The sequence below is a fragment of the Pantherophis guttatus genome, chromosome 4, assembly GCF_059756535.1.
Source record: "Pantherophis guttatus breed Tessera chromosome 4, ASM5975653v1, whole genome shotgun sequence".
Classification (NCBI taxonomy): Eukaryota; Metazoa; Chordata; class Lepidosauria; order Squamata; family Colubridae; genus Pantherophis; species Pantherophis guttatus.
The window spans coordinates 160144197-160406936 of record NC_142066.1 but is presented as its reverse complement, the minus strand read 5'-3'; the positions used below and the strand labels follow the sequence as shown (position 1 = coordinate 160406936).

At 54.5% G+C, this 262740-nt stretch overlaps 11 protein-coding genes across 44 annotated transcripts in view; 8 read left to right on the top strand and 3 right to left on the bottom strand.

Annotated features, from left to right (window-relative positions):
* Positions 1-8380: 8380 nt before the first annotated feature.
* On the top strand, positions 8381-16535 carry CIB3 (calcium and integrin binding family member 3). 2 transcript variants are annotated; one of them, XM_034423451.2, is made up of 6 exons: positions 8381-8431; positions 8817-8851; positions 11335-11446; positions 13489-13636; positions 14796-14991; positions 16379-16535. In XM_034423451.2, the coding sequence occupies exons 1-6, from the start codon at positions 8381-8383 to the stop codon at positions 16398-16400; spliced, it is 564 nt and encodes a 187-aa protein (XP_034279342.1). In that variant the 3' UTR covers positions 16401-16535. The 2 variants fall into 2 exon arrangements, with proteins under 2 accessions (XP_034279342.1, XP_087750668.1); XM_087894542.1 differs by having other exon boundaries at positions 14793-14991.
* A 2682-nt stretch (positions 16536-19217) lies between these two features.
* Positions 19218-59315, top strand: SUSD2 (sushi domain containing 2). The gene is made up of 14 exons (XM_034423459.3): positions 19218-19647; positions 22144-22348; positions 31875-32026; positions 32459-32626; positions 34784-34955; positions 35578-35779; positions 45394-45479; positions 45984-46252; positions 47860-48012; positions 52165-52323; positions 53498-53752; positions 55174-55446; positions 56190-56372; positions 57375-59315. The coding sequence occupies exons 1-14, from the start codon at positions 19587-19589 to the stop codon at positions 57440-57442; spliced, it is 2406 nt and encodes an 801-aa protein (XP_034279350.1). The 5' UTR covers positions 19218-19586; the 3' UTR covers positions 57443-59315.
* Positions 59316-59317: 2 nt separating this feature from the next.
* SMARCD3 (SWI/SNF related BAF chromatin remodeling complex subunit D3) lies at positions 59318-93346 on the bottom strand. Of its 10 annotated transcripts, none has more exons than XM_087894404.1 (14): positions 92886-93242; positions 76081-76203; positions 70375-70637; positions 69625-69667; positions 68646-68768; positions 68288-68410; positions 68002-68097; positions 67169-67270; positions 64918-65322; positions 64120-64217; positions 63383-63518; positions 62420-62542; positions 61168-61269; positions 59318-61073 (listed from the first exon to the last, which is right to left on the bottom strand). In XM_087894404.1, the coding sequence occupies exons 3-14, from the start codon at positions 70626-70628 to the stop codon at positions 61020-61022; spliced, it is 1659 nt and encodes a 552-aa protein (XP_087750530.1). In that variant the 5' UTR covers positions 70629-70637; positions 76081-76203; positions 92886-93242; the 3' UTR covers positions 59318-61019. The 10 variants fall into 10 exon arrangements, with proteins under 10 accessions (XP_087750530.1, XP_087750533.1, XP_087750534.1 ...); XM_087894407.1 differs by having other exon boundaries at positions 64918-65079; XM_087894408.1 differs by lacking the exon at positions 92886-93242 and adding an exon at positions 85322-85716 and having other exon boundaries at positions 64918-65079.
* A 4341-nt stretch (positions 93347-97687) lies between these two features.
* Positions 97688-103868, top strand: ABCF2 (ATP binding cassette subfamily F member 2). The gene is made up of 14 exons (XM_034423467.3): positions 97688-97967; positions 98130-98342; positions 98461-98643; positions 98739-98910; positions 99001-99096; positions 99196-99298; positions 99438-99533; positions 99636-99755; positions 99832-99921; positions 100002-100112; positions 100222-100284; positions 100460-100588; positions 101303-101506; positions 103417-103868. Exons 1-14 carry the CDS (start codon positions 97811-97813, stop codon positions 103555-103557), a joined length of 1878 nt encoding a protein of 625 aa, XP_034279358.1. The 5' UTR covers positions 97688-97810; the 3' UTR covers positions 103558-103868.
* Positions 103869-115865: 11997 nt separating this feature from the next.
* On the top strand, positions 115866-138198 carry DRC11L (dynein regulatory complex subunit 11 like). Its single transcript, XM_034423468.2, has 19 exons — positions 115866-116285; positions 116423-116750; positions 119215-119334; positions 119433-119621; positions 120800-120871; positions 121384-121589; positions 122357-122441; positions 122544-122678; positions 122752-122827; positions 123126-123232; positions 123785-123880; positions 123970-124010; positions 128260-128342; positions 129803-129910; positions 130307-130506; positions 130962-131048; positions 131425-131602; positions 134392-134630; positions 137990-138198. Exons 1-19 carry the CDS (start codon positions 116182-116184, stop codon positions 138086-138088), a joined length of 2553 nt encoding a protein of 850 aa, XP_034279359.2. The 5' UTR covers positions 115866-116181; the 3' UTR covers positions 138089-138198.
* Positions 138199-141711: 3513 nt separating this feature from the next.
* On the top strand, positions 141712-149281 carry ASB10 (ankyrin repeat and SOCS box containing 10). The gene is made up of 5 exons (XM_034423453.3): positions 141712-142110; positions 145068-145335; positions 147152-147656; positions 148739-148852; positions 148952-149281. The coding sequence occupies exons 1-5, from the start codon at positions 141831-141833 to the stop codon at positions 149135-149137; spliced, it is 1353 nt and encodes a 450-aa protein (XP_034279344.2). The 5' UTR covers positions 141712-141830; the 3' UTR covers positions 149138-149281.
* Positions 149282-151086: 1805 nt separating this feature from the next.
* On the top strand, positions 151087-157148 carry GBX1 (gastrulation brain homeobox 1). Its single transcript, XM_034423454.2, has 2 exons — positions 151087-151954; positions 156385-157148. Exons 1-2 carry the CDS (start codon positions 151198-151200, stop codon positions 156951-156953), a joined length of 1326 nt encoding a protein of 441 aa, XP_034279345.2. The 5' UTR covers positions 151087-151197; the 3' UTR covers positions 156954-157148.
* A 650-nt stretch (positions 157149-157798) lies between these two features.
* AGAP3 (ArfGAP with GTPase domain, ankyrin repeat and PH domain 3) lies at positions 157799-204053 on the bottom strand. Of its 5 annotated transcripts, none has more exons than XM_034423469.3 (18): positions 203609-204053; positions 184017-184075; positions 183029-183116; positions 182113-182198; positions 181804-181945; positions 181158-181292; positions 180902-181029; positions 180059-180214; positions 177103-177189; positions 174549-174653; positions 173167-173350; positions 168455-168634; positions 166061-166222; positions 163155-163309; positions 162859-162949; positions 162311-162533; positions 158706-158961; positions 157799-158595 (listed from the first exon to the last, which is right to left on the bottom strand). In XM_034423469.3, the coding sequence occupies exons 1-18, from the start codon at positions 203883-203885 to the stop codon at positions 158368-158370; spliced, it is 2742 nt and encodes a 913-aa protein (XP_034279360.1). In that variant the 5' UTR covers positions 203886-204053; the 3' UTR covers positions 157799-158367. The 5 variants fall into 5 exon arrangements, with proteins under 5 accessions (XP_034279360.1, XP_034279361.1, XP_034279362.2 ...); XM_034423470.3 differs by having other exon boundaries at positions 166100-166222; positions 203609-204029; XM_034423471.3 differs by lacking the exon at positions 203609-204053 and adding an exon at positions 187486-188536.
* Positions 204054-224231: 20178 nt separating this feature from the next.
* TMUB1 (transmembrane and ubiquitin like domain containing 1) lies at positions 224232-225670 on the top strand. Its single transcript, XM_034423473.3, has 2 exons — positions 224232-224617; positions 225047-225670. The coding sequence occupies exons 1-2, from the start codon at positions 224286-224288 to the stop codon at positions 225405-225407; spliced, it is 693 nt and encodes a 230-aa protein (XP_034279364.1). The 5' UTR covers positions 224232-224285; the 3' UTR covers positions 225408-225670.
* An 8352-nt stretch (positions 225671-234022) lies between these two features.
* On the bottom strand, positions 234023-259433 carry SLC4A2 (solute carrier family 4 member 2). Of its 20 annotated transcripts, none has more exons than XM_087894390.1 (24): positions 259303-259417; positions 257362-257452; positions 249051-249196; positions 246635-246806; positions 246217-246479; positions 246010-246143; positions 245461-245681; positions 244679-244815; positions 244270-244450; positions 243281-243416; positions 242679-242859; positions 241135-241258; positions 240869-241053; positions 240196-240421; positions 239708-239929; positions 239459-239607; positions 239049-239243; positions 238680-238883; positions 238443-238532; positions 238079-238245; positions 237704-237957; positions 237360-237529; positions 234716-234889; positions 234023-234613 (listed from the first exon to the last, which is right to left on the bottom strand). In XM_087894390.1, the coding sequence occupies exons 3-24, from the start codon at positions 249108-249110 to the stop codon at positions 234533-234535; spliced, it is 3726 nt and encodes a 1241-aa protein (XP_087750516.1). In that variant the 5' UTR covers positions 249111-249196; positions 257362-257452; positions 259303-259417; the 3' UTR covers positions 234023-234532. The 20 variants fall into 20 exon arrangements, with proteins under 20 accessions (XP_087750516.1, XP_060549690.1, XP_087750514.1 ...); XM_060693707.2 differs by having other exon boundaries at positions 246635-246809; positions 259303-259404; XM_087894388.1 differs by having other exon boundaries at positions 246635-246809; positions 257255-257452; positions 259207-259402.
* A 466-nt stretch (positions 259434-259899) lies between these two features.
* The window catches only part of CDK5 (cyclin dependent kinase 5), a 4160-nt gene continuing 1319 nt past the window's right edge, over positions 259900-262740 (top strand). The window contains exons 1-7 of the mRNA XM_034423483.3: positions 259900-260060; positions 260232-260320; positions 260583-260650; positions 261042-261102; positions 261857-261913; positions 262006-262101; positions 262494-262568. Coding sequence (XP_034279374.1) covers positions 260024-260060; positions 260232-260320; positions 260583-260650; positions 261042-261102; positions 261857-261913; positions 262006-262101; positions 262494-262568 — 483 coding nt within the window. The 5' untranslated portion in view covers positions 259900-260023. The remainder of the gene's footprint in view (positions 260061-260231; positions 260321-260582; positions 260651-261041; positions 261103-261856; positions 261914-262005; positions 262102-262493; positions 262569-262740) is intronic.

Genomic DNA, 262740 nt, shown 5'->3' with positions numbered 1-262740 from the left:
GCCTGTTCAACTTTATATAAATCAAGATCAGGTAGAAGTTTTCTTACCAGGTTCTTCCTTGTTTTAATTTTTATTTCTAGTCTGTCTTTTTACAGTAGTTGTTTTGGGAGGTTGGGCTATATCCAAAAGCTTTCTTTCTTTTTGTGGCTGCAATTGTGGCTTTTAACAACGCCATCCTGTGGTCCAAGAAAGAGTAGCAGCTGCAAAAAGAAATAAATAAACCCCTTAAGTTTATTATTCTGTACCTTGATTATTAAACGGCATATTATTAACATTACTAGGGCAACAACACAGGGACAAAAGGCGGAATCCTGCTTCAGTAACAGAGTTGGAAGGGACCCTTGGAGGTCATCTAGTCCAACCCCCTGGTAACGCAGGAGACCTGCACTAGGGATTCGAACCGCCGAACTGCCGGCCTTTCTTGCCACCTAGCCAGGCAAAAGGCCTTAAAAGAGTTAAATCGGGTTAAAAAGGCCTGCGATGGCTTCGATGCTATAACGGAAGACCTAGGTCACCTCCTTCAGTACCGTCGTAACTGACCGGTCACTAAACGAGGTCTACCCGTATGGAACCCGCCTGTTAAAGGGTAGCCATTCAGTCTCCCTCGCTCCTCTCAAAGGGACAATCCGCTCCCGTTGCCCCTCTCCGCATGGCTGCCGATGTCTGTGCCACTGCTTCTCAGATCCACCTTCCCATCATGGCCGACTTCCTGTCCATCCTTCTTAGTCATTCCCCCCAACTTCCTTGCTCAGCAACCCTTCTCGGCATGGCGAACTTCCTGTCCGACCCCGGGTTCCTTTGGAAAAAATGACCTTTCCATCATGGCCGATTTCCTGTCCATCCTTCTTAGTGATCCCGCCAATTTTCTTGCGCTGCAACCTTCTCGGCACGGTGGGATTTTAATGGGATTTTAAGTTTATCGTTATTATTATTAAACGGCATATTATTAACATTCATAGGGCAATAGGAGGCCCATGTCCTGCAACACTGATAGCTTCAGTAGATGCAGAATTACAATCTTAAAATGACATCGAAAAGGTTTCTTTTTGTGGCTGCAATACCTGCATTGACCACAGGACGGCACAGTTTTCTGTCTCTTAGCAATAGCCTTGACTTGAGGCCATCAAAAAGGCTTAGCGTGGCCTCCACATTAATGCTATGGCACAGAAAACTGTGCCATCCTGTGGTCAAAGCAGGTATTGCAGCCACAAAAAGAAAAACCTTTTGGCTATACTATAGCCCAACCTAGCAAAAAGAGGGATGCGGATGCTCAGTGGCTAAGACGCTGAGCTTGTCGATCGAAATGTTGGCATTTCAGCGGTTCGAATCCATAGCGCCACGTAAAGGGTGAGCTTCTGCTACTTGTCCCAGCTTCTGCCAACCTAGCAGTTCCAAAGCAGGTAAAAAAATGCAAGTAGAAAAATAGGGATCACCTTTGATGGGAAGGGAACAGCGTTCCATGCACCTTTGGCATTTAGTCATGCCAGCCACGTGACCACAGAGATGTCTTCGGACAGTGCTGGCTCCTTGGCTTTGAAACGGAGATGAGCACCGCCCCCCTAGAATCGGGAACAACTAGCATGTGCGAGGGGAACCTTTAATTTACCAAAAAAATGACCGTAAAAGACAGACTAGATATAACAATTAAAACAAAAAAGAAAATGGTAAGAGAACTTCTATCTGATCTTGATGAATATAAATCACCATGACCTGGCAGATTAGATCCCAGAGTTCTGAAGGAGCAGATGTTATCTCAAAACCGCTCTACCATAGCTTTAAAAAATCCCGGAGCACCAGGAAAGTACTGAGGATTGGAAAAGGGCTGATATGGTTTCGATCTTGAAGAAAAGAAAAAAGACAAACCCAGGCTACAGACCAATCAGCCTATACGTCAACACCTGGGAAGATCCTGGAAAAGATAATCCAAAATTAGATCTGTGAACATCTAGAAACAAATAAGGTTATAGCTAGGAACTGGCACGGGTTTGCTACAAACAGATCATGCCAAACCAATCTTATTTCATTCTTTGAAAAAGTGGCTAAATTAGTAGACCAGCGAAACGCTGTGGATATAGTAGATTTCAGTAAGGCATTTGACAAAGTAGACCACAACCTACTTCTTGCTAAACTAGAAAAATGTGGAATAAAGAGTATCACCATCAGGTGGATTTGTAGCTGGCTGACAAACCATACTCAATTTACTACATCCACATGGAGAGAAGTAAAAAGTGGGGTACCACAAGGCTCCGTGTTAGGTCCAGTACTCTTCAATATCTCCATTAATGACTTAGATGAGGGAATAGAAGGGGAACTCATCAAATTTGCAGATGACACTAAACTTGCAGGAATAGCCAACACCCCAAAAGACAAGCTTTGGATCCAAAAAAATCTTGACAGACTTGAACAATGAGCCCTATCCAACAAAATGAATTTTAATATGGAGAAAAGGAAAGTTTTACATTTGGCAGGAAAAATAGAGGTATAAACACAGATTAAGCGAGACCTGGCTCAAAAACAGTAACTGTGAAGGGATCTTGCAGTCCTAGTGGACGATCGCTTGAATATGAGCAAGCTGTGTGCAGCAGCAGTCAAAAAATTTTGTGGCTGCTATTCCTGTTTTGACCACAGTGAGAACTGGGCATGGAACCATTGATTGGTTCAAAATTGGGAAAGGAGTCCGGCAAGGCTGTATACTGTCGCCCTGCCTATTTAACTTATATACAGAGCACATCATAAGAAATGAATCAAAAGTTGGAATTAAGATTGGCGGGAGAAATATCAACAACCTCAGATATGCAGATGATATCACTTTAATGGCAGAAAGTGAAGAGGAACTAAAGAGCCTTCTGAGGCTGGCAAAGAAGGAGAATGCAAAAGTTGGCTTGAAACTCAACATTAAGAAAACTAAGATCATGGCATCCGGCCCTCTCAATTCCTGGCAAATAGATGGGAAGAAATGGTGGCAGTGACAGATTTTATTTTCCTGGGCCCCAAGATCACTGCACATGAGGAGTACAGCCAAGAAATTAAGATGCTTGCTCCTGGGGAGGAAAACTATGGCAAAGTTAGACAGCATACTAAAAAGCAGAGACATCACCCTGCCAACAAAAGTGTGTATAGTCAAGGCTATGGTTTTCCCAGTTGCAATGGATGGCTGTGAAAGTTGGACCATAAGAAAGGCTGAGCGCCAGTCCCTTGGACTGCAAGGCGAACAAACAAGTCAGTCTTAGAATAGATCAACCCTGATTGGCCAGATCCTGAAGATGAAACTCAAATATTTTGGCCACCTAAGGAGAAGGAAGGACTCACTGGAGAAGAGCCTAATGTTGGGAACGATTGAGGGCAAAAGAAGGGGACGGCAGAGAACGAGGTGGCTGGATGGAGTTTAAATGGACTCCAGAGGATGGTAGAGGACAGGAAGGCCTGGAGAAACATTGTCCATGGGGTTGCGATGGGTCGGACACGACTTCGCAACTAACAACAACAATTCCTGTTTTGACCACAAGAGGACACTATTTTCTGTCCCTTACCGTTAGCATTCAAGCCATCGGAGGCATTTTTAACTCTGTTTAAGGCTACTGAAGTAGGTGTCCCTCTTCTGTGGCTGTGTTGCAGCCCCCTGGGCCTCCTGTTGCCCTGTTAATATTAATAACAATAATAATAAAGATACCAAATGATAACCGTAAAATCCCATTAAAAACTTAGAAGCAGAAGCAAGTAGATGCAGAAGCAGAAGGATAGAAGAAGAAGATAGACAGAAGTGGTAGCAGACAGACAGAAGCAGACACATGGAAGAAAAAGCAGAAAAATGGAAGAAGAGAGAAGCAGAAAGACAGTGTAAGGTCCCAAAATGTACTTGACTCACCAGAATGCCAAAGAGAGAGATTCAAGATGAGGCTTGCAAAAAGAAGCAGATTTATTTATGGCCAAAAACAAAATACTGGGTGAGACTATATCCAGAACATACAGATAGATACAATGCATGTGAGGAATACCCACCCCTTGGGGAAAGTATAGCATCCTTTTATACCTTCAGAGACCTCAGCTTAGTACCCAGTTCTGCCCCCTGGCCCATGCCCTACTTGTAGCCCTGCATTGGCTGTGCAGCAAAGAACAGGGGGCTGAGTGCCTAGCAACCCCACTTCTTGAGATATCAGATTAATAAGAGGTGGAAGGGACCTATCTAGTCCAACCCCCACCAGGCGCAGAATGGTACACAAAAACAAGATAATATAGAGGTGAGATGACTGGTAGAAGCAAATGGCAGAAGCAATTCTAATTCTTAGCAAAGCAATTCTTACAGAAGCAAAACAGCAAGTAAAACCAATTCTACTGACTCTACTATTATGTCCCACTAATTCTACGTATTCTATTATTATTATGTCCCTTCAACAGAAGCAGAAGCAGAACAAACAAGAAGTAGAAGAGCAAAGATGAACAACAGTAACAGAGTTAGAAGGGACCTTGGAGGTCATCTAGTCCAACCCCCTGCTCACTCAGGAGACCTATACTAGGGATTCGAACCGCCGAACCGCCGACCTTTTTGATCGACAAGCTCAGCGTCTTAGCCACTGAGCCACCTAGCCAGGCTTTGAGCCACCTAGCCAGGCTTATGGAAGCAGAAGCAAACAAAGAAGATCAAAGCAGAAGATGAAAAGTAGAAGCAGAAGAAGGAAAAAAGCAGCAGCAGCAGAATGTCTATGGAGATTCCCCCCCCACACACACACACATCCAATCAGAGCTGAAGAAGCTTCTTGGATGAGAAGCGAAACATCTTTGAAGGAAAACCCAGTGGTGAAATCCAATTTTTTTTACTACTGGTTCTGTGGGCGTGGTCTGGCTTGGTGGGCGTTGCTTGGTGGGCTTGGCAGGGGAAGGATACTGCAAAATCTCCATTCCCACCCCACTCTGGGGCCAGCCAGAAGTGGTATTTGCCAGTTCTTTGAACTGCTCAAAATTTCCACTACCGGTTCTCCAGAACCTGTCAGAACCTGCTGGATTTCACCCCTGCTGGACTTTCTGGAAAAACCAGAAAGTCCATTTGCCTCTTGAGGGAAAAAGCACCTTTGGGATCAGCAGAAGCAGAACACAGAAGCAAAAGAACATAGACAGAAGAGAGAAGCAGAAGAAGACAGAAGCAGAAAAGAAGCAGAAGGAAAAGAAGATAGAAGCAGAAGCAGCAGATAGAAGACAAAGCAGAAGACAGATAGGGAGGAGAAGCAGAAGAAGGAATGTGCTACTGTTTGTCATGGGAAACAAAGATGCTGCCTCGCTCTGCTTTCCGTAGGCGATTCGAACCAAGCTGATCTGGACCAAAGATTTTTGTTCAGACATGGCTTGCATTTAAAAAAGGAATGTGTACTGCTAAACCATCCCTTTTCTTTCTGTAAAGAAATGGTGACTTCAGCTCTTTATTGTTAGGAAGAAACTCCAGCAAAGCCTGTCTGGCAGCCTGGCCTTTTATAGAAGCTGCCAGATGGATCAGCCAATCGGTTTAAAGTATTCTTCCCGCCTGGACAGGAGACCTGAGTGAAGCCTTCCTTCGGCTTCACTCTAGGTTTACTGACTATTCAACCATTTCTTTCCTAACTGGATAATGGCAATGCTTTCTTTCCAACGCTTTGCCTTCAGCAACAGTGCAATAGAACTTGGGGAAAACAGGGTTAGGGTTAGGGTTGCATGAGAATGCATCCGAGTCAGGGGTAAAATCCAGCAGGTTCTGACAGGTTCTGGAGAACCGGTAGCGGAAATTTTGAGTAGTTCAGAGAGCCAGCAAATACCACCTCTGGCTGGCCCCAGAATGGGGAGGGAATGGGGATTTTGCAGTATCCATCCCCTGCAACTCCCACCAAGCCATGCCCACCAAGCCACGCCCACAGAACCGAAAGTAAAAAAAAATGGATTTCATCACTGGTCCGAGTCCCTTCCTAGAACCCAAGCCTTAAACCGCTTTTCTCTTCTTTGTCCCTTATTCTACACTCTCTCTGTGCCTCAGCCTAAGGGAGCAGGTCTTGTGAAATAAAATTGATTCTTCTTCAGTGAAATGTGGTTTGCCCAGCTCTCCCACTGTTAAAAAGTTTCCTTGCTCAGGAAGGAAAACAGTTCAAAATGGTTGCCTTGGACTTCTGCTCCTTCGCCTCTAACCCAAAGGGTCCTTGGTGGTAGCGGGCGTCCTTTCGACAGCCGCCTCTGTGGTACTTTGATCGGTCCCTCTAAATAACTCAGGGTTTTAAAGACTTCCAATTCTCTCTCCAGACTTAATCATAAAAGACTTTTAAGTGGCCCTGTTGATTTTCAGAATTGTAGTATTTATTCTGAAGTTGTCTTTCTTAAGATAAGGCCCTCTCCCATTCATATATGTATTTTGAATGAAATTGATACAGCCCAGGGAAGTTACTTTTTCTTGTTTGTAAGGTTTTTCAGAGTTATTTTTGTGTTTTGTGTTGTTGTTGTTAGTTGCGAAGTTGTGACCGACCCATCGCAGCCCCATGGATCACGTTCCTCCAGGCCTTCCTGTCCTCTACCATCCTCTGGAGTCCATTGAAGCTCACACCTACTGCTTCAGTGACTCCATCCAGCCACTTCATTCTCTGTCGTCCCCTTCTTCTTTTGCCCTCAATCTTTCCCAGCATGAGGCTCCTCTCCACTGAGTCCTTCCTTCTCATTAGGTGGCCAAAATAATTGAGTTTTGCCTTCAGGATCTGGCCAATCAGGGTTGATCTCCTCTAGAACTGACCGGTTGGATCGCCTTGCAGTCCAAGGGACTCACAGGAGTCTTCTCCAGCACTAGAGTTCAAAGGCCTCAATTCTTTGGCACTCAGACTTCCTTATGGTCCAACTTTCACAGCCATCTATTGCAACTGGGAAAACCATGGCCTTGACTACACACACTTTTGTTAGCAGGGTGATGTTATTTTTGTAGGATATGTAAAAAGATAACATGGTGCCCAACGAGGCACAACAGTGACTACTACGTGAGCTCAAATTAAAAAGGAAAAGTGGGACGGAAACAGGGAAACTCTGATGACCTGTAACTGAGGGCTGCCCTTCCCCCTGTTCCGCTATCTATATCCTAACCCTGACCCCCATCTCTCCCAATTGAGGCTTGGGCCAAAGTCCTTGAGGAATTTCCCTTCTAAGGTGGACCCGGCTCCTCCATGGTGCCAGCTGCGGTTCTTAAAACTTGACTGTATCTGATGAAAATTCCTAACCCCTAAGCTCTCACCTTCTTTGGAGGTCTTGATCTGGAATGTGGCCATTCTCTCTCTGTGCCAAGCTCTTCCTTGGTCCTAACCCTCTTTGGTGCCAGCACAATGCCGCAGCAGGACAGGGCCAAGTAGAGGTGGTTCCTGCCACTGGAGAGATGATTTGACTTCCACCCAGCAGTGAAATCCAGCCGGATCTATCCAGCTCACTCACACGAACAGGTAGGGCCGGCAGCGGGAGGCTCCACCCACCCTCCTGTTTTTTATCCTCTGCACATTTGCAGAAGAGGCGTGCATGCTCACATTTCTGAACCGGTATCAAAGGTAAGTACATTTCACTGCTGTTTCCACACTCCCTGTTGAATGCCACAGATGGATGGGCTTCATCAGCGGTGAAATCCACTTACCTTCACTACCGGTTCAGGAATGGGAGCGCACTGGAGCACGCCTCTTCTGCACCTGTGCAGAGGGTAAAAAATGGGATGTAATGACATCCCAGCAGGTGGGCATAGCCTCCTGCCGCCGGCACTACCGGTTCACACGAGCCAGATAGATCCGGCCAGATTTCAGCACTGGGCATCATGTGGCATTCCATGCAGGGCATCAGAGGAATGCGTTGACGGTCCCATGCCATTTTGACTAGATGGTGCAATGGCAGGATTCCATCAATGGCCGGTCGATCCTGTACAAGTGCCAGCTGGACTTTGAGAGCAAATGTCCAAGAACCCATTTGCAGCTGGGAGGAGAGGGTTTGAGGTAAGCCTTATTGTAAACCTTAAGACCCAAAGAACTAATCTCCACACAGAAAGCAACTGGAAGCATTTGGCACATGTGTGAGACAGAGCACACGCCAAACCTACACCCATCAGGTAGCGAGACGGTTTCCTAAATGTTGTCCGATGCAGCTGGGTGCCCATGATGTAATCTGAGCCTGTCTGGCGCATGGCAGAAGCAGGGGGTGCCGGGCGCTCACCACGTGCCACCTCTGCTCTGAAGATTTGATGAAATGCCCCTATTATGATCCAGAGATCCGTGGAGCAAAGCAGGCAGACACCTGATCCTCTCGAGCCTCCCAGAGTCCAGGGCTGCAGCTCTGCCTAATCTCTGTCTCCGGCCTCTCTCGAAAGCCACCTTGGGGCCCAAGGAAGCCATGGCTCACTGTGGGGGGCGCAGAAATGGGTAACAAGCAGACCATCTTCACCCAAGAACAGCTGGATGCTTATCAGGTACCCGGTCTATCTATCTATCTATCTATCTATCTATCTATCTATCTTTCTTTCTTTCTTTCTTTCTTTCTTTCTTTCTTTCTTTCTTTCTTTCTTTCTTTCTTTCTCGCTCTCCTGCTGTGTTTCTCGGAGAGGAGGGGAGAAAGATTGCTGCTCCTTGTGAAGGGAGCTTCTTCTCAAGGTGGGGTGAACAGGGGAAATGGGGAGGGTGAGTGGGCAGAGATGAGGAGGAATTGCAAGGCTTCATGCAGGGAAAATGGGGGGGCGGGGAGAGGAGGGAGGACTCCTGTCAAGTGGTAATAGATGATGCAAAATTGCCCAGCATCGAGGGATCCTATGCTTGCTGGCTCTCACGCTCCTATTTCATGTTGCTTTCGTCTTTCAGGATGTCACATTTTTCACAAGGAAAGAAATCCTGAGGTGAGACCTGCAACTGCCCTGCAAATTCCTAGACCCAACGGGAGAAAGTCTTTTCGAAGGGTTGGGATAGAAGAGGCAGTTTTTTTCGACTTGCTCCCCCAAGCCAAAGGGAGGGGAGCTCCTTATTCTAGCTGCGAAGTGAAGGTGGCCAAGGCTTGGCAGTTTCTCCTTAGGCTGGCATTCACACAGAGCTCCATGCCACAGGTGAACCAGTAAAACGCCAACGGGTGTCTGCTCGGAAGGCATCCTTTACTCCAAACCAAAGTGTGCAGGATTACCACCACAGTGTAAAAGCAATGCAATTTTAGGACATTGTTTTTGACCGTAGATTGAGACCCCTGCTTGCTACAAAGGCCCTCCCTTCCATGGGTCATGAGTTCTCGCAAGAGGGCAGGACCCCGGGCCCATTGCTCATGACATCCGAGGGAAGAGCGCTTTCCTCAGATGAAAGCTACTCTCTGTCGCAATTTGTAGGACAAGCTGTGTCCAAGGGACACGGCTGGGGAAAAGCCTGCCGTTCATGAAACCTAAGAGTGAGCCCGTTTTTCATCTCTGGGATGGGAGCCAAGGCCATAACTGCACCATGAACAAGGCATGCATTATTGATTGGGAAGGGAGGCTCTTCGAAATGTGGGCTTCCATCTGCTCTTCCTCTAACTGACCAAGGCTGTCCAAACTAAAAGAGGGCCCGGTCCCCCCAACACCACAAGGGCAGCGCTGACAAAGACGCCTGCCAAGCAAACACCTCTCCTCTTGTCAGCTGCCTGTGCGGGAAATGCCCCATTGCTACTTTTTCACCACTTCGCCCACCGCCCCCCCCCCCAAAGTCCCACATTCAAGGGACTGATAGCAAATAAAACAAGGGAGTCCACCCCGCGAACTGCGGAAGGAAGCAACACGCTTGGGTCGAAACCGAAACACCAGCTGAGGAAGGTGGGAAGGGTGTGCAGGAGGAGAAAGGGAGAGCAAGAAGGTGGGGCTTTTCGGCAGCACTAGCAGCTGCCAGGTGAGGCTGACCAAGCATTCACTCAGACGGGCCTCAGAAACTGGAATCTATCCTCTGTCTCGGGTCCCCAGCCTGTGGGCTGCGGTGCATTACTGGGCCATGATGTTTTCACAACCGGGCCAGGTGAATGGCCGGCTGAGGCACACACATTTGCACATGTGCACAGCCCCAAGCACGCAAGGATCATGGGGGCTCACGGCCCATTTGCGAGAGCATCATGGGTGCTTGGGGCCTCATGTGAGCATCACAGGAACTCGTGGCCCTACTCGCATGAGCGACTGGAAAGCAGCGTTGTATTCTCACCCCATAGAAATAGTCAGACAAGGGAAGGGTTTTGTGGCTCCCGGTGTTTTCTTTTCTGTGCGAAACGGGTCCAAATGGCTCTTTGAGTGTTTAAGGTTGCAGACCCCTGGTATAAGGTCTCCTGCGTGAACAGAAGGCTGGGTTAGAAGACCTCCAAGGTCCCTTCTGGCCCTAGGATTCGATGACTCTAAGTGCATATATGTCCACACACACACACACACCCCACACACACAAGCCAGACAATACTTAAAGTACATCCAACTGTGATTCAGAGAAATTCACATTCATGGAAAGACGGGTCCCAAAAAAGACCATCATGGCTGATGAAGCAACAGCTGGAGGGAGCTGGGAATGTTTCATTTTGAGGCAACAGAAAGGTGGGATGCGAGGATGCCTCTGGCAGACCTCCTGAAAGAGGGTCTTAATTTAAAGGAAATGCTACATCCTGGAATTCAGAACCCGGAATAAAGTTGCAGAATAAAGGTTGTGAGAAGAGCAGCAATTCAAGAGCGGATCTACTGCTCAGAGAGCCAGCTTGGTCTAGCGCTGAAGCTCCCCCCAGGCTAGAAACCAAGAGACGGGGAGTTCTAGTCCCACTTCAGGTGGGAGAGCCAGATGGGTGACTTTGGGCCAGTCCTTCTTTCACAGGTGGGGAAACTGGGAGAAGGAAGGAGTCTTCACGCGTTCCCCGCCTTGAGTGATTTATCAAAATAATACGGGTGGGACAGGGGTGAAATTCAGCTGGTTCTATCCGGCTCAGGCGAACATGTAGCAGTGGCTGCGGAAGGCTCCACCGACCCACATAGACGTCATGACGTTGCTTTTTTGTGATGATTTTAAGCCACTGAGCTTTGCACATGTACAGACAATGGTGCGTGCACATTTGTAAACTGGTAGGGAAGGTAAGTGAATTTCACACCTGGGGCGGGATATAAAAGAACAAATGAACCCCAACCAGGGGTGCCAGAGCAGCCGACGTCCGTAGCGTTGCCAAGGCTAAGGGTTCCCTTGTGGTGGGAGTGCTTTGCAAACCTCGTGCCAGTCGGGAAGCTTCCCTGGTGCAGGGCAGTGTTCCTGGGCATCTTCAGCCCAACATGGGCATCCTCTCTTCTTGTTCTCACCCACTGAAGGCAGGTGTCCCAAGGCCAGGTGTCCTCTGCTTCTTTCCTTGCAGGCTGTTTGACAAGTACCGTGACTTGGCGCCCCAGTTAGTGCCACAAGACTACACCAGGAAGCCCAGCGTGAAGCTCCCCTATGAGCTGATTGCCAGCATGCCAGAGCTCAAGGTACAGGGGTGGGTGGGTGGCAGGCAGGACATCCAGGGCTGGTCCTGACTGGCGGAAGAACATTTCTGTGGGCTTTGGGCCTCTCTGCCCGGCTATCACCAAGGAGGACTTAGAGAAGAGTGATGGTCAGTGTGTGTGTGTGTGTGCTGCTGTGAGAAGGGGAGTCATCCCTAACCCTTAGTCAGCCATGACTGCAAATAGTTCAGTGGGGCAAACAAGGGAAGTCAAGGGGGCTGAAACCCACAAAGAGCCTTAAGAACCCTAACCATGGCTGTTCCCCCTCCCCTCTTCCTTTTGTATGTCTAGCCATGTTTCCCTTGAGGGAGGGGTCGCCTGCAATGCCAACTGGCCCCCACCCTTGAGACACCCTAAAATACCCCCAAAAGAGAGGCTAAAGTTGCTCCCTTCCCCAATGACACAAATACACACACACCCAGCATAGTATAGCTAAATATCCCCTCGTGGGCATTTAAGAGTGGAAATAGGAAGGGCAGCTGAAAAGACTTGCAGAATTCAGCCATTTGGCACCCAAATTCAGCCACAGGATTTCCTGATTCTGGGCGCAGGGCGGTACTTTAGCTCGTACCTTAACCCAGCGAAGGGGGAAGCGAGGCAACAGATGGAGGTAGCTTTAAGGCGCCTGTTGGGGCTCCTCCCCACACCCGCCCTCTTGTCCCTTCCCATCCCTGCTGGCTCCCCTAGATCTCAGTCAGTGAGCAGACACAACTTTGGTCAGTTTGGGTGAACTGAGGCCTGCTGGAGTGCCAGTGGTTGTGGCATCTTCTTAGACCAGAGTGTCAAACTCAAGGCCCACTACTTAGATCTGGCCCACAGGGCCACCCTGGAAACAGCAAAGGATTGCCCCACAGTGCCTCTGCCAGCGAAAACGGAGCTTGGGAGCCCATTTTCACTGGCAGAGCGCTTGGGCCACCACGAGTGCTGACACGAGTGATGTTGAGCCAGCCGCACACACCCTGCCCCCCCCCAATTGAGGACGCAGCCCTCAACGAAATTGAATTTGACACCCCTGTACTTGACTATTAAACAAGTTTGGGCACTCTGGTAGCCCCAGAATGAAAGTATAATTAATCAAACTCTTCCTTAATTGATATTGGAGACTGATGCTATAAAGGCAAACCAATAATCAGTAACAGTAATAGTAACAGAGCTGGGAGGGACCTTGGAGATCATCTAGTCCAACCCCCTGCTCACCCAGGAGACCTACACAAGGGATTCGAACTGCCAAACTGCCGACCTTTCAGATCGGCAAGTGGTTGACAGTTGATGGGGAATTTGGCACAAATGCTTAAAGCGAACATACAAAGCAGTCAAATACGAAGCGGGGACTTTCTCTGTGAGTTCTTAGCTGAACAAAATTGAATTAAAGGAATTCGGGAAGAAAAGCGGACAGTTTATTTGGGCCCAGGGGGAGCTTCAGGGAAAACGGGCAGGAACTCTTGTCCTCAGGCCAGAGAAAGAGGAAGAATCACCTTCTCCTACTCTGGGCATAGAGTAGTCCTGGTCTCCAGAGCTATGCAGATAAGAAAAGGCAGGCTTTTGCAGGGGGGGGGGTGCCCTTAGCTTCTTCAAACCATAGTTCCCCTGGAGCAATCAAAGGTGATTCTGGATTCCTCTGGCCTCGAAGGGCACTCGACAGCCAGGACTCGGGTTCAAAATCTACACAGGCCACTTGCGGCTAAGGGAACCAGGCTTGTTCAGCCTCACAGGAAGGAGGCTGTCATCCTGCCAGCAGGAAGCAGGTGCAGAGGGATTCTCCATGGCACCCGAGGGCAGGATCAGAAGCAGCGGGTGAAAACTCATTGGAGGGAGATTCAGCCTGGGATTCAGGAGAAATTTCCCCGTAGTCCATGGAATAGCTCTGGGTGCTCCATCACTGGAGGTTTTCAAGAAAAGATTGGGCCACCATTTCTCCAGGAAGTTAAAAGATCTCCTGCCTTCGGGAGGGTGTCAGACTAGAAGATCTCCAAGGACCCTTCTGGGCCTATCTTATGATTCTATGCCTTCTTCCCCCCACCCCACAGGACAATCCCTTCCGCCAGCGCATAGCCGAGGTCTTCTCAGAGGATGGGGAAGGCAACATGACCTTGGATGACTTTTTGGACATGTTCTCAGTCATGAGCGAAATGGCACCGCGTGACCTCAAAGCCTATTATGCCTTCAAAATCTACGGTGAGCAGGCAGGTGCTGGAGTGGGATGGGCGAGGAACCATGGGATGCTCACAGGGAGGCAGGAAGCTGCAGCTACCGTGTTTGTCCCTCTCTCATTAAGCACCACCAAGGACACTGAGGTCTCCAGCCAGGTGCGCTGGGCTAATGAACTGGAACTCCCGGGGCCCCTTCCTTTCTTTTGCGGGGCAGGGGGAAGGACCAGCTGTTGCCAAGAGGCACACCTGCAGCAGAGGGGAAGAAAGAAGGGGGCAGGCCGGGGGCCCAAGGCTCCTTCCTTTGCCAGGAGCTACTGAGGGCTTAGAGCAGGGGTGCCATTCACTTACCTTCGCTACTGGTTCACAAATGTGAATGCATGCACAGAGCGTCAAAAACAGGACGTGATGATGTCTGGCCAGGTGGGCGAAGCCTCCCTCAGCCGCCGCTACCAGTTCGTCCGAACCGGATTGAACCGGCTAAATACCACGACTGGTTTAGAGGGAAGTCGTTCAGATACCTCCACCCGCACCTGCTCCCTGTCCTCTGCTGGGAAGCTTTCAGGGCTGGGAACTCCTATGCCCCCGGGGCCATTCCTAGAAGGAAGGCCTTCTTCATTCTCCCTTCCTCTTGAGCCCCTCATTTCCATTGGGCCAGCTGCAGAGTTGGGGATGAGCTGGGCAAGGGCAAACTGTTGGCAGGCTGAGCTGTGAGCGACCAGCCTTCCTTTTGGAGTGCTCCATGGAGGCTGAGCTGCCCACCCACTTTCCCTGTGTGTGTGTCTGTGAGAGAGAGAGGGGGGAGGGAGGGAGGGAGGGAGGGAGGGAGAGAGAGACTATCAATCCTTTTCTTCAGAAGCCCCTTGTCTGGGGCCGGCTGAGTCTGGATATTGGATGCTCCGTCTTCCAGAGGAGAATTCCCCAACCTTTCCAGGTTGGGGGCCCAGAGCTGGGGGGAGAGGGGAAAGTGGGGACATGAGTGGGGCTCTGCATGTGGGCACATGCATGTGACCCAGCCGCCCACTCCCGCAGCCAGTTGCAAAAAGGCTGCAGCCCGGTAGTGGGCCACAGACTTTCCAGAGGAAAGCAACAGCTCTCCCTTTCCGTCCGTGGAGGTCGGAGGCCAAGTGTGGGTGAGGGGAGTCTCCTCTGGCCGTCACTAAGCGTTGTGGGGGCTCCTTCAGCAGACTTTAATGATGACAACTACATCTGCAAGTCTGACCTGGAGAAGACGGTCAACAAGCTGACCCGCAAAGAGCTGACCCCGGAGGAGGTCAGCCTGGTGTGCAACAAAGTGATCGACGAAGCCGACTTGGACAACGATGGCCGGCTCTCTCTGGAAGACTTCCAGCACATGATCGTGAGAGCGCCCGACTTCCTCAGGTCTGGGGGGGTCTTCTTTCTGCGCCCCTCCACCTCCACCTGTCTCTCTCTTTTCCCCCAGTGAGGAAGCTAGTCCTGGGGGAGACCCTCCCTTCAAGCCAGCTGGGAAACCCGGCTTTAGTTGTGTAAGGTCCAATAATAATAATATGTTTAAGCTCATAAATGCCAAATAAGAAACTTAAACAGAGGCTTGAGTAAACTAGCATTTAATCTTAATCAAGCTTCAATGGTTAGCTGTTCCAAACACATACAAGATACATGCAGGTAACAACTACAAACAAGAGAGGAAATGTGAACCCCTTTTACATTGTTTAGGAAAGTCATAAACCTCCAATTCTGGCATCTTTGATTTGTGGGTTGCCTGGAACAGGGTAGAGCCCCTTGATTAGCACCATTAGCGTTACCTCTTCCTGATCATCTTCTTTGTGTTCACACTTGTCTATTTAGCCCCATGGAGTTCCCCATGAAGGGAACTCAAGATACCGATACAGAGATAAGGTTCTGATCAAAAGGTGGAACATATGTTTTGACAAATGCCAGATACTTTATAGACCCCAATAATAGTACATGTTTGTTCCAGGAAGTTAGTCAATGTGGCATATTTTTGTTACAACTTTAAAGGCATTATATATGTATATGTTCCAGGAAACAAATATTTACAGCATGCAGGTATACAAAGACATCATATATCATACATATATGTTGCAGGAAACAATTAACAAGTTTCTACCAATTCTAGTATTTCAGGATATCTATTTCCTGACAGTTGAACAACCTCCCAGAGCCCCATTTAGGATTTGGCTCCAGAGGAAGCCTCAAGGGCCGCGGTGGCTTCAGGCTGGTGCCAGCTGAGCCAAAGCTCTTCTCGTGGGCAAAACTGTCATACACCACACACCAGCAGTGAAATGCACTTACCTTCACTATCGGTTTGGGAGTTTGAACGTGCGCGCCTCTTCTGCGCATGCAGAAGGTCAAAAACAGGATGTAATGATGTCCCGGTGGGTGGGCGGAGCCTCCCGCCAACTGGCACTACCAGTTTGCATGAGCCGGATAGATCCAGCCGGATTTCATCACTGCCACACACACACACACACACACACACACAAACACAGATACACAGCATTTTCTGTGCAGAATGCTACCAACCAAGACACCAGCACTTTCTCTCCACTCCATTTGGGGGTGGGGGTCCCCCTGAAGAGGCAAGAGACTAATGAGGGGTTCTGGGAGGTGAAGCCCAGGGGGCTGGATGCTGCCAGGCTGGGCAAAAGTCTGGAATAAGTGGCGTTGGCCGAAAATTTTGTGATAACGGTTTTGATTAACACCTCTGACTGCTCCCCTCACAGAAGCTCCCGAATAAATTGTGCTTTGTTTGTTTGTTTAACAGCACCTTTCATATTAGAATCTAATCAAAAAACCTGACAGGCTCTCCAAGCAATGAACGTCATCGATACGTCTCCCCTTCTTTCCGGTGCTGAACTGATACGCAGCAGGTGACACCTGCCACTCACTTGGATCCCTTTCAAGCCCTCCAGACCCTCCTGATGGCCAGAGGGAAACAAATGCTCCAAAGAGGAGGAGGAGGAGGAGGAGGAGGAGGAGGAGGAGGAGGAGGAGGAGGAGGAGGAGGAGGAGGAGGAGGAGGAGGAGGAGGAGGACAACAACAACTACCTTCCCTCTTAAGTACATCATTATGAAATGAGAATGGATAATATTTTTAACTTAACAGTAGGAAGACGTTTGATTTTGTTTTTAGAAGTCAGAATTCTTGTCAATTTGCTTCGCCTGTGAAAGGAGCCAAACCATTCTAGACCCTGGGAAACTACATCAAGCACCAGTAGCTGCTATTGGCTGAAATTGCTCGGTGCATTATGGACTCCGGTGTATTAGGGGCAGCGGTGCTGGAGTTAGACTGGGCTGAGCGAGGATATTACTGGAACTGACCAAATGACCCTGAAGTAGACGTTCCCCATCGGGGACGAGGGACAGGGTTTCCTTACGGGAGATTGACCAGAGCCTCGTGCCTCAGAAGAAAACTGCCAGCCCGCTTTGGCTCTTCCCGGCTGTGAAATAAAGAACCTGATTGGACAGCTAAAAAAATCTGGGATGGTTTGAATTCAACTATATTTCATCGCACGAGAACAAAGATAAAAGCCCAGGCAAGTCCATCCTTGTTTCTAATCCCGTTCTTTTTTTGGGGAAGGGGCTGTTTTTGCAATAACTGTCTGCCTTTTTTCCTTGGCCTGTGCACCTTAAAAGTCCTCCGTCCATGTTTCCCATCTTGAGTGATGCTCCTACTCATTTTTAAGGGATGGGGTCTCATTGTGTCACCTTCCTCTTGTCCCCAACTTGCTGCACGACTGACCTGGAGGTCTTTGGTCATCCTGAGATTTGACCCCAAACTTTCCCTAGGGACAATCCAGCGTACCTTGATGAAGAACCTGAGGATGAATGATCTAAGGGGGGGGCCTCTGCACGAGCCCTGCTGGCTGTCACACCCCCTCGGCCCCTCCCTCTGCTCACTGAGCCCGCCGTGTGGCTGTATGGCATAGACTGCGGTCTGAGTTCAAAGCAATTTACTCTTTTCTGTTAACAGTGCACCAAGGTGAGGGCTATCAGGGGCCACCAGAGGTCACCCTCACAGCGTGGTCACCTGTATAACACACACCCCTCAGGATTTTAAGTCACCCATTTAACCCAGTATCTATACACTCGTAATTCAGAATCTATGCTGGCATTTCCCTTATCAACAGAAAATTGGAAACCTTTATTCATCTGTTAGCTAAACTCTGCAAAACAACCAGAAAAGATGGAAATGCCTGAACAAAGTGCTCAGCTCAGCATCTGCAGTTTGCAATGAGGAAGGGGAAGTCCATGTGAGAGCTGGCTCGGTACTAGGGAGCGTCTAGTGGACAGGGAAAGTGCCATGCCAGAACTGGGGAGGTCCAGGCGCACCTGAGTCCCAGGCATGGGAGTCCACTGGGTGACTCTGGGCCGCTCCTTCCTCGCAGATTCAGGTGGGGAGGGGGGCAGGGGGGAGAGCACTGAACGAGGGAGAAAAGTAGCAACAGCAATTTCTTGTTGGTTGATGTGCTTCAGTGGTGGGATTCTATTGGTTCTACCTGGTTCGGGCAAACTAGGAGCAGCGGCAGCGGGAGGCTCCGCTCACCCACCCAGACATCATCACAGGCGCTCTGTGCATGCACAGAAGGCTCTGCGCATGTGCAGAGATGGCGCGCGTGCTGACTTTTCCGAACCGGTAGCGAAGGTAGGTGAATACCACTACTGTTGTGTTTGTTCTTGGATGTGCCGAGTCCATCCATGACTCGAGATTCAGAAGAATCTTGACAGATTTGGGCCCTGGGCCCACCAGATGCAGCTGATTGGCGAGGAAAGGGAGGTCCTGCACTCAGGCAGGAAAGTTGCCCCCTGCCCAAAATGCCTACATACAAATTAGGGGGCATCTGGCTCAAGAGCACTAACAGTGAGTAGGGGTCTATGGCTCACAGTGGAAAACCACTTAAGGAAGGGCCAACAATGAACGGCAGTTGTCAAAAAAGCCACTGGCGAACCTGGGCTGCACCAACTGAAGAACAGAGTCGAGATCGCGTGACATGAAGATGTCGCTTCATATGGCACTCGTGAAGCCACACTTGGACTACTGCTGGTAGTTGTGGTCACCAGTTAGGAAAAAGACCCTAGGAAGCATAATTTACTAGGCCTCTGCCTCCTAGACCTGGAGATTTTCTAAAATAGACTGGACAACCAGAATCCAAATAGAGCTGGAAGGGACCTTGGAGGCCTTCTAGTCCAGCCCCCTGCTCAAGCAGGAGACTCCATACCATTTCAGACAAATGACTGTCCAGTCCTTCTTAAAAACCTCCAGTGATGGAGCAACTCCAACTTCTGGTGGCAAGCAGTTCCACTGGTTAATTGCCTTTGCTGTTAAGAAGTTTCTCCTCTTCTGCCTTGAACAGAGGGTTGGACTAGAAGGCCTCTGAGGTTCCTTCCAGCCCCAAGATTCCATGTCGTGTCTTCAGCTAATTGATTACAAAGTTTTCACATTGCAATGGGCTTTTAGTGCGAGTTCAACAAAGAAGGAAAATGAGAGAGGGAGGGAGGGAGGGAGAGGTGGGGGAGAGAGAGGTTCCTTCCACTCCTAGCCAGAGCCTTGGTGGCACCCCGACCTGCCAAGACCTGCCTTGCTTTTCTCCAGGAATGTCAAAAATTCCTGCCCTGGGCAGGGCCCAGACTGAGGGATCCCCCGGATCCTGATCAACCCTAACATGGAACAGATTTAACGCTGGGCCTCGCGACCAAGCCCAGCCCGAGGGGGGGGGGGAGAAACACCTTTTTAGCAGCGCGGGAGCAAACACAGCTACTGTTGGCCCCTGGCATCCGAGGCAGGTCTGCCAGAGATGGGTGGGTCCTCAGGAGGAGGAGGAGGAGGAGGAGGAGGAGGAGGCTGCTCTGTGTTAAGTCAGCATTTCCCAGTGACCTTTTGAGCCCAGTTCCAAGCTCCCAGTCCTCCCTAGGGAAGGACAGGCTGTTCTTCCTCCTGGGGAATCTGCGGAAGGGACCTTCCACCAGTGAGCATGAAGCTTTTGGGCACCTCCTGCGTCTTCCTTCTCGGGGTTATGATGCTCCCCAAAGCAGGTAGGTCTCATGTCCCACCTCCCTTTGGAAGGAAAAAATCTCGAGAGTTGCTGTGGGAGGTGGGGGACTCATCCCATGGGACCCTCGGATTAAATCTCTCTCCCTTCACCCAGAGAGAGAGGAGCCTCTGCAGGAGAAGGCAGGACTCCTGCCTCCCCCCTACACAGCTACACACACACACACACACCTTTTGCTACTCCAGGGCAAGGAGGGAGGGGACTTCTGGGAAGACTCATCATCTGAAAGACCCGGGATGGACCCTTGAGCTGGGCTTCTTAAAGGAAGTTGCTGCCTTTGCTGCTGCACACGAGACAGGTGCCCCGGATCAAGGGTGGAGAGAGAAGGGGGCAGAAGAGGCTGCCAAGAGATCCCATTTGGTCTCTCCAGAGGAGCAAGCTACACCTTTTCCCTCCCAAATGTTTCCCGTGATTTGCAAGAGAGGAACCACAGTGCCCCCTCTGCCGAAGGGACCGGAAATGGAGACTGGCTACCAGAAGGGAGAATTCACCGTGGAAACTTTCTGTGGAATGAAGGAAAGAGGAAAGACACAAAATCCAGCTTGGACAAATGTCTCGGGCAGACCCTCCAATGCCCCAGAGGAACGGGGGCACCAGATTGGCTATTGTCCAAATCCAGATGCCAAACGCAGAGAAGGAAACGCCCGTTCTGGCTCTTAAAGCAGCCCAGCCACTTCCCCACTATCCGCTTCGATATACTGGTTTGGTCGAAGCTCTTGGGCAATTTTTTTTTTTTTAATTTGATTTATATGCTGCCCTTCTCCGGAGACTCAGGGCGGCTTACAATGCATTAAGCAATAGCCTTCATACTTTTGTATATTTATACAAAGTCAGCTTATTGCCCCCACAATCTGGATCCTCATTTTACCTACCTTAGAAAGGATGGAAGGCTGAGTCAACCTTGAGCCTGGTGAGATTCGAACTTACAGTAATTGCAGACAGCTGGTGTTAATCACAATGCTATCAGTCTGCTGAGCCACCAGGCCCAGATGGGGAAACTGAGTTCACGTCCCACCCGAAGCAAAAAAGCCAGTTGGAGACGTTTGGGCCGGCCCCTCCCTCTCAGTCCGCCGCAGCCAAGGGATCCCACTCAGAACAAATCCGGCCCTGTCCTAGCAGGGAAGATGCCAGGACGGGGGGAAAAAAACAGTTTGCCGTGTATGGGGATTGTTTGCCTGTCCTTTCTTTTGCTTCAGTGTGACTGAACAAATATTGTTTTTTTTTTTAATTTAATTTGTATACCGCCCTTCTCCCAGAAGGGACTCAGGACGGTGAACAGCCAAAATTAAAATACATACAATACAAAAGTTAAGATAATTAAAAGAGATTAAATCAATTGGCCTCCCAATTTAAAACCCCAAATCTATAAAATTGAAAATCCCATTAAAAACCATTTAGGCTAGGCCGGCTTGCTGGAATAAATAAGTCTTCAGGGCTTTACGGAAGGTCCGGAGGTCCGGGATCAATCATATTCCAGGAGGTAGCTCATTCCACAGGGCGGGTGCCCCCACAGAGAAGGCTCTACCCCTGGGGGCCGACAGCCGACATTGTTTGACCGACGGCACCCTGAGGAGGCCCTCTCTGTGAGACCGTATTGACCGGTGGGAGGTTATTGATAGCAGCAGGCGGTCTCGTAAGTACCCTGGCCCTAAGCCATGGAGCGCTTTAAAGATGAGAACCAACACCTTAAAGCGCACCCGGAAGAGCTCGCGCAGGAGAGGTGTTACATGGGAGCGCCATGTCGCTCCCATAATCACCCGCGCAGCCACATTCTGGACCAGTTGGAGCCTCCGGGTGCTCCTCAAGGGGAGCCCCCGGAGTGTCAGTCACCTTGGGATTTTGGCAAAGTAAAAAGCACGATCCTGCGGAGGGGAGCTCCGTTTTTCCGCCTCCATCCTTGGGTGCCAAGAAAGTGGGGCCCTGACCGAAGGGGAAGCAAGGCTTTCATAGAGGTTAAGGGCTTCAAGGTGGAAACCAGTGGTAAAATGCAGCCGGTTCTATCTGGCTCAGGCAAATCGGTAGTGCCGGTGGTGGGAGGCTCCACCCACCTGCCCGGACGTCATCACATCCCGTTTCTGATGCTCTGTGCATGCGCAGAGGGGTCGTGCATGAGCAAAGTGACCGCATGCATGTGCACGCACTCCCATTTGCAAACCGGTAGCGAAGGTAAGTGGATTTCACCCCTGGGTGGGTGTCTGATGGGATTCAAAGTGATAGGTCTGGCAGTATATTCCTCCTGCTGGGAATCTTAGCCAAATCCTGGGCGGCTCCCACATTCCCTTCATGTGTGTCAAAACCAATGCCTGGATTATTATTCCGGTTCCAGGATGGAGGTGAATATGACTGAAAGGTTGCGAGGAGCAGAGAGCCAATGCCTGGAAATATTTCTCAAAAATGACCGACTGCGACCCCTGGACATAAGTCGGGTTTTTAGACTAATGTTACAAGTGACTGTTCCCTGTGTCTGTTTTCCACCTAGGAGCCCAAGCCTCCTGCTCGAGTAGTTGTGGGGGCTTCCTAGCTGCCTGCTCGTGTCACGCAACCTGTGAGAACCTGGGAAGTTGCTGCCCCGATTATTGGAACTTCTGTGTGAAGATCTCACCCTCCTCTGGCACCCTGCTTGGCGGGAAAGATTTCGCTCTCCTAAATGTGACTTTTGAGACAGGCGTCCCCGTGACGTGCAGGTGAGGCCAGGAAAAGCATTTTGCATTGTGATGTCATGGGGGAAAAGTTCGGGACTTCACTTGTCGTGCAAAAGCTGCCTAGTTTCCTTATCCTCATCCTAAAAAGTTGTTTCGGTGATGCTAAGCCAGAATCTGATGTGGTTAATTGGAAGGTAATTAAAATGTGATGTAGCTGATGGAGGAATTGATCAACCTGTTTTAGGACCCCAGACCCAAGATGCCCGAATGAATCTTTTCTTGAAAACTTCCACTGATGGAGCATCAGGGGTGGAATTCAGAAATTTTAGCAGCTGGTTCTCTGCCCAGTTGCTGGGTGGGTGTGGCCATGGAGGGTGTGGCCTACTCAGCCTCCTGCACCACAGGTGGGGGGTGTTTTTGCCCTCCCCAGGCTCCGAAGGCTTTTCTTTTTTTTCTTTTTTTTATTAAAAAGTTTTATAAGAAATACAAACAATTTTCTCCCCCCCCTTCCCCTTCCCCACATAAATTATACATTTTCTTATACATAAGAAATCCTCCATATACATGTTTCCCTTAAAGAAAGCATTAAAATAAAACATTTTAATTATATTCGGAGTTGCTCTTCTCCTTCTTCCCTCATTCCACAACAAACCTTCTTCTCCTCCTCCTTTCTTTCCCATCCCTCCCTCCTCTTCCCTCCTACCTCTTCTCCCACCTCATCCTACTTCCTTTCCCTTTCCCCCACTTCTCTCTTCTTTTCCCCCTTCTCGCCTTCACTCCTACTCCTGTCCCCTTCCCTTCCCTTCCTCCTCTCCTTTCTTCCATTCCTCTCCCTCCCTCTCCTCTTCCTACCCCCTCCTCCTCTCTCCTTTCTAACTTCTTTGCTGTGAAATATTTTTCTCCTTTAGTGTCTGAGCAGCTCCTATATTCTAGAATACACTTTCTTCTGCTAAAACATTTCTCTATTCATCACTTTCCCCCCCTCCCTTATCCCCCCCTCCCCACCCCACCCCTGACTTCCCAGAGCAAAAACAGGGTATAGCATCTAACAAACATATGCTACAATAAACTAACAAATTATAAAGTTCAAAGCTCCCACGTGTTCTTTAACTCCCTTTGCTCCAATTCAACAACCTCCCTTTTATAAATTCTCAATACCAATTAAATTAAATTCATTCTTCCTAGTTAAATAGAAAAAAAAGAAAAAAAAAACCTTTTTCTTAATGCATAATCCAATACTTTAGCAGTCTTACAAGCAATAAAAATCATGAATAAATTCCATTTCTATACCAGAAAAAAAATTTTCATCTTAGAATCTTGCACATTTTATCTCATATATCTTTTAAAATAATATAGTCTAATGTTAAGCATTTTAAAAATCTCTAAATACCTTTAAAACACTTATTTACCAAATATAAATTTCAGAATCTATAGGAGGGTATCTTTCAATTTTTCAATTAACCGTCTTAATACCTCTAACTTTTTTAAAAGAACAACCCTTAATTATCCAAAACTAATTATCAGTTTACAATAAAATTCTGAGTTTAACATTAATCCTCTTCGCTTCAAAGGGTTAAACATCCTAAAAGCTTATACAATTTATCTCATATATCTTGTAGAATAATATAACCTTATGTTAAACATTTTAAAAATCTTTTAATACCATTAAAACACATATTTGCCCGTTGCCAATTTCAAAATCCACAGGAGAATATCTTTCTTAATCTTCTGTTCTTCACTTCTTTTTGTATTTTTTCCAATCCTTTTTTTTTTATAAATTCTTTCAACAATCCCCCCAGTTTTATTTTGGAAACTTTTAAAATAGTGATTTGAGGTTGATGTTTCTGAAATACTCGCTCTCTTCTTGAAGTCAGCTTTTCTAACTTAAAATCCTCATCTCGTCTCTTCTGGTTTGTATAATCATTCAATCCATTTCTTTGTCCATATAGCCAAAATTTGTTGCCATAAAGATTGTCAGCTTGCAATAAAGAAACCATTTATTACGAAGGCTTTTCTTGAGCCTCTGGGAGGGCAAAAATGGCTCCCCCCGGGGTCCAGAGGCCCTCCAAAGGCCAGAAACGGGCCTGTTTTGGGATGTCTGGTACTTCCGGTAGGCCCATTTTTCACCCTCCCAGAGCCTCCGTGCAGGCCCTGAATTTATCTGGCATCCACAATGGGCTGCATGGAGACTCCTGGGAGGGGAGGGGAGGGGAGGGGAGGAGCAGGGTGGGCGTGGTCAGCCAGTTCTTGCAACTACCGGTTTGGCAAACCAGATGTAAAATTTGCATTAGCAATCCCACCCCTGCAGAGCACCCTGTAATTCCAAGAGCCAGGCTATTTTTTGGCAGGATATCTATCACTGGAGGTTTTTAAGGAGAGACTAGACAGTCACTTGTCTGAAATGGTATAAGACCATGATGGCGAATCTATAGCATGTGTGCCAGAGGTGACACGCAGCACTCTCTCTGATGGCATGCGAGCCGTCACCCCAGTTCAGCTCTGTGGTCCATGCGTGCGCGTCCCACCGGCCAGCTGGTCTTCGGGTGTCTGCCGCGCACGTGCGGGGGTGCACACTTTGCATTTTGAGGGTTCGGGTATGTGCTTGTGTGCGCATGTGCTTTTTACACTTGGACCGGAAAAAGTTAGCCATCACTGGTATAGGATCTCCTGCTCGAGCAGGGGGCTGGACTAGAAGACCTCCAAGGTCCCTTCCAGCTCTATTTGGATTTTGATTCAAGGCTGGGAAATTACTCCTCACTTCGAGTTTGTTCCTCCTTTGGGTAAAGTTTCCATTCGCTAGTTATGTCTTCCAATATTAACATCTCGGATGGCCTTTCTTGACCTCTTGTGGGGGTTTCCCCAGATTAAGGCCAGGTCCAAAGTCCTCCTGGCGGTCGACACCTCTGAGCCGCTGCATTCGGGTCTGGTTGCAGTTTCTGCTGGGTCTTTTAAAAAGTGTGGAGTCCTTTGGGCTGGTTCAGAACAGCCTTGAGCAGGTTTCTTTCCTCCCTCCCACCTTTATTGGCTCCTCAGGGCTTGGGAGGGTTTTTTTTTTAATGTTATTCTTGCTTTAATTAAACCATTGTATTCAGGTACATAAGCTATTCAGTGTTGGTCATGATTGGAGCAGCAGACATGCCTAATAAAACAATAAATGGTAATAGCTGCCAGCCCCCTCACCCTCCCGCCCATTGCTCCTTCCCAGGCTGAGCCCCTCCACCAAGGAACAACACCAAGAGCCAAACTGTAGGAAGACTGGCCTGTCTCCTTCCCAGAAGAAGGGCTGATCCCTTCCCATAACCCCTCCTCCTAGCCCCCCAAACAATCCTCCCTGGAGACCTGGCTGGAAGTGCCAACTAGGGAAAGAGCCACATAAAACAGCCTCCCTGTTCAGATGGTCCAGGACGATGACGTGGCTGCTGGGACTGAAATCTTCAGAGAGTTTGGGCCCAGGGGTGAGATCCAGCAGGTTCTGACGGGTTCTGGAGAACCGGTAGCGGAAATTTTGAGCAGTTCAGAGAACCTGCAAATAAAATACCACCTCTGGCTGGCCCCAGAGTGGGATGGGAATGGAGATTTTGCAGTATCCTTCCCCTGCCACACTCACCAAGCCACACCCACCAAGCCATGCCCACAGAACCAGTAGTAAAAAACTTGGATTTCACCACTGGTTGGGCCCCTCCTCAGCCGAGGGTCGTTCCAAAAGTGGGACCCAGGAAGGGCCTTTTAAATCATCTGAGGCACAGATGATTTAGCCAGGTGGGACCTGAACCCCCGAGTGGAGAGGTCATCCCAGCAGGCGCTTTCCCCAAAGGAGCCCCAGATGAAACACGGGGCAGATCACACCGTCCTGTTGGAATCTTCCCTGGAAGGGCCCAAACTCCAAGAGGTTAAATCCCAGATTTCAATAGGAGAGAAAAAAATAATGTTTGGAAACTAACCAAAGAGAGAAGCAGCCTGGAATTAAGGGGAAACTTCCTAACAGTGAGGACAATGAACCTGTGGAACAGCTGGCCGCCAGAAATCGTGGGTGCTCCATCAATGGAGGTTTTTAAGAAGAGACTAAGTTCTCCTGCTTGAGCAGGGGTGATGGACTAGAAGACCTCCAAGATCCTTTCCAGTTCGATTGTAATCTAAGAATATATTCAGCTTCCATTCTCCTTCACCAAGAAGCCACGAAGCCCTCCAGAATCAGCTGAAGGAGAGAGAGAGAGAGAGAGAGAGAGAGGGAGTCCCTTCAGAAATCACTGGTTGCCTATCTGCCTATCGACTATCTGTGCTTTGGCCCCTCTGAGAAACAGCTGCCAGAGACCCTTTCAGTACATTCGGGGATGAGCCCCTGAATGAGACCATGGTGGCAGGGGTGATATTCACTTACCTTCGCTACTGGTTCACAAATGTGAGCCCTCACGCGCGACACATCTGCGCATACGCAGGACCACCTGCACATGCGCAGAGTGTCAAAAACAGGATATGATGATATCTGGGCAGGTGGGCGGAGCCTCCCGCAGCCGCCGCTACCAGTTTGCCTGAACCGGATAGAACCGGCTGAATATCACCACTGCACGGTAGCCTTTCTGACTGAACCAGGCAGGAAGAGCTAACTGCAAGGCTGCTACATCAACAGCATCAAGGCTGACTCGGCCTTCCATCTTTCCAAGGTCGGTAAAACGAGGACCCAGATTGTTGGGGGCAATGATGCTGACTCTGTAAACTGCTTAGAGAGGGCTGTAAAAGCACTGTGAAGCGGTATATAAGTCTAAGGAAGGGCTATTGCTATCTTGCAAAACTAAAACTGCGAACTTGCTTTCCTCCACTGCGGGATGGAGCTCAGGAGAAGGCCGCAGTCCTCATCCAGGCTGACCCCGGCATGGCTGAAAATTAGGCTGCCAGGTAGCAGAAACCCAGGATGTCCAAAGCTGTAGAAATGCTTCCTCTCCCAAAGGCAGGCAGAGCGGGAGGGCTCTGGACTTGGTGGGGATGGAGGGGTGGTTCGGAGAAAAGGAACTTCTCTCTCTTAGGGCGCTCCGGAGGACGTTCTGGGACAAGCCAAACCTGCCAGAAGGAGATGGGTCCACCTGGCACCAAGAGGCTGCTGGGGCAAAACTTCAAAATACGAGGCAGAGCAGCTTTTCAATTGAGCCCTGGGAAAAAGCACCAGAGAGAATTCAATCTGGAAGACTGCAGGTGTTTCAAATACCACAAGGCAGGAATTCTCAAACTTTCGATGCCATAACCAACATTTTACACAACAGCGCAAAAAATGCATTAAAGCAGTTATCTTTTGATATCGAAAATGTAGTGCTGAAGGTTTTTGCCAAATTTTCGAATTCTGCGAAGAAACGAGAAGAGTTGAAATCATTTTTTGAGTTTTGCGAGTCAGAATTCCATGAAGTTTTGCGCCATGTTCCAACACGTTGGTTAAGTTTGTTTAAAGCAGTTGAAAGACTTCTTTTAAACTGGATACCTCTAAAATCATATTTTATTTCTCTTGGATCTGATGAGTGCCATAGGTTATCTGTATTTCGGATCAGGAAAATGAACTCGCAAAGGACAATGAACCAACAATTTCAGAATTGTATTTATATTTCACGCACTTCTTCATGTCAATAATGCAAGACACCCTACTGAAGCTGGAAAGCAAGAAAATTCTTGCATGTGATCTTCACATTATCATGTGTAAGCTGCGTGATTCTTTGCAAAAAAAATACGATGAGCAGTTTTTTGGAATGAAAGTTTTATTTGCCTTACGTAAAAAACATTTGCCTGAGAATGCTGTGCAAAAGTTCAAGAAAGAAGCCATCAACATGTATCAAAGAGCCATTGCGTACCTAGAAAAGTGGTATAATTTCACCGATTCAGTATATGAGACACTAAATTGTTTCAATCTAATTGATCGCAATAATCCTCCGACTTTAGAAGAAATGACGAACATCTGGTTATTATCACCATGGCGAGAAGATCTTCCACCCAACACTCTCTTCGATGAAATTTCTGCCTTAGAAGAAGTTTATGTTCATCTGCAGGGCGATTCATCCCTTGATAAGTGGACGTACTTTTTCAAGAAAGAGCCAGCTCCAAGTTTACTGAAACTGTTCCAGTATTGTGCATCAATTCCGGTATCAAATGCAAACGTTGAACGAATTTTCAGCGTCATGGGAAATTTGTGGACTGACGAATGTAACCGACTGCTTGTACCATCAGTTCGAAGTGAACTTTGTATATTTTTTAATATTTCTCAACGTTGTACTGAAATTAAAGAATTATTCCTTAAACACAAAGAATTGATCAAAGCTGCACAGTCAAATAAAAAATACACACGACAGCAAAGTAAAATGTAATTTAATATTTTTAAAATTTTAAGTAAAGTTTTGAAGTGATTATTTTAATACGTGTTAAAATGTTTGTAAGAAAATATATAATTTAATTTTAATTTTTTAAAATTTTTTTACTACTTAACCCCCCCCCCCCCCCCGCTTGTCCGCTATTTTTTGGAAGCAGACCTGGCAACCCTAAGTGCATTTGAGGTGAACCCTCCAGAAAAAAGGAAAAAAAAGACAGGAAGGAGATGAAGGCCCGCAGACTAAACTTTTGTGCAGCGCCCACCAGTGGCAGCCACCTCCAGCTGAAACCAGTCCTGGAGATTTCCTCCTTCCACTGGGTGGCTGGAAACAAGGGATGCACTGGCAGAATCCAAAACTGGAGACCGCAACCTCCCCCAACCACCATGGAGATGGCCTTGAGGACCCTACGCAGCCTCCTCCGCTCTTTTGTTTTGTTACAAAAACAAGACTTCCCGAGCTCAGGACCTCAAGGAACAGAAATTACAACATGGAAAGTTTTTCTGTCTGAAGAGCTGGATAAAAAATCGACTAAGCTGCCCAACAGGCCTCTGCAGATGCTGATGGGACCATAAAATAGATGATGATGATGATGATGATGATGATGATGATGATGATGATGATGATAATAATAATAATAATAATAATAATAATAATAATAATAATAATAATAAACAACAACTGACTAGGTAGCTCAAGTGACTAAGACACTGAGCTTGTTGATCAGAAAGGTCGGCAGTTCGGAGGTTTGAATCCCTAGTACAAGTCTCCTGTATGAGCAGGGGGTTGGACTAGATGACCTCCAAGGTCCCTTCCAACTCTGTTACTGTTACATCCACAAAGTGACACCGACAGGTTGTACCTGCCAAAAAAAATAGGAGGCAGAAGGCTATTACAAATCCATCGAACTGTACAAGAAGAAAAACAAAGTTTGAATGATTATGTGAACCAAAGTACAGAAAAATTGCTGCAGGCTGTGAAAACAGAGAACATTATACAAACAACAGAAAAAAGGTAGAATATAAGGAAAAACAGCTGGATGACAAATTAAATAGATGGAAAAACAAAGCTTTGCATGGACAATACTTGAAAAACATTGAAGGAAAATGTGATGACAATCTTACATGAGCATGGCTTAAAATGGGAACCATTAAGAAAGAAATGGAAGGTTTAATACTCGCTGCTCAAGAACAAGCACTACAAACTAATGCCATGAAAGCAAAGATACAAAAATCCACTGACAATTCAAACTGCCAACTATGAAACAACAAAGTCGAAACTGTTTCACATTTAATATGTGAATGCAGCAAAATTGCACAAACTGATTACAAAGCTAGACACAATCGAGTTGCTAAATTAATCCACTAGTCATTATGTAAAAAATATGATTTACCTGTATCCAAAAAGTCATGGGAGCATGAACTGGAAAAAGTTACTGAAAATGAGAAGGTGAATATCTTGTGGGACTTTCGAATAGAGACAAATCATCATTTGGAACACAACACGCCAGATATCACAGTTGTCGAAAACCAAAATGTACAATTTATTGACATTGCGGTACCAGGAGATATAATATAATAATTTATTATAATATAATATTATAATAATTTATAATATAATAATATTTTATAATAATATAATATTTCTATTAACATAATCATATATTTTATATTAATTTATACTAACAATAACAATAACAATAACCCTAACAATAACAATAACAATAACAACAACAATTCAGATATCACACCAAAGTGTACAGTTTATTGATATTGCAGTACCAAGAGATGCCAGAGTCGAAGAAAAAGAACTGGAAAAAATCATGAAATATCGCAACCTGGCCATCCATAACCGAAACACGGTTATGGATGAAACATGTAACTGTGATACCCATTGTCATTGGGGCACTTGGTACCATGTCCAGGAATTTTATAAGATACATCAACAAATTGCAGCTTCCTGCAATAACACCAGCGGAACTACAAAAAACTGTGCTACTTGAAACATCGTACATCTTAAGAAGGTACTTGGTTGATACCTAGGATGCTGGCAGCAACCTGTTTCAACCATTAGCACCAGTCAGTGGTATTTGTGATGCATTTTTGAATGTTCAGTTGACTTTCATATTTAATGAATAAAGTAAATAATGATGATGATGATGATGATGATGATGATGATGATGATGATGATGATGATGTGACCAAGAGCTCGTGCTAAACAGGCCTTTCCATATCAGGGTTTGCCATCTCCAGGGGAAGTGGAGAAAATTGGGGCTCTTGGTGGGGAAAAAGCTTCCTTGAGGGTCCCAAGGACCCCCGTGGCTGGCACGACTCCAATCTTTGTAGGGAAAGACCACATCATGGTGGCATCCAAGTTTCCTTGCCAGCTGGGAGTCGGGAGTCTTTGAGAAGGAAAACTAAAGGGTAGGTGTGGAAACACTAGACAGGTGTGAAAAAAGCAGTTGTCCTTTGAGGGGGGGGCTCCTTTGGAGGGCGCTGCCCCCCCCCCAAGGGGTTTTAGGAGAACTGTATTGCTCTCCTGGCCAGAAATAAAGTTGAAATTTATCAGTCTTGTTTCTATTGTGTATTATTACGTTGTATCGATGTGTTGGCTTCCGCTGCTGTTCCTCTACACCATTTAATTGTCTGAAATGGTTGATACATTTAGAAATAAGGCATAAAGAAAAGTAAGGATAAATAGGCCACAAGCCAAGGAACAGAATAAACCCAGCAGAGTCCCAGGAAACAGCTACATAGAGAAGGGAAAGGAAAGGAAAATGCCATGGGAAGATGAGGGAACAAGGTGAGAAAGGGAAATGCAGGTCAGATGGTCGTGGGAACGCAATGCCTCCCCGGCCAGAGAAAGGATGGCTTGCATGGCCCCTTTGTAGCACCCCCGTGGCAGGGGTGGGAGCCTACCAGTTTAACAACCAGTTCATTAAGCGCACCAGACGCATATGGAGTTTGGAGAAAACTCACCTTCCACATTGCTGCCGGCAAGGAAAACAGCTGAGATACGGCAATCCACTCTGCCGTACCGATCAGCTGGGTTCAGAAACGGAAATATAGGTGAGTATAACACAGGGACAGGTGGGCGGGCCCACTTCAAAATCAGAGCGAACTGGTTCGCTCATGGCTGATAGTCAGAGCTAACAGTTCACCCAAACCAGTCCAAACTGGTAGAAACCCACCACTGTGGCCCATGGCATTTGTCCTCAACCCCGGCAGGTTTGCCAGGACCACCGAGACCCAGGGATACGTCGGGCAGGATGGCCGGCTGCACTGCATCTCCCCTTTGCTCTATGAAATCGGCCTGGTCAGCCTGGAAGTTTCTCTGGACAGTGGGAAGACATTTCCTTGGTCGGCATCTTGGAGTTCAGGTCAGCCGCTTCTCTTCTTTCCCTAATTTGCACGTCCTCCTCACTCAAGCACGGAGCGAATACGACGCCTCCGTTTTCCTCCAGTGACAATTGCTCCGGAGCAATAGTGAAAAGCACCTTTTTCTGCTCTTAAATCACAAAACAGCCCAATGAAAAAGGTTCCACAATGCAATGTGGGGTGTAGAGATGAAACAGGAAAAAGGAGCCCACACTGGGTTTCCCCCTGGGTTTTGCTGCTCCTCAGGTAGCAAGGGAGGGGCAGTTTGGGGGGTAGAGACACAGCCTCCCCAGTTCTCCTCAGCAGAACAAAATGGGCTGGGTACCCCATGCCCCTTCTTTAAAAAAAATGGCACGATGTGTTTAGTGGCAATAATTGTCCCGCTTGTTTGGCAATGCAGGCAGCAACTAACACACGTCCTCTTTCCTTTCCAGTTCATCACAACAAGGTTCCCCCTTCAGAGAAAAGCACACTGGTGAATGAAACCCAGTGGCAATACTACGGCACTCCGGGGACGGGGGGACCCCTGACCGTCACCTGGAACCCTGACGTGCTGCGATCCAGCCATGTTCATCTAGAGGTTTGGGGGTACAACGAGACAGGTAGGTGCACTTCCCAATGCCAGGAAGGCAGCTTGGATGGAAAAGGGATGGTATAAATTAACTACGCAGTGACTATGATCCGATGGTTACATTTCTAGCGGATGGAAGGAGACAGCCGTAGGAGAAGTCAGACGTCTTCTGATCTGGCTTGTGGGCTTCTGAAAAGCTCTTTAGTCAACCGAATCTGCGGCTGCAGAAACAGCTGAGGGCCAAGAACATTTGCTAGGCACGTCAGTGGTCACTGATGGCGTTACCCAGTTAGGGAAAAATATGCCTGCAGCAGACAGCCAAACTCCACCTTGCAACCCTGAGCTACATCTTCTTTCTTCTATAGAAGCCAGCCGTTTTCTGCCATCTGGTGGATTTACAGGGTTTTTGCAGCCTGGTGTATATGGTAGCCGGGGTGGGTTCCAAATCCCGTCGCTACCAGTTCACGGAGCCTCCCACCGCCACCACTACCAGTTCACCCGATCCAGTGTGAACCAGTAACAACCCACCACTGATGGTAGCCCTAGCCAAAGGCATCCCAACACGTGGCGTTAAATCTCTGGTAGAGCAGAAAAACTGGCATCCATATAGCAAAGGATGGCTTCAGATGGTCTATCCCAAACTCTAACTTGGGCTTCAGAGAAAAAGCAAAGTTTTAAAGACTGGCATGGCTGGAGTCCTCCAAATCCCCAGGTTTCCTTATCCAAAGTTGAGACGCCACCATAGAGGAAGTGTGCCACCTCTGCCCTGTTCTACGTCCGCTCTCTCAAGTCTCATGGGGCAGGAAGCTCCAATCACAGACAGGCAATTCCACCAATCAGCCAGCCAGGGGTAAGATTCAGAAATTTTAGCAACCAGTTCTTTGTTCGGTTACTGAGTGGGCATGGCCATGGTGAGCGTGGCCTACTCGGCCTCCTGCATCACGGTAGGGGGCATTTTCACTCTCCCCAGGCTCCAGAGGATTTTTTTGAGCCTCCGGGAGGGCAAAAATAGCCTGCCCCGGGCTCCAGAGGCTCTCCAGAGGCCGGAAATAGGCCGGTTTTTGGTCTTCCAGAACTTCTGGTAGGCCCATATTTCACCCACCCAGAGCATCCGTGTGGGCCCTGCACTTACCTGGCATTCAAAACGGGCTGCATGGAGACTCCTGGGAGAGGCAGGGTGGGGTGGGCAGGGTCAGCCAGTCCTTGCAACTACCGGTTAGCGGCAACTACCAGATTAAAATTAACATCCCGTTCGCCTGAACCAGTCCAAACCAGCTGAATCCCACCCCTGCAGCCAGCCCATGCCATGAAAGGCTTCAGAGGTATAACTAACACACTGAATTGTAATGTGAAGCCTCTAGGAAGCCAGTGGCAGCTTCTGATCTGGTGGGGTTACTTTACGTGGTACCCCCAAAACTGTCTCTGCTCTGCTGCATTCTAAGCCAATTATGGTCCCCCAGATGGCCTCCGACAGCTGCCCCACGTAAACCACATTGCAGTAGGCCAAGAGGGAAGGGAAGAAGGAATGGGCACTCCAAGAGGAAGCCATCCAAAAGCTTCTGGGCCTCAACCACCATCCACTCGGCAAGCAGGAGCCGTGAGTCCAATAGGGCCTCCAAAGCACACACTAGCACCACCTGGCACAGCAACAACACCACAGTTCTTCACCACCAGTGGTGGCTCTGCCTTAAACGGCTGCAAAGTGGCATCCACGATGGATGGAAAAGCTGCTGTTTGGCCACAAGAGCCATCCTGTCAAGATTCCCTCCATCCCAGGTGCCAACTGCTGCATTGGCCTGCAGGCATCCCCTCTCTGGCCACTGGCCCCAGCCGGGCTGGAAGAAGCCCTCCTGTGGCAGAGGAGCAGAGGGCTATTGCCAGGCAGACCCAAGTGTGACAGTCATAGGGACAGTGGCCTGCCTGCGTGGAAAGTGCAGCTGCCGGGCTTGGGTTTCCAGGAGCTCCCACTGTCCCAGCTGCAGCTTTTGTTTCGCCCAGAAGGACATTGGGGGGAGGGGGGCTGGATCCAGCAGCATCCTCGTGCAGTGGCTTGAGGTGCAGCTGGTGGGGTGTTTCAAGTCTCTTCCTTCCTTCCTTCCTTCCTTCCTTCCTTCCTTCCTTCCTTCCTTCCTTCCTTCCTTCCTTCCTTCCCTCCCTCCCTCCCTCCCTCCCTCCTTCCCTTGTCCAGGCAAGCCTTATTCTGACAACTGGACAGCTGAGTGGAAGTACCTCTACTCTCTGGAGCGGAACTACCCAAATACAGGACGCTTCAGGTTCCTGCCTGCTCCCTCTGCTCAGTACGGGAGCTGGGAAATGGGTGCGCTGAGGATTTCTGCCAACGCCTCTTCTGAAGGCCAGCAGTGAGTATCCCAGGCGCTTCTGGGAAGGCATGTCAAGGCCCTCTTGACCCCAACCGGCAAGCGTGGGAAAACAGGGAGGGTGGCTACATGCAGCTGGTTGCAATAGGCTTCTGGCACAAAAGGTCCACTTTCTCTCAAGCAGCTTTCCCCAGTGAGATCAGCTGATCCCACTAAGATTCCCAGTTCCTCCTGGTGAAGCAACTCAGCTTCTTTCATGCCGCTTGCCACCTGTGGCTCCCCATCCTTGTTTCACTGAATAGGGGCCTCGTTTTAATGGCTTCCTGGTCTGGATCAATCCCCAACTGGGTCAGGCCCAATTGGTATTTGGTTTTGAGACCTCCAGGAAATGGCAGAGCTGTCCCTAGACTGGGAAATCCCGTCATCTTCTCCAGAGAATTACAGGGACGACTCTGACGGTTCTGCAAGATGAGCCCGACTCAAAGGAGTTATGACTTGCACTGTTTTTCAACACAAAATGGATCGGGCGAAGAAAAAACCTCATTCCTTAGAAATGAGCTGCTCCCATGAGTGGAACCCAGACCAGATTTGGCTGCCCGCCTCGTGTCCTGGTAACTTTACTGGCCTGTTTGATTCTTCTCCCTCTGGTTCTCCCCGACATCAGAAACGTGGCTGCCATCTGGAGCACAGAGCATGCCATGGCCTGGCACCTGGAGGAGGCCTTCCGGAAGGACTCCACTGCCTGGGCTGCAGCCAAGTGCCAGCAGTGGGACAGGAAGGAGGTGGATCTGCCCGGGTTCCTGGAGGAGATATCTGACTGTCCCTGCACTTTGGCCCAAGCCCGAGCTGACTCCGGCCGCTTTCACGTAAGTCCAATTGCCCAGCCCAGAGAGGCTGCTTAAGACAGGGGTGTTGCAGGCTGGCTGTTAAGGTGGCACGTGGTTATTCTGGTCTCACAGGCCCCAAAATGAACTGATGCCTTTGAAGGGCTCCTGGTCAAAACAGAAATTCGATGGGATGATCGTCCCCCGGTGCTCAAACCCTGAGAACTGTTGGTGGTGGGGGGGAGGGAAGGGAAGGGAGGCTTCCTAATGGTGGGGCATCCTGGCAAAAGTAGAGATGGAGAAGTCCTGCAAAGGGTCCCCTTTGGGCTGGAGGGGGGAGGGGCCAGACTCTCAGGGGCTCTCCTACACCTGCCCCCCCATCTGGGAAGGCGGAAAAGACCCTCTGCTCTTCTGCACCTTGGGTCACGTTAGGCAGCGGCAGGACGGGGACCCGGATGGTGAGGCTGGCCAAGCATCAGTTTCCTCTTGGCAACAGTCCCTGTAGCTCCCTTTGTCCAGCCGCACCCACTCCAGAGCATGGCATAAGAGTGCAGGATAGTCCAGAAGGGCAGAGTGCGCACTAGAACTGTCTGATCTTCCCCCCTCTCAATGGGAGCAAAACAAAGGAGGGTCGCTAATCTAATTGGACGGCTTTTCCTGCCTCTCTTTGACTCATTGACCCTCCTCAAGGGAAGCCAGTTTTACGTGCAAGCCAGGCAAAACATGGGCAGCTCTCAATGCTGCCAACCGACGGGCAGCCTGGGCAGCCAATGAGCTGAGGGGAAATGGTACAGAGAGCGACGCCTCCAGAAGGTTGGGCATGTGGCCGCCAGAGGGTCCCTCTCCTCTTCTTCAGACTGAGTCACAAGAGGTTTTCGGGACAGGCGGCGAATTCACATATCTCTCACCATTTATTTGTTCGCCATGTTTATGTAGCCTCACCTGCCTGGCATGGGGTTGCCGCCTGCCCCAGCCTCTCAATGAGACAAGCGGCACAGAAATCTAATCAATACAATAAATAATAACCCCTATCCTGCCATAGGCCAAAGGCTATTGCTTAACGCATTGTAAGCCGCCCTGAGTCTCCGGAGAAGGGCGGCATATAAATCGAATTAAAAAAAAAAAAAGGCTGGCAAAGGGCACTACGACCTTGGCACACGAGGAAGCTTGGCAGGGGTTCCTCCCTGCATTCCTCTCCCCTGGCACCAAACCGAATCAGCTCCAAGAGAAGAACATTCAGGCAGGAGGCGTGTTTCGTAGATCACTAAACCAGCAGGTTTCTCAGGCTGTCGAAACTCCTCCTTTGCATCCCAGGATTTAGGTCCGAAAGGCAATGCACCGGTACCCCAGCCTGGCCTAGGGATCAAGGCACCAGACTAGAACCCAGGAGTCTGGGAGTTCCAGTCCCACCTCGGGAATCAAAGCTGCTCTGTGTGTGTGTGTGTGTGTGTGACCCTGGGCCAGTCACCCTCTCTGGGCCCAATCCACTTCATAGGGTTATGGTGGAGGAGGAGGAAGGAGTGTTAAGTGTGCTTGTTGCCTTGAGCGACTTACGAAGTAAGAAAAGTGGGATCAAAATCCAATAAAAAAAGAAACTATTACTCTAAAATCATCTCCGAGACTGGAAGACAGAGCCAGGAGGCCAAAGGGGCGGGGTCAAGAGGCCCAAGGCCCCTTTTCCCCCCCCACCTCTCCCCCCAAACTTCCCATCCTCCCTAACCCTCCCTAACCCTCCCCTCCCCCCAGACTTCCCTATAATATACTCATAACTGGTAAAAAGAAAACACAACAAAAAAAAAAAAACCCATAATATAACACTTATATGTAAACTTGAACCCCTCCCTCTCCTGTATAATTTTTCTCTTTACCTCCTTACATTAAAATATTTCTAATACATTATTTTCAAATAAAAGCTATTTGATACTTTCTAGTTTGATATTTGTTCTGAACATATTCTATCCACCTTTTCCATTCCCATTCATAAGTCTCTTGTGAACAATCTTTTAAGTATGCTGAAATCTTCGCCATCTCTGCAAAACTGGCCATCTTCAAAGTCCATTCCTCAATAGTGAGCAAAGCTTCATTCTTCCAGTATTTACCTATCAACAATCTTGCTGCTGTTATCATATACAATATCAATTTTGTTTCACCCAATGTAAAACCCTTAACTATACCCAATAAAAACAGTTGTGGAGAAAATTGAATTTTTTTCTTCAAAACATTCTGCATGACCCACCAAATTTTTATCCAAAAAGCCTTAACTTTCCTACAGGTCCACCAAACATGATAATACGTAGCATCCAAACATTCACATCTCCAACATTTTGGCTGAACATTAGGGTACATACATGACAACTTTTTGGGATCTAAATGCCATCTATAAAACATTTTATAGAAATTTTCCCTCAGGTTCTGCGACTGTGTAAATTTAACATTCTGAACCCAAATTTTTTCCCATGTTTCCAACATCACTGGTCCTTCAAAATTTTGTGCCCACTTAATCATACAGTCTTTAACTAATTCAGTTTCTGAGTCCCTTTCTAGCAAAACATTATAAAGCCTTTTGATATGCATTGGACCTTTCTCTCTTATATGTCTAACCAATTCTTCCTCGTGCAACATAATACCAGTTTTTTGGTCCTCTTTCCATCTCAATTGTAATTGATTATATTGTAACCAAGTTAAATTAATCCCTTCGTCCAACAGTGTCTGCAATGTCTTCAGCTGCCATCTGCCCGCATCTGTAAAAAGAACCTCTTTGTATAAACCCCCCCCCCGAGTGACATTATATTTGTATTCCACAAAGTATGACCAAGATCCAGCCATAGCGGTATTTTATAATCCCATTTGAGTCGATGCTTCTTCCAAACTCTCATCAAAGAGTCTCTAAGTATATGACTTTTAAATACTTTATCAACTTTGTCATCATAAAATAAGTAAGCATGCCATCCAAATTCAAGATCAAAACTTTCTGCATTCAATATTCCAGCCTTTTTACTTCCAAACCAATCACTTGTTAAAGTTAAAGCTGCTGCATCATAATATAACTGTAGGTTTGGAAGTTTAAGACCTCCTCTTTCTGGAACATCTTGCATAATTTTCAATTTCACTCTCGGCTTTTTCTCATTCCAAACAAACTTATTGAGTCCAGTTTGCCAGACTTTCAATTGTTTATCGCTTTTAAGCACCGGAATCATTTGAAACAAAAAAAGAAATCTTGGCAAAATGTTCATCTTAACTGCCGCTATTCTTCCAAGTAGAGACAGCTGCAGTTTTTTCCAAGTCTCCATGTCTTTCTGCACCTCTCGCCACAACACCTCATAGTTATTTTGAAACAATTTCATGTTTGATTCTGCAACCTGAACTCCTAGATATTTTACCTTAGGTACAGTCTCAAAACCTGCCCTTCTTTCAAGCTCATGTTTACGATCTTGTGTCATGTTTTTAGCTATCATTTTAGTCTTTTTTGGATTCAGTCTAAAACCTGAAACTTTACCATAGTCATGTATAATGTCCTTCATCAGGATTATTGATTCCATTGGTTGTGATAGGGTAACAACCAGATCATCTGCAAATGCCTTTATTCTGTAATCCTCTTGCCTAATCATTATACCTTTCAAGATATTAGAGTCCCGTATTGTGTTTAGCAAGACTTCTAGTGTTAGAATAAATAAAAACGGACATCCCTGTCTTGTTCCTTTTTCAATTTTAAACTCTGTTGTTAAACTTCCATTAATGATAATCTGTGCCTTTTGCTCTTGGTAAATTGCTGAAATCGCCTGTATAAATTGATCCCCAAAATCCATCTTTTTTAAAGTCTTTAATAGAAAATTCCAATCCACTCTATCAAAGGCCTTCTCAGCATCCAGAAAGACCAGCACTGCAGGAATCTGTTTATTCTTCTCAAGATATTCCAATAAATCTATTACTTGCCTTACATTATCCTTCATGTGTCTGCCCTCGATAAATCCCGCTTGATCATCATGAATCACCTTTTGGATTACTGGCATCAACCTGTTGGCTAATACTTTCGCATAGATTTTATAATCTGTATTCAAAAGAGATATTGGTCTATAATTCTCTGGTTTTTTAGGACCGACTTGTTCTTTTGGTATCAAAGATATATAAGCAGTTGTCCATGATGGGGGTATTTTACCCCCTTGTTGAATATTGCAAAATAAATCTCTGAGTTGTCCCACCATTTCAGCTTGCAAAGTTTTGTAATACACTGCAGTCAAACCATCCGTGCCAGGAGCTTTGGCTATTTTTAACTGTTTAATTGCTACTATTATCTCCTCCTCTGTTATAGGATAATTCATTCTTTCCTTTTGTTGATCAGTAATTTTTGTAACTCTTTTATCATTTAAATATTTTTCTATAAGTCCATTCTGCACCTCCTCTTTGGCATATAGTTTGGTATAATAGTCCACAAAAGCTTCTTTAATTAATTTTTGTTGAAAAATTTCTTTCCCTCCAATATCAATACTATCAATAATCCATATACTTTGTTTTTTCCTCAATGTGTAAGCCAACCATCTGCCCGGTTTATTAGCGTTACAAAATGTGTTATGCTTCGCATATTGTAAGTTTGTTGCAACTTGTTCCGCCATAAGCATTTGAAATTGGTCTTTCAAAAGTTTTATAGCACTACGTATTCTTTCATCTGTTGGATTTTTAATGAGTAACTGTTCTTTATTCTTTATTTCTATTTCCAGTTCAGATCTTTTCTTTTGTCGAAACAGTCTATGTTTAGAGTTCATATAGATAAGTACCCCTCTCATATAAGCTTTACTTGCGTCCCACACAATTTCTATTGGGGTACCTTTATTCAGATTTATTTCAAAAAATTCTTTCAAATGCTTTTTAAGTTCTGTTGTGTTTTTTTCATATCTAAACAAGTTCTCATTTAATCTCCAAGAACGTCTCTCAACCTTATCCATCTCAATTTCTATCCATACTGGGCTATGGTCAGTCAAAGTTCTTGGAAAGATCTTTGTTCTTTTTGTCTTAACAAGTAAGTCATCTGTCAACAAAATGAAGTCAATCCTAGAGAAGGATCTGTGTCTGTCAGAAAAAAAAGTGTAGTCCAATTCTTTTGGATTATGTATTCTCCAAACATCTTTTAGTTCCATATCTTCTTTCATGTCAAAAAAGGTCTGTGGTAATCTGATCCTAGACTTTGCCAAACTCTTTTTATCTAATTTAGAATCAATTACTCCATTCCACTCTCCCATAATTAAAATAGATCTGTAATCCCATTGCAGTATTTTAGTATGTAACATCTTGTAGAAATTGTCCTGTTGTTGATTGGGAGCATAAATTCCAATCAGAAGAATTTGGCCATTTGCTGTAAGCAATTCAATTGCTACAAACCTACCATCTTCATCTGCTTCTATAACTTTAGCTGTTAACTTTTTATTTACATAAATAACCACACCATTCTTTTTTTGCGAAGTTGAAGATATAAAATGTGTTCCTAGTTTGGAGTTTATCAAATATTTTTGATCTTGAGTTGTGATATGCGTTTCTTGTAAACAAATTATATCATTATTAAATTGTTTCAAATATGTAAATAGTTTCTTCCTTTTCTGTGCTGAATTCAACCCATTAACATTCCAAGATAAACACTTAAACATCATCTCCCTCTTTCTGGAGCAAAGAGCAGAATAATTGAAGATCATCCGAAAGCTTCGATCTCGCTCCCCCCATGGCTCCAGTCTCTTGTGCAGTACTCTTAACTGCCTCCTTGTCTTGTCTTTCCTGTTGTTGTTGTTGCTTTTGTTTAAGTAACTTAGATTGAGCTCGAGTTATACGTTGGTCCTTAACTTCAATCATCCGAGTCGGGTCCAAAATTGGAGAAGATTCCAGCAAAGGCTCATCCAGAAATCCTCCTTCTGCACCTTGCATTTCCTCTAATTCCTGCTTAGACTGTTCTTGCAATTCTCGTTGAGGTTGCTTCTCTTCACTCTCCTTAATCTCCAAAACTGTAGATGTACGTGGAGATGGTGTTCTTTCCTTAAGAATAGTAGTGTAGAAGTGCTGTGCCTTCTCCACGGTATTCAAACGAAATCTTTCTCCCTTATATCTGAAAATTATACCAACTGGGGCGTCCCACCGGAAAGGTATCTGTAAATTTTGCAATTCCTTAACAAGAAAACCAAATTCTTTTCTAGCTTTCAGCATTTTAGGAGGTAATTCTTTATAAATTCCAATTCGTGAGCCCCCCACTTGCACAGAAGTATAAAAGGATTTTTGCAGGATATCGTTTCTTATTTCTCTATCTGTAAAATATATGACCACATCTCTAGGTAATTGTCTTTGTCTGGCCACCCAGGAATTCACTCTGTAGATTTTGTCTATTTTGTGAAAAACCACATCAGGATTAACTTGTATAATCTTGGCCAGGGCCTCAGAACAAACCTGTCTCAGATCCTGTCTTTCCTCCTCTCGAATTCCTCGAAGCCGTATAGCAAACTCCATTGCCCTGAATTGTATCATGACAATCTCGTTTTCAACTCTTTGCATTTTATTGTCAACATCAGCAATTTTATAATCATTGTCTTTCATCTTTACATTAACTTCTGATTTAAGTTCTTCAACTTTAAAATCAACTTTCCCGATAAATTCTGCCAGGCCAGATGCCACTTCTGATATTTTTTTGGTCACCTTGTTTTGGTTCTGTTTCACCATATCTTTAACTTCATTAATTTCCTGCATAAATTCCTGATGTGATTTTTGAAGTTTATCATCCAAAGTTTTAGAAATAAATTCTTTTAAATCTCCCACATCAAATTCTTTTTTCTGAGTCTGTAGCTGTTGAGCAGGGGGAAGCTGCATTTCATGTTTGTGTGTGGGGGATCCCCCCCCCGTTGCCTTCCCTTCCTGCTTCTTTGAAGCCATCCTGCCACGTAGTCTAGTTTTTCTAAAGAGGGAAGTTCCTTTTCCTTTCCCTCCTGCACAAAGACTTCTAAAAAAGTCCCCCAGATTTGATCAGGTAAAAGCTGAAGTAAAGCAAAGTCAAGTATTGAAAAGGGAGAAATTTTTCACTTGTTTCTCTTATTACAAACAAGGCAACTTTGTAGCAACTTGGAAACTTTGTAACAAAGCAAGATAACTTCACCAATCCACACTCGCTGGCTCGTTAACTCTAAGGCTGAGCGCCATGTTTTTTCAAAGCACTTTCACTCATTCGCATTTTTCTCAGATTGAAAAATCAACAAAGCGCTAATACTTGCGTTTCCAAGTTTCAGGGTTCAGATAGTTTCGCTGTTTATTAAAGCTGGTTCTTTTCGCTTTGAGTTTCCTGCAGCCGGTTTGTTCTGCAAAAGCAGAATCGTCCCACGTCGCCCGGAGTTTCAACAGGTTGGGAGGGAGCCGTGCCTGTTCTCTCCCCAGAAACAATTCCCTGGGGGGTTACAGGGGCTCGACCTGTGCCCTGCGATCTCTACAAAATGTAATTGTAAAACTTTTGCAATAAAAAAAAAAAAAAGAGGCCCAAGGCCGATTCCTATGGATTGCTCCAGCCACAGAGGGATCCATTATGACCCACCCACATCCAATGATAGCCAGCCCTAGGCTGCATAAAGGGGGTGGGTTGGGGAGCGTTGCATTGGTCGGGTGAAGCTGCCTCGGGTCAGAGGGACCAGCTGAAGCCTCATCTGAAGACCCTTCTGTGGGGCGGGAGGCAAGGTGGCACCCTGGCTGGCTCAGCACCCTCCTGGTGGTACTCTGGACACTGCCTTAGCCTGGGGCCCGCCCCAGTCCCGCCTGCCTGCCCGCCTGCCTGCCTGCCTGCTTTGGAAAGAGAGTTAGGGCAGGGCAGGGGTCGGCAACCTTAAACACTCAGAGCCATTTGGACCCGTTTCCCACAGAAAAGAAACCACCGGGAGCCACAAAAGCCTTTTGACATCTAAAATGAAGATAATGCTGCATATATTGATTTTTTACCTTTATGCTATGTACAAAAAAACGATACTGTGTTGCATTTCTGTAATCAATGAACTGCTATAGAGAAAACAAATTGTTGTTTCTGCATGCAACAAAAACATTTTGAACTCTGAAAAAAAAAATGAGTTGAAAAGTTCAATGAATCACGTGCCGGCAGGTGTCGCACATTGGCGGTTGTGACGCATGTTTTGAGCAACAGGGAGCCGCAGCAGAGGGATGAAAGAGCCACATGCGGCTCCATTGCCACAGGTTGCTGACCCCTGGGTTAGGGTTAGGTGGCAATTCCTGGCAGAAGGATTGAGCAATGCCACTTCTGGGAAAGGGTGGAGGAGGAACTGCTCTCCCTCCTCCCTGGCCACAGGGCGGGTCGCTCTGGAGAGGTCGCCTAAGGCAGGTTGTGCCAGTTTCACCCTCGGGGGAGGGATTACCCAGATACTCTATCAAAGCAGGAAAGGGCCTTTCTTGGAGGAGGGGAAGGGGGAAGGTTTTCTGCCATTTCTATGTGCCAATCAAAATGTTCATTTTAACTTTGACAGCTTAATCTTTTTGAACGGCCCATCCAGGATTTTCTTCCTCTTCCTTGTGCCAGCTAAGACGCTGAGCTTTGTCAATCAGAAGGGTTGGTCCGGTTCGAATCCCTAGTATAGGTCTCCTATGTTGAGCAGGCGGTTGGACTAGATGACCTCCAAGGTCCCTTCCAACTCTGTTGCTGTTTAGATTCAATATGGTTCAGGCCGCCCTGTTGCCAAACCTCTAACAAAAGGCCGGCGGAGGCCAACAGATCCCATCCTCAGCTTCAGCACTAGGTGCCCCTCTGCTCCTCAGCTGCCCTGTTGGTTCCTTCCATGCTCCGGCCTCTGGGAAGCACACACACACACACACACACACACACACACACACACACGGGCAGTCTGGAGACCAAGCAACTCCCAAAAGGCCTCCAAACTACACGGACCCCACCCCCGGCCCTGCCAAGCACCCTCTGGCCTCCCTTTGGCAAAGCTTTGGCGCTGGTGATAGAAGCTTCCAAGGTTTTAGCTGCTGAATCTTACCCTGTTTGGATGGAAGTTGTGCAAACGGCAACGCTGACTGGTTTGGTCAGAGAGAGATTGAGAGAAAGAAAAAGAGAGAGAGAGAAAGAGAGAGAGAGAGAAGATGAAAACGTTTCCAAAGGCTGGAAACCTTGTATGGACATTTGGCGGACATTCATAGCACAAATTGATAAAAGCACAAGAGATAAAAAATACAAAATATAAACGTCTAAAGTTATGTCTCGATGACAGGTTTTCTTTCTTTTTTTTTGTCATGTCATAACCAGAAAAGGAGCAGTCTTTCTTTCTCTCTCTCTTTTTGTGTCTCCCTCCCTCCCTCCTTCTCTTTCTCTCTCTCTCCTTTTCTCCCTCTCTCCCTCTTTCTCTCTCTCCTTTTCTAGTTTGTATGTGTTGGAATAGTTTGTTTCTTGGCCCCAGGTCCCTGTTTGTATAAAGAAGAAAAGAATGCATTGATGAATATATATATATTCATCCATTTCTAATCTTTGGATTCTTTACACTTTGTGCTTTTCTTACGTTGCAATAGTCTACTGTGAATAACTAATAAGATGTAAGTTTTACATCTTTTTAGTGTTTAATCCCTTGAACGAAACCAGACCAACCCACAGAGCCATTTTCCCAGAGATTTTGATCAAGCTCGGCCTCTTCCCATTTCAGACGGATTATGGGTGCGACATAGAGAAAGGCAGCATCTGCACCTATCACCCCGGGGCGGTTCACTGTGTCAGGAGCGTTCAGGCCAGGTAAGGCTCTTCTGCCCTCAGCCAGGAAACCAACCTACATCATACCCCCAAATTCACCTGGGATTTAGGGCGGGGCACACACAAAAATTGAAAACAATCCATGGCCCGAAAAGTATTGGGAGAAAAAATGGAACTCTCTGGGTGCGAGGCCTGCACTCAGGAAAACTGGATCTCTGTGGACCTGGATCACTTGGGGTGGGGGCAGCCATCCTCGTCCTCCAAAGGCCTTCAGGCTTTCTCCGGACGAGTTCTGACCCTTTTCCCCTCCTGTTTATTTATTTGTTTATTTATTTTGTCACATTTCTATGCCGCCCAACTCCCAAGGGACTCTGGGCGGCTTACAACAAAGAATAAAGGGGTGGGATGGGGGGGTGGAGGAGGTAAGGGGGGGAAGAGGGATGGGAAAAATTGTTGTAATACTTGTTAAAACTTTTTAATAAAAAAAAAACAAAGAATAAAACAATGCGAACAATCCCATAAAAAATGTTAAATGTTCTCCCACAGCCCCCGATATGGCGCGGGGCAGCAGTGCTGCTACAGCGATTCGGGCGCCCAGGTGCTGACAGGGGACTCCATGGGGGGCAGCACCCCGGACCGAGGCCACGACTGGGGAGCCCCTCCCTACAAGAAGCCCCCCCGCATCCCAGGCTTCTCCCACTGGTTGTACGATGTCCTCAGCTTCTACTATTGCTGCCTCTGGTCCAACCACTGCACCGTTTATTTCAAGCACCGGCCCTCCAGTGGCTGCCAGAGATACCGGCCGCCCCGAGCTGGTAGGTTCCCTGCTTTGGGCTGCTCCTTTGGTCCATACGGATCTTGATTCAAGCAGTTCGCTTCTCCTGGGTTTGCACTTGGTGTCAGGTTTCCGAGTGCCAGTGGTGGAATTCATTTTTTTTTACTACCAGTTCTGTGGGCGTGGCTTGGTGGCATGGCAGGGGAAGGATACTGCAAAATCTCCATTCCCTCCTGACTCTGGGGCCAATCAGAGGTGATATTTGCCAGTTCTCCAAACTACTCAAAGTTTCCGCTATCGGTTCTCCAGAACCTGTCAGAACCTGCTGAATTTCATCCCTGTTTCCGACAGATACCAAGCTGACACTCGGACTGGGACCAACTGAGTAAGGGGAAACCCTCCCCCCCATTTCACACACACACCCAGCAATACTGCCTGGGGTTCTTTTCAGCTGGTGTTTGCTGCCTCTACTCCTCAGCGTCTTTTGACCCTTTGGGGGTGATTCTTATGCCAGGGGCGCCTGGCATAAAATTAATCCCCCAGCCTCAGATTTAATAGACTTGAGTTTGCCTTGAAGGAGGAGAGCAAGAATAGGAGGACTAGAAGCCTCGGGGAAGGAAGGTCCCAGGGGTGTGGGGGGGGGGAGAGAAGTGGAAGGAAACAGAGCTTCTTTTCTTCTAAGAAAGAGGCGACTGAGGGGAGCCCCGCCAGTCAGTCTGCCCAGATCCTGTTCCCAGTCCTGGCAATCCCGAATCCAGTGGTGTATTAACTATTAAGTAGACTAGGCACATGCTTAGGGCACCAGGCCCAAAGGGGGCACCACAAAATTGAGAAAGAACAAAAAACCAATGAAGATTTGTACAGTATGTACAAAGGAGGGGGGCACCAAGATTTGTCAGTGCTTAGGGCACCAGTGAGCCTTAATCCGCCACTGCCTGAATCCCTGCAGTCCTTGGGGATGTCTGTTCCCTGAAGAGGGCTGGCAATCCTAGAGCCATGTCCAGAGAGACAGGGGTGGACACCAGAGGTTGGGGGGGGGAGAAACGTAGTGCAGGCAATCTTGAAGAAAGCCCAGCCATTGCCTATATATCCTATATCAGGCGTGGTGGGGGGGACTCAAATTGGATGAGAGAAAGGAGCAGGGGTGAAATGCTACCGGTTCGGAGGAACTGGTATTTCCAACTATCAGCTGTGCCGCACGATTTATATTAGCTAGAAAGCAGGAAATCCTGCTTTCTAGTGAATCTAAATTGCACAGCACAGCTGTTTCCCCCCCTCTCGCTGTTCTACTTAGCTTAGAAAAGATTTCTTAAGCCTCCTTTTTCAGCGCTGCGTGGTTGCGCCTACAGTGCGCATGCACACAAAGCGCACATTTGGTGTGCACCATGCATGCGCACACACAGAGAACCGGTAGCAGACCTCAGAGGATTTCACCACTGGGAAGGAGGGAAGGCATTCGGCCGGGCAGAGCTTTCTTTCCACCGGTCCCCAGTCGGGGGCAGAGCCCGCAGCCCAGGCACGCAGCGTTGGTCCCTAGCAAGGGAGGGTGGTGGTGTGGGGGGGAGCTCCCACAAACGCAGAGCTGCCCTCTGGGAAGAGATCCTGTCTTCCTACTTTTTGCTTCGCTTTGTCTTTTTTTCCCCACAGCTTCGGCTTTTGGAGACCCCCACTTCATCACTTTCGATGGCCTGAATTTCACCTTCAAGGGCCTTGGTGAATATTTAGTGTTGGGATCCAAACGGACCTCCCTGAGCGTCCAAGGGAGAACTCGTCGGGCTCAGCTGCTGAATGGAGAGCCAGGTGCAGTTCTCCTCTTTGGCTTTTGGCCTCCCCCCCCCCCGGATGATTCATGGGTGCATTAAGCTATCACCAGCTCTTGACTCCGCAAAGGAGAACCGTGGGGGGGGGGGGCTCATGTCCGTGTTCTGCCCCGCATAGAGGCCAATATCCTAACGGTTCTAACCGGGACACCTTCAGCACGTGGGTGGGTGGATTCCCTGGCGTCCCCTTCTCCCCCCCCCCCCACAGCATGACCTGCCGCGGGGGGCAAGAGCCCCAACCACTCTCCCTCAGCCTATGGAACAAGTTTTGGTCAAAGGGGCTTTAGCTCCCGGCCAAGGGCTTCCCTCGCAACAGGCGGGGGCACGTAGAGGGGCTTCAGTCAGCCAGGCAAAGGCCAGCCGGCCTCAGGGCTAGAAGGGTGAAGGGGAAAGGAGAAACCCAGGACAAATGTGAGGTCCTAAACCCTCAACCACTCCCAGGAACTCTTCATTCCCACTCGAATATATTTGTCTGTCCCTGTCTGCATCCAAAACAGGAAGGGTGTCCTCCCTTTTCTTTTCTTTTCTTCTTTCCCTCCATCCCAGCCAGGGCCGGATTTTCCTATAGGCTAACTAGGCTTCAGCCTAGGGCCTCAAGATCAAGAGGGGCCTACACAGTGGTGGGATTCTGGGAGTTCTAGGGGGCTCGGCCGAACCCTTTGTTAAATTGCTGGCTCGCCCGCCCCTCGCCTCCCACCTGCGCGGCGCCAGCCTACCGTAGCCAGGGGTGGGCAATTGTGGCTCTTTTACAACCTGTGGACTTCAACTTCCAGAATTCCTGAGACAGCTTGGCTGTCTCAGGAATTCTGGGAGTTGAAGGCCACAGGTTGTAAAAGAGCCACAATTGCCTACCCCTTCCCTAGCCTGAGTTCCGCTGCCTGGGATCCACGTGGGCTCCGGACGCAAGAGAGCAGGACGGAGAAAGCAGCTTCCACGCCTTCACTCACCCTCACTTTCTGCCGTTCGCTTACCCCGCCCACTCCCCATCTATTGCTGCCTCCGATGGCTAGAGGGAAAAAAAACTTCAAATTCTTGCCACGGGGCTTCAAAGGGCCGCCCTAGAGCCAGTGCTGCAGCCGAACCCTTTGTTAAATTGCTGGCTTGCCCCGCCCCTCCGCACCACTATTTATTGCCAATAAATAGTGGTGGGCGAGGGGCGGGGGAGCCAGCAATTTAACAAAGGGTTCGGTGTTTTTTTTGTAATTTTATTGGCCCCCGGAGCTTCAGCATAGGCTAATTAGCTCTTGCTTAGATCGGCTCCCGACCCCCAGCTGATTTGCTCTCAGCTGTTTTGCTCAGAGCTCTGCTGCTTGCTTGGAAAGAGTGCAGATTTTTTCCCCCTAGCTATACTGAAAAACGAAAGAGAAAGTAAAGCAGGCATTGGCTTTGCATGTTGGAAAATTAGGCAGGCTGATTTCTTTTTCCTCACCAAAAAAGGTAGGTGCAAACAACGGGAAATTTAGGGAAAAAGAGGAGATTTTAAAACACAAAAGAAAAAAAGCTCTATTTAACTAGGGAATTGTAATAATTGAGATACTATTAATTGTATATTTCTGAAAGCAGAAATGGTTAAGTTGTGGTTTGGAGGAATATATGGGGGAAATTATTTGGTTTATTATTATTGGTAAATATAATTAATGGATTTGTAAGAAATTGGATTGCATGGAAATAATTGGAATATTCATGTTCATATTGATTAATATACAAAAAAGGTAGTTATATAACTAATTGATTTATATTAAAATGTTGAATTTATATTAAACAACTAATATTACATAATTAACCAATGTGAGGATGGATATAAAAATAGATGACAATGGGAAGGGGTATAATATAGAATAGAAGGGAAAAATTGAATTTGATTAAGATTAGAGAGGGTAATATTGGTTTTTTACAAAAATAGATGAGGAATAAATATGGCAAAAAGGAAATATAGAAATTGTAAATTTAATTGAAATGACTAAACACTGTTTAAATTTGTGAACCGGCCAAATACTCTGTTCAAAGAAAATACATTGTATGTTTGTATGTATGTTTCTAATTATTGTTATTTATTCATATTTGTTCTCTTTTATTCTTTAAAGTTTAACCATTCATTCTTTATTTTAATATCTTTATATTTGTTTGGGGTTGGCTTTCTTCCCTTTCATCTTTTTTATTGTACAGCAATCTTTCTCCTCAAACCTACCACCTCTCTTTTTTTTCCTTCTTACTTTCTCTTCCTCCCCCTCTTCTCCTCCCTACTTCCTCTTACTTTCTCCTTCTCCTCCTCTCTTCCTCCCTCTCTTTCGTACTCTAATTTCCCTTCCCATCCTTCATCCCTCTCTATTGCTGTATCCTTTTATGCATATGGACTACTCAGAGGGCTGAAAAAGTTATTTCTGGCTGGTCCTCGCACTTTTGACCAGTCCTCGAACTTACGACTGTCCTCACATTTTACGTTTTTGCCCTATCTTGTCACCATGGTGAAGAGAAGCAGTTGTGAAATGAGTGACATGGTTGTTAAGAAAGCTGCACGGGCATAAATGTGAGGATGGTCATAAGTGTGAGGACCGGTCAAAAGTGCAAGGCCCAGTCAGAAATGACTTTTTTCAGCCCTCTGAAAAAAGTCTATGCACATAGCCACGCCCACCCGGTCACATGATGAGCTAGCCATGCCTACACAGTCACGTGACCAGCTAGCCACGCCCACCCAGTCACATGATTGCCAAGCCACACCCCCAACTAACCCACGCCCACAGAACCTGTTGTTAAAAAATTGAATCCCACCACTGGTGAAAGGGCCTCATAAGTGGAATAGCCTAGGGCCTCTTTCAATCTAAATCCGGCCCTGATCCCAGCATTCATCACTTGGTCCTGGGATTGACACATCTTCTCTACGAGGGAGGAGGAGTTGTTGGTGATCCCTCCCACTTACACACACACACACACACACCACACACAGAGTTCTGACCTAGGCTCCCTTAACAAACAGGAGGCAGGAATTACTGGCAAAACCTTTTTTATTTACACAACTGTGAATTATGTTCATTCACAGTCAGCAAGGTTTGTCCAAACAGTTTTTCAAAGGAATATTTCTCAACACACCTTATCTCGTTTGGCAAGCTGCCACATGGATTGTTTCCAACTGCAGTACAAGGCAAAACTTGGAACAGAGTCTCTCAGAGTCACGGAATGAACAAATTGTTTCCTGCAAAGGCCCATTCCCTGTTTGCTCCTATTTTATTTCCTATGGGAAGGGCCAATTATCTCCAAGGTGTGACCTTACTCTGGAGTCGACCCTGCTTTCTTAATTGTTCTTGTCTTCCAGCAGCTCTGCACATGTGCATACTGGGAACAGGCTCCAGCTGTTCCTCTGCCTCGCTGCTGTCTATCTCCCTCTCTGCCTCCGACGCAGAGCCCTCGTCTGAGTTTTTCCCAGCCCCCAGGACTGGCCAAAGTTCCTCCCCAACCTCCTCACTGTCCGACTCTGCTATCAGTTCTGCTGGCCGCTGGTGGGCCACAACACACACACACACACACACCTTAAAAGGGCCACTCCCGTCCTGAGCACCAGTTTACAATTTCCCTAAAAACTTCATCCAAGGAGACCACAGGAAAGAAGCTTTGAACAGAAATTTGGGATTGGTTTCTGCTCAACACAAAAGGGTCCCACACCCCAAAGATCAATTTACCCTTGCTTTCTGCTGTAGCTCAGGTGAGCTCAGAGTAGTGCTGGGGGGGGGGTGGAGGTGGAGAGTTGGAAGAGAAAGAGGCCAGGCGCTCTCACAAATCTCCCTAGCTAAAAGACGCTTACACACCAACTGCTACGTTACACACACTCCCCAGGGGCATCCTAAGGTGGCCAAGGGAAGGGAAGTGGGATCAAGATCACCTCATCCAGTAGGGTGCCCTGCTAGCATCCCTGGTTGCAGCTCAAAAGTTCTGAATCCCACTGCTGACACCAATTGCCATGGAATCAAAGCACAGGACCGCCCAGCCCAGCCCATATTTGTTTTTTAAATGTCTTCTGCTATAATCTTATTGTGAGTTATCCTAAGCCAGGGATGGGGGGTTGGTGCAAATGGGCCAGGTTAAGACCGTGTGGGGGTTGGGAGGACCCATACCTGTTTGTGACTGTGCTGCCCGGCAGGAGCCGAAGCCAACGTGACCGGCCTGTCAGCGATCGCCATGCGGGAAAAGAACTCGGACGTGATAGAGGTTCGCATTCGAGAAAACTCCCCCGAGTTGGAGGTCCTGCTGAACCAAAAGGCCCTCAATTTTTCTGAACAAACCTGGATGGACTTAAATGGTGAGAGGAGGAGGAGGAGGAGGAGGAGGAGGAGGAGGAGGAGGAGGAGGACAGGGGTTAAGGAGGGGCACAGTGAGAAATCTTTCCTGTCAAGGCCACAGGCGGCCATGTGCTCGAGAGTATCCCAGAATCATAGAGTTGGAAGTGACCTAAGAGGTCATCAGGTCAAACATGATTTCCTTCTGGTGTTTTTCCAGGGAGGGGGGGCTCTGTGGAACTTCCTCAGGGTGGACCCCTTTAAAAGGTGAGAGGGGTCTTCCGCTGGCAAAGAGGCCGCAGAACAAGGAAGAAAGGAGACCTCTCTCCATTTTGAGTGCCTTTAGGTTTCTGCTGGCTGTCTCAACTCTGGACAGTCACTTGTCTGAGATGGAATAGGTTCTGCTTGAACAGGGGGCTGGACCAGAAGACCTCCAAGGGCCCTTTCTATTCTATTCTGTTCTATTCTAAATGATGACACGGAGCAGCGCCACCTGGTGGCCAGAGCAGGATGGCTCCCAGGCAAGACTTTCCTCCCTTCCCAATCCTTGGCCCAAGGAAACTGCAGGAGGAGCAACCAACCGCCCTCACTTCCACTCCACAGCCAAGGCTCAGGGTTTGTGGTGTGGAATTGGTCTTTTCCCCAGCTCCCCTTGGCCCATCAAACTGAAAGACAGCTCTGCTCTGACTGTGAGCTGCTTTGAGCTGCAAAATTTCATTCCTGAAATTAGGAACCGTCATGTGGTTCCAGATGAGTCCGAGCTAGAACCCCAGAGGGCTCCAACCTGGTCGGAAGTACCCTGCAGAGGGATGCCCATCCTGCTGAAGGGGATGACCCGGAGCTTGCAAGGCCTCCAACTTCGAATTCTAGCGAATCTAAATCGCACGGCACAGCTTTCCCCCCCCTCGCTGTTCTACTTACCTTAGAAAAGGCTTCTTAATCCTCCTTTTTCAGCGCTGCGCAGTAGCGCCTGTGATGCACCTGCGCGCAAAGCACACATTTGGTACGGACCACGCATGGACGCGTGCAGCGAACCAGAATCGAAGCGAACCAGTAGCAGACTTCAGTGCATTTCACCCCTGGGTGGAAGGGGGTCTCAGACCCCCACTTGGGGAGTAGCTCTGCATTCCCACCAATCACTCAGGCCAGAGTGGGTGCCTTGTGATTGCCGGGATCTCTCCATGTCTCCCCCTCCAGGCCTCTTCCTCTATTGCAGCCCTGGGCAGAACGTGACAGTGATGTTCTCTTCCGGAGCCGGCGTGGAAGTCGGTAGCCACGGAGGGAAAGTGCTGAGCCTGACCATTCTGCTGCCAGAGACCTTCCAGAACCAGACGGAAGGGCTCTTTGGGCTAATGAATGGCAGACCGCAGGATGACCTGATCCTTCCCAATGGAACGGCCCTGGATGTGGCCAGCAGCGGCCCCTGGGAGCTCTTCACCTTCGGAGCAGACTGTGAGTACGGCCCTCCTGGAGGAGGAATAAAAAAGGGGTGTGTGGATCATGGGCCGCCTGGAAGTAAAAGAATGCCTGGGGTCTCCCCCAAATTTCTCAGGTGATTAAAAGAAGCAGCTACGTTAAATTTTATCCCATATGATTCCTTCAGCTGTTAAGTGCCCCAAGATCCCTCCGTCTCAAGGAGTGACGTCTGCCTTCACCAGTCAGAAGTCCAAGCAGGAAGGGTTGCTACCCTTTTGCCCCACCCAGGAGAGACTGCTGGTTGGGAGCCATTTTAAATTCCGGGATGCCTTGATTTGGTGCCAAGCTACCTTTTGGATGTTTCTGTGGCCGTGGCTTTTTCGCGACTGGGCCGTGTGAGTCTCACATGAGCATCATGGGCATTCACGGCAGGGGTGAAAAAAATGCTTTAAAAAGTAAAAAAAAAAAAAGTTCTGACGATCAGCTGTGACAATCAGCTGTGCCACGCGATCCTTGGAACTTTTTTTTTTACTTTTTAAAGCATTTTTATACCACCTATTGAGGGTCCGTTTTTGCTCCCAGAAGGCTTTCATGAAACCTGCTAGGCCAAAAACGGGGTGGTGAGGTGGAAAGAAAGAAAGAAAGAAAGAAAGAAAGAAAGAAAGAAAGAAAGAAAGAAAGAAAGAAAGAAAGAAAGAAAGAAAGAAAGAAAGAAAGAAAGAAAGAAAGAAAGAGGGAGGGAAAAAGGAGAGGAAGGAAGGACCACAAACCTGGCACTAGACGCAGCTTCAGAGGATACCTTGAAAGAGCACAGCAATCCAGGCCTGGAAGGGACCTGGAGGTCATCTAGCCCAACCCCCTGCTCCAGCAGGACATTGTTAAAGTGAGTTTCTGTCCTTTGACACCCCCAGTCACATGACCCCCACCAAGCCACACCCACAGAACCAGTAGGAAAATTTTTTTTGATTTCACCACTGACTCATGGCTCTACTCACATGAACAACAGGTGCTTGCGCAAGCACACGCACGCAAAACCACCTCCCCTTTCCCCCCTCGCCTCCCTGATCCAGGACGCCAACCCAGACTCTGTCTTAAGCAGCCCCTGAACACTGACCGGCGTGCTCTATGGCCCTTCAAAGGCTGCTTCACGCTGCATCCCCACTCGTTTCGCATGCAGGCTGCCCGTGTCAATCATCGGCTCCTAGAGACTCCTAGAGACTTTGTTTTTAACAAATCTATCAAGGAGCCAAACAATGAACATCAATAGCTGAACTAAATGAGCGCCTTTCCCTTCCCTCCGCCCCCCCACCCCCCACCCCACGAAAGCCACTTTGGGAGAGCAGCAAAAGCTGATTTAGAAGCCGCCCAAGGAAGCCGAGAGATTCTGTGTTATCTTGGAAGTTTCCGATCCTCCTTCTTCAAGATTTGGAGGGACCGTTTTCCTTTCTTCTTTTTAGGGGCAATTAGAAACGAAACGTCCCTTTTCACCTATGACACCCAGTCCCTCCTGGACAACTTCGTCTATGGACCAAAGCACCACTCGTCTTTCGTGCCCCTCTTTTCTCCTCCCCAAGACGCCAACGAGACCCTCACGCAGCAGGTGGTTTCCGTCTGCCAAGCCGATCCCTTCTGCTGGTTCGACGTCCTGACAACCGGAGACTTTGCTGTGGGAAACATCACTCGGTCATCCCACCAGCGCTTCAGGAAACTCCAGGAGAGCTTAAAACCGGGTAAACCACCCCCCTCGTCCCCTGAAATCCTCAGCAGCACGGAGGCTTCACCTCGGAGTCTGCTGCCTGCGGTCGGTGGCATTTTACACCAGGCACCCCCAATTATGTTAATGTACCTCTGCCAATCCAGCCTTCAGCTCAGTCCCATAGCAATAGGAGAGGCTTCCTGCAGCCACTGAGCACCTCCGAGTCATCCCGGCTGTGTGGGGATGCCAACTCGGGTCCTGGCAGCCCCAGTTGGTTGGAGTCGATTGATTAAACCGGGATGAACAGATAAATGGCGGTCCCAACCTCTTGGGGGGGGGGTTGAAGCAACCAGAGGGGAATTATAAGCAGCCACAATAGGTGAGGCCATGGGTGGACGGCCAGATTTTAGAGAGATGCCAAGATCTTCTGCGGACAAGGAACAGCCAACCCAGCTTATATACCAGGTGGGTGGAGTTGCCTTGCGAAGGGCACTGGTGACTCTGACCCTCCCTCATATGTGCTCTAGAGGAGAAAGGAAGAAAAGGGCAAGGGTCCAGCTACGGGCCCAGCTCAGCCCTGCCACCCAGTCACTCCTGAAACAGCCACAGACCTGACTTGGGAGGCTGCCCAAGCCTCAGCGGCTCCCTTCGGGGAAGGCGTGGTGGGGCTGGGGGGAAAGGAGGCTTTTATCTCTAGGCTTTGTATCTGCAACTTGCCTGGCCCATTGGAGGGGCCCCACTGAAAACCCTCCCGGTGTGTTTCCACCCCCCCTCCAGTGGTTTCATGCGGCTGGCTGGCTCCCCCCTCCAATGGGGAGAAGGAAGGGACCAAATACCTAGCAGGATCTATGCTCCATTTCCGCTGCCATCCCGGTTACAGCCTGGTGGGCTCAGTAACCAGGAGATGCCAGGAGGATGGGACCTGGTCGGGACGACCCACCAGCTGTCTCCCCAATGCAGGTAAGACCTTTAAACGATTCTCTCCCCTCGCCCTCCAACACACTGGATCTGAGCTTGCATGCTGGACCAAGGGGAGCAGGGAGAAGGGGGCGGGGGTCTTGTGCCAGTAAAGGGGGCTGCACAACTAAGAGAAGCTGCTAGCAGCCCTCAAGGTATCATGTCTCACCTCTGGCTTCACCGGGAAAGAAGCCCCATTGTGACTTTATGACGCATCCTCCCCTCCTAATGGGATGGCCCACTTTAAGACGGGTGCCAACACAACCCTCCTTGCGAGGCCCTGGCTCCACTTTCTCTGGGAGAGAATTGTGGGGCGGCGGGGGGGGGGGAAGCAAGGCAATCAGGGGGGTCGGAGGGGGGAGAAGAGATTCCAGGAGATCCCAAAGATTCACACAATAAAATTCAATCTGGGGGGGGGGAGAGAAGCTGGATTCACTTAAGAAAACACAGGATTGTTTAATGGCCGCTGTAAAAACGGTCGTAAAATTGGGGCCAGTCACATGGTGCATCAACCTGTGAGCAAGATTCCAGTCCCAGCTCTGGTCATAAATCAAGGACTGGCTGCAATCTGAATTTGCTTCACTTCATCACAGCCTCCAGCTCCCCATGTATGGAAGAGGGGCGGCTTCCCCCCACCCCGAGGTTTTTGAAGGCTGCCGAGGAAGGGCTTATGCATTGCTCATGGGCCCAGAGCCTCTTCGGGGTGGGGGGAGAAATACCCCGACTCCCAGTTAGCAACCCTCGTATATCAAAAGGCCTGGTGAGACCAAGACCGTCCGGGTGACGATGAAGCCAAAGCAACCCATTCCAGCTCCATCTTGACTGAGAGCAATCCCAACCATCTGTAGTCGATTCTCCACACCTAGTTCTGGTATTGGCAATAAGGCAATTATGCCTTGCAAGATACCCAGGGGTCATCTAGTCCAGCCCCCCACCCCCCCTTGCTCAGTGCAGGAATCCTCTCCTGCAGCTTCTCTGCTGATGGCCTTGGTTTTTATGTCCCAGGAACCAGCCTGCCCCACTCAGTGCTTGCGATCCTGAAGGCTGCCTTCGTCTTCTGGATAATCTGGTGACCTGGATATGGGGAAGATGCTGGAAGAAGACCCTCTCACAGCTCCCCTCTCTTCATGAAGGCAATCAAAAGAACCCCTGCTTTGGATGACCACCTCCAGCCCACCAGCAGTGAAATGTCAGGCCCCATGACCGGCGGATGAGCCCCGAACCCAGCCTCCCATTCACTCTGGGTCCAGGCAAAGGGGCTGCACATCCAGCCGGCCCTTGGGTGGGAGGGGAGGTGAAACCGTTTCATCATCAACCAAACACACAGATCACTCTGAGGCCAGGGGCTGCTCCGCAAAAAGACGGCACTGGGAGGCCGAGCGGAAGGGTGCAGGCGGGCAGCCAGGCCGAGCTGCCCGGCAGCAGCAGCAGCAGCCCTTCGGCTGGTGCCTAATGGGGTCTCCTCAAGAGGCAGGGGCAGCCCCAGACCTGCCCCTCCTTGCTTGGGGAGGGAAGGGACTCCCGGAATGACAGGATCCCAGCTTTCTCCTATTTCAGAGTCCCGTGCCAGGAGATTCCTTAGATAAGGGCCCCCTCAAACCCCGGTCCGTGGACTGGCACCTGCCCACAGCATGCCAGAAACTGGGCAGCGCAAACAAGGGATGCTCCATCCATAGGATGCAGGCAGCACATGAAACCAGGCCCCCTCCAGTCCGTGGGAAAAACCTCTCTCCACAGAACCAGTCCCTGGTGCCCAAAAGGTTGGAGGGCACTGCCCTAGATGGCTGGTTTCACACGAGCCTCATAACCGGGTCAGGAATCTGAGATCTGAAGCTAGTCACTGGTGGGATCATGGCAGCCATTTCTTCCTTGGCAGTTGAAATGAATGCCCTGACCCCATCCAGGGTGGAGCAGTCACCCCAACTCAAGTCTTCTGGTGCAGAGCCTCCAGTGGTTCAGGGCTTCCCGTCTGCAGCCCACCACCCCGAATTAGGCCTGAATTATTTGGCAGGGGCTTCCCCTGTCCTCTTCACCTGGAGAGCCAACCCTCCGTGGCTTTTCTCGTCTGTAAAAGGGAGCACTTCCCCTTTCAAGGGCCATTTCAGAAAAAGAGGCAGGGTGGCTTTGAGGACCCTTACCCAATAGCCTCTCCCCCCTCCCCGCCCCTGCGGATGTCCCAGAGGTGGAAGACCAAGGGCACAGCCAGGCAGCCTCTCCCAACTTCTGCCCCACTTCCTGCTGGGATATCTGGCACTTTCTGGAAAAGAGGGTTAAGAATCAGACCCTCCCCAAAGAAGAGTGTTTCCCCACCCCCCACCCCAGGGACAACCATACGCTTCCAAGACCGCCAGGAGAAAGACGCAGCTGATGGGTTTAAGCGCCTTGAGCAAACGGGACCGCTCTTCCCTGCCCTCCGGCCAAGGCAGAGACCCTCCCAAATGCAGCCCTCTGGATTCTTCCTGCTTTTATCATTTCTCTCCAGGCTGGCTCTCTCGGCCGGGTGTGGGGACCAGGGGTGAAATGCTATCGGTTCACGCCAGTTCAGGTGAACCGGTAGTAATAAAAGCTACCAGTTGCGTGAACTGGTAGTAAAAAAAAGCTACCGGTTCATCCGAACCAGTATTTCCGACAATCAGCTGTGCCGCATGATTTAGATTTGCTACAAAGGAGGAAATCCTGCTTTCTAGCTAATCTAAATCATGCGGCACAGCTATTTCTCCCACCCCCCACCCCCGGCTGTTCTTCTTAACTTCAAACAGCTCCTTTTTCCGCACAAAGCACATCTTTGGTGCGTACTGTGCATGTGGATACAGCGGGCGTTTGGCATGCACAGCGTGCGTTTGACACGCAGCACACATGCATGGGCAGCGAACCAGTGGCAACCAGTGGAGATTTCACCACTAGTATAGACCCACCAGTCCAATAAAGTGGCTCTTTGATGAAAAAGATACAAAGCAATGAGGCTCTTTATTGAACGCTCTTCTACAAATCACTTGGCACCAAACGACAAAGAAACGGCAGCCACAGTGGGGAGGAACATGGGACTTGTGGTTCCCTCTCTACGCAGGGACCAGCAGGGCAATCGCGCCGCCAATGAGAAAACCATGAGCTCAAAATGGGCACCGTGAAACAACAGCACAGCCGGTCGGTCGTGGGGACAGCTTTCCCCCAGCCTTTCGTGCTCCCAGTCCCAGCCCTCTGGGGAGGAGGGGGCCAGGGGCACACAAGTCAAAAAAAAATCTTGCCCTTTTTCTTAAAGAGGCCAGGTAGGCAGTGGAGGAGGGGGAAGGAGGGGGAGGAGGAGAAGGGGGGGGGGGAAGCAGCTTTTCCTTGCTTTTCAATACTGCCCCCCACCCCACCCCCCTCTTTTGGGGACTTCACTGCAGACATGCTGCCCGATGTCATGTTCTACGCTCTGCCAGCCAGATAGGAGGGCAGGCCAATTCTGATCGCCTTCTGCTAGGAGGAACTATCCAAGGCCAACCCACCTCCAGGGACTCAGAGTCTGGCCACCGCTTTCCTTTCTTGCCTTTGTGAGGTGGACGATGGTTAAGAGACAGAGAGACACTGGCTCACCCCCCTCCCATCTTGTCTTCCACACAGCCTGGCCACTTTCTGCCAACCTGCTTTCCTGCCCTTTTCTGCCCATCTTCTCTGGGGCCCCAGTTGGTAGCCTCCCCTTCCTTGACAGCAGCCAGCCTGGCGCCCCAAGGCCTGCATGGCATAACCACTCCAAGGTGAGCCCAGGGCTGATCAGAATGGGCTTCCTCCAGGCCAGCTGCTCCCCGAGGGTTCCTGTGGATTCTGGCTGGAAAGTCTGGGGCAGCCAGCCTTCCTCTCATGCCTCGGGAGGTGTTGTGGTGGATGGGAGCTGTGGCTGGCCAGCAGAGGTCTACGGCCGACCTCCAGCAAATCAGTCCTCCTGGACCTGCTGGTTGGAAGGATCGGCCCAATGCTCCTGCTATGAAAAGGGTCTCTCAGCACCCACCGGAGACCCCCTTCCTCTTCCCTGGCTTCCCCACACAGAAGGAGGGCTCTCCTAGCCAGCTGCTTGTCGCCGTCGAAGCTGGTCCAGTTCAGGAGGAAGAAGCTGCTCTTAGCCCATCTTCTGAGGCCATGTCAGGATCTCCCCCAGTTTTGTGCGTGGTTCACTGGATTCATGCAACCCCCAACAGGATGCATATCGGATCTCCTCCTCCTGGTGGTTATTGCTGAGACCGTTTGCAGCAAATGGGTCCCAGGAATACCTGACCCAGAAGCCTCAGCAGCGACGCACAAAGGGGCAGGCTGGCCACAGGACAGAGCCGTCGTGAGAGCAAGAGGAAGGCCTGGGAGCCTCCAGCTGTAGGCCGTGGCTCCTTGCTTCCTCCCTCTGTGCAGCCCATGCACCGGCTTCGGCGATGTGGATATGTGATGGGGCCGTGATCTCTCCTCATCTTGAGATGGAGGAGGGGGAGGGAGGACGGGGGGGGGGCAAGGCAGACTCTAAAGCTGGTGATGCTGGTGCTGTGGTGAGACCCAGGCCGGTCCCGGAGCCGGTCTGTTCTCAGCGGGAGGGTCAGATGATGGAACACAGAAAAGTCCATGCTTGATGGAATTGGGGTGGGGGGGAGAGACAGGGAATGCGGGGGAACCTGGATCAGGAGACGTTTATGTGTTGCGCACCCCCAGAGACTGTTCCAACTCTTGCCGGCGCTGCTGGATCTGAAAGGGGGGGAAGCAGTGGGTTAGGCTGAAGGAACCGCTGGGTCCAAGCAGAAGGGGGTTGGAGAGCCAGCCCTCTCCCCAGCCGCCTTGCCTTGCAGTAGAAGTATCTGCTCACGGCCTCCTGGGACCACGGCTGCTGGTAGAAGTCTGCCCTCCGCTCCTCTTCCGGGTTCCCCACCACATCGGTCATGACCTGCCGAGCGAGACAAACACGTCCCCCGTAAGCAAAGCCCAAAGGCGGCTCCCTTCCGGTCTCAGTGGAGAAAAGCCCACGGCTGCCCCCTCAAGGCTGGCCATCGCTTCCCCCAAAGCTCCTGAGCAGACATCGGGCCGCAAGTCTTCCTGGCGTGAAGGGGAGGCCTTGGCCATGTCGAACAACCGCTGACTATAAGGCAGGCAGCGCCCATTCATGACAAGGCTTGAACCGATTTGGGGAGAGGTGGGATTTTCAAGCAGGGTCTCAAACAGGGCCTGGGCAGCATTAGGGGAGGCACGCAGCTCGCTGAGGTGCACTGAAGGCATTTCAGTGGCAAAATATTCCCATGTTCTGCCTTTGCTTGCCTACGAATTCAAGTGCCGGAAGAAGAAGGGAGGGAGGGAGGGGCTCTGACACCGTGGCCCTTGTCACCACAAGCAGCACCATTCAAACCTTTGATATGGTTAAGCAGGCACTGGCGCATCTACCGTGTTTCCCCAAAAATAAGACCTATCTTATGTTTTTTTGGGGGGGGTTGCCACAAAAAAAAGGCACCAGGTCTTATTTTCAGTGGGGTGTCTTCCACTGATTCACCTCACTTGCACGCATCGCCCCGGTCTCTTTTTTGCTGTCAGCGGCCTTCAGGAACTTCTACGGCCGGCAAGGCTTTCCTGAAGGCCTCTGCAGCTGATAACAGAGCTCTGGATTGTCGGGCTGTGAAAGGTCTGGCTGAAACTGTCCGAAGATAAGTAGTAGGGGAGCTCTATCACTCCCCATCCCCACCTAGCTTAATTTTACCCATGCACCCTGGAATGGGAGGGGTCTTAATTAGGGCTTATTCTGAGAGTAGGGCTTATATTCGACATACCCGTGTAAAAATTAAACTAGGGCTTACTTTCTGGGTAGGTTGTATTTTTGGAAAAACACAGTAAAGTCCTCCCCCCCGCTTGTCCCACTTGGCCCTCCAGATGTGGAAGGGTAAAGCCCCCTCCTGTCCTCATGCTGCACCCAGAGCAAAGGAAGAGGAAAAAGGGGTCTCCGGAGAGGCAGCCCAGCCCCAGAGGCTGAAAGTCAGACCACAGCGCCAGGCAGCAACTCTCGTGGTCCCATCCCTACTCTGGAGCCACAAACGCCCAGAGCCACCGACCTTGAGATCCCTGCTCTGGGAGCGGAGGAGGTCCTGGATGTAGCCCTTGGGGTCTTTGGAGAAGCTCAGCATGAAGTCTCGTTGTATCTTCAGCTGGTTGATGGACTCGATGGTCTCATGGATCTGAAGCAAGGAAGCAGAGATCAGTTTCTTAACCAATCAGAAGCATCCTCCTTTGCTTCTCTGTTTCCCCAAGAAAGCGGCTGGCCTAAGCGGTGGGAGCAGCCCATCACTGGAGAAAAGAGACTGGAGGCACCTCTTGGCAGATGCCAGGATCAGCGGTCCTGTCTCTGGACAGTTGGGGCATGTCCGGGATGTCTTAGGTCAAGGGGAAACTGCTGGTATTTCATTTAGATGAAAAATGTTGATGAAAAGTAAGGCTTGCCCCGTGATCAGGCAATCTCTGGGCAGGCCCCTAAGCCCAGGTGTGAAGCTTCCCCTCAACCTGCCGTTGCCCCCTCTCCCCTGGAAGTGGCTGCTCGGATAAAAGGGAGAAGAGGGAGAAGGCGCTTGGCCCAGGTGGGCCAGACGAAGGAGGGCCTCGATTCGCTTCTGGGCTCTTAGGGATTTGGCAGCCCCCAGAGGGCGAAGGGAAGCCCTTCTCCTGACCCTCCTACAAGGTTTGGCCTCAGATTGTGGCCACACCAACTTGCCTTCTTCGGGGTCCCCCCCCCCCACTTTGGATGGTGAGGAAGCTGGCCTAGAAACAGGGAATTCTAGTCCCACCCAAGGCATGAAAGTCGGCTGGGTGATTTTGGGCCAGTCCCTCCTCTCAGCCCACCCACCTCACTGTAGTTGTGGGGGACATGGGAGGAGGAAGGAGTATTAGGTATATTGGTGGCCTTTAGAGATTTATAAAGTCATAATGGCCCGATAGAAACCTAGCCTAATATAATTTTATAAACCAGACATTGCTGGCCTGTCTCGGCTTTGTGCCCGGGCAGCCCGCCCCACCAGCGGTACCTTGTTGTCCAAGGCGGTGATCTCCTGCTGGTTGGCGGTGGAAAGCAGGAAGCTGCTCATCTGCCCTTTTAGGGGGTCTTCCACCTCCACGTCAATGTCATAGCAGGCCGTCTTCTTCTGGTCGTTGGGGTCCACGCTGAAGGAGGGAGGGAGCCTGAAGCATCAGCCCCCGCCCTGGGGAGCCTCCCTCCCTCCCTCCAGACTCCCCACCCCACGCTGCCCAGATCTGACACTCTGTCTGCTCACAAGGGGCGTGAACTGAATGGGACCCTCCACCCTTCCCCTGAGCAAGCCGGGCTTCAGGGCTGCCAATTCCCTCCGCCGCCCGACTCCCGGATGCATCTTTGGGGGTGCCGGGAAGACCTTCTGGCCGAGACAGAGCGAACCCCCCCTCCCCATTTGAAGGGAAATGATAAATGATTTGATACAGCTCCTGCGGCCCTTCTGCCCACCAGGAGGAAGATCCCAAGGAGGAGGGATTCTCGTGCCCCGGGCTCCTCCCTCTCTAAAGCAATGGAGAACACAGCCAGCACCACCCCCCAGGATCCATCGGCAGCCTCTTCGGTCCCCACCACAGCCTCCCCTCCTCTCTTGCTCAGCTCACCTGGGGAGAGGGGGTGGGGGGCAACATCACAGGGGGGACGGACAGAAGGGGTGTCCTGAATGCTGCTTTCTCTCGGGGGGGCGGGGTGTCAACATTCAGGGCGGAGCTGCCCTCACCCAGCAAAGGTGCTGACCTGATAATGTGATTGATCACGATGGGATCCGGGGGCAGCAGCAGGTTGGTCAGCCTCTGTGGGATCTCGGAGAACTTGAGCCGGGAGCAGTCAAAGATCTGGAACGGCAAATGGACAAGAACATTGGCGGCGGGGTTCACCTCAAGAAGGGGGGGGGAAGGGGGCATCGGTTCCAGCCCCCTAGAAGGGCCACCCACGTTCAGCACCAGCTGCAGGGGCCTCGTTGGGCATCGTCGCTAGGCAAGTCAGGTAGGCCAAGTGGGGCAGGGACAGAAATTCCTAGGGCAGAAGGAACAAGACCAGGCCCAGGAGGGTTACTGGCCTCGATTTCTAACCCTCCTCACACTTCTCTGGGCTTCCAGGTTAACCTGGCCATGGTTAGTCCGTGCTCTGCCAGGAAGCGCCCATGGGGTCTGGTTGCCCAGAGTGTCCGGTTCCACAGCTATTGTGGCCTGGTCCATGGGGGGGAAGGAAAGTGGTATCCCAACTGCCCCTGGCTGGAAGGTGGGGCTTAAACTTTCTCCCCCTCCCTCCCTCCCTCCCTCTCTCTCCCCCACCCACCCACCCTAAAACCCCGGCTCAGCGATCCATTGGGAGGGCCAGGTGAATGCCACCAGTGGTGGGATTCAAATAATTTAACAACCGGTTCTCTGCCCTAATGATTTCTTCCAACAACCAGTTCACCAAACTGCTCAGAAAGTTAACAACCGGTTCTCCCGAAGTGGTGCGAACTGGCTGAATCCCACCACTGAATGCCACCATCTCCAAATCGTGCCCCCCGCCCCGTTTCCCACTGACCTGCTGGAAGTACTTGTCGCAGTTGATGTACTCCTTGTCGTGGGAGTCCTGCAGCTTGTTGGTCTTGATGTACTGCCAGAGGGCCTGGATGATGGCCGAGCGGGTCTGGGTGTGGATGCCCAGCAGGCGGGCCAGGCGAGGGTCCAGCTTGAACTGGGGAGGCTGCGGACAGAGAGCCGACCCCAAGGGTCCCCTTGGGCAACTGAGGGTCTCCTTGAACTCCAGAAGGCCGGAGGGCTTTGGGGCAACGGGCCCCCCTCCGGCCGGCCCATCCAGCAGGGCCAGCCTCTCTCGCCGGTCTTCCCAACGGGGACCCCGGGACCCCTCAGCCCCAACGGCCCGTCTGCACTCGCTCCCGGCCTTCCTCGCGGTGGCTTTCCTGGATCTGCTCAAGGCTTCCACGTACTTGTTGTGACAAATAAAATCGGGTGTTATTACAAACAAAGTCCTTTGGCATTCTGGTCTGGCTGCAAAGGGCCCTCCGGAAAAGCAGCCCACAGGAATTTGCTCCACCCCCACCCCTGTTGCAGGCAGCAATGATTTATTGGCGTTTTCATTTATTATATTCGGGACCGCGAGATGGACGGCATATAAGTGGATAAATATATAAATAAATGCTGTGTCAGAGGTTGAAGCCACCCATGTTTCCATTGTAATTCTGGGCAGCGTTTGACAGTTACAACCACTCAAAAGACATCAAGAGCAACGCTGGCTGCAAACACACACACACCCCTAACAAACAAACAAACATAAGGCCAGGCTCAGCCCACCTCCCTCCCCAGGCCTGAGCGGGACAGACAGCCTTGCAGGACTCCCCAGCCCTCCAGTAACAGTGTTGGGGTCTCCCTCGCTTTGGGGAGAGTCTGCCCCAGAGGGACCGCTTGAGAGGGGGCACTGCTGGTTAAGGGGTGACCAGCAACCCCACCCACCCACCCTGTTGTGTCTACTGGGACGATGGGCAGAAACTGCCAGAGGAAACAACCTGAGCGGAAAGGGGCTTCCAGGGGGGGTGACCTTGAATCGTCTCCAGAAGCCCAGTTGCTCACAGAGCGGCAGCATCATATTATGCAACAGGGGCACTGCCCATCCCTAGCCCCCCCCCCCCCCCGCAATGCATTCTGGAGCTGTCAAGGGGGCCCCAAGGCCAGTCCCATCCATGGCAGCACACTGCAGGCAGCCGCTTGGGCAGCAACCAGGAGCCTCCCAAATGGCCCAAACAGCAAACAAGACGCACTTGTGCAAAAGGTCCTTGTGGTTACTGCTGCCCTACTCCTGTCTCCCTTTCTCCAGACAGGAGCTTTGAATTCGGGGAGAGGGACTCACATCACCCACTTTTCTGCTGGGGGCTGGGCTCCAAGAAAGACCCCCAAGAGGCTGTGGCCGAGAGCAGCTGTGAAGGAGCTTGCCTAGCGGTTTCATGGGGGGAGGAGAACGGAGGGCTCACCCGGAGCTCCTGGCAGGGGGCGGGGGTCTCTCGCGAATGCAACCAAGGCTCCCAGGCCTGAATCCAGACCAAGGGTAGTGGGGAGTCCAGCTGAACCATGTCTTCCAGGGCTCTCTGAATCGGCAATAGGATGTGTGTGTCTTTATTTATATATTATGTGTGCATGTAGAAGGCAACTGGAATCTAAAGAAATGTGTGGTCCATCCTCCACTCGTTCATTAGCTTTCCATCCACATCTCCTTCTGTTACGATCAGAATGAAGAACAGGCTTGACCCAGATGTTATGCTGTAACATGGTGTGACTTTCAGTGAATAAGCCTCAGTCTCGCACACTTTATCATACATTGGTTGATAATTCTGGCAATCAGAACTTGTGAGTGGAAAGGGAAAATGAGGAGCCCCTCTCCATAGCCTTCCCTAAAAAGGTTGGGTATCTTGCACTGCCCACTCCGGAGCCCACCCACGTTTGCCAAATGGGGTCTGGTGACACCCCACCCCATCCCACCAGGCACCACACAGCTCAGTTCCCCGGCTGCTAACACAGGAATAGAGGCAGGAATCCGGAGTCGGCTGCGGAGAACAGCTGCCGCTTCTGGGACATGCCCAGCCCTTCCTCTCCCCCGGATGCCCGGGAAAGGCTTGGCTTTTGGGAGAGGGAGGGCACCACAGCAGAGAGCAGAGACATCTGGCATGGAACTCAGCTGGAGTCGGGGTCACCACAAACTTCCCTTCCCCATATTCCCCCCCCAACTCAGCACCCCCAAAGCCCACCCCCAGACTCCCCTTCTCCCAAAGCCCCCTCCCCACCTGGTAATCCAGCATGAGCAGCAGGGTGCAGCGCACGCTGACGTCTCCCGGCCTCTTCACCTGGAAGCCGTCCGTCTCCTGGGTGGTGGGAGTCCGGTGCCACTGCCAGAAAGAGGCGAGAGGGCAGTTCTTAGAGCAGAGTTCCCCCAAACTTTCCGGGGTGGCAGCCCAGGGAGAGGGAGAAAGAGGGGGTGCCCCCCCTGCTTTAAACCAGATAAATGGCACCTCTTCGACCCGTCACCTCGTCCACCAATACTGAACCGCACAAGTCCCTCCAAAACCCCAGCATCCCCCCCCCACTCCCTCATAGGCACCCTTGGCTGCCTCCCCCTCCCTGTGTCCATGATGACCCTGGCCGCCCACTTCCCCTCCTGCTGCTTTCTGCTGGGCTTTTGCTCCTGGCAGAGGGTCCTTATGAGGAGGTACTCTCCACCTCCCCTTGGTCTTCCCTTGTGCCAGAGCAGCACTTTTGGGGGTATGAAGGAAGGCTTTTTGGGCACAAAAGAAAAGAGTGGGTTGCCTTATATTTTGGAAGATGGCGGGGGGAGGGCAGCTTCCCTGCAACAGAGGCTCTGAGAAAGGCAGGGGGAGTCCTGCATGGGGGGCAGCGGAATTGCAACAGGCAGACCCAGAGCAGGTCAGTGATCTCTCCGGGGTGTCTCAGGGAAAGGGATGAAGCAATACAAGGGCAGACCACTCTCCCCCCCCAGGTCGGGCTCCACTGAATCCCCACCACCAGCAGCCCAAGAAACACCCAGCAGGCTGAGGAAGGAGGACAGCGCCCCCCCCCCCCGTTTCTGCCTGGGAAGGTGGGGGAGGGGCAAGCTGGTTACCTCGACCAGGTGATTGTCCGGTCCATAGAGGTCCTTGTCCAGTTCAATGACCAAACTCTTGAAAAAAGAGGAAAACTTCCGCTTCTGTTTGCTGAGCTGTGGGGGGGTGGGGAGAAGAGGTGGGGGAAGATCTCCATCAGCAGACAAGGAACCTCCATGGCCTCGGCTCCTTCCCCTCCGGCTGCCCCACAGCCAGCAGCCCTTCACAGAGCTCCTCCCTTGCATCAGCCACTTTGGGGGCACCCGGCCTGTCCCCCACCGCCCCACCCCCCCGGCCCTGTCTTACGTCGTCCAATAGCTTTCCTTCCACCCGCAGCTCCCAGGAGGCGATGCTGCCATCCGAGTCGTCGGCGTCGGACTTGGCCGGGTTGAAGGTGTTAGAGATGTAGAGGCGCAGCTTCCGCTTTTGCTGTGGGCCAAGAGAGATCCCAGTGAGAGCCCCTCCCAGGGGCTCACTTGCTTCCCGGCCTTCCCAGGCTGCCTCGGGGACCCGGAGCGACCCTCCCCGCAAACTCTGGCACTGAGCGGCCAGAAGCTCAGTGGGACTTCTAGAAAGAGTAACTCCCCCGATTTAGGGGGGGAGAGGAGGTGTGCAGGGGCTGCTGCTCAGGCCCCCACCCGGGGAGGGATCCATCCGCTCCCACCTTCATGGGCCTCTTCAGGGCCTCCTGGATGTCCACCCGCTTCCGCATGATGGTCTGGTCCAGCTTCCGCTCAAAGGCCAGCAGGTCCATGTAGGCCTGAGACTCGGGCACCAGCTCTCGGATCTGGGGGATGGGGGACAGAGTGGCTGCCACACCGGAGGAGGGGGCAGGAGACCTCCCCACCTTGTTTGGAAAAGTTCCCAACCTCAGCCTTTAGATTTGCTGGGAAGGGATTCCCTCCCCCCCCCACACACACTTCTACCGTGGCAAAGGGGGGACCCACAGCTGAGTTCCCTGGAGCGGGCGCTGGGGAAAGTGGGCACACCAGGGGAGGCAAAGGGCTCCCTCCAGGCACCACAGGGCACCGGGAACCATTTGGGGCCAGCAGTTCTGCATTCCCCACCCAGAGGGCTTCAGCTTTTGTCTTGCTGACCTCTCAGCCTCCCCCACCTCATCCCCCAGATCCCGTTAGCAGCTGGGCAAGGCCCCTCCAGGAGCCGCAGGTGTCCTGCCCACCCCAGAGATGGCATTTTTGCACAGGGCCTCCTGAACTCCAAAGCTGCCACCGTGCCCAGCAGGGCCCTTCCTTCCTCTGCCAGAAGGAAAGCGGTGGCCTGTAGGGGGGGGCAGCCCTCCTACTGTTCAGCTCTTCCCCCAGGACCACCCACCTTCCTCCTCCCAAGGAACGCTGCATTATCACAGCTACTGTGGGTGGGTGGGCAAGAAGGAAATGGCAGCCTCAGCCCAGCTCCTCTGCCTCCTCCTTCCCCCCCACAAACCCCACTCCCTTCTAGCACTGATGATGTTACCTAGTTTGGTAATGAAATGTTTGCAAGAAAACAACCTAAGATCAGGGAGCACCAAGGACCTACAGTTCTCCCCCCTCCTCCTCTCCCCCCCCTCCTCCTCCTCCCCTCAACCCTGAAGCTCCTGGGGACCCCCCAAATCAGAGGGAAGCAAGCCAGAAAGCGCCACTCACCCTTTGAGGGAGGATTTTGTCTGCCATCTTCCTCCTCTTGGCACTGTGTGAGAAAACAGAGACAGATGGCCATGGTGCCCGGCTGCAGAGGAAGGAGCCCCCTCTCCCTGGCTGCTGAGCCTGGCCTCAGAAGGAGGCCTCCCATGACTTTGCCTTACAGTAGCCGCCACGGGGGGGTGGGGGGGGAAGGGCTTGGTCCCAGGAGGGTCTCTGGGGTCTCTCCTTCTCATACTCCCCCCCCCCAAGCTTTCACTCAGACTCCCAGAGATGGGGCAAGGACACGCTCCCGGTGGGTCCACCTGGCTGACCCCCAAGGTTCACTATGTTCAGCAGCTGGGTGCCAGCTGGCACACGCCTAGCAACTGGTCACAGAGGTTGAGAACCACGCGCCCCACCTCACACTTCGGCCACCTGAATGGATTTGGCCTGCAGAGTATGTACCCGCTTCCTTCCTTCCTGCCTGGAGCCCACCTCAAGCCATGTGCCATGCAAAGAAGATGCAGCACCGAGCCTCCACTGAGGCTTGCAAGGCTGCCCTCCCCTTCAGGACCCTTTCCACCCCCAGGGAAACCACTTGAGAATAGGGAGGGTTCCTGCGTGGCCCCCATCTGCCCCCCCCCCAGCCATGCCAGGGCAGCTCCTTCCTTCCCGGCTCTGGGCAAAGGCGGCTTGGCTGAGAGGAAAGGACCGAAGGGTGAAGAGGGGGCTGGATCTGCCTTCGGCTCGTCACCCCTGTGGCTGCCCGCTCACCTCCGGGACCGGTTCTGCGGGGCAGCTCCCTGCGTCTGCGTCTGCTGTTGTTGTGACTGTTGTGGCTGTTGTTGCTGTGTCTGCGTCTGTGCCTGCGGTGGCTGCTGCGGCTGGGGCTGGGGGGCTGCCCTCTTGCGCGTGGGCTCCATCACCGCCTGCGGCATCCCGGGGCGCACCGAGGGGCTTCCAACATAGGGCGGACCCGGGGGACCCATCGGGGCCCCCTGGTGGGGCATGCGAGCACCGGAGGGCATCCCAGGACGCTGGAAGGGAGAGGCAGAGGGGCGTCAGGGGGTGCAAAGGGGATGGTCGGACACAGGGGAAGGGGGAGCGGCACGCATTGGAGGGGGGCTAATGAAACAGGCCCTACAGCCGCACTGGCCGCCCTGATGCAACCCTCTGCCTGGCCAGCCTCTTGACCTGACAGGGTGGCACAGATGCCGACAGGTAGGAGGATGGCCCCTTTTGTGCCCTCAGTACAGCGTGGCCAGCTGAGCCGGTCAGGGGCCAGAGGGGAGCCGCGCAGCTGAGGGCGATGCCTTGAACCCGGCCAAGAGCTCACCCTCAGATCTGGATGGCTGAGGAGCCGGTGAGGCCAGAGCTGAAGAGCATCCAAACGCTCTTCCCCAGGGCGGCCCATGTCTTTCACACGAGCCACGCAACCAGGGTGCTCAGAGCCCCCCCCCCCCCCCCCCCGTGCCAGGGAGCAGAGGCGTCCTGCCGGATTCAGCAGAGGGAAGGAAGTTACCAAGGGCCCAAGGGCCACAAAGCTAACGCCAGACAAGTCAGTCCATGGCCGGAGCCTGGGATGAACTGGAGGGCAGTGGGGGGATCGTGAATGGCTCTGCACGCTGCGGAGAAGCGGTGGGAGGGCAGCTCCTGGGCACCAGATGTGGGTGGTGGTTTCGACCACCTTCTTGTCCTCCCCCCCGCCAGCCTTGGCAGAGGGCTGGCCAGGCTCCGAGGGGATGGCAAGGAGGCCCCCACCCCAGGATGAAATTAATTGGGCCAGGAGGGGGAAATGAGCTTCTGCCAGGGCAGTCTGGGGGGAATTCATTACCCAACTCAACAAAATTCCATTTGGGGAAATGAATTGAGGGAAACCGGTTGGGGAAATCTGAATGGAAATTAATTTGGGGGGGGGGATGGCAGGATGAGCTAGTAGAAAAGGAAGGGAAGGTGGAGGGTCTCCCAAGCGGAGCTCCGATCTCCCCTCTGCGGCTTGGCAGGCAGGAAACGGGTCCCCGTCAGGCTGAGCTCCCAGCGAGCCTCACCGGGCCCCTGGCCGAAGGGCTGAACCTGGACATCTTCAAGGGATGTGGCCATCATTGCCGCTAAGACGGACTGGCAGGAGCTGGCGGGGGAGGGGCTGACCTTCCTTTGTCGCTGGGACCTCTTTCCCACTGGGGTTTCTTCAGAGCCAGCCGGAAGGGCAGACTGGCCTGGGACCCTCTTTGGGAGATTTAGCCCATTTTCTGGTATATTAAATGTAAGGAGAGAATTTGCATGTGGCAGAGGGAAGGAGGGAGGAAAGAAAGGATGGATGGATGGGAAGGAGGGAGGGAGGAATGAAAGAAAAGAGGGAGGGAGGCAGGGAGGAAGGAAGGAAGGAAGGAAGGAAGGAAGGAAGGAAGGAAGGAAGGAAGGAAGGAAGGAAGGAAGGAAGGAAAGAAAGAAGGAAGGGAGGAAGGAGGAACACACCAACACACCTGTGAGAGGAGCGTTCAGGCGCCTCCTTCTTTAGCCCCCAAAGTGCAAAAGGCCAGAGCCAAAGTGGAAGCATCATGAGGCACAAACATCCCCACCCCAGTTTTTCTTCAGCAGCCTCTTCCAGAAACTCTCCACCTCCCTCCTGCTGCCCCCACCCCAGGCTTCCCCAGCATCCCTCCTCCCTCTTGCCCCCCCCCAGCAAGACTCTTTTATGACAGGCAGCCCCAGGGAGCCCAGCTTCTCCCAAGGCCCAGGCCCCTCACCCCAGCGGCACAGGGCGGAGACCCCCACTCCTCCAAAGCCAAAGACCTGGGGAGAAAACCAACAGGCGGTCCAGCAAGGGGCAGCTGGCAAGAGGACCTCAGGCCAGAGCAGGTGGAGGGGGGAGTTTGGGGGGGGCATCTGCAGATTTTTGGTAATGCTCCAAAATGGGGGGCTCGGAAGCCAGCCTGGCGCAAGCAAAAGCCCTGGAGAAGAACAATCTAAGAACAATCTTCCTTTCCATCAGCGAAAAAGACAATGCAGCCCAGGGATGTCTTGGAAAACGGATCCCACCTTGCCAGAGACAAGAACGGGATTGTCTGAGGCCGCAGATCGCAGCCCTAGAAGCTGAACGGATGGCAAGGAGGAACCTCATCAGCTTGCCGGGGGGAAGGGGTCAAGTGGTCCCCGGCAGCCATTTTGGGAATGCAAAGTCCTTTTCTGGGGCAGCCATTTTGTGAGAGGCCCACAAAACGTGGCCAAAAGCCTCTCCCCCATGCGTGACCTGACTAACCCAGGGCTAAAGGGAGAGAGAGGAGGTCTGCAAGCAAGGTTGACTCAGCCTTCCATCCTTTCTAAGGTAGGTTAAATGAGGACCCAGTTTGTGGGGGCAATAAGCTGACTTTGTATAAATATACAAAAGGATGAAGGCTATTGCTTAACGCACTGTAAGCCGCCCTGAGTCTCCGGAGAAGGGCGGCATATAAATCAAATTAAAAAAAAAAAAAAGAGGGGAGGCCGGCCGGCCGACCCCATGGGGCCAAAGATTTGGCCAGCAAGAAGCAACAGGATGGCGCCAGACCTTTCCCTTCACCTAGCAAAGCCCAGAGACCCTTGGCAGCCCCTCCTGGACCCCCTTCTCTTCGGAATCTGCCATTGCACCCCCAAAGGCCTGAAGGGAGGGGCACAGCAAGTAGAAAGGAGGAGGAGGAAGAGGAGGGGAGATTGGGTGGCAGGAAAGGCCCCAAGCTGAGCTGGGCAAAGACGCAGGGCATCCTGATGTGGCTTCTCTGGATACATCTGTTTAAAAAGCCTGGAGGGCAGCCAGGCCAGCCATTCAGTGCCACCAGGGAAGGCTGGAAGGGCGGAAGTGGAGTCCCCCGAAGAGGCATCTGCTGGGCGCAAAAGTCGGCAGCAGAGGCAGGACGGATGCGGAGACCCCCAACAGGAGCCAGGGCAGGAACCCCCTGCTGCTTCCGAAGGAATTGAAATCCTCTGGGCTGGGGGACTTCCGCTTCCTGGCCCTAGACTGAAGCTCCCCCCCCCCTTTTTTTTTTTTTTTTTTTTGAGAACAAAGGAAGCCCCTGCCGGTGGGACGAGGGTCCAGGCACTGCAGAGCAGACCCCTCACTTGCCATCCCCCCTCGGGACAATCCTAGCAGAGGCCATAAAAAGGAAATATTTGGGTTGAGCCATAGCATCCTTGGCGGTTTTCTAGCTGATGTTTCATTATCAAACTAGGTAACATCCGCAGTGCTAGGACTGATGATGTTACCTAGTCAGGCATGGAAACATCTGCAGGAAGAGCACTGAGGACCCCATGGAGATCGTAAAGCCCTTTGCTTCCTTTCATGAAGCAATTCACCCGAATCCACCGGCGGGAATTAGTCGAGAACCGCTAGACACACAAAAGGGTTTCATTTCTGCCAAGCCTTTGACAAAACACGCACACGCACCCCGCAGCGAGAGAGTTAACTGCAGCTCAATGCCTGGTTCCCTCCAGACCAACTTCTGCTCATCCACATTTTGATGAGTGACTGACAAGTCCGAAGCTAATGGGAAAAGCACAGAAGACGACGGCACCCGATGTCCAGAGTCCAAAGCCATCAAAGGGCCCACAAGGGAGCTGGGCCATCGCTTTGTGGGCTGGCAAGGCAGCCAGGCAACCCCAGGAAAATGCGTGTGGAAATCAAGGAGACACCGACAGGAGTGGGAGTGGCACACTGGGCTTTTCCTTCATCCGGACACGCATCACCCTGGGACTGGCTTGCTGCTGTAAGAACTCTCTCTTATCCAAGAGAGAGCCAACCTAGAATTAAACAGAAATTTCTTGACGGTGAGAACAGTTAATCAGTGGAATGGCTTCCCTCCAGGAGTTGTGGGGGCTCCATCACTGGAGGCTTTTTCAAGAAGAGACCGGACGGCCGCTTGTCTGGAATGCTACAGGGCAGGGGGGGTCAAACTCACAGCCCACGGCCCAGATGAGTCACGCACTGGCCACGCCCACACCAGGTTTAGCGAAGGGGGGGAAGTCCTGATATATCACATGATGACGCCGTGATGAAGTGGGCCTGTTATAGGGGACTCCTGCTTGAAGAGGGGGCTGGACTAGAAGACCTCTAAGGTCCCTTCTACTTGTATTCTGCTTAATTCATTAAACCTCCAAGGCCCCTTCCAACTCTGCTATCATTCTGGGATCCTGTAAAGGAGGCGAGGGCAGGCACCATGGGCACCACCAGGCCTGTCCCAAAGCATCCTTTTTCCACTTTGGCTGCCGAAAAGAGGGCCTTCCTCAGGTGGAGAACAAGCCAGCTGTTTCCTTCCAGGGTTTTCAAAAGCACAGAAAACAGTCAGGTAGAGAAAGCCAAAGAAATCTCAATCCAGAGGAAAAAAAGAAACTCTGAACTCAACCCCTGGGCTGCTCTTTCCTCTGCCCGGCTTGCTCCTATCATGGCCACCTGTCCATTGCTTCAGGATCGGTTCTTTCCACTTCCAGCCATTTCCTTTTCCAGGAACTTCACCTCCTTTCCACCCGAGCACAACCTTCTCCGCCTTCTGGCCCTGCCGCCTGTTCTGGCTCCTGGCTCTCTCCAGGACCAGAGCAGCTCAAGGACACCCCTTTTGGGTCTGGGGCGGCCCGACTGCCTTAGTTCTCCAATCTTTCTTTTACCCGAGTCTTCTGCTCTGCATTTAGCCAGCAGTCCATCCCCACTGGATTCCTCAGCCCCTTAACACGCCCGACTTTCATTCCCGTGTGAAACGGTTGGCAGAAACCTACCATATTTTTCGGACTACAAGATGCACCGGTGTATAAGGCGCACCAAGATTTTGAACAGGTAAGAAAGGAAAAAAAACTTTTTGCCCTCCCCGGCTTCCTGGAGCACGCTGCAGGCCTCCCAAACCCTCTGCACACTGCGTTTTTGCAAAAAATGGGCCTGTTTTTTGCAAAAACAGGACGTGCAGGGCAGGGCTTTGGGAGGTCAAAAATGGCTATATTTGGTGTATAAGACGCACTAACGTTTCCACCCTCTTTTTGGGGGGGGAAGGGGCATCTTATACTCCAAAATGTACAGTATTTTTAAGTGCAACCATTTTTTGCTCCTTCCTCCCAACAGGCCACAAAATTGCCCAGGATCCCATGAGCCTCTGCGCCTATTAGCTTTCCTCCATCCATCTCCCAGTGGTTCATACAGAGGCCTCCTACTTGCTCCTCTCTTTCGCCCCCCTCCCCCCGCACATCTTTTTCACAACTCTTACAAATATTCTCCTTCACGGATCTCCCATCACTCTGATGCTCACCCCTGCAACGGCATTGCAGAGCCCTGTCTGCACACAAGGCACACATTCAGCCCCACACTTTCTCCTTTTCCACAGGGCATTCCTTAAGGCCCCCTCCCTAAATGCATTAAATAATCGGGGGGGGGGGCTCCATGCATTCCTCAGTCGGGGCTTTGCTATCCTGAGCAGCCAGCCCCACCTTCCCATTTGGACAAAAGATTCCCGAGTTAAGGCTCACCTATGCACCTCTGGGCTTTCAAATCCATGAATGCGAACCGCCTTTCTCGCCCTCGGGCACGGATGGCGCAAAAATCTCTTCACACCTCGCCCAACGTCACTTCCCCACTTTCACCTGTTTGAACTTTAACAGAGACAAATATTGGCTGAGGAAGTGGCACAGGGGCCAGAGGGAAGACAAGTGGGCCGGCCACACAGCTCTGAAAAATCCCACGGCAGTGCTTGGAAGGAGAATGAAAACGGGGCAGGACCCAGCAGTGTCCGGGGCTGCCAAAGAGACATCCAGGAGGGAAGCATAACTCTGAATTATCTCTGTGGAGTTGCATTTCAAGACAGGAAGAAGAAGAAAGAAAGAAAGAAAGGAGGAGGAGGAGGAGGAGGAGGAGGAGGAGGAGGAGGAGGAGGAAGGAGGAGGAGGAGAAAAGAAGGAATGAAGTGGAAAACAGATAGGTGGAGGAATAGGAACCTGGCGTTCCTCAGATGCCTGGAGAAGGCCACTTGGGAGAAGGTCCAGCTCTTCTACCTTTATCTATCAGAGGGCTTATAGTGCCCCACATCAAAAAGATTCTGGCTGGCTTGCAACGCATCCAATGCATTAAATGAAAAACACACAACAGAAACAACACAGATACCCTTGACTAAAACAGCATCCCCCAACTGTCAGAGAACAAGACTTGGTGTTTAACGGAACGCGCCAGGAACGCCCCCAACAAGCCAAAATGACCAGAAAGAGTTGGTCCCCACAATGACCAGGCCTTAGGCCACGAAGGGGGCAGAAACAACCCCTCGAAGCCGACTAGAATCCCAGTGCGGATTGTGTGGCAGTGATGACACGAGGATGTCACGAGAAACCCCTGTGTCGGCTCTCAAACAAATTTTGTACCAGTCGTAACTGCCGGGGGAGCCCTTCCAGGGATGCCCCAGGGACAGCCTATTGCCACAGTCCAGTTGTGAGGTATTTAGGCATGGCTGACCACCTGAAAATCCACCTCGTCCAGTGGTGGTATTCAGCCGGTTTTATCCGGTTTGGGTGAACCGGTAGCGGCAGCTGCAGGAGGCTCTGCCCACCTGCCCGGAAGTCATCCGGGACAGATGCCTGGAAGTCCCGTTTTTGACACTCTGTGCACATGCAGAAGGTCCTGCGCATGCGCGGAGGTGTTGCATGTGAGGAAAGCGAGCATGTGCGAGCGCTCACATTTGTGAACCGGTAGTGAAGGTAAGTGAAGGTAAGCCCCTGATCTCGTCACAAAAAAGGTGCAACTGGCACCACACAAGAAGAACCTGCCACAGAAAGGAGGGGGTCAGGCTGTTTTCAAAGCACCTGAAGGCCAGACAAGGAACAATGGATGGAAACTGACTAAGGAGAGGTTCAACCTGAAAATAAGGAGACATTTTCTGACAGTGAGAACCATCAACCCATGGAACAGAAGTTGCCTTCAGAAGTTGTGGGAGCTTCATCCCTGGAAGCTTTGAAGAAGAGACTGGACTGCCCTCTGTCAGAAATGGTGTAAGGTCTCCTGCTTGGGCAGGGGGTTGGACTAGATGACCTGCATGGTCCCTTCCAACTCTGTTAATCTGTATCTGTAAAGCCTCCCTGACCACACCTGTTCTTTAAGCAGCAGCTGTGAGTCCAGGAGCGCCCCAGGTTGCACACTAGCCTTCAGTAGGGGGAGTGCCACTCCACCCACCACCCGGAGGCCACAGATGAGAAAGTGTCTCGCCAAGGCAGCCACAGCCACTCAGTCTTCCTAGGATGGAGCTGAAGACTGCTCAGTCCCGTCCAGACCCAAACTCTGGGACAGTCCAAGGACATCGTGGCCTGTAAGATCAGGGCTTGAGATGCACAGCTGGGTAGCGTCGCTATACGGATAATGGCAAACCCCCAATTGAAGGATGGCCTCGTCCAACGGTTCCATGTGAATGTCAGACTGAAAGTGTGTCGGGGTTGAGCCCCCACCACACCCTGCAAATAAGGGACTGCTGGTGTGGCCCCTCTCCTCTCGTCGACACCAACTAGCCACCGGGGAAGGAGGGAAACCACTGCAACACAGAGGCCCCTCCCCCACTCACTCCCAGCCCCCACAGTCAGCCCAGAAAACCACCACCCACCAGGTCAATGGCACGGATCGCTACTGCAGGTCAAGGACCACATGGCTAGATGCCCCACCCCCCACCCCGGCTCCCACCAAAGATCAACAACAGGCACCACCAAGGATGGTGCCTTACTCCATCCATTGGTCCACAATCTCAGTCCAGACAAACACCACAACTTCCCGTGCAATTTATCCCAGGTGGAGCCCAACTGTGTCAATCGAAGCAACCTCATTAGCCAGCATGGATAACAGAACAAGAGAGTTTGGAAGGGACCTTAGAGGTCTTCTAGTCCAACCCCCTGCTCAGGCAGGAAATACAATTGGAGACAAAAGTGTCTGTCCAGTCTCTTCTGAAGGACCTCCAGTAATGAAGCCCCTGCAATCTGGAGGGAAGCCGTTCCACTGTTTAATTCATCTCCTTCATTCCAGGTTGCTTCTTTCCTCAATCAGTTTCCATCCCTTGTTTCTTGTCCCACCTTCTGGTGCTTTGGAAGTGGCGCCCCTCCTCTTTGGAGCAGCCCCTGAAGTAGTAGAAGACTGCTATCCTGTCCCCTCTGTGCCTTCATTTCATTAAACTAGACACCCCAATTCCTGGAACCCTTCTTCGTATGTTTTAGCTTCCCCACCGGCCAGCAGACAGTCTCGTGGCCTCTCCCATCCACCGCCAGCAAGGAATGGGTCACCCTAAGCAGGTCCAACCAGGCCAGGGGTGAAATTCAGCAGGTTCTGACAGGTTCTGGAGAACCAGTAGTGGAAATTTTGAGTAGTTCGGAGAACTGGCAAATACCACCTATGGCTAGCCCCCGAGTGGGGTGGGAATGGGGATTTTGCAGTATTCTTCCCCTGCCACACCCACCAAGCCAGGCCCACAGAACCAGTATTAAAAAAATTTGAATTGCACCACTGAACCCGGCCGTAGGTCACCTGAGGCGGGCTGGTCCAACATGCCCATCTCCCTGCAGGGGTGCATGGCACCAGCAAGTTGAAGGGCAAGCGAACACCTGTCCATGGCTACGGACCAATGGTCACATCCTCTAACGCCACATCACATAGGAAGGACCCTGAGACAGAGACCAGTTCTAACATGGAAACACCCCCCACACACGCAGTCCGTGTTGGGCCCTCTACGGCTTGGGGATCCACAGAGGGCATGAACTGTAAGCTGCCCCAGAGTCAAAGTCCCCAGGAGATGGATTGAAGCCCCCCCCCCATAGTTTCAGTAGCTGCAGCCACTGTTCCCAGGGGGCCAACTGCAACCGGAGGGGCTGATTCCCTCCATGCATCATCCGTGGCCTCCTCACTTCCCTTCCCTAGCCGATGCAGACCCTTGGGGGCGGACCTATTTCCAGGAGAGGAAAACTCCCCTCTGGGCTCACCCAAGTCTCGGGTATGCCCCCCAGGTCAGCGCCCTCATTCATCAAGTCATTGATGAGGGCAGCCTTGTTACCTCTGGATCCGTCTGACCCTTGAGGGCAACAGCCAGAAGCAAGGACCACCAAGAATCCTAACAGAGTTGGAAGGGACCTTGTCGGTCATCTAGTCCAACCCCCAGCCCAAGCAGGTTCTGATCCAGAGGATGGATCCTCAGGGCAAGATTGATCTCCAACAGCTTCTCAGCGGCTTTCTCTCACCCGGCAGCTCTCTCCCCCCCCCCCCGGCTTGACTAAACGCTCCCAAGTCTGGCATTTATATAAAGTGGTATATAAGTCTCAGTGCTATTGCCTCAGGGGTGGGTTCTATTTACCTTTACTACCGGTTCACAATGGGGCAGAAGCGTTTTCATGACATCAGGGTCAGTGGGCGGGGCCTCCCGCCGGTTTTACTATCAGTTCTATAGAACCGGTGCGAACTGGGGGCAACCCACCACTGTATTGCCTACAGGGCCCCAAGTCCCCGCTGCCCATTTGCCACGAAGCGTGAACTTGGCCACAGTTTGTTCAATCATGAGGCGGAGCTGTGACAAGCAAGCAGGAGGACAGCCTCATGGCTCCTTCCCGATGGCGAGATGCACCGCACAAAACCGGAGGTGGATATTTTGAGTCCTCTTGGAGAAGGTTTCTTCCCTCAGCCCCCCACCTCCCGGTCATCCTCTGATTTGCTTTTGTCTTTCGTCTGAGGAAAGAGCAGCGAACGGGGCCTTCGATGAATTGATGAATCAGAATAAAGCTGGAAGGGTCCTTGGAGGTCTTCTAGTCCAGCCCCCTGCTCAAAGAGGAGACCTTGTACCATTTCAGACAAGTGGCCACCCAGTCTCTTCTTAAAAACCGCCAGTGATGGAGCACCCACAACGTCTGGTGGCAAGCTGTTCCACTGGTTAATTGTCCTCGCTGTTAGGATGCTGAGAACAAAAGTCTCTGGACCCCCCCCCCCAAACGTCAGGCAGAGTGCCCCCTGCCCTCCCAATGGTTAGCTGGCAGGACAACCCCGCAACCAGACCCCAAACAAAGAAGCAGGTCCAGCCACCCCACATGTTCCACTCCAGAGCCCATTTGGGCCTCTGGCTGGGCCCCTCCCCCCAAGGGCCCCATAGCTCCACTTGGTTTGGCCAGCCTCTTCCCTACCCCAACTCATTTCGGGGCCCAAGTGGGTGTCATGGAGGTGACAGGCAGCCTTTACCCCCCTTCTCTCCCCTGCCCATGCACTCTCCCTGCCTGCAGCTGGGGGGGGGTAACCAAGCTGGGCTGTGCTCTCGGGACCTCACCCCTGTCCCCACCCCCATGGCTCGGTGCAGCTGTGCAGGAGGCCACCAGACCAGGAGCGGGGGGAGACAGCATTGGAGGAGCCAACACAACCCTCTTCCCAGAGCACACACCTGCTGCTGTTACCAACCCTTTCCCCCCTCCCCGTCCACTAGCAATGGGACATGTCGCATCCAACTGGCCCAGTACGTCCCTTGGCAGCATCCCTGGCGCCATGCATGCAGCCGCCTGTTGCTGCCTGTTGTCGTTCCCTCCCAGGAAGCTCAGCTGCTTCCCATCAATCACAGCCAGACAGAGCCTGATCAAAACATGGCCTCTTGGTTTCTGCCCTGCTCTGTGGGCCCCTGGGAATAAGAGCTGGCCAAGGGTGGGTGGTCCAAGCCCCCAAGGAGGAGGGGGAATCGGGGTGCTGGTGAGCTGAGAGGAAAGGGAACGCCTCCCACCACCTCCCACCCCCCGGGAAGGAAGATGGGCCCCAGGTGGCAAGGAGGGCAACCCCTTCAGGGGGCACCAGACCTCCGACAGATGGGATGCCAGGCAGAGTGGAGGAACTGGCCAAATCACTTTCCACTCTGGCCTTTTCGCTTCTTGGCCATCATTCCAGCATGCAGGACGGGTTAAGTTGTGGTATCGGACACCAGGATAAATTTCCACACTGGCAGCCGGTCTGGTGGCTCTCCTGCCTGGATGGGGGTCAAGCAAAGCCTGGATGGTCATCCCTCACCAGACTGAGGTGATACCTGGATCCGCGGTCTGAGTGGCCAGGTGAGCCACTGGACGCAATGGCCAAGCCAAGGCATCTCCGAGAGCGTCAGATCGGCTCTTCCCTTCCTTGGGGCATGGGTGAGGGAGTGGGGGCAGCATTGTAAGCAAGAAAAGCAATCAGCAAGTGGGGTGACCAAGGAGACAGATGGGGAACCTGCTACCTGAAGAGATGCTCCTCTTCAGCGGGCAAAAGGAACAGCTCCTAGGATGTTCAACACACAAACAGTTTGTGGCGAAAGCAACTGCCTGTGAAGGCTCCTGGATTGGGGGTGAAAGGAGAAAACGGAAGAAGCCGGACGCTCTGTCCTATAATTGGGTAGACCAATTATGATAGACCGGTCTCACCAGAAAAAACCCTTAGCCCCTAGGATGCTGTGTGCACGGGGTGTGTGTGTGTTTGGGGGGGGGGTCTTTTCTGACCTCCAGCTGGGCTCCAGGAGACCAAATGATGCTTCATGAAGTGGGACGAAGGAGGCAACCTACCGACCTCCCTGTCAGTTTGAAAGAAATCATTTGATGCGAACAAGGGTCTCAAGTCAGCGGACCCCAATCTCTTGGGGGCCGGGGAACCGTTCCGTGACAAGAGGTTTTTCCCACAGACCGGAAGGGATGTGGTTTCGAGCGCTGCCTGCATCCCATGCGTGTTTGGATGGGGCTTCGCTTGTTTATGCCGGCTGGTTTTTGGCACACTGCAGACCAGAGTCTGTCCACAGCCCCGGGGGTGGAGCTTGGGGACCCTGGTGTAATGCATGGAAACAAAGCCTGCGATAGGCCAGAGCAGCCCTAAACTTCCTCCTTTTTGCAGGCCGGTCAGAGGAAGGCTGGCACATGCTGTGATCTCAGCGCGGCTTCACCAAGGCCAGCCATGATCCTTTGATTGGCCAGAAGGCAAAACACGGACTACAGGAGGCTGCAGTCCCTGGACGTTCACCCCGGTTGATGAAAGGACACTCGACTGACTCATCCACGGGGAGAGCGGTGGCAGGCGGCCTTTCCCTCTGGCCACACTGGCATCTTTAGAAATCACCTGGCTAAAGGTAGACGGAAGATCACGTAGGAGCAGCCTGGGCGGACAGGGGCCCCAGTCGCTCCCAGCAGCCACCTGGCCCAAGTGGCAACTTGGGGGCTCCTCAGCCCTGCGATGTCCAGGGGTGGCACATCGGAGGACAGAGGCTGCATCCGATGCCGTGGACCCACAGAATGTCACAAGCCGCAATGGGGATGCTTTGCGAAACCTTGGTCTGCATGGACTAGACTGTGTTTGCTTTAATACGATCCCCGCAATTGTAGCGTTGCTGTTATTGTTTGGGTGTAATTAAATGACATTAAATTAAAAAATGGGTGTTTGTAGCCGGCAGGCTTCAAAGCTGCCATGCAGAAGCTGAAGGGCCTAGAGGTTCTCCAGCCCAGAGGTTCTAGTTGCAGCCCTTCTCAATTGGGCTACATGCCCCCCCCCCCAAAAAAACCCTGGCTGTATTCTTCTCCTAGGTTCTTTAAGTGGGGGAGGAAGACTAAGAACCAGCCTCTGGAGAGGGGGGAGTGAATCAGGCAAGCAAATGCCCCCAGCTAAAGGGTTTGCTGTGGACTCTCCAACAACTTCTCCTCTTCCTCCTCCTCTTCCTCCTCCTCCTCGACTATCCCACTCTAAGCTGATAAGAGCCAAAGAGAAACTTCACTCAGCAGAATGCAGAGAGTTTGGCGCAAATTCAGTGCCAACTGCAACTTTTGGGAGCGATGGAGTCTCGGAAGCTGCCATTGGAGCTCCTCCTCTTTCATTTTTGGTTTTAAAAAAAAGAACTGAAGGCTCTTAAAGGAACCAGGCCTTCCTCCTCCTGGGACTCCCCAAGAACAGAGTGGTTTGGGAGGAAGAGATAACTCCGATCCCACCACAGGACAGAAAAAAGCCATGGCAACGATATTATATATATATAATATATTTATGCACCTCCTTTTCAGCTCCACTCCATTCCAAGCTGCTTCTACCCTGTTTCCCCTAAAATAAGACATCCCCTGATAATAAGCCCAATTGGGCTTTTGAGTGCATGTACTAAAATAAGCCCCCCACAAAAATAAACCCTCCCCAAAAATATTTAACTGCATGCACAGCCAGTCCCCGCCATTTCCTCTGGTTAGGTTAGGAAGACAGAGCTGGAAATCAGGTAAGACAGCAAGAGGAGCCCCATCTTGCTCCACGTGCCCCAAAGTAATAAGACCTCCCCAAAAATAAGGCCAAGCGCTTATTTCGGGGTTTAAAAAAATATAAGACAGGGTCTTGTTTTGGGGGAAAGATGGTAGACGGGTTCCAGCCAGGCCCTGCAAGGTTAAAGGGCTCCCTTTGGTTTGATTCAATGCCTCAGGAGGTCTCCCCATCTGGATACCATGTAACACAGGGGCCCACAACCTGTGATCCGGAGCCCCTACTGGGCCACGGCCTTTTCACAACTGGGCCACCTGAGCGACCAGCTGGGGTGCAGGCAAATGCTCACACGCACAGCCCCCCTCGTGCAAGTGTCATGGGTGTTCAGGGCCTCACGTTGAGTATCACAGGCACTCGGGACCCCACGAACTCTCGCGGCCACTCTCGCACGGGGCTCACGCACACACCTGGCTCTCCCACAAAATCATGCCCTCTTTCCCCCCTCCCCCTCCCTTCCGGGCTGTTTGGGGAACTCTGTGCTAAGAGATACAGCTCTGCAGGCCCTCCTGGCCCCAGAAGGGCTTCAGGGAATGGCACCACCAAGCCCCAAAGAAGCCGCTGCCAGCCGGGTCCACCAGCCAGGGCTACAGCGGGGCAAGGAGAGGGTTGGAGTGGGGTGGGCAAAGAGCACCCCTCTGCTCCCTGCCCCAGGGCAAACCCTACTCCAGGCGCCAGGCCTGCACATCCCACTTCTGTTAAGTTGCTCCTTGTGATCAGAACTGCCCCCTTCCTGCCCAGAGGAGTGCCCCACAGCATGGGCAGCGGGCATGAGCCTCCACAAACCCTTCCGGACGTCAGCCAGCCTTCAGCACTGACCAGCTGCTGGACCAGCTGGTCCAGACTACAGTTGGTGGCCAGACTACTGGGCAGCCACCAAGACAAGACTAATGCCCACCTCCGGGTGCCAATCCATGCTGCATTGGGGTCCTCTGCACCCTGGATTCCAGAGTGCCCATCTATTTGCCCCTTTGGCAGCTGCAGCGGAACCCGGGGCCCCACGGTGGCACAGACAAGAAGAGCCAGGTGCTTGGCAAAGAGAGAGAAGGTTTTGGCAGGGCCACATGGGCTGAGGCAGTGGGCAGAAGGCAGGGGTCGCCTGGAGGGCCACCCTTGGAAGGGCTCCCCCGGGGTGCAGCTGGACTTCTCGCTTAAGGCTCCTGGGACAATTCCGCTCCATGGTCTCCCTTCCACCCGGCCTCCCCTCTGCTCCAGCCGGAAAGTGCCTGACTGGCACCTGGTGACCCCCAGGGGAACCGTGGGGTGGGAAACCTCGACCCTCCTCCCACCATCCGGGAAGTAGTCAGACGGGGAGGAGGGGGGCAGAATCTTCCCGAGACGCCCCCCCCCCAGGCTAGGCACCTGCTCCCCAAGCCCATGCTGGGGGGCAGAGGGGTGGTGACCCTCCCCCCCGCCCCCCCTCCGGCCGGGTCGCCCGCCCCTCCCCAGGCCGCTTCCCGCCGCCCGAGTCCCTTAACTTTCCCTACTCACCACCCCATGGACTAAAAACTCGAAAAGTTTGCTTTTGGTGGCCTTCCGCGCGCCCCCGGTGACTTCCTCGGCGGCCATGGGGGTCGCTCCGCTCCGCCTCTCCCCGCCCGGCGTCCCCGTGCCGCCTTCCTTTCTTCCCCGTTTCCTCCTCGGCCGTTTCTCCCCCTCTCGCTCCAGCCGAGCCTTAGCTGGGCGCTCCGCTCGCACTTCTAACAGCGCCGCCGGCCGAGCGGGGAAAAGGGGCCCCGGCAGGGCGGGCGCGACGGCCCACGACCGCGGCCCAGTGCCTTCCTCCGCGGATTAAGGCGGGTCCGGCGGGCGAGGCCCGAGGAAAACGAGGAGACGGCGACCGCGCGCCTGGCCGCCGCCTCGCCGGCCACTCCGTCTGCCCGTCCTTCCCCGGACACGCAAGGACTGCCCGCCCGCCGTCGCGCCCCTCCCTCCGCCGCTTCCGGGCCTCATCCTTCAGCACACTGGCTGGCCGCCCGGACTCCCGGCGAGGCCGGGCAGCTGCCGCTCTGCGTCCTGGGGCGATGATCCCCGGAAGGCGAGGCGCTGAAGAGCCCGCTGTCCCGCGGGAGGAGGAAGCAGCGGCTCCCGCTCCCTCCCCCTCATCCCGCCCGAGCCCAGGCAATGGCCCTGCGGGAGCCAGGAGGAAAAAGAGGAGGAAGAGGAAGAGGAGGAGGAGGCGCCCTCTGCGTCCGCTCCCGGACCTGCCCTGCCGCCGGTGGCCGGAGCGCGGCAACGTACGCCGGCATCTCGCAGCGCGCATCGCCCTGGCAACAGAGGCAGCGTTGCCAGGTAACGGGCAGGCGGGGTACCCAAGGCCAGCGAACTCTCGGCGCCGTCAACTCCCGGGACAGCGGGCGGGGAGCTACCTCTTGCCGGACGGTGTGGGGGATGGGGATGGGGATGGGCGGCCTCTCCCGCCGGAGCGGACGGACCCCAGGAGGGCCGAGGCCAGGGAGGGAATCCCCCTCGCGCCCCCCCGTCCGGCTCAAGCTCAGTTGGGGAGGGATCAAGCGGAGGGGAGGGAGCGGGGGGGCTGACCCCCACCCACTGGGCTTCTTCCGACATCGCCTGTCTGATTGGCCCGCCCCGTTACCGGGCTCCCGCGGTGGAGAGGGAGCGACGTAAGCGCATGCGCAGAGCCGACGCTTTCTCCACCCCCCCTTCCCCCCCCCACTTTTCTGAAGGTCAGGCAGAGCGGACTAAGGGAAAAGGGGGCGGGCGGTAACTCTTTCGTAGCCGGCGCTGGTTTTCGTTTGCCCCTTCCTCTTCGCCCAGGCGCGGCCATTAGCATCCCATCCTCCGGGCAACCAGGGCTGCCTGTCGCGACTTTGCCCCGCGGGCTCTGCCCAAACCCACCCCCTCACTTCCCCCGACTCTCCGGGGGACAACTGTTCGGTTCCCGATCGCCGCAACTCTGGGCGGGGAGGGCGGCCCACTCCCACTGATGGAAGCGTGGCGTCGGTTCCACTACCCCGCCCCCCGCGCTCTCCTCCGCTGCCCGCTGCAGCCACTGTGGGTGCCCACCCTCGGGGCCGTCCTGGTCGAGACTCGTGGGACCTATCGCCACCGCACTCTTCCCGTCTCCGTAAGAACTGGCGCCACCCGGCGCCAGTCCCCGCTTATTGGGGGGCCGGCCGGTTGGTCTGGATGCGCCGAGAAGGCGGCATCTCCCCCCCACACACACACACCTCAACCCCCCCAAATGGCGGGCCAGCTTTGGCTCCCTCCGCCGTTCACCGACGCCTCCGGTTCTGCGTTGCCGCTTAGAAGACGGAAGCCAGGAAAGGTGGCCCCTCGCGCCCCAGCACCCATCTGAGCAGAGCCGAAAGGAAGGGAAGAGATGCTCCTGGCATACACCCATAGAACCCACCCACACCCACCGCCGGCCCGCTGGAGCAGAAAAGGGAGGGCTCCCAAGTCTTCGCCAGATGTGACGAAGACGTCGGTCCGTTCGGGCAAGGCTCTCTGTCAAAGAGGCTCCGGTTCCACCAAGTGTCCTGGGTCAAGAAAATCACACACACACACACACACACACACACACACACACACACACACACCTAGTTAAGAGTCTTCAGTGGAGAAGGAGGAAGCCTGTGTTCTCTAGTGGGGGCTCCCCCCTCCCGTAGCCCTCCCCTCCGAAAGCGTAACCCACTCAATCCAACGGAGAAGCAGGGATTTTGTTCCCAGCCCTGGTGGCCTTTCCAGTGGGGCAGCCCCAAAATATCTAGGGTCCAGGGGCCATAGGACGGGTGGATTCCCACTCAGGGTTGCTCTGGGGCCCAGCCATGCCAAGGCTGTTGGACCTGGGGGGAGGTGGCAAATTGTCCCAAAGGTGCTTTTTCAAGAGGCAACTGGACTTTCTGGTTTTTCTTTGAAGACGTTTCGCTTCTCATCCAAGAAGCTTCTTCAGCTCTTCCATTCCTACCCCCTCCCCATCAAGTCAGAGCTGAAGAAGCTTCTTGGATGAGAAGCGAAACGTCTTCGAAGAAAAACCAGAAAGTCCAGTTGCCTCTTGAAAAAGCACCTTTGGGACAACCATGACCTGGAGGACTGAGAATCTCATGTCATAGACATTGGTGACCAAGTGGGCCACAGCTCCTGCTTTCTGCATATATGGCAGTCTTTGCCTGGGGGTGGGGCAGGCCCTACCCTCTCTCTGGGCTTAACCCAGGAGGCTCCAACCTGCAGTTAAACAGCAAAGGGGAGTAGAGAAAGGGGTGGGTGGGATTTCCTCCTGCCAGGGAGGTGCCTGTTGGAGCATCTGGCCACCGCTACCCACCAACTCCAGCTGAACTCAAGGGGCCTCTTTAATACAGCTCAGCCAGTGGCAGGCTGGCAGGCCTGGCCAAGCAAGAACTCCTGCCATCTGCCAAGGACAACCTGTCAGAGAAGCTTTCATGCCAGCCAATTTGACAAGACCAACCCCATTCGGGAATGGATGTTACTGCAGTTCTGGCCCAAGTCTTAAGCCCTGTGAGCCTCGGTTTCCCGGGGCCCCTAGAGATCCTGGAACCGAAGGGCAAGGTCAGAAATTCAACAGGTGACAGGACAAACCTGTTGAATGGGACCGATGGATGCCCACTCCGCCCCCCCCCCCGGGGTCCTCAGTGGCTGGAGCAGAGCCCCAAAGCCTTGGTAGTACAGGGGTTTAAGGCACCCTGTTATTAAGCTGGTTATTAAGACCAGCTGCCTGCAATTACTGCAGGGTTCGAATCTCGCCAAGGCTCAAGGTTGACTCAGCCTTCCATCCTTTCTAAGGTAGGTAAATTGAGGACCCAGTTGTGGGGGCAATAAGCTGACTTTGTATAAATATACAAAAGGATGAAGGCTATTGCTGAGCACATTGTAAGCCGCCCTGAGTCTTCGGAGAAGGGCGGCATATAAATCAAAAATTAAAAAAAAAAAAAAAGCCAGAAAGACCCACCTAGGCATCCCGGTCTATGCAGAAGACCAAGGAGGTGTCCTGCAAGGGAGCCCCAAATCCTGCTTTCCATGCTGAGTCACAAAAGACAGGCACCTGAAAGGGGGTGGGGGGGAAAACGACAAACAGCCGAGAGTTTGCCGTGCTTCCTGTGGATCTGGGTGCTATAATACAGCAACCTCTGGAGAGGCAAAGGTCATCAAGCCCATCCCTCCTAAGGAAAGCTTAGGTGAGATTGCTGTCTTGTCTAGGGCTGGCCAGTTGTCCTGGGACAGCAACAGAAGGCCTCCAGCTGTGGGGCAGAAAGTCCTCCCCACTGCAAAAGGAGAGTTTAGGAGGGCCTCCCATTCTGAAGGCCAAGAGAAGCAGGGATTCTATGCCCAGACCCTTAACCTTGGAAGGGGGCAGCCTGGCACTGAGGAGCAAGACTCTTCAAAGGCGGAGGAATGCCTTGGGGCTCAGTTGGGGCTGGACCCCACCGCTTCCGAGGAGCCCTCCAGAGGGAACATCTATTGCCGGCTGCCAAGGTCAGCTTGAGAGCTCCTTGGGACACACGCACACACACACACACCTGGACAAGGCTGGCTAAATTACTTGTCCAGGGGGTCAGCCAACTGGTGGAAGGGCAGGGGGAGGTCAGGGACTTTGGCCTGTGGGCCCCAGCTGTGAAGACCAAATGCCACCCCTGGCAGGTCAGAAACACCCCCCCCACACACACACACACAAGCACTCTCAGGAACTGGGTTAAACTGTCAGCGTGTGCCTACACACACACACACAAACACACCAATTGATACCCAAGCAGGCAGGACAGGCCCTGGCAGAGGCCAGAGGTTTGAGAGCCCAGCACAGGGGGAAGAGCTGACCCAGCCCCGCCTCCATCTCTAGTGGGAAGGGGGGCTAGGCCTGGAGTAGCAATTGGGGTTAGGGTCTCAGGACCCTCACATTCTTTAAAAAAAAGACAGAGGGTCTTTGGTTGGTGGGGGGGTCACTCTATTCATGTGTATTACACATTAAACAGTGAACGTGGTTAAAATATTAAATTGACTTTGTTTGCGGACACATTGAAAGGTTCTTAGGACCCACCCACCCCCGGGGAGACCACCACACTTGGAGAACTGTGGGCTTAGGGGACCCTGGATCAGGGACCCCTCTGCCCCACCCCACCCCAGGCCTGCTTTGTGGTGGGAGGGGGAGACTGAAGTTCCTTCATTCCTCTTTGGGTGCCCATTCCCCCACCACCTGGATCTGACTCCTAGAGGCTGCTGGTCTCCCATCATGGGGTCTATCCTTACATTTCGGGGGAGAGGAAGAGCGGGGCATGTCAGCCCAGGATTAGGAACTCTGCCTCGCTTGTCCTGGAACAGAAAAGGGGCCTTTGGAGGTGTCACAAGAATGAACCAGCGCAGAATCCGATGGGTTGGGGAGAAATAGATTTCCTTGAACCCTGGAAGCTCCCCTCTGCATGCAGGCACCCACCCACACCTACACACACACACACACACACACACACACACAACTTTCCTGAGCCATACCCTGAAAGTGGGAGCGAGCAGAATGGGGCCAGATGCAGACCTCCCAACCCAGCCCACCCAGGTGATGGGCTTAAGGAAGGGAAGGCCCCCTCCTGACAAGCCTCCCTTTCTCTCTGCTGGAGAGAAGCAAAGGCTGCCCAGAGCAAAGGCAGGCTGGGTTGACCCCAAACTGCCTCCTAGGAGCAGGAAATTTTGCCAGCTCCTACAACAGGGCCTTTACCCCCAGCCCACCCACCCACCCTCCAAAAGGCGAGGGGGAGAGGAAAACGTTAAGAGCGGAGAACCAGCCCTCCACCAAGACCCAGAGAGCCCAGAGGGCTCTGTTCCAAGGATGGACGGGCTTCTGCCCCCCACTCCCCCAGCCAGATTGGACCTCCCTCCCTTTTCTAAGGGAGATTTCAGAGGAAAGGGAGAAAGTAAGGCAAATGCTGTCCCTGGACAAGCCGCCCCCCCTCTATTGTTTCAGCTGTCTAACAGACAACAAGTAGAGCATGAGACGCCCCCCCCCCCATGCAGGGGATCCAGGTTCCCCAACCTTTTATTTTGGCCCCACAGCAAAAGCCCCCAGACCCTCTCAATACCGGTCATCAAAACCCCCGGGGCCACCGCAAAAGGACTGGTCCTTTGCTACTGATGGCACCACACACAAGGCCAGCAAGAGGCACGGCCAAGGGCTCCCTCCTCACCCTTGGTAACCCACTGGGTCCCTTCTTGGCTTGGCCTCCAGCTCTGGGGGAGGGGAGGGAGCCCCGAGCTCCGGCTTTCCTCCCAAGTGCCATGGATCCGTCTCTTCCACCATCCAGCCTCCTCTTTGGAGGCATTGTCCCTCAGGTGCTCACGCCTGTCCCAGCTGCTGGGAAGACCCGGGAATGCCACCACACCTCTTCCTGTGCCTAGCCAGGGGTAGGGGGGTGGGGGGGACTTTTGAATAGAGGGCAGCAAAGGCCGTACAAACTCTCGAGAGAAGGAAGGGATGGGGTAGCTGCTGCACCAGCCATCCCTCAAAGGTGCCATCCTGTTCAGGTGGGGAAGATGGGAGTCGAGAGTCACTAGGGGGCCCTTAAGAAAAAGGGGGAGGGAATGCTAGATGAGTAAACCTTGGGGGGGGGAGAAGGCAGGGGCCATTTCCCTCCCCTCCCCACACACACACAGCTTGGCTTTAAAGAGGCCATTTGCAGAGGACAAGCCAGCAGAAGCCCCCTCCCCACGGCGTTTAACCCCTTCAGGACCTGAGGCATAACATGGCCAGACATCCGTCCATTTGGGCCTTCCTGTCTCAGAAAGGCCCCTGTCCAGTGTGGACACAGCACTTAGTATACCACGTGCACTACCACATGCTGTGCTACCACCTTAAATTACATCCTTTTACCCAGTCAATTGTGTTGGGAGGACCAAGGATTTTAAAAGTGGCTGACCAGTTTATGGACTCAAGAGCATCTGTGGGGACTGGTTCGCCCTCCCTCCCCCTCCGCCCCACAGACGGCTGCCAAGGACACCAAAGCTGTGAGCTGGACCCATCATCAACCCAGAGGGCTTGGATCCATTCTAGCAAAGTCTCAGGCAATGCCCTTTGGAGACCCCCACCCCTCTGCCTGCTGGAGTCCTTCTTTCTTCCAAACCCAGGCAACATTGGGGGCTGGCAGAGATAGAGGAGCCCCACTGAGATCTCTGAAAACCCGACGAGGGTGTGTGTGTCTTGGGACATGGTGCTCCTCCTGTGGAAGAGGCCAGCTGACTCCAGGCAGTTCTGATGAGGGCAGAGAGCCCACTGGTGTGAGTAACGCGGGCCTTACAGAAGGAGGACCTTTTTCACATTAGCAGAAAATGATAATGAGATGTGAAGATGGAAGCCTCCCTTGTCTGGACTGATGACCCAGGAGGAGTAACGACTGCTCGATGCCACCTTCAAGGTCGCCACCCCACCCCAGGCCAGCCAGTGGGCTAAGGCTGTCCTCCGGTCCTGTTGCTGCTGCCGTTCAGGAGGCCAGGACCGCGCGCCTCCCACCCCCGCGTGGAAAAGCCCGTGACCACCTGACCCAGCCGCAGCCCTTTCCGGGGGGGGGGTCAGCTGCAGATTCTGACCAAGAGCATCCTTGCCCCGCTCCCACCCGTGAGCAGCGGGCAGAAAAGGGCCAGGCAGCCCCGTGAACCGTCCCCACACAGTGCACCCACCCAGTCTCAGGTCTCGCGGGTGGGAGGGCGCTTCGGGGCTAAACTAAGAGGAAAGGTGCGTGGCCTTTTGTTTCGGCGGGAGGGAAGCGCGATTCTGGCTGTGGCCCGAGCTAGGCGGGGTCCAAACGGCTAAGGCGGAGCTCTCCGCCTGGGAGGGTCCCCGGCTTTGAACCTCCCCGTCCCCTCTGGGTTCCGTAGCGCTGGCCAGGAGGGCTTCCCGGGCGCCCCAAGGCAGCGCCAGGCGGCTCTCCGGGAGCGGCGGTGCTTTCACCCCGAGGGTGCCGCTCGCTGCCCGCGGCTGCCTCATCCCTCGGTGCCGGCTTCTCCGGGCCCTTCGGCTGACACCAGGTCCCGGGGGGCGAGGCACCCGCCCTCCCCCGGCCGACTCCGGGGGTTTCCCAGGAAGGAGCATCCCTTCACTTACCCTGCCGCGGCTGTTGCTGCTGCTGTTGTGGCGGCGGCGGGGGGGCTTCTGCAACCCCCTCCCGGCCTCAGCCCAGCGCTCCTCCGGCTCTTGAGTGCCTCTCAGGCAGGGCACGGAAGTGCCAGCCGCCCGCCCGATTCCGCCAACCGGTCCTCGGGCGCTGGGAAGGTGGGCTCCGCCGCCAGGTTACCAACGCGCCTCCCCGGAAGCTGGAGCCCTTCAGCCAGCGGCGGGTTCCCCCGGCCGTTCAGGCAGACAAAGAGCTCCGCAGTTCCGCCAGGCTGCCAAGCGCCACCGCGGCTCCTTGCCCGCCTTCCCCGATGCTGCTGCTGCTGCTGTTGCTGCGCCGCCGCCGCCGGAGTTTCCATGGGAACCGTATAATGCCATCCCTGTTGCTGGGGAGATGAAGCCTCGCACGGCCCGCCGGAGCCTTCTGAATTTGGAGGATCCCGCAAAAACCCAGGAGGAGGAGGGGGGCAGTGAGGGAGAGGCGTTGCAAGCTGTAGCTGCCCGCACACACACAAACACACAGCGACAGACAAATGCCTGCCCGTCATTCTCACTGCGCCCCTGTGGCAAAGGATGCGCTGGAAAGACGGCCACTCTTGGCATCCGCCTCCCCCAGGGCCAGCCGGGATGAAGGCAGCAAATGGGACCTTGCGGGGAGTGGGGGGGGGGAACGAGCGTGTAAGGGCACCGAGGGTGTGGAAGCAGAGAGCCCACTTTGAGGCTTGTGCCCAGGGCCCTCCTGCCAAGCCAGCGCTGAACGAGAAAGAGGAGAAGAGAGGGGGGAAGGGGAAGTAAGAGACACCTTCCCTATCTTGAGGCTGAATGCCAACAGAAAAGATCTGGGCTTGGCCTCCCCTAGCAGCGGGCACCTAAAAGAAGGGCCCAGCCCCCACCCAGCCAGAGAATCCATTCTGTTGCCTTGCCCTCCTATGCTTCGATTTTTGAAACCACATGATGCCAGGTTTTTTTGATGCCACAAAGGATGCCAGGTTTAAGAATGTTATCCTGTCTCACCACCCACCATCCCAACCCTTCATCTTCTCCAAGGCTGAAGGAATTCAGCCCCTCCAGCCATTCTTGGGCAATCTCAGTTGCGCCCCCCACCCCCCAGTCCTTTTCAAACTCAGGAGAAGGGCGGGTTGGAGGGGCACCAGGTGGACTCTGACCAAACCAGGATATAAAGGGAAAACTCAGTAACTCTGATCTGAAACGTATAACTCTGTGGATGAAGCTAGAATTACTTTCTAAAAATTACTTTCGCAGACGCGCAAGGTTGCTGGCTCAGTTTGGCAATCTGTCCCAAAACCCATTTCACAAGCGTTATGATTCTCGAGCCAAGTGGGGAACTCGGGCCCTTGTACCTCAGTGGCTAAGACACTGATCAGAAAGGTCTCCTGCGTGAGCAGGGGGTTGGACTAGATGTCCTCCAAGGTCCCTTCCAACTCTGTTACTGTCAATCTGCATTTGCAACTGCTCCATTTTGTTTCCTTTCATCCAGCCCGATTTTGCTAACCTAACAAAATAATTTCTTTGTCTCCTAGGTATTGGCTGTCCCATCTCATTCTACCTGACCTGGCAGTCAGGCAAACATTCTCAGTTCTCACATCCCCCCCTCCAAAATCAGAAATCAAAATACTGATCTGGGGGACTCACCTCGTGATCTCCCCTCCACTCTGGTTCAGAACCATTGAGGAAAATCTCTTTGGTCCATCTTTTTTTTTAGCCAAGCCCCAGAGAGCCACTTTGGAGTAGAGATTAAGCCAGCAGGCCAAAATCTAGGAGGTTGCGAGATCCAGTACGGCCTTAAACCAGTCAATCCTCTTAGCCCTAGGAAGGAGGCAAGGGCACCAGGCCAGGAAGCATCCAGGTGCTCGCCAACAGGTAGAAGCCGGCGCAAAGGGGTAGATCTGAAAGCCTTCTGGACTCTACTACTCTCCCCCTCCCCCTCCCCCCTGTGGGCTGTGGCCCACTACCAGGCTGTGGTCACCAGGCCACGTGAGCATCGTCATGGACTTGCAGCCTCAGGCGAGTGGGGCCACGAGCGCCTGCAACACTCGTGTGTATGGGGCCGTGAGTGCCAGTGACCACAGCCACAGGGGGCACCATAGCTGCCCCCTTAAATTTGTCTCCGGTTTCCTTTTCTGGGTTGGTACTCTTGGCAAGTTCATTGTGCTGCCACTGAAGTAAGGAAGGTGGGGGCAGGAGAAAAGGTGACACTGCTTTGAGCCTCAAACCTCAAAATTCGCACACGGCAACTAAAGCGGCTTACAGGGCAATAAAAGCATGATATGTAAAAAAAAGAAAATGAATAAAATAAAATAATCAAAGAATAAATTAATAAAATAATACAATAGCTCCCCGCCCCTCACTGCAGCGGCAACACATCACACAAGCTGCCGAATGGGCTCCATCCCGCTCTGGGTTCACCATGCCCTCCCATGGCTTTGGGTGGCAGTTTCCGTCGGGGCGGGAGAAGCAAGTCCCACAGCTACTTTCACTGGGATGAGCAAGCCCAACGGGGCTACTCAGGGACCCAAGGAAAGCGTCCGTTCCTCCTTCACCCACCACTTCTCCCCTCTCTGACAGCTTGGAGGACATGGCCCAGGAAGAGAGGAAGGAACCCCGAAGGGACCAAGGAGACGGACCCAGATGGGGGACAGCTCTGACCATAAGGAATCCTGGCATGACGGTTATTCCCAGCTGAGGGGCTTGAGGCTGAAGCCCCCATCCTCAAAAGGGAAGACCTGGCATTCCACGATGCGCCATCTATGCCGGGCAAGCTCCCTTCACAGATGGCACCATTTGGGCAGCAATTCCCGGGGCCCAATGTGCTTTTGCTCCAAACAGGACAGAAATTAACACAGAAAGGCGTGGAGAAGACCTGGCTTGGCAGGAGCACGTGAGGAGCACAGAGGAGCGCCACTGCTGGCCACAAGCTGAACAGCACGACAACTGCTAAAGACAGTCAAAATTAGATTGGGGGGCCTGAACCGGAGCCCTGAGACCAACCCTGGGAAACGCACCCTCCTCCCCATTGGCCCCTGGTCAGGCTCCCATCGGGAGAACCAGGATCCCACGAATTTAAAAAGGACAGCAGCAAAGCAAGGTTAAAGGCAGCTAGCAAGATGGTGGGATTAGGAACCAGAGACGACAAGGAGCAGCCAAAGAATCGGAGGCGATTTAAGCTCCCAAAATATAGGGCCATCTTCCTTCAGTCAGAATTGTAATCAAGCTGGAAGGGATCTTAGAGGCCTTCTAGTCCAGCCCCGTTCAAGGAGACCCTATACAATTTTAGGCAAATGGCTGTCCAGTCTCTTAAGCCTCCAGTGATGGAGCACCCACAACTTCTAGTGGCAAGCTGTTCCACTGGTTCATTGTCTTCACCATCAGGAAGTTTCTCCTTCATTCCAGGTTGCTTCTCTCTTCGGTTAGTTTCCATCCATTGTTTCTTATCTGGTCTTCTGGTGTTTTGGAAAAGAAATGGACCCCGTCCTCTTTGTGGCAGCTTCTCAAATACTGGAAGACTGCTCTCATATCCCCCCCCCCAGTTCTCCTTTTTCATGCAAAGAGAAGAAAGCCAAGGGACTTCAACCTGACCCAGCACCGATGGGGCCAAACCAGTTTCAGATGACACATTAGGACCAGATAACAAGAGTGGGAACGCAGGGGAACTTGCTCCCTTTGTCCAAAGATCTTCAAAGAGACACCACCACCCCCTTCCCCCCACCAACTGCCTGACAGGCTTTGATGAACCCTGCCCCCAAAGAGACTAAATGACCTCTGAGGTGCCTCCTCTTGCTGTGGCTGCAGGGGAAGGGATACACCTGTGAACCTGGATCTGTACATTGGGAGGGGAGCATGTAGGCACCGATACAACGAAGGAGCCACGCCATTAACCTGGGAATGGGTCTAGCAAGCCAGGCAGGTGACAGAGGGAAGCCCCATCACCACCACGTTCAGCAGAGACACTGTCAAGGGAGAGGAGACCCCGGTGATCAAAGCCACAGGGCAGAGTGGGCACTGGAGTCCTCCACCGGTCCGGGAGGCGAATTAAGGGTATCCAATAGGGCTGACCGTGACCCACGGGAGTCGGAGGGGGGGACACTTTGGGGGACCCGGCCGTCTTCTGCACCCTCCCCCACACCGAAAAACTTTACACCCACTTTCCTCACGTTTTGGGGACAAACGCTTGGCGGGTTTTGCCCAGCCAGGGGGCGGAGGGGGGGGCTCAGGAAAACACACCCTACGCTGCCCCCCCAGTGCAAAGGAGCTGAAAGGGGCGCGAAGGGAGGGCGGGGATGGGGGCTGCAAAAGAGCCCCCGAGGTGGCTAAAACGCTACGCTTGTCTATCAGAAAGAGAGGCCGGGGGTTCGAATCCCTCCTATAGGTCTCCTGCGTGAGCAGGGGAGGGGGTTGGACTAGATGACCTAAAAAGTCCCTTCCAACTCGGTTACTGTTACTTCGAAGTCCGGAGCGAAGGGAAGGAAGGAGCCGGGGATGCTGGGGGGGGGGGCGAGTGGGGGTGTCCAGCCCCCCCCACCCGCCCCAACTACTCGAGCAGCTTCCTGGACGGGTGGGCGGGGGGGGGGTGTCTCTCGGCGAGGGGGCGCCTTCGGGGAAGGGCAGGACCACCACCCCCACTAGAGGCGCGCTGCAGCCCCCCCCGGACTCTATTTCCCGGCCTGCTCCGGGGCCTCCTCTCCTTCCCTCCCTTGTTCTCGCGAGAGCGGCGCTTTTCTCTCCCGGCCGGCCTTGGACGCCCCCCTCCCCCCGGCGGCGGGTGACGTATCGCGCGGGGATTGGGCGGCGGGGCGGCGTGGGCGGGGCGGGCGCACGCGGCCGCAGCTATTCCGCGGAGGGAGGGCAGGCAGGAAGCCGGATCGGAGGAAGGAGAAGCCGCCGCCGCCGCCGCCGCGATGCCGTCCGACCTGGCCAAGAAGAAGGCGGCCAAGAAGAAGGAGGCGGCCCGCAGGAAGGAGGCCGGCAAGGGCAGGCCGAGGCCTGGCAGGGGGCCCGACGAGGAGGACGAGGGAGGCGGAGGAGGGGAGGCCAACGGGCGCCCGGAAGAGCCCGGTAGGGGGAGCGGGGAGGGGGAGGGGGAGGGGGGAGGGGAGGCTGGGGTTGGGGAGGGGGGGTGGGGGAGGCACTGGGGGGAGGGGACGGAGGGGCAACGGGAAGGCTGAGCCGTGGCTTCTCTCTCTCCCCCCTCACCCCCCCCCTCCCCCCCCGGGGCAGAGCTGGACGAGGCTTCGCGGGCGCTGGAGGCCTTCGAGCTGAAGAAGGCGGCCGCCCGGGCGGTGACGGGGGCCCTGGCCTCGCACCCCAACAGCACCGACGTCCACGTGATCAGCCTCTCGCTGACCTTCCACGGCCAGGAGCTGCTCAGCGACACCCGCTTGGAGCTCAACTCCGGCCGCCGCTACGGCCTCATCGGCCTCAACGGCACCGGTGAGTCTCCCTGGCCGGGCAACCGAGGGTGCGGTGGGGCCGGGGCTGCTGCTGCTGCTGCAAGGGTGCCCGCCTGTCTCCCTCTCCCTCTCTCTCTTTTTCTCTCTGCGCCCTGCAGGCAAGTCCATGCTGCTGTCGGCCATCGGGAAGCGGGAGGTGCCCATCCCGGAGCACATCGACATCTACCACCTGACGCGGGAGATGCCGCCCAGTGAGAAGACGCCGCTGCAATGCGTGATGGAGGTGGACACGGAGCGGGCCATGCTGGAGCGGGAGGCCGAGCGCCTAGCCCATGAGGACGGTGAGGCTCAGGACTCGGTCGACGGGCTCTTTGGAGGGGCCGGAGCCCCCGGACTCTGACTCACAGTGCCCTTTCTCCTCCTCCTCTCCCCACAGCTGAATGTGAGAAGCTGATGGAGCTGTATGAGCGACTGGAGGAGCTGGACGCCGACAAGGCGGAGGCGCGAGCCTCCCGCATCCTGCACGGCCTGGGCTTCACCCCCGCCATGCAGAGGAAGAGCCTGAAGGACTTCAGCGGCGGCTGGCGGATGCGGGTGGCACTCGCCAGGTGGGTTTGGTGCCAGGGCTCCACTCCGGGAACCCCTTGCCGGCCTTCCTCTCCCTCTTTCCCATTTCCCTGACCGAACTTTCTCCACAGGGCCCTCTTCATCCGGCCCTTCATGCTGCTGCTGGATGAGCCCACCAACCACCTCGACCTGGATGCCTGCGTCTGGCTGGAGGAGGAGCTGAAAACGTGAGTCAGGGAATTCCGGTGGGTGGGATTTGCCATCTTGGAGGAGGGCGGGGTCCTTCGGTTGGGAGGGGGAAGTAACCTCTGGCCTTTTTGTTACAGGTTCAAGCGCATCCTCGTCCTAATCTCGCATTCCCAGGACTTTCTGAACGGCGTCTGCACTAACATCATCCACCTGCACAACCGCAAACTCAAGTACTACACGGTAAGCAAGTGGGGCAGGGGACAGACTCGTGCCCAGCTGGCTCTTCCTGACCCCAGGCATTGCCCTCCCGAAAGGGCGGGGAGGAGGGGCCTGCTTTCGTCGCAGGACACCCTTTCCCATCGCCTCTTCCTCCCTGCAGGGCAACTACGACCAGTACGTCAAGACCCGCGTGGAATTGGAGGAGAACCAGATGAAACGGTTCCACTGGGAGCAAGACCAGATCGCCCACATGAAGGTAACCCAGCCAGCTTCTTCCAAGGCGCAGGACTTTTGGGGTTCCTCTGGGCTCTGTCTCGGTGGCTTCCGGCACCTCAAAGAAACTTTTGCCTCCTTGTAGAATTACATCGCCCGCTTCGGACACGGCAGCGCCAAGTTAGCCCGCCAGGCTCAGAGCAAAGAAAAGACCCTCCAAAAGATGATGGCCTCCGGGCTGACCGAACGCGTCATCAACGATAAGGTTAGGATTTAGTGGGCGGGATGGGGCCCCGGACGGACCCTAACCCTAACCCTAACCCCTCTTCCTGTCTCCACAGACCCTCTCCTTCTACTTCCCCTCCTGCGGAAAGATCCCGCCTCCCGTCATTATGGTGCAGAACGTGAGCTTCCGCTACAGCAAAGATGGGGTGAGTAGCTGGAAGGGAGGGAGGAGGAGGAAGAGGAGGGAAGACGTGATGGCAAGCCTCTCTTGTTTGCTTCCCTCCAGCACTGGATCTACAACAACCTGGAATTCGGCATTGACCTGGACACGCGGGTGGCTCTGGTGGGACCCAACGGGGCCGGGAAGTCCACGCTGCTTAAGCTCCTCACCGGAGAGGTAATTACTGCGCACGCACGCACACACACACACACACCGCTGTGGTGTTTCTGGTGGGTGGCCGAGCTCTTCCTTTCCGCAGCCGCCTCAGCCGCCTCTTCCTTTCCAGCTGCTCCCAACAGACGGCATGATCCGGAAGCACTCGCACGTCAAGATAGGCCGCTACCACCAGGTGGAGTTGGGGGGTGGGGTGGCGCTCCCGGGAGGCCCTCTGGGTGGTGGTGTTGGGGACTCCCATCCCTGGTAGCCAGGCCTCATGCTGTAGAAGCCAGGATAGGCTATTCAGAGGTTGGGGGGGGGGAGGGAAGCCTCTTATTCTAACGATCTCCCACCCCACCCCACCCCAGCACTTGCAAGAGCAGCTGGACCTGGACCTCTCTCCGCTGGAATACATGCTGAGGTGTTACCCCGAGATCAAGGAGAAGGAGGAGATGCGCAAGATCATCGGCCGCTACGGGCTGACCGGGAAGCAGCAGGTGGGGGGGGGGCTCCGTCCACTCTGTCTAGGGAGGGAGGTGGGGGGGGGAATGCCAGGCAAGGTCTCCACTCAGCCTGGAGGGAAGGTGCCGGGCAGCCCCGGACGTCCCATGCGACTCCATCGGTGACAGGCAGGTTCCCAGCCGCAGATCCTACCCTCTTGGGGTGGGGCAGGATCTGGGGACGGAGGCAGCAGCCATGTCAGTCTCCAAAACAAGCAATTTTGTTGGTTTATTCAATTTATATCTCCCTCTCTCCCACAAGGCAACTCGGGGGAGGCAGGCCCCTTCCCCGCCCCCCCACTCTTTGGTCCCCCCACTTAACTCGGTTCCTGTGGATCGCAAGTCAGAGCCTGGGCTTTCTTCCCAGCCATTCTCAGCGAGACTCCCTCTCCCCCCTTCCCCGCCAAAAATGACAGGTTCTCGGCAAAGCTCCTCCGGCCAACCCAGGATTCTTCCTTTGGCTTCTCCTGCCTGGATCTTGGAAGGGGGAGGAAGGGCTCTAAGGGTCACCAGGCAGCTGTTCTCGGGGAGGAAGCTCAGCAGGGGACATTGGGGGGTGCGCCTTATGGTTTTTTCCTGACGGGCAGCTGGAGAAGGATGGTTCAGAGCTCCGGCAGGCCAGCGGACCGACCCGATCAGTGGCCTTTCCCTCCTGGGGCCGGCTGGGTCTTCTCCGCGTGGATCAGACGGGGCCTTTGTCCCCCTTGACAGGTCAGCCCCATCCGGAACCTGTCTGACGGTCAGAAGTGCCGCGTGTGCTTCGCGTGGCTGGCGTGGCAGAACCCCCACATGCTCTTCCTGGATGAGCCCACCAACCACCTGGACATCGAGACCATCGATGCCCTGGCCGACGCCATCAACGACTTCGAAGGGGGCATGATGCTGGTCAGCCACGACTTCCGCCTCATCCAGCAGGTGCATCCCTGGGTGGGGGGGAACTGCCCGGGGAGCGGGGGTGGTTGTGTGAGACCCTCCTCCTGCGACACATCTCTCACACACCCCGGCGTGTCGTCATTGGCAAAGCCAGTTCTGGGGGGGCAGGTGTTGGGGGGGTCTCCTGAGTGCGAATTCAGCCCTTGGGGGGGACGCAGGGAGGGGGTCCCAGAAGCCAATCCCAGCAAACCATTTCCAGGAATAAATAATCAGCATAATTGTGGATGGTTCAGCTAATGTGTGCAAGTTTGCCAGCCGTTGCCTTGGCCCAGTTGCAATGCCCTCCTGGCCCGTAGCTACGCCACAGCCCACAGGTTGGGGACCCCTGACATAGAATAGGGGTAGTCCTCATGTAGTTATGACCGTCTGAAGTAAGATCAGAAACTGTAACCGTGTTTAGCAACTCCTTCGTTTAACAACCAAATTGCCCTTTGTGATTGTTCAAGCAGGGCCAACCCCCCCACCGTGTAACGGTTTAAGGAGTTGGAATTCCTGGTGCGTAAAGTGAAAACTTGGGGAGCTTCTCCTGGTAAGGCCAAGGGCCCCTGGATACCTTCCCACCAATGTAGGAGGCGGCCAAGGATAATAAATGCAGGTGTCTCCTTTGCACAACAAAACGGGTTTGCTAACTATGATTGTATAGCCAGTTGTGCAAATCCAGCCTGGTTTGAACCTGGTTAAGGAAACTTTGGCTTAGCCTCGGTGTGAATACCGCTCCCATGCTGGAGGTGGCAGCTTGTCCAGCTTTGACGGACGGAGGTCAGGGTGTGTGTGTGTGTGTGTGTGTGTGTGTGTGGCCCTTGAGGCGTCCTTACCAGGCAGAGCCAGAAGGAGATGTTCCGCATCTCCTCCTCCCCCTTTCCCCCCTCCTCTTCCTCCCTCTCTTCCCCCCCCCTCCCCTCCTCTTTCTGTTTCCCCTCCCTCTTCCTCCTTTAACAGATTAACAGAGTTGGAAGGGACCTCCTAGGTCATCTAGTCCAACACCCACCCACCCACCCCGGCTGAAGCAGGAGACCCTGCACCATTTCTGACAAATGGCAGTCCAATCTCTTCTTGAAAGTCTCAAGTGATGAAGCTCCCACCACTTCCGAAGGCAACTTCTGTTCCATAGGTTGATTGTTCCCACTGTCAGAAAGTTCCTCATTTCTAGGTTGAATTTCTCCTTGGTCAGTTTCCATCCATTATTCCTTGTCTGGCCTTCAGGTGCTTTGGGAAAGCAGCTTGACCCCCTTCCTCCTCTCTGTAGCAGCCCCTCAAATATTGGAAAACGGCTATCCTGTCTCCCCTGGTCCTTCTCTTCACTAGACTGGCCATGCCCAGTTCCTGCAACCGTTCATCCTATGTTTTAGCCTCCCGTCCCCTCATCATCCCGGTTGCTCTTCTCTGCACTGTTTCTAGAGTCTCAACATCTTTTTTATAGTGTGGTGACCAAAACTGGATGCAGTACTCTAGGTGTGGCCTTACTAGGGCTTTATAGAGTGGTATTAGTACCTCCCTTGATCTTGATTGTATCCCCCCGTTAATGCAATTTAGGATTGCATTGGCTTTTTTGGCTGCTGCTGCACACTTTTGGCTCACATTTAATTGGTTGTCCACTCAGACTCCCAAGATCCCTCTCACAATTAACTGCTATTAAGCCTAGTTTCACCCTGTCTATATGCGTGGTTTTGGTTTTTCTTGCCTAAGTGTAGGACTTTACTTTTCTCTACATTGAATTTCATTTTGTTAGATAGGGCCCAGCGTTCAAGTCTGTCCAGATCCATCTATCATCTAGGGTGTTAGCTATTCCTGCCAGCTTCCTCTTTTTCCTCCCCCTCCCCTTCCCCCTCTTCCTCCTTCCCATCTTCCTCCCCCACATTCCTCACGGAGGCTTCCTCCCCTCTTTCCCCCAGGTGGCCCAGGAGATCTGGGTGTGTGAGAATAAGACCATCACCAAGTGGCCTGGCGACATCCTTTCTTACAAGGAGCATCTCAAGTCCAAGATGCTGGTGGATGAAGAGCCTCAGCTCACCAAGAAGATGCACAACGTTTGAGCAGCCCCCACCCCACCCCACCCAGGAGGGAGTTAGGGACAGCCCGCTCCTCCTCCCCCCCCCCCGGGACCCTGGTGCCAGCCTCCCCGAGGGAAGGTGGGCAAGGCTGCCCCCCCTCCCCCCCTGGCTGTGACCGGCCTCCCCTCGGCTTCCCCCTGCCGCTGCCTGCAGCCCGGGCAGGGACCGCAAGAGCCTGGCTTCCTGCTTCAGATCCACCACTCCAGAGCCTCCGTTTCTTTTTCATGATTATTTATTAGTGTAATTGCATTCCTGCCTGAGAAGTATCAGCCAATAAAGAGAGGGAAGCTTCATGCTTCCGCCTGCTTCTTTTGAGGCGGGGGGGGGGGGGCGGGGGCAGGCAGGGCAATGTGGGGCTTTGGCAGTCCAGATTTGGTCTGTCCTTCCACCGGGGTGGGTCCGTTTCCTCAGTGAGGGGGTCTGCGGCTGCCCCGGCGGGCGGTGGCATATGGTCCCCTTGTTCTCCACGGGAGGAATGGGGGTGTGGAAGGGCTGCTGGGGGAATTGAAGCCCACCCGTCTTAAAAATTGCTGAGGTTGGGCCAGTAGTGGGATTCTACCAGTTCTACCCAGTTTGGGTGAATCTAGCAGCGGCGAGAGGCTCTGCCCACCCACCTGGACGTCATCGCAGATGCTCTGCCATGCGCAGGGGTGGTGCACGCTCAGGTTTCCGAACCGGTGGTGAAAGTAAGTGAAGACTGCTACTGAGTTGGGTTGGAGCAGCCCTTTTCCCCCTTTCTCCGATGGCCTCAAAAGTCTAGAGTGGGCAGCAGTGGGGTGAAGAGCTTGGGGAGGACCTCTCCTGGGGGTGGTCCTTGTCGCCTCCCCTCACCCAGCAGTTCTTCCTGAAATAAAGAGGGCTCCGTCCGGGAGCAAAGGGGAGCTCGCCCTCCGTATGGAGAAGGGCCGGTTTCGGAAGTGGCCGCTCGCAGGAGGATCTGCGTTTTAAGGTTGGCCCCTATGGCTGCGGGGGTTTTGGGGGTGGTCTCGCTCCATAATCGGCCTCTGATGCAGCCCACAGGGCTGGGCGCCCCCAAACGTGCACAAGCTCATCCGGTGGTTGCAACAGCCGGTACCTTTTGAGGAGTACCTAGCAGGAACATCCTTGATTGGTCCTCGGAAGCAGGAACAGCCTTCCCCCAGCCGTCCTTTGGGGTCCGTGGAGCCCTCAAGACCCCCTTGAGGCCTGAGCCAGCTCTCCGCCATCAGTGGGCCCCAATCCCTTTGCGAAAGTGGCCCAACTGCACACTCCAAAGTCTCCGAAAACAGTTTTCCAGCAGGGCGCCGTTGCCTGGTGAGACCCACTGGACCTGGGCCTTTGGTTTTGGGCCTTCAAATAACTTCCGTCTTTAGGGGTTGGCCCGATTTGGCCCTTCTGGCAGCCCCATGAGCACCGGTGACTTCGTCCTTGCAGATGTCTTCACTTTGAGGCAAAATCAAATGGAATAGAGCTGGAAGGGACCTCAGAGGCTATCTAGTCCAACCCCCTACTCAAGCAGGAAACCGTACACAATTTGAGACAAGTGGCTGTCCAGACTCTTCTTCAAAACTTCCAGTGATGAAGCAACCACAACCTCTGGTAACAAACTCTTCCGCTGGTCAATTGTCCTCCCTGTTAGGAAGTCTCTCCTCAATTCCAGGTTGCTTCTCTCCTCGCTTAGTTTCCCATCCATTGTTTCCCATCTTGTGCCCTAAGCGTGAATACTTATTCATTCGACTTCCGTTCTGCCTTTTTTCCGTAGGATACCTCTCTTCCCCCGCCCCCTGGTACTGTGGGTTAGGTTGAGAGGGAACCCCCCAGCCCGCCAAGCCGCCTTCCTTGTCTCAGGCTGGGACGGGGACCAGGCCTCCTTCTCCCAGCATGGCAGGGCTGCGTTATCATAGGGGGGGGGATGTCACTTGCTAGCCCCCCTCCCCCACATGTAAACCACATAAACAAGACTATGTCTGGTTGAGCTGAACATGGGGAAAAACAGCTGTGAACCCAGTGAATTGTGGCAAATAAAAATCCAACCACTGTACATATAGTCCTCAATTTATAACAGTTCATTTAGTGACCAAAGTTACAATGGCGCTGAAAAAACTTGACCTCTGCCACATCCCCACGGCCACGCAATTTACATCCGGACGCTTGATAACCAACTCACGTTTACAACGGTCCCAGTGTTCTGGCGTCACGTGATCCCCTTTTGTGACCTGCTGACCGGCAGAGTCAACGGAGGAAGCCAGATTCGCTTAATGACCATGTAACTCATTTGGCAGAATGGCAGGGATTTCGCTTTAACAAATGCAGCGAGGAAAGTCACACGACGGGGCAAAACTCAGAACAAATTTCTCGCTTAGCAATGGAATCATGGTCATAAGTTGAGGACTACCTATGCTGAACAACGGGTGCCTTGCTTTGGCCTCCTCATCCTAAGGAGGGGGGGGGTGTCCTGTGACCACATCCTGCTAGAGGAGCCTCCAAGTAACCCCCGTTCTTTCAACCATCACAACTTCTGGAGGCCACTCCTGGTCCTCCGATTGTTCTAGGTTGTTTCTCTCCTGGATGAGTTTCCACCCATTGCTTCTCGTCCTGCCGTCATTAGTCTGGTGGTCTTTGCCATTATTCTTTGTCTCGTTCTTTGCACTGCGCTCTGGTTTCTCATTATTAAAAGTTTCTAAATCATTTGCATTTTGAGCTATTAGAGTCATCAACACAGCACAAATATGTTTCTGCTTCTCGGGTCAAAACCGGACATCTCTGTCTGTCTTATCTGTCTGTCTGTCTATCTTGTCTCTATCGTGTCTGTCTATCTACCTACCCTGTTTCCCCTAAAATAAGACATCCCCTGATAAGACCAATTGGGCTTTTGAGCGCATGCACTAAAATAAGTCCCCCCCAAAAATAAGACATCCCCCCCCCTCTGTTTCCTCTGGTTAGGGTTAGACAGAGCTGGAAATCAGGTAAGATGGCAAGAGGAGCCCTGTCTTGCTCTATGTGCCCCAAAATAATAAGACATCCCTGAAAATAAAGCCAAGCTATTTCAGGGTTCAAAAAAAATATAAGATAGGGTATGCTTCCTTCAATATCCAGGAAAGAAAACCCCAAACTCAAGCATTTTGAAGAATTTGGTACTTTTACTGAATAAGAAATGATTAACAACCCAGTTAAAGCTGGAAGTGAGCAAAACGCGCGAAATGCATCTACTAAGCTTCTTCCCCCCCTCGTGTTTATAAATCATCAGCCAATCCAAAGGTCAGGGGGCAACACGTCTGGCAGCGTCATCCATCAGGAATGTCGAAACAGTTGGTCAGCCGTCCCCTTCTGAAGATTCAGTTTCGTTTCCCACAAAGTCCCCTCCTACAAAGACAAAACCCCCTCCTGCTCCCTTCCCCCCCTTTGCTCCATACCTAATCCCTCCCCGTTTCTTATGGCAGCTGAAGCAGGCAAGCTGAGGCTGACATAGGGTCTTATTTTGGGGGTAACACGGTATCAATCTACCTACCCAGCCAGTGGTGAAATCCACTTACCTTCGCTACCAGTTCGGGAACGGGAGCCGCAGGAGCTCCCTAAACATCTTCTGTGCATGCGCAGAGGGTCAAAAATGGGACATGATGACATCCCGGCGGGTGGGCGGAGCCTCCCGCCGCTAGCGCTACTGGTTCGCGCGAGCCAGATAGATCTGGCCGGATTTCACCGCTGTATCTTCCTACCTGCCTATCATGTATCTATCTAAAATTAATTTGCTGTTCATCTTACGGATAAAGTGACTCTTCCTTTCCTCAATCTATATTCAGCACAAAAATGGGATATATGAGTAGAGGCCTCCTTGCTCTCTCTGGCAGGCCTGGAGACAATCTCTTCACATTCTGTCCACACTACAGATAGTCGTTCTGGCTTTAGCAACTCCAGTGGGGACAGGCCACTCAGCTGCTAAGTGCCCTGGTTGCTAAGCAGGCTGTGACCACTCTGGGACCCTGACCTCACTTCCCCTTCAGTTGTTAAGCAAAGCATCACATGGCCAGGCCTCACCCTTTGTTTCCGCTTTCTCTGTTAACCCTCTTAATACCACTGAAGGTCTCTCCATAACCAGGAAGCACCTGGTGGCTTTCTTTCTGGTCCAGAATCAGCAGAAAGGACCTGACCTTTTTCTTTCTTTCTTTCTTTCTTTCTTTCTTTCTTTCTTTCTTTCTTTCTTTCTTTCTTTCTTTCTTTCTCTTTCTTTCTTTTTCTTTCTTTCTCTTCCTTCCTTTCTCTCTCTCTCTTCCTTCCTTTCTCTCCCTCTCCCTCTCCCTCTCCCTCTCCCTCTCTCTCTCTCTCTCTCTCTCTCTCTCTCTCTCTCTCACACACACACACACACACACACACACACACACACACACACACACATGGCTCTAATCGGATTTGGTATTGTGGGAAGCCCATCCCCATTCCTAGAAGAATGAGATACCTTGGAAAATATTTTTAAAGGCAGAAAGCAGACTCCGTTTTTCTTAATAGCCCCCACCCCACCCCCCGCAAGCAGATATTAGAGGAGATCAATTCCGACTGCTCCTTAGAAGGACAGATTCTGAAGATGAAACTCAAACACTTTGGCCACCTAATGAGAAGGAAGGACTCAGTGGAGAAGAGTTCCCAGTGGAGAATGCTGGGAACGATTGAGGGCAAAAGAAGGCAGAGAAGGATAGGCCAGCCTATCTACACAACAAAAGACCTTCAGCTGTGGGGGTGATGGGATTAAGAAGACAAGGACTTGACCCTTCAGGGCACTATAAAATTAATCCACTACCATTTAGCAGAAGACACTATATTGCACAATCTCCTAAGGGCATTTCAGACATTGCACAACACCCCCCACCCCCACCCCCAGAACAATCCAAACCTCCAAGTCACAGAAACCTACCCTCTTTCCCCCAAAATAAGGCATCCCCTGATAATAAGCCCAATCGGGCTTTTGAACGCATGGCAATAAGGCCAAGCGCTTCTTTCAGGATTCAAAAAAATATAAGACAGGGTCTTATTTTTGGGGAAACACGGTAATAAAGGTCCATCCACTCATTCAACCATTTGTTCAGCTGGCCCAGAACTGCATGCTGTGGTTCTGCTTCATCAATCAACCATCTTTCCAATCCACCCACCATGTTTCCAGCGTTTTTGTCTCCGAGCTTGGAACTGAACCAGATGGATATTTCTTCCAACAATATGACAGTTTGACCCGTTCTTTTGTCCCGGTGTACAGGCTGACCTCTTCAAGTCTACCAGCGCTGTGCTCTTCTCCCAATTTGATGCCTTAGACAACCTCTTCTGCGGCCTTCCGTATTTTTTTTTTTTTTTTTTATTGCAAAAGTTTTACAATTACATTTTCACCCCTTTTTTTCACCCCCCCACCTCCCTCCCCAAACTTCCCGTCCTCCCTAACCCTCCCTAACCCTCCCCCCCCAGACTTCCCTATTATGTACTCATAACTAATAACACTGATATATATACCTGAACCCATCCCTCCCCCTACATAATTTTCCCTCTTTGTCTCTTTATATTAAAATATTTCTAATACATTGTTTTCAAATAAAAGCTATTTGATACTTTCTAATTTGGTATTTGTTCTGAACATATTCTATCCACCTTTTCCATTCCCATTCATAAGTCTCTTGTGAACAATCTTTTAAATATGCTGAAATCTTCGCCATCTCTGCAAAACTAGCCATCTTCGAAGTCCATTCCTCGATAGTAGGCAAAGCTTCATTCTTCCAATATTTACCTATCAACAATCTTGCTGCTGTTATCATATACAATATTAATTTTGTTTCATCCCGTGTAAAACCCTTAACTATGCCCAATAAAAACAATTGTGGAGAAAATTGAATTTTTTTCTTCAAAACATTCTGCATGACCCACCATATTTTTATCCAAAAAGCCTTAACTTTCCTACAGGTCCACCAAACATGATAATACGTAGCATCCAAACATTCACATCTCCAACATTTTGGCTGAACATTAGGGTACATACATGACAACTTTTTAGGATCTAGATGCCATCTATAAAACATTTTATAAAAATTTTCCCTCAAATTCTGCGACTGTGTAAATTTAACATTCTGAACCCAAATTTTTTCCCATGTTTCCAACATCACTGGTTCTTCAAAATTTTGTGCCCACTTAATCATACAATCTTTAACTAATTCCGTTTCTGAATCCCTTTCTAGCAAAACATTGTAAAGCCTTTTAATATGCATTGGACCTTTCTCTCTTATATGTCTAACCAATTCTTCCTCATGCAACATAATACCAGTTTTTTGGTCCTCTTTCCATCTCGATTGTAATTGATTATATTGTAACCAGGTTAAATTAATCCCTTCGTCCAACAGTGTCTGCAATGTCTTCAACTGCCATCTGCCCGCATCTGTAAAAAGAACCTCTTTGTATGAAAACCCCCCGAGTGACATTATATTTGTATTCCACAAGGTATGACCAAGATCCAGCCATAGCGGTATTTTATAATCCCATTTGAGTCGGTGCTTCTTCCAAACTCTCATCAAAGAGTCTCTAAGTATATGACTTTTAAATACTTTATCAACTTTGTCATCATAAAATAGGTAAGCATGCCATCCAAATTCAAGATCAAAACTTTCTGCATTCAATATTCCAGCCTTTTTACTTCCAAACCAATCACTTGTTAAAGTTAAAGCTGCTGCATCATAGTATAACTGTAGGTTTGGAAGTTTAAGGCCTCCTCTTTCTGGAACATCTTGCATAATTTTCAATTTCACTCTCGGCTTTTTCTCGTTCCAGACAAACTTATTAAGTCCAGTTTGCCAAACTTTCAGTTGTTTATCACTTTTAAGCACCGGAATCATTTGAAACAAAAACAGAAATCTTGGCAAAATGTTCATCTTAACTGCTGCTATTCTTCCAAGTAAAGACAGTTGCAGCTTTTTCCAAGTCCCCATGTCTTTCTGAACCTCTCGCCACAACACCTCATAGTTATTTTGAAACAATTTCATGTTTGATTCTGCAACCTGAACTCCAAGATATTTTACCTTAGGTACAATTTCAAAACCTGCCCTCCTTTCAAACTCATGTTTACGATCTTGTGTCATATTTTTGACTATCATTTTAGTCTTTTTTGAGTTCACTCTGAAACCTGAAACTCTACCATAGTCTTGTATAATGTCGTTCATCAAGATTATTGATTCCATTGGTTGTGATAGGGTAACCACCAGATCATCTGCAAATGCCTTTACTCTATAATCCTCTTGCCTTATCATTATGCCTTTCAAAATTTTTGAGTCCCGTATTGTATTTAGCAAGACTTCCAATGTTAAAATAAATAAAAGTGGGGACAACGGACATCCCTGTCTTGTTCCTTTTTCAATTTTAAACTCTGTCGTCAAACTTCCATTAATAATAATCTGTGCTTTTTGCTCTTGATAAATTGCTGAAATTGCCTGTATAAACTGGTCCCCAAAGCCCATCTTTTTTAAAGTCTTTAGTAGAAAATTCCAATCCACTCTATCAAAGGCCTTCTCCGCATCCAAAAAGACCAGCACTGCAGAAATCTGTTTATTCTTATCAAGATATTCCAATAAGTCTATTACTTGCCTTACATTGTCCTTCATGTATCTACCCTCAATAAATCCCGCTTGGTCCTCATGAATCACCTTTTGGATTACTGGCATCAACCTGTTGGCTAATACCTTCGCGTAAATTTTATAGTCTGTGTTCAAAAGAGATATTGGTCTGTAGTTCTCTGGTTTTTTAGGACCAACTTGTTCTTTTGGTATCAAAGATATATAAGCAGTTGTCCAGGATGGGGGTATTTTACCCCCTTGTTGAATATTGCAAAATAAATCTCTGAGTTGTCCCACCATTTCAGCTTGTAAAGTTTTGTAGTACACTGCAGTCAAACCATCCGTGCCAGGAGCTTTGGCTGTTTTTAGCTGTTTAATTGCTGCTGTTATCTCCTCCTCTGTTATAGGATAATTCATTCTTTCCTTTTGTTGATCAGTAATTTTTGTAACTCTCTTATCCTTTAAATATTTTTCTATAAGTCCATTCTGCACCTCATCTTTGGCATATAGTTTAGTATAATAATCCACAAAAGCTTCTTTAATTAGTTTTTGTTGAAAGATTTCTTTCCCTCCAATATCAATACTATCAATAGTCCGTATACTTTGTTTTTTCCTCAATGTGTAAGCCAACCATCTGCCCGGTTTATTAGCATTGCAAAATGTATTATGCTTCGCGTATTGTAAACTTGTTGCAACTTGTTCCGCCATAAGCATTTGGAATTGGTCTTTCAAAAGTTTTATAGCACTTCGTATTCTTTCATCTGTTGGGTTTTTAATAAGTAACTGTTCTTTATTCTTTATTTCCATTTCCAACTCAGATCTTTTCTTTTGTCGGAACAGTCTATGTTTAGAATTCATGTAGATAAGTACCCCTCTCATATAAGCTTTACTTGCATCCCAAACAATTTCAACTGGGGTACCTTTATTCAAATTTATTTCAAAAAATTCTTTCAAATGCTTTTTAAGTTCTATTATATTTTTTTCATATCTAAACAGGTTCTCATTTAATCTCCAAGAACGTCTCTCGACCTTATCCATCTCGATTTCTATCCATACAGGACTATGATCAGTCAAAATTCTTGGAAAAATCTTTGTTCTTTTTGTCTTAACAAGTAGATCATTTGACAACAAGATAAAATCAATCCTAGAAAAAGATCTATGTCTATCAGAAAAAAAAGTGTAATCCAATTCATTTGGGTTATGTATTCTCCAAACATCTTTTAGTTCCATATCTTCTTTCATATCAAAAAAGGTCTGTGGTAATCTAATTCTAGACTTTGCCAAGCTCTTTTTATCTAATTTAGAATCAATTACTCCATTCCAATCTCCCATAATTAAAATAGATCTGTAGTCCCATTGCAATATTTTAGTATGTAACATCTTGTAAAAATAATCCTGTTGTTGGTTGGGAGCATAAATTCCAATCAAAAGAATTTGACCATTTGCTGTAAACAATTCAATTGCTACAAATCTACCATCTTGATCTACTTCTATAACTTTTGCTGTTAATTTTTTATTTACATAAATAACCACACCATTCTTTTTCTGCGCAGTTGAAGATATATAATGTGCTCCTAGTTTTGAGTTTATCAAATATTTTTGATCTTGAGTTGTAATATGCGTTTCTTGTAAACATATTATATCATTATTAAATTGTTTCAAATATGTAAATAATTTTTTCCTTTTCTGTGCTGAATTCAACCCATTGACATTCCAAGATAAACACTTAAAGGTCATTAGCCTCTTTCTGGAGCGCGGAGCAATATGCTTGAAGTTCATCCGCGAGCTTCGATCTCGCTCCTCCCATAGCGCCAATCTCTTGTGCAGTGCTCTTAACTGCCTTCTTGTCTTGTCTTTCCTGTTGTTGTTGTTGCTTCTGTTTAAGTAGCTTGGATTGAGCTCTAGTTATACGTTGATCTTTAACTTCAGTCAACTGAATCAAATCCAAAATTGGAGAAGAATCCAGCGATGGCTCACTCAGAATACCTCCTTCTGCACCTTGCACGTTTTCTAATTCCTGCTTAGACTGTTCTTTCAATTGCCTCTCTTCACTCTCCTTAATCTCCAGAACTGTAGATGTACGTGGAGATGGTGTTCTTTCCATAAGAATAGTACTGTAAAAGTGTTGCGCCTTCTCCACGGTATTCAACCGATATCCTTCTCCCTTATATCTGAAAATTACCCCAGCTGGTGCATCCCACCGGAAGGGTATCTGTAAATTTTTCAATTCCTTAACAAGAAAACCAAATTCTTTTCTAGCTTTCAGCATTTTAGGAGGTAACTCTTTAAAAATTACAAGCCGTGAGCCCCCCACTTGTATAGAAGTGTGAAAAGATTTTTGCAGGATATCATTTCTAATTTCTCTCTCAGTAAAGTATATGACCACATCTCTGGGTAGTTGTCTTTGCCTGGCCACCCAAGAGTTCACTCTGTAAATTTTATCTATTTTATGAAATACCAAATCAGGATTAACTTGTAAAATCTTAGCCAGGGCTTCAGAGCAAACTTGTCTCAAGTCCTGTCTTTCCTCCTCTCGAATTCCCCGAAGCCGTATGGCAAATTCCATCGCCCGGAATTGTATCATAACAATCTCATCTTCAATTCTCTGCATTTTATTGTCAACTTCATCAATTTTATAATCATTGTCTTTCATCCTAACATTAACTTCTGATTTAAATTCTTCAACTTTAAAATCAACTTTCCCAATAAAATCTGCCAGGCCAGACGCCACTTCTGATATTTTTTTGGTCACCATAATTTGATTCTGTTTCACCATGTCTTTAACTTCATTAATTTCCTGCAAAAATTCCTGATGTGATTTTTGAAGTTCCTGTTGTGATTCTTGAAATTTATCATCCAAAGTTTTAGAAATAAATTCTTTTAAATCTGCCACATCAAATTCTTTTTTCTGAGTTTGTAACTGTTGAGCAGGGGGAAGTTGCGTTTGCTGTTTGTGTGTGGGGGATCCCCCCCCTAATGCCTTCCCTTCCTGCTTCTTTGAAGCCATCCTGGCTCGTGATCTAGTTTTTCTAAAGAGGGAGGTTCCTTTTCCTTTCCCTCCTGCACAAAGACTTCTAAAAAAGTCCCCCAGATTTAATCAAACAAGGGTTAAAATAAAGCAAAGTCCAATATTGAAAAGGGAAAAAATTTCCCAGTTATTTCTCTTATAACAAGCGAGGCAGCTTAGTAGCAACTTGGAAACTTTGTAGCAAAACAAAGTAACTTCACCAATCCACACTCACTGGCTCGTTAACTCTGAAGCTAGGCGCCATGTTTTTTCAAAGCACTTTCACTCATTTGCATTTTCTCAGATTGAAAAGTCAACAAAGTGCTAATACTTGCGTTTCCAAATTTCAGGATTCAGGTAGTTTCGCTGTTTATTAAAGCTAGTTCTTTCGCTTTAAGTTTCCTGCAGCCGGCTTGTTCTGCAGAAGCAGAATCGTCCCACGCCGCCCGGAGTCTCAGCAGGTTGGAAGGGAGCCGCGCCTGTTTCCTCCCCAGAAACGATTCCCTGGGGGGTTACAGGGGCTCGACCTGTGCCCTGCTATCTCTCCTCCAACAATCCTCAGGATTTTGAAGTTTTCGAGCTGCTTCTCGATCGCGAAGCGGCTCTACAGGCGGCGGGGCTGGCGGAGCTTCAAAGAGCGCCGCCGTCGCCGAAGACGAGGAAACCGGAAGTCCTGCGGCCTTCCGTATTTGATTTTTTTTATTTCTGTAGGTGTCCCACCAATTCCTTAAATCTTTCCAACTGAGTGGTGGTATTGTTGTCAGTTGTGAAGTCGTGTCCGACCCATCATGACCCCATGGACCACGTTCCTCCAGGCCTTCCTGTCCTCTACCATCCTCTGGAGTCCATTTAAGCTCAGACCAACTGCTTCAGTGACTCCATTCAGACTCCTCGTTCTCTACCATCTTCTTCTTCTTATGCCCTCCATCGTTCCCAGCATGAGGCTCTTCTCCAGGGAGTCCTTCCTTCTCATTAGGTGGCCAAAGTATTTGAGTTTCCTCTTCAGGATCTGGCCTTCTAAAGAGCAGTCAGGGTTGATCTCCTCTAGAACTGACCAGTTGGATCGCCTTGCAGTCCAAGGGACTCACGGGAGTCTTTTCCAGCATCAGAGTTCAAAGGCCTCCATTCTTTGGAGCTCCGTCCAACTGAGTAACGACCGTCAATCTAACTCCCTCTTCTCTCACTGGAGATTCGTAGAATTAGGAAATATTTGCGAGGGTATTTTGGATGTTGCCACCTCTCAGCACAATAGCCGAGCTGGCAGGACCTCGGAAGTCTTCTAGTCTCAGGCAGGAAACCAGCCTAGACCATTTCAGACAAATGAAGAAATGGCTGCCCAGTCTTTTCTTGAAAACTTCCAGTGTTGGAGCATCCCCAACTTCTGGAGGGAAGCCCTTCCACACTGATTAATTGTTCTCACTGTCAGGAAAGTTCTCCTTAGTTCCAGGTTGCTTCTCTCCTTGATAGGTTCCAGTCTGTTACTTCTTTTACCCCTCGAAAAGGAGGATGCGGAAGATGCTGCCCCCCACCTCCCCGCTAAACCAGAGCAACCGGGCTGCGCCGAAGCAACCGGGCAAAGTGGCTGGCATCTGGGGCACTCTCCCCTCCTTCCGGCGCCCGCGACCCCCCTCGCCCCTTGAACCCCTTCTCCCAGGTGACATCAACCCTCTTCCTCGCCCCCCAAATAACCGACGAAAGAGCCAAAGAGATGTGGGATGGGGCGGGGGGGGGGCGGTGCGTCATCCCGAACCCGACAGCGGAAACGTCTAACTCCAGACCGCCAGTCTTCCCTGGCCGGGCAATCCCGGCGTTTGAAGCCAGTTTTTCCGAGTCTGCAGCCCACTCCCCACTCGGGCGACTCGGTGCAGCTGGCGGTGGGGGGGGGAGCTGGCGGTAGTGGCCAGTGCAGGTGGTCGTGGGGGGTGTGGGAAGCGGGGCAGGTCTCGCGTGCTACGTATTTCCACTCGCGCCCACTGAAATTTTCGCGCGTGGACTCGCTGCCCTGCAAAGTAGGCCAGGCCTGTCGCCCCTCCGGGTTCGCCCGTCTCTATGGGAACCGGGGGTGGGTGGGGGAGACAATGCTGGTGGGCGGGGCTTAGACTTCTACCTGCGAAGCGCCGGGCTCGGGATCCAGGCGGGATCATGGCTAGCAGGTGGGTGAGAAGGCGCCGCCCTGCGCTGGGACGGGAAGGGGGTACTCGGTGCAAGCGACTCGAGGGCCTTCCCCCCTCCCCGCTCCACGCCAACCGGCTTCCCATCGCCCACCTGAGCGTCTCTTGTCCGTCCGCAGCACCTACGGGAAACTGTGGCAGGAGTCGCGGCGGATCCTGAAGGAGCTTTTGGACCAGGAGCTGTCCACCGAGCCCAGGAAACCCGAGAAGAACCGGACCGTTTTCTGGCACCGGCTGGCCACCCTCTTCCTGCGCTACGTGCAGGTGGCGCGGCGCCTGGAGGCCTGTTACGATCAGGTGGTACATCCGCAGAAGCGCCTGGCGCTGCGGCCGCTGCTGGATAGCGTGCTGGGACGCATCCTAGAGCTGAAGCAGGAGCTGGTGGAGCTGGACCTCTCCGAGTACCACTACATGGACCACGTGCTGGAGGAGCTAAAGCTGACACCGGTCAGTCAAGGGCCGGAGGGAGCCGTACCACCCCCCCACACACACACACGAACCCCTGTCCTGGAACCGAGCCCAAACAAAGCCAGCAAACGGGCGCGTAGCTCTATTTGCGCGGCGGCGGCGGGGGGGACGCGTGCTCCCCCTCGCGCAAATGGAGCGTGGAGCCATCCACCGTCCCCTCAACTCCTCCCTGCCGGTCCCCACAGCCCGGGACAGCTGCCCACTGTTTAAATTGAGTTCATTTTATTGAGCGTATTTCAGATTAACAGAGGTGGAAGGGACCTTGGAGGTCATCTAGTCCAACCCCCACCCCGCCCAAGCAGGAGACCCTACCCTATTTCTGACAGAGGGCAGGCTGCTTGCTAAATTTGTTAACTCGTTCTCATTCTCAGCCAGGAGGCTATGGAAGGAAGAGGATTTCTCTCCCCACCTGCCCTTCGGGTTTGTTCCCTCTTGCCCCCTCCCCCAGAAGGAAAGATGTCCACCATTCACTCAGATACAGATTAACAAGAGTCGGACGGGACCTTGTAGCAGTGGGGGAATTCAATTTTTTTTACTACCGGTTCTGTGGGCGTGGCTTGGTGGGCGTGGCGTGGCTTGGTGGGCATGGCAGGGCAGGATACTGCAAAATCCCCATTCCCACCCTATTCTGGGGCCAGCCAGAGGTGGTATTTGCCGGTTCTCTGAACTACTCAAATTTTCCACTACTGGTTCTCTAGAACCTGTCAGAGCCTGCTGAATAGCACCCCTGCCTTGTAGGTTATCTAGCCCAACCCCTCCCAACCCCTGCCCAAGCAGGAGACCTTACACCGTTTCTGAGAGAGGGCAGTCCAGTCTCTTCTTGAAAGCTTCCAGGGATGAAGCTCCCACAACCTTCAAAGGCAACTTCTGTTCCATGGGTTGATTGTTCTCACCGTCAGAAAGTTTCTCCTTATTTCCAGGTTGGATCTCTCCTTGGTCAGTTTCCATCCATTCTTCCTTGTCCGGCCTTCAGGTGCTTTGGGAAAACTGCTTGGCCCTCTTCCTCCTCTCTGTGGCAGCCCCTCAAATATTGGGACACTGCTATCATGTCCCCACCCTGGTCCTTCTCTTCACTAGACTAGCTAGGCCCAGTTCCTGTAAACTGTTCATCGTATGTTTGAGCGTTCAGTCGCCTGATCATCCTGGTTGCTCTTCTCTGCACTCTTTCTAGAGTCTCAACGTCTTTTTTATAGTGTGTGTGTGTGGGGGGGGGGTGACCAAAATAAGATGCAGGATTTGTCACCACACAATAAAAAAGATGTTGAGACCTTTCTACAAAGAGGGCCGAAATGAGCTCACCGTCTGAACATGGGGAATTCAGAACCTCCTCAGTTAATCCAGCTTTTTGGGGGCAGGGATCAGCATGACAGGGAGTGGGTACCTGGCGTTTGGTCCAGATCGTTGGCTGGTTACAAATCTGGAGAGCCTACAGCCAAGTCTCACGAATCGCCCTTAATGGCGGCCTTGTGATTTTACGCTTTAAAATGGGTTACTTTGCTATTTCAACTTCTTGAAGGACAAGATATAGCAATAGTCCCTAGACTTCCTGCCTAAGCAGGGGGTTGGACTAGAACACCTCCAAGGTCCCTTCCAACTCTGCTATTCTATTCTAATATAGACTGCTTCACAGTGCTTTACAGCCCTCTCCAGGGTTACGCTTCAAAAATTTTAGCCAGGGGTTCTCTGCCTGGTTGCTGGGTGGATGTGGCCATGGTGGGCGTGGCCTAGTCGGCCTCCTGCATCATGACAGGGAGGGGCGTTTTTGTCCTCCCCGGGCTCCAGAGGCTTTCCTCAAGCCTCCGGGAGGATGAAAACAGCCTACCTAAGCTCCGGAGACCCGGAGTAGGCCTGTTTTTTGCCCTCCCTGAGCCTCCGCATGCGCCCTGCACTTACCTGCATCCAAAACAGGCCGTGTGGGGACTCCAGGGCAGGGAGGGTCGGGGTGGGCGGGGCCAGCTAAGAGTGGAATTTGGGATGTGGGTGTTCTCCAAACTGGAATCTTAGCTAGAGGTTTTCCCAAACCCCTCTGAACCCCCAGCAGCCCACCCCTGGCCCTCTCGTTTTGCCCAACCTTGGAAGGACGGAAGGCTTGAGTCAACCTTGAGCCGGTGAGAATTGAACTGCGGTCCGCAGAATTAGCCTGCAATCCTCTCACCACTGGGCCACCACAGCGCATATAGTTCGTATAAACAATATAAAGGGCAACAACAGATGGGGGGTGCGGGAGGGAAGGAAGGAAAAACTCCAGCCAAAGCCACCCCCGCCCTCCCAATGTTTATGATGCCACCCAATTCCTGCAGTCAGGGGCTGCCCTCCTTCCTCCAAAGAACTGGGCGCCCCATACTTTGATTGATGGTTCAACGCCCCCCTCCCCTTGCTCCTTTTTGGCGGGATAGTCCTGGCGTGGCTCTCAAGCTCCCACGGGCTCCTTCCTCCCCACCAGGCCGAGATGGAGGTGCCGATTCCCAAGTACTTCGTGAGGGAGCGAGCTAAGGTCCTGCAGGAGCGTCAGGAGGTGTTGGCGGGACTCCTGGCCCGCATGGAGTCCTCCAAGGCCATCCCTGTAAGTGCCCGGATCCTCCCCCTCCGTTCCTGGACTGTCTCCCCCCTCCCCGTGATTCCCCTGGCCCCTCAGCTGAGCAGCCCCTCCTTTCCTCCCAGTCCCCCCACTCCCTGATTCTGCGGGACGAGGCAGTGAGGCTCATCCAAATGGCGGAGCGGATGCGCCAGGGCCGCCTCCGGGCCCACTTCATGGCTGAGATCCGGAGGGACGAGGAGCGTGAGCGGAAGATCAGGGAGGGAGGCCCAGACGAATCCAACCGGGACCAGGCTGCCATCTGCATCCAGAAGGTAAGGACCCCTTTGGGCCCTTCCAGCCCCTCCCCTCCCCCCCACAAAACCTTTGGAACAGAAGTTGCCTTCGGAAGTTGTGGGGGCTTCATCACTTGAGACCTTCAAGAAAAGATTGGACTGCCATTTGTCACAAATGGTGTAGGGTCTCCTGCTTGAGCGGGGGTGGGGGTGGACTAGATGACCTATAAGGTCCCTTCCAACTCTTGTTAATCTATTAAAAAAGCTTAATTGCTTCTAACCTTCCGAAGGCCCCTCAAAGCATGGAAGCCCCTTCTCCCCCCCCCTCCCAGGATGCATGAACTAGGGAAGTGGCTCCCTTAACAACCTTCCTCTATTATTCCCCTTTTGTGGAGATTTGTATTTCTGTGGAGATTGTAGTTTGATTGGCCAGAGATGGTGGGTTCTATAAACGAAATCCCTCAATCCATCAATAAATAATAATTTTTTCAATAATTGACCTTTCTCGGCTGCCAAGGGCTTTGTCCTGCCCATGCAGCCCTGGGCATTTCTGGCTGGCCTTACCAGTGGGTCTGATAGACATCGGGTGGGGCCACCAAAGGGCCTCGAGTGAAGGGGGAGGGGTTTCCAGCTGTTTTAGTCAAGCTCTCAGTCTTAAGCAGGAGAGCTGCTTTAGGGGCACATCTGTGGGATGAAAAGAGCCCCGCCCATCAGAAGGGCAGAGGGCTAAAGCAGCCTTCAGTTCCACCCCCCCAATCAAATTCCTGGGGACCCGAAAGAGCGGGTGAGTCGCGCCGAATCCCTCCTATAGGTCTCCTGCGTGAACAGGGGGCTGGATTACATGACCTCCAAGGTCCCTTCCAACTCTGTTACTGTTGTTCTTGTTGTTGTTGTTGTTGTTGTTGTTGTTGTTGTTGTTGTTGTTGTTATTATTATTATTATTATTATTATTATTATTATTATTATTATTATTATTATTATTATTATTATTATTATTATTACCTTCTCCGCCACTGCTGTCCACGAACCCCTCGCTTGGACTGGGGTGCGGGGAGGTCTGAGTTTAGGGGTCTCCGGGAGCCCTAGAGGGCAGAGCTCCTGACGCGGCACCGGCCGCCGGAGCGCAAATGGCGGTTGTCGGGATGGTTCAAGGCTTCGGGGAGAGTGTCTGCGAGTCCCCCCAGAGGCGCGGAACAAGCCCCGTTTTTTCCGCCCAGATCTGGAAAGGCCACGTGCAGCGACGGCTCACCAGGATGGCGCGCAAGGCCGAAATGGCTTTCATCGGCATGGTGAGCGCAGCGCCCGGCGGGCAGGCGGTGGGAAGCCGGAGACGGGATGGGAGGCGAGGGCTCAGGACGAGCCGCGCAAGGCGGACCGTCCGGATCCCCGCTGCATTCGCGCGGAGCCACCCGGGCGCGCCGCTTGCGGTCCTCATCCCGAGCCGAGGCGGTGGCCGGCAGCCCTTCTGCGCGCTCCCAGCCCGGCCCGCCGCCGCCCACCGCCCCCTCCCATTAGCGAGTGTTTAGTTCAGCGTTTTAAATAATTGTGTCTTCGGAATGATATTTAAAATCCATTTGGGGCGCAATGAGGCGGGAAAGTGCCTGCGCGCCGCGGCCGCTGCCGGGCAGGGAAGCGCCGGGCGGGCATATTAGAAACTCATTACGGGGTAATTTACTCCTGGCGCCCGGCTCCCACTTCATTTCTCCTAATGGCCTCTCCGGACTGACCCCCCACCCACACCCACCCGGATCTGGCCCGTCCCGCGCGGGGAGAGGTTGACGGGACCCGGTCCCGCCCGCAGGAGCTGGAGCCGCACCTGGCGGGCCCCTCGCCGGCCACGATCCGCGCCCAGCTGGGCGAAGAGCTGCGCAGGCTGCGCCAGGCGGACTACGAGGCCGAGTACCGAGAGGCGCAGGAGCGCATACGAGACGCCCTCCTGGAGCTGGAGGGGCCTAACATGCGCGAGCAGCTGCGCGAACAGCTCCGCCAGTGGTTCATTGAGTGCCGGTGAGAGGGCGAGACGGGGGGGGTGGGGGGCGGCGAGGGAGGGGCCCTTCCCGTTGATCGGGGGCTCTCCGTCCAAAAACAAGAAGTCTGGCCGGCAGTCAGGAAGGCACTCTGCCCCTCCCTCCTTCCTTCCTTCCTTTTTCTTTCTTTCTTTCTTTCTTTCTTTCTTTCTTTCTTTCTTTCTTTCTTTCTTTCTTTCTTTCTTTCTTTCTTTCTTTCTCTCTCTCTCTCTCTCTCTCTCTCTCTCTCTCTCTCTCCCTCCCTCCTTCCTTCCTTCCTCTCTCCTTCCTTCCGTCCTGCCCAGCTCCTCCCTCCTCCTTCCTCCCTCCCTCCTTCCTTCCATCCTGCCTAGCCCCTCCCTCCCTCTCTCCCTCCCTCCTTCCTTCCTTCCTCTCTCCTTCCTTCCACCCTGCCCAGCCCCTCCCTCCTCCTTCCTCCCTCTCTTCCTCCCTCCCTCCTTCCTTCCTCCCTCCCTCCTTCCTTCCATCCTGCCTAGCCCCTCCCTCCCTCCCTCTCTCCCTCCCTCCTTCCTTCCTCCCTCCCTCCCTCCTTTCTTCCATCCTGCCTAGCCCCTCCCTCCCTCCCTCTCTCCCTCCCTCCTTCCTTCCTCCCTCCCTCCCTCCTTTCTTCCACTCTGCCCAGCCCCTCCCTCCTCCTTCCTCCCTCTCTTCCTCCTTCCTTCCTTCCTCTCTCCTTCCTTCCCCTCCCTTTCTTCCTTCTCTGCCCGCTGATGCCTGGAGCCTTGGCCTTCATCCTGCTTCCCGCAGTGACCTGACTGGCCGTTTCCCCGACTACCCAGAGGAGGAAATTGGGGGCTGCGAGGTCCTTTTTGCCCAGAAGACCCCTGAAGAGGTAAGGCCGGTCAGGGGTGGTAAGTGACTCTGGGGATGGCTCCTCCTTGCCCGGCTGACAGCCCCCTCCCCTTCTCCCCCTTCTCCCCCTCCCCGTCTGCAGGTGAGGGCTGAGCTGGACCTGGCAGAGATCAAGACGGACTCCAAGAAGGAGAAGGAACCGAAAGAAAAGATGGAGAAGGAGCCAAAAGAAAAGGAGGAAGAGAGCAAGAAGGGGAAGGGGAAGGAGAAGAGATCGGTGAGGTGGGGGCCTTGGCAGGGGAGGCAGCCGCTTGACAGGCAGCACTGAGGGTTCTGGCCCTTCTCTCCAGGAGGAAGAGGAAGGGCTGAAGATGGCGCCTTCCAAGTTCCTGGCCACCATCAATCAGGGATTCCTGCGGTATACGGGTGAGCAGGAAGGGGCAACTGGGGGTGGGTGGGGTTGTCTCCACCCTCCCTGGGAGTTTCTCTGAAAGGCCATGCTGGGAGAGGCAGATGACAGGTGGGCATCTCTACCCACAGCAGGGCAAAGGCCCTCATTCTCTTGCTTCCATTGGCTGCTCTTGGGCTGCCAGGGAAGCCCAGCAGCAATGGGGACGGGGGGAGAGATGGGGGCTTGCCAGCATGTCAGGTCCAAGCTCCCTTGCTAGTTGGGGAGGGGGCTCATGGGCTGCAGGCATGCCCAGGCCCCTCACCCCTTCCTTAGGCTGCTGGGGCGAGAACGACGAAGCCACCAACTTCGAGCAGCGCTACCAGCCGGATCTGATCAGGGTGCAGAAGAGGAGAGAGATGGAGATCGAGATCCGGCTGCAGGTGGGCAGCCCTGCAGGTTGGGGGGGGGAGGCCAGGCTGGACATCGGATGGGCAGCAGCTGGAGAGGCGTCATTGGGGGGGAGAGAGATGGAGTGAAAGAGTGAGAGAGAAGGAGAAAGAGAGAGAGAGATGGGGGAGAGGGAGAGATAGGAGACAGAAAGGAGAAAGAATGGGAGAGAGAAGAAGAGGGAGAGAGAAGAAGAGGGAGAGAGAAGGAGAGAGGGAGAGTAGAAAGAGGGAGAGAGAGAGGAGAGAGAAGGAGAAAGAGGGAGAGGGGGGAGAGGGAAAGGAGAAAGAAAGGGAGAGAGGACAGAGGGAGAGACAGAAGGAGACAGAAAGGAGAGGGAGAGCAAGAGGGAGAGAGAACGGGAGAGGAGAGGGAAAGAGAGGGAGAGGAGAAAGAGAGGAAGGAGAGAGAGGGAGAGAGAGGGAGAGAGAGGGAGAGGAGAAATAAAGGGAGAGGAGGAGAGAGGACAGGGAGAGGGAGAGACAGAAGGAGACAGAAAGGAAAAAGAGAGAGAGATGACCCCCTCTCTGTTTTTACTCCCCCAGGTGGATGAATTGATGCGGGAGGAGCTTCGACACCTGCGTCTGGCCGTTGACCAGGAGGAGACACGGACTCAGAAGGCCCCCAAGAAGGGTCCCAAGGTCAATGTCAGGGGGAACGTGGTGTAGGGGGGACCCAAAGCCCATCCACCACCCTTGGTTGATAGAAAATGTTCCCTTTCTCGAAGCAGACAAAGAAAGGAAAGAAAGAGAAGGACCTGACGCCAGAGAGGTACTCTCCCCCCTCCTGCCTCAAAGATTTCCTGAAAGGCCTGGGACTATATGGTTGTGTGTGTGTGTGTGTGTGTGTGTGGTCCCCACACCCTGCATCATCCTGCAGCCTGTCTTTCAAGCCACCCAACTTGCACCCTGTTGTCCCCCCCTCCAGGAAGAGGGTCCCAGGCCATCCCTTAGGACTCTAGCTGGGCTCCCCCACGCCAAGAATGTGTAAAGATTCGGCTTCTCGCCTCACCAGATAACGTTCTGCGCCTCTGATGGAGCGCCGTGTCATCTCCCAGCCCACGGGGCATAATAGCTTTCTCAGAAAATGGGTTTTTGATGCTTTTGCCACAGAAAACTAATAGGACTGACCCCCCCTCCCCCTCCCCCACATGGCAATTCTGGCATCCCCTTCCTCTCCACTGTGCCCTGAATCCTGCAATGTTTGGGAACTTCGGATCATTTTATAAAGACATTTTTAAAGTGCCGGATGCAGAACAGATTGTGGGGAGACCTCGGGTGGGGGGGTTGCCTCCTTCTACCTTAGGATCACTGTTCCTTTCTTGCTAAACGTTTCCACAGAGATCTTCACAGAGACTTCCCTCCCCACACACAACAGGCTTTAGCAAACTCCTCCTTCTGTGGTTGAAGAGATACACCTGTGAACCTGGATCTGGACATGGGGGGGGCAGCATGTAGGCACTGATACAATGGAGGAAAACCAGCCACGTGTTGCAGCCCACCAGTGGTCAGTGGATCTGGCAGCAGATTCGGACAGTGAAGAGGTTGGGGAGGGACATGGGCCAGTCCTGGAGTCTGGGGAAGGCTCTGACGAGGGCTCTGCATCAGGGGCAGAGATGGGGTCAGGGCCGTCTGACAGTTGTCAGCTGCTTTCGGAGTGGGACACCAGGGAGGCAGAAGAACAGCTGGGGCCTGTTCCCAGTATGCGCATGCGCAGAGCTGCCAGGAGCAGGGAACAGCTAAGGAACAAGGGTCGACTCAGGAGTAAAGCCACAGGTGGACCGTGAATGGCCCCTCCCAGAGGGAATAAAGAGGAGTGAAGGGGAGGGGAGATTGCAGGAGACAATTAGCTCATTTGGGTGAAGATCTGTTCCTGCCTTCTTGCCAACTATTGTCAGTTACAGTGTGGAGTCTGAAAGAGATCGGCTTGGCCACTCTCCAAGCCAATTACCAAGGTTGGTAATTGTGAACTATCTTGAAAGATTGTGGGAGAGGAAAGAGTCTGCTGGAGAGGAATTCACTGTAAATTAAATAAAAGGGTTTTATTGGGACGAGGACTCGGCTTCGTGCTGCTGGGGAAACCTCGGTCAGAACACGGCACTGTTAACCCAGGAAGGGCCTAGCAAGCCAGGCAGGTGACCAAGATTCAGAAGAGACAACGCAAAGGACTCCGGTGATCAAAGCAACTCAGCAGAGAGGATCCAAAATTCTGGGAAGTGGGGGGAAGCGGCTCAGGAAACACACACACACCCCTCCATGCATGCAAAAGAGCTAAAAGGGGCGCAGACAGAAAATGGGACTCGGGGCTGCGGTTCCCCAGAGGGGAGCTGATTTCTGCAAAGAGGAAAACCAGGAACAAGCCCCAAAGTCACCGAAGCAGCCAGGTCCTTGGAAGGGAAGTTCTGACCAAAAAGCATTTCTACAACAGAGGAAAAAGAAGGAGACAGAAGGTTTGCAGGAAGGGAGGCCAGGATTGGGGAGGGGAGAGCTCCCCAATTCCCCCTCTGCTCCTGTCCCCTCCCCCAAAGGAGCTGGGTTTGAGGGGGCTTAAGCAGGGTGAAATGCTCCAAGGTCTGCTACTGGTTCGCTTTGCTACTGGCTTGCTGTGTACACGCATGTGCAGTACCTGCCAAACCCATGCTACACGCCCATGCGCACCGCAGATGATACTGCACAGTGCTGGAAAAGTGCTTAAGAAGCCTTTTCTAAGGTAAGTAGAACAGTGAAGGGGGGAACAGTGGCGCCTTTTAGATTAGGAAATCCTGCTTTCTAGCGAATATAAATCGCACAGCACAGCTGATCATCTGAAATACCAGTTTGTCCAAACCAATAGCATTTTTTTTCTGCCGGTTCATCCGAACTGGTAGATTTTATTACTACCGGTTCGGGTGAACCAGTGCAAACTTGTAGCATTTCACCCTTGGGCTTAAGAAGGAGAGATGGGTAGGGAGCCCATGGCTACCAGGACTGACTCTCCCATCTGAAGGACCTTCCTGATGCTACTTTGGAGGCCCTTTGGGAGGTCTCGGAGACTCCATGGAGCACGGGGGTGCCCCCAGGGGCCTGGAGAAGGCATTTAGCCTTCAAAAGAGGAGGGGGGAAAGGGGCTGGGAAACCCCTGGACCTGGCAGGAGCCCAGAGCAGCTTCTCACACCCCTGCAAAGGAGGGGAGTGAGGAAGCGGTGGCTTGGCAGGAGCCTTTCCAGGTGTCCCCCCACATCTTCTTTTCGACAGAGTAACCAAATTGGGGTTCCAGGGGATGTGATGGGCCCTGTTTGCTCCACTTCTCATTTGGCAAATGAGCTTAAAAACAGACAAAAAGCAGGCTCCCCTTCGAGGGAGACATGGCTGTCAAAACGGCCTGGGCCATGTGCCATTGCAGCAGGCTTGGACGTGGGCCGAAGCATTTGGTGGTCTTTGCGTTGACGGAAGGCATGAAAAGCCCACAGAGGCTGGGAAGCTGCAAAAGGCATTTCAGCCAAGCCCTCCGGGGGCTAAGAACTATTAAAGCATCCAGGGAAGGGCGTTTTTGGGGGGAGAAACCAATCTGGGGAGCAGCACAACACATGAGGAGGATCAAACTGAGTAGGTGGGTGCCAGGCTGCTCAGGAGCCAACAATAGGGGCAGAGCTGCAGACCCTTTGTCTCTCTCTCCCTCTCTGGCCTCTCTCAGGGCAGCCTGAGCACAGCCCCAGTCCTTTGGGGCACCACATTAGCCAGGTGAGGAACAGGAAAAGGCCTTCCCTTTCAAACTTTTCAGGGAAATCTCCCCTCAGAAAGTGGGTCTGGAGAATAAAAATGGAATGTTTATTTCAATTGTGGGGGGCAGGGTGGTCCACCCTTTCCTTTCCTCTCCCCTCCCCTCCCCTCCACTCCTCTCCCCTCCATTCCACTCCTCTCCTCTTTCCTTTCCTTTCCTTTCCTTTCCTTCTTTCAAACCTTGCCACTTCACATTTGCTGGCACATCTCCAGGTGATTTTTCTTCTGATGTGTTGCTGAGTTGCCCAGGGTGAATTGTTCTGCACCTACCCGACGGCACCCACCTGCCACACCGACCCAGCCGTGACAAGTCATCCCTGCCAAGCCAGCTGCACCTACTCCCTCGTGCTACCTGCCCATCCATCCACGCCCACCAGGTCGCTGTGAGTCCTCCTAGACCCATCAGCAAAGGTCTCTTCTTAAGGTCCGAAAGGCTGGCAGGACAGGGAGGGGAAGGAATCCATTTCAGCTGCAAGGAAGCAGATCTGATGCTGGAAAACATCCCTGCTGGTGACTCATGAAACAGGCTTCCCTGGCAATGCTGGGTCTCCTGGAGCGGAGGTGAGCAAGAAGCTGGGTGGCCCATCACAGAGGCCAGTCAGTTCTGCAAAAAGAGCAGGGATGAAGGCAGCAGTGGCTGAAAACAGCTTCTCTGCAGTCAGCCAGGATCACAGTGAGAGGAACGGAAGCACTGAAATGGGCCTGGGGTGCAAATCTTGGGCACCACAGACACTTGTGAATCGCATCTCACACGAGGGACCCAAAAAGACCCCGAGGAGGAATTCTGGCTGTGACTGTCCTGAAATGGGAGTTGGTTGACCTCCGGATGGGATGGTTGTTGGCCCAGAGATTTCTCCTAAAGGACATCATTCTCGAATGGCAATTTTGCATTATGAGTTCTTGTTCCTACAAAAGTGTGGAATATTTACATTAATTCTAAGTAATAAATAGTTGCTATGGTTGTGTGATCTTATTCCCCAAATGCCTGCTTTCTGTGGAGGGGATTCGGATGGATGGCCTCTGTGGAGCCCCTCCCCATCTTTTCCCCCCTGTCTGGGATTGCAGAGGGTTCAGGTACCCAGCCTAGCAAGCCCAGCCTCGAGGCGTCCAGCTGCCTCCGTTCAGAGTCTCTGCTTGTCTTGGGTTGATTCCCCCCTCCCCATCAGCTCCAGGGGTTCTTTGCTGGGCTGAGTGTGGGGGTCCCCTTGCTCAGGCTCTGAGATTGCAGCAGCACCCAAGAGGCCCTCTTGTCTCTCCTCCAGGACCATCGATTCTCTTTACGAAGAACTGGTGTTCCAGGGCATTATTAAGAAGTCCTCGAAGGTGCAGCTGGCCGATTACTCAGGTCGGTGGTCATCCCCAGCCCTCTCCTGGTCAGAAGCCCCCCACCCAGTGGTTGAGAACCTTGGCAGGAAGCCGCCCATAAAGTTCTCTCGCTCGCTCTGCAGCTGAGAAAAGCAGAGACTGTGGAACATGGGTGGCATGGCCACATTCCCCTCGTTTCTCATCCTCAGTCTAGTTCAGCTGCCCCCTGGAGGCTTGGGGGTCCATGGGGGCTTCCCTGATGTCCATCCATGGTAGAAACTGGAGCGCCTCTTGGCCGGATGTTGTGCCACTGGCCGATGCCTCACTGGAGATGCCCCTCCCACTGCCCGGATGTCTGCCTGCTGGGGCTATTTGGGGGGCTTGGTTCTGATATTTGGGAGTGCTGGTTGTCTATCAAGCACACTTTCCATGGTGGTGTCCGCTTCAGGTGTCCTTGTAAACTCCCACCCTTCGTCTCACCACTCAGCAGCCAGAATACCACTGTTCACCCAAACAGGAACCGGAGCTCAGATGGTAGAGAAGCCTTCTTCCTGTTTTTTGCCCCCCCCACCCCCGTGGACCCACCTGGGCTTAGCTTCAAGTACCAGCTGCAGCCCTGGCATGTGCCCCTTAAAGTGGGCATGAGGGCTCAGGCAGCACCTTCATCCCTGTTAACAAATCGTTGCCTATGTTGAACAATCCAGGTTAAGGTTTCCGGCTGTCCCAGCTTGCCCATCACCCTAAACCGTGAGAGGCATTGAGCGGACGAACCCTGCCATCCTCAGCCAGGCCTAGCCCTCTGAAGGCGGGGGGTGGGGGTGGGGGTGGGGGAGAGGCTCTGCTGCAGAGGGTGGAGGCTCAAGGGCAGCCCAGGGCAGGGGGAGTCTGGCAGGCCCACCCCAGCGGTCTTTTGCTTCAAGGAAAGGAAGGATGGCCTCTTCCCCAGGTGCTGGGGTGGCCCCAACCAGCAGCCAAGAGGGCCGTTTTCCTGGAGGGCCCCTGCAAGGGAAGGGCAGTGAGGCAGGACCCTTTGCCTGGTACTTGGCATTGCTCCCAAATTCTTTCTGCCCTGGGTTTCAATTTCAATCCTTAGCCTGCTTAGCGCGCATGTCTGTGAAAGTCCCTCTCCTTTGTCACTCTGCGGATATCTTGCTCATTCTGTGAAGTGCCAGGAGTCTGGATCTGGTGGCAAAGAAAGTTAGTCGTACTGGTCCAGGGCAAGATTCCCCCAAACCTGAAATCCCTCCAGGCCCGTTGGAAGGCTGTCTAGTTGCCCCCGTGGAGGTGGCCCTCGATCCTGGGTCCTAGAAAGGGCCTGTGGGCTGCCCAGGATGCCCTCCCCATTGCCCCACCCGACCTCCACCCCATTAGGCTCAGTTCCTGGTGGTGACCGGCAGCTTAGCTGGCCCTCCTCAGTTGAGACCCCTGCCGGCCCTCAGTCCCCTGTATTGGAGCCCTTCAGAAGAAGCTCCTGCACTCAGCTTCGGCTTTCTCCCACAGGGGACTTCTGCTACCTGGGAACTTTCTTGCGCCAGAAGGCCATTGAGCCCATTCCCTCCATGCTGGACGTCCGGCAGAACATTGTCCTCTATGCTATCCTTCCTCTGGGTAAGCCAGCAGCCTTCCCTCCAGCCTCAGGGTCTGTCTGGGGTCAGCCTGGTGCATTTGGGCCCCTGTCCTATTCCAACCTTCCTCTCTCTCTCTCTCTCTCTCTCTCTCTCTCCTCTCCTCTCCTCTCCTCTCCTCTCTCTCCTCTCTCTCTCCATCTCTCTCTCTTCCTCTCTCCTTCTCTCCCTCCTTCTCTCTCCTCTCTCTCTTCCCCTCCCTGTCTCTCTCCCTCCTCTCTCTGCTTCTTTCTCCCTTTCTCCTCTTTCTCCTCTTCTCTCCCTCCTCTCCTTCTCTCCCTACTTCTCTCTCCTTTCCCTCCTTCTCTCTCCTCTCTCTCTCCCTCTGCTTCTTTCTCCCTTTGTCCTCTTTGTCCTTCTCTCACTCTCCCTTCACCAGGTTCCCAGACCGTGCATGAATTGGCCCCCCAGGTGAGGTCCATCCTCCTGGCCGGCCCCCCAGGCACGGGGAAGAAGATGCTGGTCCACGCCGTCTGCACTGAGACAGGGGCCAACCTTTTCGACCTTTCGCCAGACAACCTGGCCGACAAGTATCCAGGCAAGGCCGGCCTCCAGATGCTCATCCACCTGGTGTTCAAGGTACAGAAGCTGGAGCCCCTTGTGAGCAGCAGGGAAATGCCCTTCGCCAAGGGAGGAGGGGGAGGGGGGTCTCCCCTCTTTTCTCTTCTGATGCTGGAGAGGCTGGCTGGGGAAGAGCAGCCGGAGGGGCTCAGTCTGTCCTTTCACCCTCTGGCATCCCACCGCTCCAAATTCTGGGACAATCTGGAGGCAGCAATCGAGGCAGAGTCATGGTTCCAGGCCGGACAGAGCCTTCCTTCCTTCCTTCCTTCCTTCCTTCCTTCCTTCCTTCCTTCCTTCCTTCCTTCCTTCCTTCCTTCCTTCCTTCCACCTTTCCCCACCCTGCAGCCTCCTCCAGAGATAGGAAAGAGAGGGAGGGTCTTCTTTCCAACTGTCCCCCCTGAAACCCTCCCAACCTTGGCTGTGGCCCCAGACTCCTGCTTTCTGACTTCCTCCCCCCCCCTCCCGGAACGCAGGTGGCCCGTGTTTTGCAGCCCTCCGTGATCTGGGTCGGGGGTGCGGAGAAGATGTTTTACAAGAAGATCCCCAAAGAGGAGAAGGAGGTAAGTGGGGCTGGGGGAGGGCTTGCCTCTTCCACTGACGTCTGAAGTGGTCTGAGGTCTCCAGCTCAAGCAGGTGCCCGGACGTGATGACCTCCAAGGTTCCTTCCAACTCTGTCATTCTGTAATTCTGTAAGGGTCTCCTGCTTGAGGAGGGGATTGGACTAGATGACCTCTGAGGTCCTTTCCACATCTATTCTGATTGATTTTCCTCTGGCTGCCCAAGAGGGCCTTGGCTGGCAGCTGGCAGAGGGCCCGGCTCAGAAATGCCAGTTCCCAGCTCCCTTCTGGCCGAATCTGGTCCTGGTACTGACCAATTCTGGGAGCTCCTGGCTGGATCCTGATCCAGGGGGGTGGGGGGGCTGTCTCCTGCCCACAGCTGGATCCCAAACGGCTGAAGAGGGACCTGCCCAGAGCCCTGAAGCTGCTGAAGGCCGAGGACCGTGTGCTGCTCATGGGCACCACCAGCAGGCCGTACCTGGCCGACCCCAAGGCCCTCGGCAAGGCCTACGAGAGGCTCCTGCTCGTCCCCCAGCCGGACTATGCCGCTCGCTATGGTGAGGGAGGGAGAAGGGGCCACCCCTCTGCTGGGGTGTGTGTGGCCCGAGAGAGCCCTTCGGAAAGGGGCAAGAGAGGGGCTGCACTGCAGGGTGCATGGGGGAGGCCTTCTGGCTGCCGCCTCCTCCTCCCCTCCTCCTCCCCCTCCTCCCTTCTAGCACTGATGAAATTCAGGGTTGCCAAGTGTCCACTATTTGAGTGGACAGTCCACTTTTTTCACATTATGTTCACTATTTTTTTTCACAAAATAGTGGACATTTTTTTATTCAAAAGCTTTATGATGAAATGGTATGTAATCTAAAGCTGTACAGTCTACAGCATTTTGTCTTTTTTTTCATAAGTTAGAATGAGACAAAGATCGAACATCCATTGAACTCGATTCTCCGAAAAAATTAATGAGATTAAAATAAAAATATATTATAAAATTATGTACAGTTCACATTTTTAAAATGTATTGTAGCTTGTGTCGACTGACCTAAAATGGCGTCGAATGATGAGAGTGACAGTGGCGAGATTTCGAATTCTTTAAAACGAAAGAGAGGAGTGTGCAAATACACCAAAGACTGGGAAGCTACTTTTGCATGGATTACCAACAATGAAACCGACAGAACAAATACGACGGCCTACTGTAAATTGTGTCAGAAATCGTTCACAATTGAATATAATGGTATAAAAGCTGTCACACAGAATGCAAGCACAGAAAATCATTTAGATAAGGAGAAAATAGCTTCCAGCAACAAGCGAATCAATTCGTTTTTCATTGTTAAAGACTCCTCTTTCAGTGAGAAAGCGACTGTAGCTGAAATGGCTGAAACTTACCGTGGGATCAAACACCATATTTCTTTCCTGGCTCAAGATTGCGGTATTAAGTTAATGAAGCAAATTTTTGATGATTCAGAAATTGTAAAAAAGATGTCTTGTGGAAGAACCAAATCATCAGCTATTGTCAATGAGGTTTTGTATCCTTTTTCTATTGAGTTGGTTTTCAATGATCTTAAAACTGGAATTCCATTTTCTCTCTCCACTGACGCATCAAACAAGGGAAATCGCAAAATGTATCCCGTTGTTGCACAATATTTTACTTGTGAAGGACTGTGTGTGAAAATTTTAGACTTTTATGAGGATTCTTTCGAAGATTCTACATCAATAAAAAATCAGCTGTGTCGAGTTCTTAGTGATAACGAATTGGAAATAAATAATGTTTCAGCTTACTCAGCAGATAATGCATCGGTCAATTATGGAATGAACAAATCTGTTTACCAAAAATTATTGCTGGAAAATGACAATATTGTAGCTGCTCATTGCAATAATCACATTTTACACAACAGCGCAAAAAAATGCATTAAAGCAGTTATCTTTTGATATCAAAAATGTAGTGCTGAAGGTTTTTGCCAAATTTTCTAATTCTGCGAAGAAACGAGAAGAGTTGAAATCATTTTTTGAGTTTTGCGAGTCAGAATTCCATGAAGTTTTGCGCCATGTTCCAACACGTTGGTTAAGTTTGTTTAAAGCAGTCGAAAGACTTCTTTTAAACTGGATACCTCTAAAATCGTATTTTATTTCTCTTGGATCTGATGAGTGCCATAGGTTATCTGGAACCTTATTTTGGATCAGGAAAATGAACTCGCAAAGGACGATGAATCAACAATTTCAGAATTGTATTTATATTTCACGCACTTCTTCATGTCAATAATGCAAGACACCCTACTGAAGCTGGAAAGCAAGAAAATTCTTGCATGTGATCTTCACATTATCATGTGTAAGCTGCGTGATCCTTTGCAAAAAAATACGATGAGCAGTTTTTTGGAATGAAAGTTTTATTTGCCTTACGTAAAAAACATTTGCCTGAGAATGCTGTGCAAAAGTTCAAGAAAAAAGCCATCAACATGTATCAAAGAGCCATTGCGTACCTAGAAAAGTGGTATAATTTCACCAATTCAGTACATGAGATGCTAAGTTGTTTCAATCTAATTGATCGCAATAATCCTCCAACTTTAGAAGAAATGACGAACATCTGGTTATTATCACCATGGCGAGAAGAACTTCCACCCAACACTCTCTTCGATGAAATTTCTGCCTTAGAAGAAGTTTATGTTCATCTGCAGGGCGATTCATCCCTTGATAAGTGGACGTACTTTTTCAAGAAAGAGCCAGCTCCAAGTTTACTGAAACTGTTCCAGTATTGTGCATCAATTCCGGTATCAAATGCAAACGTTGAACGAATTTTCAGCGTCATGGGAAATTTGTGGACTGACGAATGTAACCGACTGCTTGTACCATCAGTTCGAAGTGAACTTTGTATATTTTTTAATATTTCTCAACGTTGTACTGAAATTAAAGAATTATTCCTTAAACACAAAGAATTGATCAAAGCTGCGCAGTCAAATAAAAAATACACACGACAGCAAAGTAAAATGTAATTTAATATTTTACATATTATTATAATATATTTGATGTTTAGAATTTTAAGTAAAGTTTTGAAGTGATTATTTTAATACGTGTTAAAATGTTTGTAAGAAAATATATAATTTAATTGTAAAATTTTTTTTTATTTTTTTACTACTTAACCCTCCCCCTCCACCCTGCTTGTCTGCTATTTTTTGGAAGCAGACCTGGCAACCCTAGAGGTTACTTAGATGGGTCATGAAATGTCTGCAAGAAAACCACTTGGCTCAGAGAGCACCCAGGACCCCCACACTCCTCCTCATCCTCCTACAGAAGCCGGGTGCTTGGGAGACCGCAGCATCACCCCCCGCCCTTCACCCCTGCCTCCCCTCTCCCTCCGCAGTGACGTGGCAGTGGCTGATCCAGAGGAATGGTGGGGAGGTCTCCAGCAGCCTGGACCTGAGCGCCCTGGCGAAGGTGTCAGATGGCTACAGCCAAAGCAGCCTGGAGCAGGCCGTGAAGCTGGTGCTGACCGAGCGGCGCCTCATGCAGCTGCCCAAGAAGCCCCTCTTGGCCGCAGAGCTCCTGCAGATGCTGGGCAGGATGGACCCCATCTACCCCGAGGAGCTGGAGCTGCTGCAGGTACCCCCTCCCCTCCCCCTCTGTGGGCCTTTCCTAAAGGGAAGCATTATTGGGGGGGGGCTGTTAGAGCACAGCATGGCAAGCTGACTCTGCCGATGGCTGGCAGTTCGATCCCGGCCGGCTCAAGGTCGACTCAGCCTTCTTATTTATTTTTATTTATTTGTTTAAATTTCTATACCGCCCTTCTCCAATGTAGGACTCAGGGCGGTGAACAGCCAAAGTAAAAACAAGACATACATACAAAACATACAAAATCTAAAAACTGTTTAAAATAATTAAATAATTTTGGCCGTAATTAAAACATTCCAATTTAAAATCCATTTAAAATTTGACTCAAGCCAGCCCAGCTAGTTGAAATAAATGGGTTTTCAGGGCCCGACGAAAAATCCGGAGGTCTGTTATTGTACGTAGCTCTGGGGGGAGGTTGTTCCAGAGGGCGGGTGCCGCCACAGAGAAGGCTCTCCCCCTGGGGGTCGCCAGCCGACCTTGTCTGGCGGACGGCACCCTGAGGAGGCCCACTCTGTGGGAGCGTACTGGCCGGTGGGAGGCTATTGGTGGCAGAAGGCGGTCTCGTAAGTACCCCGGCCCTAAGCCATGGAGTGCTTTAAAGGTGGTCACCAACACCTTGAAGCGCACCCGGAAGACCACCGGGAGCCAGTGCAGCTCGCGCAGGAGAGGTGTCACGTGGGAGCGTCTCGTCGCCCCCAAAATCCCCCGCGCGGCCGCATTCTGGACCAGCTGGAGCCTCCGGGTGCACCCCAGGGGGAGCCCCATGTAGAGAGCGTTGCAGTAGTCCAGGCGGGAAGTGACGAGTGCCTGAGTGACTGTGCGTAGGGAGTCCCGATCTAGAAAGGGGCGCAACTGGCGTATCAGGCGGACCTGATAAAAAGCCCCCCTGGCCACGGCCGCCAAATGATCTTCTAACGACAGCCGTGCGTCCAGGAGGACGCCCAAGTTACGAGCCCTCTCCGTGGGGGCGAGTGATTCGCCCCCAATAGCCAGCGATGGCGTCAGCTGGCTATATCGGGACGCCGGAAGCCACAGCCACTCGGTCTTGGAGGGGTTGAGTTGGAGCCTGTTTCTCCCCATCCAGGCCCGCACGGCCTCCAGGCACTGGGACATCACTTTAAGGGCATCATTGGGGTGGCCTGGGGTGGAGATGTACAGCTGGGTGTCATCAGCGTACTGATGGAACTCCACCCCGAAGCCACGGATGATCTCACCCAGCGGCTTTACATAAATGTTGAACAGAAGGGGCGAGAGGACCGACCCTTGTGGCACCCCACAAGCAAGGTGCCTCGGGGTCGACCGCTGCCCCCCTGTCAACACAGATTGCGACCGGTCAGAGAGGTAGGAGGAGAACCACCGCAAAACGGTGCCTCCCACCCCCAACCCCGCCAACCGGTGCAACATGATACCATGGTCGATGGTATCAAAAGCCGCTGAGAGGTCTAACAGCACCAGGATAGAGGAGCAACCCCTATCCCGGGCCCTCCAGAGATCATCCACCAATGCGACCAATGCCGTTTCCGTGCTGTGCCCAGGCCGGAAGCCGGACTGGAGCGGGTCTAGATAGACAGCTTCATCCAGGTACCGGGGAAGCTGTTGCGCCACCACACTCTCAACAACCTTCGCAATGAAGCGAAGGTTGGAGACTGGACGATAGTTAGCCAAAACAGCCGGATCCAGAGAAGGCTTCTTGAGGAGGGGCCTCACCACCGCTTCTTTCAAAGCGGCCGGCAGGACCCCCTCACTCAAAGAAGCATTAACAATCTTCTGGAGCCAGCCTCGTGTCACCTCCCGGGAAGCCAGTACCAACCAGGAGGGACACGGGTCCAATAAACATGTGGTCGCGTTCAGCCGTCCCAGGACCCTGTCCATGTCCTCGGGAGCCACAGGATCGAACTCCCCCCAGATAACACTCTCAAGACCTGCCTCAGTCATCCCGTCTGGACATACCCAGTCAGAGGCCAGCCCTTCCCGAATCTGAGCGATTTTGTCATACAGATACTGCACAAAATCCTCAGCTCGACCCTGCAAGGGGTCATCCCGCACTTCCAGATGGAGGAGGGAGCGGGTCACCCTAAACAGGGCGGCCGGGCGATTATCTGATGACGCGATAAGAGCGGCAAAATAGCTAGTTTTCGCCGCTTTTATCGCCACTAGGTAGGTCTTAATATGAGACCTCACCAGTGTTCGGTCAGGTTCGGAGCGGCTGGTCCTCCAACTACTCTCCAGGCGTCTTTTCCGGCGCTTCATCTCCCTAAGCTCCTCGGAGAACCAAGGAGCTAGGTGAGTTCGGTGCCGGGTCAGAGGCCGCAAAGGCACGACTCGGTCCAAGGCCCCGGCAGCCGCACTATCCCAGGCGGCCACCAGGTCCTCAGCCGAGTCGTGAGTCATAGTCTCAGGAAATGGCCCAAGCTCCATCTGGAACCTATCAGGGTCCATCAGGCGCCTGGGGCGGAACCACCTGGTCGGTCCCGCCTCCCTGCGGCAGGGTGCAGCGGTTAGAAAGTCCAGTCGAAGGAGCGAGTGGTCAGACCATGACAAGGGTTCGATGGCTATATCCCCTATATCAAGGCCACTCAACCACTGACCAGAGACAAAAACTAAGTCCAGAGTGTGTCCTCCTGTGTGAGTGGGGTCATGAATTAACTGAGTAAGGTCCATGGCCGTCATGGAAGCCATGAACTCTCGAGCCACCTCAGACGTTTCACCGATAGATGGCAGGTTGAAATCCCCCATGATGGCAAGTCTGGGGGTGCCCACTGCCACCTCGGCTATAACGTTAAGGAGCTCGGGCAGGGCCGTTGCCACGTGGCAGGGAGCCAGGTACGTGACCAACAGGCCCATCTGTACTCCATGACCCCACTTCACAAAGAGGGACTCACATCCGGCTATCTGTGGAACAGTGGTCTCCCTTGGATCCAGACCTTCCTTTATAATAACCGCCACCCCCCCGCCCCTGCCCTGAGCCCTCGGCTGATGAAATGTCTGTCCCAATGGGGGACAGACATTCTTTCTGTCCTTCTGAGGTCGGTAAAATGAGGACCCAGATGAAAGAGCTCCTTAGAACTTTTTCTGCCTGGTCCTCTTTGTTTCCCCTGCTTCACCCCACTTTTGGTGGGGGTCACTGTTGCCTTCCTTCTTTCTCCGCCAGCGTCTCCTCCTCTCAAAGCAGAAGTCAGGGTACAGGGGGAAGGCCGGGGGCACCTCACCCTGTTCGCCTGTATAAAGCCAGCAGCAGCAGCAGCCTTTCCCTGCCCACCTCCAGAGGGTAGAGACAGCAGCGGGGAAGGCCAAGAGGGGCCCATCCAGCCACCCGGTGGGTGAAGGTGCCCTTTGGTGTCTTCCTACAGGACTGGTTCGACAAAACTCCTCTGGGCAGAAGGAAGCTGGAGGAGGCAGAGAATGTCCCGGCGGCTGCGGACCAGGAGAAGCCAGGGCAGAAGAAGTGAAGCTCCCCTGTGGCGGCCATGCATGCACAATTCTGAGGAGGGCAAAGGGGTCTCTGTGGGCATGTTACATTAAGAATGACCCTGGCACGGTGCCCAGGACGAGGAATCCAGCCCTGCCTTTGTCCCTACTGCTGTGGAGGCTTTGTGGGGAAAGGGGGCTCTTGGGGGAGTCCAAAATGCCAAGGGCCTCATGGCCACCTTGAGCAGAGGGGGCATGGAAGGTAGGGGGAGGGGAAGAAAGGAATTGCTCTCCACAAGTGATTCCCCACCCCCACCCAAAATCTGGCGCTTCCCCCTTGTGGCTCAACCGCAAAGCCATCAAATCTCTTGGCCCCGCCTGGATTTGGGTGAAAGTGGGGGAGGGTAGTTCGTTCAGAAATGGAGAGTGGGAGGCAGCCTGCTAATTAAGGACCCTGCTTGTTGTGACCCATAGCCCTTAATGGGGGTCACCTTTCTCCCAAGATCCAGGCAGACGCAATGGAGCAGATCCTGTTCTGGTGGGGAGGGGGCCCTAAGGGAAGCAGGGCGGCTGAGCAGGCAAGGGCAGAGGGAGCCCATAGACTCGATCTGGCCTCCCCTCTTCCCACCAGACCCCTCATGGCTACTGGACAGGAGGCCTGGCTGGTGGGGGGGGGGGTTCGCAGGACCCACTAACCCCTGCCAGGCTGTGCATGGGCAGGACCAGGGCCTGGCTGCAGGGAACATCCAGGATGGCTGGCGGGGGGGTGGGGGCATCCAACCCTGAATCCGAGCCCATTGGGACATCAGAAGCCTTTCTCCCCCTTGCCCGTCAGACCCCCAAGGGTGGAGGCCTTGGAAACCTGCCTAGCTCATAACCAAGCAGTGCCCTCCACAGCTGCCCAGCCCATGGGAAGGGGGTCCCGGGCAACAGTTTCCCCCTGGCACATGGCCCCATCGGCAACCCAAAAGGACTGGCTGGGAAAAGTATGTCTGGCGCTGCCAGTTCTTGGCCAGGAAATTCAGGATTCTGCCCCTTGTGCCAATGAAGGATCAATTAGTCCAAGGACTCTGGCCAGCTCCTCCTGGCTGGGCCCCCTCCCCCCTCCTCAGAAATGGGGGCCCTGCGTTGGAAGAGGTGCCACCTCAGGGACCCGGAGTTCTGCCTACCCGGTGGCCATGCCCCTTTCTAGAGAATGTGAGGGAAGGGCTGCAGCCAGTGCTCTCCCCCCACCCAAGGTCATCGTAATGCCTGGCACGACCTCCCAGACAGCAAGGGGTGTTTCTGCCCTGCCACAAGAGGCCCTCCTTGCCCTTAAAGTGAGCTAGGGGGAGCCTGCTTGGGCAGCTTTGGAGCCCATCTTTTGCCCTGGCGCATGGACAAGACCTCCGCCATCTGCTCCCACGGGACTAGACATCATCCCAGGATGGCTGCAATGGGGGCGCATCGCTGGGCCTGGAGGAGACCATGGAAATATCAGAAGAAGGGAGAAGGGCCAGCTGGTCAATTTCCATGCTGAAAAAGTCTAGGACAGGGGGGGGAAGGGTGACATGACCGAGCCCCCCTGACGGGCACTGGACTCGTCTGCATGGAATTTCCCTTAGCTTGTTTCCTTCTCTTTAAACCAGGGAGTTTTGAGGGAGGGGGACAATTTTCCAATGGTTTTAGTTGGGGAGGAGGAGAAGTTTAGAGACTTCTCAAACTGAACTGACTTAATTGGATTTAGAGACTGCCGGGTCCTGAGTGGTGTAACACAAACGACAATTGAACAACGTAAGTGATGGGGGAAACATGATTAGCCTCCCCCTCCCTTCCCTCACAGGACGGCTCTTGTCAGTTGCTCCGCTGCATAAAAGAGAGAGAGAGAGAGAGATGAGCTTCTAGTCCAGTCCCCACCCCACCCCCGCTCAGCCAGAAGCAGCTATTCCATCTCAGACAAGCGACTGTTGGGGGCAATGATGCTGACTCTGTAAACCGCTCAGAGAGGGCTGGGAAGCACTGTGAAGCGGTGTATAAGTCTAAGTTTAACGGTAACAGAGTTGGAAGGGACCTCATCTAGTCCAACCCCCACTGCTCACGCAGGAGACCTGGACTAGGAATTGGAACCGCTGAACTGCTGACCTTTCTGATCGGCGAGCTCAGCGTCTTAGCCACTGAGCCACCTAGTCAGGCATGCTATGGCTATTGTCATATTCTATGATTGTGTAATTCCACAAGATCGAATGAGGCCTCTGCTTTCAAGGTGCTTAGAATCTTCCCAGGTGTTGATAACAGGCCCTCAGGGACAGTGGCTTGTGGGGGCCCCTCTGCACATGCCTGGAAGCGCTTGTGATTTCCCATGCTCTCCACTTGTCGGTTGGGCTCCACAGAGTAACAGATCAACAGAGGTGGAAGGGATCTTGTAGGTCATCTGGTCCAGGGGTGTCAAACTCGATTTCATTGAGGGCCTCAACAGGGTTGTGTTTGACCTCGGGGGCGGTAGGCAGGGGGCAGCGGGCATGGCCAGCTCGACGACACTCTTGTCGGGGACACTTGTGGCCAAGTGCTAAGGCAGGACTTCCCTCAGACCCTCCCTCCCTCTCATTATTATCTCCTTCCTTCCTTCCTTCCTTCCTTCCTTCCTTCCTTCCTTCCTTCCTTCCTTCCTTCCTTCCTTCCCTCCCTCCCTCCTCCTCCTTTCTTCTTCTCCTTTCTTCTTCCTTTGTCTCTCTCCTTATTTTTCCTTCCTTGCTCTCTTCCCATCTTCCATTCTTCTTTTTCTTTGTCTTCCCTCTTTCCCTCTTTCCCCCTCCTTCCATGCTCAAATGCAACAGGGGAAACGTTTATCCTTTTGTTTTTCGTTTGTTTTGCTCACCTTCGGCCAGCAAAAGCGAAGCCCGGAGGGGTGGGGGGGTGTGCAAACCCACCAAGCTCTGTTTTGGCAAGCAGAGGCACCGTGGGCCATTCCTTTGCTGTTTCCAGGGCGACCACTGCAGGCCAGATCTAAGCACGCTGTGGCCTGGATGCGGCCCGCGGGCCCTGAGTTTGACACCCCTGATCTAGTCCAACCCCGCCTGCCCAAGCAGGAGACCCTCCACCAGTGATGGCTAACCTTTTTGCCATTGCGTGCCAAAAGTGGGGGTCGCATGAGGAGGTCGCACGTGCCCACACCCATAATTCTATTATGTCACCCCCCGCGTTCCCCCCGCTTTTAGCATGTGATGGCATGGTAGGCCCAGTAGGCCTGTTTTTTGCTCTCCCCAGGCTCCAGAGCCTCTCTAGGAGCCTGGGGAGGGCAAATACAGCCTTCCCACCCCCTGGAGGCCCTACAGAGGCCAGAAACGGCCCGTTTGCTGACTTCCAATGGGACCAGAAGGCCCAAAAATCAGTTGGCCAGCACACGCATGATGAGCTTGCATGCCCACCGATATGGCTCTGCATGCTACTTGTGGCACGCATGCCATAGGTTTGCCATCACGGCCCTACACCATTTCTGACAGATGGCAGTCCAGTCTCTTCTTGAAAGCCTCCAGTGACGAAGCTCCGACAACTTCTGAAGGGCAACTTCTGTTCCACGGCTGGGTTGCTCTCACTGTCAGACGTCCAGAGGGCCAGGCTTGGCATGGAACCCAGGCTGCCTTGGCACACAAATGGAATATATTTTGGGAAGCCTTAACACACCGGCAGATGATCTAATTGTGGCTGCCAAAAAAAAAAAAGCTATTTATAGGGGTTGTGTCAGGGGCAAAGAGAGGCTTCACTCGGCCACTGCTTGCCGGAGGCGGCCGTTCCTCCAGGAGGGTCATGGCACGCTGCCCCTCCTTCTCCGGCCCTTCCAGGAAGGTCTTCCAGGAGCTGCGGGAGGAGCCAAGGCCTGGCAGGAGGGAGGGCTCTGAGATGGCCAGGACCCTGCAGAACAGGAGGGTGCATGAGGATCCCCTGGAGTGCCGGGATCCTGTGGTGCAGAATGCCCTCTACACGGGGGACCTGGCTGAGGTGCAGCGGCACTTCACCAAATGGTCCACGGTCAACCTGCTCATCCATGCCGAGGGTCAGGATCTGCGCTGGACCAGTCAGAAATGGGGTAAGAGCAGAAGGGAAGATAGGAGACCGCGCAGGTGCTGCTGCTACCCCCCCCCCCCCCGTGGTGGGACACTGAACTAGCTACAAACTGGAGTATCCAGGGGTCCCAGCTGAAATCTGCCTGCCGTCTATCAAAAATGGTGTTGGGCAGGGGTGGGTTCTACTTACCTTTACTACCGGTTTGCAACAGGGCCGTACGCGCATGCGTAGAAGCTTCTGCACATGCGCAGAAGCGTTCTGATGACGTCGGGGTCAGTGGGCGGAGCCTCCCACCAGTTTTACTACTGGTTCTATAGAACTGGCCGAACTGGGGGCAATACACCATTGGTGTCAGGTCTTCTGCTTGGGCGGGGGCTTGGACTAGATGACCTACAAGGTCCCTTCCAACTCTGTTAATTTGTAATCTGTAAATCCTCCCCCCCCCCACCCCCAAGGCCAACTCTTTGTGGCCAAGTCGCCGTGGGACAGTTTGAACGATTTGATTGAATCATTCAAAATAAAATTTAAATAATAATAATTGGATTGTTGCCGTTCACATTTCATTCTCTTCCCTCCTTTGGCGTCCTTTCTTGAATGATTCTGTTCCACCATTTCTTGGATATTAACCCAAAGACGCTTTTTCCAGGAGGCCACTGGACTTTTTGGGGTTTTTTTCTTTTTGAAGATGTTTTGCTTCTTGTTCAAGAAGCTTCCTCAGCTCTGACAGGATGATAGGGAATGGAAGGATTTATATTCCTTGCAGACAGCTATCCTGTCAAGAGTTGAAGAAGCTTCTGGGATGAGAAGTGAAACATCTGGAAAAAGAAAAACCAGAAAGTCCAGCGGCCTCCTGAAAAAAACACCTTTGGGACAACCATGACCTGGAAGTCTCAGAATCTCTACAGACCTTGGATATTAATATAACTCTTGTCCTCTTGTCCCGTTGGCTGTGGCGAATTATCACAGACTGCCACAGACATACCAACCTGCTTGTCCCTTCCACCCGGAGGAGGGGCTTGCTAGGATGCCTGGCTGGAGGGGCTGGAAGTGAGCTGCCTCACTGCAGGGGTTGTCCAGGAAGAGGAGGGTCCAATGGGAGTGGGCCCGTTCCTGTCCATCTCAGCCAACAGTTGCCAGGGCTCTGTTGTCCTCCCCAGCCTCTCCACTGGGGGCAAAATCTGCTCCATCTCAAGATGTGGGGGGGACACTCCTTGAGGCAAACTGTCAACAAATCTTTAAACTAAATTTATTGTTTAAAAGCAGCTCAACGCTAAGCTTCTTAGGCGAAGGGAGGCCAAATTCTGTTGTAGAATCCGAGTGAGAATAGAGCTGGAAGGGACTTTGGAGGTCTTCTAGTCCAGCCCCCTGCTCAAGCAGGAGATCCTAGCCTGGACTATTTCAGACAAGTAGTTGTCCATTCTCTTCTTAAAAGGGCAAGCAATTCCACTGGTTAATTGTCCTCACTGTTAGGAAGTTTCTCCTTAATTCCAGGCTGCTTGATGAGTTTCCATCCATTGTTTCTTGTCCTGCCATCTGTTGCTTTCCAAAATTGACCCCCTCCTCTTTGTAGCAGCCCCTCAAATATTGGAATACTGTATTCCAATAATATAATAATTTATAATAATATAATAATTTCTATTAAGTTATAATAATATATTTTCTACTAATTTATACTACAACTACTAATAATAATAAGCCAGATATCATGGTTGTCGAGGGCCAAAGCGTACAGTTTATTGATATCGCTGTACCAGGAGACGGCAGAGTTGAAGAAAAAGAACTGGAAAAAATCACCAAATAGCATGTCCTGGTTATCAAAACTACACAGCTATGGATGAAACATGTAACAGTGATACCCACTGTCATCGGGGCACTTGATACCATGTCCAAGAATTTTATAAGATACATCAACAAAGTGCAGCTTCCTGCAATAACACCAGCAGAACTGCAAAAAATTGCACTTCTTGGAACATCCTACATCTTAAGAAAGTATTTGGTTGATACCTAGGATGCTGGCAGCAACCCGTTTCAACCATTAGGACCAGTCAATGGTATTTGTGACACATTTTTAAATGTTCAGTTGAATGAGTTTCATGTTTGATTATGATGATGATGATGATGACGACGACGACAACAACAATGGTATGTATTCCAGAACCAACCTTCCTATTCAACTTCATTAATCACTTAACCCATTTTCTTGGTTGACACATAAAGGAAACAAACAGACAAAGGGCAGCCCATAAAATGCTTGGGGTCTCCCGTCTTCCCCTCCCCCCCAAAAAACTCACCAAGTCACACTACCTGATCTTTCCCGGGTTGTGTGAACACAGCTGCTGTTTCTCACTCACCTGGTGACTAAGCTCTAGGGGCTGGTAAACAATAGAAATTGAAGTGCTTATTGCTATGGGACCTTCCAGACGGGGCCAGAGGAGAGATTACGGCCTCCCCGCGCAGGCTCCCCTTGCCTCACTTGGACGCCGCTTCCTGCCGGCCCAAGTGTTGCCCTTTCCCATGCGCCAGGCCAGGTGTCCCAAGAAAGAAAGTGCCCGCCCCCCCGGAGAGACCGTCCGCCTCCCTCCGGAGAAGAGGCGCAGCCATGGAGCCCATCTCGACGCGCAGGGCTCGGGGAGGGGCGCAGACCTTCTGGCAGGCCCTGCTGGCGGGCGACGGCTGCACTCTTCTCTGCTGCCTGAGCGACCCCGAGAGCGGCGTGGGCCCCAACTCCGTCTTCGACACCAGCGACGGCCACGAGTGGGAGCAGTACCGCTCCAGTGCCCGCCAGCTGAGTGCGCGGGGCGAGACCGCTTAACGGAGGAAGGGAGGCCGGCAGCTGTGGACGCGGAGAGTCCCACTCCCGGCCCCGGCCCTTCTCCCTCTGCGGGGGTTGGGAACTGGGGCTGGGAAGCCCGTCCCCCCTCCCCCAGAGGTTGCCCCATGGCTCAGCCGGTTGACCCTCCGCCTTCTCTCTGTCCCCAGGGCTGTGGTCTCTGACCTACGAGCAGGAGCTCACCACGCCGTTGCATATCACGGCCAGCCGCGGCTACCTGGACTGCTTGCGCCACCTGCTGCTGCGCGGAGCCGAGGTGGATCTGGCGCCCGGTGGACAGACCGCCCTGCACGCGGCTTGCGCGGCGGCTACCGCCGACTGCGTCCGGCTCCTGCTCTCTTTCGGCGCTGACCCCCGGGCTATCTCTGAAAGCGGATTTCAGCCGCTCCACCTCTGCCGGAACCCCGGCTCGAGCGAGTGAGTAGCTCCGCCTGGCGACGCCCCGCAGAGTAACAGCCGAGGACTCGCCCTGAGCAGCTAGCTGCGGCAGAGGAGGGGAGGAGGCTTCGGGAAGCTTTGGGGCGTTTGAAAGTACCCGGCCGTTAGATCCCCAGAACCCGGTTTCCCTGCCGCATTTTCCCCCACCCCCCTTTTGGCTTATTGAATTGTTGAAAAACGGGGCAGCCGGAAGGCTGTGGAAGCAAGAGTCGGATCCACTGGCTCGTGCCAAATCCCGCAGCATTCTTTTGGATCCGGCTTCTTTCCGGTGTCGGGCAGGGGAGCCCTAGACGGGCAAGGGCGGCCAACGGGAAGAAGACCGCTAGCCCGGGTCTCCGAACCAGCCGCGAGGCTCGCGAGCTCTGTGCGCGCGGGGGGGGGGTGATTTCCACAAGGGGGGGCAATGTTTCTCCACCACCTCCTCACCCCTCAGGTAGTCCGCTCGGTCTGCGTGTGGCTGAGGCGGGTGGGACTCTTTGACTTTCCCTTTCCCGAGTAGAGGAACGGCCACATCCGAAGGGAAAGGCAGGCGCATCCGCTCGGGACGTCGCCCAGCCTCCCGCGAAGCGGTGCAACGCATTCTGCGTTCGCTGAAAGTGTTTTGGCCCAAGCATCGCTGGAGGCCGCGAGTGGGAGCTGTCCAGGGCGTCTTCTGAGCCCCCCAAATCATCCAGCCATCCTGAATGGGACAACTCGCCACGGCCAACCATCATGGGACAATTCGCTGCAGGACAAGTGAACAATTCAATTTAATTATTTAAAATAAGTAAAAAATAATAATTTAATTTGTGTCCTTCGCATTTCATTCGGTCTCTCCTTTGGCATCCTGTCTTTAAGCTTTTATGCCACCATTTCTTGGATATCGGTGTAACTCTTGTCGAGCAGGGAGTTGTTCCGTGGCGTGGCCGCGGCGAGTTGGCCGGCCTTTCCTTGCTACCGGTGGGCAGGGACGGGGAGTAAAAGCGGGTAGGAATTGAGAAAGGCTTCGCTCCGACCTTTCCCCTCGGTTGAGAGTGGCGGGCAGCCCTAGGGCACGCGCCACACTGACTCCTGCAGCCTCTGCTCCGAGGCAGCGCTCGGCCTTGGACGTAGTTTCATAGGAAAAGAAGACTTTGGGCGCGCGAGGGGGTGGGAGGGAACGAACTGAGCCCGCTGCATAAAAGGCAGGCGTGGGGAGCGGCCCTTTAGGAGACGGTAGGGCCGAAAGGGGGTGTCATCTGCTTCCCCTTTGGAAGAGCACCCGCACCCCTCTCTAGGGGAGGGCTTATTCTTCCAGCTGCTCCGAAGAGCCCCGCGCAAGAGGCTTCGAGCAGAGGTGGGTTTCAGCAGGTTCTGACCAGTTCTGGAGAACCGGTAGCAGAAATTTTGAGTAGTTCAGAGAATCGGTAGTAAAAATTCTGACTGGCCCCGCCCCCATATATTCTCTGCCTCCCAAGTCCCAGCTGATCGGGAGGAAATGGGGATTTTGCAATAACCTTCCCCTGCCAGCCCATCAAGCCATGCCCACCAAGCCACACCCACAGAACCAGTAGTAAAAAAATTGAAACCCACCACTGGCTTCACCAACCCTCGAGTCCGCCTTCCCTCCTGAGATGCCGGCTCAAAGAGGACTCCTTGGGCCGGGCCCTTCCTTGCGGGGGAGGGGCTGGCAAGAAGGAAAGGCGGACCCAACGACCCACCCCAGAGCAAGAGCCTGCGCTCGGGGAAGGGGTCGGACCGTGGTTCCCGCCAGTTTTGGGGTCGCAATAAAGCCCCGCCGTTGTCAGTCCCTTTCCCGCTGTTTCCCCCTTTCCAGGTGCGCCCGCCTTCTGCTGAGCCACGGGGCGGTGGTGAATTGCGCGTCCGAGGAGGAAGAGGACACCCCGCTGCACGTGGCGGCTCGGCTGGGCTTGGTGGAGCACGTGCACCTTTTCCTGAGCCACGGGGCCGCCCTGGAGGCCAAGAACGCCGAGGGGGAAACCCCGCTGATCGCCGCCTGCGGCCTGGCGCACTCCGCCCAGGCGGCGGACGCTTACTACGAGGTGTGCCGGCTGCTAGTGGAGGCCGGCGCCCGGGTAAACGCCGCTGACCGCGACCGCCAGCGTCCGCTGCACCAGGCCTGCAAGAACGCCAACCCACGCGTGGTGGCGCTGCTCCTGGCCCACGGCGCCAACGTCAACATCATGAGCTACAGCGGCAACACGGCGCTCCACAACGCCCTGCAGGTGGCGGCCTACCGCCTGGAGCACCGGCCGGAGTTGGTGGTGCGCCACCTGCTCAACCACGGCGCCGTCCGCGTCTGGCCGGGGGCGCTGCTCAAGGTATGCACCCGGTCGCCACGCGGGACGAGGAAGCGACGACCTAGCAGGAGCCGCGGCTTGCTCGCTCCCTCCAAAGCGTCCCGGGGGACGAGGGCGCGCGGGCTCCAACTCCCCTCTCCCACTACGCAGTGGGTCTGGGACCGGTCTGCCTGCAAGGGGCGTGGGAAGTCCACGCTGGTGGTTGCCTGCTCCCGGGGAGACCGAGCTAAAGCAAACACGGCTTCCCCGGGATCAACGAGGCAGCCGCGCTTAAGGCCGCGGCGGGCTCCGTTTGGCGCAGAGGCGACCAGGCCCGTGAACAGAACAGATGAACAGAGTTGGAAGGGACCTTGTAGGTCATCTAGCCCAACCCTCCCCGTCTCCTCCCCCTTCCCCCCCATTTCTGACAGATGGCAGTCCCGGGCTCGATTTGGGCAGCGCAGGGCCGTCCAGACGTGCAAACCTAAAGAGTGCTCAGTGGCCGTCCACATGCCTTAGGGATCTTAGTCACGGAGCTGCCAACTTCGGGATTTGGATTCCTGTCCCCTCTGGGCAGGAAATTGTCTGGAGGATTCGTGGAGAGGCAGAATATAGAAGCTTGGCTTTATAAAGTCCAAAGGAAATGTGGGCGCACCTTGACTTTCCTAAGCCAACTCGGCTCTCCGGGTTCGAGGCTCCATTGCCTCAATGCGTGAGGTTCGGGCGAGATCCGGGGGTAAGAGAGGGGCAGGATTCCATAGGGGAGGGTCCAGCAGGGTAGCCGGTGGAGCAGGGCCGCCCTCCTTCATCCTTAAGACTGGGCATTTTAAAAAAATTCGGAGGAGAACGGCAAGCGTGGGTCACCAGCCACACCGGTCAAGCAGCGGCCTGCCAGGGGGGAGGTGGGTGTGGGTGGGTGGGCTCGTAGATACCCCGGGAAAGCAAAGGAAAGGCAAGCAATTCTCGCCCTCAGGCCTCTTCTTGGGGCCACTTCTGCGTTCTTCCCCAACCTTTGAAGCGTCACCTTCATGCGGGGACCCTTCCAAGGCATTCGGGCCCGAGGCAGGCAGCCTGCGCTCAACACTAACAGCCCCTCCTTCTCTTCTTCCCCCACCTCCCCACAGGTGCTGCGCCACTGCTGCGGTTCCCCTCGCACGGTGGAGACCCTGCTCAACTGCTACGTCCGAGTGCCCGTCACCGAGGCCTGGCAGCAGGTTGTCCCAGAAGAGTTGGTGCAGGTGAGTCGGCGTGGGAGCCCGAGCGGTCCCGAGGAGGGGGGCTTCTCTTGCCGGGGTTGCCTTTCCCATTCTCACGAAACCCCGCTTCCCTGTTTGCAGCAGCACCCGCGGTTCTTCCGGTCCCTCTTCGCCCTCGGCCAGGGACCTCGCAGCCTGCAACACCTGGCCAGGTGCGCTCTTCGCAGCTGCTTGGAAGGCCGCCTCCTCCAGGCCCTGCCCCACCTGCAACTGCCCCCCGCCTTGCATCACTTCGTGCTGCTTCGCTTCGAGGACATCCTTTACTAGCCCTTCTCAGCCCCAACTCCGGGGGTGGTAGTTGGGAATCCCAGCCGAGGGAAGCGCCCGCACCTTCGCCCTTCAGCCTAGGCCGGACAGGTATGGCGGGCCCCCCACTTCCACAGAGAACCCGGTGCGCCTGGACCACTCCGGCCGATCCGAACGGCGCGGGGGGGGGGAGGGAGGCGGCGGTGAAGGAGGATCGCCCTCCCGGCGGGAACCTCCCTGAGGCGAGCCTGAAGAAAGATCCAGCGATCTGCCAGAGATTCCATAAAACAAAAAGAGGCCGTGGATGCGCATGGGTGCCGCGCCTCGCTTCCTCGGAGCTGGGAGCGGAAAGACTCAAGGTGCCTCCCTTGCCAGCTTTACGGGCACGGCTCCGGCACGGCTGAGCAGACCAAGCCAGGTAGAAGCTCCAGACGCCTGGACGCACCGATCCCGGACTAGCCTCCTTGCCAGCCCCTGGACCCATTCAGGCTGCCTCCCTGACGGAGCACTGGTTCCCCAGAGTGACAGAGCCCTCACCCCAAATCCCCAAGGCAGGTGAAAGCAAACCAGCAGAGGCTCTGTCCCGCAGGCGCGGAGAAACCCCCTTCTCATCCGTCCGTCCCCCCTCCTTTTCCTCTCTTCTCCCCCCCCCCCACCCAGCCTTTCTCTCGCGTGTGGAGAGATCCCTGCTTTTTTTGTAGATTGCCCGGGTGTGTAATAAAGAGGCTGCCTTTCCGTGGTGCGTGGCTGTGTGTGTCTCCTCCCCGATCCCGGGACGAGCAGAGGAGGGACGGGCCCAGCCGCTGGAGAAGGGCCCGGCCGCAGCCTGCTGGGTGGGCAGATTCCCAGACAAGCCGACCCTGGTTGCCCCTCCCACAGGTCACCGCCAGGCGGCGCTGCAGGACGCAGCTGGATGCGGCTTGCAGGGGGCGCCTTGAGGCAGACAGGGGTGGAGGGGTGGGGGGCAGCGGCGGATCAAAAGATGGGAGGCGGGGGTGTCCTGGCGTGACTGAAAGAGGGCGCGGCCCCTTGCCTTTCTCGGGACAGGAATCCCGTCTCTGCCATAGTCCCAGGGTCTTGGCGGACAGAGTCCATTTGATGCCGTGACTGGGAAACAAGTGGCGAAAGGACACGGGAGGGGGGAAGCGAGGAGGGGCGTTTGTCTGAGCACTCGAGGAATCCTCCGCCTCGGTCCTTCCACCTGGCTGTCCCCCAGGCAGCCTGCTCTTTGCTCCAAGAAGGGCAGCCGCGGGGAGGCGCCCAGCGCCCTTCGGAGCGTCCCCAGGGGTCCCCTCGGAGAGGTCTGGGCGCAACAGGTAGGCAAAGGACCAGGTGAGGCCCGGGCGCTTCCTGCCTCGGAAAGGAAAGGGCAGCGACGAGGGGCTCGAGGGGCGGCTCCCTCCCCTTCGGTTCTGCAAGACAGAGCGGTGGACGGAGCCAGGGCATTTTCTCCCCACCCCCAAAAACGACGAAAGAATATGTTCGGGTGCTGGCCAGTAGCTCTGGTGGGAAGCGCCCAACACCCGGGGCAAGACCCGTGGCACGTAGACTGGCACTGCTTCGGATGCCCTGGAGCGGGAGAACATGAACGATGGGGGGGGGGGCTCGGATGGGTCGGCGTGCCGAGATCCACTGGGTAGGAGGGCCTTCCCCCCTACCCCCATCCCCCGCGACCGAATAGACAGCGAGCATAGCGGCAAAGGGCAGAGGCAAAGTCCGAGCGACCCAAGGACCGGCCAGCGACGAGATCCGCTCCCCGTCAGTCCTGCTACGAGAACAGGAGAGCACGGCCAGGGCGATCCCGCGGGAGTCGATTGGTGGGAGAGTCCCGCGGGGCCCCTCCCCACCCCCGCCCGCCCGCGGGGCAGCTGGTCCCGCCCAGCCCGACAAAAGGCCCCTTGTGCGCCCGGCCGGTAATTGGCAATCATCAATCACCAGTCATAATGGCTGATGAGGCGGGAGGGGGCGGCGCTTCCCAGGGGCCCCCTGGCCGCTCCAGTGGGAACCCGCCGCTGCTCCCTGGCCCGGCCGCGGGGCGGGCGGCTCTAGGGGGGAACTCAAGCGGAATTTGAGGAAGATGGATGAGCGCGGAGGCAGGGCGACACCCCTTCCCCCTCCCCTGCCATCTCCTCCCTCCTCGCCCGCCGCCCGCCCGCCCTCTCTCGGCAGACAGCGCCAGCCAAGCGCCAGGGCGGCAGCGGGAGGAACGGCGCGGCGGCGGCTCCGTCGAAGGGCCCCGGCCGAGCGACCAAAGGCGGAAAGCGAGCCGCCGTGCCTCCGCCGGGGCTGGAGCTCCGGGTCGCTCTGGAGACTCTGGCGGCGGGTCAGCCGGGCCGGTAAGTGCCGGCGGGGTCGGGGCCGCCGCCATGCAGAGGCCAAGTAGCGGCCAAGGAGCCGCCTTCTCCATCGATTCTCTGATCGGGCACTCGCCGCCCGCCCCGCGCTCCGGCCCGCTGCTCTACACCGGCTACCCGATGTTCATGCCCTACCGGCCGCTGGTGCTGCCCCACGGGCCGCTGCAAGCCGCTACCGGGCTGCCCCCGCTGGCCCCGCTGGCTTCCTTCGCCGGCCGCCTCAGCAACTCTTTCTGCGCCAGCCTCGGCCAAGCCGTCCCGTCCATGGTGGCTCTCACCACCGCCTTGCCGAGCTTCGGGGAGCCCCCGGACGGCTTCTACCCGCCGCAGGAATTGCCGGTCGCTGGTCGAAGCAGCGCCGAGCCCCCCTGCCGCCGCCGCAGCGGGGCAGAAGAACTGGAAAGAGGAGAGCTGTCTCCAGCCCGGGACAAAGGAGGCCCGGAGCCGCCGCTGCACTTCCCGGATCCCTTTCCCGGCCTGGCAGGTGGGTCCCTCTTCGGGCGGCAGGTGGGCAGGCTGCGTGTTGGCTCCTTGGGCCGGTTGCTGCGTGGCAAGAACTTTTCTCGCGCGGGAGAAAGTTTGTCTACTCACCGGGATGTCGGGGGGGGAGTGTCAACGAGGGGGATGAGAACCGATCGAGTTGAAGCAATCACCCACCCTCGCGGTCAGCGGGGTCCCTTCTCCTTTCCCGTTGGCCAGCAGGCACCCCGGACCTTAATCCTAACCCTGTTCCTGCGCCTCATTAGGCCTGTCTCTTATACCGCTCGATGCCCAAATTATGATCTGGCTGCCGCCCTGCCCCAACCGGCCCGCCGTCTCTTCGCAAAGGGCGCACCTTGGAGGAACCGGGCGCTCCCGGACACCTGGGCCAAACAGGGATTGTCTGGAAGAGTCCCTTCAGCTCCGCGCTCCTCACCGCAGCCGCCACACCGAGCGCTTGTCCCGGGCGCGCCGAACGATTTCTCCTTCCCTCCGGTGACGGAGCTCTCTTTCGCGGGCCGGCGGCTCCATCCGGAAAACCCCGGGCCGGCGGGGACGGAGCTGTCCCTGGTGCTGCGGAGCAGCCGAGGCTGAGCCGCCCGTTCCTCGCGTGCGACCAAAGGGAAGGCCAGGGCAGAGGGCTCGCTTTGCAACGTTCCCTGCTCCAGAGGCCCGGACAGCGGGCTCCCTTACAAGATGTTTCGGACCCGCGGAACCAATTGGAGCAGCGGTCCCAATCCCCTCTTGAATCGGGCACCCTCAAGCTGTGGCAGCGAGGTGACGGACGGGTTGGAAAAAGAGGCGCGGGAATCTTTCCCCCCTCCCTCGGCCCGGGCGCCACAGAGCCTTTCAGGGGTTCAGCGGGACGTCACGTCTGCAGTCGCAGTTTTTCTGGTTTTCGTGGGGCGGGGTCTCCCGGGGCAAAATCTGGTCGGGAACTCTTTCGACCGTGGCGGGTCGGAGGGTCCTTTCGCCGCTTCTCCCTCATAGGAGATGCCAAGACCGTCGGGGACGGTCGGCGGCGGAAAGTTGCAGCAACAAACGCTGCACGAAACCATCGGGGCCCTCCTGAGAAGAGAAGATGGTTACTCCCGAGTAAATGCCGTGAAGGCATCCGGGGGTTCGGAGTAGGATCTGGCCCGGCAAGAGTCCGAGTTTTGACACGCACTGCCGGTACGGAGGGAGGGAGGGAGGGAGGGAGGGGAGCAGCCCGCTCTGGGGCGGCCTGCCTAGTTTGGGGGCAAGGAAGCCGCGCCCTTGCTTCCCAATCCGTTTCCCCACTTGGAGCCCTCCGGGGCACGCGCAGGGGTTCCTAAGGCAGAGACTCCCGGGATGCAGAGATTGAATAATCACTAAATCAATAGATGATGAAAAAGGACGTCCCCCACGCGTGGCTAGTCTGTAGTCGTCCCCCCCACATTGCAGGAACTTAGGGGGCACTTCCTTCACTTCGGCAGTGAGCCCCTGGGATCCAGGGCAGGGCATGATCTTTATACCACGTCTCCGGGACTAACAGCCGGGCCCTTCTAGTCCTATAAAGGCTGCAGCAGCCTCCCCACAGCTTTTGGGGGGCCTGCGGTGAGCGGACAGCCCCACTCAGGAGATCAGGGTCGCCCTGCAAGGAGTCCAAGTCGCACGGAAGTGACCAGGGATCGTTGGGGTGGAGGGTGAGCTACGACTCAGGCTTCTAGGCTTCGGACGAGGGACCGTTAGTTCTCCAGGACTCCCAGCCCAGAAGGCTTTGGACTGTCAACTGCAGCCTCCATCATCCCCAGCCCAGCAGCTAATTTCGCTAAGAAGGGCGCTGCCCAGGCGCCCCAACCGCAGGTTCAAAGCCTCCCGCGTTCCCGGCACAACCCGTTCCCGGCCGCAGAAGGGGGCGGGCGACCACCCGCGCTCCCCGGGCCCTTGCCTGCGCACCGCGCCTGGGCTGGTTTCGGCTAGCCCTGCCTTAGGTCACCCCGAAGACTGAACGGGAATGAGAGGATCGCCCTGCGCCTTTCCTCGGGCGCTTGGCCGCGAGTCCCGGAGCTGGCCCTGCTTCGGCGGCTGATTCTGTCGGACCGCGGACTTACAAGGGTTAGGGTTAGGGTTGGGGGGGGGGTGTTCGGGGATGACCCCGGGGTTAGACTGGAAGCTCAAAATAAAAATAAAATAAAACGTATCTGAAGAAGGCAGAGAGCAACCGTTGGGGGTTTGGCCGAATCCCGCAGGAAGGTTTTCTTCGACGAAAGCTTCCCCTCCCCGGCGCGTCTCACAACTTGCCCGGCGTGGCACGATTTCATCGGATCCATTTATTAGGGCATGCCAGAAAAAAACACTCCGCACACGCCCAGAGGCCCTCGGCCCTGGATTTCCAGACTCAAACAACTGGCTTCATTGTCGGAGACCCGTACAGGTCCGGCCTGAATCTGAGCCGCGAGCTCCCCCTGCGCTCTTTCCCTGCTTTGCAGACGCATCTGGCCGGCCTGGCTTGGCGGAGCCTCCGATTCCGGTTGCAGGGCAAGGGGTCCGTCCACGGGAGGCCCTTTGGGGAGAGCTCTCGGGGTCTCATAGCCGCGACTGACCGCCGCCGCGGGGCCAAAAGGTCTCTCCCGCCCCCCCCCCCGCCCCCAGCGCGGCTGGGTGCCTTACAAGCAAGCGAACTTTCCTTGCGATCCTCCCCCACCCGCCCCCTCCCTGAAGCCCTTGCAGGTCAGTGCTGGCAATACTGGAGTTGGGGAGGAGGAATCGTTAAACGGGGCAGGAGGCGGCCTCTGATCTTCTGGCTTCGGGAAGCGCGGCGTGGGGAGAGAAGGACCTTCTGGAAAACAGAGGAAGGGCCCGCGCCTCATCCTGGCATCAAACCCAGACCGGGGGAGGGCAACCCCCGAAGTAGGCAGGCAGCCCGGAAGAAAGACCCCCTTTCTCGGGCTGGCCAAAGCCTCTCCCCGTCCCCGTGGCCATCGTGAAGTCCGACCTCCTCGTAGGCCGCTTTGGACCTGCCGCGCAAGAGGCAGCCCGGTGCTTTCCCATTGCGCCTGGCCTGACGGGGAGGGACGGGGGCGGCGGGTGGGGGGCAAAGGCCCGCAGAGATTCTCCATCTGCCCTGTCCCAAGCGGCGACCTGCGGTCCCCGCTCGAGGGGTAAACCGGGGTGGGGGGGAGGTGAGGCCTTGCCAGTCCCTTTCTCCCGCTTTACTCGGGCGCCAGCTTCGGAGCTGAGTCCGCACGGCCGCTCGCCTCCCACGCATGGACACACCTACCCACGCTGGAATGGAACGTGTGAGCCGCGCCTCCTGCTAGCACCAGTTCGGGGACGGAGGAGCAACGCGGCTTGGGCGCTGTTGGCCGGAGTTGGATCCGTGGGGCGACAGGAACCGCGCGCGTGGCCGGGTTCCGATTTGATGGGACAGTGCCTCTCCGTGGGGAGAGACGTCCCCTCTTCTCCTCCACTCGTTCCCTCCCCCCCTCTCACTTCCTATTCCCGTTCCACTAAGCAGACACACCTCTGTCTGTCTGCTTCTCTCTCTCTCTGTCTCTCACTTTCTTTCTTCCTCCACTAATCACACGCATCTGTCTGTCTGTCTCTCTCTCTCTCTCACTCACTCACTCTTTCCTTCTTCCAGTAATCACACACATCTATCTGTCTGTCTGTCTGTCTCTCTCTCTCTCTCTTTCCGTTCTCTTCCACTAATCACAGGCATCTCTATCTGTCTTTCTCTTTCTCTCTCACTCACTCTTTCCTTCCTCTTCCACTAATCACACACATGTCTGTCTGTCTGTCTCTCTCTCTCTCTCTCTCTCTCACTCTCACTCTTTTCTTCTTCTTCCAGTAATCACACACATCTATCTGCCTGTCAGTCTCTCTCTCTCTTTCCATTCTCTTCCACTAATCACAGGCATCTCTATCTGTCTTTCTCTTTCTCTCTCTCTCACTCTTTCCTTCTTCTTCCAGTAATCACACACATCTATCCATCTCTCTCTCTCTCTCTTTTTCTCTCTCACTCACTCTTTCCTTCTTGTTCCACTAATCACACACATCTATCCGTCTGTCTGTCTGTCTCTCTCTCTTTTTCTCTCTCACTCACTCTTTCCTTCCTCTTCCACTAATCACACATATCTATCCGTCTGTCTGTCTCTCTTTTTCTCTCTCACTCACTCTTTCCTTCCTCTTCCACTAATCACACACATCTATCCGTCTGTCTGTCTGTCTCTCTCTTTTTCTCTCTCACTCACTCTTTCCTTCTTCTTCCACTAATCACACGCATCTGTCTGTCTGTCTGTCTCTCTCTCTCTTTTTCTCTCTCACTCACTCTTTCCTTCTTCTTCCACTAATCACACGCATCTGTCTGTCTGTCTGTCTGCCTGTCTATCTCTCTTTTTCTCTCTTTCTTTCCGTTCTCTTCCACTAATCAGACACATTTCTCTCACTCTCTCTCTGTCTCTCTCGCAGACGGCAAAGGCGCCTACAGTTCGGACGAGGAGAAGGCTGACGAGCGGGCGGGCGAGGCGGGCTGCGGCAGCGAGCAGGACAGCTCGGCGGAGGCGGAGAGCGAAGAGGAGCCGTTCCTGGAGGGTCCCGGCGGCGGCGGCGGCCCGGTGCCAGCCAAAGCCAAGGCTAAGCGTGGCGCGGGCGAGCAAGCGGCGGCGGCGGTTCCTCCTGCCGGGGCTGCCGCTGCTCCCTCGTCGTCGTCGGGGGGCCCGGGCAAGAGCCGTCGGCGGCGTACGGCCTTCACCAGCGAGCAGCTACTAGAGCTGGAGAAGGAGTTCCACTGCAAGAAGTACCTGAGCCTGACGGAGCGCTCCCAAATCGCCCACGCGCTCAAGCTCAGCGAGGTCCAGGTCAAGATCTGGTTCCAAAACCGGCGCGCCAAGTGGAAGCGAATCAAGGCGGGAAACGTCAGCGGCCGCTCGGGGGAGCCGGTCCGGAACCCCAAGATCGTGGTGCCCATCCCGGTCCATGTCAACCGCTTCGCCGTGCGCAGCCAACACCAGCAGCTCGAGCAGGCCCAGCGGCCCTGAAGGCCCCGCCGCTCCCCGCCTGTACAGCCCCCCACCCCGCTTATTTATTCGTGTAAAGTCTGTACATAAGGGGCGCCCTCCCCCTTCCCTTTTGTACATGAGCTTGCCTCCCCCCTCCCGCCGCGCCCCGACCCCCGTATCCGTTCCGTGCAGAATCGTGTATTTGATCAATAAATCTATTTTGTATGGACCTACCACCCCGAGTGGTCGACTCCCATCTCGGTGGGTGGGGGAGAAGAGGGGGAGGTCCCCCTCCCCGTGGCCGCTCACGTGTGTGTGTGTGTGGGGGGAATACCGTCCCGCCGGCTCGGAAAGAGTCCGCGAAGCCCACCATTCATGGGACTCCGCGCACTTGCCACCCCGACCGTTTTCTGAAAACGGGGAGAGAGGAACTGGGGGTCGGGGAAAGAAAGGCAAGGCTTCCCCCTCCGCCTTTCCAAAGGACCGTCCGGGAAGTGAGTCTGGAGATCTCCAAGGCTCCCCATGGGAAACTCCTTGGCTCGCTTCAAGCCCTGTCAAGCTCCGTCGGGGTCCTTGCAGCAGCCCCTTCTTCATTCCCCTCCCCACCCATCATAGGCACAAGGAAGACCCTCTGCTCCTTCCCTTCCCCAGGGCAGATTTTCTCAGTAGCACTAAACGGGGGTCTGGAAAGCTCCTCCACACCCCTCCCCCATAAAGGAAGGACGGCTATGGTGCGGGGGGGCGGGGGGGTGTTGGGGTTTGGGAGCAGCCCTCGCTTCACAAGCCTTGAAGGTAGGTGTGGGTCTCTGGCTAGGAGTACAGTGGGGGAGGGCTGTCTTCTGTGGCCCCTTCCCCAAAGGATCACAAAAGCGACTGCAGAGGCCTTGGAGGGTGGGGCATGGGGTGAAGCAGTTCCTTTATTTTGCAGCTTCTCTGCTGGGGGGTGGGGAACCATTCTCTCACACTTCCACGCAGAGACACACAAACAGGGCAGCAAACCTTATGTACAGACTGTCATATAAATATTTCCAATGTACACTTTATACACAAGTGACTTGAAACGGGGGACGGGGGGACGGGGGCTGGGAGAGCTCAGCCAGCATCGAAACCGCCCCCCCATTCTGTCCCCCTCTCCCCGCCCCCCCCCCAAGTCCTCACATCGGGCTGAGGAACTGCAGCAGGTCCTGGGAGAAGCAGAGGGGGAAATTGACCCCGGGGGGGTAGGGGGGATGGGAGGAGGAATGGGGGGGGACAACAAGGGGTCTCCTTCTCAGCAGCCCCAGTGGAATCCACGTGCCATTTCTCTTGGGGGGTGGGTGAGTACCCCATCCCTTCCAAGAAGGTCTAGTCTCTCTGGGCACCCAAAGCATGGCGAGGGGCCTGCGGAGGGGGGGAGAGGAGGACTGCTGTGCTCTTCCTGCAGAGAGCCGTGGGTAGGGGGCCCACCGACGTCTCAGGGGCTTGGGCCCCGCACGGGGCAGCCCGGTTCGGAGGGCGGCGTGCCAGAGGCGTTGTTGTTGAGGTTCCGGCGAGGCAGGCTCGGAGTGAGGCTGCCCACAGGGGCTTCGCCAGGACAGCCATGCTGCAGCAGCATCTCCACGCACTCCTGGCTGCCGGCGCGGCGTGCGTAGCCAAGCGGTGTCAGGCCACGGGCGTCCCGGCTCTTCACGTCCACACCGTACTGCAGGGATGAGAAGGAAGCTCGGAGGAGGTCCTTCCCATGTGTGTGGGTGTGCGTGTGTGGGAGGGCCAGGGAACACTTTTGCAGGCAGGGAGGGGGGGTCTCCTTACCCAGATGAGCAGCTGGGTGAAAACCACGTTGGCCATGGCACAGGACAGGTGCAGTGCCGTCCGCCCGTCCCCATCGCCGTAGGTCTCGTTCACCTCCTCCTTGGAGCCATGGGCCAAGAGCAGAACCACCGTCCGCAGGTCATCCTCCACCACCGCCCGCAGCAGCTGCTGGCCGAGGGGCACGTCCGAGTGGGGCAGGGGTGCCAGGAAGAGCTTCTGCTCGTACTTGGCACGGATCCAGCGCTCCTTCTCTTCCCTGTAGAGAGAGAGGGCGAGGAAGAGGGAGCGCATCGGGGGGGCCTTGGGGAGGCGTCCCGAACCCCACCTCCCGCCCTCTCCCAGAGACACCCCGCTATCTAGAGTCCCCAGCTGGAAAGGCTGGGACAGAGGAGACGGGCACCGCAGCACTATCACTGCTGCCATCTCCTGCACACAAAGGGGGGGGGAGGCGATCGATGCTGCCGGTACCCGGCTATCTGCCTCCTATTCTATCCATCTGTATCTGCTCAGCCGCTCTCCACTGAGCACGCTCGGCTCCCCTGCCCCATCCCGACCCCCGGAGCCAGTGCTGATAAGCCCCCCGCCCATCAGAAAGGCCTCTTGTCTGGATGTCCAGATGCATGAGTGACAGGCCCGGCCAGACAAGGCAGAAGCCTTCCCTTGGGCCGCCCAGCTGGGGTCCGGCTTAACCCTTTGCCTCCCCATCCTGGGCAGCCCCTGCTATTGCCTCCTCCGCCCCATGCATAGGGCCAGAGCCAGTGTGTGTTTATGTGTGTCATCCATGGACTCAGAGCAAAAGAATGGCATCATCCACAGGTGGCCAGAAGAAGAGAGCGAGCAGGGCTGGGCCTCTTTCGAGCCCATTCCTGGGATGCCTGCTGTCTCTGCCACCAGAGAGGGCAGCCCAAGGGGCAGCAAGAACAGCCCCCCTCCCCACTCTGACAGCCGCCATCTTTGGGAACATCAGCTGAAAACAGCTCTGATGGACGGGCACAGCTGGGGGAGAAGTCCGGCCCGCTGCCTCCGAAGCCAGCACTGCCCAAATGCACCGCAGAAGCTACCTGGAGGAAAATTCCCTGCCCCCCCCACTGCTCCCGGATGAAGAAGAGCCCCCTCCGCCACCTAAATCCAGAGCAGGTGGGAAGCAGGTAGGAAAAGGTTCTTCTTTCGTCCCTTTCTCTCCCCTTCCTCCCCCACAGCCAAGACTATCCAGCAATTGAATTGGGCACTGGGGGGGGGATGGCTACCCAGGTGGGGCCCGGGCTTAGAGCTGCCATCAGGAGCAAAAATTGGCTCTCAAAGGAATATGGCCAGACCAAAAAATGTGGTGGGGGTGGGGGGAGTCCACCTGGTGCTACTGATAGGAAAAGCAAGACTAAACCACGGCCCGCCCACCCACGTCCCCCTGGGAGGCTGTTGCTGGCCTTGACCTGCTTGTTCCTTTCTCATGGGACTCCATCGGCTGCCAAACGGGGAGAAACACCCCCCAAATTTACCAACATACCCACGACTCCCACCACGGTGCCAACCGTTAGATGCTATTTTGAAGGGTAGTCCTCGACTTACAACAGTTCATTTAGGGACCGTTCGAAGGTACGCCAGTGGAAAAAGCAATTTATGAATTGTTCACACTTGGTCATGAAATCCAAATTCTGAAGCTCCTGTTTATGATGGTCACCGTGTCCCGGGGGGCGGGGTTTCCCCGTTTTGTGACTCTGTGAGCAAAGTCGACAGGGAAAAGCCAGATTCGCTTAACGACTGCATGATTAAATTGGACCGCTGCAAGGATTGGCTTAACAACAAATCTCGTGACTGGGAGGGCGCCCGTGATTCGTTGTAAGTGTGAGGACTGGGGGCAAAGTTTCAGTGCTGCTGTCCGGACTTCATACCCTGTTGAGACGCCCTCCAGCGGGAGTGGGGGTGTCTTCTTCCCTTTGGGCTGCTCCCGCTCCTTTTGGGCAAATAGCCTCTTTGGGGGCTACAGTCCATCCATGGGGGTCTCCCAATCGAGGCCCTCCTCCTCAGAGGAAGTCCCGCTCCCCTGGGTCCCTCCCCGGGATTTCCTGTGTAACTCTGAGGAAGTCATGAGCTTCACCAGCCAGCCTTCCCTCCCAGAGACCCCCACAATTCACATGACTCACATTTTCTGCCACTTTTCTCTCTTTCTATTTTCACTAAGAAGCCACTTTAATCACTCACCAATATTTGATGCCCCAAAATTGAGCCCAGAATTTATGCTGCAATGGGAGAAATTTCTGAAGTGGCTTTTTACCCCACCTTCCTTGCTGCGGTCGCTAAACGGATTCCTGCAGTTCTTCAGCTGGTTCTCCTGGTTGTTAAGTGAGTCAGGCTCCCCCCCCCTTGACTTTGCTGGTCAGAAGGCCGCAAAGGGGGAATTGTACAACCATGGCAGGATGCCACGACCGTCGTAAGTAGGAACCACTTGCCAAGCGGCCGAATGTAAATCACGTGACCGCGGGGGAAGTTTCAAATGGTTGTTACGTGTGAAAAATGGTCACAAGTCCGTTGTTTCAGTGCCGCTGTAACTTTGGTCACTAAACAAACTGTCGTTAAGCGGAGGACTGCCTGGATACAGTACCCTGGAAAACCTCCTTTCGCTCGCTGTGTTTGTTCAAGGACCGTACCGCTTGCCACCCCTACTTTAAGTCTCTTGTCCTGCTGTCCTTCTCTCTTGGCCACGTGGCACCCACCTCCGTGCCCCCCCCACACAGGACTTGCCTTTCTCCTTCCACGGATGCCTCCCCCCCCGCCCACTCCCCTGGTTCAGGGAGGGCTGGAAAGAGGCAGGAAGCCCAGGCACCAGGAAGGCCTGGCTGGGGCAGGAAATGGGCACACGGGAGGGGGGGAGGGGGGGTCACCTTCCTCGTGAACCCCTCCTTCAGGCCATGGGTGACAGGATCTAATGTGACCCACCCCAATGGAGCGATTCTGGGCTGGGGCTTTCTTTGGAGAAAAGCAGAAGAGGGCCAGCAACTGATCCGGCTGGATGGCTTCAAAACAGCTGCTACCCTTCCTGCCAGAAAACCTATGCACTTGGGGAGCTGGGGGTCCCCCACATCCTTCCATGGGGACCTGGGGGTTCCCCAGTTCGTTGCCTGGGAGCAAGGGTGAAATCTACTTACCTTCCTTACTGGTTTGGAAGTGCACATGCCATGCGCGTGAAGCGAGCACATGTCATATGTACGTGCAGACCTTCTGCACATGGGCAAAACCTTTTGCGCGTGAGCAGAAGGTAAGAAACACAATACTTACTAGTTAAAACCAGGAAGTAACGACATCCAGGTGGGTGGGCAGAGCTTAGCTCCGGTATTGCTACCGGATCGCTGAACCACGACGATCGCTACCAGATATCCTGATCCGGTCCGAACCGGGAGCATTTCACTCCTGCCTGGGAGGGTGGGGGTCCCCCACATCGTTCCCTGGCTCCCCTTCTTTTCCCACAGTTTGGGAAGGGAGGCTCAGCCCCCTGCCACCAGCAGAGCCAAGCCCAGGCTTCCTTGAGCACCCAAGGCCTCTGGCATCAGTCATGGGAGGGGAAGAGACCCCTTCTGAGAGGGCAGGGAAGGGCGCTGCGTCTGGCCTACCTGCAGCTCTCTGGGCCCGGCTTGGGGTAGTTCTTCGTGGCACCTTCCCAGACTGAGTTGGCCAGAGCGTTCCCGATGGCCGTCATCACAGTCACCAGCTCCAGCGGCCAGTCGTCCAGGTCCAGGGAGCGGACGCGCGACAGGTGCGTGCCCAGGTGGCGGTGGATGCCAGAGCACTCGATGCAAATGAGTGCCCCCAGGTTCAGGCTGGCCCAGTCAGGGTCTGTGCAGGAGATGGGGGGGGGAGGCTCAGCTCACCTGTCGAGCCCTCCCTCCCCGTTCAGGTCTCCTTCCCAGCCTTCAGATGCCCACAAGGCAGCCATTCTACTGGTGTCTTTGCGGCCCCTTCACCATCCTTGGTGAAGCCTTGGTCCCAGGTTCAAGAGGGCAGCATCCCAGACCACCCTGTGATGCTGCCCGGCTACCCACCGAGCGGTTTAAATCGCCCCCCCATGAGTCTGGAAAACCCCACCTCTGTCGTTGTCCCCCCACTTCACAGCCCTGCCGCCTGCCCTGGAGACCCTCCGTGCCCCCCTCTGGCTACTCACTGGCCGCATCGCAGTCTACACAGAAGCCGTTGCCCCGGACGGTGCGGATGGACTGGAGGGCGACTGCATCGCTGTGGCTGCCCAGCCGCGACTAAAAGACAACGGATGTCAGGCTCTGCCCGGTGGGCTGGGAGGGAGCAGGGAGGAGCCCCTCCACCCGAGCCTCCAGGGGGCAGACCGATAGGACGGGGGAGGGGGCGTACTCTGCTGGATCTGACAGCCGGGATCAAGGGGTGCGGCCAACAAGCCCAAACGGGGAGTTGCGTACGTACACACACACACACACACCGGCTCACCTTGTGCTTGCTGCTCTCGCAGCCCTGCAGGCTGGCCAGGATCTGGCTCTCGATGGCTTGCACCCAGAGCTCCCGTTCCTCGGCCGTGGAGGCCTCGAAGAGCCACGACTGTCCCGTCAGGGAGACCACGATGAATTCGAAGCTCTCCTCTTGGTCTGCAGAGGGAGGTAGAAGCCTCAGTTTCCCCCACTGGAGCCCAGAGAGAGACTGGTGGGATACTTCCCGTCACGTCCCCCCTTCTTCTCCTCTGCCAATCCCTCCTTTTGTCCCAAGGACAAAAGAAGACCTGGGGGGAGGATTTTGGGGAAGGGGAGGATGGTCCTTTCCCTCCGGCAGCCCCCACTCTATTATAAAGACCCCTCCCCAAAGGGGCTTGTCTGAAAGGGCAGTGAAGACGCAGAGGGTCCGAGGCCTGGAAACGCCTTCCAAAAGGCGCCAATGTTTAGACCGGTTTACAGAACCGTTTCCCAAGTTCACACATCCCCCCTTCCCGATTGCCATGCTGGGGGAAGAGTTCACAAGGGAGCACCAGGAGACCAGAGACCATCAGGCCCAGCCGAAAGTTGCACCGGACGAGTGGCAAGAACGCCGCTGGGCTTTCTTCTTCTGGGGTACATCGGAGGCCCCAGAAGGCCCACTGCAGATCCATACACACCTCTTTTTCCCTCCGTGGCTGGTGCCACTGATCTCCCCTTCCTTCCCCCGCACCCCCTGGAACTGCCTAAAATCCTGCCCTGAACCCATTTCAGCCCCGTTTGCATACTGGGCAGCCTTGGTCTATGCCCCCCTGCCTCGCTACGACCCCCAGGTCTTTCAGAAAGAGCTTGGATTGCAGGATGCCGGAGCCCAGGGACGATGGTAGGGGGGGGCTGCACGTGCACCAGCAAAGCTTCATTGCGCAGCCCTCCCCGTCCCCCCTATCGTGCTGCATTCCTGGGGGCAAGGCCCCCACCTCAACTCATTAGCTCGGTGACTGACCAACTGAGAAATTAGAGGAACATTTGCGTAATTTGATGGGAGACTGGGGAGGGGTGGTGGAGTGGAGAGAGGGACCGGCATGGCTCAGGACTTGGCACCGTCGCGCCACCCCCCCTCCCCAGGTGGTGGCATGGACGATGGGGGAGCGGGCAGGCAGGCAGAATCGGTGGGCAGAGGGAGGAACAAGGGCCATGGGAGCAGCCGCGTCAACTGATTATTCCTGGATGGTGCTTCACGGAGTGAAAGCCTCTTGAGTGTGGTAGCGTCGGCCCGGCTACGGAGGCCGTTAATGGGTGTTCACCCGGTGACCTCGTCTTCCACGCTACCACGGCAACGAGCCCTCCAAACGAGGAGGAAATTAGCGAGGGCACTGCCAAGGAAGCAGGAGAGCCAGGCCAACCGGCCCCTGCCGGCCAAGGCTGCCAAGCTTAGGGCACTTCCCGTGGTGGCACCCATGGGCCATCCTCACACGCCACCGGGGTGGACCCCCGCTCTCCTGGATAGGAGTGTGTGTATGCGCGTGCCTATGAGTGCCCTGGCGGTGAGGGGGGTGTATCTCCTGGAGGTCCCACCATCCTGGCAGCGTATGAGGGGAGAGGAGTCTTAGGGTTGTCCCTCCCCTGGCACAAAAGGCTTTGCCGGGGACTCCACCAGCCACGGGGGGGGGGGGGGCGTTGGGGGGGGTCTGCGTGAGGCGGGGGCCCATTCGTTAACCTCGCTCGGCTGCCGCCTCATTTTGCAGCTCATTAAACCCAATATTTGCAACCTGTATTAGTGCAGCGGGACCCCCGTCCTCCTTCCTTTCCCCTACCCGGCAAGGCACAGCACTGGGGGGGGAGCCACGGGAGGTTGGGGGGCTGGGGAGAACAGCAAGAGCCCCCCCACCTCCGCAGAAGGGAGGGTGGTGGCCAGTGGCAAAGGAAGGGGGGACGAGGGGGGCGACCATAAGGGGGCGGCAGAGCTGGCAGAGGAGGGAGGTTCAAGTGGGAGAGCAGAGCCAGGAGGGATGTGAGGGGGGGGGCAGAGCCGGGTCCCTCCCTCATCCCTCACCCCATGACAGAGAGGTCACAGTGGGACAGGATGGAGGAAGCCCATCAGCCGGTCCTCCCTGGCACAGGCGGCGGGGTGGGTGGGTGGGATGCCCTCTGCCCCCTTCCCTCTCTTTCAGACCCACCATCATCTTTGATGGCCCTCTGAGGCTCTTGCAGATGATGCCAGCCCCCCCGCCCCCTCCCCCCACAAAAAACATGCAGGGCCAGGGGCCTGTGAGTTGGCGGAGTCGATGCCAGCAACTGAAAAACATGCCTATGGTAAGAGCAGGAGCCTGTGTGTGTGTGTGTGTGTGTGTGTGTGTGTGTGTGTTGTGATTTATGACCCTTCAGAGCAAGGAAGATTCATGGTGCGGCCCCTCCCCCATCTGATTAGCTCCTAAATGAGAGAAAGTGATGGCAATTCATCCCCAGGCCTCCCCCGCTCTCCTCCCAGGGTGTCAACTTGAGGCTGGGGGCCACCGGCACATCTTTTGCCAGCCCAAAGCCCCGGGCAGCTTCCCACTGACCTGCTGCTGTGAACATGGCTTGTCGGGTCAACAGACGTTGAATTGAGGCATGTGAAGCCAGGAAACAATGCTGCTGCCTTTTGACAAACTGGGTGCTTCCAGAAACCGGAGCGCCAGTGGCCCCGGAAAGACCCACACCACTTATTGGCAACACTTTGCCAATAAATGTCTATCAGTGTCAACCTCCCTCCCGCCCCACACCCTCCCCAGGCTGCATCCAAACCCCAGGGGTGAGCTCAGATGTCGGTGGCACAGGGCGGCGATGGGCGCTCAAGAGAGGATGCCCGAGGATTTCCTCGGGGCCCCTGCCCTGGAAGTGCCAGCTTGTGCCCGGCTCCTCCCACCAGAGGCCGCTCCCCTCCGAGCTCACCTTCAGCCATGGTGCCCGCCCCGTCAGGTCGGCCCGTACCCGTGCTCTTTTTCCGACGATGTTTCTTCCGGTTGGCATGAGGGGAGGGTGGCGGCTCGAGCTTGGGGCTGGCAGTGCTGGAGACGTTGGGGCTAGAAGTGAGGGAGTCACTGGCACCGTTGGCTGGGGGGGGAGTCAGAAAGGGGGGGAAAAAAGAGTCAGGCCCCACCAAAAGGGCTCCTGCTCCAGGCAGGGCCTCGACAGACCCCTGCCAGGGCGGCAGAGAGACATGTTGCTAGCTGCCATGCGCCAAACTTACCCTCAATCATACTGTTCCTTACAATTAATAGCAGAATTAGAAACAATCAGGGAGCTGGCTAATTACTGTCAATTAGAGTGCACTAATCAAGCTCGATCACACTCGCACACCCGCGCGCACGCACGCACACACACACGCCGCCGCGGCTCTCACCATTAAATGTCAAATTTCATTAGAGACCAGCAACAAAATCAGAACGCTGACATTCACTTCCAGCCGCGGAGAGCCAAGTGCCTCCAATCAGCGCCGGGAGGAAGCCGCCCTGCCAGGGCCGACGGGGCCCGGGGCCTTCCTCCCACCCCTCTGCTGGCCGGGAACCCGCCCCCCCCCCCGCCCAGGGGCAGAGGGGTAGGGAGAGGGGGGAACCAGCACCGTCCTTTCACCATCGCTGTCCCCCCACCCAGGTGAAGTCCATGTGCTCAAAGGCCGGGGAGGGGGCATCAGACCTTCCTGCAGGGCAGTGATGGGTGTGGGCCAACCCCACCAGAGGCTCCTGGCAGCCCGCTCCCCACTCTGAGCACCCAGGAGCAGGCAGAGGGGCCCAATCCCACCCCCAAAGGCTTGGCCATAGAACCCTGGTGCGGGCAAGCCCAAGGGCACCCCGGGGTGTGTGTGACAGAGAGGGAGAGCAGCAACGGAGCCTCATGGGCAAACCCACCCCCCTCATCCCAGCTGCCATTGGTCAGCTGCCCCTCCACCAGCTCCCCACGAGTGGGCAGGGCTGGGGGGTGTTTGTGCATGTGCAAGTGAACTGAGTCCCCTGAAGTGGAGATCGTCCACTGGCCTTTGGGGTCAGGGCAGGAGACCCTGGGCTGAGGGAAGGAGGCAAGACGCCCGTCCATCCATCCGTCCGTCCCTCCGTCCGCCTCCTCCAGAGTCCTAAACCCATGTTCAGCAGCCCCCACTGAAGGCTAGGGTGGCTATGGGGGGGGGAGGGAGAGGGCTCAATTCCCAGCATAGGCAGGTGGGCCGCCCCACACCGGGCCTGCAGCTTTCTCCAGCCACTGCCCACCTCCTCCTCCCTCATACATTGGCCAGCCTGGCCTCCGAGCAGGGCAGGAGTTCCTGAGACGGCCGCTGCAGGGCAGGGCTGGGCCGGGCCCTCTGCCCTGGCTAGCTGTCTCCTGCCGCCACCGCCACCGCCCGCTCCCTCGCCCGCTCGCTCTGCCCCATCAGCAGTAACAGTCTGATTAATTCGCTTCCAGCAGGGAGCTGATGGGCCAATGATGGAGGCGCTGCGCCAGGCGCGCTGAAATTGATAGTTTTTCACAGTTACAAATGAGGAGCCTCCCCAGCTCCAAATGGCGGCGGCGCAGTCGGACTCCGGTAATGATCATAAAGAGGCTCTCTTTAAACTGCGAAAGCCCCTGGGAAGGGGGGGGCGGGGGCGGCTGCCGCGCTAATGAGAACGACAAGGGGGCGAAGAGGCATTGCGGAAAGGCGGCTTCGCTCTTGATGTGCGTTTAACGGCTTTTTTACTGCGCCGGCCGAGCCAGGAAGCACCGAGTGATGGATGCCGCACAGAAGCATTTATTTTCCAATTCGGCAAAGTGGCTACGTTGGGAAATGTATGAATTATTTTAATTCACTCAACTGTCCTGAAACGGGGAGGCGGGCGAGAGGCAATGGCGGCGGGGGTTTGGCGCGCTCGGCTCAGCCGCCTGCTGGTGGAGCCCAGCGCTGGGCAGCCGGAGGAGAGGCTGGCCCTGCTGCCCAGGGTTCGGAGGGGCACAGCCGGCCCCCTGCCCAGGGTCAGCCTGGCTTCTCCCTCTGGGGATTCAGAGAAGACCCCCCTCCTGCAGGCTCCTGGGGCAGGAAGAGGCAGCTGAGGTGTGGGCAATGGATGGGGCAGAAGGTGTCACCAAAGAAAAAGGGCATCCTGGGAGCACAGGGCAGCCGAAAGAGGGCACCTTCCTCCCCAGAGAGCTAGCAGGGGTGCATCCGTGCCCCCACTCCAGCCCCAGCCCCACATAAAGAGTGGGGGGACGACTAAGCTGAGGGTTTTCTTTGTCTGTGGTAGCTCAAGATGGGCCTCCGTATAAATCCTAACATTCCCCGGCATCCGGCTCTCCTCTCCCACGGAGCGCGCCACTCACCCACGTTGGCCGTGCCACCAGGCATCACAACCACTTCGCTCCACTGGTCAGCGCTGGAGACCGAGTAGGACCGCTGGTGAATGCCGCTGCCTTCCGGCTTCAGGCTGAAGGCGCCCAGGTTGGTGCCGCTGCCTGAGCGCTCTGAGTGCAGGGAGGTGCTGCTGGCCGAATGGGGGGCACCTGGGAGGAAGTTGGAAAGACAGGCTAGCGGCTGGGCTGCTGTCCTTCCAGCCGCTCCTGGGAGACTGTGCTTGGCTTAGAAAGAGGCTTTTGGTCAGTGTCTCCTGGCAAAATTGATTTGACTGGATGTCGGCGGCTCGACCTTGGAGCCCACGTAGTGGAAAGCATGAATCGAGGCCGAAGGGGTCCCACAGGGCAGCCATTCAAAGGGGTTTGGGGGGAAGCAAGACAAGACTGGGAAGGACTGGATGGGGTAGCGGCAACAGGCAGCTGACGGGCTCCAGCAGCCCTATGGCAGGGCACTCCCCACCTAGACAGGGATTGCCACAACATAGAACATCCAGCCCCACTGGGGTGGCAAGTGTTTGACTCCTTGAAAGCCAGGAGACGGCTGCCCCACACGGGCTGTGCACCTAAAATGCACATTGGCCCAGCTTTGCTCATGGGGAGGGAGGGGGCAAATGCCAAACGCAGAGAGGGGAGCCCCGGCTTAAAGGGAGGACGACACCCCCCCTCCTCTCCTTCTCTTTCCCCCCTCATTTAAGCCTGGCCTATTCGAGAAGACTCCTTCAAAAACCTCTGGCGGGCCAAGACCCCCGCCCCAATTGGCCTCCTTATAGGATCTGCCATGGGACAATCAAGCTTCTCCTTCTGCTGGAGGGGGGTGAGGGGTGTCCATCCGCAAGGCTCTGAGGAGGGGCTGCCCCAGCCAAACTGCCCCAGCGGCAGAGACCTACGAGAGACCTTTGCTGGCAAGTGTGTGTGTGTTGGGGGGGGTGGACCCCACTCCAGCCCTACTCAGGTTCCAACACCCTCCTGGCCCTTAGCCTGCCTGGTTGCCAGGGATGCACCGACTTGCTCTGCTGGCCGCCCCCCCCCCCAGGTTCAGCGCCGCAAAAACATGTGTAAAACCGTGACACCGACTCTGCCTCTAATTAGCCCTTAATTTACAAGACAGGCTCGGAAGGATAATTAGCCAGCGCTCGGCTCCGACTCCCCATCTGTCTCTCTCTCTCTCTCTCTCTCTCTCTCTGCCGTCCCTGCCAGCCCCACCAGATGCCCCGGACATGGAAGGAGACCCCTCTATTGCATTGGGTTGGCTAAGCTTCTCCTCCCTCCAAAATCAGGGTCCCCCGACTGCTGCCCTTCATTGCCTGAACGGCCCCCTCCCCAGCAACCAGCTTCCAAGCCCATTTTCGGTGCCGGGGAAGTACCTCTCCAAAGCCACTTTCCAGGTGGGATCAAAAGGACCCCAATGTGGCCAGATCACATGGAAGGCAGGAGAAGGGACCCCTAACAAAACCTGGGGGTGTGATGGACCCGTGCCAGCTGAGAAAAGGGAGGGAAGGGGCTAGTGGGGGGGGGGGGGGGAGAATGGGAGCAGGCTGGGGGAGGAGATCCGAGGTAGCCCCACCAGAGACCCCCTCAGAGTCGTGGGGCAAAGCACCCAGAGCAGTGAAAGTGGTAAAAGACAAGAGCCTGACATGTCCCTTTGGAGGGGAGGGAGAAGCCCCCCTCCCGCTTGTAGCCTTGGCCCTTTTAAGAGGGCAGCAGAAACAGCTCCATTGCCTGGGCCCCAATGGACCCGAAGAGGGCCCAGTTCCTCCATCTCCGGGCCCTCCAGAGGCCATCAAGGGGAACTGTCTGTCCGGACTCACTGCCGGAAGAGACAAATGGCACAAATCGGGGGCTTGGGGCCGAGCTGGCGAGTGGGGCAGCACGAAGGAGGTACCCACCGAGGGTGAGCCTCGTTGCAATCCTTCCGTGGCCCCATGGCAGGCGAGAATGAGGCACCGAGGGGCCTCAGGCTGAGGAGGAGAGGCATAGAAGGAGCCCCCAAGTGCCGCCGGTGCCTACCAGTGCTAGAATCCCCACGCTGGATGTTTGCCAGTTCCAAATGGGAATCGCGAAACATCTCCCGGGGGACTCTTGCAGAAGGTTGGGCTAGATGACCTCCGGGGTTAGGGTTAGGGCCCCTGGCAAGCCAAATAGCTGATGGCTTCGCAACGTGTTGCGCCAGGCGTGAGACCAGGTGGAGCCCTTTGGCCACAGGCCGGAGCCTCCTCCCTGCCAAGATGACGAGGGGCGGGGTCGTAAGAAGCCACAGACAGAAGCCCAGCCACCCCTCCAGCAGCCGAGCCTTGGGCATCGGCCAGTCCTGTCTTCGGTCGGGGAACAGGGGGTGAGGGGCTGGGATGGACATTGCGGGGAGGGGGGCTGCCAGTGGGAAGTGCCCCATAAACCAGGGGACCCTCAAGGACCCCGTGCTTAGCTGTGGCCACAGCCAAGAGAGCCACAGGGAGAGTCCCTTCAGCTGATGACGGCAGCCACAGCTGCATGCCCCACACGGGGCAAAGAGCAGCCATCCAGCCGCCAAAGCAAAGCTTCCCCTGTCTCAGAAGATGGGGGGGGCTACCCGGAGTGCTACCCGGAGGAGGAAGCTCAGCAGAGAGTGTGGCCTAGCAGCTGGGGGGGGGCTGTTCGCGAGGGCTGGAACTCCCTCCCTTTCCTTCCCTGGGAATGGATGACAGGGAGCCCACCTGGAGGCTCCGAAGAAGGGGAGAGGCAGAAAGGACCTCAGCCCCAAGGACCAGCCTCCAACCTGACAGCAGAGCAGAGGAAGGAAGGAAGGAAGGAGAGAGAGAGAGAAAGAGAGAGAGAGAGAGAGACCCGGGTCCAAGCAAGCCATTGGGGACTGAGAAGAGCTGAAGGCTGCTAACCCAGAGAACCAAAGGAAAGAATGTTGGTTGGTTAGTTTTCAGTAAAGACAGTTTGTTGGATGCTGCCTTCTCTTTGCAAGGTTGAGTTTCTCTTATTTCTAAAAAGGCGAAGAGCTGAGGCCGCAGGGAAGGCCAGAGAGGACCCCCAAGCCACCCCATCCAGAGCATGAGAAGGAGGAAAGATGCGAGGGGGGAGGGGGGTGATGCAGGGGCCAGTGAGCCCAGAGGGGAGGGTGTGCCTCGGTCTCCAGCTAGGTGGGGGATCTCATGCCTGGGGGGGGGGCAAACCACACCGTCCCTGGCCGGTTCGGCAGAGGGGGAGCAGCTCCGGTTGCCCCAAGGACCAGCAAAGCCCCCTCTCTGAGAGAAGGACGAGGTGGGGGGGGTGTCCTCCCGAACAACTCCCCCCGCCTCCGGAGGGCAGGCAGCTCCGTGTCCCCCCCCTCCCCAATTCCTGCCCTGCTTCAATGTCATCACCCCCGTCGTGCCGAGCCAAGGCGGCAGAGACCAGGGCAGCTTTTGCTTTGTTAATTCTCCCCTCATTACATTTGAAATTCCACAATCAGTGTGCACTGTAATTGTCGAATTTGATGCTAATGATTAATGAATTAAACATGGATCCATCAATTAGTCCTTGGAGAATAATTCTGCATAAAGCAGCGGATAATGTAATTACAGTAACAAAGATAATGAGATGTTAACATCCACGGAGCCCGACGTGACAAGATCACAGCAGGCAGGGCAAAGCCGCCATGGGGGAGCCAAGCGCCCGCTTCTCTCTGCCCCTGCAGCACCAGGGAGGGTGGTTGGTCGAGGAGGGCACCGGCTCAGCCAGGGCGAAGGGCCGAGCTGGCCAGAGACCCCCCTGGGGAGGGGTGGAGAAGCCCTTGACATTCTTCCCCCCCGCCCCCCCGGCTGTGCCAGGGAGCCCACATCCCCAAACTGTGGATAGGGGTGAAGGCTTAGTTGGGTGATGGGGTGAGAAGGTGAGACAGCCCACGGAAGGAGGACTGGCCTGCTCCCCCCCCGGTCTCGCCCCCCCCCCCCAGAGTGTCCCATTGCCTGCAGGCGGAAGTTTGTTGAATGCCTTTTGCCAGCAGCTGGCAAAAAGGCAATTGACAACCTAGCTGGCTGCTGCAGCTAAACCCCCACAGAGACAGTCCGGCACATGCCCTAAAGAACTCGGCCAGTGGAGACACAGGGAGGGGAGACCAGGGGAAGGTGGATGGGGAGGGGAGTCTATTGCAAGCAAAGTTTTGGAGGGGGAAGCCAGGGAGGGTGGGCTGGCCCCTGGGACCCAAGAGCTCCACGGTCACTCGGACCGGCCAGAGATGTGGCCCCAGATCTTGCCCTCCGTGCCAGAGAGGGTGCTTAGGGCCGGGGAAGAAACTCCCCCCTCCCCACAAAAGCATCGACTGCATGCACCCGCTTCTTCTTCTCCTCCTTCTTCTTCTTCCACAAACTTCCCAACTTCAGAGGGCTTCTCGGATGCTCAGCCGTAATGGGGCTTTAATGCTGGTGATTTGCATTTAATTAGACACGAAAAACCGTTAATAGAGCCGCTCGTCTCCTCCTCCTCCTCCCTCACCCTTCCCTCCATCGCGCCTCCTGCCTTCCAGATCCCATTAGGGGAAGGCTGTCGAAGCAGGAGGAGGAGGAGGAGGAAGTGGTGGTGGTGGTGGGCTTGTTGGGTGGGGAGCCCTGCCACCACTGTCCAGCCACCCAATCTGGCCAGGAGCCATCTTTTGCCAAACCCTGTCTTGAAGAGGGTCAAAGCTTTCCCTCCCGGTCCCCGCAGCTCTAGGCCCTTACTGGATCCGCCGGGGAAGGGCAGGGCGCTCCTCTCCTTGGCCAAACCGTTGGTCTTGGGGCTGGCACTGGGGGCAGAGGCAGCAGGGGCGGCAGTGGTGGCCGCCCGGGGGAGCCTCTTGCCGGGCACCTTTACCGTCGTCCTCAGCAAATCGATCTCCTTCCCGTGGACGTTCTGCATGTAGTCCTGGGGAGGGGGGCAGAGGGGGCAGGAGGGAAGACAGGTTGGATCCACTCCACCTCACTTGCTTTCACCCACCCACCTGCCCTGCTTCTGGCTCGAAGGCCTGGGAATATCTCCTTCCCCAGGCCCATAACCGAACGGGAAACTGGGAAAACCTATAGTTCCCCCTGGGCTGGCTTGGCGAGACCCTCATAGTCGGGGAAGGCCCCGCCGCCAGACCCAGGGAGTTCTGCTCCGTCATCCTCCACCTGCACCCCCCCTAACCACGTCCTCCATCCTTCTTTCTCCCGAGTCTCCCTTACAGGGAGCAAGCAGAAAAGCTGCCTCTCCCTCCACAAGGACCTTCCGCAGTTCTCCCCTCCCGTGCCAGGTGCGCCCCTCCGCACCCCGCTCACCCAGCCCCACCGGGGAGGGTTTCCCTGCCTCAGCAGAAGCGTGGCTGTGGCTGGGCGCTCTGGCAAGGCCGCCCGCTGCCGCGCGTGGAGTGCCACCCCTGCTATCCAGCTCGGTCACCAACGTGCCGCATTTACTGCCATGCCATAAAACAGCAATTTCTTCCCAAGCCTCCTCGCTAATTACGCAGCCAGTTCTCTCATTTCATTTTATTACTGGAATTAACAACGAGTTCAAAGCGTGGAAAGCTATTAAGATGTGTGATTAAGCCACATTCAATTAGCTTCTACAAACAATTTAATTGATGTTGCAGATAGAATTAACAGAAGGTGATTGTGTGAATGGCTCCAGTGGCTGCAGAAGGGGAGGCGCTTCCTGGCATCGGGGCTGCCGCTGCCGCCGCCAACGCCTCTGCGTCTCCTCGGCAGGATGGAGGGCAGAGGTGGCGCGGGGGGGGGACCCCACGTCAGCAGGAAAAGACCTGCTCGGGGGGAGGTGTGGGTACCCCTCCCTCTTCGCCTCAGGTGCGGGACAGGGCGGCAGTGCCAGGTTGCAGAGAATCTGGAACCGGCCGTGGTGCCATCCTGCCCTTTAGGGGCAGAGAGGAAAGTCCTTGGCACAGCCAGGGGCCAGGCATGGGACAGTCCATCCTTCTCTGCCGCACGCACCTGGTCTGGGCACAAACTGTGATAGGCAGCATCGGCAAAGCCCTTAGCGAAGTGAGAAAGATGGGAACTCCCCGGTGACCAACATCCGGCAAGGCACAGCCTCCCTCAACAAGTCCTCCCCCCCACCAAAAAAAACTCACATGGAGGCTGGGGTGGTAGGTGAGGACTCCGTTGTCACAGAGGGTCACATACTTCTTCTTCCACTCCTTGTTCAGGGACTTCCCGCTGCGTTTCAGGAGCACTCCCTGGGGATGAAGAGCACTGGACATCAACAGGACCTCAGCCGGGTCTCGCCTCCCCCGCCGGGCTCTCTTCTCCCAGCGGCCCCACACCAGCCCACCTTTGCCCCACAAGCGCTTGAGCTTTGTCAGAGGCAGCATCCCCCCAAACCAAAGCCCACTTCTGCTCTGGGGCACAGGAAACGGGGGCGCGCTCCCAAGAGATCCCCTCGGTCTTCCAGCAGGAGGCAGCTGTCCATTCCTGTCCCGTCCAGCGCCCCAATCCTGGATCCAAGCCAAGGAGTTGCCACAGGACTGCAGCTCCGTGGGGTTCACCTTTCTTCTCACTGGTCAGTTGTGCCGAGGCAGCCCCCTCCCCAGGGCAGAGAAAGGCCGCTGCCAGAGGGACCCTGATGTTCAGCCCAGACACTTCATGGCGTCCATGTAGAGATGCCCCCCACCCGGTTTCCTTTCACCCCCACCCCGCCTGCCAACAAGAGCTGGCCAAAGCGATGCCAGTGATCTGCCACCCCAGGACTGAGAGGGGTTCTGGAAAAGCAGTGAGAGGGTCAACCAAGTGAGCATCAAACAAATGCCAAACTTCTGCCTGATCTTCCCTGTGCCGCAAATCAAGATCCTGGGCTGTCCCCCATGCAGATGTTCCAACAGGATCAGACGCCCACCGGAAAACATGGCTGCAATGGAGTAGATGTGATGGCCTGCTTGGGGCTGCCTCAGGAGACGGTCCCCCCGGGCTGGAAGGGGGGGCTCCTGGCAGCGCCTCAAAATGGGACCTCCCACCGAAGCGGCTGCCAAGGACCAGCACAGCTACAACACCCTCCCCTTCTCCAGCCAGTTGCTGGCCCACAAACTGAGCTTGCAAGGGGCATGCCTAAATCTTGCCCTTTGTCCCCCCACCCTCCCTGGAGAAGCAGCCAGAAGAGCTGCTGGCAGGGGCACTCCAAATGCAGCCTGGGGGCCTTTCCCTCTTGTGCCCCAAAAGCAGCACGGCAGCGTCTTCTGTCCTGAGCCCCCCGCCTTGTGTGCAAAAGCCCCCTCCCCAAAGAAAGAATGGAGGGGGGCAGCTTGATCCAGGATGCAAGAGATTCCACAGACCAGGCCTTCTGGCTGGATGGGAAACCAACAACTTTGGGAGGGAGGAGGGGGCCAGGATGGGCAGGGGGTCTCTTCTGCAAGCCCCCCCTGTAAGGCTGAGCAATCCACCAGTTGCCCAGAGCCCCCTCCTCTCCTCCCTCCCTCGGCAGCACACCCTTGACCCTCCCTGGCAGAGCAGGGGGCTCCCCTCTTCTCCTCCACCCCCCCATGCCCGGCATTGGCGGGAGCAGCCCCCTCCCCACTGCGGAGGCGGCAGCGGCGGCGGCAGCAGCAGCGACAATATCCGGGGTAATGAAGCAGGCAGAGCCAATGGCCCCCCCAGGACCACTTTCCCCCACAAATCTCCCTTCCGCTCACTTTTCGCTAAGAATTTTAACACCAAACTTAATTGTAAAGCCGCGGATTGATTGGAAAATGCAAATGGCAATTTAAATGTAATCTAAGCTCCCAGCACGATCCCAGCTCCCTCCAAGGAGGAACCCCCGGCCCAGCCTGCACTGGAGTAGACACACGCCAACCCCCGCCCTCGGCAGGACAGGGCTGGAAGCGCCAGGGGGTGGACCTCCCCCCCAGGGGCTTCCCCGCCACTTGCTGGCCCTCATGTGGGGTAGGGCCAACCTCCACAGACACACCTGGCCGTAGGCACCATCCCTGTCCTGTAGCTGGAGACCCCTTTTTATACTGGGATGGTGGTCTTTGCCTAGAAGGGTGGGGGCCACAGAGACAGGACAGGGGGCCGGTCTGCAGAGCCAGAGGCCCCCTTTCCTGCAAGCTCAATTCACCATGGAGAAAGCGTTTTCCTCGCCCTGCCCCGAGACACCACCCAACCTAGGAAGGAAAGCCACAACAAACCCTCTACTGCCTGTCAGGGGGAAGGGGGAAGCAAGCCCCCTACCTCCCCTTTGTCCAGAGAGGCCCCGACCCTCCCCAGGCTGGAAACTGCCACCGTCCCTGGGGGAAAGCAAAGGGGCCCCAAGTGAGCAGCACCGGGGGGGGGGGGGTCCAGGACTGAACAGATGGGATTCCTCCCCTTCATCCCTGGGCAGAGGTTTACCCACTCCCAACATTGATGAAGGCAAAGCAAAGCAGGATGGAGGGCCAGCGATGCCCCTGCCCACAGGGACGCCCGGCGTGGGTTTTTCCAAGGGCACAGAAGAGGCACGCTGCACAACACACACGGGCACAGACGGTCAACGCAAACATGGCATGGAGAAACAGCAGGGCCCAACACGGAGACGCCTCTCCCCGCCCGGCCCCCCCTTTTCCCCGCCTCTGCTCTCCCGCCCCCCCTGCTGGCCCACCTGCCAAGCACTGGGCCCGCTGCCGGGCGCGATGCGGGAGGAGGGAGAGAAATGCCAACCTGCTTAATGGGAATGGCCCGCCCGCTGCCAATCGTGTCCGCCTTACTCTCGGGGGGCTTCCGCTCGATATCGGGACCTTTCCGAGACTAGAAGAGAAGGAGAGAGAGGTGAGCGTTAGCCCCCCCGGGGAGAAGGCAGGGCTGGGGGGGCCGAGAAGCCGGGGCTTCCCCCCACCCCACCTACCCAGGCACCCTGGCAGCCCAGCTGACACACTCACGCACGCACACCATCCACACAACACAAGGCCACAGGATGCAGTGGCAGACGAGAGCAGTATGGGATGGGAGCAGGAAAGCAGAGGCAGTGGCAGCAGCGGAGGAAAAGGCGCGGGGAGGGCAGAGGCGGCGGAAGCCAGAAAGAACAGCACCAGCCCTCCTCAGTCCAACCGTTTATTGGGTGAACACAACTGGCACCTTACAAAGTCTGTCGCAGATGTCATGTTACAAAAGAGCATCAACATGAAACAGCTGACTTTACACTGAGAACAGGCGGAGGACGGAGAGAGAGAGAGAGAGAAAGAGAGAAAGAGAGAACTCGAATTCATCACCATCATCTGAATAAATAAATGGATCAATAAATAAAGCCAGGAATGTACAGTCCATTGAAGGCATTCGACACAGTAGAGAGGATTGCGAGAGTCACGGCACAGGGCGCAATTGATACATTCAGAACCACACGAATGGCAGCAGGAGCGGCTTCCTCCCTCGGCCGTCCATCATCCACGCAAGCCCTCCGTCCGTCCGTCCATCCCTCGAGGCAGCCGGCCACTAGCCCTGCCGCTCTGGAGGGGCCCTCCTGTCCCGACCGATGAGCTCAGAAGAAGGCTGAGCCGCAGACGGCTGCTTTGCTCAGAAGAGGGAGAAAAGGAGGAGGAGGAGGAAGAGGACACGTCCATGCAGGAGGGAAGAAGGAAGGAAAAAGGGAGACGGAGAGCGAGGAGCAGCGGGCGCGAACGGCAGCAAAGCGTCCCTTGGCCCCTCCATCTCCTGGCACATTCCGGTGGTCCCGTCCGTCTTCCGAGGTGCCGCCGCCGCCGCCACCAGGCGTTCCTCCACACGCCCACCAGTCCCGGGTTAAAGTGCAGCGCTCAGACGCTTTATGGAGGGGGGGGAGGAGGGGAGAAAGGCTCCTGCGTGTCTCCGGGAGGAGGGGGACCCGAGTGAGCAAGCGGCAGGCAGGCGGGCGGGCAGGCAGCGGGCAGGGCAGGCCACTAATCTGAGATCAGTCCCAGTGCCTGCCCCTGATCCGGCCCTGGAGAGCAACGAGAAGGGAGAGAATTGGTACTGAGCAGCCTGCGAGGAGGAAGCCAGGGGTGGGGGGTGGGGGGGTAGTCTTCTAATTTGGAAGGACTTGGAAAGGCCGTTTGGTGGATGAAAAGGTGGAAACATTGGCGCAGATCTGCAACATCGAGAGAATAGAGAGGTCGGCAGATTAGAACAGGGACGCGGCCTGACGGTGGAGACCAAGCACACCGACCGACCACACCATCGGAAGCAAAGCTGGGGAGGGGTGGCGGCAGCGGTGGCGGCAGCAGCAAACAACCAGCTGAGCAGCAGCAGACAGCGAGCGTCTGGTTCCCCCTGCTGGCCAGAACCCCTGCTGCACTATTGTCAGGAGAAGAGGAAGCCGTGCAGGGGAAGGGCGGGGGGGAGAGAGGAGGAGCCAGGAGGGGCAGAATCTGGGGGGGAGGGGGGAGAGGAAGCAGCCCAGCCTCTAGAAGCAGGGGGAGCCCCAAAACTGCTCCAAAGCCCCCTCCCCTTCAGGTCAGGCTGCCCATTGGCCCAAGATGACAGCAATTGCAACCAGCCCAGAAGCTATGGGACAGCTGGCCCACATCTGGGCGTTCGGAGGCAGCCAGAGGACGACCCGGAGAAGCATCAGGCAAGGCAGGGTGCCAATCACAAGCCATTCCAGGGGGAGGCCACACAGGACAGATCCCTCTCCCTCTCCCCACCAAGCAGAGCGAGCGCAGCAGAAGCAGGAGGCAGAGGGCACAGGTGGGGCAGAAGAGGGGAGGGAGCTGTGTGCAGGAAGGCACTCATGCAAGGGAGGAAGCCATGAGGGCAGAGCCAAAACAGCAGAGACTCAAAAGCAGCCATGTATGGGAGGGGGGGGGTGTATGGAGGAAACGTTCACGCAGCAGCGGCCTCCAGGGCTGGCCAAGGGGAGTCAAATGGAGACCGCCCCCTCCCAGCACCAAAGGGACTCCCTTCCAACCGTGGGGAGGGGAGGGCCCTGAGGGAGCCCTTGCTGTGCACTTCAACTATATGGGGGGGGTCTCCTCTCTGTGGGCCCAGACCAGCCCTCCCCCCTAGGGCCTCCAGGGGGCGGTCTTTCCCTGCACGCAGAGCTGGCCAGCCAAGGTCCAAGTGTGGACGCAACCTTTGGATACCGAAAGGACCGTCCATCTCGTGCCTGGAGCGCCCAGCGGGTGGGTTTTCTTCAAGGGGTTGCGAGATGGGGGGGGCTTCCTACTGGATCTACTTTTCATACTCCCCCCCCCCACAAACGGGGGCATTTGGCCTCACTCCCCGCTACCAAAAAATCCATTTGTGGCACCAGAACTCCAAGCCAGCCCTGTCAGGGTTGTGGGGGGGAAGATATCACTGATTGAAGGTCTTAAGGACTGGAAAATCCCAGAGAGGGACATACCCATCTTCCAGTCAGACCCTCTCTGCAAGGCTTCCCTCCCCACCACCACTTTCTTGCCTTGGGGGAGACGGATCCCATTCCTCCTCATGGGGGAGGGCAGCAACCAAGTTGCCTGAGTCCCACAGAGTCCTTCTAACTCCCCGTACAGTCCCCTCCCCGAAGCTGTACAGTTCAGGGGGTGGGCTTGGCAGTTCACCCCAGCTGGCCCATTCGAGCTCTGTGGCTAAGCCCAGCCCTTCGCGAGAGGAGAGCTGCTGAACTCGGGCACTGCCCCCTACCTGCCTTCCCTCCCCCAGGACTCACTGTGAAGATGTTGGACCGGCGTTTGGACTGCTTGCGGATGGGGGTGGGGGTGTTGGAGGCCGCGATGGTCTCGATCCGCAGCTCCCGCTGGCTGATGCTGGGCGTGGAGGGCACCGAGGACGAGTAGTCGCTGAAGGCCCCACCCCCGTTGGCAGCCTGAGCACAAGTGGGCAAGCTGTGAGCCATGGGATCCCAGGCCGGCTGCCCAACCCTGGCCCTGTCTTTTGCCTAAGCAAAACATCTGCCCCCCACCCTGGCTAAAAACCCCTGTTCCTCTCCTCCCACTTCTGTCACCTGGCCTGGCCAGCCGCTGTGCCCCCTCTTACTCAGGGTGATGGAAGTGGGGACACCAACCGTAATCCTAATAGCCACCCCCAGGGCCCATGCTGCTCTCCCCGTGCCCCACCTCAAATTCTCAGGCAGCAGGAATCCAAGGCCCTCTCCAAGGAACCCACTCCCCACCCTCAGGAGGCAGCCCTGGGACAGCTGCCCAGGCACCGGAAACTACCAGGACAGAGTTTCCCAACCCAGATGGTTTGGCGCCCCAGCAGGAGCCATGGGGCGCCCCTCTTAGACCATACACCTGGCCAAGGAGGGCGGCCTAAACCCACACAGCAGCCAAAAGGAAACAGGGTGCCTAAGGAAAGTGAGTGGGGGTCCCAAGCCCCGGGGGGGCATTTGCTCGGGGCAGAAAGGATCCCAAGATCCTGACCAGATGCCTGCCATGGCCTCTCTCTGCCTCACACAAGGCAGCGCACACAGGATTCCCGGAAGCTGCACTGTGCCCACCACCATCCCACACGCCCACCCTCCGCAAGTGGGCCCCCCTCTGCTCAGCCCCACCTGGTTGATGTGGACAGCGGGCACGGAGGCGGCCGAGACAGAGGAGTGGCTGGGCGAATTGGGCAGCGACTTGCAGGGCCCGATGGAGAGCTGCTGCTTCTTCCGTAAGGCCACCACCTTTTGTGCCACTGGGGGTGGGGTGGGCAGAGAGAGAGGGGGGGGGAGAGGCTGTTTGAACCGGCCACGGGCACAGGAAGAGCAGCCCTGGGCAGGAGACCATCTCCCCCCTCCCCTCCCAGGTTCCCCTCTGTCCTACCATCCTGGAAGACGCGTTCCACATTCAGCCCATAAGTAGCACACGTCTCGTAGTAGGTACAACGCTTCAGGTCGTTTGAGAGCTTCCTGGCCCGGGAGTCATCAATCACCCGGGGGTTGGTGGCGCTGATGGCATCTGTGTGGGGGGCACAGATGGGGCAGGAGCCGCTCTGAACCGGGGGTTGCTCTGAACCGGGGGTTTAAGGTCCCCTGCACCCCCCAAGCAGCAGAGAGAGTCTCCTGGCCTTGCCAGAGGACGGAACCAAGGGAGGGAGGTTGGTAACTGGCCCACACGGCAAGGGCTCCAGGATGCCAGCCCTGCGAGGAAGGGATCCAAAGCTGGCTGAGCCACAGCACCCAACCTCCACCCACCCCCAGCTGAAATCTAAGGGTTAAGGACCTCAGGGAAGGGTAGTATCAAAGCCCCCCTCCACTTTGTGCCCTGCCGGCAAAAGGAACTGAGAATTGAGGAGGCTCATGGGCAAAGACCCCTTCTGAAAGGAGGGAGGGGGGAGTCCCCATCCCCAGCTCTACCACGCTGGGGGTGATTGTAGTCCTGGGCCAGAACACAGTCGGTCGGCTACCGTCCCTTCCAATAGAGGCCCTCAGCCACCATCCTTCCCTGATGATCAGTGAACCCGGCCTACCTTGTGTGCCTACAAGCACCATGGGCACCTCCGAAGTGTTCCGGTAACTGCAGAGGCGCAGATAGTAGTTGTACACTGTTTGGAAGCTGATCTCATCCTCCAGGCTGAAGACGAAGACCACCGCGTCTACCCAGGCGGCGAACTGGAAGAGGAGGACCGGGGATGATCAGGGAGGCGGGAGGTCTCAGGGCCAGGCCAGTATTTGACTGGCAAGTTCCGTGCGGCCGAGAGAAGAGCACCCGGGAGCTGCCAGTTGTCGGCTAGCCCCTTGTACCAGGGAAAGAGTGGGGGTGGGGAGAGGTGCCCTACTTGCAGCTCGGGGGGTCCCCCTTCATCGCGAATCAGCAAGAGGTAACTTTGTCCGTCCACCACAATCTCCTTCTTGAATCGGCCGCCTGATGATGGGGAGAGAGGTGCCGGATCAGTCTGCGGGACCCGTCCCTCCTGGGCAAACTTCAGATTGGGGCAGGAGGCCCCAGACCATGCTCCCTCACCCTGTTGGGTCAGTCCCTCCTGCTGCAGGCTCCATGAAGGCGGGTGGGATCGAGACTCCCCAAGAAAGCAAAATTCCCCCTCCCCAATTTCTGAGGAGCCAGGAGGGGAAGCCCCTCCTCCTGCTCCTGAGGACACAGGAACCCTCTGGTGTGGCACAGCCCACCATCCCGCCCCACAGAAGGCCAGCCTGGCACAGAACTGCTTGCCAACCGCAACACCCTCCACAGAGAGGACTGCCACACTTCTGGGGTGGGGGGTTGGGCTGGCTAGGAAGTTCCCCCCTTCCGCTGGACTCCCAAAACCAGATGCAACCACACAGGGTCCACCTGTGCCCTGCATAATATCCCAAAAGCAGGGAGGATTCCGTTCAAGTACAACCCCTCCGCAGTTTGTAAAATAAGGACTTTCAAGGAGCTTCCTGGCACCCAAGAGACCCCCCCTATCCCCTTCCCAGGAAGGCTGGAACAGGTCCAGGAGGGGAGCCAAGAGAGGGGCTGCCCCCACTTGGCCAAAGAGAGGAGAGGTGGGCTGAGGACACACCCTTCCCTGTGGGGAGACAGGGAACACGGGAGGGGGGGTGTCCCTCCGTTACTTCTCTTGGCCCTTTCATTGGCTTGGGGGCGGGGGCTGCGCTGGGGGCTTCTGCTTGCAATGGGGAGTTCTTTGGTGCCCCCTTTTCTCTTGCAGGACCCCCCACCCTTCCCAGCCCACCCCAGGGGCGGCCACTGACCTTCCGGGGATTCCTCCTGCACGTAGGTCCCTGTGAGGTAGCGATGCACCAAAGCCGACTTCCCGCTGGACAGGTTACCCACAATCCCCTGCAAGAGAAAGGGGAGCCTGAGGACAACCCCCACCCCCCCATCCGGAGATGCCCTCCCCCAGCGATGGCCAGGGAAGAGGGAAGCCCCTGAATGCCCGAATTTCAGCGAACTGAGGCCCACGAAGACTTCTGCCCTCAACACTCTCCTCCGGCCACAGAGGGGTACCCCGAGACTCACCAGACGTGCCAAGCAAGCACTGGAGAAGCCCACCCAATCAGTGGGTTATGAGCGCAAGATGCCACACAGGGGCATTTCTCCCCCCCACCCCCACAAGTGCTCAGCCCGCACCCTAACTCAAAGATCTGTGCCCACCCTCTGTGCTCCTGAGGCATGGCAGTTCCTTTTGCCAGGGTTCAGCTGCAGATATTGTGTGCATGGGGGGGGGGAAGTGACCCTGTGTAGACCCAGCAGGCCCCACTTCTGGGACTTTCTGCCCTGTGGCCCCGCCTTCCCTGCCATCCACCCTCCCGGGTTTCGAAGTCTCCTGAAAGGGGGTGTAAATTCTCTCTCCCCCCCATGGCAGAGCTAAAGCCTCCCCTTTCTAACCATTCAGGAGGAGCTGGAAGGTCTTCGAGGACTCATTTGTGGGGGACCTGGCTAAACTTGGGGAGGGGGCTTCCAGAGAGGTGCATCTGTGAGAGGAGCATTTGCAAAGGGCCAGCGGAGGGTGGGAGCAGGACCCTCTCTAAAAGGGGAGGGGGATTTCTAAGGCAGATCCAAAAGGAAGTGAGACAGATCTGAGGCGTGGTCCCCACCCCACCCCAGAGCCTGGCTTCCTTCCCCCCTCCCCCAACAACAGAATAGAACGGGTGGCAGAAGTAACCCCTCTTGGCCACCGGGGGGCGTGTGAGGCCCGTCTTTGCAGGAAGTTCACCTGCCCCCTCCCCCTTTGCTTACCACTTTAAGCTCCGGCACAGAGCGACTCAAAGTCCATTCCTGGCTATTCACAAAGGAGTCTGTAGGGGGCGAGAGAGAGTGAAAGAGGGTCACACCCACGGCCCACCAGAGGGCAGGAGTGGGGTTGCTCCCCTCCCACAACCGCCAGAGATGGCTCCCAAGACCCCCTCCAGCCCTGCATCCCAAAGGCCCGGCTTTTTGTCCCGAGACCCTTCCTCCGGCCCCACGGCTCTTCTGCTGCCCCAGGGACCCCAGTGGGTGCGATGCCCCACCCAGAAGACCTCAGCCGCTTCCTCAGCCTGCCGCATCCCCCCTCCCATGCCAGGAGGCACCAGACATTTGGGCAGATGTGGGGGGCAAAGGCTTCTGGCCCCAGTCTGCATTGTGGGGGGGGGAAGGGGGGAAGAGGCAAATGAGTGGGGGTTTTGGGACACTAGCTAGGCAGGGGACTAGGGAGGGGTCGATGTGGCCATTTGGGGGTCTCTGCTGCCCCTTACATGCTGGGCAGGGAAGAGTGGGCTGTCAGGGGTCTTGACCGGATGGGGGTGGCACATCTTCCGCAGCCAAGGGGCAACTCTCGTCCTAACGCAGACTCGGGGCCAGGAGACTCCTCCCTCCTCTCCCAAATTCTCCCCTTCCTCGTGGCTTGAAAGACCCCCTAAGAGCCACAGCTTTGGGGGCATCAGCCTAGTGGGGGGGCACCTGCTCCCTCCCCCTTTATGGAGCAGAAGGACAGCACTTGGGGGGGGCGGGCAGAAGCCCCCTTCAGCAGGAAGAAAAAACATTTTGGGGAGGGGGGGATGACTCAGAGACCCCTCAGTGGGGAAGAGGCCTCATTCTTCCTGTCTGCAGAGGTGTCAGGAAAGGAGGGGCTGGAGGCTCACACAACTCTGTCCTGTCCTGCCCCTCCTGTCACTAAACGGAGCAGAGTCCGGGTAGGGGGGGCTGGACCACAAGTGACCCACTTACCAGAACACGAGTGTGAATCCTCCCTTGGCCCCCTCCCACTTGGATTCCCCCTCATTCGGAGACCCTCGGTTGCCTCCCCCCCTCATAGCCTCCCCCCCCCACACACAGAAAGAGTGCGCCCTCCCAGTCGACTGAGCTAGTTGCATGCCCAGTTGTCCCCTCCCCATGCCCACACGGGGGTCCCCCACTGCCAGGGCTCTGCCGTGTCCACAAGCCATCCTAAGAAGGGCCCACGAAGCTCATCTAGTCCCCCCTCGGCCATCCGCTCCCGTCAGGAAGCATCCAGAGCAGGAAATGGATGCCCCCCCCTCCAAGTAACCCTCATGGGAGCAAACCCTAAATGCACTTTCCACACCCCACGTCTCCCCTCCGCACCCCCCAAAAGAGAGAACCTGATTCTTGAAGAAAGCGCATAGCTCCCTCCCTCCCTGTTTCTCTGCAACAACGACCCTGCAAGGTAGGCAGGGCCAATGCAATCAAGCAGTTTCCACAGCCGGGGTAGGGGGGGCAGGCCTTGAACTTGGGTCCCTGAGGAATCACGCCAATCACTCCCCACCCTGGTAAGGCAGCAGCACCTAAGTCCGTCTGCCCGGAGTGGCAGTGCCCTCCCCCCAAGCAGGGCCTGCCAAGGCCCTCAAAGATGGGAGGGAAAGCAAAAGCCCCCCCCCCCCCAGCACCATAGTAGGACCAGATTCCTTAATCCCAGGGGACACCGGAAGGGGTGCAGGAGGGCAGACCCTGGCCCCAGAGATGGGGGGGCAGTTGATCTCCGCTGCAAGATATGCCCCACTGACCTCTGGATCCCCCTCCCCCGCACAGTCTGCCTGCACAGCAGCTCCTAGCTGGGCGACACCCAAACTGGTTCCACAGGTCTCTTCCTGTCAAAGCAGCAGGGCCTCCCCGCACAGCCCCCCCAAAGCAGAGGAGCGGGAGGGGGGTCACTTTCTCCACCGTGAGGCAGGAGAGCGTCCCTCTGTACTGCTGGTGGGGGAGGGCACAACACTCCTCAGAGTAGCCAAGTGGGGGAGGGGGGAGTTAGGGAGCCCCTCCCCAGGGCTGCACCCCGCCCACCCCGAAGCCCCTTGGGATCCAGCATCCCTCCTCCCTTTCCAACAGCTGGGGGGGCATCTTGGCACACACTTCTCTGCCAGGTCAAAGAACCTGTTTGCCACCCCTGCCCCTCCCCCTGGGCTTTGGCTCTGTTCTATCACGCCCCGGCCCTGCCCTGCCCTGCCCAGGCAGGCCCTGTCAGGCTGTTCCCCCCTCCAGCGCCCCCCTTGCCTTCCTCGGAAGCTGAGGCCCCCCCCCAGTCATTCTGCCCCTTTAGCTGGAGAGCCAGTGGGGGAAAGGAGCCCCCTTGTTGGGAGCCCGATGTGGTGGGGGGAGGCCAGCGGGCCCCAACTGGCTGTGGAACAGCAGGACCAATCCAGCCAGAGTGGCACATCACCTGGCAGCTGGCAGAGGCGGCACTGCCGTTCGGCCCCTCCTCCCCTTTCCTGCTGGGACCTGCCCCCGAAAAACTGCCAACCCTATAAATGGCATCACCCCCTTGGCAGAGGCAAGAGAGTTGCCTGGGCCCGTCCTCCCTCCACCACTTTCCTTCCTGGGCCCGCCCTCTGCCACTCTGCCTCTCGTGCCATCCTTCTACACACACCCGGCCCGCCTGGCATTTCAGGGTGTGCCCCCCAAAGGCTGGGCTTTGGAAAAGGGGTGGCACAGACCAGAAGGGGACCTTCTCCTCCCAATTGGGGGGGGGGGAGAAAACCTCCTCCAGGTTGATTCCACCTGCCCTGTGACCCAGCTCTGCAAGTGGGCATCCCCCCCTCACCTTTGCCCCCAAAATAGCGGGCGAGAGGGAAAACAGGCCAACCACTCTCTAATCCTCACCTTCCTCCCTCCTCCCCCACGCAACACTTCCCAGCAGACTTCCGGTTTGGCATTTGCACACACACACACACAGTCCTGCTTCCCACTGCTTGGCATCCCACCCGGCCCTGCCAGGGTGCAGAAACCTTCACCCAAGCAAGAATCGGAGTCACCGAAAGAGACGCCTTGGTGGGGGTTCCCAGAGACTGCCAGCGATGCCATGCCATGCTCTACCCCTCCCCTTTGCCGGAGTCCTTAAGGACGGCCCCACCAGGGGGGGGTGCTCAGCAGCCGTAGTGGGCAAGGTGGAGGCACCTTCCACCCACCCGGGTTTTTGGGGAAGACTGGAACTCCCATCGCCCTCTCCAAACTGAGAGGAAGGCCCCTCACGGAGAGCATCAGAAGGGGGGAGGGAGTTCAGGCAAGCACTGGGGTGGGGCGGGAGAGGCAGAGACAGACCCACCCCCCATCTGCACTGTGTGGGGGGGGGGCAGCCAGGATGGGACCCTCTCCAAGCACTGAGGGCCTGGGCTAGCTCGTTTTCTGGGGGCGGGAGGGGGGTGGGCTTTACAGATGTGGCCTGCTGTAGACCCTACCCCCCCTCCCTAAGCGCCCTGTCCCCCCAGCTTCTTACCGGGCCGTCGATGGGCCATCAGGACTGGTTCGCCTCCCCTCCGGCTCCAAAGCAGAGCCGTCCCACCGCGGGGCTCCAGCCCCGGGGCCAAGGGCCGGCCGGCTAAGCGTTCCCGGCCTCGGAGGCGGCTGCCCAGCTGTTTCCAGAACCCTCCTCCTCCTCCTCTTTCCGAACCGGTTGATCCAAGCAGGTCCCTCTTGCTGGGACACGGGTACAAATAAGCGGCGTCGCCCTCGCTGCGGCTCCGGAGCCGAGTCGGCCTCAAGAACCCGGAGCCGGCCCGCTGAAGTTCGTTTCCCCCGCGGCGCAGACGGAAGCTGAAACTTTTCCGCAAATTGCTCAGCCGCCGCGGGGCCGACCCGTCGAAGAGCTTCCACCGCCGGCGACTGCCCCACAGCGAGCCCCCCCGCAGGAAGCCCCCCGCTCCGCCCCCGCCCCCCTCTTCTTCGCCGGCCGGGAAATCCGCTGGGCCTTTCCCCGCGTCCGCTACGTCGGGCCGGCGAGGCGAGCGCAAGCCAAGCAACTCCAGCCAGCCGACGCGGGGACGGGCCGGGGTCTCCGAGGGACGAGACGGGGATCCGGCGGGGCTGCTGAGCCCGTTGCCCGGAGCGCAGAAGCTCTTGGGCCGCCGCTTCTGCTTCTCCGCTGCTTTCAGGGCCGCTTGGACGGCCGGCACGTCCTCCAAGTCCAGGGAGTCGCAGACGCTGACCGCCCGGCGGGGAGCGGCCGGCGGGGTGACCCGGGACAGGGGTCCCCCCCGGCGCCAGCCCTCCGCCATGCTCCGCCGACGGGAGCGCGGCGAGGCTCCCCCCGGCCTGCCCGCCTCGGCATCGCCCGCCCCGCAGACGACATGCCCCAACTTGGTCCCGCGGGAGCGGCCGCGGCACCCTGCAAAGCCCGGCGCGGATCCAGCCTTGCGATCTGCCCGCGATCCGGAGTTACGCCGGAAAGACGGGATGGGGGTTGAGTTCCCGGGGACGGGTTGCGCAGGAGGGGAAGCCCCCCCCTCTGCCTCTTCCTGAACTCCCCCCACCATCGCTTCCTCCCTTCCGCTCTGAGTGGGTGGGGGGGGAGAGGAAGAGCAGGGGTGGTCCTCGGCTTACAACGCTTTGTTTAGTGACCGACTGAAAAGAGCCACACCAGATCGTTTCTCGGCAGCGTTCCCCGGGGTCACGTGAACAAAATGTGGACTGTTCTGCAATTGACTCGTATTTACGACGGTCGCAGCATCACGTGATTCAAATTCAGAGCTTGGCAACTGACTCATATCTACGACGGTTGCAGCATCACACAATTAAAATTCGGACACTAGGCAACTGGCTTGTATTTACGACGATCCCAGCGCCCCCCCCGTCTCAAATTGAGACGCTTGGCAACTGACTCGTATTTACGATGGTCGCAGCATCCTGGATCTAAATTCGGACGCTTGGATCAAAATTCAGATGCTTGGCAACTGACTCGTATTTACTACGGTCCCAGCGTCCCACCTTGCTAGGGGTTCCCCTGAATCCCTTCTAGCTCCATGGGCTGCTCCCATGACGAAGCATCAACCTGATTGGGTGCCAGTTCCCTAAGGGGCACCCCCATTGGCTGGGGTGTCTGTGGAGGGATGAGCCTCGGGCATCCCGGCCTGCAAAGGGGCATATAGAAGCACCCCCACTACACCCAGAGGTCACCTCCTGCCCCTCCCCCCGCCACCCCGACTCTTGGAGGTCAAAATAAGGTTTCCAAGTCAAAGGCGCTGGGGGGGGGGTGGAATCCCGAGAGAGCCACCAAACTGATCCCTCGTCCCAGAGAGGCATCCCGGAGTGGCTTCCTTCCTTCCCGAAACGAGCCCCCTCCCAAAGCAAGGGAAAGCAGTGTTCAGAAGGCTTCCGAGCCACTCCCCTCGACTGAAAGACCAGCGTGCAGAGCGGTGCTGTGGCCACCGGAGGGCAGCAGAGACCAGCAATGGAGGCGCTGCCTGGGGAGGAAGAGGGCAGGTAGAGGCAGCTACAGTTGTGCTCATAAGTTTACATACCCCTGGCAGAATTTATGATTTCTTGGCCATTTTTCAGAGAATATGAATCATAACACGAAAACTTTTCTGTCACTCATGGTTAGTGTTTGACTGAAGCCATTTATTATCAACCAACTGTTTACTCTTTTTCAATCATAATGACGACAGAAACTACCCAAATGACCCTGATCACGTTTACACACCCCAGTTCTTAATATGGTGTATTGCCCCCTTTAACATCAATGACAGATTGACATCTTTTGTGGTATGTGTGGATGAGGCTCTTTATCTTCTCAGATCGTAAAGCTGCCCATTCTCCTGGCAAAATGCCTCCAGATCCTGTAAGTTCTTGGGCTTTCTTGCATGAACTGCACATTTGAGATCTCCCCAGAGTGGCTCAATGATATTGAGGTCAGGAGACTGAGATGGCTACTCCAGAACCTTCACTTTATTCTGCTGTAGCCAATGCCAGGTCGACTTAGCCTTGTGTTTGGGATCATTGCCATGTTGGAATGCCCAAGCATGTCCCATGTGCAGCTTCCGGGCTGATGAACACAAATTGTCCTCCAGTATCTGCATTCATCGTGCCATCAATTCTGACCAAATGTCCTGTGCCTTTGTAGCTCACACATCCCCAAAACATCAGCGATCCACCTCTGTGTTTCACAGTAGGAATGATGCACTTTTCATCATAGGCCTTGTTGACTCCTCTCCAAATGTAGCATTTATGGTTGTGGCCGAAAAGCTCAATTTTGGTCTCATCACTCCAAATGACTTTGTGCCAGAAGGTTTGAGGCTTGTCTCTGTGCTGTTTGACATATTGTAAGCGGGATACTTTGTGGCATTTGTGTAGTAATGGCTTTATTCTGGCGACTCGACCATGCAGCCCATCTTTCTTCCAGTGCCTTCTTATTGTGCCTCTTGCAACAGCCACACCACATGTTTTCAGAGTCCTGTATTTCACCTGAAGTTATTTGTGGGGTTTTCTTTGCATCCTGAACAATTTTCCTGGCAGTTGTGGCTGAAAGTTTAGTTGGTCTACCTAAACGTGGTTTGGTTTCAATAGAATCCCTCATTTTCTACTTCTTGATTAGAGTTTGAACACTGCTGATTGGCATTCTCAATTCCTTGGATATCTTTTTATATCCCTTTCCTGTTTTATACAGTTCAACTACCTTTTCCCGCAGATCCTTTGACAATTCTTTTGCTTTCCCCATGACTCAGAATCCAGAAACGTCAGTGCAGCACTGGATGAAGGATGCAAGGGTCTGTCAGGAGGCCAGAAACTCATTGACCTTTTATAAACACACACTAATTACATGCAAACAGATCACAGGTGAGGATGGTTACCTGTAATGGCCATTCACACCCCTTTGTGTCAACCTGTGTGCATGTTATCAGGCCACAATCACCGGGGTATGTAAACTTTTGATCAGGGTCATTTGGGTAGTTTCTGTAGTCATTATGACTTAAAAAGAGTAAACACAATTGATTGATAATAAATGGCTTCAGCCAAACACTAACCATGAATGAAAGAAAGGATTTTGTGTTATCATTCATATTCTCTGAAAAATGGCCAGGAAATAATAAATTCTGCCAGGGTATGTAAACTTATGAGCACAACTGTATACCCACAGGGTTTTTTTTTAAACACAGTTAAACCCTAAAAAAAACCCCTATTTTTGGAAGTTAAGTTGAGTAAAGTTAAATTAAATTGAGTTGAGTTTTGATTTGAGTTTTGAGTCAACTTAAATTGAGAAAATTAAACTAAACTAAACTAAACTAAACTAAACTAAACTAAACTAAACAGGTTGACTCAGCCTTCCATCCTTCCGAGGTGGGTACAATGAGGACCGAAATTGTTGGGGGCAATATGCTGCCTCTGTAAACCACTTAGAGAGGGCTGGAAAGCACTATAAAATGGTATATAAGACTAAGTGCTATTGCTAAATTGAGTTGAGTTTTGAGTTGAGTGTTGATTGAGTTGAGTTAAATTAAGTTGAGTTGGGTAAACTTAAGTTAAGTTAGTTAAATTAAACCAAAAAAAGTCAAAATTAAACTTTAGGTTAGGTTAACTAAATGTCAGGTTAAAAAGATTTTTACTTTTTTTTTGAAGTTTAAAAAAAAGTGTTCAAACTTAACTTAAACAACGTTTTAAAGTGAGAAACTCTCTCTTTTTTTTTTTTAAGCAATTTTTCATCATATTTTGATCCAGGTCTCTCTACTTTCCTTTTTTGACTTGTTCTATATAACCTGTAAGCCAGCCAGAGTCACCTCGCAAGGGGAGATATGGCGGCGTTAAAAAATTCAAATATCAAAAAGGAGGAAAAGGGAGGAATGGGGCAGGAACACCCCTCGTGGTCCAGAAGAGACTCTGGAACCCCAGAAAAATCTTCTGACACCCCCACCCCACCCCCGAGGGACACCCCTGGACGGAGGATCCTGCCCCTGCCCTGGATAAGAGGAATTGTGTGTATATGTGAGGAGGGGGATGTTGGGAGGGGGAGAGGCAGAGATCAAAGGCTCCTGCCTGAGAAGGGCAGAAGGGGAGGGCTGCTCCCTTTCTGGGTCCCAGGTAACTGAAAGACCCCCAAGACTGTAATCCTCCCCTCCCATTGATTCTCCCAAGGGGACCCCAAACCTAATAAGTGTAGAAACCGGAGGGAGAAAATCAACTAAAGGGGCTGTTTTGTCCATTTTAACAACAATAACAACAAAGAGCCGGGAGCCTTGGAGCCTGGATAGCTCTGTGGACAAGGCACTGTAATTTAATACCAGCTGTCTGTAATTAGTAAGTTTGAATCTCACCAGGCTCAAGGTTGACTCAGCCTTCCATCCTTTCTAAGGTAGGTAAATTGAGGACCCAGTTTGTGGGGGCAATAAGCTGACTTTGTATAAAAATATAAAAATGTATGAAGGCTATTGCTTAACGCACTGTAAGCTGCCCTGAGTCTCCGGAGAAGGGCAGCATATAAATCAAATTAAAAAAAACAAAACAAAATTGGGTTGCCCCATTGGTCGGAGAAAATGGCAAGATGCCCATGGGCCCCTCCGGTTCTCCTGCCTCCCTCCCCAAAAGGAGTTGGGTTCCAGAGGGCCGACGGAGGGCAGGAGGGGAGATGGGTGGGGAGCCCTTGGCCACTGGAACTCTCCAGGATTGGGCCCATCCCATCTATAGGAGTTTCCCTTGGAGCCCCCAGGGGGGATTTGTTGGCAGGGGGGCTGCCAGGGGCCTGGAGAAGTCTTCCGGCCTTCAAAAGAGGAGGGGGCAAGAAGGGCAATGGGCAAGCCTGGACCAAGCCAGCCTGTCCGCAATATCCGTCCCAGCTCCAAAACAAGGATTAACCATGGTTAATTGGTGAGCATATCAATCCAGAGGAATGCCGCGATTTTCCCAGGGGCTTCCAGGAGACGAACCCTCCCCTGAAGAAAATGGCTGCGGTCGAAAGGCCCTCCCCCGGTTGTGGCCTTGAAATGGAAATCTCCCCCTTTTTCTTACTGCCTTGGGCCCATTATATCCTCTCTGGAAGGGACCCCCAAACCTGTGCTCAGCAACCCGCGGCTCTGGAGCCGCATGTGGCTCCTTCATCCCTCTGCTGCGGCTCCCTGTTGCCGCCACAATTTTGAGAGGAGCTTCCAGTTATGGGGAGAAAAAGCACGGCGCACCAGGAATCGGGATCGTTCCTTCCAAGCTGGCTGCAGCTGCACCGCCGTCACCGTCTCGGCCGCGTTCCCGAGGAACGGCTCTATCCCGACATCCAGAGCGAGGCATGGCTTAGCTCAGCCGGGCCAGTTTTCCAACTCTGCTCTGGACACTTTGGAGATATACTGACCTCTCCAATATTAGATATTGCCTCACTGCCTTTATTCTTTCTACTCAGTCACATAAACAGTGGCATTTATTTAAAATCAAAATCAGACAAAGGATTAGGGCCACTTAGTAAGGCCGCCCCCGGAATCCTGCATCTAGTTTTGGTCACCAGGTTACAAAAAAAGAGGTTGAGACTTTGGAAAAAGTGCAAAGAAGAGCAACTATGATGATTAAAGGCCCGGAGACCAAAACATATGAAGAACGGTTGCAGGATTTGGGCCTGGCCAGTCTAGAGGAAAGAAGGACTGGGGTGGGTGGGGGGGCACGACATGATAGCAGTATTCCAGGATTTGAAGGTCTGCCCTAAAGAACAGGGGGTCCACTTATTTTCCAGAGGACCAGAGTCAAGAAACATTGGATGGAAACTAACCAAGGAGAGAAGCAACCTGGAATTAAGGAGAAACTGCCTAATGATGAGGACAATTAACCAGTGGGACAGCTTGCCACCAGAGGCTGTGGGCGCTCCGGCACTGGAGGTTTTTAAGAAAAGACTAGACAGCCACTTGTTTGGCATGGCATGGGGTCTCCTGCTTGAACAGGGGGTTGGACTAGATGACCTCCAAGGCCCCTTCCAACTCTGTTCTTCTATAATTCTGTAAGGGTCTCCTGCCGGAACAGGGGATTGGTCTAGAAGACCTCTGAGGTGCCTTCCCACTCTCTTCCGATTGATTGATAGATAGGCAGGAGGATCCAGACTATCCTTGCATGGCCAAAGCCTCCATGGGCCATATTCATACTCCCAGAACTCACAAATATTCAAGTTCACCCCAAGTAACCTCACAAGACCATCCGTCAGTCGTCCTCCACAAAGTTTGCCCAACTGTGCGCACAACTCCGGGTAGAACTGAGCCGCTTTGTCCTCCAGGTGCCTAGAAAATTCCGCCCAGCACTCCCCCACCAAGCCTGCCCCCCCACTTGGCCCTCCTCTCTTAATTTAGCCTATTTTTATTAAAGCCAGCTTTGCCCGCTCTGCCAGGGACCAACTGCTCAGCAGAACTAGAACTAGAACTAGGACAGAAGAGAACGGACTAATACGGCAGAGTATAGAATAGGCTAAGGTTAGGACAGGGGTCAGCAACCTGTGCCTCTCTTTCACCCCTCTGCTGCGGCTCCCTGTCACTCAAAATATGCGTCACAACCGCCAATATGTGACACCCACCGGCACGCAATTTATTGAGGTTTTCAACCCCCAGTAGGCCAACCATGGATAAATCCAAGAAAAGAAAAGTTTCAGAAGAAAACACAATGCTTAATTCAACCACATCTGCTAGTTTTGTGGCCGCTCAAGAAATAGTCAGGGACGGGAAGGGTTTTGTGGCTCCCGGTGTTTTCTTTTCTGTGGGAAAAGGGTCCAAATGGCTCTTTGAGTGTTTAAGGTTGCAGACCCCTGGGTTACAGTTAGTCGTTAGTCGTGCTAGTCGTTCCCGACACTAGGGGGCGGTGCTCATCTCCGTTTCAAAGCCAAAGAGCCAGCGCTGTCCGAAGACGTCTCCGTGCTCATGTGGCCGGCATGACTCAATGCCAAAGGCGCACGGAACGCTGTTCCCTTCCCACCAAAGGTGGTCCCTATTTTTCTACTGGCCTTTTTTACCTGCTTTCGAACTGCTAGGTTGGCAGAAGCTGGGACAAGTCACGGGAGCTCACCCCGTTACGCGGCACTCGGGATTCGAACTGCTGAACTGCTGATCTTTCGATCAACATGCTCAGCGTGTTAGCCATGTCCCTTAGGATAGGATAGGATAGGATAGGATAGGATAGGATAGGATAGGATAGGATAGGATGATAGCAATAAAATAGAAATGAATTAGAAATAGAATAGAAATTAGAAATAGAATAGAATACAGAACAGAATTAGAAATAGAACAGAACAGAACAGAACAGAAATAGCAGGGTTGGAAGGGATCTTGAAGATCTTCTAGTCCAACCCCCTGCTCAAGCAGGAGACCCTACCATTTCAGACAAATGGTTATCCAGTCTCTTCTTCAAGTGATGGAGCATTCACAACTTCTGGAGGCAAGCAGTTCCACTGGCTAATTGTCCTCACTGTTAGGAAGTTTTTCTTTAATTCCAGGTTGCTTCTCTCCTCGATTAGTTTCCATCCGTTCTTTATCTTGCCTTCTGGTGCTTTGGAGAATAGCTTGACTCCCTCTTCTTTGGGGCAACCCCTGGGATATTGGAAGACTGCCATCTTGTCATCCTTAGTCCTTCTTCTCATTAAACTAAACAGACTCAATTCCAGCAACCGTACTTTATATGTTTTATCCTCCGGGCCTCGAATCCTCCCAGTTGCTCTTCTCTGCACTCCTTCCAGAATCTTGACATCCTTTTTGTAATGTGGCGACGACAACTGGATGCGGGATTCCAGGTGCGGCCTTACTTAAGGCTTTGCAAAGCATCCCTAACGCTTCCCGTGATTTTGATTCTCTGCCTCCGTTTATGCAACCCAGGATTGTATTAGCTTTTTTGGCTGCTGCCACACACGACGTTCAAGAGATCGGCCACTCAGACTCCGAGGTCCACCTACTATTGAGTGAGGTGCCACCTGTACTGGCTGTCGTGACCTCGGGAAACTGCCCATGTGGATCTACCCCGGGGTGGGCAGCCTAAGGAAGACCCCGGATGGCCTGGGGCAGATCCCTGGCCTCTCCTATAAGGAAGACAGGGGCCGATCCTCCAGTCCCTGAGAATCCTCAAGGGCGAGAGAGTTGGGGAGAGGACCTGAAGGGAAGCAGGCCAGGAGGGCTAAATCCAGAGGTGAAATGCTACCGGTTTGCACCGGTTCACGTGAACCGGTAGTAATAAAAGCTACCGGTTCGTCTGAACTAGTATTTCTGACGATCAACTGTACTGCATGATTTATATTCGTGAGAAAGCAGGAAATCCTGCTTTCTAGTGAATCTAAATTGCACGGCACAGCTCTTCCCCACATCCACTGTTCTACTTACCTTCAAAAGGCTCCTTTTTCCGCATGAAGTGCACATTTGGCATGCACCACACATGCACGGACAGCGAACGGTTGGCAACCCACAGAGGATTTCACCATAGGCTAAATCCATCCACAGGTCCTGGGAAGCACGGGGACGTTCAGGAGAGAGCACAAATTTGCAATCCTGATTTCAGCCCTACAGGCCAGAAAACTGGCATCACAAGATCCATATTTCCATTGGGATGGGCTCTAATATCCATGTCTAGCACGGCACCACGGCACCACCAATATCTCCATAGCCCACAAACAAGGCCTTCACCTCCAATTCTCTTCCGAAAGACCATCAGAGTGTCCTAAGTATCACTAAGGATGACGGTCCCATCGGACGCTGCCGGATGTCCCTTCTACGATCGTCACTGGGAGAAGTTTTATATCAAAATATGTGGTATCCTTTATAACGTGTCCATCGTCCCTTAAAACGTCAACAGAAGCCACAAAGGACTGAGAATTTCCCCGAAACTAAGTTAATCAAGTAAAAAGAGCAAATGGGGAAAAATATTTTACTCAAACTTCCTCTAACCCTCCAAATAAGTTACCGGGAGCTAATCTGCATATCAAAGGTTGAGGTCTGTCAAAACCAATAGAGTTAATTCCATTCGGTCTCCCAACAGAACTGCTTGTTCGCAAAGAATAAACTTCATAGGTGTCTACACACATTTTTTTTTTTAATTTGATTTATATGCCGCCCTTCTCTGGAGACTCAGGGCGGCTTACAATGCGCTAAGCAATAGCCTTCATCCTTTTGTATATTTATACAAAGTCAGCTTATTGCCCCCACAATCTGGGTCCTCAATTTACCTACCTTAGAAAGGATGGAAGGCTGAGTCAACCTCAGCCTGAAGAAATTCGAACCTGCAGTAACTACAGGCAGCTGGTCTTAATAACAGGGTGCTTTAGACCACTGTACTACATATCCCTCCAGGGTCCTCCTAGAATCAGCACGTAAACACCCGCACACCCAGGACCAGCTCCTGAAATAAAAGTCGCCGTATCCCGTTTCTCTGCAGACAACCCTAAAGGTAATCTCTTTTTGTTTTTAGGGAGAAACAATTATTCTTTCCTCGCAGCTATCTGGATCTCATTTTTATTTATTTTTGCGCCGTCCCAGATCCAAGAATTCTTCCGACACCCTGGGTGGGAATGTACACCAAAATTTAGTTCAAAACTTAGTTCAGCTTCCTTCGGTCTTGAGGACGATGTTATTCTTCAGAATACGAAAAAGACCCCAGAGACCCAGCTGTCCCGGGCCTAATCCTGACTCCCCCCAAAAGAGATGGTTTATGGGGCAGGGCTCATAGCGGGCAGCTGGAAGGCACCAACAGGAGAAAAAAAAGTTTGGGTTTCAGAAATTCCAGATGGGAGTGGGTGTCATGTCCCCTGTTGGAGCCTGAATCTGTGAAGAAAAATGAGCCTTTGGGGGAAAATGGGGAGGGGCAGGCTGAGTCAAACCAGGGTTTTTCAGGATTAGGACGGCTTGTAGGTAGGGAGGAAGAGGGGGCAGGATGACCAAGAGAGGCTAAGCAGTGAACATGAGAGACAGAGCTCAGGCTATGAGCAAGGATCACCCCCTCCTGATCCTCAAGCATGGAGAGTGGAGAGAAGGCGAGAACAGTGCAGGCTGACCCGACTACAAGGCACACCTGGGGACTGAGACTTAAGGAGATACTGCGGGGAGGGGCATCTGTCGGGAACAAACACTGAATTCATGGAGTGTTGAGTGCGGTTGCCAACGTTTGAAGTTTCCTGGATTTCCTGCTTCCTTCCTGGCTTCCTGGCCTCCTCGACTGGCCCTGCTGGATTTCTTGCTTTGCAGCCATGGTGCTCAGAGTGTTGGGCTGGACTACTTGCAGCCAGAGGCTGCTGGAGGTGTATGTGCGTGTGATCACTTTGCTCTGGGATTTGCCAGAAACATGGGAGCCTTTGGGGGCATTCAGAGCAATAAAGGAGCGGTTTGAACTGTCAGCTATGCAATGCCCCAGGTAACAGTGGGCAACCTCCAGGCCTCAAACACCAGGAGGAGAGAAATGGGCACTCTGGGAAGCTGTCCTGGGACCCAAATTGCAGCCCGCCTACCCACCCACTGGCTGAGAAGCAGAGGGGAAGGATCCAGAAAAGGGAGGCTGATCACCGATGGGGAAAGCCAGCCGGGTCGGAGCTCAGAAGAAGAGGAGTAACAAACAGGGGACTGGAAGGGAAAGGCGACCCCTGTCTGACAGCCGGGTAGGGGGTGTTTCTTCTTGCACAGAAAAGTGGTAAATATGGTAAGGACGAAGCCGCGTACGGCAACATGGCTTCTCAGAGAGATGGGCAGACAAACCCGCCCCCCCTCCCCCGCCACAAGGCTGGTAAAAGGCAACAAGAATGTCACCTCGATCCCTTAACCTAGTTCAAATCTGCAAAATAATTACAGCCCGGAGAATCAGAGGAACCCAGGAACACCGGCTGCCATTTGGGAGGACCGGCGAGTGGAGTAAAGACAGTCCCGGGGGGGGGGAGCAGGAGGGGTCTCCTAGTTGCAAAAAGTTGCTTTTGGTAATTAGGTTAGGCCCCCACCCACAACATCGGCCCCTGCCGATGGTCAATCTCAGCCCAACCTGTGGCCCTTTAGCCTTAATAAATCAGAATCGGAGTAGGAAGGGACCTCGGAGGTTCTAGTCCAACTACAGGAGACCGTACACCATTTCAGAGAAATGGCTGTCCAGTCTCTTCTTAAAAGCCTCAGGTGATGAAGCCACGCACAACTTCTGGTGGCCGTTCCCCTGGTTAATTGTCCTCCCGGCTAGGAGGACAATTGTGCCTCGCCACGGCGAAGCCAGCAGTGCACAAAACCCACCCCATGCAAGCATCCCACCAGTTGAACGTGTCCCATCATCCCCTGCAGGGCTAGGTCAGCAAGGGGGGGGCAGAGAGAACAAATGATCCTGCTTGGCCCCAGGCAAAGCCGGGGCAGCCCCGGAGGTGGCGTGCAGTGTGGAACCACCTCACCGCACAGCCAAAGAGCTTCCTGCCTAAGCCACAAAGAACTTCCTGTCTGCACCGCCGGTGGGAAGGTCGACTCACAACCTACCTGGTCCACCCCCAAAAGGCTCTTAGGCCTGGAGAACCGGCCCTGCCATGGCTCGCCAGCTAGGCTTCTGCAAGGCTCTGGCTGGCTTCTGGCTTCGCCAGCTGTGGCATCTTCTCCTTGACCCCTCCCTCAGCAGAAAATCCCTGCCCCTAAACACGGGCTCTAAGCCCCATCAGGCTCTGAAGGGCTGGCCCCCTCCCAAGTTTTGAAGGCTTTCTTCCCTTGGAAATCAAGGAGGGGGCACCCGGGACAGCTCTGCCTTCCCAGGAGGGGCAGCTTTCTGCTTTCTCCCTGCCACCCCCGCCCATCCAGGCTTCCTGCCGGGAGACAGTTTCTATAGCAATGGCGGCAAAACACCGGCAGAGCTTCTGGAGGTCTGGCAGCCTGGGAAAGGTGGGGGGGGGGGGTGGCACGCGCGGCAGAAAGCCCCCTCTTGTCTGGTTAGCAGCCCACCCAGGAGGGGGGATACTGAAAGGGCGGGAGCAGAGGTGGAATCACTGCTGTGGCTGTTTCTGATGGAGGGGGGTTTGCTCATTCTGCGTCCCCCTCCCCAAAAAATGGAAGATGGGAGAGCCAGCCATGGGCAAAGGAGGGGGAAGGGGGGAACAAGGGTCTCTGGTCAGGCCTTGCCTGATCCTCCCCTCCCCCTGGCCTTAAATGACCTCCTGGTCCACTGGGGCTGCCCTATGTCCATCCCCTCTTTTCCAGCCCCACAGTGCCCCGTCCCAGGAAATGTGCCCAGATCTCCCTTCTCCTCTGAATTGCTCAAGGGGTGATCCCCCCCAAAGTGGGTCAGACCAGGAACCCCCCTCGCCCACCCAGAGAGGGTCCTGGCAGGGGGAGCACTGGCTGGAGCAGGCATCTGATGGGGGGGGTGTCAGCCCACAAGCCTGGCTGCCCCTCAAGAGGGGGGGCTTAAAGGCAAGGAGGCTGCCATCTGGGTCCTGCCAGCCACACACTCCCCACAGTGAAGTACCCTCACCCATCCTCCTCAGGGGAAGGGGCTACGTCCTGCTTGCCTCCATGCCATCTTGGCCATCCCACATCTCATCACTCTCCATCTTGCCACTCACGAGGGGGGGATTCCCACCACACCGCCATCCTTCCCCAAATAATCACCAGGCTCGCACCGAGCCCTCCTCTGCCCCCCATCAGGGTCCGGAAGGATCCATGGCAGATGCAGGCGCAGCACGAAGCCGAAACAGCCAGAACTGCAGTGCCATTCGCCATCGCCTTCCATTCTGGGAGAAGATCTTGCCCCTCGTGGCTTCCCTTCCTTCTCTCGGGTACCCCAAAGCACGGTCCCAGGGTTTCCCGGCAGAAAACACCTGGGTTTGTTACGTTGCTCCGGATCGTTATTCGCCTGCGCCATAGGCTCAGAACCCGCCTTTCTGATGGGAAAGGGGGCGCTGGCGTCCCAGAAGACCCCCGAAGGGCTCCTTTTGGAAACCATGAGCCCAAACCGAACACCAACAGCACCCTAATGCAGCCAAGACGCCAGAAGAGACCAAACGGGGAACGCCGGCCTTCCGAAGCCCGGGAAGACCAAAGGACCAAGGGCGGGAAACTGAGATACACCCAATTGAATGCCTATCCCAACGGATCGAAGGGGGATCCATTAGCAGGAAAGTCCTGGAGACCCACCAAGTCTGGCTTTGGCGGAGACCAGTACCCGCCTCACAAGCTGCAGCATTTCAAAGGGTGCCAATCAGCAGACGGGCCCAAGGATGATTTTGGGGCGAAGGTGTCCAACTGAAGAAGGGCAGGGACCTCCCCTCCTATTGACCCCCGACCAGATGTGGTGGGCCCTTTTACGCACCTGAGAGAGGCTGGTCTTGCTTGCTCTTGTGGGTTATTTTAATGGCGCCCACCCTTGTGTCGGGGGATTGCGCGACACCCCATCCCCGAATCTCTGGAAGGAAGGAAGCTTATAAAACTTGTACGTAAATAAACCAGCATGAACTTGGTTGGTAGCTAGCTAGAAAGTCAAACAAAGGCCGATCAATCCTAGTTACGCCAAGGGTTGCAATCCAAAGCCAAATGCTCCCTGCCAGGGTGCCTGATCATCTCAGCTGTCCCACACACACACCTGCAGTCACTAGGAAGGGGCCGCTCGGTGAAAATGGGGGCTCCGCGAAGAAGACCAGCTCAGCACCGAACATTGGGAGGAAACTAGACTGAATGTTGCCAATCTAAAAGAAGCATCTGGGAGAAGGGAGGTTCGGGCAAGGACCCCTTTGGGTTGGGGGCAGCAGGAGTCTCGGAGAATGAGGGTCTCCTGGGTCCCGCCTGCGCAGGACACAGACGGGAGGCCTGGGACTGAGGCAGGGGTCCCCAGACTCCACCCAGTGCCCTCCATGCAGTGAGGAGCCAGATGCAGGGGCCCGAAGCCAGAGGAAGGGAGTGAAGAGCTGGTGGTGATGGGGAACCTGTGCCAAACCACGGCCCCTGTGCGATGGGGGTCGGCCACACAGGGAGCCTGCCCCAGAGGGCCACTGCTTGCTTCCTCCCTGGTTCCGTGAATGGCAGAGAGTTGAAACAAAGTGTGCCCTCCTTCTACAGGAGCAAAAGTCCCAGAGCACCCACCCCTCTGCCAAGGAAGAGCCCCCCCCTACTTCCTGATGGTACAGCACCATGGGTTCTCTCCACCTTGCTGATCCAGCTCCCTATCAACCCCAATCTGGCCAGGGTCACCCACAGGCCAGGAGGACAGCCTTCCCACGGATGCCACCAAAGGCTTCCCTTCACCAGGCCATGCCAGTGCCTGGCACCGGTCTTCCTTAGCCTTTTTCTGAAGAAGCTCCTGGGGTGGGGGGAACCCTGCAGGGAGGAGAGCCTGGTTTGCTTTGGAGTGGGGGGGGGGTGTGCAGCTCTGAGCCTGGAGGCCGGAAAGATGCCCGCAGCCATGCCAGGCAGAGCCATTCAGAGGCCTTTCCTGCCTGCCAGCCTGAGGACACCCCCCCCTTCTGCTGCCCCCACACCACAGGCCTAAATGCTTCCTCAAGCCTGGAGGAAGGAGAAAGAGAGAGAGAGAGACTCCCTGGGCATTTTGGCTCCCCCCAACTCTGGCCTTGGGATCCCGCCAATGGCTTCCGGCTCTTCCAATGGAGCCAGATTCCCAAGAGCAGGAATAGTGGCATGTGTGTGTGTGTGTCCCAAACCCCTCTTCTTTCGGAAAGGGCCAGGAAGGCAAGGCTGGGGGGGCCCCCTTTCCCAGCACCCGAGGTGGGGGCGGCCCCAGCTTCCTGCCACCCGTTGGCTCCGACCCTTCGTCCTTCTCTCCCCCACCCCAAGGCCCACGCGCCTGGGCAGAGCCCACCCGAGCCTCGCTACTTTCGCCGGGGGAGGGGGACATCCCGATTCTGGCTTCCCTTTGCAAATCCCTCCCTCCTCCTCCCCACCCACCAAGACAGAGCTTCCCTTCCCCGGGAGCCCCGACGCCGGGCAGGAGGCGGCGGAGGGGGCGCTGCAGGATTTTTTCCTCCATTCCCCCGCCGCCCCCGCCGCCCCAAAAGACCCCGATCCCTCCGCAGGATTCCCTCCCCCCCTCTCTCCCCCCCCCGCCCCCACCAGCGCTGAGCCGCAGGGCAGCTTTTTCTCAGCTTGGAGGAGGAGGAGGAGGAGGTTAGCGCACGCCCGGCCGCCTTCCTCCCTTCGGGCTGGGCGCCGACCGCTGAGAGAACTCGCGGGTGCCAGCTGAGCGGCCTCTCTCTCTCCCCCCAACCCCCAATCTCCCTTCCCCACCGACTCGAACGCTTTTTGAACCCCAGCCAAACGGGTCTCGAATCTCGCTAAGAGCCGAAGCCAGGCGCTGGCCAGCTCCCTCCCCGGCTCGCCATCCGCCCAGAGACAAAGCCGACCTCCCCGCGCCCTTCCCGAAGGGCCGGCCGGCCGGCCTTCCTTCCTTCCCTGCAAACGCCCCCACCCCGAGGAGGGAGAAGACCCCCCTCCCTGACCCGTAGCGCCCCTCCCCTCCCCTCGGTTGGGCCACGCGGCCCGTGGCCACAGAGGGGCTTTAGCGATGCTATGCCCGGGAACTGGCAAAGGGGGCTGCGGACCCGCAGAGTCCATTTTCTGCGGTGGGGGGTGTGATGGGAGGGGGACAAGGCGGGTGAGGCCGGACTTTGTCCGTAAAGGGGGGTCGTTCCCCGCCGCCCCCTCCCTCTTTCTGACCCCCCCTCCACGAGAGCCCCCCCTTACCCTCGATGGAGATGACGTGCTCGCGGATCTGGTTCTGCAGCGCCAGATCGTCCACCCGCTCGATCAGGTCGTAGATGGCGTAGATGTTGGGGTGCACCGACTCGAAGCGGCCGATCTCGGCCCGGATGGCCGCCGAGTTGGAGAGGCCGAATTGAGGAGGGGGCGCCCCGCCCGAGCCCGGCCCGCCCGGGCCCCCCGGGGCAGCCAGGCTAGCAGTATCCCGCGGGGGCGGGGGAGGCTGCCCGGGACTCTGGCCGGGCCCGCCCGGGAAGTTCATGGCTGACAGAAGGGGAAAAAAAAAACGGAGGAGGAGGAGGAAGAGGAGGAGGCGGAGGCGGAGGGGAGGCCAGGCGGTTCAGCGGCGGGCGGCGGGCTCCCGGCGCTGCATGGCCGGCTGCGTTCGCGATGGCCCCGCCCGCCTGCCCGCCCCCTCCCCTCCTCTCCCTGCCGGCGGCTCCGCCAGCCACAGCCGCGCCGCGTCACGAGCCGCCCCCGCCCAGCCTCCTCCTCCGCCCGCGTCAGCACCGAAGGGAGGGAGGGACGGAGGAGAGGGAGAGGGGAGGCGGGCCGGGGTCTCTGCAGCCCAGCTCGGGAAGCCGGCGCCGCTCCGCAAAACCGGGAACCCCCGCTTGGGCCGGAATGGCAGAGGAGGCCAGGCTGCGAGAGAGAGTGAGATGAAGGAAGGAAGATTAGATTGATATGGAGATACTTAAATATAGATTGAGAGAGAGATAAATTAGATTGATAGAGATAAGAGAGAGAGAGAGAGAGGAGAGTGTCTCTCCTGGCCGTGTCCCCAGGAGACTTTTAGGGGCTCCACGGCCTCTTGGTATCACAGCCACGATGCCTGGCTGGCACAAGGGTTCCTTCTCACCCTCCTTTCTAGGACTCTTCCCCAAATGCTTCTTGCTAGCCAGGTGACTTGCGTGTCTCAGCAAGGGTCTTGCTGGGCCACAGCCACATTTGCCAAAGGGGCATCTTAGCGCCAACAGGAGCTGCATCGGGAGGGTGTAACCCAGAAACCCAGTGGACTTTGGCCAGTTTTTCTGCGGTGATGCCCATCCCTGGACCTTGGGTGGCTCCGTTGGGTTCCTCAGAGAGTCAAAATCCATTTGCTCACCTGGGCAAAGGCCAGCCTGCTCGTCTCTGCCAGCTTTGTCACTGTGCCACCTGGTGAGAACAGAGCAAAGGGGCGTCCATGTGCCGTGAAGGCAGCAGGGTTTAGAGGGAGGCCGGGAGGCTGCGCACGGCAAGGGGGCAACCGGCCGTTCTCCAGTGAGAGGCAGAACCGTTACATAAATAGGCAACAGGACAGGAGTCACCTTCCGCTGACTGGAAAAGGGAACCTGTCTCGTGCGCCGATACCACCTCCTGCCCGAGTCTCATCTTGCCACCTGTTCTGTAATTTCTTCCTGGTTTGCAGCAGAACAGCTGGCACTGCTGAGTCACATCTGCAAGCAGCTTGTCCTGAGTGGCGGATGGAGGGGTCCCGAGTTTCCTCTATGCCCAGCTGAACTCTTGACACAGCACAAGGTTGAAAATGACGGCTGAGGTTGGACAAAATGAGCCTAACACAAGCTTAGGTGGGTGTTCTAGGAAGCAGCCCCCTCCCTTTTAGTCACAATTTGTCGCTTTCTAGCCAACAGACAAATTTGAAATATATTTCATTTTATATATAAATTTGAATATATTTCAATTTTTGCTTTATGACCATGGATCTGGCCTGTCTGCTGAATTAACCTTTTGGAGTTAGGGTCTGACCTCCTGAATCATAAGTCAATCCAATGGACCACGAAGCCTTAAACTCACCTGCTTACGTGCTTACCTGGCCTGGAGAGAGGTTGTCTCCTGCTTGATGGCTCTTGCGGTCGGAAAAATCCTCCCTGTTTCAATTCCCAGTTCAGGAACATTAAAAACAAGAGCCACGCCCTGCCAGGAGGGACCCCCAGATCCATCTAGCCCAGCCCCGTGTGCTCCTAGGGGCCAACCATCTGCCCAGAAAGCCACCCATCTGGCAGCCAGTGCCCTTCAAAGGCAGTCCCGCTGCCTCCATGTCCAACAACCCTCTGTCCCTGGGATCTGAACTGGTCCACCCTGTTTATGTCTTGGCTGGGCGGATAGATCTGCTCTCAACCGGCTGCCCCCGCCCCCCGCTCCCCGGCTCTGGGTTCAACCAGGAGTTGAGGGCTCCACGCAGGGAGGTTGCAACACAATATACAAGGTGGAACAGGAGATATCGTCCCTTGTCTTCTGCCACGTCCCGGTGTGTCCTGGAGAAAGACCAGAGAACGTGACAGCTGTCCATTGAGGGAGCATCAGCTGTTATGGTTAAGAAACAGCATGGACCACCACTGCCACAGCTTGAGTAAGGCATCGGTGGGTCTCGGGCCATGGGAAATGCTTCACAACCACACCTTCAACTGAAAGCAAAATTTGCCCAAGTACGTCTCACCGTTCCCCATGCATGACAATGCCCTACTCGACTCACGGACATGGTGGGAGTAATGGACTCCTGTGTTCTGCCCCATGTATACGTGAGTGGAAGGGACGCCTTGCTTGGGCCATGGGTCTGCTGTTGCACCCTGTTGTGGCCTGCCAGCTGCGAGCGGAGCTGGCGGCAGACTCAGACGATGAGGAGGTTGGGGAGGAACCTGGCCAGCTCTGGAGCCTGGGGAAAGCTCTGATGGATGCTCCTGCAACGGACGCAGAGATAGAGCCAGGGCTGTCCGACATTTCCCAGCCACCGGAGGGACACCTGCCTTTGGAGGCTGAGATGAGTGAGGAGGAAGAACAGCTGGGACCTGTTCCAGATGCATGTATGTGCAGAGCAGTTAGAAGAGGTGAGCAACGGAGGACAAGGAGTCGACTCGGGAAGCAAAATGTGGACACCGAATGGTCCCTCCCTGGCTGGAGAATAAATAGAAGAAAAAAGGGAGTGGTGGTTGTAGGAGACAACAGTTCGTATTTCTTTTTTTTTTATTATTATTAAAAAGTTTTGTAGAAAATACAAACATTTTCACCCCCCCACCCTTTCCCCCTTAACCCCTCCCTCCCCTTTCCCTCCCCCCCTTCCCCTCCTTCCTCCCACCCGCCTCCCTAGACTTCCCAGAACAAGCACAGTGTATAGCATTCACAAATCAAAAGCTAAAATATGCTAACAAATTATTACATTTTATATTCTCCCTAGATCCTTAACTCCTTATAATTCAAAAAACATATGCTATATGAATCTTCTTATTCGGATACTTCTTCTGTATGTAATCGATCCATCTTCTCCATTCCAATATGTATCTTTCATTTGAATGGTCTTTAAGATATGATGAAATTTTCGCCATTTCTGCCAAATGCACAACTTTTAATGTCCATTCCTCAATAGTAGGTGGATCTTTCTTCTTCCAGTACTGTGCCACCAGTAACCTGGCAGCCGTTATTAAGTTCAAAACCAGCTTAGTCTCTATTACAATACAATCCATGACTATTCCCAACAAAAAGAACTGTGGTGTAAATTTAATTTTTTTCTTTAAAATGTTTTGAATAATTTTTTATCCAAAAAGCCTTAATTTTTTTACATGTCCACCATATATGAAAATATGTAGCATCTTTACACTCACATCGCCAACACTTAGGTTGTAAATTTGGATTCATACAGGCTAATTTTTTTGGTTCTAAATGCCATCTATAAAACATTTTATAAAAATTCTCCCTTAGATTTTGTGCTTGTGTAAATCTTACTTTTCTGACCCATATCTTTTCCCATGTTTCCATCATTATTGGTTCACCTACGTTTTGTACCCATTTTATCATACAGTCCTTGACTAACTCTGTTTCTGAATCTATTTCCACTAGTGCATTATACAACCTTTTTATATGCATTTGACCTTTATCTCTTGTTTGCTTTATCAAATTCTCATCCTGCTGCAAAATACCAATTTTTTGATCTTCTCTCCATCTGGCCTGCAGCTGTCCATACTGAAACCAAATCCTAATAATTCCTTCTTCTCTTAATTGCGCCATTAGTTTTAATTGTAATCTGACTCCTTCCTTATAAAGAAGTTCCTTATATGTAATCTTACCTTGCTTTTGCTCTAAGTTTATATTCTCTATCGCGTGTCTGGATACTGTCCATATTGGTAACTTATCACTTAATTTATATTTACACTTTTTCCAGACACGCAATAGCGAATTTCTTAATATATGACTTTTAAAAGCCTTATCTACTTTCTTGTCATAGACTAAATAAGCATGCCAGCCGTAGACCAAATCATATCCTTCAATATTCAATATCTTTCCCTCCGTTAAATTTATCCAGTCTGTGATTGATGAGAGGGCAGCGGCTTCATAGTACAATCTTAAGTTGGGCATTTTAAGACCACCTCTTTCTCGGATATCTTGCATTATCTTTTGTTTAACTCGAGGTTTCTTCCCTGCCCACACAAACTTATTTATGCCCTTCTGCCATTCCTTCAAATTTTCATCTTTTTTTAGTATAGGTATCATTTGAAAAAGAAATAAAAATTTTGGTAAAATATTCATTTTTACAGCGACTATCCTTCCCAGCAAAGACCATTGTAGTTTTTTCCAATTTTCCATCTCTTTTTCTATTTTGTGCCATAATGGTTCATAATTGTGCTGATATAATTTCATATTTGCAGTCATAATATAAACCCCTAAGTATTTAACCTTATTAACTACTTCAAATCCTGTTAACCTTTCTATCTCTTCTTTCTGGCTTCCAACCATATTTTTAGCTATTATTTTTGTTTTAGCTGCATTTATTTTAAAACCAGATACTTGTCCATATGAGCAGGTTATATCCATCAAGGCTGTAATCGATTGTACCGGTTGGGTTAAGGTAACAACCAGGTCATCCGCAAATGCTCGTAACTTATACTCATGCTGCCTAATTTTAATTCCCTTTATTGTATCCATCTCACGTATTTTACTTAGTAAAACTTCCAGCGTCAACACAAACAATAACGGAGACAAGGGACAACCCTGCCTTGTTCCTTTTTCTATATTAAAAGGATCTTTTTCTATATTAAAAGCCACCATTAACTATTATTTAATATTATTATTAATAATATTATTATATTATCGTTGAGTGAGGGTCACTTCCCCGCCGCCTTGAAAGAAGCGGTGGTGAGGCCTCTCCTCAAGAAGCCGTCCCTGGATCCGGCAATATTGGCCAACTATCGTCCTGTCTCCAACCTTCGCTTCCTGGCGAAGGTTGTTGAGAGTGTGGTCGCGCGACAGTTTCCACAATTCTTGGAGGAAACATCCTATCTAGATCCGTTCCAGTCGGGTTTCAGGCCTGGATACAGCACGGAAACGGCATTGGTCACGTTGGTTGATGATCTCTGGAGGGCTCGGGACAGGGGTTGTTCCTCTGTTCTGGTCCTGTTAGACCTCTCAGCAGCTTTTGATACCATCGACCATGGTATCATGCTGCACCGGTTGGAAGAGTTGGGGATGGGGGGCACCGTATTACGGTGGTTCTCCTCCTTTCTCTCCGACCGGTCGCAGTTCGTGTTGGCAGGGGGGCAGAGGTCGACCTCAAGGCCTCTTATATGCGGGGTGCCTCAGGGGTCGGTCCTCTCGCCCCTCCTGTTCAACATTTATGTGAAGCCGCTGGGCGAGATCATCCGTGGCTTTGGGGTGAGATACCACCAGTACGCTGATGACACCCAGCTGTACATCTCCACCCCAGGCCACCCCAACGATGCCCTTGAAGTGATGTCCCAGTGCCTGGAGGCTGTGCGGATCTGGATGGGGAGGAACAGGCTCAGGCTCAACCCTTCCAAGACTGAGTGGCTGTGGGTCCCGGCATCCCGATATAGTCAGTTGACTCCATCACTGACTATTGGGGGCGAGTCGTTGGCCCCCACAGAGAGGGCTCGCAATCTGGGAATCCTCCTGGATAGGCAGCTGTCGTTGGAGGAACATCTGACGGTTGTAACCAGGGGGACCTTTTGTCAGGTTCGCCTGATCCGACAGTTGCGGCCCTTTCTTGATCGGGATTCCCTGTGCACAGTCATTCATGCCCTCGTCACCTCTCGCCTTGACTACTGCAACGCTCTCTACATGGGGCTCCCCTTGAGGAGCACCCGGAGGCTCCAACTGGTCCAGAACGCAGCAGCGCGGGTAGTGACGGGAGCAGCATGGCGCTCCCATGTAACACCGCTCCTGCGTGAGCTGCACTGGCTCCCGATGGTCTTCCGGGTGCGCTTCAAGGTGTTGGTTATCACCTTTAAAGCGCTGCATGGCATAGGGCCTAGCTATCTCCGAGACCGCCTGCTGCCACCGACGACCTCTCATCGACTTGTGCGCTCCCACAGAGAGGGCCTCCTCGGGGTGCCATCAGCCAAACAGTGCAGGCTGGTGACCCCCAGGGGGAGGGCCTTCTCTGAGGGGGCACCCACCCTCTGGAATCAATTGCCTCCAGAGATAAGGAGAATCCAAGACCTCAGTGCCTTCCGCCGTGCCCTTAAAACCTTTCTTTTCCAGCAAGCCGGGCTGGCCTAATTTTTTAAGTGTTTTTAAGTGTTTTGTTTATTGTTTTTAATTAATGGGGCCAAATTTATATATATATATTTTAACTGTATTTTAATATTTGTACTTGATGTTTTTATTTGGCTGTTCACCGCCCCGAGTCCTCAGGGAGAAGGGCGGTATACAAATTCAAAATAAAATAAAATAAAATAAATAAAATATTATTTGCGCTGTTTGTTTTTGATATATTGCCTTAATAGATTGTACAAATTGTTCTCCAAGTTGCATCCTTTCTATTAATTTTAATAAAAATTGCCAATTCAATCTGTCAAAGGCTTTTTCAGCATCCAAAAACACTAGCACTACGGGGACCTGGTTGTTCCTTCCCAGATACTCTAATAAATTAACAATTTGCCTTACATTACTCTTCATTTGTCTGCCATTTATAAAACCAGTTTGATCATGGTGAATCATTTGCTGCATAACTGTCATTAATCTATTTGCTAAAATTTTAGCAAAAATGTTATAGTCTGTGTTCAATAATGAAATCGGCCTATAATTTTTAGGATCTGTATCGTCATGCCCTTCTTTTGGGATCAACGAGATAAATGCTTTCTTCCAAGTTGGAGGCACCTCTCCTCCCTGTTGTATATTGTTAAATAATTCTTTCAATGGTTCCACCATTTCCTCCTGTAAAGTTTTATAATAGATAGCTGTCAGACTGTCCGTCCCAGGAGCTTTACCCACTTTCAACTGCTTAATTGCTAACACAATTTCTCGGAAGTTATCATGTGGTTTAAACTATCCTTCTGCTCATTTGAGATTATATAAATATTCTCTTTCTGCAAATATCTATCTATATCTATATCTTTAATTTTATCACCAGTATACAGCCTCGAATAAAACTCTAAGAAAGATTTTTTAATCAATTGTTGCTCATAAATCTCCTTACCCTTATAGCTTATTTTCTCTATTGTCCTTGATTTTTGCTTTTTCCTTAACAGGTATGCTAACCACCTGCCTGGTTTATTGGCATTATAAAAAGTATTATGTTTTGCATATCGTAAATTAGTTGCCACTTGATCTGCTATTAACATGTTAAATTGACTTTTCTATAAATTGATTGCCTCTTTAATTTTCTTATCTGTTGGATTGACTATTAAAGCCTGTTCCTGTTTACTAATCTCATCTTCTAATTCTTTTCTTTTTGCCCCCTGTTTCTTTCTATGTTTATTATTCAAATATATCAAAATTCCTCGCATATATGCTTTACTTGCATCCCATACCATTTCCATAGATGTACCCTTTTGCATATTCATAACAAAAAATTCTTTCATAAATTTTTTACACTCTTTTACATTTTCTTCATACCTAAACAAATTATCATTTAACCTCCAGACCTCCTAGACCCTTTTCCACACTCCAATTCCAACCAAACTGGACTATGTCAGTATTCTTGGGCAAATCTTCGTGTTCTTCACCCTAGATAAGAAATCATTAGTAATTAGTATAAAATCAATCCTTGAAAAGGATTGATGTCTGTCTGAGAAAAAAGTGAAATCTTTTTCTTCTGGATTTCTTTCACACCAAATATCCCTCAGCTCCCAATCATCCATCATCTCCCAAAACGCTTTGGGCAGTTTTGCTCTTGTTAAAACATTTTGTTTAGGTCCCTTCTTATTTTTTTTAATATCCAAGACCCCATTCCAATCTCCCAACAGGATACAAGTTTTATATGCCCATTGTGTCAACTTCGAGTGCAGCAAATTGTAGAAATTTTCTTGTTGTTGATTCGGGGCATAGACTCCAATTACAAGTATTTTTTATCCTTTAATTAAAAGTTCTATCGCTAAGAATCTTCCTTGGTCATCTGCTTCAATTAATTTAGCAACTAAGTCTCTTTGCAGATATATAACTATACCATTTTTCTTTTCTGGTGCTGCTGCTACGTAGTGTGTACCAAGTCTTGCATTTATCAGGTATTTTTGGTCTTGTACTCTTATATGAGTCTCTTGTAAACAAATCACATCATTTTTAAATTGTTTAAGATAATGAAATATTTTTCTTCTTTTCTGTGGAGAATTCAAACCATTAACATTCCAAGTCAAAAATCTAGTTCCCATCTCTGGGCCCTTGAAGCAACTGGAGCAGATTCTGGTGGTCTTGTCTCAATTGACCTTTAGGTCTTGCCCCTACCACTGCTTCTGTTTTGGTAGATTCTTGAATTGTTTCTTGAGTTGCCATCTGGAATTGTTGTTGTCTTGATACTTCTTTGAGACTAGCTGTCACCGATCTGGTCTGTCTTTGATCCTTGGGTTGCTCTAAATCAATTAACTCCAACTCTTGAACAGCCATCTGAATTTGTAGTGGTTCTTCTCCTTGGCCTGTCAAAACTCCCCCCTGGACTACTGTCAGGAGCTCTTCTTTTTCACCTTCCATCACATCCTTCTTTCTTTTGCCTTCTGATGATTTGGGTGATTTGGGTATGCCAGCCTTTAATACATTAATATAAAAATCTCTTGCTTTCCATATTGTGTTAAGCCGATACCTCTCTCCTGAGTAAATCACCATTAATCCAGCTGGCACCTCCCATCTGTACTGTATCTGGCATTTTTTCAGTTCATTCACAGAAAAGCATACTCCCTTCTAGCTCTCAAGATCTTAGGAGGGATTTCTTTCATTGTCATCACTTCCTGGCCTTCAACCCAAAGTTTGTTTGTAAAAGTGGCCTGTAGAATTTCATTATGTACTCGCCTTGTAGTAAAATATATCACAATGTCTCTTGGTAAATGTGTCTAGCAACCCAAGAATTAACGCGATACAGCTTGTCAATCTGCCAGCCCAGATCATTTTTTGACTCCCCCACCAATGGTGCCAAGACCTCAGACATCATTTCTCTCAAGTTCTCTTGTTTGTTCTCCTTCACCCCTCTAAATCTTAAAGCAAATTCCATATCTCTGTATTGTATCATAGCTACATCATCTTCAGCCCTCTGAATTCTGTTCTGAGCTTCCCCTAATTTATTATCCAAGATTACCGTAGATTGTTTAACTTCTTCAACTTTATCATCCACCATTTCAATATTGCCTGCCAAACATTTGAATGTCTTTATGATATCATCCCTAATTTGCTGATTCCGAGTTGCAATCTGACACAGCCTGTATTTTTTCATTGGTTTCATTAATTTTTTCATTAATCACAATAGCAAGTTTCTCTTGTGTAATTTGGAGGGCTTGTTGTAACATCTCCAACGTTAAAGTTTGTGGATCTGCTGGAGGGGCAGAAGCTTGCAATCTAGGAATATGAGCTGGGGAGCTGCCAGCACTTCCCGTTCCTTTAATAGGAACAGTCTTTACAGGTTTTGAGGCCATCTCCAATTTAAAATTCTTTATATTTTAATCAGAAGCCAAAAAAGAAAAATTCCTCAAGAAAAATTCCAAACTTAATTAGCGTTTTAAAATCCTCCTTCTATAAAAACAGAGTTCTTTCCAGGCAAAGGGCTGCCAGCAAAACGAAACTTTCTTTGACTTTCACTTTCCCCCGCCCCTTCAGGCTTCAATCGCCATTTTGTTGCAAAGTGCTAATTATTAGTTCCGAAGGAGGCTACAAACGTCGGAGTTACGTAAAGATACTTGCAGTCTGATTTCTCCTTGCTTGTTCTGCCTGCTGCTGGTTCAAAATGTTAAAGTCCCCTCATTTCCATCGGCAGGATTGGTCGCGGCTTCTAGGTCCCCTAATTAGCGGATTCGTCCCTGGTCCGGAGCAATTTGACAGGCTTTTAGGGAGTGCACACCCTTCGCGCCCAGGATCCTTCCTAGGGTGTTTGCGGGGGCTCAACATCCACCTGTCAGCTCTTCTCTCTCCCCTTTGCCCGGGGAGAGGGTTCCAAGCCTCCAGACAGCTGTTTTTCGGCTGTTCTGGGGCTTTAATGGAACCGGGGATCGGGCGCTCGTAAAAGAGCGTCTTCGAGGCTCACGGAGCCAACCGGAAGTCCAACAGTTCGTATTTCTGAAGATTTTGCTCATTGTGTTTCCTGCATCAAAAACTGCTTGCCAGGACTTAATTTGCAGCCTTTCGGCTGGGAGCTCACGGCCTTGCACTTATTGCAAGGAACTGATAAGGTCTGTACTGCAGTTAACTCCTTGAAGGACTCTTGCCTGGACTTTTTGGTGGGTGAATGCCATTCATTCACCAGAGGAAAATAAAGAGGGGTTTTTTTGTGACAAGGAGTCTGTTTCTTGTTTCTGCTAAGGCTGAGTCAGAACACACCCACCTTGATGCACCCCAGAGCTCAGCAGGCAAAGGACAGAAAAGTCCCAGAGCCCTTAGAGAGCGGAATTGTTCCTGCCCTCCAGAACGGGTCCAATAAGCAGCAGAGAACTCTTCATGTTGTGTGCCTGCTGACCACACCCTCTTGTGCACTTAAATTGTCCTGCGGTGTTCTTACAGGGCAGGGGAGTCAAACCTGATTTCATTGAGGGTCACATCAGGGTTGTGCTTGACCTCGGGGGTGGGGGGGGATTGTGGCTGTGGCCAGCTTGACATCACTTGTGTCAGGCACCTGTGGCCCGAGCGCTCTGCCAGTGAAAACAGAGCTCGGGGATGGGGGGGGCTGCCTATGGCCCTCCTGAGTTCCATTTTTGCTGGCAGAGGGTTGCAGGAGGCCATCACCGCCAAAAACGGAGATCCCCCAACCTCTGTTTTTGCTGGCAGAGGCACTGCAGCCCGGACTTTTGCTGTTTCTAGGGCGGCCCAGATCTCAGCACCCCATGGGCCGGATCTGGCCCCTGGGCCTTTAGTTTGCCACCCCTGTTATAGGGAAGAGGTACAATGCACTTCAATTGCCCTGCAGTGTTCTTATAGGGAAGAGCTACGATGGTGTGTACCACAAAAGCTCCATTGACCACGGTGTGTGTGTGTGTGTGTGTGTGTGTGTGCGCGCGCGCGCACACGTGCACACATAGAATGCCTGCTTTTCCTTCCAACTCCGGCATGAGATGGTGAGGCTGGGAGCCCTTCCTAGATGCCACAGTGTCCTTTCTCAGAGGGAACATGATGTCCCTCAACACAGGACACGTCAACTGACTGATGCCCCAGAGGTAGGACTGTTCAGAGAGGTGGTTTATTGTTCCTCCACCCCCAAATCTGGCATTCCCCAGACAGGCGTAGTAGCCTGAAAATCCTATTATGGGCTGATAAATTATAATCTCCTCACTGGGCAGGGCCTGGTTGGTCCAAGAGAGCCTCTCTCAGATTAACAGTTTAACAGAGTTGGAAGGGACCTTATAGGTCATCTAGTCCAACCCCCCGCCCAAACAAGAGACCCCACACCATTTTTGACAGAGGGCGGTCCAGTTTCTTCTTGAAAACTTCCAGTGATGAAACTCCCACAATGTCCAAAGGCAACTTCTGTTCCATGGGTTGATTGTTCTCACTGTCAGAAAGTTTCTCCTTATTTCCAGGTTGAATCTCTCCTTGTTCAGTTTCCAGCCATTCTTCCTTGTCTGGCGTTTGAGTGCCTTGGAAAATAGCTTGATCCCCTCCTCTCTGTGTTAGCATCTCAAATTTTGGAAGACTGCTATCCTGTCTCCCCTGGTCCTTCTCTTCCCAGATCGATGGAGAGCAAACCTGAAAGGCAGACATGTGTTGATCACGGGACTTTGTCTTTTAAAGGTTCCCATCTAGGTCAGTCCTTGGGACCAGAGGTTTTGTCTTTCGATTCTTTAATCCAGTCCTGCATCGCAGTAGCCCCCAGCGGCCATGTGATTTTGGATTATGTGTTCTGCCAAGCTTGGTAATCCTCAGAATGGAGCTCTACAGAGCAGGAAAGTTGACTTGACGGAGCTGTACAGGAACCGTGACAGAAGTAGTTTTTAAGTCCAGAACTAAGGATGGTACTCAGAAGCAGCTCAGCAGACAGTTTCCTAATTCACTGAAGCATAAAGAGGAGGAGGAGGTGGAGCAGGTCGAGGAGGAGGAAGGATGGACTGTGGGGTCCTTGGTGCTCTCTGAGCTTGGTGGTTTTCTTGCCGATGTTTCCTGACCCAACTAGGTAACATCATCAGTGCTAGAAGGGAGTGGGATTTGCAGAGAGGAGAGGAGGGGGTGGAGGAAAAAGAAAACAATGTAAGATTCTGTCATCGGAGCCAATCTCAATCAAAGTACCGGTCATTTTTAGCTATCCTGCACATTTGACTTCTTGGTCCGGTCTACTTGTGAGGCTGACAGGAAATATGAAATATTTCTTCCTCTGCAATTCCTTTGAGCTGGACCGGACCGGCCTCCACAAAGCCTTTTCTCAGACAAAGCCTCTTTTCTTCCGGCACAGCCGAAAGCTGTGGACACACCCACAGCCTCCTCCTTGGAAGTATCTTCTGACAATTCTGCAGACCAACATCATGGCCCAAAAATCCACCACAGAGGAAGCTAGCTGGACAGTATCCCCATTTGGGGTTTCAGGCTTTTCAAGACTCAAGAAGAGCACTTCCCACCAGGGTAGGCCATTCCTCCACAGCCCGGAAAGTTTTCCAACTCTGCTCTGTATACTTTAGGAGATACAAAGATCTCTTCAATATTAAATATTGCCTCGCTGCCTTTATTCTTGATCCTCAGTTGCACAAACGGAGGCATAGAATCAAAATCCTGTGAATATTAGTATTGCTTTATAAAACTTTAGAAAGGCCACCCTTACTGGAATGCTGCATCCGGTTTTGGTCACTACATTGCAAAAAAGAGGTCGAGACTTTGGAAAAAATGCAGAGAAGAGCAATTAAAATGATTCAAGGCCTGGAGACAAATACACACAAAGAACGGTTGCAGGATTTGGGTTTGGCCAGTCTGGAGAAAAGAAGGAGTGGGGGGGGGGAGACATGATAGCAGAATTCCAGGTTTGGAGGGGCTGCCCCAAAGAAGAGGGGCCCCACTTATTTTCCAAAGCACCAGAACGAGACATGAAACCATGGATGGAAACTAATCACGGAGAGAAGCAACCTGGAATTGAGGAGAAACTTCCTAACAGTAAGAACAATTGACTAGTGGAATGGCTTGTGGGAGCTCCATCACTGGAGGCTTTTAAGAAGAGACTGGACAGCTACTTTTCTGAAATGGTATAAGGTTACCTGCTTGAGCAGCAGCTGTTGGAGCTAAGCAGCCACCCTGAGAAAGAGTTGGCAAAACAGCTCAGTTCAAATTGGATCGGACAGAGAAGGTGGCTCAGTAGAAGCACCTCACTGAGGACTAGGAGCATAGGCTTTCCAAGCAGAGGGAAGACCTGCGGGAGTGCAAGGCCAGGTCCCGGCGCCTGGAGGCTCAGTGGGCTAAGATGGTCAGCCAGTTCCAGGCCATGATGCAGTCCACTGGAACGAGGCCCTCCAGCTCTTTGCCACCAGTGGCACTTCCTTCTAGCCTTTGCCCAAAGCCCCACACCAGGAGGCTGAAGCAGACCCCGAGTCGGAATTTCTGCCCCCCTGCAACCCACACAAAAAGACCCCAAAGGGGGAGACTCTCTGCAGAAACATAAACGTTCATTGCACGTATCCGGCCCAGGGGTCGTACTTTGAGGGCCCCTGATTTAGTGCAATATAAAAAATGTAAATAATTTTTCTCGAGGACCATCAAAATTTTCTTGCGGACCACTAGTAGTCCATGGACCACCGGTTGGTGACCGCTGGCCTAGATGACCTCCAAGGTCCCTTTCCAGCTCGATTATGATCGATCCACAGACTGATGAAGAGCATGAAGGAGCTGATCTAAGCCATGGGAAGGGTGTCCACTTAAGCCGTTGAAAGGAACGGTACCTGAGATCACCTATGCAAAACCTTCCTCCCTCTGTAATGGGCAGCCTCCTTGTCTGGGGAGAAAGTCCCGTGAACCAGGCAGGACCAGGGTGGAGGCCACCCAGCGTCACACCAGCAAAGCAGTCATGTGAAGGAGCCTTTGGGATTTGCCCCGAGGATGCAAATCCCCTCCCTCTTCAACTGGACCACGTCCCGCAGGGGGTTGCCATGGCCTTTTCTAATCCCTTCTCATATATTTTTTTGAATAATTCAGCATCCCCCACAGATGCGAGCAGCTGTTTACCCGAGTCAAGATAGTTTACGAAAACACCAGCTCTGCTCTCGACTCCGTCCTCGGGGAATTGACTCGGCGCCTCCGAGGGGTAATTTTCTAGGGTTTTTTGTGGGGGGGAGGAATCCGAGGGGACAATGCTGATGGCGGCATCTCTGGCCACCCTTGTCCCGGCCCTCTCAGCAATCCTCGGGAGCTAATGAGGAAGATTTGCCCTTGCACAATTGGCATTGATTTTCCTTCACTGGGGCTTGTCCCTTGACACCTTTAATTACCCTTTTTACAAGCAATTGTAAATCAAAATGGTTGCAGTTTGTGAGAGTGTAGAGGTGCACGGTTCTTCCCATGTTTTTGTTTTCTTACTCTATGTTTTAAATTGCCGTGAGCTGCCCACTCAGTGTGTTTGAGCTATAAATACTGTAATAAGGAATCCATCCAAATTTCCTGTGCAAAAGGTGGCTGCCTTCTCATCCCCTGGCACCAAAGATGGCACCTCTGCACGCATATAGACAGGGGGAAACCAGGCTTAATAGCAGTTAATTGTGAGAGGGATCTTGGGAGTCTGAGTGGACAACCAGCTAAATATGATCCAACAGGGTGTAGCGGCAGCCAAAAAAGCCAATGCAATCCTAAATTGCATTAACAGGGGGATACAGTCAAGATCAAGGGAGGTACTAATACCACTCTATAAAGCCCTAGTAAGGCCACACCTAGAGTACTGCATCCAGTTTTGGTCACCACACTATAAAAAAGATGTTGAGATGTCTAGAAACAGTGCAGAGAAGAGCAACCAGGATGATGAGGGGACTGGAGGCTAAAACATAGGATGAACGGTTGCAGGAACTGGGCATGGCTAGTCTAGTGAAGAGAATAATATAATAATAACAGTAATAGAGTTGGAAGGGGCCTTGGAGGTCATCTAGTCCAATCCCCTGCTCACGCAGACCTATACTAGGGATTCGAACCGCCAAACTGCTGACCTTTCTGATCAACAAGCTCAGTGTCTTAGCCAATAGTTGAGGGGCTGCGACAGAGAGGAGGGGGCCAAGCTATTTTCCAAGGCACCTGAAGGTCAGACAAGGAATAATGGATGGAAACTGAACAAGGAGAGATTGAACCTGGTAATGAGGAATTTTCTGACAGTGAGAACAATCAACCAGTGGAACAGAAGATGCTTTCAGAAGTTGTGGGAGCTTCATCACTGGAAGCTTTCAAGAAGAAACTGGACTGCCCTCTGTCAAAAACGGTGTGGGGTCTCCTGCTTGGGCGGAGGGGTTAGACTAGATGACCTTCAACTCTTGTCATTCCAGGATCCTGTAAGGGTCTTCTGCTTGAATAGGGGGTTGGCCTAGATGACCTACAAGGTCCTTTCCAACTTGGTTCATCTGTTAACCTGGATCAGCCACATTTCCCAGTTGCATTGCTTGGAATGTGAAGGGACAATCGGATGAGCTGGAACTGGCATCGTTCTAGTTTCCCCCGCTTCAGTTTTTGGGATTCCTTTCCACAGAAATCTTGCAATCTTCCTAAGGAGGATCAAGAAATTCCCTGTGTTCTCGGCTTCTTGTTTTAGCATCTCTGTCCCTCCTCCTTCCTTGAACGGATCTACCTTTCAAGGACCCTCTTAGATCCATTTTCCTGCTCGTTTTCTGCTTTGAAGTCAGTTCTTGTGCGGCTGCGGAGTTGCAATATCCTCTTCCTGGGTGTTGTCTTCCTTGTTAGTACTTCGGGTGTATGTGTGCGTCTTTCTGCCAGAGTTTTGTGCTTGTCGGTCGTTGCCTTCTTCTTTAGGGTCTTTATTTCCTGGAGGAAGCCTTCTTCATCTCCACAGCTTCCTGGATGCAGCTGGAGAAAACACGGTGGCGTACCTGATCTTCTCCGATGTTGTGGAACCTCGCCGAGTCTCCATTTCTGCGGGAACAGGTTTGTATCCCTTGACAAGAAACAGCGGATGGAAACGAATCAAGGAGAGAAGCAACCTACGGAACGAAGGAGAAGCGTCCTAACAGCGAGAACAACTGACCACTGGAAGAGCTTCTCACCAGATGTTGTGGATGCTCCATCACTGGAGGTTTTCAAGAAGAGCTTGGATAGCCATTTGTTCAGAATGGTATAAGGTCTCCTGCTTGAGCAGAAGATTGGACTAGAAGACCTTCAAGGTCCCCTCCAGCACTGTTCTGATTGATTGACAGATGGATTGACTTTTCCTTTCATTACCTGTGAGAGACGGGACCTTTCTCCGGCTAAGTGATCAGGGCCAGCAAATGAAATCATGGCTGCTTCTGCTTCCTAAGGTCTCCAGGACTGACCGTGTCCAGTGATCCACTCCGCTCTGGCTCTGACAGGGCACCCACTGCCCATCTTGAACGAGGAAGGGGTATCCCCGAAGGACAGAGAGGTTGCAGCTGCTACGCACTGTAAGAAAAGGTCCCCAATTTCTACAAAGGAAAAAAACATCAAAGGCATTCACCAGAGACCTGTCAGCTGCACAACTCAACACCTGCCAGGTGTGTGGATCAGGAGGTGGCTTCTAAGCTTATCCAATCCATTGATATCCTTCATCACTGGAGGTTTTAAGAAGAGACTGGACGCTCACCTGTCTGAAATGGTATAGGACCGTGATGGTGAACCTATGGCACACGTGCCACAGGTGGCACACGGAGTCATATCTGTGGGCACACAAGCGTTGGCCTAGCTCAACTCCAGCGCACATATGTGCCCTGGCCAGTTGATTTTTGGGCATTCCAGGCCCACCAGAAGTTGGGAAACAGACTGTATCTGGCATCCAGGGGGGTGGGGAAGGCTGTTTTCGACCTCCACAGGCTCCTACAAAGCCTCTGGAGCCTGGAGAGAGCAAAAAACAGGCCTTCCAGTCCCACCAGAAGTTGGGAAATGGGCCATTTCCGGCCTCCGGAGGGCCTCTGGGAGGGTAGGGAAGGCTGCTTTTGCCCTCCCCAGACTCCTAGAAAGCCTCTGGAGCCTGGGGAGGGCAAAAAATGGGCCTATCTGGGCCCACTGGGCCATCGTGTGCCAAAAGTGTGGGGAGTGGGGGGGGTCATGTGCACATGCGGGGGGGGCGCAGGGGGCATTGAATTATGGGTGTGGGCACACAAGCGTGATACCCTCCCACACTCTCCACGCTTTTGGCATGTGATGGCAAAAAGGTTAGCCATCACTAGTATAGGATCTCCTGCTCGAGCAGGGGGCTGGACTAGAAGACCTCCAAAGTCCCTTCCAACTGTGTTATTCTCTATTCTGAATGTATAGTCTCTCCTGCTTGAGCAGGGGGTGGTAATAGATGACCCCCAAGATCCCTTCCAACTCTGTCATTCTGTCTCCTGCTTGAGTTGGAGGTTAGACTAAACCACCTCCAAGATCCCTTCCAACCCTGTTATTTTCTTATTCTGTAAGAGTCTGCTGTTTGAATAGCAGGTTGGATTAGAAGACCTCCAAGATCCCTCCCAGCTCTATCTGGATTCCGATACTTTCCTGCCAACCCAAAATTTGCCAAGAAGAGTTTTAACCGGGGTCCTTAGCGCTCTCTGAGTGAGCTTGGTGGTTTCCTTATGGATGTTTTTTACCCAAATCACGTAACATTACCAGAGCTCTGCAAGAAACCCCCCTCAGCTCAGACAGCACCCAAGACCCTCACTTCAACCCTGAGCTACAAAGAGTCGCCTTTATTGGTACAGCTTTCACCGTATCAAAGGATTATGGAAAGATGTGCAAGGTATCCGAGGCTCGTTGCCCTTCTCATCCATTCGGCCGTCTTTGTAAGAGGAAAAGCGAACAATACGCTCCTTCGTCCTTCTCATTTCTCAAGTTTTCAGTCGAAGTAGAGCTCCTGGCGAACGAATCGGGTAATAGTATCTAACTCGTCAAGAGTGGTGCAGTGGCCCAGAGGTGGAGTTCTCGCCTCACAATCAGGAGGCCATGAGTTCAATCCTAAGGAGAGGCAGATATTTCTCTCTCTCTCTCTGGGCACAATGAGAATATATATCTGCTGAATAAACCTCTGCATTGGCGACAGGAAGGTCATCCGGCCATTCAAACACTCTTGCTAGCTACCGTCAGTTGCCCAGACTCCACCCCGCAAGGGATTATGGGGTCGTGAAAAGAGGATGATGATGATGATGGTCTCTAACTCGGAAGTGGAACTGCAGCCCAGTAAGACTAATGCCGATATTAGAGTGCAGATGAACCAGAGGAAGAGAGTTGGAAGGGACCTGGGAGGTCTTCTAGTCTCAGGCAGGAAACCCTGCACCATTTCAGACCAGTGGCTGTCCGATCTCTTCTTCAAAGCTTCCAGTGTTGGAGCGTTCACAACTTTTGGAGGCAAGCTGTTCCACTGAACAATTGTAAGGAAATTTCTCCTTAGTTCTAGGTGGGTTGTCTATGGAGATTCTCCGTCCTTCAGGGCCGGTTGTCCCAAAGGTGCTTTTTCAAAAGGCAACTGGACTTTCTTGGTTTTTCTTTGAAGACGTTTCGCTTCTCATCCAAGAAGTTTCTTCAGCTCTGTCTGGATTGGTGGGGAGGGGGGAAATGAAAGGATTTGTAGGTTTCTAGGTTGGTTCTCTTCTTTGTCAGCCAGTCAATCAATCAATCAGAGTAGATTAGTGTGTAGCAATAAGGCGATTACCACAAATAAATTTCTCCAGATGCCTTTCCAGAGTAACTTTAGTTCACATTTTGGATGGCTAATTCCCTTAGTAGATTGCAGGAAGGCTTTAGCTGTAACGTATCTTGATTTCAGCCAAACATTTATCTGTTTATTTATTAAATTTGGAACCACCAATTACGCTCAAGGGAGTGACTCGGGGCAGTATACAGTTAAAATAGGAGGGAGTTACAATGAAGTAGGGGGAGGCCTTATATTGTCAACCCACCCCAGGGTGGTCTGCTCCTCTGCCTGCCCCAAGAGTGTCCAGGGGTTCAGACACTTCAAAACCAGCAGCGTGTGTGTGTGTGTGTCAGGGGTGAAATGGTACCTGTTCAGACCGGTTCGGGCGAACCGGTAGTAAAAAATAAATTGCGTGGCACAGCTGATCGTCGGAAATATCGATTAGTCCAAACTGGTATTTCCGACAATCAGCTGTGCCGTGCGATTTATATTCGCTAGAAAGCAGGAAATCATGTGGCACAGCTGTTTCCACCCCTTTTGCTGTTCTACTTACCTTAGAAAAGGCTTCTTAAGCCTTCTTTTTCAGCACTGGGCAGTAGCACCTGTGGTACAGATGCACGCAAAGCGTGCATTTGACGCACACTGTGCATGCACACTCAATGCAAACCGTTGGAGGATTTCACCACTGGTGTGTGTGGGTGTGCCGACCTCACATCTGGAGTGGAGGTGGGGCGGAGAATGTTCCAAAGGGTTGGGTGATGGCAAGGAACGCTCTCTTTGTGACCCCCTGCCAGTTGAAACTCTTTCACTGACCAGGTCCATAGGATGCCGCCCACCCTGAGGATGCAGTGGGAGGAAGATGCTTCCGCAGGTCCCCTGGCCCCGTGTGAGGGATTTCGGGGTGCATTGCATGGCTATGGAGTCCATATTCAAAGCTTTGATTTATTCAAGAGGGCGGAATACAGGAAGTCCTCGAGTTGCAACGGTTCACTTAGCAACCGTTCCGAGTTACGACGGCACCTGGGGGGGGAGGGGAAACCTACAACTGTAGCAGCCTCCCCGTGGAATTCTGATGCTTGACGATGGTTGGGAACTGACTCACATTTATGACCGTCACAGTGTCCCGGGGTCACGTGATACCTTCTTGTGACCTCTACCCACTCCTTCCTTCCTTTCTTTTTCTCATTCTTTTTTCCATTCTATTTCTTTCTTTCTTCTCTGTTCTCACGGTCTCTCCTTCCTCCCTCCCTCCCTCTTCCCTTGCTTCACCCATCCTCTCTCTCTCTCTCTCTCTCCTGCTCCCCCACCAATACGCAGCGGGGGCGGGGCGAGCGGGGCGCGCCCACTTCCGCCTTGCCCCCCTCCCCCCGGAAGCGCGTCAGGCCCTGCCACTACAGCTCCCAGCGGGCCCCACGGCCGTCGCGCGCGGGTGACGCAGGGCCGGGACAACCCGGAAGCGCGTCCCGGGGGCTCCCCCTGGCGGCGGCGGGCGGCGGGGCGATGGCGCTGGTGGAGGGCGTCGGGGACGAGGTGACGGCGCTGGCGGCGCTGCTGGCGGCTCTGGGGCTGCTGGGACTGGCCTGGTTCTCCACGCGGACGGGCGAGCGGGGGGACGGAGCCCTCCCCGCCGCCTCCGCCCGCCGGGACCAACCCCGCCCCGCCGCCCCCCGCCCAGACCAGCCCCGCCCGCGCCCCAGGGAGCAGGAGGAGGGGGAGGAGGAGGGGGGGGAGGAAGGCTCGGGCCCCCCCTTCGTGCTGCGGCTCAAGTTCCTGAACGAGACGGAGCGGCTGGCCAGGGTCCGCCCCAGGGACACGGTGGGCGCCCTCAAGAGGTCAGCCACGGTGCAGCCCCCCGGCCCCCAAAGGACCCCGCTCTCCCCGCGGGTGGGTGGGTGGGTGGGTGGGTGGGGGCCTCAGGAGGAAGGAGGGGGGGGACTCGGAGGATGCCCTTCCTCGCCCACCCCACCCCTCCACCCCTTCTTTGGAACCCGGAATGGCAAGGGAGAGAGTTGGGGGGCAGGGGTGGAGGAGGGGGCTGGAGCAAGGGGGAGTGGGGTTCAGGGGAAATGGGGAGGAAGGGGTGGGGGCAAGAGGGAGGAGGGAGTGGGAGCGAAGTGGGAAGACAAGGGGGGCCAAGGGGGAAGGAGGGGGCTGGATCAAAGGGGGGCAGGAGGAGTTGGGGGGCAGGGGCCTCCTCCTTTGGCATCCTGGGCCCACTCTGAATGACGCCTCCTCGGCCCCCCTCCTTCCTTGCCCACTAGGCTCTACTTCCCAGGCCAGGAGCAGCTGGTCCGCCTCATCTACCAGGGCCAGCTCCTCCGGGATGACGCCCAGACTTTGGCCGCCCTGCACCTCACCAACAACAGCGTGCTCCACTGCCACGTCGCCCAGCACCGGCCTCCACCAGCCGCCACCAATGCCGGACCCCGGACTGACGCCGAAGCTGCCCACGCTGCCCTGAACGTGGGCAGCCTGATGATGCCCCTCCTGGTGCTGATGCTGGCCGCCCTGTGGTACTTCCAGCTGCAGCACCGCCACGTCTTCACCGCCACGGCCACCACCTGCCTGGCTGGCCTCACCCTGGTCTTCAGCTTCGTGGCCTTTGCCGTCTATCGCAGATGACGCCGGCGGATGCCCGCTCTGCGCCCAAACTTGGGGATGTCTGTTGGGACGCCGGGCTCCGTTGGGGGACTCGGGGACGCTGGGTCCCGTTGGGGGGACGGGGCTGGGCTCTGAGCACTAGTGGGGGGTCAGCGAGGACGTGTCTGGTCCTTGCCAACCTAAGAAGGGACCTCCAAGGTCCCTTCCGACTCTGTTATTCTATTCTATTCTATTCTAACCGCCGGTTATTGTTTTTCCATTAAAGCTGTGAAGGAAAAAGGGAACGCACTGTCTCCACGGTGGGTGCCGGGGGGGATGAGAAGGGGGGCTTCTGGCTGGGCCCTACCACCTCCCCTAAACAAGGGGACAAGGGTTCACCCCAATGGCTGCTGGTTGGGGGGCAGGAGGAGTGGTGACGCTCGCTTGGTGGCCTCTGGAGCATCTTCAGGGAAGGGGCCTGCAGTCGCTCCCTGGACCCCCCTCTTTTCCTCCCTTCTCCCCCCAGAAGTTTGGAGCCCTGGCCTTGTTTTGGGGTGCAGTTCAGTGGGAGGGGAATACAGGCAGTCCCCAACTTAGAACAGTCCGTTTAGTGACTGTTCCAAGTTCCAATGGCTCTGGGAAAAAATGGGACTTGGGACCGTTTCTCAGCCTTAGGACCGGAGCAGCCTCCCCATGCTTGGCAGCTGATTCGGATTGACGACCGTCACAGGGTCCCTGGGATCCGGGATTTTGCGACCTCTCGACCAGCCAAGTCGGGGAGGGGTGAGGGGTGGAGGAAGCCGGGTTCGCTTAACGTCCGGGCGATGAACGTAATCAGCTACAGGGATTCACTGAGTTACTGTGGCAAGGGATGTCGCAAAATGGGGCTAAGCTCTCATTTAGCAAGATAAATTTTGGGGTCAATTGTGGTCATAACTCAAGGACAATCTGTATTGAGCTCAGCCTTCCTGGCTTCTTTCTTTCTTTCTTTCTTTCCTTCTTTCTTTCTTTCTTTCTTTCTTTCTTTCTTTCTTTCTTTCTTTCTTTCTTTTCTCTCTCTTTCTTTTTCTTTCTCTCCTTTTTCTCTCCCCTTCTTTCTCCTTCCTTCCTTTTCTTTTCTTTCTTTCTCTTACTTCCTTCTTCCATCCCTCAATTCTTTCTTTTGTTCTTTCTCTCGTTCTCTTTCTCTCTCCCACTTTGTTTTCTCTCTTTTTTCTCTCTTCCCTTCTTTCTCCTTTCTTTTCTTTCTCCTTTCTCTCTTGCTTCCTTCTTCCATTCTTTCTCTTTCTCTCTCTGTTTTTTCTTTCTCTTTTTCTTTCTTTCTCTCTTGCTTTCTCTCTTACTGTTTCTTTCCCATCCTTCCTTCCTTCCTTATTTTTCCTTCTTTTTCGCTGCTGCCTCCTCTCTCTCTCTCTCTCTCTCCTCTCCTTCCCCATAGCTCTGTTACCCTTCATCTGGTAAATATTCTTACACTGGGGATTTCCAGAGCGTAAGAAGCCCAGGAAATCTTTAAAGGGGACTGACAACCACAATAGCGACCGGGGGATTTGTCATTAAGTGAGACATCGCGGAAACGGGACTCGAGACACACAACCTGTTGGCTTCCCTGTTGCCTTGGCTGGTCAGAACCCGGCTGGGAAGGTTGCCAACCCTGCGGAATCACGGACACTGCGGCCATCCTCACTCTGCGACGGCCGCCAAATCGCAATCCTGTGTCCGCTGTGTCGGTCGTAAGGGCAAGGATTGGTCACAAGTCACTTTTTGGCCCCATCATGGTCACTAAATGGATGCTTGCCTGTCAATTGAAGTCAAATTGTCTGGATGGGGAGGAACAGGCTTAGACTCAACCCTTCCAAGACCAAGTGGCTGTGGTTCCCGGCGTCCCGGTAAAGTCAGCTGGTTCCATCGCTGACTATTGGGGGTGAGATCCTGGCCCCCTCAGAGAGGGCTCGCAACTCCTGGACGCACGGCTGTCTTTGGAAGGTCATATGACGGCCGTGGCCAGGGGAGGTTTTTAGCAGGTTCGCCTGATACGCCAGTTGCATCCCTTTCTGGACCGGGATGCCCTGCGCACGGTCACTCATGCCCTCGTCACGTCCCTTCTGGATTACTGCAATGCTCTCTACATGGGGCTCCCCTTGAAGAGCATTCTGGTCCAGAATATGGAGGCGCGGGTGATTATGGGGGCGACTCGTCACACCCACGTGACACCCCTCCTGCGCAAGCTGCATTGCCTCCCAGTGGTCTTCCGGGTGCGATTCAAGGTGTGGGTCACCACCTTTAAAGCGCTCCATGGCTTAGGACCCGGGTATATACGAGATTGTCTTCTGCCACTGATAGCCTCCCACCGGCCAATACGCTCCCACAGAGAGGGTCTCCTCAGGGTGCCGTCGGCCAAACAGTGTTGACTAGCGACACCCAGGGGGAGAGCCTTCTCTGTGGGGGCACCTGCCCTCTGGAATGAGCTGCCTCTAGATGTGCGTATGATCCCCGACCTGCGCACCTTTCGCCGCGCCCTGAAGACCCTCTTGTTCCAACAAGCCGGGCTGGTCTAACATGAATATGAATTTTAATGGGTGTATGTCAGTTTTTAATTTGTGGGCCAAATTTTTGTATATTTGATTTTAATGTTTTTTAAATTTTGTAAATTTTATGTGTTTTAATATGGCTGTACACGGCCCTGAGTCCTTCTGGAGAAGGGCGGTATAGAAGTCTAATAAAACTAAAGTAAAGTAAAGTAAATTGCTCGAGGCGCAAAGGGCAGAAATCCAGCGGTGGTCCCCCCACCCCTACCCTCTCATTCTCTCCCAATCCTGGCGTTTTGATTTCCCCCCTCCATGCTAACTTGCTAAATATATATATATATATATATTGGAAAGGGTTTTTTTGCGAAATAAAGGAAGCCAGTGGACATCCGAGCGTAGATTTGTCTTCTGTAAAATTGGTTGCTTTGGCGGTTTGGCTGATAGAAATCACAAAGCGTGCTGCGTTCTTTTTTTGTTTTTACTTTTATTATTACTATTATTATTTTTTTTCAATCCGTCCATGATCTTCTGATTCTTCAAGAAGAGAAGCAGCCTGGAATTAAGGAGAAACTTCCTAACAGTGAAGACAATTAACCTGTGGAACAGCTGGCCACCAGAACTTGTGGGTGCTTCATCACTGGAGGTTTTTAAGAAGAGACTGTAGGGGTATAGGGTCTCCTTCCTAAGCAGGGGGTTGGACTAGATGATCTCCAAGGTCCCTTCCAGCCCTGTTAGTCTATGATTCTGTAAGGGTCTCCTGCTCAAGCAGGGGGTTGGACTAGATGACCTCCAAGGTCCTGTCCAACTCTGTTTCTTTATTCTCTATTCTATTCTGTACCAAGGCAAGACAAACTATGGAAACTAATCAAGGAGAGAATCTAAAATTAAGGCGAAATGTCCTGACAGCCAGAGCCATTAACCAGCGAAACTGCTTGCCACCAGAACTTGTGGTCCTACTACATCACTGGAGGCTTTGAAGAAAAGACTGGACAGCCATTGGCCGGGAATGCCATAGGGTCTTCTGCATGAGCAGGGAGGTGGACTAGATGACCCCTTCCAGCTCGATTCTGGTTCTGATTCAAATGCCGCCTGTCCTTCCTGGGGCCGAGCGGGCAGCTGCTTTGGCCGACCCAGTGGCTCGTTCCGACTGGGTTTCGCCTGCGTGGATCAATCTGGAAAGACCGGAAAGCAGCCCGAAAGATTGGGTGGGTGAAGGGTGGGCTGCGGGTCCCTCCATCCATTTCCTCTACAGCAGCGCCCCTCCCTTCAACCTTTGAGGTACCGGGAATTGGTTCCATGGGGAGATATTTTTCCGCGGACCAGAGTGGGGGGGAGCCATGGTTTCGCCTGCCACCTGCATCCCACGGATGGGATGCTTCGCTTGCTTGTGCAGCCCCAGTTTCTGGCGTGCTGCTGCCTGGAGGTTGCCGACTCCTGCTCTACAGGTAGATTCATTTAGTGCCCGTTCGACGTTACAACAGCCCTCCGCCATTTTTCCCACGACTGTGGCAGCGTCCCCACGATCAACGTGATCTGCCATGGACTCATATTTATGACGGCCCCGGGGTCGGCCCCGCGATCCCCTTTTGTGACCTTCCAACGAGCCAGGTCCGGGAGTGGGTGGGGAAGCTTCACCACCACCACCACCCCCCGTGTCACTAACTCAACACCGATGGTGATTCACTGAACAACCATGGCGGGAAAAGTTGTACAATGGGATAAAACTCCCTTAACAAACCTCTCCCTCAGCAACGGAAATTTGGGGCTCGGGGTCATAAACCAAGGACTACCCACATTAAAAGGAAGCACCTGGTGGATTACCCAGCATAGACTGCAACTGAGCCCAATGTTTCTGTTGCTAAGCGAGATACTGCGTTACGGGCCTTTGGTTCCGTGTTGCAACCTTTCTCGGACACTGTCGTTAAGTAAATCGCTGCCCTCGTTCACTTACCAACCCGGTCAGGAAGTGAACCCGGCTTCCCCATTGTCTTTGCTCATTGGGAAGTGGCACAAGGGGGAATCCTGGGATTGTGGGGCACTGCACCCGTCGTAAGTACGAGTTGGTGGCCAAAAGCATCTGAATTTCGTTCAGGGAATTGTGCTTGTTAAGTCAGTCACCCGGTCGTTAAGCGAATCCTTCCCCCTTGTTGGAAGGTTGTGGCAAAAGGGGGATCCCATGACTCCCGGAATATTGCGACCTAAACGAGTAGGTGGTCCAGTGCCTGAATTTTGATGACGTGAGCAGGGGGATCCTAGAAAGCTAACGGAAAAAGGATCCGAAGTCCCTTTTTGTGATGCCATTGCTACTTGGAACGGTCACTAAACGAACTGTTGTAAGTCAAGGACTATCTGGATAAACCCCCTATTTTAGGGGTCGAATCCTGCCCACCCTGCCCACCAGGAGAGGCTTGTCTGCAGCGGCCCTGGGACAGAGGCAGGACCTCTCCAAGATGCTAGAAGAGCCCGGGATCTAGTCTCCTGGAGTTCCTTGGTCTCCAAATCGCTTCCAGCCTCCTTTCATCCCCCCTCCACCCCACCCCCACCCCACCCGCCAGCTCTTCCAAAGCCTCTTCCAGCGGCCGGAGCCGAGAAGTTCCAGCTGTTGGCAGCAGGGCGCGTGTTCGATTCCTGAACATGCCGCGGACGGCTCCGGATCGCTCTGCGGGACCTATTCCTCCACGTATTTTCCCACGCTGCTAACCCGCTCCGGATCCTCCCTCCTCGGACGGCCGTTTATTGCAAAGGACCGGCTCCAGCGGCGGGACTTTTTCCCCGTTGCTTAAGGCGTTGCCCCGCGTGACCGTCCGGTAGCCAGGATCCCCCGTGGGGGGCAGCAGGGTTCCTCAATTCCATCTCCTCCTTCCAACCCCCCCGTCCCGTCCCCAAATCCAGAGTAGCCTTCCTCGCCAGAGGGGGTCGGACGCGGGGCAGAACCTTTTCCCGAAAATCGCCGCATGGGCGCGGAGGAGGAAAAAACAAGAGCCCACGCACCGCTCAGGATCCACGCCCTGGCGACCAAATACGGGTTTCTTCTTTTTTCCCACTTTTTCGCAGGAACGAGACCAGTGGAACGTCCCTGCCCTTCGGCCGCTCTTTGCTCCGGCTTTTTTTGTTTTGTTTTATTTTGTTTTTTTGGGAGGGGGGGCTACGACTAGCCTCCGGCACCCCCATCTCTTTCTCCACCCCACAGAAGCGGCCCGCGGTGAGCAGGATCCACTGCCTCCCTGCTTTTGGGATGGGGGGTGGGCTGAAGATGTAGCTCCCCCGTGGAAGAAGCCCTCCCACTTTCCTTCGGGCTGCGCGGGGACCCCCGAAGTCCGGGGGCTGCGTAGACGGAGACCCCGGTCCCATTCGGGGAAAGGGGCGGGAGGTCGGTCACCCGCCGTGGGACCAAACTCGAAAGACAAAGGCGGGCCGTCCGGGGTGGGTGACTGGGTGGGCATCTCCAGGGCAAAGTAGGGATGCTGGGGTGGGCGCGCTCCCCCCTTTGAAACCTCTCCGGCAGGAGTAGGTGGGACGGAACTCTTGGGGGGTCTCTGTAGACCCACATTCCTCTGCTGCCCCTGCGTGTTAGCAACAGCACTTCAAAAGACCCCTCCCCATTTCGGCTCAAGAGACCCCCGTGGGCTTCTAGCGGGAGAAAGGGAGCGCAAGGAAAACGGAGGGCGCCCCTGGCTTGGCAGTGGGACATCCCCTTCCCCCAGCGGAGAAAGTGCCCGTCCGTCCGCCCCCCCCCCACGCCGGGTGCCCCGCCCACTCCTCGCCCCCCCTCTCCGGCTCGGGGTTTTTCAGCTCGCTCACTTCCTCCTCTGCCCGCCAGCTGCCTGTTTTCCCTCCCACCGACTTGCCAAGAGGGAGAAGACGCGGCGTGGGGAGCCATGATGGCGGGCACCGCGTTGGAGATCGATAGGACCGAGGTGGCCCTGCGGGGCTCCGGGGGTACCGTGGTCAACGTCACCCTCCGCCAGAAGTCCGGGATGGTTTACTTGTACAAGGGCTTGGCGTCCCTGGGTCGCCGCAAAGCAGCCGCCAAGGATGCCACCGGTGCTCTCCCTGCCCGCAGCCCACGCCGGAGGTGGGAGGGGGGAGCAGAAGGTCTTGGGAGTAAGGATTTGGGGAGGGGGGTTGCAGGCCTGGGGAAAGGGGATCGGAAGGCGGTCTGTCCTAGCCGAGCCTGGAGGGACCGAATTGGCTCTCCAAACTCTGCAGATGCTCAGAGGCGCCTCTCCACCTGCGTTGTGCCCCCTCTCCCCCAAGCCAGATTCTCACGAAGCCCCCCCCCATCTGGATGAACGAACCTCTGTGCCCGCCTAAGATCCCTGCTGCTGTCCTGGCACATCTGGCCACTTTGGGGATTATTTGGACTCCGAGCCAAGCAGAGGGGCTGATCCTCTTTCTCTCTGCTCCAGCTGAGGTGGGCGCCCACTGAGGTCTCCAGCTATCCTCGCCTGGCGAGAGCCCACCTTGCATCTGGGTCCCCTTTGCCACCTAGCCAGTGTCTTGTGCTGATGCCGCCTGTGGTCTCCCCTTTCGCACCCCTTCCCCAGGGAGCCCAGATCCTGCTTGGCACTGTGTGCATCGGCCTCCGGATGATCTTCAGCTTGGCTCCGAGCCCCGAGTACACCTACTACTACTACTACTACTATTACTACTACTACTACCGTGCATTCTATAACTGAGTCCCTTTCTGGATGGGCAGCCTGGTGAACAGTGGGGACGAGCCCCCTGGGTCTCAGTTGCCCCCCAAGAAGCAGGGGAGGAGTCGTGGGACGGAGCAAAGAGGGCAGGGTAGCTGAATGCCTGCAGAGTCCGGTCCATTTGTGGAGGGCTGGACTGCCGCCTTGCAGACATCCCTAGGAGTCAGTCCAGTCCATGAAGGGGGTCCAGTCCCCTGGGCCGGGGGCTTACTTCCTGCTGGTGGGTGGGTGGGTGGCCCCAATAGACACCACCCCTCACCTGTGGCGGCCACTGGGTAAGTGGGGAGGGTCCCATCCCTGACCCGTTCCCAGGTGTGCCCTTCCTCGCCTCTTAGGTCCACCTGGCCACATTCCTCAACCTGGGCAGCATCGTGAAGGGCTCGGTGGCCTTCACAGTGGGTTTGACGGAACTCCCATTGCCGACTTACCAACCCTACTTCTGTGCTCTGCAAGGGGTGTCACACTCAATACCCGCAGGGTGCTTACATTTGCCCACCCTGGAAATACAGAAGGACTGGCCTGTGGCGCCTCTGCCAGCGAAAACGGAGCCTCTGTGAGTGATGACTGGCCACCCCCCCCCAGCCATGTTCCCCCCCCCCAAGGTCAAACACAAACCTGATACAGCCCTCAACGAAATCGCATTTGACACCCTTGCTCCAGGTACTCCACAAAGGGTCACGCTGTGTTCACGAAGAGCAGCCCGTGCCCCGTTCTTGCCTCCAGGTGACGTCTCCTCTGGGGTAAATAGCTAGGGTTGGGGGGGGGCATTTGCTGGCCACTGATCAGTCCTAGGGAAGCTGCGTAAGCCGCCTTTTTCTCCCAGGGGGCTGGAAGGACTACATGGCCATGGAGGAAGCAGACACCCCTCCTGTGCCTGAAGAGCTGGGCAAAGAGCAGAGACCTGCCTGAGAGGCACAGAGAGAAGCCCCCTCCCCACCTCAGCCTTTGGTTCTTCTCGGGGAACTGAACGGAGGCCCAGCACTTCCCTGCAGCCACTCCCAAACTCAAGATGCTCCTGTCGCTTCTCATGCCAGCCTACTCTCCTTGCACACACGATCAATAAAAGTGGCATTTCTGGAATTTTAGCTCCTGTCTGTCTGGTGGCACGGCCGAACTCAGGGATCCCACGGGGCGCATGGGGTGGAGGGACTTATCTGCCAGGGAAAGGCTGCCCTGATGCCCAATCCTGGCTCTGTGTCCAGAGGCAGACGGACCTGGACGAGGCAGCCCTGCATCTCTGGGTCCTCCCCTGGGCGGCTGTTTTCCTGGGGCAGTAGAGAATTGGGGGGGGGGGCGCTTTTAGTGGAGCAAATGGCGGCAGAGCAGAGCAACCTATGGGGTGTCTCCCCTTCTCTGGCCTTCTCCTGAGCCCCACGCGAGGCTGCCTCCCCCAAGTGGGAGTCCCCCCCCCCCAACAAAACTGGCGAGACATCCATGCAGGAGCCCTCCGCTTTATTATCCGTCAATGTTTCCCATCCCTGCTTCCTTCCTCCCTGGACCCCAATTTCAACATGGCCTGGCCCGGTGGATTAAAGGGGGCGGGGCAGGTACCTGCTCCAAGAAAGGCCCCTCCCGTGGCTTAGGGCCTACTCCCTGCTCTCCTTGTCCTGAATGGCTGGGGAGGCTCAGGGCCCAGTCCTGCCTCAACCGACTTCTCTCCCAGGCCCCCACCTCTGATATAGCTGTGGATTGAGGCCCTAAAGGCAGTCGTGGTCCTTCCTGGAGGGGTCGCGCCCCCCTCCGGCTGGTGCATAGAATTGAAGGGTGCGCTTAAGCTCTCCAGCGGCTGATGGGGCGCCGGGCGGGGGATGCTGCTCCGCAGACAGACCACGCAAGGGTCAGGAGGGGCTCAAGGCTGGCCCTTCCTCCCATATTGACACGCAAAGGCACTGGGGTGAGAGGGGGGGGGTCAGCTCTCAGCACCCGAGGTTTCGGTGTTGTCTCTTCACACCGGCATGGGCATCTCGTTGTATTCGTCCACCCCTTCCCTCTCATCCAGGATGGGCTCCGCCTCGGCCGCGTCCAGCTGCAGGGGAGAGACCCACACGGGTGATGGGCTTGGTCCTCTCCAGGATCGGCTCTCCCCCACTTCCCACACACCCCGCACACCTCTGCACCCCAAACTTACACACTTCATCTCCCGCTCTGTAAAGATGCGGCTCAGCAGGCACAACCGAAGAGGCACGGTGAGGATGAGGATGAAGGGGAAGGCCAGCGAGGCCACGGTGGACATGACAGCCCAGAGCACGGCCAGGCAAGCCAGCTGCAGGAGCGTGAACAGGTGCATTCGCATTGTGCGTACCTGGAGGGGAGGGAAAGGAGGATGTGTTGGGCGGGCGGCCTGGTTCCCCCTGTTGCATGGAGGCCTTGCCCGCCTCCATCCCTCAGCCCCCCTACTATGGATGTCATCCCTGGCAAGCAGCGAGGTTGGGTTGGGAGCCGGAGGTAGAAAGATGTAGCAGTGGTGGGATTCAAATAATTTAACAACTGGTTCTCTGCCCGAATGACTGGCTGGGTGGGCGTGGCCATGGTGTGCGACAAACAGCACTTGGGCTCCTGCCCCTCCCTGGGAGCCAAAATAGAGTGCGTGGGGACTCCTGGAAGGGGTGGGGCAGGGCAGAGCCAGCCATCAATTTAACTCCCGGTTTGCCCGAACCGGCTGAATCCCTCCACTGAGGTATAGGCAGCCACACCTGCGACATCATGCACACATACAGACACATGACACAAAAGAGCAAGCCAACGGGTTCCTTTGGAGGGAGCGTGAAAAGCACAAACCCCTGTGGAAGACACTCTCCTCCCTTGCAACCACCGCGTGGTCAATGGATGGTCAGGGGGAGGGGAGGGAGAGCATCCCACCAGAAAGATTCCCTGCTTAAAGTGAGTGACCGGAGGGCCATTGTGCGCAGGAAAAGGCATGACTCATCCTGGGATTCATGGGGCGGGGGGCAAAGCGCCCCTTGCCGGGGCCCTGGGGTGAACATAAATCCAAGCAGAGCTGGCCCGCTGGGCCCCCAATTGGAGTGAGAGCCTTGGCAGGGGCCACTTGGGGTCCGTCTCTGCCAGATCTCAAACCACAGGCATCTTTTCCACCAGTGGCCTCCCAAGGCTACCAGCCTGAGAACACCGCGCCAGTTGTGTTCCCTGGACACAGCCAGAAAGGCACCGGTCACAAAGTAACCCTGCTGCAGGAACTACGACAAGTCGCCGAAGGACAAGAGTTATACTAATATCTCAAAAATAATGGAACAGAATCCTTAAAGAAAGCGTGCCGAAGAAGAGGGACAAAGTGGAATGTGAATAACAACAATTCATTTTTTAAAAAATAATTTAAATGATTTAAATTGACTAAAACAGGTCAACGTGGTGGCTCAGTGGATAGGACGCTGAGCTTGTCGATCGAAAGGTCGGCAGTTCAGCAGTTCGAATCCCTAGTGCCGCATAACAGGGTAAGCTCCTGTTACTTGTCCCAGCTTCTGCCAACCTAGCAGTTCGAAAGCAGGTAAAAAATGCAAGTAGAAAAATAGGGACCACCTTTGGTGGGAAGGGAACAGTGTTCCGTGCGTCTTTGGCATTGAGTCATGCCGGCCACATGAGCACGGAGACGTCTCCGGACAGCACTGGCTCTTTGGCTTTGAAACAGAGATGAGCATCGCCCCCTAGAGTCGGGAACGACTAGCACATATGTGCGAGGGGAACCTCTGCCTTTTACCTAAATTGACTAATCCAGGGGTCCCCAACCTTTCTGGGTTGGTGGCCTGGAGCAGGGGGCGGGGAGAAGGGATGATTTTGTGGGAGGGGCAGGCATATATGCGTGTGCACCAGGGGTGGGTTCTACTCACCTTTACTATCGGTTCGCAATGGGGCTGCGCACACGCTCCTCTGCACATGCGCAGAAGCGTTTTGATGACGTCGGGGTCGGTGGGCGGAGCCTCCCTCTGGTTTTATTACCAGTTCTATAGAACCGGTTCGAACTGGGGGCAGCCCACCACTGGCAACCCACCACTTTGAGCGGCCACTAAATGAACGGTTGTAAATTACGTGTAGTTGGGGCACAGGAGGAGGAAAGTGTGGAGTAGTAATCAGTGAGTTACTAGCCTCGGAGTGCTTGTCTGGGTGTAGCCCAGAGACCTGTGTGGTTGTGTCGGGTGGGGGTGGGTGGGGGGGTGGGGGGCTTTGGAGCCTACCGACTCGCGTGTATGTCAAAGAGGGCGGGAAAGGAACGGACGTAGCCGTGGGATGTGCCCCCAAATAGATGGCTCAGCCATGAAACAAAGCCAGCAGATCTATAGAAACAGGTGGCAAGCAGGTGTGGCGGAAGAGGCTTAAACTCAAGGTAAACACTTTGTAAACAGAAAAGCAGTTTTGGCTGGAAAAAGGGTTGCAAAGGGAAGGGAGCGGAGGAATGTGCCAGCTGCCTCCAGGCAGATCCGGAGAAGGCGCAGAGGCTCCCTTGGAAAGGGCTTAGCAAAGGCAGACCATCCCAAGACAGTAGTTCAGCCAAAGGAGACCAGCCGGGCCCGGACGCCTGTGGCAGTATCACCACCGACTCGGTGGCACCCAGAGGACAGACTGACACTCAGGAGAAAGAGGGAGGAGAGAGGCTTTGCAGGGAGAAAAGAAGAACGAGAAAGAAGGGATGCAGAAGAATTTAGGGGGCAGATAGACTGACATGAATCACATCACAAAAGCAGAGCATCCCTACAGTAGGACCCACAGGCCTCCACCCCTTTCCCAGAGGCAGGGAGGGCCCTGCATCTGGAAAGCCTGACCTTCTTGACGTAGGGCATGTCCGGGTGGTGCTTGGGGGGCATGAGCAGCAGGTGGAGGCGCTCGTAGAACTGGATCCCGTTCAGCGAGGTGACGCCCATGTAAAGGAAGATGCCGAAGAGCACCGCCAGCGGGATTCTGCGCAGCAGGTCCCCGATCACGATGGACAAGCCTGGTGGGAGGGGCAGGAAGGGTGTGCTCAGTTCCCCTCCCTCCCAGCCCCACAGCAGCCCTCCTTCCAAATCCAGCAGCCAGTGTGAGCAGCAAGGCCGTGTGGACAGGGGGGAAAACAGTTGGCCACGCCAGTCAACCACCCTGCAATAAATGGGGGAGTAGAGCGACTCACCCACAAGGACGGCCACCAGCAGCCCGGTGACCCGCTGCTCCTTCACCTCCTGGATTTTGGGCTTGTCCCCTGGGGCCACGGCCTTGCTCATGACAGTGAGCGCATTGGCATGTGTGACGGAGCGCACCGTGGCAGCTGCCAGCCACGGCAGCCCGAAAAGGGCACAGAAGCCACCCATGGCCACGATCAGCAGCAGGTCCAGGTGGAAGCCGGAGCCCTTCTGCAATTTCCGCTCCTTCTTACTGATGATCAGCCTGGGGGCAGAGGGGAAAGCAGGGTGTGTATGTGTGTGTGTGTGTGGGGGCTCCTCTCCATGTATGCCCGAAAGACCAGTGGGGGAGGGCAGGAAGAGGACCCCCAGCCAGCAACACTCACGTGGTGATCTGCGTCTCCATGAAGATGAGGATGAAGACCAGAACGGCAGGCAGGACGCTGGCCAACATCATCCACACTGGGAAAGCCTTGCTGCTGCCCAGAGGGTTGATCACCCAGCCTCGCTTGTCGGGGGACGTGACTGAGAAGCCACTGGGCACCGACAGTTTCTGTATATGGGGAGAGTAGGAGAAAAGAATTCGGGGGTGTGTGTGTGAATAAAAGCGAAAGGGGCAAGCAGGGGCTGCTCAGGATCCAGCCAGGACCTCTGGTGAGCCAGCCAGGGGGCATGCCTGAGCAGGGGGTTGCATGGTTGCACCTCCCTTGCGGGGAAGCCCGAAGGGGACTCCAGGAACCCCCCTCCTACCTGAGTGTAAGTGTCCTGGATGCTGGAATCCACCAGCACCATGAGGAGGATGGCGATGGGCACCCCAAAGTCTCCGATCACCCGCCGGACCTGCCCGGAGAGACCTGCTCAGCCACAGGAGCCTCTGAGCACGCGTGGAGTGTCGTGCCTCCTCCCCTGCAGCACCGCTTCTGTTTGCCGACAACAGTCTCCCCCAGACCCTCCCCACCTCCGGGACCCCCGGTACAGGCCACGCACCCGGCCGGGGAAGAAGCGGCTGTTCTTGAACTTCCGCAGGAAGAAGGCAATAAAGAAGGTGCCGGCCATCAGCACCAGCGAGAGGAGGGCCGTGTTGGGCTGGCCAGTCATTTCCAAAGCGTCACGGCCGATTGTTCCATTCTCTAGTCCCAGAAGGCCGCTGGTGCCGTTCCCGCAGCCGTGCAGCGGGTGCGCCTGGAAGATCTGCATGGAAAGAGGGAACAGAAGGGGTTCAGGTGTCACCTGGGTGGGAAACCTCTGGGCCATCGTTGCCACCAAGGGGCCCCTTCCCGGCCGCCCTGCTTGATTTTCAGTCCATGTCCCCCCTTCCATGTCTCAGCCGTAGGACCACCTCCCTGCTCCGGTCACCTTGATGAGTTTGAAGAAGGTCTCGTAGATGAAGATGAGGGAGATGAGGAAGGCGAAGATCTCCTGGGTGAAGCGGGAGACGAAACGCACCAGGAAGCTGCCCTCGAAGGCCACGATGGCCAGCACAATCAGGACAAGCCAGAAGCCGATCCAGACGCGGCCCACCAGGTACTCCATGCCGTGCGAGTTGCAGAACTGCCAACGGGCAAAAAGAGGACAAAGACCCAGCGGTCCGAGGGCTGCCTCTGTGGGATCATGAGGGGCGAGCTGGGGGGAGCGACGCCAAGGGGCCTTGCTCCCAAGGGGCCAAGAGTTGTCCCAGAGCCTCCTGCTTCCGATCCAAAGAATGCGGCAGAGGAGCTGCAGACAAACAGACACCCCTCGGAAATCTGGGCAGCCCCCAAACTCACCGTGAAGAAGGCTTCCTCAAACACCAGGAGGGGCCCCGAGAAGCCGATGACCAGGAGTGGCTGAGCCCCCAGGAGGCAGAAGAGAACACCCTGAATGGCCGTGGAAATGATCAGCTCTGAGACCCCAATTAGCCCCTCGGTCTTCTCGCCTGGAAGAGACGGAGGGCGAAGCTGAGGTTTAGGGGGGTCCCCAGCCCCAGCTCCCTTGCCTCCCCTGTGGCCCTGAATCCAGCCCCCCCCCTTGCTCACCCAGCAGCCCCCCAAAGGTGATGGCGGGCGAGAGGGCTGCAAAGTAGATGAAAATGACAGCCGCCAGGCACTGAGGGTCCAGAGCATCCCGGAAATCGCTGAGATACTTGGGATAACGCCGACGGACATCCCGGACAAGCCCCCCAAAAGGTCGGCCAGTGCGTTGAAGAGGATCGGCCTCTAATTCTTCTTCCTCCTCCTCCACCTTCAGCTTCAGCAAGGCTGGGGTGGTGCAAACAGGGAATCAGGGAGGGGGAGGCCTGCCAGAGCCCCACATCCCACCCCACTCTGATCACAAGAGCCCGCCTTGTAAGAGGGTCTTGGGTGAATTAGCACTTGGCATTTCCCAGAACAGACCTCGGTTTGCCTTATGCGTGGACAGAAGAAACAGAGGAACCAGGGCAGAGGAACCAACATACACACACACACACACAAATGGCCGAAGCCGAAGCAAGGGTCTGCAGCCCCCACCCCCATCCCTAGCCTACCTTTCTCCTCCGGTGATTTGGGCTCGAGGGCTGCCCCAGCCATCAGCCGCCGTTCCTGCTCCTCCCTCCGGCGCAGCATCTCCCGCTGGAAGTGCGCTACGCTCCGTAGCAGCTCCTCACCCTGCACCTCCGAGGGCGGCAGCACCACGCTGCAGTCCAGGAACTCATTGATGGCCTGCAGCAGGTCGTGCCGGTCGTCGGCCAAGTAAGCTGCTTCGTGGAATTGCTGGGGACCAAGTGCAGAAGGGGACGGCTGCAGTCAGGACAACTCGCCGTGGCCAACTCATTGCAGTCAACTCCCCACGGCCAACCTGCTACAGCCAACTCGCCACGGCCAACTCGCCACGGCCAACTCACCGCAACCAACTTGTTGTGGCCAACTCTCTGCGGCCAACTGTCTGCAGGACAATTGAACAATTAAATTGAATTTTTTAAACAATTACACAAATGTTTTAAGGTTTGCCATTCACGTTTCATTCTGTCTCTGCTTTTGCATCTGTTCTTTAATTATTCTATTCCAACATTTCTTTCACATTAATCTAACTCTTGTCCCACAGTGAGCTGTCCTGGGGTGAGATGGCCATGGAGAGTTGGCCATGGAAAGTTGGCCGTGGCGAAATGTCCTAGACCCCTCCGGAAGGCCTTGAGTGCCGGGTCCCAGGATGGCACCTACCTTGTCGGACATCAGGGTGGAGATAGAGCGCCCGATCTCGTGGTAGTCCATGTTGGCACTGCTGGGGCCCAAGAGCACGAACAGGAAGCGTACCGGCACTGGCACCTCCAGGACGGCATCCAGCTGAGCAGCCTCCTGCAGCCGCACAAAGGCCATGGTGGGCTGGTCCAGGAACTGCACACAACCTGCGGGGAGAAGACGGGTGTGGGGTGTCCGTCGAGGCCTGCCCCCCCCCCAAGCCCTCTGTCACCCCCCAATTTCCTTACCCACAAGCACCACAGTGGCTTCGGCATTGTCTGGAATCTTCTCTAGCAGCTTCAGCTCATGTTTCGACTTGGAGCGAGTGATGGTGCCGGACAGAACAGGGGAGGCCACTTCCTTCTGCAAAGTCTACAGGAGGGGAGGATGGGACCTGGAATCCATTGGCTGCTGGATGCCCCATCAATGCTCCCACCAGACGCCCCTCAACTCTTCCCCAGCCCCCAAACCTGATTCCAGTAAGAAGCCCATAAATAACAGAATTACAGAAGGGACCTTGGAGGTCATCTAGACCAACCCCCTGCTCAAGAAGAACCTTTACAATATAAGAGTTCGAAGAACCTTGGAGGTCATCTAGTCCAACCCCCTGCTCAGGCAGGAGACCCTTTCCAAATTCCAGAATCACAGAATTGGAACGGACCTTGGAGGTCATCTAGTCCAACAGCCTTGTCAGGCATAAATGGCCAAAACCCAGGAAAAAGCCATCACAAACTGCAATCACGGGACCATGGAATGCCGTGGCACATCCTGTGGTCATGTGACCTTGGGGTGGGGGTGGGGTGTCCCAGACTGCTTAGGGTGGCCATGAGCACCAGTTCTGTGGGTCTCAGGACTTCGAGCAGTCATAAAAACCACCCGTCGTTAAGCGAGGACTAGCTGTAATTTCACTGCAAGGCTTCTGCTGGGACTCAAAACATTTCCTGTTCCACTTTCTCATCCCGTGCTGGGTTTCCAGCTCAACAATGCAGCTCAAGTAAATTTGTAGCTACCCCCCCACCCACCCCCAGCATGAGAGGTTCCCCTGCTGGAGCGAGCCAAGGGGGGAGGGGAAGGGGGAGGGAGGCTTGAACCCACCTCCCTGAACCAGAGCCCCCTGATCTCAATGTCTGTCACAATTTATTTAGTGCTCTCTGAGCTGGCTGGTTTTCTTGCAGACGTTTTACTGCCAAGCTAGGTAACATCATCAGCCCTGGAAGAGACAATGGGGTCCGCTCTCTAAACTTCTTTCTTGCCCTGATAACGTTACCTAGTCGGGTCACGAAACATCTGCAAGAAAATAACCAAGCTCAGAGAGCAACAGCTCCTCCTCTTTCCCTTTCCCTTCTCTTCCTCCTCCTCCTTCTCCTCCCCCTCCCCCTCCCCCTCTTTTCCTCCTCAATCCCCCTGCCTTCTAGCACTGATGATGTTACCTAATTGGGTCACAAAACGTCTGCAAGAGAACCACCCAGCTCAGACACCACCAGGGACTCCCCCACCCCCCCATTCAACCCTGAGCTGCAAAGATCCTATCACCACCGTTCATTTGTTCGGACAGCTGCGATCTACGATTGGCGGTGGACTTGAACCCGGGTCTGCTCCATCCTAACATCAGATCTTCTTTGGCCATTCCCACCTAGAAGGCCATCTGCCACGTCTGCCCCCCACCCCTAGTGGTTTCTCTCCCTTCCCCCTCCTTGTCTCACGGGTGGGGAGGGTGTCCCTTCCTCACCCATAGGGTCCAGGCAAGTTGGCTGCCCCTTGGACCAGGCGGGGGATCTCCGTGAAAGCTCACCTCCTTCTCAAGGTCCACCCGCGTCTCATGCTCACCCACAGGGCCAATGAGTGGATCGGTGACGGTGGGCTCGGGGCCTTCTCCGACGTGGTTGGCACTGTGATGGTGACCCAGCAGAGAGCCGAGCGAGCCGGCTGAGATGTTGCGAGGGAAGGAGAACTCTTTCTCATCGCAGGGATGGCTGTGGGAGAGACCACCTTGTGCGTCAAGCTGTGCCTTGGCCAGCATCTCTGGCAGCACCCCAGGAAGAAAGAGGGGCTCTGGGGAAACTGGCGGTCCAGACGAGCGACCCTTGCCATCTGAACGAGCAACCCTTCCTGCTCCAGATGAGCCACCCTCATGCTCTGGACGAGCCACTCTCGCGGTCCCGACAAGCAAGCGTCGTGGTCCCGACAAGCGAGCCTCGTGGTCCCGACGAACGAGCCTCACTGTGTGGACGAGCTACCCTCACTGTCCAAATGAGCTACCCTCGCCATCCGGACGAGCGAGCCTCGCATTCCGGGTCCTCCAGCTGGGTCCAAAGCTGTGCGACGGGGGTGGCTTTCCCTGCCTCAGTCTCTCCTCAACCTTCAGCCGGACAGGGGTAAGACCGACACACTCACCTATGCTTAAGCAGCAGCGCCCGCAGTACATTGGCGCGGTCCTCGGCACGGATCTGGTCGGAGATGATCATCTGCTCCACCACTTGATGGGCCACCCCTGGCAGAGTCTTCTGGTCCAGATCGAGAAGGACTGCACCTACAGGGGACAGGAGGAGGGGTCGGGGGAGGGCGCACTTGAGCAGCTACACCTGCTGCCAGTGGTCCTACAGTTGGTTCCCTGGGTGAGAAGGCCCCATGTCTAGGACAGCAGCGGGGAGACCGCTGGCCGCCCATGTCAGCTACTCCCGGTCCCTTCGTCCTTCCGTCCTGGATGTATAACCAATTCAAAGGCCGTCTGATCAATCTCCGGCCTCACTTTCTCTCCTGGATTAATCATTGTACTGGCCTGGTAGAAAGGCTCACTCTCTGCTCTGCACCCACTCCGGATTCCAGAATCCCCCAACTGGCAAAAGGAACCAGTTTGCTCAGGAGTGAAATGCTCCCGGTTTGGACTGGATCGGGCGATCCAGTAGCGATCGTGAACTGGTAGCGATGGCGGAGCAAAGCTCTGCCCACCCGCCTGGGTGTCGTTACTTCCTGGTTTTAATGTGTTCTTTACCCTCTGCACACGTGCAGAAAGTTTTGCATGCACTTCCGAACTGGTAAGTAGATTTCACCCCTGCTCCACCCACCCACCCCCATCCTGCCCCCCATCGTCCCCTTTTTTGCCTTCCCTTTTTTTCATCCAGGTGCTCACAGCAAAATACCAAAAAGGCTCCTCCCCCCCAGCCCCTCCCACAATCCGGACCCGTACAAGCAGCCAGAAGCAGCTTGGCAAAGCAGGCACAAGAGTCTCTGGATCCAGAGGGCACAGCCACAGCCCGGCCCCGCCCCACTGAACTGGCAGCACTGCTCCAGGTCTATTTGATCCTGGAAAAAAACTCCGGGGGCAGCAGCCCTCACCACCCTCTCAGACCCACGGAGCCCTCCTCCCACGCCCCGTTGCCTACCGTGGGCGAGGGTCCTGCGTAACTCCAGCAGGCTTCGGAAGGAGAGGGAGGCCACGTGGGGCTTCCCCCATCGGTCGGTCTCCTCCTCCACATCTTCCTCAAATTTGATCCAGCGGGCCGTCTCTTTCCACTGCAGCTCCTGGTTCTTGTCCAGGGTCAGTTCGTTCAACTCCACAAACACCTGCGTCAGAGGGGGAGGGGGGACAAGAGCAATGCTCGGGGGAGGGGGAACTGGCAAGACCACCCTCCAGAGCGGGACCCCTGGAGCAGGACCTCTCTGGTCTGGTGGGTGGACCAGAGCGCCCCAACAGCAGCTTCAAGGCCTCGGTTTCCCGAATAGGCCCATCCGAGGTGAGCCATGGGCACAAAGCCCCTCCTCCCAAGCCCGGATTTTTCCTCTCCCCCTCACCTCGTGGGGCTTCCGGTCCTGCTTCCGCAGCCGGGCGCTGGCCTCCTGCCGGTCCTTGCCCAGGTGCACCACCTGCCCTTTGGTGCTCTTTCGGACCAGGTGCCGGCGCACGCCTGGCACGTCCTCAAACCTATGGCCTATAGCAGAGGATTGGTGAGATGGGGGACACTGACAGCCAGACCGCCCCCAACAAGGCCTTCCTAGGACATCCTCCGGTGACCCTCGCTCACACCCCCCCCCCAACAAGGTGGGAGATCTGGACATTCAGTTTCCAGGGCTAGAGGTGACACTCTCCATGCGGACAGAGGGCGTAGAACCGGGGTGTCAAACTCAAGGCATGGGGGCTTGATCTGGTCTGCGATGTGGTTAGATCTGGCCTGCAAGGCTACCCTGAAAACAGTGAAAGACCAGCCCCTGGCGCCTCAGCCCCAGCACTGATCTAAAACTTGGTGGTGGCCATCTGGGCCCGAACGTGGTCAGCCTTAGATCTGCAGGGCCGCCACGGAGTCAGCGATCCCATGGAGACAATGGATCCCCCCAGCCCCCCTCCGGCCACTACAGCCCCTCCCCCCACTCAGCACGAGCAACGTCGAGCTGACCACGACCACCCCAGTCATGTCCACTCGGCCCCTTCAAGGTCAACCCCAACCCTGATGTGGCCCTCAATGGAATTGAGTTTGACACCCCTGGCGTAGAAACTGGAGGTTGCTCTAAAAGTTCTGGGCTCCACTTTTCCCCTCCCAGTCCGGAAGCTGCTCTTCCGTCCCCCCAGCCCGACTCACTCTTCATGTAATCCAAGTCTGACGAGGCCAAGGTCAGGGCCTCCGACTCGTCGGTGGGCACATTCTGGTACCGCGCCTGCTCCATGCCCGTCATGCTGCCGATGCACCGCCGTTCATTGAGGTTATAGCTGCGGTGGCCTGGCTGCGATTTGGAGAGCGGGCGTTCGGCAGGGGAGCTGCCCTCGGCCACCCCGGCAGCCCCAGAGTCCTCCAGGTCAGAGCTGCAAGACATAGGCCCGTCTCAGCAACTGGGGCCCAGTAGTCCTGTCTTGGATTGACCCCCATTTTCTTTGCCTCTAGGCGCCCAACAGAGCCTGGCATTCTCCTGGCTCCCCGGATGGTACTGTGCCCATCGAACAAGAGAAGGAAGAGCCCACCACACCCGCAGCTCTTCCAAAGCAGAGTTCCCCCCCGCCCTCCCGCCACTTCTCTCCCCTACCCAGGAAAGACACCTTGGCGTATCCTGCATCTCCTGAACCCCGCAATCCAGAAGGACCCTCGCCCCATAGTAGCCCCGTCCTTCCCCAAAGCTGCCTCGGGCCTCCTTACCTGCTTGATTTGGTTCCCGCTGCCGCTTGGGGGCTTCTGGCGTCAGCCCTCGGCCCTGAGGGCAGAGCGGGGGTCCCAGCTGGCTCCCCAGAGAGGGGGCTCTGCCGTTCTGTGTCATCCTCCTGCAGGAAGAACTGGAAGTTCCAAAAGGAGGGTCAGCACCAGGTTAGGATGCTCTCCCCTGCCTCCCTCCCCATCCGCCCCTACCTGCACCCCCTCAGGAGAGCTGTTTGGCAGCAGCTCCTCTGGGGTAGGCTCAGTCTCCGTGTCACAGGTGTCATCCTCCCCTTCCTCTTCCTGGCCCACTTCTGCCTCCTCTTCGATGGTAGGGGTCTCCCCAGCTACTGAGGCCCGGGCTCTGGGGGTCTTCTTCTTCTTCTTCTTGCTTTGCGAACCCTTTTTCCGCCGGCCCTCAGAGGGCAAGTGGGCAGATAGCGGGTGATGGATATGACGGGAAGACTGGCGGTGGTCTGTGGAAGAGGCAGGGGCTGTAACTCCTACGGACGGCCCCTCCCCAGCCGCGAGACACAGGGTCACCCATCCCCATCTCCGCTGTGCTAGGAAGAGCTTCCCCCCTCTTTTCCACTGTGCCCCAAAGACCACCGCCCCCTCCCCATCTACCTACATTCAAAATCCTCCTCGCTGTAGCTCCGGCCGGCTTCCTCCACGCCCCGCGGGTGCGTGTCCTGCAAGAGCTCCTCGAAGCGCTCCACTCGCAACTCCCGGCTCAGGTCCTTCTCCTCCTCCTCCTCCTCTTCCTCCTGAGGCCCCGCGAAGGGGGGAGACGCGGGAGGTTCCTGCTGCCGAGCAAGCGCACAAAACGTCTTCAGCGCTGGCGCTCCATGCGAGTTTTGAGCTTGGGGGAAGGGGCGCGCGGAGTGAGCGAGGGACCCACGCAAGACTCTTGCCTACCTGAGCCATGGAGCTCCGGCTGCAAAGGCGGCTCTTGGCCGCCCGCAGGATTTATCTGGCTGTGGGCAGCCAGGGAAGGTCATGCCGTCCGCGGGTGGGTGGCGGCTCCATCGCTTTCCATGCCACTCCAAATATTGACTGATCGGGGCGCCCCTCGCGCCGGCCGACACCGGCACAGATTGGCCCATCCTGACCGCCTCCCTCCCGGCTCAAGGTGACCCATGCAAGGTCTCCAGCCACGCAGGGAAAAGCTGCCCCCCTTCTTCCATCCCTGCCCCAAACTTGGAACCGACCCCCGGGCTCTGCTGCTGGGTCACAGTCCAGATCACCTGGGAAGAAGGGGTGCCCCACCCCCAAGAAACCCCCTCCCCTCCCCGACTGTAAGACCCAACCGGCCACCTATTCGAAGGGGGAGAAAACCCCTCTCCTGCTCCAGCCAGCCCCCCCCAACCCTATCCCTGCCTCTAAAAAGCCTCTGAGCATGTTCAGAGTGCAACACACACACACACACACACCGCAAATTAAAGGAAAGCTCTGAGCGGGCTCTTTAGCTTCGGTTTATGGGGCGGAGTGGGGGCTATGAACCCAGCCGACTGATCCTGGTGCGCTGAAGAGGGTCCCTGGGGTCCAAAGGATAAAACGCCTCATGGCAATGTCAGGGACGGGGCACATGGGCTCAGGAGTCCCTGCCTTTCTTCTCCCATCCCAGGCGTGCCCTGCTCTGCGCTGGCTGCTTCACTTCTTCTGCGCCCACCTTGTGCCCTGCGTCCTTAAAGAGTAGTCCTCAAGGGTTCTACATCGACAGGGAGGAGAGTAAGCAGTTGTGGGGAGGGAAGGTTACTACAAGGTTCCGTCTTAGGCCCAGGACTCTTCCATAGCTTTATCGATGACTAAGATGAGGGACTAGAAGGGGAACATTCAAATTCACAAAGGACCCTAAGATGGCAGAAACAGCCAACAGCCCACGAGACAAGCTCAGGATCCAAATAGACTCGAACCCGGGGCCCTATCCACCGAAATGCAATTCAGAGGGCCTGTGGGGAGCCCTTTCTTTGGGGATCATGAGTGCAAGCTGGTCCATGGCATAACCATCCCCCCAAAAAAATTTTTTAGCCATTCCCCCCACAGCTCAGCCTGGCTTTGAGCAGATGTGGTGTGGAGACACCCCACCGGCCCCCTCTGGATCCATTAGCCACACCCGAAGGACCCACCAAGGCACCTGGGGTGGGGGTGGGGAATTGGCAGGCCAAATTCGGGTGCCTGTCTGCCACGGCTATGGGTCAAGGCCCCCCCCACAGCCAGCCAGCCCCCCCCCATCCAAGGGTTCCTGATGGGGCAGTTTGCAGTTCAGCCCAGGAAAACCTGCGTCCCACGGAAGGGCCTTCTTGTGCATGCCCCCCCCCACATGCTTCATCCCTCCCCCCTGCCTCCCCCCACCTCTCCTACGCTCCAAAGTGGGGAAGGGGGTTCAGCCTGCCAATCCTGCCCCAGATAAACGGGCCACTCTGTGTGTGTGTGTGTCTGTGTGTGAGCAGCAGCTCCCTGGGTGGCTTGACCTTCACAAGCCCCAAAAACGGCCCAATGTGGGGAAGTAGAAACCCCCACCCCCAAAGAGCTCCATCCATTGGGTGCCGGCTTAGTCTAGATGACCTCTAGGATCCAGGCTGGGCAATGGGGAAGGGAGGGAGGAAGGGAGAGTTGTGTGGTCCGAAGGATGGTCTCCTAGGGCTGCTCCAGAGGGGTGAGAAGGGCGGCAGTCCAGACTCAGGATATTCCCCCCATCCCAGTTACCCCCTCCTCACCCCACAAATCAGAGACTGGATGGGGTCTCTTCTGGCTCTTCCCCAGGGTGTTCACCCACCCCCCGTCCCCACATATTTGGGGAAATCGAAAAGGGAGGTGGGAGGCAGGCAGCCCCTTGGCTCCTTGACCCATGGGTGTGTGTGTGGGGGGGGAGGAAAGCCGACTTGGGGCCTAATTCTGACCTCCACCTACAGCTCTTCGGCATTTGGGGCCAACCGCCCCGAGACCCCCACACATGCCCAATGTGTAGGGCTACAGAGGCCAGCCCTGGGTAACCCACCGAATCCAAGCCCCCTCCTCTCCTGAGATGGGGGGGGGTGACTCACCCCTTCGGAGGTGCCGGAGATGACATGACGGTGCTCGGCGGACATCCGGCCACGGCTCATGGCAACCTCCTCCTGGCGGGCGAGCCCAGCCCTTACCCCTTCTCGTTCTCCTTAGGGCTCAGAGGAAAGAGTGGGGCCACCATAACCTGCAGGGGAGAAGTACAGTCAGTGGGGAGGGGGGGGCACCCAATTCCCCACCTCCTCCCGGGGGTCCAGAGAGCCAGTCTGGAAAGAGAAGGGGCCACCAGACCCTCCCTCTGGCTCGGCAGACCGACTGTCCCATCCTAGTGACCTGGCAGAGACCGAGCCGCCGTAATTTGACTAGGTGGCTGTCAGCTTGACTAGGTGGCTCAGTGGCTAAGACACGGAGCTTGTCGAGCAGAAAGGTTGGCAGTTCGGCGGTTTGAATTCCTGGTACAAGTCTCCTGCAACTGAGCAGGGGGTTGGACTAGATGACCTCCAAGGTCCCTTCCACCTCTGTTACTGTTAATGCTGTTAAAATTCTCTGGCCAAAGATGGAGCCTGAGGGGGGTGGGTCTCTAACGCCGGCACCCCCCTGCCCAAAAAGGAGGAAGAAAGGGGAACCGGCCACAGCTGGCCGGGATCGAAACAGCCTCCTCCCTCCAACATGCGTCGTTCGGGGCCTTGAGCACATCCCTACCTGGGCCAGCCTTGCCACCTTGGTGTGTGTGTGTGTCTGTGTGTGTCTGTGTGTGTGACAGGGCCTCGTGCCCACCTCCGGTTTTGCACACGCATGGAGGTGGCAACGTCACAGGGGCTGCAAGTGTCAGATATATGGGACATGTCAGGCGATCAACCGAATCCCTCTCCCCAAATTGGCACCCCAGGAGAAGCAGCCATAAAACCGGTTGCCAGCTCAAAGCTGCCCTATGCCAGCCAGTCTGTGCCAACAAGTCAGCGAGACCCCAGATAGAGGAAGGGGCCGGGCAGCATCCCTTCCCTCCCCCTCGCCTAATGGGGAAGCAGCCCTGGGGGGCTAAGGCTCGCGGGACCCATTCACAGGGGTCCTGAATACATGAAACCCTCCAACAACCGGTTGAAGGCCTAGGCTGCCCACAGTCATAGGCACCGGCCGGCAGGGAGGGCATTGCCAGTCGGGATGTGGGAGGCCCTTCGCTGCCAATCATTAACCAGTGGACTTTGGCCCTCCAGTCTTCGGCGGGTCACGAGTGCGGGACAAGCTTCAGAAGGGATTAGGTGGCTTTCCTCCACTGACCCCCCTCCCAAACGGCCTGCCAGGCTCCCACGGGCACCACGCTGCCAGGTGTCAAACCAGCCACACGGACGGGCTGCAAAATGCCTGTTCCCCCCACCAAATGCCCCTGCAAAAGAGGTCTCCTTCCTCCAGGACGGGCAGTGTGAGGAGGGCAGCCAGGGCTTTGGGGGGAGCAATCGGGGGCCCCCCTTTCCCAAACCCAGCTGGCTGTCAAAGCTGGCAGTGGGGCAATTCGGAGCACCAAAACCAGAAGCCCCCCTCCTCAGGGGAACCGAGACCCCACCCATAAACCCTGGCTGGTGGATTCCCCCCGTCCTGTCCCGCTTGCTCTCCCCTCCACCCTCCCGCCGGGCGAGGGCTGCACCCACGTTTGTCTTGGCCCTTCCGCTCCCTCCCCGCAGGCGCCAAAGTCAACCCTGGGCCCGGCGGGTGGCCGGTTTGATCCGGCCAGAACTGAGCGGCCCCTTCGTTGTTGCCATCACGCCAGCCCACTTCCCCGGCCCAGGTGGGCGCCTGTATGGAGTGGGGGCTTTACGACAGCACAAAGTTCGCTGCCTTTTCGCCCTGAAAGCAGCCTCTGTGCATATGCAGAGTGCCTTTCACTAACTACCCTGGCTGACTTCTCAGCCCATAAACCATTGGCTGCCCTGACCCCCATCTTAACCCCCCCCCCAAAAAAGCCATGGAGCTCAGCTGCCTCCCGAGCACTCACCTCTGCCCCACAGCTGCCCCAGAGCCTTTATGTCCTGGGATGGAAGGGCATATGGGGAAGTGGAACGGGGCAGCCGGTGGGTGACTCGCCCTCACAAGGCCTTGGCTCATTCGCTTGGGAACTGTGGCGGGGGGGGGGAAGACATGGCATAAGCCCACCCCCCCACCCGTGGCACACAGTTTCCATGAACACAACAACCGATGGAAAAGATCAGGCTGGCTCCGGTGCCCTTCCAGATGCCAGGGATGTCTTCCCCAGCCCCCGCAGGCAGCCCTGCTGGCACCCACATCCGCTGCCCCCCTCCCCATGCCAAAGGCTTCTCTTGCATTCCCTTCCTTCCTGGGTGGCAAACCTTCCCCCCCAAATACGGGGAAGGGGATTTGGCCCTTGGCTCTAGCTCAGATGCCACCGGGCAGGGATGGGGAGGGGGGCTGGCAGCCCAGATTGGCATCCCGCTGAGGGCCAGAAGGGCCACAAGGCTGGCACCATGGGACACCCCGGAAGCAGGGCATGGGTGGGGGACATCCCCTCCCTCCCAACAGGGTAACCTCTGGTGCCCATCCTCCTCACTGGGCTGGCAAAGTCTTCTGCCCCTCTCTCAGCCTGCCACCAACTCCAGAGGCCGGGTGAGGGAAGGCAGGGGTGCTTCCTTGCCACGAGACCTCCTGCCCCCTCTGGTGCCACCCTAGAGCCGGGGAAGGGGGGAGAACTGGGGAGCGGGAAGAAGCAGGATTTGGCAACTCTGCAGCTGCATTCCAGGGACGAGTCCTGGCTGGCCCGGCTAAGGCGATTATGGGCACCGAGTTGCCACCCTGGAGGCTCGGCTCCAACCGCTCCAGATTCCTGAGGATGCCCTCCCCCTTGTGGGGGAGGGGCAGAGGAAGCAGACAGGGTAAGGGTCTCACCGCCTTCCTCCCCCCCCACAGGAGCCTCCCTTCTTCTTGGTAGAGAGAGAATGCCCTGGTCCAGCAGTAACAGATTGCCCTCCAAATTTGGGTGGGTGGGAGCGTAGAACAATGATGCCATCGGGTTCACCAATTCAAGACTCAAGCCCTGAGCACGATGAAGCCTCCTGCTCTGCCCTACAGGAAAGAGAGCGGGGAGGGGGCTATGGGGGGCATCCGGTGGCCTCCTGCACTCAGCGGGCCTGTTCACTCAACCCCTCCTGATGCCCGCTGCCCCGGATGGGCCAAGAACCCCCTAAAGACCCCAGCTGACGGCTCCCTTTCCCAGCTGGCATATGTTTCCATGCCAGGCCCTTCTTGGCTTGTGCCCGGGGCTCCCCACCTGGCACTTTCCCTGGCACCCCAGTTTGGCCAAGGCAGCCAGGGTGCGCTGGGCGGTGGGGGGGGGGGGAAGGAGAGGTGCTGCCAGGATGGCACCCGCTCTGCCAACAGACCTTCCTAGAAACACTGCCGAGATGCCAAGGGAACCACTGTGGCTCCTTGGTGCCACCAGAGCAATAACAGAACCCAGCACAGAAAGTAACAGTGGACTGGCTGGCTCAGTTCCTTGGCACGGCTGGCAAGAGTTGCCCGCGAGCTGAGAGAGTTCCTGCCCTGACTGCTGGGAGGGAGTAATGGTGTCCCCCAGCAGGTGGGGGACATCCCAGCCTCTCTGGATGGGAAGCCTCGATGCCCCCTCCCCGTGCAGTGAGACAGTCTCTGCAAACGTGGGCACCAGCCGCTGGAAGCGGGCACACTTTTTAGACAGGAGGACAGACGCCGGGCCATGGGGACGGCAGCCCACCCAGGCAGAGCTAGAGTCACCCAGGCCTGCTAAAAATAGCCCTCTCCACAACCCCCACCCCTACTCCAGCACTGAGGGTGAATCACCAGAAACCACAAGAGTCCAGAGGCGGGTAGCGCCTGGGCAGTGGGAAGGGGCCTATCCTACGTGGGAGCAATTTTGGCATCCCCCCCTCGTCTCCCACCTGCGGGACCAGCTCTGCCAAAGCCGAAAGGAAAGCAAGACCCATCCGGCACTCGGAGACCACCCCCCATCCCAAATCCCTCCATCCCCCAGGGGGTATGCAAACCTCCTGGATGCCCAGGGCTTGGCACTTCCTGTCCCGGCCAGCCTGGAAGAACCGGTGATGCTGAAATTTGGAGGGAGATGCCAGCTTCCCCTGGAGAGGAGGGAAGGAGGGGGCCCCCTCAAGACTCAATCCCTAGCTTGGAAAAGGAAGGGGGAGGGGGCGGGTGGCACAGCCATGAGATGGACATGCCAATCTGTTTGGGCACCTGCCTGAGTGTGACCTGACTTAAGGCCGGGCCAGCTAAGCATGCCCGCTGCTGCCAGAGAGGGGAAGTGAAGGGCTCCAAGACCTTCAGGGAATCCCCCCACAACAAATCAACCACGTTCTGTTTTCACCCTGGCAGCCTGGTGCCCATCTGCCAATGGGGCATCACAGCAGCGGGAAGGGCCAGGCAGGCCGGGATGCCTCCCATCCCGATCACCCATTGCTCCCTGGGCTCCTGCCGCTGCAAAGGGTGCCGGGTGCCACATCTGACTCACCCAGAGCACACGGCCGGACTCGGAGACCGGCAACAGCCCACAGGGCACCCTCCCCTCCCCCCCCAGTCGGAGACAGAGACTTCTGCCTGTGCCAAGACAGGTGGCCAGCTCAAGAGGGAGGGCGAGGAGGAAGCTAACCCCCCCCCACACACCTCCCAGAAGCGAGACCCTCACCTGCCTCCAGCCCTCCCTGGCACAGCAGCAGCGGGCAGCGTCCCGCCTGACAGGCGTGGATACCCGGGCGGGCAAGGGGGGTGCTGCCCGGCGTCTCTTTGTTCTTCCGTGGCGTCAGCAAAATGCCCTTTTGCCCCCCCTCTAGCCTCCTAAGCCCCCCTCGGTTGCAGCGGCCGCCACTCTGCCCAGCCCGGCCCCTCCTCCCTCCCTGCCTGATGCCCCCTCCCAGGAAAGGGAAGGGGAGGACTTGGCTTGTGGGCCGATGGGGGTGTGTGCTTTCTTCCATCCCAGGACGCCCTCTGCCCACCCGGAGGAACTTCTGCCTGTCCGGATGTGTGCCGCTCTCCTCCCAGGGCACTCTCACTTTCCTTCACGTGTCCCCACTCTGTTCCCCCACCCCACCCCCGCCCCAGGGAAGAGGAGATGCCCGGCCCCACAATGCTGCCAACGAATGGTTACAGCCTCAGGCTACCCCCGCCTTCATAGAAATGCCCCCTGCCAGGCCTCCGAAGGGCGGCAGACTGGCAAAGTGCGGGGTGGGGTGGGTAGGCTGTCCCCACCCCCCCATAATTGGCACCTGTCAGGCTGACGGGAGGAGGGAGCGGGCACCAAATGACACCTTTATAGCCCGATGCCAGAGTGCCAGGGCTGTGCCCGCCTGTCCTTGCCCCTGCTAAAAGGGGGTTCTGCTCCCCATTCCCGAGGGGGAACTCACACTCTGGCCCCCTCCCCTTTAACCAGGTGGTGGGACAAGATCAGGTGAGCACAGGACAGGGGAGGTAGGGAGGGTGCCTGATCTGCCAGTCAGGGGTGATGGACAGGAGCCCCCCGCCTCTCTACCAGCCCCCGCTCCAGCCATAGTTCCAGCAGGTGCCAGGCCAAGAGAAGCCTGCCACCCCCTCCTGCCTCGCCCCTTCCCTGGAGTGACCCTGGAGGGGGAGTGGGCTACCTGCCTCTCAGCCCCCTCCCCTGGCCTTGGCCGACCCGAGTGGGTGGGCTAGGTGCTCCATACGGGGAGTCCTCGACTGAACGGCCGCAATTCCCATCACTAAGCGAGACAACGGTTCCTCCATGATGTTTTTGTCCCAGTTTTGCGACTGTGCGCGCCACCGTTATTAAGGGAATCACTTCAGTTAGTAACACGGTCATTAAGGGAAGTGGACTTTGACTTTGCTTTCCAGGAGGTCCCAGAGAAGGGACGCTGTGACCGTCACATATATGAGTCGAGAAGCCAAGCTTCTGAGTTTTGATGATGTGAAATGGTCTAGGGTCTCCTGCTTGAGCGAGGGGAAGGGGGGGCTGGACTAGATGACCTCCGAGGTACCTTCCAACTGTGATTGATTGATTGGCTGAAAAAGGGGTCGTAAGCCCCACTTTGCAGTGCCGGTCACTAAATGAAGCATTGTTGTATGTCAAGGACCACCAATATTTTCAAAGTCACTGCACCAAGCTTCTCTTTTTGCTTGTTCCTCCCCACAAATACACAGGGGTATATGAAAAAAGCCCACCCCTTGAGACCCCTCCCCATTCAGAGTTCCCTCCAGGCAGGGGCTTAAAAAGAAATGGGGAGGTGTGGGGTCTCTGTTCCTTCTCCCCACAGAGCCTGGCTGGACCCCGGAGGGCATTTGGATCTTCTCTTGACCCTCTCCCCACCCCACAGATTCAGTGGAGCCGGTGAGACCCCCTCCTCAAATTAGAACAACACGCTTGGACGGGACCTTGGAGGTCTTCCAGTCTGACCCCATGATTCAGCCAGCTATCCCCGAGGGCCCACCCACCGCCCCTCCACTTGCGATCCCCAAATGAATGCCGAAAACTTTCCAGCTCTGTCTCTAAAAAGATGGGAGGCATGGGAGGCCCCCACCTCAAATCCATTCGCGGCTTGAACTGACCCCCCCCATCCTCTTGATAGGATGCCCAGCGCCAACTGGGTGCAAGGGGCTGGACTAGATGACCTCCGAGGTCCCTTCCAAATCTGTGATTCTTTTACGCAACCCTTGCCCCAAAAGACCCCCGGCAGGATAGATCCCGATGTGGAGAGAAGGAGGGAGGAAGGGCAAGTAACAGCTACTTCCAAGCACCGCACTCAAACCCTGCAGCTGCTAACATCCAGTGGCGAGTAGTTCCAGAGGCCAACAAAGGTCCAAAGTTAGACGCCTGGCTCCCTAGGGAAGGGGTCTGCGGCTATCTAGCTCCCTCTTCCTCCCTCATGCCCAGGGACCCAGTAAGGACCCCCAAAGAGGTGTTCCTGCCCCATCTGGGACCCACCCACCCAAATCCTGTTGAGGCCCCAGTTCAAAGGAGGGAAAACTGTGTGTGTGGGAGGAGGCTGAAAGAGAAGGCCAGACAGTGCTGGGTTAATCCCGGGGGGGTGGGGGGAGGGACAATTGGGGAGGGGGTCTTGGAGGGGGAGGGATGGATGCACCAGGAGATGGATCAGGTCCTGCCCCCCCATCCCAGCACATTAGCAATGCCAGCGGATGCCATCACACCGGTGCATCGGAGGTTTGGGGCATCCTTGTCTTATGACCGCAGCTGAGCCTAACATACCTGTCGTTACGGGAGACACAGATTCAGGGAGTTTGGCCCCGTTCAACGCTCTTTCTGATCCCGGTCATTAAGCGAATCCCCTGCAGTCGTCAATTGAGTCACCTGGTTCGTGAGTGGAATCTGGCTTCCCAGATTCGGAATCACGTGAGCCCCCTCCTTTGGGGGCATTGTGACCGTCGTAAATACGAACCGCTCGCTAAACCTCTGAATGTTGACTTTTTTTTCAGGGCCATGGCAATGCGGAATGGACTCTTTAGGAACCATTTAAATGTATTGTGAGCCGCCCTGAGTCTTCGGAGTGGGGCGGCATATAAATTGAATTCAATTGAAATTGAAAAACTGAAATCGTTAAGTTGAGGACTTCCTTATCGAGGAGAAGGGCTTCCCCCCTCCCCCCTGGGGCCCGAACCGACGCAACCAAAATTTGAACTTGGCTTCTGGATGATCTGACTCACTGGTTAGCCAGAATTAGCTGTTTGCGGGCGCATCAGTGAGTCAGACACTCCCCCCCTCCCGTGACACTGCCCCCTCCTTTTAGTGGCTGCTGGACCGATGCAGCCTCTGGCCCTGGCCTTGGCGACCTTGTGCAAAAAGAAAGCCGGGAAGCCAGCCGTTTTCTCGCTATCCCCCCCAAAAATAAATAAATAAATCAGAATAGAGCTGGCAAGGATACTCAGAGGTCATCAAGTCCAACCCCCTGCTCAAGCAGGAGACCCTGACAGAATCATACAATGACAAAGATGGAAGGGATCCTGGAGGTCATCTAGTCTAACCCCCTGCTTGAGCAAGAAACCCTTTCAGCTTCACAAAATCACAAGAGTTGGAAGGGTCCAATTTCCTATTTATCATTACAGGTAATCCTCGCTTTACGACAGTTCACTTATGTCCGTTCAAAGTTACAACGGCATGGGAATCAAAGTGACTTAGGATCTTATTTCACACTTACGACTCTTGCGGCACCCCCCACAGTCATGTGATTTACATTTGGATGCTTGATGATCGGCTCCTACTTACGACATCGCCATGTCTCTGTTAGCGACCCTCTGACAAGTCAAGGGGAAGCCCGACTCGTTTAACAACCCTGTGATTCACTGAACCACTGCAGTCAGTCAGTCACTCACTCAACAAAGGCGGAGCAAAACTCTGTTAGACAACGTCTCGCTTAGCGACATATATCTTGGGCTGAATTGCGGTCATACGTTCGAGGACTACCTGTAGATGACAAGCAATTTTGAACTCAGAAAAGCAATTGCTCCACGTTGCGAGAAGCAGAGGCACCGAGGATGGTCGGGGCACCAAGCCGAATCCTGCTGTGGGCCCTGCCCTGCCCCTGCTTGACCCAGAGCCCGCCTGGCTCAATCGGAGACCCCCCTCAATTGCCAGAGGACGTCTCTGAATGGACACAGCAGCTCAGCCCCAGAGAGAGACCCTGCATGTGGGCACTTCTTCTCGACGGGGCCGCGGTCCGGCTTGAGCAGGAGGTTGGACTAGAAGACCTCCAAGGCCCCTTCTAGCTATTCCATATTCTATTATTCTATTCTATTTGCTATTTTCTCTTCTATATTCTATTTAATTATATTCCATATTCCATATTCCATATTCCATTCCATTCCACTCCACTCCACTCTATTCTGCCATGCTGCTTTTGCCTGGAATCCCTCTCTGAGCCAGGGCTGGACTAGAGGACCTCAAGAGCGACCCCATCCTTGCAAGAGCCTAGCCTGCGAGGAGGAAAAGGGGGGGGGGTGTCTCCTGAGGACGTCTGGAGGCCTTGATGGGGGAGATCAGGGAATGTGAAACCCCCCGCATCAGCCCGAGAGAGCCAACCACCGATGGGGGTTCAGATTGAGGGAGGGCAGGAAGGGGGTGTGTGTTGTGGTACAGGGGAGAGGTTAAGAAGGGGCTCCCTGTGCCGGGGGGGGGGCTTCAGAAGAGGAGGAAGGGACTGAGGCCAGTTCTGAGATGCCCAGAGTGCTTTGGCATCAGCAACGGCAGTAGAGGAAAGTGACGTGCGGCGGGAGGATGAAAAAGATGTTGCAACATCTCTGAGAAATCAAAAGCATCTCTCTTGGGGAGGGGGTGGAAACGAGGGGGGGCTCACAGGGCGGTTGGTTTGTAGCCCTGAGCTGCAACCGGCCCAGCCCCAAATCTGGAGGTGGCAGAGCTGACAAACAGAGCTGACCCTTGGCTCACCCCTGGGGGCAAATGCCACTTGCAGGAACTGCACTAAATTGGGGGGGGGGAGGATAGAACCCCCTTCCCTCCAGACTGCAGCCTCCCCCTCCCCGCAGCAGAGACTCATAATGGAACCCCCCTCCCCCCGCGGTCTGCCAAGGGACTCCCAAACCTGGGGGGGGGGCGAGTCCCAAATCCAGCAGCACCAGCGGAACAAATCTGGCTCTGAAGGAGGGGGGAGGGGTCTATCAAGCACCCCTGGCTCCCTCCTCCACAAACATTCCTGGAAGCCCGTGGGGGGCGGGGGGGGGGCTGCGGAACTACAATTCCCAGCACCCTTCACCAGTAGCGAGATCAGCTGGACACTCAGCTGGTTCGGTCCGGGCATCCCAGGGAAGACGAGGGGAGGGGGAGGGGGAGGGGGTGGGCCGGTTCGAGCTGCTTTCCATGCATCCCCTCCGGGCAAAAGTGGGGTGGGGGCAGCCCGGGGAAGGGGGGAGGGACCCGCCTTACGCAACGCCTCCCGGACAGGTGCGCTGCCCGCGGCTTCCAAAGCCAGCCCCTCCCGGACCCGCCCGGCTGCCTCCGCACCGTTCCCACGCCCTCCCTTCCCAAATTCGGGGGAGGGGCGTGGGGAGGGGGAATTTCTGCAAGCCGGTCACGCGCCCGATTTGCCGCCGGGGGTCGTAACTCCGGGATTTGCTCCGCGGAGGAGCGTCCGCCGTATCTCCGACGCATTTGGGTCGGGGGTCCGCAATGCATACACACAAAAAGAGGAGGGGGTTTGGCACCTTTCTCCGGGGACCCAGACTTCCGTCGTTGCGGGGCCCGACTCCAGACTCCCGATCTGGACGCCCCCGGTCCTCGCTCCCGCGACCGCCACTCACCCGATCCGACAGCGTAGGGAAGCAGGGATCGAACCCGCTGCCGCCCGCCCCTCCGATTCCGACCTTCTCTCTCTCTCTCTCTCTCTCTCTAGCCGCGCATGCGCCGATGAAGCCCAGCCTTCGCCACGTGCACGGCGGGGCAAACCCTGCCCCTCCCGCGGCTGAGAAAGCCCCTCCCTCTCGAAGGCAGATAGTCCTCGACTTACGATCATACATTCTTCCCCCCCCCCCCAATGGGGCCCGTTGCTAAGTGAATCCTTGCGGTGATTCAGGGAGTAACGTGGTCCTTAAGCGAAGCGGCCTTAACTCGAGCTCCCATTGACTTTGGTGGTCGGAAGGTCGCAAAACCAGATTAGTGACAAGGGCGGTCGTAAATAGGAATCAGTTGCCAAGCGTCTGAATTTGGATCGCGTGAAATGGTCTAGGGCAGGTCTCCTGTTTGAGCAGCGGGTTGGACTAGATGACCTCCGAGATCCCTTCCAGCCCTGAGATTCTATGATTTTGCGCGCTGGCCCGAATACCGCGGCTCGAAGCCTGGCCTGGGCGCGATGCCTGCCGGTAGTCGTAGTCTTTTCGCAGGAGGCGGCCTCGGCGGCTCCGCCCGCCGAGTGAGGCGTGCCGGGAGTTGCAGTCCCGATCTTGGGAACTACGCCGGGGGAAAGAGGGAGGGTCGGCCGGCTTGGGCTGGGGTCGCGCGGCATTCCTCGCGTGGGAGCGAGCGATGCAGAAATACGAGAAACTGGAGAAGATCGGAGAGGGTGGGCGTCCACCCACGGGGGGGGCGGTCGTGGGGAGGATGGAGGGGTGGGATTCTTAGCCCTAAGAGACCCCTCCCTAGAGAGCTCCGTGTATAGCGAGGAGGAGAGGAGAGGAGGGAGGGGAGGGGGCTTCGGGGGTCTCTGAGCGATGTTTCCCGCCACCCTTCTTAGGCACCTACGGGACCGTCTTCAAAGCCAAGAACCGGGAGACCCACGAAATCGTGGCACTGAAGCGGGTGCGGCTGGACGACGACGACGAGGCAAGGCGGGGGTGGGGGTTGGGGGGAGAAGTGGGTGGGGGGCTGCTTGTCCTGCCCTGCGTGGGGAGGGGGTCGCCTCCACGCCATCCGGCCCCGCAGCCTGGTGCATTGACAGCTCTGCAGGATGCCCGCTCCCCCCCCCCCCGCGGAATCGGGCCCGCACCCCGTCTCCTTGAATCCCCGAGGTTCTTGGGTGGGTGAAGTCTTGTCCTTAAAAGGGGAGGGGGCTTTGCACTCTGATCTCGCCCGTGCTGTATTTTAGGGCGTCCCCAGCTCCGCGCTGCGGGAGATCTGCCTTCTGAAGGAACTCAAACATAAGAACATTGTTCGGTGAGTTTGTGGGGAGGGGGCTTCAAGGGGATCCCCCCTTTGGGGGAGGCGAGGGCAAGGATTCATCCTACCAGGATCATGTCAGGGCGACAAAGGGAGTAGAGCTGCTCTCTTAGCCCCCTTCCAGAGGAGTTGGTGGGTGGGTGAGGTCTTGCCTCTTGGACCTTGTATACCACCCGCTGGGCATGGGGCAAACAAAGTGTGTTCCTTTGAGGGGAGGGGGTTTCAAAGAATTGGTTGGAAGCCAGGCGGAGGTACCATCCAGCCAGGCCTCCTCGCCCCTGCAAGTGTCTGGGACTCACTGCTTTGATGGGCCCCATGTTCAGTAGGGCAGTGGGAGGGGATGCTGGCGAAGACCCCCGCCCAGACTTTCCCCCCTCCCCCCTTGCAGCTTGCATGATGTCTTGCACAGCGACAAGAAGCTGACGTTGGTTTTCGAATTCTGTGACCAAGTAAGGTGATGGGCGTAAAAGGAGACCCCTGCCTCCCAAATCTCCCTTTTGCCCAGATGCAAATCTCCTGATTGGCTGTGGTGGTCTTGCCCCCCCCCAACTCTGCAGCTGGCACCCCACATTCCCCCATGCCCCCTCCCTCTTCCCACTCTCCTGCACCCACCCCGGCCATCCCAGGCTCAACCCCCACCCCCTCCCCGCAAGGGTGACCCACTCCAAAGAGCCTGGAAGGAGAGGGGGAAGGTACCTTACTGTGGGGGCTGGCGGCATTGATGGCACAGAACATGCAGTCAGACATGTGTGAAGTATGTTTCGCCCCCCTTTACGCCCCTTCTTGCCACCGTTGTTAAGCAAATCCCTGCGGTGGATCAACCTCAGGGACCCGTTTTTTTAAGCAAATCAGGCTTCCTGCTTCTCCGACGGTCGCCAAAATCGAATTGCGTGACCTCGCTCCCTGGCGAACGTCGTTAAGCAGTATGAACTGGGTGGCCATGAATTTTAATCATGGGGACACCCCAACGGTCCTAATGGCGAAAGTTGCCTTTTGCCAACACCCTTGGAACGCTGAACGGTTGCTAAGCGAACTGTCGTAACTCGAGGACTTATGTTTCGCTGCAAACAGCTTCACCCCTAAATTCTGCCCCCCTTGAAATGGAAGGAGGGGGAAGTGGCCATATTGTGCCCCCCCCCCGTTATAAGATGTGATGGGGTGGTGGTTGCCCCCCACCTTCGCTGAACCTGGTGCCCCCTGCAGGACCTGAAGAAGTATTTCGACAGCTGCAATGGCGATTTGGACCCGGAGATTGTGAAGGTAAGACGGGAGGGGGGTGCTTGGTGGGACCTCCGACTGCCTCGAAAACACCAGGCCGGCTGACAGGCATTCTGCCTCCCCTCCCCCCTCAGTCCTTCATGTACCAGCTGCTGAAGGGCCTCGGCTTCTGCCACAGTCGGAACGTCCTCCACCGGGACCTCAAGCCGCAGAACCTCCTCATCAACCGGGTGAGTTTAACACGGAGGGGGTCTTCCTTTGCCAGCTCTTCCCCTCTCCATGGGACAGGGGAGAGCTGCCTGGTGCCAGGGAAGCTCTCTCTGGTATGTGTGTGTGTGTGTGTGGCAGAATTGGCACCGAAATCTGGAGGTCCCGTTTCCCCCCCACCTCCTCCTGGGGTTCCCTCCCTTCCCTCTGCCCGATTTGGGGAGGGAGACCATTTTCCGGGCAGGAACCCCCCAAAGATTGGACCAAATCCATCCTTGTGCCAAGGCTTCTCCCGCTCAGCCGAATCACTGGGCATTTGGGGAGGGGGTCGTTCCTCCAATTGCAAGCTGGAAGGGCGTTCTGGCGTGCTCCCCCCGCCCCCTTGTCCTAACTGATGGTTTTTCCTTGGGGGCAGAACGGGGAGCTGAAGCTGGCAGACTTCGGGCTGGCGCGGGCCTTTGGCATCCCGGTGCGCTGTTATTCGGCGGAGGTGAGCAGAGCCCTTGGCAGAGAAGATTGGGGGGGGTGCATTCCCTGATGGTACCCTTGCACCCCCAAGAAGGAACCCCCCCCCCAACGGTGCTCCTGCCTGGAGCTCCATGGGGGAATGGTTTGTTCCAGGATCGGGGTGGCAGGGGGTGGTGGCATTTAACAGAATATAA

Bases quoted from the DNA above. Each gene is read 5' to 3' on its own strand.
- CIB3 (XM_087894542.1), top strand. From the start codon at position 8,381: ATGGGTAACAAGCAGACCATCTTCACCCAAGAACAGCTGGATGCTTAT. The intron at 8,852-11,334 runs GTGAGACCTGCA...CTTTCCTTGCAG, and splicing joins ACAAGGAAAGAAATCCTGAG to GCTGTTTGACAAGTACCGTG. The intron at 13,637-14,792 runs GTGAGCAGGCAG...GGGCTCCTTCAG, and splicing joins TTATGCCTTCAAAATCTACG to CAGACTTTAATGATGACAAC.
- SUSD2 (XM_034423459.3), top strand. From the start codon at position 19,587: ATGAAGCTTTTGGGCACCTCCTGCGTCTTCCTTCTCGGGGTTATGATG. The intron at 53,753-55,173 runs GTGAGTACGGCC...TCTTCTTTTTAG, and splicing joins CTTCACCTTCGGAGCAGACT to GGGCAATTAGAAACGAAACG. The intron at 55,447-56,189 runs GTAAACCACCCC...CCCCCCCTCCAG, and splicing joins CCAGGAGAGCTTAAAACCGG to TGGTTTCATGCGGCTGGCTG.
- SMARCD3 (XM_034423460.3), bottom strand. From the start codon at position 85,399: ATGGCCGCCGAGGAAGTCACCGGGGGCGCGCGGAAGGCCACCAAAAGC. The intron at 69,668-70,374 runs GTGAGCGGGCAG...TTTCTCACACAG, and splicing joins CCGCAGAACCGGTCCCGGAG to TGCCAAGAGGAGGAAGATGG. The intron at 68,769-69,624 runs GTGAGTGGCGCT...CCCATCCCCCAG, and splicing joins ACAAAATCCTCCCTCAAAGG to ATCCGAGAGCTGGTGCCCGA.
- ABCF2 (XM_034423467.3), top strand. From the start codon at position 97,811: ATGCCGTCCGACCTGGCCAAGAAGAAGGCGGCCAAGAAGAAGGAGGCG. The intron at 97,968-98,129 runs GTAGGGGGAGCG...CCCCCGGGGCAG, and splicing joins CGGGCGCCCGGAAGAGCCCG to AGCTGGACGAGGCTTCGCGG. The intron at 99,097-99,195 runs GTGAGTCAGGGA...TTTTTGTTACAG, and splicing joins CTGGAGGAGGAGCTGAAAAC to GTTCAAGCGCATCCTCGTCC.
- DRC11L (XM_034423468.2), top strand. From the start codon at position 116,182: ATGGGAACCGGGGGTGGGTGGGGGAGACAATGCTGGTGGGCGGGGCTT. The intron at 122,828-123,125 runs GTGAGCAGGAAG...CCCCTTCCTTAG, and splicing joins GGGATTCCTGCGGTATACGG to GCTGCTGGGGCGAGAACGAC. The intron at 124,011-128,259 runs GTACTCTCCCCC...TCTCTCCTCCAG, and splicing joins AAGGACCTGACGCCAGAGAG to GACCATCGATTCTCTTTACG.
- ASB10 (XM_034423453.3), top strand. From the start codon at position 141,831: ATGGCACGCTGCCCCTCCTTCTCCGGCCCTTCCAGGAAGGTCTTCCAG. The intron at 145,336-147,151 runs GTGAGTAGCTCC...CCCCCTTTCCAG, and splicing joins CGGAACCCCGGCTCGAGCGA to GTGCGCCCGCCTTCTGCTGA. The intron at 148,853-148,951 runs GTGAGTCGGCGT...CCCTGTTTGCAG, and splicing joins TCCCAGAAGAGTTGGTGCAG to CAGCACCCGCGGTTCTTCCG.
- GBX1 (XM_034423454.2), top strand. From the start codon at position 151,198: ATGAGCGCGGAGGCAGGGCGACACCCCTTCCCCCTCCCCTGCCATCTC. The intron at 151,955-156,384 runs GTGGGTCCCTCT...TCTCTCTCGCAG, and splicing joins TCCCTTTCCCGGCCTGGCAG to ACGGCAAAGGCGCCTACAGT.
- AGAP3 (XM_034423471.3), bottom strand. From the start codon at position 188,521: ATGGTGGGGGGAGTTCAGGAAGAGGCAGAGGGGGGGGCTTCCCCTCCT. The intron at 181,946-182,112 runs GTAGGGCACCTC...CTCCTCTTCCAG, and splicing joins GGGGACCCCCCGAGCTGCAA to TTCGCCGCCTGGGTAGACGC. The intron at 180,215-180,901 runs GTGGGGCTGAGC...ACTTGTGCTCAG, and splicing joins CCGCTGTCCACATCAACCAG to GCTGCCAACGGGGGTGGGGC.
- TMUB1 (XM_034423473.3), top strand. From the start codon at position 224,286: ATGGCGCTGGTGGAGGGCGTCGGGGACGAGGTGACGGCGCTGGCGGCG. The intron at 224,618-225,046 runs GTCAGCCACGGT...CTTGCCCACTAG, and splicing joins ACGGTGGGCGCCCTCAAGAG to GCTCTACTTCCCAGGCCAGG.
- SLC4A2 (XM_034423474.3), bottom strand. From the start codon at position 249,110: ATGAGCCGTGGCCGGATGTCCGCCGAGCACCGTCATGTCATCTCCGGC. The intron at 244,451-244,678 runs GTGAGGGGGAGA...CCTCTGACGCAG, and splicing joins AGGACCGGAAGCCCCACGAG to GTGTTTGTGGAGTTGAACGA. The intron at 239,930-240,195 runs GTAGGCTAGGGA...GCACCACCCCAG, and splicing joins CAAATCACCGGAGGAGAAAG to CCTTGCTGAAGCTGAAGGTG.